Source organism: Cloeon dipterum, chromosome 3 (genome assembly GCF_949628265.1).
Source record: "Cloeon dipterum chromosome 3, ieCloDipt1.1, whole genome shotgun sequence".
In the NCBI taxonomy this organism is placed as follows: domain Eukaryota; kingdom Metazoa; phylum Arthropoda; class Insecta; order Ephemeroptera; family Baetidae; genus Cloeon; species Cloeon dipterum.
The window spans coordinates 6,491,826-6,752,964 of NC_088788.1; the positions used below are offsets into that span (position 1 = coordinate 6,491,826).

At 37.7% G+C, this 261,139-nt stretch overlaps 14 protein-coding genes and 7 long non-coding RNA genes across 25 annotated transcripts; 11 read left to right on the forward strand and 10 right to left on the reverse strand.

Moving 5' to 3' along the window:
• Window positions 1–3,482: 3,482 nt before the first annotated feature.
• On the reverse strand, window positions 3,483–9,521 carry Alg11 (ALG11 alpha-1,2-mannosyltransferase). Its single transcript, XM_065484976.1, has 9 exons — window positions 9,271–9,521; window positions 9,086–9,219; window positions 8,763–8,995; window positions 6,872–7,134; window positions 5,575–5,694; window positions 5,312–5,518; window positions 5,160–5,247; window positions 3,754–3,949; window positions 3,483–3,618 (listed from the first exon to the last, which is right to left on the reverse strand). Exons 1-9 carry the CDS (start codon window positions 9,379–9,381, stop codon window positions 3,537–3,539), a joined length of 1,434 nt encoding a protein of 477 aa, XP_065341048.1. The 5' UTR covers window positions 9,382–9,521; the 3' UTR covers window positions 3,483–3,536.
• Window positions 9,522–12,385: 2,864 nt separating this feature from the next.
• Window positions 12,386–97,877, forward strand: LOC135940719 (uncharacterized). Its single transcript, XM_065485733.1, has 4 exons — window positions 12,386–12,497; window positions 68,044–68,180; window positions 90,174–90,552; window positions 96,912–97,877. The coding sequence occupies exons 2-4, from the start codon at window positions 68,069–68,071 to the stop codon at window positions 97,150–97,152; spliced, it is 732 nt and encodes a 243-aa protein (XP_065341805.1). The 5' UTR covers window positions 12,386–12,497; window positions 68,044–68,068; the 3' UTR covers window positions 97,153–97,877.
• A 14,374-nt stretch (window positions 97,878–112,251) lies between these two features.
• On the reverse strand, window positions 112,252–127,547 carry LOC135941075 (uncharacterized). The gene is made up of 7 exons (XM_065486316.1): window positions 127,373–127,547; window positions 127,090–127,276; window positions 123,913–124,097; window positions 123,446–123,847; window positions 120,847–121,077; window positions 120,665–120,781; window positions 112,252–112,481 (listed from the first exon to the last, which is right to left on the reverse strand). Exons 1-7 carry the CDS (start codon window positions 127,545–127,547, stop codon window positions 112,252–112,254), a joined length of 1,527 nt encoding a protein of 508 aa, XP_065342388.1.
• Window positions 127,548–169,883: 42,336 nt separating this feature from the next.
• LOC135940311 (uncharacterized) lies at window positions 169,884–171,311 on the forward strand. The gene is made up of 4 exons (XR_010574836.1): window positions 169,884–170,319; window positions 170,433–170,657; window positions 170,771–170,984; window positions 171,098–171,311. It is a non-coding gene; the product is annotated as an uncharacterized LOC135940311 (long non-coding RNA).
• A 139-nt stretch (window positions 171,312–171,450) lies between these two features.
• Window positions 171,451–172,298, forward strand: LOC135941366 (uncharacterized). Its single transcript, XR_010574981.1, has 3 exons — window positions 171,451–171,648; window positions 171,762–171,975; window positions 172,089–172,298. It is a non-coding gene; the product is annotated as an uncharacterized LOC135941366 (long non-coding RNA).
• Window positions 172,299–172,441: 143 nt separating this feature from the next.
• LOC135941098 (uncharacterized) lies at window positions 172,442–173,299 on the forward strand. The gene is made up of 3 exons (XR_010574948.1): window positions 172,442–172,639; window positions 172,753–172,966; window positions 173,080–173,299. It is a non-coding gene; the product is annotated as an uncharacterized LOC135941098 (long non-coding RNA).
• Window positions 173,300–173,409: 110 nt separating this feature from the next.
• LOC135941097 (uncharacterized) lies at window positions 173,410–177,254 on the reverse strand. Of its 2 annotated transcripts, XM_065486381.1 has the most exons (10): window positions 176,188–177,254; window positions 175,658–176,127; window positions 175,140–175,593; window positions 174,953–175,084; window positions 174,690–174,892; window positions 174,526–174,634; window positions 174,333–174,470; window positions 174,138–174,280; window positions 173,822–174,074; window positions 173,410–173,767 (listed from the first exon to the last, which is right to left on the reverse strand). In XM_065486381.1, exons 3-10 carry the CDS (start codon window positions 175,383–175,385, stop codon window positions 173,708–173,710), a joined length of 1,284 nt encoding a protein of 427 aa, XP_065342453.1. In that variant the 5' UTR covers window positions 175,386–175,593; window positions 175,658–176,127; window positions 176,188–177,254; the 3' UTR covers window positions 173,410–173,707. The 2 variants fall into 2 exon arrangements, with proteins under 2 accessions (XP_065342453.1, XP_065342452.1); XM_065486380.1 differs by having other exon boundaries at window positions 173,822–174,280.
• A 1,618-nt stretch (window positions 177,255–178,872) lies between these two features.
• LOC135940320 (uncharacterized) lies at window positions 178,873–180,171 on the reverse strand. The gene is made up of 3 exons (XM_065485162.1): window positions 180,067–180,171; window positions 179,783–180,011; window positions 178,873–179,726 (listed from the first exon to the last, which is right to left on the reverse strand). Exons 1-3 carry the CDS (start codon window positions 180,142–180,144, stop codon window positions 179,533–179,535), a joined length of 501 nt encoding a protein of 166 aa, XP_065341234.1. The 5' UTR covers window positions 180,145–180,171; the 3' UTR covers window positions 178,873–179,532.
• A 6-nt stretch (window positions 180,172–180,177) lies between these two features.
• On the reverse strand, window positions 180,178–181,852 carry LOC135940318 (uncharacterized). 2 transcript variants are annotated; one of them, XM_065485160.1, is made up of 6 exons: window positions 181,740–181,852; window positions 181,101–181,219; window positions 180,976–181,038; window positions 180,745–180,906; window positions 180,529–180,687; window positions 180,178–180,465 (listed from the first exon to the last, which is right to left on the reverse strand). In XM_065485160.1, the coding sequence occupies exons 2-6, from the start codon at window positions 181,210–181,212 to the stop codon at window positions 180,203–180,205; spliced, it is 759 nt and encodes a 252-aa protein (XP_065341232.1). In that variant the 5' UTR covers window positions 181,213–181,219; window positions 181,740–181,852; the 3' UTR covers window positions 180,178–180,202. The 2 variants fall into 2 exon arrangements, with proteins under 2 accessions (XP_065341232.1, XP_065341233.1); XM_065485161.1 differs by lacking the exon at window positions 181,740–181,852 and having other exon boundaries at window positions 181,101–181,672.
• A 266-nt stretch (window positions 181,853–182,118) lies between these two features.
• Window positions 182,119–187,810, forward strand: LOC135941083 (uncharacterized). The gene is made up of 10 exons (XM_065486346.1): window positions 182,119–182,285; window positions 182,338–183,478; window positions 183,765–183,900; window positions 183,967–184,066; window positions 184,182–184,789; window positions 184,879–184,950; window positions 185,050–185,238; window positions 185,294–185,551; window positions 185,613–187,491; window positions 187,615–187,810. Exons 2-10 carry the CDS (start codon window positions 182,837–182,839, stop codon window positions 187,808–187,810), a joined length of 4,080 nt encoding a protein of 1,359 aa, XP_065342418.1. The 5' UTR covers window positions 182,119–182,285; window positions 182,338–182,836.
• Window positions 187,811–187,841: 31 nt separating this feature from the next.
• LOC135940321 (uncharacterized) lies at window positions 187,842–188,485 on the forward strand. Its single transcript, XR_010574837.1, has 3 exons — window positions 187,842–187,934; window positions 187,984–188,205; window positions 188,259–188,485. It is a non-coding gene; the product is annotated as an uncharacterized LOC135940321 (long non-coding RNA).
• A 12-nt stretch (window positions 188,486–188,497) lies between these two features.
• Window positions 188,498–191,440, reverse strand: LOC135940317 (putative helicase mov-10-B.2). Its single transcript, XM_065485159.1, has 9 exons — window positions 191,225–191,440; window positions 190,656–190,879; window positions 190,365–190,603; window positions 190,081–190,304; window positions 189,759–190,023; window positions 189,506–189,702; window positions 189,352–189,454; window positions 189,047–189,295; window positions 188,498–188,983 (listed from the first exon to the last, which is right to left on the reverse strand). The coding sequence occupies exons 3-9, from the start codon at window positions 190,596–190,598 to the stop codon at window positions 188,687–188,689; spliced, it is 1,569 nt and encodes a 522-aa protein (XP_065341231.1). The 5' UTR covers window positions 190,599–190,603; window positions 190,656–190,879; window positions 191,225–191,440; the 3' UTR covers window positions 188,498–188,686.
• Window positions 191,441–192,888: 1,448 nt separating this feature from the next.
• LOC135940086 (uncharacterized) lies at window positions 192,889–194,374 on the reverse strand. Its single transcript, XM_065484769.1, has 5 exons — window positions 193,829–194,374; window positions 193,670–193,731; window positions 193,406–193,609; window positions 193,274–193,348; window positions 192,889–193,102 (listed from the first exon to the last, which is right to left on the reverse strand). Exons 1-5 carry the CDS (start codon window positions 193,955–193,957, stop codon window positions 193,063–193,065), a joined length of 510 nt encoding a protein of 169 aa, XP_065340841.1. The 5' UTR covers window positions 193,958–194,374; the 3' UTR covers window positions 192,889–193,062.
• Window positions 194,375–202,486: 8,112 nt separating this feature from the next.
• LOC135941086 (mucin-2-like) lies at window positions 202,487–210,556 on the reverse strand. Its single transcript, XM_065486355.1, has 5 exons — window positions 210,360–210,556; window positions 207,622–207,791; window positions 207,026–207,148; window positions 205,454–206,875; window positions 202,487–203,964 (listed from the first exon to the last, which is right to left on the reverse strand). Exons 1-5 carry the CDS (start codon window positions 210,554–210,556, stop codon window positions 202,487–202,489), a joined length of 3,390 nt encoding a protein of 1,129 aa, XP_065342427.1.
• A 3,178-nt stretch (window positions 210,557–213,734) lies between these two features.
• On the forward strand, window positions 213,735–215,505 carry LOC135940558 (uncharacterized). Its single transcript, XR_010574894.1, has 4 exons — window positions 213,735–213,922; window positions 213,979–215,020; window positions 215,073–215,345; window positions 215,401–215,505. It is a non-coding gene; the product is annotated as an uncharacterized LOC135940558 (long non-coding RNA).
• Window positions 215,506–228,970: 13,465 nt separating this feature from the next.
• Window positions 228,971–229,777, reverse strand: LOC135941243 (pulmonary surfactant-associated protein D-like). Its single transcript, XM_065486592.1, has 5 exons — window positions 229,705–229,777; window positions 229,625–229,646; window positions 229,508–229,572; window positions 229,341–229,440; window positions 228,971–229,284 (listed from the first exon to the last, which is right to left on the reverse strand). Exons 1-5 carry the CDS (start codon window positions 229,762–229,764, stop codon window positions 229,046–229,048), a joined length of 486 nt encoding a protein of 161 aa, XP_065342664.1. The 5' UTR covers window positions 229,765–229,777; the 3' UTR covers window positions 228,971–229,045.
• Window positions 229,778–229,979: 202 nt separating this feature from the next.
• On the forward strand, window positions 229,980–230,787 carry LOC135941418 (perlucin-like protein). The gene is made up of 5 exons (XM_065486930.1): window positions 229,980–230,052; window positions 230,115–230,148; window positions 230,198–230,247; window positions 230,308–230,407; window positions 230,460–230,787. The coding sequence occupies exons 1-5, from the start codon at window positions 229,996–229,998 to the stop codon at window positions 230,702–230,704; spliced, it is 486 nt and encodes a 161-aa protein (XP_065343002.1). The 5' UTR covers window positions 229,980–229,995; the 3' UTR covers window positions 230,705–230,787.
• A 3,748-nt stretch (window positions 230,788–234,535) lies between these two features.
• LOC135938570 (uncharacterized) lies at window positions 234,536–235,044 on the forward strand. Its single transcript, XR_010574667.1, has 3 exons — window positions 234,536–234,579; window positions 234,632–234,731; window positions 234,790–235,044. It is a non-coding gene; the product is annotated as an uncharacterized LOC135938570 (long non-coding RNA).
• Window positions 235,045–239,594: 4,550 nt separating this feature from the next.
• LOC135940513 (uncharacterized) lies at window positions 239,595–241,756 on the forward strand. Its single transcript, XM_065485434.1, has 6 exons — window positions 239,595–239,639; window positions 240,829–240,884; window positions 240,944–241,041; window positions 241,101–241,308; window positions 241,361–241,483; window positions 241,541–241,756. The coding sequence occupies exons 1-6, from the start codon at window positions 239,606–239,608 to the stop codon at window positions 241,724–241,726; spliced, it is 705 nt and encodes a 234-aa protein (XP_065341506.1). The 5' UTR covers window positions 239,595–239,605; the 3' UTR covers window positions 241,727–241,756.
• A 3,945-nt stretch (window positions 241,757–245,701) lies between these two features.
• LOC135941076 (uncharacterized) lies at window positions 245,702–247,603 on the reverse strand. Its single transcript, XM_065486317.1, has 5 exons — window positions 247,494–247,603; window positions 246,912–247,001; window positions 246,416–246,485; window positions 246,019–246,264; window positions 245,702–245,957 (listed from the first exon to the last, which is right to left on the reverse strand). The coding sequence occupies exons 2-5, from the start codon at window positions 246,959–246,961 to the stop codon at window positions 245,895–245,897; spliced, it is 429 nt and encodes a 142-aa protein (XP_065342389.1). The 5' UTR covers window positions 246,962–247,001; window positions 247,494–247,603; the 3' UTR covers window positions 245,702–245,894.
• Window positions 247,604–247,863: 260 nt separating this feature from the next.
• Window positions 247,864–248,893, forward strand: LOC135940244 (uncharacterized). Of its 3 annotated transcripts, none has more exons than XR_010574831.1 (4): window positions 247,864–248,005; window positions 248,101–248,234; window positions 248,312–248,487; window positions 248,575–248,893. It is a non-coding gene; the product is annotated as an uncharacterized LOC135940244 (long non-coding RNA). The 3 variants fall into 3 exon arrangements; XR_010574832.1 differs by having other exon boundaries at window positions 248,312–248,445; XR_010574833.1 differs by having other exon boundaries at window positions 247,870–248,005; window positions 248,080–248,234.
• The last annotated feature ends 12,246 nt before the right edge of the window (window positions 248,894–261,139 follow it).

Genomic DNA, 261,139 nt, shown 5'->3' on the forward strand with positions numbered 1-261,139 from the left:
TGTGATGTAATTTAATAAAAGTGTCGGAAATTATCTGAAGCCAATTTTCAGACGTAATTTTTAATTCATTCTATGTAGAACAAACTGATTTAAACGTGGAATTAGCAAGAAAGCAACAAGTTAACATTGCTCAGTAGATTCGACTTTGCATTTAAAAAAAATTGCTCAGAAATAATCTTACATTTAATCGCAATAATTTGTTTCTAACGCAATAATACGCCATCAGAGATGTGAATATTTCATACCAATCAACCAACTGCTGCTGAAAATTAAAACAAAAATATATAAAACATCGTTTTGAATCGTAAAATATTCTCATTTTGAGCAAATAATAATAAGAACTCCTCCGAACCGATAAAAATAGCTTGAAAAAGGCGTTGACGGCCTTGAGACGGTTACCAGGACATTAAATGTCATAGAGGTCGAAAAGAAGTCAAAATTTAGCACTAAAAATGAAAAAATTCATGCTATTTTATTTTTATTATTTTAACCCATCTGCTAAGCACATCCCGTGGGCTATGAGCTCACCTAATCCGGATAACACGGGGTCCGAATAGCCGTTGAGGAGCTTGGGCCAAATCGTGGCCATCTTTTCGCCGCCCCGCGCCGAGATCATACATTGAAACACTAGACATTCGTCTCTAAATCCGCTGGAAAGGTGTGAAAACCAGTCCGTTGAGAGCTATTTGAGCATTTCGATTCACTTAACCGAACACCCTTTGTCTTCTCTGACATAGAGAGCTGCCAGTAATAATTCCCCGAAATGCTCAAATACCTCCTACTGGCTTGACACTGCGTGGAATGACTCGACAATTAAAACCATTACAATTTTCAATTAGAATTGTATTAAGAGACAGTTTGAATTTTTATTTACTTTAGTTTTATGGTTTTTTATGACGATAAGTATCAAATTTTGAGTGATCAATATTTAAAACACCGGCGGAAATGAACAATAATCCTCGTTTAACCGGTCCCTCTCGCTTCAGCGGATGAAAAGAGAGAAAAAAAGGCACGACAAATTAACGAGACGAGTCTTACATAACGCTAATGACTGTGTTTCAGGCACTCACCGAGGAAAGGAGGCGGCTCGGCGATCGAGAGTCCGGTCGGACGGGTCGAGTGGCGCCCTCGCGGTCAGCTGCTTTTTTCTGCTTGTGGGCCAGGGCCTTGGCGGCTTAGTTTGGTTGCAATTTGACTCCTACTGGCCTGCCAAGTCCCAAGCTCAAATGGCACGGACACCTTTTCTCACCAGCGCACAAGACGCAAAAACACGCCAATTTTTTCGCGCCGCACTGCCAAGAAGAGCAGAGCAGAGCAAAAAACGGGTTACGCGCAGAGCAGCACGCGGAACGTGGATTTTGTCCGTCCGCCGACACCATGCACACAATTGATACACAAATCTCGCTCAGATAGCGGCCGCGGCGTCGGCTTGAGAAATGAAATAAAAAATAGAAGGGATTCGTGACGCGCACTTTTGCATACACACGCGAAATGAGATTAGGGGTATATGCTAAAAATAATAGCGAGAGATGTGGATCGAATTTTTTGCTTGCTCCGCTCGGCAATCAGTGTTTTTGTAATGGCTCTCTTGCCTTATGTAACTGTAAACTGTTTGGATCCGATAAGATTTGTCTGCTTTTGTTTTTATTGCGTCTTAATTTACGGTCAGTTGTAAATATATAAACTGTATTTTAATTTTAAGAAAAGGTTTGATTCACCAGTAACCATTCATTTTGCCACCTGCCTTTCAAGACATTAATTTTAAAATTGCTATGCTGATATAGAGGCTGTAAAATTGGAATAATAGCTAAAAGAAATAATTAATAACCTACTCTCGAGACGTACAGTTGCTGTTCCGGCCCCGCAGGCCTTGGATAAGATGTACCTAAACTCCAAAACAAAATTCCTAGCTTTTAAAGCAATCGTTGAAATTTACACCTCTAATTATATCCTATAGAGTACATCGGAAATTTAATTTCTTGAAATTCAATCACAGTCAGAGAAAATTCAAAACTTCTGTAAATAATGTGTAAAATGATTTTAATTTTGATTTACCAGATAGAAAAGGGAACAAAAAGACTATAATTATGCTAACAACCTCAATTAAAGGAATTAAATAAACAATTTGTACAAATTGCAATTATTATTACTTGTAAAATATATAAAAAAAATAACCAGAAATTAAACTTGCATTTTGCAGCTCTGAATATTTACATGAGAAATACTTATTTTAATCAGAATATTTTCTTACAAATTAAATTAAGTAGTTAATTTTACAAAACAGCTGTTAAAATTTTTATTTTTTTGTAGCATTATAATTGCCTCCAATGGTTCGTGAATATTATGTTTCTTCCCTTGAATCAAATTAATGGTCACAATTAGTCACAACAATCCCAAAACAATATAAATCGCAAATCAAAATGGTTCTTTTGATATCATTATATATTTATGCAATATTATGTAAATTGATCTCCCGGATTCTTTTATAGTTAGGGAACAAATAAAAGTTATTAATTTTAATTTCATTACAATCTTGTAAATGGTTCAGCTAAGCGTTTTATAGATTTTGAAAAAATTCAGAAACTATTATTAGTGATAAAAATTGCTAATCAGTTTAATAATCAAATTTAAAAAACATATATAAACCAAAATATAAATAAATGGAATGATTCGTATGGGTAAGAAATTTTTTTACTAAATATAATTAACATTTAAAAATATTAACTTATTATATTTTGGGGCCATAATAACATATTTTTTTTTCAAAATTCAGCTCTAACTTTCGCAAGGGACTACAATAACGAAAGCAGAAGCAACCTATATACAGGGAAAAATATAATTGTGTCTGCAAATTAGTACCAAAATCTATATATGGCATGGTAGGAATTTTCTACTACTAAAAGCAGGTTGCTGTTTTTGGTTTTTGAATGGGTGAAACCTTTTGATTTGAACCAAAATGATGCCCCAGTGGACAAGCTCGTATTTAGTGACTGCATGGGAGATCAAGTGCTAATTCGGTAAATTGAATTCAAACTGTCTCTTTACTTAATTAAAATTTAGATTAAATTGACAGTAAAAAAATCGCTTGATCATCGAACGTTTGAAAGAGCACGCAGAAGTTATCTCAAAATCGAGCTCTTCCGTTGAGTTGCTGTATGAGTCAGGGAGTAGAAGCCAGCGGAATTTAATCTTCGTTTTACAAATAGACGAGTCGCAGCAGCGGGTTAATTGATAAGAGGGTCGCCCTTTTCGCTTCGTCCGCATCTCATCAGAAAATCAACGAGCCAAGCATGAATTACATACTCGTCTTTTCAGCTAATTCTGAAAAAAAAATCAGCGCTGTGCGGTGTGGGGTTTCCAGGTGGCATATGCCAATTTCTACAAGCAACGCAATGCCCTTGGAAATCCCAAACGAGTGCAGCGCACCCCTTCGAAAAACGGAAAAACCTTTTCAACGAACGAAGGAAATGAAACCATAGTCCAAATTATTCAAATTTGCTCGTGTTTATTGCTCAATAATCTCACAAAAAAACATTTTACAGACTAGAAACCAGGGAAGAAACGGCATTCATGAAACTCTTGTTGAACTCGTCCGTGGAGAAACGCCCGACTGAGGACCTTTGGAAGTAAATATTTTCTTTTTTAGGCAAGAAGTTTAACTAGACTAATTTAGATCAACTTATTTGATAGAGCTGATTTTTTTTAAAAAAATTAATGAACACGTTTAAATTTAAATTTATTTAAAGATTTTACCTGGCTGCAGTGCGAACGATGTCTTTTTGAGTGGCGGACAACATGACCAGGGTGTACAGGATTCTGGCGTACTCGACCTCCTCGGTGGCCAGCCATCCTGTCCTGCTGCCCTCAGCGGTCTCAATGATGTCCATCAAAGGCCCTCCAGAGCCATGCGCTACCGTCAGCAGGCCCGCCGCCATGCACTCGACAACACCTGGTAAACATAAAATGAAGATAAATTTAAAAAATACTTACATCCAGAATAATTTAGCTTTGCTAAACTTCACATATTATATTACAAGTTTTAGGATATTTAGAACTTTTTTGAGGCCTTGAAATAAAATAAAAGTATAAACAAGTGCATAAATATTTTTTTTAAGGAAAACATTAGTTTCGAGGAATAATCCAAATTGCAAGAAGTAAATCAGAATTCGTATTAACATAAAACTGAGTTTACATAATATTATAATTAAGAAAAAAAAACAGAAAAAATAATTAAAAAGGCGAATTTCGTTTAAGGTTTTGTGCCAGCGGTTTTGCGTTAAGGGTGGCGAAGTTTCAATATGGTCACCAGCGTTAGAAAAATTATTAAATGTTGCTCTGGGAACGATTTCAGGGTGTGGTACCCTGAAAAGTTTATCAGGGTAGGTCAGGTGAAAGAACTCGGCTATACCTTTCATTTAAGACTTTATGACTAGAAATCCGTCAACTCGTCAAATTAATAGATATTTTTTTAACATCCCGCATTATATTGTCAAGATGTAAAATGAGCTCCAATTTTTTTTTCTATGGCAACACCACGGACCTGAAACTCTGTTTCTTATCAAAAGGTATCTTTTGAGTCAATCGAGAGCAAAAAACACGAAAAATTCCGAGTGGAGGTTAAAAATCTCGAAAAAATATTGTTAAAAACATACCGTTTTCTGACTTCAAACCCTTAAATCTCAGCTGTTTTCAAAGATATTTTCAAAAATTTGGTGTCAAACGACGTGTAATGATGATTCCTATCACATCTAACCATTTGCAACCCTGAACCTGAGTTATTATTGAAAAGCCCATTTTATTAAATTTTTGGACCATTCTTCATCGCGTTAATCTAAATTAAATATTTTTTTTAAAGGACGCCAAAAGTCGCAAAATTAAATTCCGCAGAACTGAACGTACCATTTTTGTGAATTTCATCCCTGAATTTTTTTAATACTTTTTGAAGGTGCTCAGGAGGTAAAAAAGCTGAACTTTCAACCCTTATAAAAACTTCCCCTTTCGATTAAAGGAAAAACCAAGCAAAATTTTTTGTGCGATAGGGAAAGGGGGTGCAGAAATTTAGTGTTTGATTGGCATCTTCAAGTAATAAAATCTTTAAAAACCATTCAATTTGCGGCAAAAATTATCTTATTAAGTTAATACAGTTAAAAGTCACTCACCAATGCCAAAATGCTCATTCCACATAGCATGTAGGCCAACCTTGGCCTTCTTGAATTCGTCCATCAGGTCTTCGTGGCTCAAATTAATCTGAATGAACAGCAAAAAATGAAAATTCAACTCTAATAAATCTCATCAATCTCTTTAGACTCACCTTGAACTCGACATAGTCGTCGAGGGCCAGGTGCTTGGCCAGATTCATCAGATCTTGCACCCGCATGTGATCTTCTTCGTGTCTGCACGAGCCGGCAAACACCAGCTTCACCTTTTCCCACGCGTCGTTGCCGTAGAGCAGTTCCCTCAGGGCGTAGAGCGAACGCAGCTGCATCGGGTGATCCTTCTCCGGCCTGAACTGCGCAACCTGAATGGAATTGATTAGATTGGCACCGTATTTTAAAAATAAAAGAGTTTTAATACCGAGAGGATTCGGAACTCGTCTTGCTTGTTGTCCAGCTCAGGCGAGCGAGGAATGGCGAGCAGTTCGGACACCTCGCATGGAGGATACACCCTGTGCGTGTCCAGAGGACGTTTCCAAACCTGTAATCGTTAGAGAAATTCATGTAATGATTTAACAAAATTGTAAAAAAATTGGAGAAAGAGTCGCAAAAAAGCATTTTTTTTTTGCACAGCAGTGGGGTTTTCCGGAAAATTGCGTTATTTTGCGAACCCTGTTGCTAACGGGCACAGACCGACAAGATTAAGTCGGGGTCTGACCACCTCCCTTCCCCAATAAAAAATGATTTGTCCTGAACCCTGAGTAAAAACTAATTATTGAGCCAAAATTACAATGAGTCGAATTTCGAATTTCCTCCGAGTTAAATATTATCAGGTTTAACATAAAGACAGCCCTACTACGTTCTTGAAATTTTAAATTTGACAACGAACAACGAATCTTAATAAAACATTTTGATGCTAATTCATTTTGTCTATACTCTCCCAAAAATAAATAAATATCAGAGATTTTTTCCTAAATTGATTTCGAGGATTATTGAATTGACAGATAATTGAATAAACGATTTTTCTCTTTTAAAATAATAGACAAAAAGAGATAAAAAAAGGTAATTATTTTATTAGAGTTATATTTTTGCCTGTCTGAAAGTCAAGCCCATATTGCGATTGGCAGGATTAATTGGATGTTTTAAATCGAATTTGTATATTTTTCAGTGGAACAAAGCAAATCCAATTGTTTTAACTAATTAAAGACAAGGTTGCTAAAAAACCGTATTTTTAAAAAATACAATGAAGTGGTATTAAGTGTTTTTTCCCAATTTATAACTAGTTTTTTTTTCAGGCAATATTTTCACCTCAGTTTTTAATATTTTTCTAATTATTTGCTCATGACGCCTCCACTTAGAAAATTGTCAGAGAATTTTTTTTTTTTATTTGAGAAATTGAAGCAGCAAGTGGCAGTTAAAAGAAAAAATCTGCACAGTAGAGGAAATTTTTACCACTTTGACCGCAAATTTTAGAGTTTGACAGGGGAAAAGTAGAAAAATTAATTTCTTGCGCAGGAAATTGGTAAAAACTGGTTGGTAAAAACAAATGCAACCCTGATAAAAGAGGCATTTTTAAAGTAATTGGCTAACTCAAGATTTCACACCATCAACATGGCTGCTAATTATTCCCAATCAAATCTAAATCTTTGTTTCTAATTATATTTTATTTTTGACTCAATTTTAAGTATTTAGAGTTATTTTCAATCTTTTGTCCTGACCTGGTCGAGTCTGTCCTGCGTCCAGGAGGAGTTGGCCATGACGAGGTCGCAGGTGGCACCGGCCTTGGCGTAGAGATAGGCGAAGAAGCGGTAGTAGCGCAGCTTGACGATGGCCTTGAGCGAGCCACGGTGCTTGTTGGACACGTACTGCAGCATGTCCGGCGTGATGGTAGGGTAATGCACGTAGCACGCCGTCTTGCACCCGCCCAAATGATGGAACAAAGACAGTGCGAACGCGTAGCCCATCGTGTCAATGCACAAATCTAAAAATGATAATTAATAATGATTAAATAGACGGAAAAAAGGAAAACCCCTAGAATTTAAATATAATAATGGAAAAATAATAGCGTGGATGCATTTTCTTGTTAAGGAAACTCTTAATTGGCCGTTGGTTGGAGAATTGGTTTAAATGTTGCAGTTTTATCCCCATTTGAATCAAGTTATTGATTACAATTTTATAAATATTAAAGAAATAACAAAAATTAATTTTAAAAATACAGTTTTTTCAATTCAGGTTTACGAGATTTGATTTGATTTTTTTGCATGACAAAAAACACTACAATAACTGTTTACCAGCTTGGGTTTGTTTAAAAAAGTATGAGTAAAAATCATGTTTTTTTTTTTAATTTACGAGTATCCGCTTTTTTTCTTATAGTAAATCCACAACTAGTTGTTACATTGTGTGCTTATTGTGTTTTTAACAACAAAAAAGTTAACTGTGGACTCAAATTGGATTCTACGTGAATTTAAAATATTTAAAAGATAAAAGGTAATTTTGGCTCATGAGATGCGAGATGCTTAATTATGTTTAAAAATAACAGCCTTATATAACTGCCCATTCGAATAAAAGAAATTTATTTAATCACAACAGAGTAGACTTAGCATTGTTATGTTAGCTATTTAAAAATTCATGCGAGCAAAATAATTATGTTTTAGATTTGTCAAGAATGTGATAATAGATTGAAAATAAAATATTTATATTTAACTAATTTACTTTTATTTTAAAACAACTAAAATATTTTACTATTATGATTCTTTAAATTAAATTAGTCAAAGAAAAATTGAAACAATTTGAATAAATTGCAAAATTATCATAGTAAAACATGCAAAAATGTATGTTGCAGGCGTAAATTTTTAAATGAAAATACAAATTTTATTCTAAAAAAAAATAATTAAGCTAATTTTACAAAACAGCTGTTGAATATAATTTTTTTTATTTTATTTTTGGTATAAAAACAGCCACACTAATTATTCATAAATCAATTGAAGTTAACTATAAAATTTGGTTGATGAATTATTATGCTGATTTAATTTGTTTCTCCCATTGAGTCAAACTAATTTTTTAATTAATGGTCACAATTAGTCACAACAATCCCAAACCAATAGAAATCGCAATTCTAAGACGGTTTTTAAATATCGTCATTATTCAAAACTAAAATAAAGTGTATATCACTGATTATTTTTTATGTTTAGCATAGTAAACTCTGCGCTTCTAGGTTCGGTTTCAATAATCAATAATACCATACGTGACGTAGCAGAGGGCTATATAAACATAAATCTTAAATAAATTCAGAATATTCTTATCCGTTGAAATGATTGCTAAACACTCAAATAATTGAAAAAAATATCTTAATAAAATAGAAAAATTATTTTAAAAAGATGCTTTATTGTGTTTAAAAGAATATGCATTTCACGAAAATAAAATTATTTTATCATTACAGAGTTGACTTTAGCATTGTTATGTTAGTTATCTAAAATTCATGCCAGCAAATTAATTACGTTTTAGTTCTGTCAAGATTGAAATTAAAAGATTTTTATATTTATCCAAAAACACTAAAAAATATTAAAATAATGAAATAATTAATTCCATAATTTATATGGAAAATATTACCTGGAACAATAGAGTCAAGCGCTTCGATGGCGAGCCACATGGAGCCAATGCTCTGGCCGATCATCGTGAAGTGCGGCCACCTGGAGGCCTCCACCCACGGCCGCCGGTGCAGGTAGACAAAATTCACTTCGCCCTCCACTTTGATGTTGAACCTCTTGTACGCCTTCTGCAGAATCTCTTCAGGAGAGCTTTCGATGTCGCCGGTGTACACCACATATTTAATATCAGGAAATCTGCAGAAATTATTATTTTAATTTCTATAAAATTTAACTCAATAAGCTCGAATTTCAATTTAAATCCGGGATTAAATAAAAATAATTTACTTTGTCTGCATGGCCCTGATGGCGCACCAGAGGACCCGTTCTCCGCCACCGCCGGCGTTGCAGTAAGGGTGGAAAAAGGCGACGGTCGGAGTGTCGACGGCCTCCCTGTGCCTCTTCCTTGCTCGGTTGAACCTCTAAAATCGACATTCAAACCTCAAACATTCAAATAAAGGCTAAATTCTCACCTTTCTGAGCAAGACGAAGAGCAGGAAAAAAATAATGACAGATAGGCCAGAGCTGTAGAGGCTGAGCCACAGCACGATTTTCATCCCCGGCGGAATCTCCATCTTAATCATGCGGAAAACTCACGATTTTCCTTCAGAAAAGAGTCTTGTGAATGAGCTTCAGGTGTGTGTTCACATATTTTGAGGAAAAACTAAAACGCCGCGGAGAATCGAAGAGTGTCGTGGCTTTGTAATCGACGGCTGTGTTGTTTTGTTGGCCTGGCGCATCAGCTGCTACACGTCAATACAGCGACTGCAGCGCCACTACCACCACTGGCGGGCTGCGGGCTGCGGGAAATTTACTCTAGTTGGCGATGATTCCACACAAAACACGTTTAATGAGCAAAATAAGGAATTCTGAGGCAAAGGAAACTTTATTTAAAAGTTTATCAGTACTGGGAAAACCCATAAAATGTAACCAATGGGTTAAATATTTATGCTCAGAAAATCAGAAAGTTAAAATTAAGAATTTTAATAAGTGAATTTACTTGCTGATCGCGGCGAGCACCGTCCTCTAATTTTTAAATCACGATTTATTTCATCAAGAGAGAAATTTAGCTCATATTTCATATACTATTGGATATATCGCGACAATCGGAAGCGAAATCAAGCGAATAAATCATCCAAAAACCGTTTTATTGTGAGACGTGATTAAAGATCGTATCGCTGTGGCAGCTATGCTTTTCTACGTATCTGCTAACAACGAAACACATTTTCCATTCATTGCAAAAACTGATCAGTAATAATTGATGCAAAAATCGAAATTCAACCCTTTTGTCGAAGTTGACTGGGAAAATAAGGTGCTGGTACTGCAGTGGTTTTAGGATGGTTGACTCAGGATATTTAATAAAATCCTACACAATATACTCGCTTTTTATTTATTTGCAAACATAACAGCAAAGTAACAAGGAGGATCCAATTCGACTGTCATATTTATCATAAATGTCTATCATTCTTAGTTCTGATTTGATTGTTGCACACCTTTAAAAGAATTTCAATTGTTAACCAGGATAAATATAGTTCAAACAATATCAACGAAAATAAGCCCGTCTTAGATGATTAAATGTTTATAAACCATTATGTAATAAATGTAACTTTAACGTTTTTTATTTATAAAGAAAAAATTATTTATACAATTTTATTAGTAATAAATTTTTTAAAATGTTATTTGACTGTGTTTTTTTAAAAAATATTTTAAATGTTTAAAAAAATATTTAGAATAAAAGTTCAAGAAGCTTCTTAGTTGATTTTACAATCTCTACACTTCACAAATTCTTGCAATCTGGCAAATTATATTTAAATGTAATCATAGCCTAATCAATAATATAACTATTATATCTAAAATTTGCTTGAAGATGTTTGTCCCTTATCTTCGATTAAAATTTCTTCCAAACATTTGACATTAAAAATTAAATATGCAACGACACCAATCTTACCATATAAACGAAAAACCGTTTAAAAAGAAAATAAATAAAAATATTCAAGGTCCAGTAGTGAAAAATGAGGTGTGTGCATTCAATTCCAATAAAAAGTACAACAAATTTAGCCTAATCGGATAGTAACGCGAAAGGTCAGGACAGGTCTTTTCATGAAAATAATGAGGTTTCTTCCAATTACAATTTTTAAAATCAGAAAAGTTGCTTGCATGCAGTCCCAAGGCTTGTGTGAATTTTTGGGATTCAATTTATGTTTTGAGAAATTCCATTTCAAAATCTTAAACCACCTCGAATATTTCCTAAGTCTTTTTTTTAAACGTTAGAATTAATTGCAAAAATTGCTGCCCGTTAGAACACGTTTTGTCCTTCCGAAACTCAATTGTTGAGTTAAGAAGTGTAAAAGGTAATAAAAAATACAGCTCCGAAGTTATACACATTTGTATTTAGATGGTTAGTTGCCTGCCATAAATAGCAATTAAAATAGATTTGCTCCATTTTCAAGCGTGGTGGAAAGAGTGCATAGTTTGAATTTTTAATGTGCACTTTTTTATAAATACATAAAATATTTAGCCATTTTTCTGACAAGGTCCAATATGACCTGAGGGCATCAAACGAGCAGAAATCCTGAAACCAACCTCAAATTCGTAGAAAAAGACACATTTCAAGTCCAATATTTGATAACATTCTTTCCTTCAGGAATTTTCTTCCTAAGAGTAATTTTAATTATTTTCCATTTTAACGGTTTTTCGTTTGTATGGAAAGATGATTACATAACATTTTAAAAACAGTAATTTGTTGTGTATCTTGAAAATTACAACGAAGAGAAAATATAAAATGTATCCCTAGACGACTTTAAGTTTAAGATTGCAATTTTCAAATTATTAATTCCATTATGATCATGGCAATGATTTTATATACATAATTTATAATTAAGTTATAAGCGTTAAAAACGTCAAATCAATTAGAAAGCTTTTCCACTTTTAAATAGCTTTAATTTTTTGATGTAAAAACCGTAAAAACTACATTCATATTAATTAATAAATATCTGTTAAAGTTACTTAATTTTCAGCTATTATGAATTTTAGGTACAAATTAAGTATTTAATATTTTTGCGTAAATTTCGAACTGACTAAAACTGACTTATTTTACTCCATATAAGCAATACGAAAATTTATGACCGTCCAAAATACCAGAAACTCAGAACCTCAAGACTCGTCTATCTAGAGGCCTTTCAAGACTTTTAATCTTAAGTGGGCTCCTCCCTTAAAAACACATCGCTCATCCCCGGGCTGTACATTCAGCAAGGAGAGCGGCCACTTTTGGTGTCGCCAAACCACCCTCGGCTGCCGGGGATAAAACCGTGTCTTGCCCTTTTCCCAAAGAGCAGAAGCCGCAGTTAAAACACACGGCACGCATCCATTAAAGGTCCACTCAACAAAAGCAGTCCCAGAGGGCGAAAGAACGCGTGTTGGTTGGAGGTGTCGCTGAAGGGGTGCAATTGACAGGGTGTATCGCATGCTGGTTGCACTCTGCCGAGTGCAGAGTGCGCCCGAGTCGTTCGTCGGCCGCCCCCGGCACCACCAACCACCAGACTCGAGACTCGGAGCGGAGCGGGTGGGCAGTCAGTCTGCTCAGCGCCGTGGTGCGGTTTGCTTCGGTGCGCGCGCGTCTCTTCACTTCCCACACCAAACTCACTCACCGCCAGCAGCGAGAGGCATGATCAAAGCGTCGCCGCCAACTCCTGGCATTTAGGTGAGTGAGCCACTCGATGGGTGCGTTTGCACCCTGCGGCCTCTTTGCTCCACCCTGCACCTCCGCGATAGCGATATCACTCACTGACAAGGCTGCCTACTGCCTTTATCGGCGCTCCGGCTTAAAGGCACGTCATTATTGACTGCACAATTTCGCTTGATCGGCGAGGAATAAACATGTGTGGAGATAAACATTGGATTAAAACTGAAAAATCTTTATTTTTGAGTAAAACTTGTATCTATGAAATATCTCGAAGAGTATTTAAAGAGGAATGATACTGCAAAATCCTGGAAAATGCTTGTTGCCAGTGCAAAAACTCATCCCTAAGGATTCAGTTAAAGCCTAAATTGACCTAAGAAGCACTGTAATTTTTTAGAAATTTGGCTGGAAAGTTAGCGTGCTTTTCAAATGGTAATGGCTGTCTCCTTACTTGAAATCCGATTTAATTTCAAAACCAAGAGTTTGCCCAATAAGTGGCATACACAATTAGACAGATCTCGACGAGAGGAATCGGAATATGCCGAGAAAATATGTTCGAGCACTGTTAATTTTGGAGAAAATTGGCAAAATTTGAATTTTTATTGTAGGAAGGTCATTTTTTATTATTGGTAATTGTTGAACAAATTGTTTATCGATCAATTGTTTAAGCCATCCAACAATTTAAATAATTTTCAATTGTTGCCCAGTATCATTCCACTTTAAATAAAATAGCTATACAGCCTAGATGAGGTAATAATTTTACTGTTACGCCTGTTAGGTGTCTTCAGTTATTTTTACCACTCCTATTCCATTAGAACCCAGACGTTAATATCGGTTTTTTCATTTGAAACCGCACGCAAGATTGGATTTCTCATATTATATGCGTCCAGTGCAAAGGCAGTAGGAAAGTGGAAAAATACTTAAATAACGATTTTGACGTATCGAATTTTTTAAATTACACTCTAAAAACTAACCAAAATGTGGTAAATACGAACCTTACAGTTTGCAATGGAACGTTGATTTTCCTCTTAAATTGTCAATACTTTTACCCTGGATATTTTGAAGATAAATTTTTCTGGCCTGAAGAGATAAAAACTGATATCATATCCCTCGTTGAGAAGAGACGTCATTTTTATTACCTTTTCTTTATAATTTCGGCTGTGAACTGCATCCCAATTTTATGCAGAGCTCGCAAAAACCAAATTTTTCCGGGAAAACCCACAGAATTGCAAAAAAATGTTTTTTGCGAGTTTGTTTTTGTAATTTTGCGCATTTTGCCGAAACCAAAATGCATTTAGACTGAAGATCAATTCCCATGATGGATGACCAAAAATAGAAATTTCTACAAAAAAAAAAAAAATAAATAAACACTTGTCTCACCAAAAGACTGAAAATTGTAACACTTCATTGTTTTTTTTCCAAAATTTCGGACAAATTTTTCCCCTTTTTAATTTTTTTCAGTAAAAACTTGTAAGTGAAATATCCGCTTTAAAAAATTCCCATTTTGCTCGTTAATATTGGATGAGCTTTATCCGCTGCACTTTCGACACAGAACAGCAAGCTTTGCATCAGCGCTGCGCACCTTTGAGCGCGCCTCGGGCACAAAGGGTGTTGCATATTATCTTGTCGCTAATCCTGTTCGCAACTGCTCTCGTCGCCCTTGCTTGCTCGTTGTTCAGTTGCGACGAAGAGAGGCACACAGAATGAAAAGTTATGTGCAACCGGCAGACACTCAGGCACGCTTCGCATACCACGCGGCGGGCGAGTTGCGAGTTGCGCGACTCGACAAAACATATTCATATCGCGCGGCGGCGGCGACGGCGGCAGCGGGGCTTATACACATTATGGAGCACTTGTCGCACAAGTTCGCTTTGACTGGGAATTAGCCTGTGTGCCGTTGCAGCCATAATTAACAGATTAGCTCTGCTTCAATAGAGATAAATTGTAACTAATTCAATGCGTCATCAGTGTGTTGGACTAATTAATACCTTTAAAAGCGGCTTTTTATGTCTTTGAAGATATTTTTTTTCTGAATTGAGAGAAAAATTAGTTCGTTTATGTTAGTGTTACGATCAAAATCGCCCCGGTTTCAGATTAATTTTGTAAAAAAAAAATTAGATTAAACAACCGTCGAAATAATCTTCCTTAAAAAAATTAACAGTCGATTGTTCAATTGTAAAGTTTTATAAAATTAATTTAATTATATGCAAGAATTAAATTTTTTAACTAATTTGCAGTATTTTTATTCGTCCTAAAAGTGTAATTCACAATTAAAATTTAACTATTTTAATTTGATTTTGTTTTTTCTATATTTGATCGGAATTATTGTTTAAATAATCAGTTTCAGACTGGTCGTTTAGTTAAGGTTTAAATTAAATTTTTATGATGAAGTATAACGATGTTACATAATAGGTTGACGATTGAAAGGAATTTTTTCTCAAATAACTAAAACACCTTACCTTTTCTTACCTCTTGCCCTTACAATTCAAATATGGCAAAGGTTTCTCGGTTTAAAATTAGAATAACTTATTTAGGTGAAAAAAAGAACGTAATTGAAAAATAATAATTTTTTTACATTGAAAGTAAAACATAATAAGGCGTACAAATTTTCCATGAACTATATTTTTATATGTGCCTATTAACCACTTTTGCAGTGGAATATAGATCACAAATACTTAATTTTCATTTTTAAATTTGAGCTGAAGCTTATACAAAAAAAAACACCGTGGTCCGGATTTACGTCTGGTAGAGTGCGGTGGGAAAGTTACAAACGTGAAATGAAAACTGGCTCGAAAAATTTATCATGAATTTACCTTCAGCACAATAAATATTTTTGTTGTTTTTTCTGTACTAACGACTGATTAGCCCGTTTAATTGGTGAATCGACCGTGAGATGTCACATCAGGCTAAAATGTAACAAAATACGCAGGGAAGGAAATTATTAGGTTGGCATGCCTCTTTATTGACGCTTTTGATTGGCCACTGGACTGTCTCCTGATTGGCCTCCATTTATTTCGACGCCATATTGACTTCTGACCGGCGGGAACCAACAAATTTCGCAACCGGGACCCCGGTGCAAAAAATAAAATTCTTAACATGATGCAAAATTTTAAAGATTTGGTAAATTTGTTTTTGCCAATTTGAATGACTTTTGAAATGTCGTGTAGTGCTCATTTGATGCTCCCGATGCGAGAAGGAAAAAATTCAATCTTCTAAATCCACAGCCTCTTTATAGTTCAAAATAAATTAATTTATAACTGCCCGACAAATTATCCTGCTCTCGTCAAAAAAAAATCTCCAGTCTGGAAATGAAGGGTCGTCGGGTGAACAATGCTCTTCACAGATCTAAAAACATGGCGTGCGTCCCTTTCAGACGCCATTACGGTCTTTATCTGCGTAACGAGTGGTCCAAATTGCATGTGGAATGTGTCAGGCGGGCGCGCAACATCATTTCGCTCAGCAGGCTGGCAGGGCTGGCTGTCGGGTTAGTTAAACTGATCTGTAATCTCATCGCCGCACTTTGTTTGCACGCTCTCGGCTCGCATTATCTGCTTTAAAGCCTGGTTTGCCGCGCGTTATTAAATTAATCTCGGAGCCACAAGTGCGGCAGGGCAGGTCGCTCCGCTCATGATGGCTAGAAGCCTCTCCTGCTCTATTTACTTACCGCCGCAGAGAGAAAACGGAATTCCCGCAGGAGAAAACACCTCTCGACAACGCGCAAGGCGTGTTTAGTCCTTTTTCTCCGCAAGTATATAGGATAAGCAAATCGATTTTTATCAAAACTGACAGCGCTACGGCCGGGCTTGTGTGCGATTTTTTTATTTTTTGCCTAATCTCGTTATGAAGAAGGGTCTCTCAAGCCATTATACTCTCTGCTTGCTTGTTATTAGACCCGATGCTTGCGTAATGTGTTTGCCCAGACAAAGGTTTCTGTCTAAATATTTAAGATTATGGATAACATCGGCAAACTTGACAACTTGAATTTCGGGCGGGAAAATAAAGCCGCAATTTTTTTGTTCCATTACAGAGTTGTTTGTTGACAGAATGAAAGTTGAGGAGGCACCTAAATGGAATTTTTTGTTCTCTAAATAAATACAAATATTGGGGCGTAGCAACCAACCTCATATTTCAGGGAAGCAATAAAAAATAGCAAATGATAAGCAAAGAAGAAGTTTTATTTCCAGAAAAATGAGCTCAAAAGTTACCTTTTTTCAACATTAAACACTGTCAGTGCCAATTCTTGGTTTGGATGGTAATGTTTGTGTTAGGCTCTTAATTTGAATATGATTTTAAAACAGAATTAAGAAAGAGATAAATAGGCATTTAATTTTAATGAAAAGAAAAATACAGATTAGTCCAAAGCTTCATGGGTGGACATGGTAATTCATTTTTACTTCCAAAATGTAACAAGTAAATATTTTTTTAATAACTGAATAAACCAAAGCGGGAATGAGCCATTTTGAATTCAACTACATTAAATTTTAAATCATATTGTTTATTCTTTTACTAAAACAGCCGTTAAAAAATATTAATAAGTTAATTTTATAACGTTTTTACAATTTTTATATTTTGTTATGGATTTTTTTATTAAAGATTTCATGCTTTTTTATTAAAAGATAAAAATAATTTATATTTTATATATTGATTTGGAAAAAACGCATATTAACATGCTTTGAAAAATTTTTCTTTTTAAATTTTTAAAATAATATTCTTACTCAAAATACCAATAAAATAAATATATAAATTTTCCACACTACAAATTTTGAACAATCTTTCAGCCCACAAAAGCAGTTTCTTCTTGAGCGTCCTTCTAAATCTAAAATAAAATAATTATATTTCATCGAACTACATTAGATAATAAAATAAAAAAAGGGGATACAAATATTTTTACTATAAAGTGCTGTCATAAAATTTTTCCTTTCACTGGCAACTTTCAATCCCGGAACTCGAGCTGCCACAAATGGCTTTCCAGAGGTTGATTTTTCCATTACTCCACGCGAGGATTGTTCCGAGAATCAAGCTGGTAGAAATCTAAAGTTGACGAAAGGTTTTTCTGCAAGAGTTGAGCCGGCTTGTCGTTCCCTAGAAATCTACACACGCCTTGAAAGTCGTCATCTGGCTGAAACCGGCGAGTTAAGTGGAGCGGCGAGAGGCAAAAAGGGGAAAAAAGGAGCAAAAAGACGCGACGGCTCAACTTTCTGGCTCGCTAGCTCGAACACGGGTCAAAGAAACGCGAGTCGCTCAAACTTTCTATTAGTTAAATTTCTGAACTGCCTCTCGGGACGGAAATAACCAAGTTAAGAGTATTTTATTTTAATAGCATTACACATATTACGTGGCGTGGTTATGCAACGCGCTGGGCATTTCTGCCAGGCGGTGCAGTTTTTATTCGAGAGAGTTCGAAATAAATAAAACTATATATGAAATAAATTGAGCAAAAATGAGGTTAAAATTATTATTCTAGAATATTTAGTAAGCTTATGGACACTCTGAAATTTTTGATTCTGTTTAAAATAATTTGGATTAGTTTTTTACTCCTGCCACCTCAATCTTTATATTTTTTTAATATTTTAATTCAAAGGTAAAACAGGCAAATTCTTAGATTGGTTAGTTAGCAATTCTGTAGCCGAAAAACTTGAGGAATGAATTTAAAATCAAATTTTTCTAAGCTTGTGCTGTAACGCTTTTTACTAAGGCTAATAATTGTGAATTTTTGACAAAAATAGACATAATTTGACTATTTTTTGCACTTTTTAAGTTAACATATTCAAAAAATCAACTCCACTGCTTGCTGTAAATTCATTTTTGCCTGTTCCAACCAAAAGGGCCACGCAAAAAATATAGGAAAAATCCAATTACGAACTAAATTGGCCTATTGTCGGCACTGCTAAATTGAGACGTCTTTTCAGCTTTTGAAAAATAGTCATTATATAAAAAAGAAAACTTTTCCTCGAATATAAGAGCTGCACAAAAAGCTCATTTGCATTCAGTGGCGAGTGACTATCAATCTCAAAAGGCAATCAGGTCGGCGCCGGAGCATCCCCATTATCCTCTGCAGCTTCGTTTATATAACTTTGCGGGAGTGGCGAGAGAGAAAAAAGGCGTTCGCGTCAACCTGTCGGCGCTGAATATGCATGGTAGCCTATCTTATCTGGAATATTAATGAAAAATTAAGCTGCTCCGCGTATATTAGCACGTGCCGCTCTAAGTGAATAATTCCGTGCCTGTGTACATTATCATTTTTTTCCCTTTTTGTGCATGCGAGCAAACGCGGGCAACGAGAGTAATGACTTCATTTGGCCGGGCTAAATTACGCGGAAACGCCTCATTTTTATGGACCTTCCTGCACCCTCCGCCGCGCCGGATGCTGCCCGGCTTATGAATTTCAAGAGGCGAAATTGCGTTTCACGCGCGGGGGCCGGAATTTGCATGACAATGAAGGAAAGGAGTTCCACCACTTGCGTCCACTAGCGCTTGAATCGGACATCAAAGCACACAACCAAGCAAAATTTCATAATTTCTGGAGATCTCTGGAATGAAAATATTGCATTTTTTTAATAAATTTGTACTATTATATATTTCTCTCTCGTTTGGATTACTTAAAATACAGTCTTTAACGAAAAGTTTCTCGATTCTCTAGGGACGAATTAGGAAAGGTGGAATTTTTTCTGATCAAAAAGTGCAGCGCAACGTCCGTAGCACAAGTAGAATTTTTTTCCCGCCAAAACAATATGAATCTATATATGTGCGAGAACTGCGCATGCGTCAGAGCTGGTGTGGCCGAGGAGAGGCCGTCACGTCAGCCACTAGCAGCCGGCGGTTGGCGTGTGCCAGCTCTGACGCATGCGCAGTTCTAGCAAATAGGTTCATATTGTTTTGGCGGGAAAAGGTTTATGCGACTTTTTGGTCGGAAAAATATCCATTCTACCTAATTCGACCTTCAAGTATCGATTGGTGTGCTCAGAAACTTCGTCAATGACAGTCCCTTTAAATACCTCTCGTCCAAATACGTTTATTTTTCGCAAGATCCGGGCATCTACACGTGGAGCAGATTTTTTACCCTTTTTGTCTGGATCCTTTAATCTGTTGTGCGGCGTGCTGTGCCGTTTATTCTCAGGACATAAAGTTTTTGTTGCCGCTTTTTGTTTCGTCTGGCAATGAAGCGTTGGCGGACACGTCTCTCTGTGCCGACAAAAAGGCTGCTGGATTAGAGATCACGCGCATTTTTCCTGGCGGCGTGCTACAGCTAGCTAGTCGCGTCGGAAATGCCTGAAAGGACAATTTATAAGCGCTGTCGGCTCTGTTTCACTCCACATTGTTTGCAGACTGGAAATTTACGAGTAGGATCAAAACCAGTCAGCCGCGCCCCTAAATTATTATTCTCGCGCTGAATAATAGTAATCACGGCTGCAGAAATTTGCCTCCGCATATATTGATCAACCGCCGCACATGCGAATTAAGTATGGATGCGGTGGCATTAAAACAGCAGCTGTCGCGGCGGGTATGATATTAATTAATAATTATCGCTCTTATAAGCCTGAAACCTGCTGCCGATTTCCAAATTTGTGTGTCAGAGCACCTGTCGGTCTCGCCCAAGAAGTGTCATTAGCTAAGTTTTGCCGCTTTGGCGCCATCTGCTGCTGCCGCGAGAAAGGCAATTAAGGCTCTGGCACCCACCCTATTCTATTTGAGATATTTTCCCCATTAAGTGGTATTGGAAGATGCAATTACATGAAATATTACTTTTCAGCTGAATAATTATGACATCATAAAAAAATTGAATTTATTAAAATTCAAGGACTCTTTTAACCAGGGGCTAACCAAAAGGAAGGAAAATTGATAAAAAAAAATACTGTCCAGCGGGCTATACTAAGAAACTTTTGGAAGAAGTCACATTCATAATAATACTACATTCCCACCAAGAAATTGGACGGTTGAGAAGAGTTGATACGAGACGGTCAAGTGTGGATTGATTTTGGACGGTCCAAATCCAGTGCTTAAACTCGTCCTCTTTGTCTTGCCCAGTAACGGATTGGTCGAGTTCAGGACATTTGAAAAAAATAATGGTTTAAATTATATATTTTTTTTAATTTGAGGGTGGCAAAATAGTCTTTGTGAGAAGTAGTTATAATTTCAACCAGTGAAAAGGCGAATTTGCTTTTATTTAAAAGTGGTTTCTAATTGGACCAAAGGACGAATTGAGTCAAGTCAACTCCAGTTCAGGACGCTTTGATTAAGTCCACCTCTGGGGACGAATCAATTCAAAACTAATTTTGGAAATTTCATAAATTTGTCGATTAGAATTTTAATTTTGAAGTCTCATAAGTAGATCAGCCTTGCTGCTACCATCGTGCCAATATATTTTACACATAGCTATATCTGCCAACCACTTTCTATAATTACAATAAATAAAAATTTAATCAAAACTGTTTAAATTAGCTGCGCTAATATTGTTTTAAATTCAGTTGAGAGTAACTTAAATCACAACTACACCAAAAATTAAAATTCGCAATCATCTATCTTGACACTCAAATACAGGGAGTAATATAAAAGAAACAAATTTAATGTTGTACTATTGACTCTATAATTCAATTTGTTCTCTCCACACATCAGCTAAAAAGACAGTGAATTTCATCTCATACGAAAAATGTCCAAATTTTTTGAAGATTTTTGCTACTCCTAAACTGCATAGGATTATAAAAACTAATCTTCAGTAACACATTTTGAAGTGGGGCGCATATAAATTTTTCTATCAATCCGTTCAAAATTTAAGTATTTCCATTCTATATGATCATGCGAGCTTAAAAAGACTAATATCTTTTTCACAGTAGGACGATATTTTTATACAAAGCTTGGCACATTTCAACATGCTCCATCTTTTCCTGCTCAGTTAGGAAGTATACGTATTCAATATGTAGTGAACACCTGATCAATTCCTCCTTCTCCATGTGAACTTGTTTAATATGTTGTTCTAACTTCCATTTTATCTCCTTTTTACAGAAAGGACAGGTTCTCGTGTTAGAATTCTCAATCATACCTACTTCTGACTGACAATGAGCGTGATCTTCTTTTTCGTGCGAGACTCTCTCTTCTTTAGTATTGTACACAAATCTGCAGTTCCGATAGTTGCAAGAATATATGTCACGGTTCTCGTAAGCACGCATATGTTCGGGCAATTTAAAGTCCCAAACCTCTTTAGGACATTTAGGAACAGGGCACTTCACTATTTCTTCACTCTTCTGTTTTTCGGATATTAGTTTGAAAAGGGCATTGCACTGTTGAACATGCACCTTCTTGTCTTCCTCATTTGGAAAAAAGACTGGGGTTACATGATTTCCACAATAAATTTTAGTATGTGTTTGATATACATGAAAAAACAAATTTTTCCCTACATCATCACAATACGGACAACAGTAAACAGTTTCTGGAATTCCATCTTTATCGATGTTCGTTCTTCTTTTTTTCTGCAATTGATCGTGCTTAGTTTGTTCGTGTATATCTCTTTCTTCTTTGGTGTTGTAGAAAAATCCGCAGTTGTTAAAAGAGCACGTAAAGATATCCTTCCCTTCGTGGTTGTCACGAATATGTCTACAGATATTGACAGTCGAAGTCTCTTTTTTATTTTCTGGACAGAAGTGGAGAGGACAGAAGGCTTTTTTCCTTTCGAACCCTCATTATTTGGTGGTCCTGCAACAAAATATTTAGATTCAAATCAATCAAAATTGAATTTTAAAGTCAGGATAATTTTAATCGTTATTTATATCTCTGCTATTTCTTTTTTTCTGGTCACAAATTAAAATATATTTTAGAAAAACAAATCATCAAGCTTTATAACCTTAAACTATTAAAACCAAAAGCATACTTTTCAAAAAGAATGCTCAACAATGGAATCAATCTGTGTAAACTATGAAACGCTAGAAAAAAATGCTCTCAAAAATTCTAAATTTCAACCAAAATTTACATGATATTATTTATAATTTGTATATTTGTTTTATATCTTTAATAAACTATCAAATATAATGCACTAATGACGCGAGTAAAGAACAAAACAAAGATAAACTATCGCAATAAGAAGCCATTATTTCTTTGGAAAAACCCATTTGTTCTATCTATATTCTTTTACTTTGCATGATAATATGTTCATATTGATAATTTTTCCGAGTTTACCTGGTAATATATTTTTTAATTATATAGTCCAGTATTTAGAATTTCAAAATAGTTTCAATCAGATATCAAAAAATAAAAATTAGTTCAAACGGGGCCAACCAAACAATATGTAAAATAATAAATTTGAAATCTTACCACTCGCATCTTCTGTAATCTCTGAATCTTCACTTAATTCGGAAGTATCCATATTTGAAGCTGCTGGGGCCACATTCCATCCTGCAGGTACATCATTTACAGAGCTTCTGAACTCGTATCTGACCTCTTCTCTATCTGCCTCATAGGCCTCAACACCTGATAAGATTTTAAAGAAAATTAAAAAAAATTCAACCGAATTCAACATCTTCAGATTGGTCATTTTGAGTTGAAGGAAGCTAGTTTAACTGTCACGAGTTTATTTTGAGCGGAAAATGTGGAGAGCGACTCCATACTGACGTTCAAATTTAGTGGGCATTAAAATTTAACTATAAAAACTCAAAACTATTCAAAAGAGAGAACATTTAATTGTCACTAACCCTGACCGACACATTTGTTTCAAAATAGTAGTAATTACAATAAATGGCTAATTATGGGGTGGGAAATGCGTGTTTCAAAAATGAGAAAAGAATATCTCTTAGACACAAAATAACTTGTTTCAATTTATTTTTAATTTATTTACTAAATGGGACACATTTTGGCAGTTAGTAATATACATTTTTTTATTACTTCAATGTGCATCAATTTCTTGAAATATTTAAGTAAAATTTAAAACGTTTCAATTTTTGACCTACGAAGAGTGCCAATATAGAAAAATTATCAGAAGCACAAAAAATTGATATTGCTGAAATATTTTGGCTATAATCTGGTCTTAATAATCAGTAAGCAATTTCGACTCGATTTTTGGGGCTCCTTTTCGGAGGGGGAGAAAATTGCATTTTCAATTATCGCTCAATCCGAGTTCCAGGCGGATAAAAAAATCTTGTTTTTAAGTGTTGCTAAAAAATGAACAGAAAAATAAATACCAGCAAGCTGTAGAGTATTTTGTGTCTGATGGTGCTGCCGGGGCCAATCTCTGTGGCTTTCACCTGAGGGAAATTCCAAAATCTCTTCATTTTGTGCTGCAGGATAAGCTAAAAGAGATCTTTTGATTATCCTAATATTATGACTTATGATAGAATTGGGTCCTTGTCAGATAATTAAAGAGAAATCATGTTGCGCTAGATTAATTTGTATAAAATAGGTTATTTCTAGGTTGACATACCAGCAGAAGTGGAAGCAACCGGAAGAAACCATGGAGGAATAGTCTCTGGTTGATATTGTCCGTCACCTTAAGTTAAAGAAGATTAAATTGTCGCGAATTTTGTAAAACGAATAAAAGCAAACTGATAAAATTATGATAATATGTTAAAATTTAATTTTTCATATTTGTCTCTGGTTATTTAAATTTTGGGCGTGATATAATATATCGAGACTACATCGGCTAGGTCGTGGAGTTACGCCTATCTGATTTAAAGCGGTATATTGACATAAAATTTGAATTTTTTTGAAAAATATTTAGAACAATACTATTTTCAGGTGAAGACATAATTTTTTCAAATTTATAATTAATTTAGTCTTCTATATTCGCCATTAAACATTTTACATACAAAAAGAGACAAATAAATAACTTCATAAATTGAATTTCTGAATAATTAATTGAACTAACTGATGACATATAGAGCAGAAAAGGCAGCTTATTAATAGAATCGGATGCGTAAGCTTCATGAGACGTAGATTTTACGAATCTATTACTGCGAATTAATTATTAACAACTAATCTCAACTCACCAAACAACAATGGGAGGTTATGCTTTTGCAGCGCCTGGGGTGTGCCGAAATGCGGGAAGAAGGTGGCGTACTTAACTTTTGGTATTTCATCTTTGTAAATAAATGCAAAATTAATTTAAACACGCATATATGCTTACTATTTCTCACCAAAAGGATTCACCGCATGAATCGTTCCATCCATTTGATTTACAAGTGCAGGCCTGTGGGAAAAATTATTAAAAATGGAATAGCTTAGTTAAATAGTTGGTCATTACGTTAACTCAAGTGTCATCGCTTCACAAGTGCATTTATCTACGACTTTCTTACAAACGTAGCACTGGAGGCTGTGTATGTTTGCCATGATGGAGAGATGAAAAGTAAGAGCCGTTTATCTTAAGAGAGAGGATCTTTCTGGGCCAAAGCTCCGGGGAAATTCAGGAAATTTCAGGAATCCCTGATGGAACGAAGAAAAAAGATCGGCACTTTCCTATGAATTCCAGATATTTCTCGATTTCTTGCGCAACCAACGCTGGTATGCCACCTGAATCACCAGTAGGCTGTATGTATTAGAGATATTGGCCAGCCGGCAAATTTTGGGTCACATGGACAACCGCCAGCTGTCTTGTATCTTTTGTTACACCGCGCCAGCCCCCTTCCCTTCAGCCGCCTGTGGAAAAGTCGAAAATTGATAAGTGCAGGAGAGTTAAAATTTCGTCAACCCTTCGAGCCGCTATCACACTACACCGCGCTTAAATTATTGTCAGCCGCGCTAGCCGCCAGCCGCCACCGGCGGGAAAAAAAAATTGCCTAGCCGCCACCATACATTCCCACACCATTCCCTAATAAAGGTCTAACAATTTCCTAAAACAGTTATATCTATCATTTCAAACTAAATAACGTCTTGCGTGTGTTTTATGACCGTTTTTTACGCTTAAATTTAAGCAACTTTCCAACTTAAATACTTTTCTGTTATTTTGCTTCAGCAGCTGAGTGTTTCTCGTTCTCTTTGATCTCACCTACTTCTGACAGGTTTTATATTTACCAATGTCTACAATGTGAAATGGCATTCTCAATTGAATTGATTTACCAGAGCTTTCCAGCTCAAAATTGAAATTTTTCATCCATCTAGGTAAATATGAAATTGTGCCTGCCACACCAGCCACCATATTGCTGCCGTCATTCTAAATAACTTGTGCCAGCCGCCAGTGCAACGAGGCAAAAATTTAAAATTTAATATAAGAACGGGTGAAGAAATTTGTCTGCGGGACCTTTGTGCCATTAAACACTATCAAATCTTATGTTTAAAATGTTTTCAGCCGTGCCAGCCGCCGATGAAAATGGTCAGCCGCCGAATGGCAAAAATTAAGCTAAATAGGTCCCAGCCAGGTGCCGCCGCCTTAAATTTTTCGGCCGAGATCTCAAAAATATGAATAATTAAAAATACAGATTTATTATATTTTTCAATAGATTATATATTTTGTTAAAAAAAATGTGTTGTGGATTAACAAGCCATGCGAAACAGTTTTATACCCGTTTTTTGCCATTCTGCTTCAACCAAGTGTCTGGTTTAAGATGTAATTTGATTCAAATTAAAATTAATAATAAATATTTTAAACACGTGCCTCATTATGTCTTCGATCTCATTGATTTTATCTACGTCGACCGTTTTTTTTATAAATATCGAACATATAAATATGATATGCAATTCTCCATAGAATTGATTTTTTCAGATCTTTTCAAACTGATATGGTAAAATATATGATAAAAATTTTTTCTGCCTCACCAGCTTCAGCTACCGGTCAAAAATTCGAATAGATCTGGAACAATGCTAGAGAAAAACATTTCCTCCGGTCCTTCCGGCCTTTATAGACACCATCAAAAACTCATAAGTAGATTAGCCTTGCTGCTACCATCATGCTAATACATTAACCTATAGCTATATCTAACAACCACTTTATATAATTACAAAATTAATAATTGAATAAAAACTGTTTAAATTAGCTGCGCTATTATTGTTTTAAATTTAGTTGAGTGTAATTTAAATCACAACAGCACCAAAAATTAAAATTTGAACTCATTTATCTTTGCAATTAAATTCAGGGTATTCATTGAAATGAAACAAATGTTGTACTATTAATTCTATAATTTACTTTGTGCTCTCTACACATCAGATAAAAAGACACTGAATGTTATCTTAAATGCGAAAATTGTCCAAATTTTTTGAAGATTTTTGCTACTCCTAAACTGCATATGGGCGTAAAAACTAATCTTAGGTAACGCATTTTTAAGTGGGGCGCATACATTTTTCTATCAATCCGTTCAAAATTTAAGTATTTCTATTCTATATGATCATGCTAGTATAAAAAGATTAATATCTTTTGTCCCGTGGGACGATATTTTTATACAAAGCTTGGCACATTTCAACGTGCACCTTCTTTTCCTGCTCAGTGAGGAAGTATACGGGTTCGATATGTAGTAAACACCTGATCAATTCCTCCTTCTCCATGTGAACTTGTTTAATATGTTTTGATAAGTTCATTTTTAACTCCTTTTTACAGAAAGGACAGGTTCTCGTGTCAGAATTCTGAATCATTTCTGCTTCTGACTGACAATGAGCGTGATCTTCTTTTTCGTGCGAGTCTCTCTCTTCTTTAGTATTGTACACAAATCTGCACTTCCGATAGTTGCAAGAATATATGTCACGGATCTCGTGAGCACGCATATGCCTGAAAAAACGGCTCTCCGAAACCTTTTGAGAACATTCAGGAACAGGGCACTTCACTATTTCTTCACTCTTCTGTTTTTCAGACATTAGGGTGAAAAGGTAATTGCACTTTTGAACATGCACCTTCTTGTCCTCCTCATTATTTATCGAGCTTCTGAACTCGTATCTGACCTCTTCTCTATCTGCTTTATAGGCCTCAACACCTGATAAGATTTTAAAGAAAATTAAAAATTCAAACCGAATTCAACATCTTCAGATTTGTCATTTTGAGTTGAAGGAAGCTAGTTTAACTGTCACGAGTTTATTTTGAGCGGAAAATGTGGAGAGCGACTCCATACTGACGTTCAAATTTAGTGGGCATTAAAATTTAACTATAAAAACTCAAAACTATTCAAAAGAGAGACCATTTAATTGTCACTAACCCTGACCGACACATGTTTTTCAAAGTACTAGTAATTACAATCAATGGCTAATTATGGGGTGGTCAATACATTTTGCAAAAATAAGAATAGAGTATCTCTTAGATATATAATTACACGTTTGAATTTTTTTCTTATTAAATGGGACACATTTTGGCAATTACATACTTATGTAAATATTTTCGATTACTACAATATGCATGAATTTCTTGAAAAACGTTGTCAAATTTGAAACATTTCAATCTTAGACCAACGAAGAGTGCCAATATAGAAAAATTATCAGAAGCACAAAAAATTGATATTGCTGAAATATTTTGGCTATAATCTGGTCTTAATAATCAGTAAGCAATTTCGACTCGATTTTTGGGGCTCCTTTTCGGAGGGGGAGAAAATTGCTTTTTCAATTATCGCTCAATCTGAATTCCAGGCGGCAAAATTAATCTTGTTTTTAAATGTTGCTAAAAAAAAATAACAGAAAAATAAATACCAGCAAGCTGTAGAGTGTTTTGTGTCTGATGGTGCTGCCGGGGCCAATCTCTGTGGCTTTCATCTGGGGGAAATTCCAAAATCTCTTCAATTTGTGCTTCAGGATAAGCTAAATGAGATATTTTGATTATCCTAATACTATGACTTATGATAGAATTGGTTCCCTGACAGATAATTAAAGAGAAATCATGTTGCGCTTGATTAAGTTGTATAAAATAGGTTATTTCTAGGTTGACATACCAGCAGAAGTGGAAGCAACCGGAAGAAACCGTGGAGGAATAGTCTCTGGTTGATATTGTCCGTTACCTTAAGTTAAAGAAGATTAAACTGTCGCGAATTTTGTAAAACAAATAAAAGCAAACTGATAAAATTATGATAATATGTTAAAATTTAATTTTTCATATTTGTCTGGTTATTTAAATTTTGGGCGTGATATAATCTATCGAGACTACATCAACTAGGTGAGATATATCTTACGCCTATCTGATTTAAAGCGGTATATTGACATAAAATTTGAATTTTTTTGAAAAATATTTAGAACAATACTATTTTCAGGTGAAGACATAATTTTTTCAAATTTATAATTAATTTAGTCTTCTATATTCGCCATTAAACATTTTACAAACAAAAAGAGACAAATAAATAACTTCATAAATTGAATTTCTGAATAATTAATTGAACTAACTGATGTCATATAAGAGCAGAAAAGGCAGCTTATTAATAGAATCGGATGCGTAAGCTTCATGAGACGTAGATTTTACGAATCTATTACTGCGAATTAGTTATTTAAAACTAATCTCAACTCACCAAACAACAATGGGAGGTTATGCTTTTGCAGCGCCTTGGGTGTACCGAAATGCGGGAAGAAGGTGGCGTACTTAACTTTTGGTATTTCATCTTTGTAAATAAATGCAAAATTAATTTAAACACGAATATATGGATACTATTTCTCACCAAAAGGATTCACCGCATGAACTGTTCCATCCATTTGATTTACAAGTGCAGGCCTGTGGGAAAAATTATTAAAAATGGAATAGCTTAGTTAAATAGTTGGTCATTACGTTAACTCAAGTGTCATCGCTTCACAAGTGCATTTATCTACTACTTTCTTACAAACGTAGCACTGGAGGCTGTGTATGTTTGCCATGATGGAGAGATGAAAAGTAAGAGCCGTTTATCTTAAGAGAGAGGATCTTTCTGGGCCAAAGCCTTGGGGAAAATTCAGGAAATTTCAAGAATCCCTGATGAAACGAAGAAAAAAGATCGGCATTTTCCTTTGAATTCCAGATATTTCTCGATTTTTGGTGGAGCTAACGCTGGCATGTCGCTTGAATCAACAATCAGCCAAAAATATTAGAGATTTCATTGTCAGCTAGCAGGCATATTTTGGGTCACGCGGACAACCGCCAGCTGCCGTGATTCTGGCTAATCTGCGCCAGCCGCCAGTGAAACGAGGCTAAAATTAAATATTTAATAAAAGAACGGGTGAAGAAATTTGTCTGCGGGACCTTTGTGCCATTAAACACTATCGAACCTTATGTTTAAAATGTTTTCAGCCGTGCCAGCTGCCGGTGGAAATGGTTAGCCGCCGATAGGCAAAAATTAAGCTAAATAGGTCCCAGCTAGATGCCGCCGCCTTAAATTTTTCGGCTGAGATTTTAAAAATATCAACTAATTAAAAATACAGATATAATATATTTTTCAATAGATTATATATTTTGATAAAAAAATGTGTTGTGGATTAACAAGCCATGCGAAATAATTTTATACCCGTTTTTTGCCATTCTGCTTCAACCAAGTGTCTGGTTTAAGATGTAATTTGAATCAAATTAAAATTAATAATAAATATTTTAAACATGTGTCTCATTATGTCTTCGATCTCATTGATTTTATCTACGACGACAGTTTTTTTTATAAATATCGAACATATACAAACATATTATATGCCATTCTCGAAAGAATTGATTTTTCAGATCTTTTCAAACTGATATGGTAAAATATATGATACAAATTTTTCTGCCGCACCAGCTTCAGCTACCGGTCAAAATTTCGAATAGATCTGGAACAATGCTAGAGAAAAACTTTTCCTCCGGTCCTTCCGGCCTTTATAGAAACCATCAAACACTCATAAGTAGATCAGCCTTGCTGCTACCATCTTGCCAATACATTAACCTATAGCTATTTCTGCCAACCACTTCCTATAATTACAAAATATAATAATTGAATCAAAACTGTTTAAATTAGCTGCGCTATTGTTGTTTTCAATTCAGTTGAGTGTAATTTAAAACACAACTGCACCAAAAAATAAAGCTTGAACTAATTTATCTTTGCATTTAAATTTAGGGAATTCATTGAAATGAAACAAATGTTGTACTATTAATTCTATAATTTACTTTGTGCTTTCCACACATCAAATAAAAACACACTGAATATATTCTTAAATGCGAAAATTGTCCGAGTTTTTTGAAGATTTTTGCTACTCCTAAACTGCATATGGGCATAAAAAATAATCTTCAGTAACGCACGTTTAAGTGGGGCGCATAAATGTTTCTATCAATCCGTTCAAAATTTCAGTATTTTCAATCTATTAGTCATGTAAGCTCAAAGAAATTAATTTCTTTTGTGCAGTGGAACAATATTTTTATACAAAGCTTGGCACTTTTCAACATGCTTCTTCTTTTCCTGCTCAGTGAGGAAGTATACGAATTCAATATGTAGTGGACACCTGATCAATTCCTCCTTCTCCATGTGAACTTGTTTAATATGTCGTTCTAAGTTCTTTTCCATCTCCTTTTTACAGAAAGGACAGGTTCTCGTGTCCGAATTCTGAATCATTCCTGCTCCTGACTGGGCGTGATCTTTTTCGTGCGAGTCTCTCTCTTCTTTAGTATTGTACACAAATCTGCATTTCCGATAGTTGCAAGAATATATGTCACGGTTCTCGTGAAAACGCATATGTGTGGGCAATTTAAAATCCCAAACCTCTTTAGGACATTTAGGAACAGGGCACTTCACTATTTCTTCACTCTTCTGTTTTTCGGATATTAGTTTGAAAAGGGCATTGCACTGTTGAACATGCACCTTCTTGTGATCCTCATTTGGAAAAAAGACTGGGGTCACATGATTTCTACAATAAATTTTAGTGTGGTTTGTATACACATGCAAATTCAAAGTTTTCCCCACATGATGACAATACGGACAGCAGAAAAAAATTTCTGGAATTCCATCTTTATCGATGATCATTTTTCTTTTTTTCTGCCGTGGATTGTGCTTAGTATGTTCGTGATTTTCCCTATCTTCTTTGGTGTTGTAGAACAATCCGCAGTTGTTAAAAGAGCACGTAAAGATATCCTTCCCTTCGTGGTTGTCACGAAAATGTCTACCAATATTGTCTCGCGAAATCTCTTTTTTATTTCCTGGACAGAAGTGGAGAGGACAGAAGACTTTTTTTCCTTTCGAACCCTCATTATTTGGTGGTCCTGCAACAAAATATTTAGATTCAAATCAATCAAAATTGAATTTTAAAGTCAGGATAATTTTAATCGTTATTTATATCTCTGCTATTTCTTTTTTCTGGTCACAAATTAAAATATATTATTATAGAAAAACACATCATCAAGCTTTATAACCTTAAACTATTAAAACCAAAAGCAAACTTTGCAAAAAGAATGCTCAACAATGGAATCAATCTGTGTAAACCATGAAACACTAGAAAAAAATGCTCTCAAAAATTCTAAATTTCAACCAAAATTTACATGATATTATATATAATTTGTATATTTGTTTTATATCTTTAATAAACTATCAAATATAATGCACTAATGACGCGAGTAAAGAACAAAACAAAGATAAACTATCGCAATAAGAAGCCATTATTTCTTTGGAAAAACCCATTTGTTCTATCTATATTCTTTTACTTTGCATGATAATATGTTCATATTGATTTTCCGAGTCTAACTGGTTTTATATTAATTAATTTTATAGTTCAGTATTTAAAATTGTAAAATAATTTATATCAGACATCAAAAATTAAAAAAATTAGTGGAAATAGGGCCAACGAAACAATATGTATAATCATAAATTTGAAATCTTACCACTCGCATCTTCTGTTATCTCTGAATCTTCACTTAATTCGGAAGTATCCATATTTGAAGCTGCTGGGGCCACATTCCATCCTGCAGGTACATCATTTACAGAGCTTCTGAACTCGTATCTGACCTCTTCTCTATCTGCCTCATAGGCCTCAACACCTGATAAGATTTTAAAGAAAATTAAAAAAATTCATCCGAATTCAACATCTTCAGATTGGTCATTTTGAGTTGAAGGAAGCTAGTTTAACTGTTACGAGTTTATTTTGAGCGGAAAATGTGGAGAGCGACTCCATACTGACGTTCAAATTTAGTTAGCAATAAAATTTAACTATAAAAACTCAAAACTATTCAAAAGAGAGAACAATTAATTGTCACTAACCCTGACCGACACATGTTTTTCAAAATACTAGTAATTACAATCAATGGCTAATTATGGGGTGGTAAATACATTTTGCAAAAATAAGAATAGAGTATCTCTTAGATACAAAATTACATGTTTGAAATTTTTTTAATTTTATAATAAATGGGACACATTTTGGCAAATATATACCTATGTAAATTTTTTCGATTACTTCAATATGCATGAATTTCTTGAAAAACGTAGTCAAATTTTAAATTTTTCAATCTTTGACCTACGAAGATTGTCAATATAGAAAAATTATCAGAAGCATAAAAATTAATATTAATAAATTATTTTGGCTATAATCTGGTCTTAATAATCAGTAAGCAATTCTGACTCGGTTTTGGGGGCTCCTTTTCTGAAGGGGAGAAAATTGCTTTTTCAATTATCGCTCAATCCGAATTCCAGGCGGAGAAATTAATCTTGTTTTTAAGTGTTGCTAAAAAATGAACAAAAACATAAATACCAGCAAGCTGTAGAGTGTTTTGTGTCTGATGGTGCTGTCGGGGCCAATCTCTGTGGCTTTCTCCTCGGGGAAATTCCAAAATCTCTTCGTTTTGTGCTGCAGGATAAGCTAAAAGAGATATTTAAATTATCCAAATATTATGATTTATGATAGAATTGGTTCATTGTCAGATAATTAAAGAGAAATCATATTGCGCTAGATTAATTCGTATAAATTAGGTTATTTCTAGATTGACATACCAGCAGAAGTGGAAGCAACCGGAAGAAACCGTGGAGGAATAGTCTCTGGTTGATATTGTCTGTTTCCTTAAATAGAGGATAAAAATAGCGAATTTTTTAAAACAAATAAAAAGTAACTGATAAAATTAAGGAAATTATGATAAATTTTAAAAAATGTACACAAATGTTTCATACTTGTCCGGTTATTTAAATCTTGTGCGTGATGTAATCCATCGTGTCTAGATCGACTAGGTGGAGTTATGCCTATCAGATTTAAAGCGGTAGATTGGCCTAAAAGTTGGAAGCAATTTTTATTGAATATTTAGAACAATACCAATTTAACACAACGACACAATTTTTTGCATTTTTTAATTATTGTAGTCTTTTATAATTGCAATTTAACTTTTTTTTAATAAAAGGTTCCTTAAATAACTATATATATAACTATATATATATATATATATATATTGAATATCTGATAAATCAATTGAATTAACTGATGTTTATATCAGAGCAGAAAAAGCAGCTTTTTAAATTCTCAACTCACCAAACAACAATGGGATGTTATGCTTTTGCAGCGCCTGGGGTGTGCCGAAATGCGGGAAGAAGGTGGCGTACTTAACTTTTGGTATTTCATCTTTGTAAATAAATGCAAAATTAATTTAAACACGAATATATGGATACTATTTCTCACCAAAAGGATTCACCGCATGAACTGTTCCATCCATTTGATTTACAAGTGCAGGCCTGTGGGAAAAATTATTAAAAATGGAATAGCTTAGTTAAATAGTTGGACTTTACGTTAACTCAAGTGTCATCGCTTCACAAGTGCATTTATCTACTACTTTCTTACAAGCGTAGCACCGGAGGCTATGTATGTTTGCCATGATGGTGAGATGAAAAGTGTGAGCAGCTTATATTAATAGAGAGGATCTTTCTGGGCCAAAGCTCGGGGGAAATTCAGGAAATTTCAAGAATCCCTGATGAAACGAAGAAAAAAGATCGGCATTTTCCTATGAATTCCAGATATTTCTCGATTTTTGCTGGAACCAACGCTGGCATGCCACTTGAATCATCAATAGGCCAAAAATGTTAGAGATCTCAGCCAGCCGACATATTTTATGTCTTCAATCTTATTAATCTTATCTACTTAGACAGGTTTAATTTTTTTCGAAGTCAATCAAATGAAATGGTATATTCAAAAGAATTTTTTCCAAATACTTTAAAATTTAAATGGTGAATATGAAGTCATGTTTCCTGACGCACACGCACCGGTCAACATTATAAATAGATCTGGAACTACGCCAGATAAAAACTGGCCTCCACATTTTCCGGCCTTTATAGAAACATTCAAACACTCATAAGTTGATCTACCTTGCAGCTACCATTATGCCAATACATTAACCTATAGCTATATCTGCCAACTACTTCCCATAATTACAAAATATAATAATTGAATCAAAACTGTTTAAATTAGCTGCGCTATTATTGTTTTCAGTTGAGAGTAACTTGAATAAAAACTGCACCAAAAATTAAAATTTGCACTCATTTATCTTAACACTCAAATTCAGGGAGTAATATAAAAGAAACAAATGCTGTACTATTGATTCTATATTTCAATTTGTTCTCTCCACACATCAGCTAAAAAGACAGTGAATTTCATCTCATACAAAATTGTCCAAGTTTTTTGAAGATTTTTAACTCCTAAACTACATATGATCATAAAAACTAATCTTCAGTAACACATTTTTAAGTGGGGCGCATAAATGTGTCCATCAATCCGTTTAAAATTTAAGTATTTTCAATCTATTAGTCATGTAAGCTCAAAGAAATTAATTTCTTTTGTGCAGTGGAACAATATTTTTATACAAAGCTTGGCACTTTTCAACATGCTTCTTCTTTTCCTGCTCAGTGAGGAAGTATACGAATTCAATATGTAGTGGACACCTGATCAATTTCTCCCTATTCATGTGAACTCGTTGAATATGTTGTGCAAAGTTCATTTTCATCACCTTTTTACAGAAAGGACAGGTTCTCGTGTTAGAATTCTCAATCATACCTACTTCTGACTGACAATGAGCGTGATCTTCTTTTTCGTGCGAGTCTCTCTCTTCTTTAGTATTATACACAAATCTGCAGTTCCGATAGGTACAAGAATATAGGTCATGGTCCTCGTGAGCACGCATATGTGTGGGCAAATTAAAGTCCAAACACTCTTGAAAACATTCGGGAACAGGGCACTTCACTTTTTCTTCGCTCTTCTGTTTTTCGGATATTCGTTTGAAAAGGGCATTGCACTGTTGAACATGCACCTTCTTGTCTTCCTCATTTAGAAAAAAGACTGGGGTCACATGATTTCCACAACAGATGGTAGTGTGTTTTTTATATACATGAAACCTTTATAACCTTAAACTATTAAAACCAAAATCATACTTTGCAAAAAGAATGCTCAACAGTGGAATCAATCTGTGTAAACTATGAAACACTAGAAAAATATTGCTCTCAAAAATTCTAAATTTCAACTAAAATTCACATGATATTTATAATTTGCCTATTTGTTTTATATTTAATAAACTATCAAATACAATACACTAATGACGCGTGTAAAGAACAAATCAAAGTAAAGATTTCAGTAAAAGCCAATATTTTCTTGGAAAACCCCATTTGGTCTATCTATATTCTTTTTTTACTTTGAATCATGATGTGCATATTGATAAATTTTCCGAGTCTAACTGGTAATATATTATTAAATTATTCAGTTCAGTATTGATAATTTAAAAAAATTGAAGCTGACCTCAAAATTTAAAAAATTAGTTGAAACGGGACCAACCAAACAATATGTAAAACAATAAATCTGAAATCTTACCACTCGCTTCCTCTGTAATCTCAGAATCTTCACTTAATTCGGAAGTATCCATATTTGCAGCTGCTGATGCCACATTCCATCCTGCAGGTACATTATTTACAGAGCTTCTGAACTCGTATCTGACCTCTTCTCTATCTGCCTCATATGACTCAAAACCTGATAAGATTTTAAAGAAAATTAAAAAAAATTCAACCGAATTCAACATCTTCAGATTGGTCATTTTGAGTTGAAGGAAGCTAATTTAACTGTCACGAGTTTATTTCGAGCGGAAAATGTGGAGAGCGACTCCACACTGACGTTCAAATTTAGTGGGCATTAAAATTTAACTATAAAAACTCAAAACTATTCAAAAGAGAGAACATTTAATTGTCACTAACCCTGACCGACACATGTGTTTCAAAATACTAGTAATTACAATCAATGGCTAATTATGGGGTGGTAAATATATTTTGCAAAAATAAGAATAGAGTATCTCTTAGATTCAAAATTACACGTTTGAATATTTTTTTTTAATTTTATAATAAATGGGACACATTTTGGCAATTTATATACTAATGTAAATTTTTTCGATTACTTCACTATGCATGAATTTCTTGAAAAATTAAGTCAAATTTTAAACATTTCAATCTTTGACCTACGATTATTGTCAATATAGAAAAATTATCAGATGCATAAAAATTAATATTAATAAATTATTTTGGCTATAATCTGGTCTTAATAATCAGTAAGCAATTTCGACTCGGTTTTTGGGGCTTCTTTCCTGAAGGGGAGAAAATTGCTTTTTCAATTATCGCTCAATCCGAGTTCCAGGCGGAGAAATTAATCTTGTTTTTAAGTGTTGCTTTAAAATGAACAGAAAAATAAATACCAGCAAGCTGTAGAGTGTTTTGTGTCTGATGGTGCTGTCGGGGCCAATCTCTGTGGCTTTCTCCTCGGGGAAATTCCAAAATCTCTTCGTTTTGTGCTGCAGGATAAGCTAAAAGAGATATTTAAATTATCCAAATATTATGATTTATGATAGAATTGGTTCATTGTCAGATAATTAAAGAGAAATCATATTGCGCTAGATTAATTCGTATAAATTAGGTTATTTCTAGATTGACATACCAGCAGAAGTGGAAGCAACCGGAAGAAACCGTGGAGGAATAGTCTCTGGTTGATATTGTCCGTCACCTTAAGTTAAAGAAGATTAAATTGTCGCGAATTTTTTAAAACGAATAAAAGCAAACTGATAAAATTATGATAATATGTTAAAATTTAATTTTTCATATTTGTCTGGTTATTTAAATTTTGGGCGTGATATAATCTATCGAGACTACATCGGCTAGGTCGTGGAGTTACGCCTATCTGATTTAAAGCGGTATATTGACATAAAATTTGAAATTTTTTGAAAAATATTTAGAACAATACTATTTTCAGGTGAAGACATAATTTTTTCAAATTTATAATTAATTTAGTCTTCTATATTCGCCATTAAACATTTTACATACAAAAAGAGACAAATAAATAACTTCATAAATTGAATTTCTGAATAATTAAATTGAACTAACTGATGTCATATAAGAGCAGAAAAGGCAGCTTATTAATAGAATCGGATGCGTAAGCTTCATGAGACGTAGATTTTACGAATCTATTACTGCGAATTAATTATTAACAACTAATCTCAACTCACCAAACAACAATGGGAGGTTATGCTTTTGCAGCGCCTGGGGTGTGCCGAAATGCGGGAAGAAGGTGGCGTACTTAACTTTTGGTATTTCATCTTTGTAAATAAATGCAAAATTAATTTAAACACGAATATATGGATACTATTTCTCACCAAAAAGATTCACCGCATGAACTGTTCCATCCATTTGATTTACAAGTGCAGGCCTGTGTGAAAAAGTATTAAAAATGGAATAGCTTAGTTAAATAGTTGGACTTTACGTTAACTCAAGTGTCATCGCTTCACAAGTGCATTTATCTACTACTTTCTTACAAGCGTAGCACCGGAGGCTGTGTATGTGTGCCATGATGGAGAGATGAAAAGTAAGAGCCGTTTATATTAAGGGAGAGGATCTTTCTGGGCCAAAACTGGGGAGAAATTCAGTAAATTTCAAGAATACCTGTTGCAACGAAAATAATGCAGATCGGCATTTTCCGATGGATTCCAGATATTTCTCGATTTCTTGTGCAACCAACTCTGGTATGCCACTTGAATCACCAGTAAGCTCTAAATTAGATATCTCAGCCAGCAATCATATTTTGGGACACGTGGTCAATGGCCATAGCTGCCGTGATTCTGGCTAACCTGCGCCAGCCGCCAGCAAAACGAGTCAAAATTTAAAAAATGAGCAAAAATTTAAGCTAAATAGGCCCCTCAAGCCGCCGCCTTAAATCTCGTGGCTGAGATCTCTAATAAATATAAAAAAAAATGAAAAATACCTTTTAAGTAAACCAGATAATTTGATACAAAATTTGATAAAGATTCTCAAGCCAAGTGATATTGTTTTATGGCCGTTTTTTGCCTGCATGATTTTCTTCTTTCATTCTCATCGGCCAAGTGTCTGGCAAAAGACATAATTTTCTATCAGTTAAAATTAATAAATAACATTTTAAACCTGTGCCTCTTTATGTCTTTGATCTCATTAATCTTATCTGCTTAGACAGATTTTATTTTTTTCGAAGTCAATCAAATGATATGGTATATTCAAAAGAATTCTTTTCCAAATATTTTAAAATTTAAATGGTGAATATGAAGTCATGTTTCCTGACGCACACGCACCGGTCAAAATTTTAAATAGATCTGGTACAATGCCAGAGAAAAAACCATATTAACCTGCTATAGCTATTTATGCCAACCACTTCCTATAATTACGAAATTGAACACTTGAATCGAATCTGATTAAATAAGCTGCGCTATATATTATTTAAATTCAGTTTAGAGTAAAATAAATCACAACAGTACCAAAAACTAATATTCGAATTCAATAATCTTTGCATTCAAAATAAAGGAATAGTTTAAATGAAACAAATAATGTACTATTAATTATATAATTTAATTTGTGCTCCCTACATATCACGTAAAAAGACACTGAATTTTTATGAAGATTTTTGCTACTCTTGAGCTGCATATGGGCATATAATCTCATCTTCAGTATAACATTTTTAAGTGGGGCGCATAAATGTGTCCATCAATCCGTTCAAAATTTAAGTATTACCAATCTATTAGTCATGTAAGCTCAAAGAAATTAATTTCTTTTGTGCAGTGGAACAATTTTTTTATACAAAGCTTGGCACTTTTCAACATGCTCCATCTTTTCTTGCTCAGTGAGGAAGTATACGGGTTCAATATGTAGGGAACACCTGATCAATTCCTCCCTCTCCATGTGAACTTGTTTAATATGTTGTGCTAAGTTATTTTTCATCTCCTTTTTACAGAAAGGACAGGTTCTCGTGTTAGAATTCTGAATCATTCCTGCTCCTGACTGGGCGTGATCTTTTTCGTGCGAGTCTCTCTCTTCTTTAGTATTGTACACAAATCTGCAGTTCCGATAGTTGCAAGTATACATGTCATGTTTCTCGTGAGCACGCATATGTGTGGGCAAATTAAAGTCCAAACCCTCTAGAGTACATTCTGGAACAGGGCAATTCACTATTTCTTCACTCTTCTGTTTTTCAGTTATTAGGGTGAAAAGGTAATTGCAATCTTGAACATGCACCTTCTTGTCCTCCTCATTTAGAAAAAAGACTGGCGTCACATGATTTCCACAATAAATTTTAGTGTGGTTTGCATACACATGCAAATACAAATTTTTCCCTACATCATCACAATACGGACAGCAGTAAACAGTTTCTGGAATTCCATCTTTATCGATGATCATTTTTCTTTTTTTCTGCCGTGGATTGTGCTCAGTTTGTTCGTGATTTTCCCTATCTTTTTTGGTGTTGTAGAAAAATCCGCAGTTGTTAAAAGAGCACGTAAAGAAATCCTTCCCTTCGTGTGTGTCACGAAAATGTCTACCGATATTGACTCGCGTAATCTCTTTTTTATTTCCTGGACAGAAGTGGAGAGGACAGAAGACTTTTTTTCCTTTCGAACCCTCATTATTTGGTGGTCCTGCAACAAAATATTTAGATTCAAATCAATCAAAATTGAATTTTAAAGTCAGGATAATTTTAATCGTTATTTATATCTCTGCTATTTCTTTTTTCTGGTCACAAATTAAAATATATTATAGAAAAACACATCATCAAGCTTTATAACCTTAAACTATTAAAACCAAAAGCATACTTTGCAAAAAGAATGCTCATCAATGGAATCAATCTGTTTAACTATGAAACACTAGAAAAATATTGCTCTCAAAAATTCTAAATTTCAACTAAAATTTACATGATATTATTTATAATTTGTATATTTGTTTTATATCTTTAATAAACTATCAAATACAATACACTAATGACGCGTGTAAAGAACAAATCAAAGTAAAGATTTCATTTAAAGCCAATATTTGCTTGGAAAACCCCATTTGGTCTATCTATATTCTTTTTTTACTTTGAATCATGATGTGCATATTGATAAATTTTCCGAGTCTAACTGGTAATATATTATTAAATTATTCAGTTCAGTATTGATAATTTAAAAAAATTGAAGCTGACCTCAAAATTAGTTGAAACGGGACCAACCAAACAATATGTAAAACAATAAATCTGAAATCTTACCACTCGCTTCCTCTGTAATCTCTGAATCTTCACTTAATTCGGATGTATCCATATTTGCAGCTGCTGAGGCCTCATTCCATCCTGCAGGTACATTATTTACAGAGCTTCTGAACTCGTATCTGACCTCTTCTCTATCTGCCTCATAGGCCTCAACACCTGATAAGATTTTAAAGAAAATTAAAAAAATTCAAACCGAATTCAACATCTTCAGATTGGTCATTTTGAGTTGAAGGAAGCTAGTTTAACTGTCACGAGTTTATTTTGAGCGGAAAACGTGGAGAGCGACCCCATACTGACGTTCAAATTTAGTGAACATTAAAATTTAACTGTAAAAACTCAAAACTATTCAAACGAGAGACCATTTTATTGTTACTAACACAGACCGACACATGTGTTTCAAAATACTAGTAATTACAATCAATGTTTAATTATGGCGTGGGAAATACGTGTTTCAAATATGCAAATAGAATATCTCTTAGATACAAAATTACTCATTTGAACATTTTTTTTAATTTATTTATTAAATGGGACACATTTGGCAGTCACCCATATACATTTTTTAATCACTTCATAGTGCATCAATTTCTTGAAAAAATAAGTCAAATTTTAAACATTTCAATTTTTGACCTATGTCGTGACACGACTCAGCCTGATTTGCCCAAACATGTGCCTGCAGACCTAAGGCGCGGCGCGCGGCCGCCAGACGCTCCGGCCGCTACCCAAGAACCACACCGTTTTATTTATAAAATTGGTCTTTCTTTATTTTTCCTTAAACGACAAGCGAGCACTGTTTAACTTAAAGTAACTTTGGCGCCCCAAACTGTAATTTTCCCATCTCTGGCCGGCACGTAACACCCCAAGCGGTGTCACACCACCCCCCGAGCTTCGAGGCGGCTTTCGCCGGCTCGGTCCGCAGACGGTTTCCTGGCCTCTGCCGACCAGCATCTCTCCTGCGCCTCTTGCCCCTCTTTTGCCTTGCCAGTCACAGTAAGAATTTATCTTTTATTTTCAAAGTCTCGTCCGCGTAACTTCAGTAACGTAATTATGGCCAATTTCGCGATTGAAAGTCTTTTTCTCTCTGTTAGAGTCACTCTGAATAATAAACCAAACAACCTAGTTTTTAAGCCCAAATCTCCGCTGTTTGTCTTTCTCTTGACCAGCAATATAATTAAAGGAATGCTTGAACGATAAAGGAACCTGAATATTTCATCATTAATTAAAAAGGCTCACTTAAGGAGCGGCCTTTTTCCGTCTTAAAGCTCATTGAATAATATTTGAAGCTATTTAAAGTGATATTACCGCGGCATGTCCTGATTATTCTCGGCTTGCGGCCTCGCGTGGCTCTCGACGCTGAATAATTAAGATTGGCTCCGGGACTTATCAATTGTTTACAAGTAAATCTTAGTTCGACTGATCTTGTTTGGGCCCTTCTGACCGATGAAGGAATTAGAGCAAAATAGTAAGAATTAAATAATATCTTGAGAGACGATTGATCGTGAGAGGCAGCCGCCGCGACGATAAGTTAGAGGGATGGCTCGGCGAGGCCAAGAGGCCGCTCCAGTTCTGCGGGCTGTAAGCTAAGGGGTCGGAGGGCACTAATCGTGTATTTTGGTATAGCTGTGTTGCAGATATTCGCAACTACGAAAATTGTCAATATAGAAAAATTATCAGAAGCATAAAAATTAATATTGTCAAAATATATTGGTTATAATCTGGTCTTAATAATCAGTAAGCAATTCTGACAAGGCTCCTTTTCTGAAGGGGAGAAAATTGCTTTTTCAATTATCGCTCAATCCGAATTCCAGGCGGCAAAATTAATCTTGTTTTTAAATGTTGCTAAAAAAATAACAGAAAAATAAATACCAGCAAGCTGTAGAGTGTTTTGTGTCTGATGTTGCTGCCGGGGCCAATCTCTGTGGCTTTCACCTGGGGGAAATTCAAAAATCTCTTCATTTTGTGCTGCAGGATAAGCTAAAAGAGATATTTTGATTATCCTAATATTATGACTTATGGTATAATTGGTTTCTTGTCAGATAATTAAAGAGAAATCATGTTGCACTAGTTTAATTTGTATAAAATAGGTTATTTCTAGGTTGACATACCAGCAGAAGTGGAAGCAACCGGAAGAAACCGTGGAGGAATAGTCTCTGGTTGATATTGTCCGTCACCTTAAGTTAAAGAAGATTAAATTGTCGCGAATTCCAAAATCTCTTCATTTTGTGCTTCAGGATAAGCTAAAAGAGATATTTTAATTATCCTAATATTATTACTTATGGTATGATTGGTTCCTTATTTTTCATAGCTGTCTCTGGGTATTTATATTTTGGGCGTGATAAAGCCCATTGATACGACATCGACTAGGTCGTGGAGTTACGCCTAACTGATTTAAAGCGGTATATTGGCTTAGAATTAGAAATATTTTGATAAATATTTAGAACAATACTATTCAGGTGAAGACATATTTTTTTGCAATTTTAAATACCTGTAGTCTTCTATATTCGTCATTAAACATTTTACAAAAATAGAACCAATAAACAATTTCATATAATGAATATCTGGATAATCAATTGAACTAACTGATATCATTAAGAGCAGAAAAAGCAGCTTGTCAATAGAATCGGATGCATAAACTTCATGAGACGTAGAATTTACGAATCTATTACTGCGAATTAGTTAATTACAGCTATTCTCAACTCACCAAACAACAATGGGAGGTTATGCTTTTGCAGCGCCTGGGGTGTGCCGAAATGCGGGAAGAAGGTGGCATACTTAACTTTTGGGCTGTCATCTTTGTAAATAAATTATAAATTAATTTAAACACGCATATTTGGTTAATATTTCTCACCAAAAGGATTCACCGCATGAACTGTTCCATCCATTTGATTTACAAGTGCAGGCCTGTGGGAAAAATTATTAAAAATGGAGAAGCTTAATTAAATAGTTGGTCATTACGTTAACTCAAGTGTCATCGCTTCACAAGTGCATTTATCTACTACTTTCTTACAAGCGTAGCACCGGAGGCTATGTATGTGTGCCATGATGGAGTGATGAAAAGTGTGAGCAGTTTATATTAAGGGAGAGGATCTTTCTGGGCCAAAACTGGGGAGAAATTCAGTAAATTTCAAGAATACCTGTTGCAACGAAAATAATGCAGATCGGCATTTTCCGATGGATTCCAGATATTTCTCGATTTCTTGTGCAACCAACTCTGGTATGCCACTTGAATCACCAGTAAGCTCTAAATTAGATATCTCAGCCAGCAAGCATATTTTGGGTCACGTGGACAAAGGCCATAGCTGCCGTGATTCTGGCTAACCTGCGCCAGCCGCCAGCGAAACGAGTCAAAATTAAAAAAATGAGCAAAAATTTAAGCTAAACAGGCCCCTCAAGCCGCCGCCTTAAATCTCGTGGCTGAGATCTCTAATAAATATATTAGTTTATTTCGAGCGGAAAATGTGGAGAGCGACTCCACACTGACGTTCAAATTTAGTGGGCATTAAAATTTAACTATAAAAACTCAAATCTATTCAAAAGAGAGAACATTTAATTGTCACTAACCCTGACCGACACATTTGTTTCAAAATAGTAGTAATTACAATAAATGGCTAATTATGGGGTGGGAAATGCGTGTTTCAAAAATGAGAAAAGAATATCTCTTAGACACAAAATAACTTGTTTGAATTTATTTTTAATTTATTTACTAAATGGGACACATTTTGGCAGTTAGAAATATACATTTTTTTATTACTTCAATGTGCATCAATATCTTGAAATATTTAAGTAAAATTTAAAACGTTTCAATCTTTGACCTACGAAGAGTGTCAATATAGAAAAGTTATCAGAAGCACAAAAAATTGATATTGCTGAAATATTTTGGCTATAATCTGGTCTTAATAATCAGTAAGCAATTTCGACTCGATTTTTGGGGCTCCTTTTCGGAGGGGGAGAAAATTGCTTTTTCAATTATCGCTCAATCTGAATTCCAAGCGGCAAAATTAATCTTGTTTTTAAATGTTGCTAAAAAAATAACAGAAAAATAAATACCAGCAAGCTGTAGAGTGTTTTGTGTCTGATGTTGCTGCCGGGGCCAATCTCTGTGGCTTTCACCTGGGGGAAATTCAAAAATCTCTTCATTTTGTGCTGCAGGATAAGCTAAAAGAGATATTTTGATTATCCTAATATTATGACTTATGGTATAATTGGTTTCTTGTCAGATAATTAAAGAGAAATCATGTTGCACTAGTTTAATTTGTATAAAATAGGTTATTTCTAGGTTGACATACCAGCAGAAGTGGAAGCAACCGGAAGAAACCGTGGAGGAATAGTCTCTGGTTGATATTGTCCGTCACCTTAAGTTAAAGAAGATTAAATTGTCGCGAATTTTTTAAAACGAATAAAAGCAAACTGATAAAATTATGATAATATGTTAAAATTTAATTTTTCATATTTGTCTCTGGTTATTTAAATTTTGGGCGTGATATAATATATCGAGACTACATCGACTAGGTGAGATATATCTTACGCCTATCTGATTTAAAGAGGTATATTGACATAAAATTTGAATTTTTTTGAAAAATATTTAGAACAATACTATTTTCAGGTGAAGACATAATTTTTTCAAATTTATAATTAATTTAGTCTTCTATATTCGCCATTAAACATTTTACATACAAAAAGAGACAAATAAATAACCTCATAAATTGAATTTCTGAATAATTAATTGAACTAACTGATGACATATAGAGCAGAAAAGGCAGCTTATTAATAGAATCGGATGCGTAAACTTCATGAGACGTAGAATTTACGAATCTATTACTGCGAATTAGTTTTTTACAACTATTCTCAACTCACCAAACAACAATGGGAGATTATGCTTTTGCAGCGCCTGAGGTGTGCCGAAATGCGGGAAGAAGGTGGCGTACTTAACTTTTGGGCTGTCATCTTTGTAAATAAATGCAAAATTAATTCAAACACGCATATATGGTTAATATTTCTCACCAAAAGGATTCACCGCATGAACTGTTCCATCCATTTGATCTACAAGTGCAGGCCTGTGGGAAAAATGATTAAAAATGGAATAGCTTAGTTAAATAGTTGGACATTACGTTAACTCAAGTGTCATCGCTTCACAAGTGCATTTATCTACGGCTTTCTTACAAGCGTAGCACCGGAAGCTATGTATGTGTGCCATGATGGAGAGATGAAAAGTGTGAGCAGTTTATATTAAGAGACAGGATCTTTCTGGGCCAAAGCTTGGGGGAAATTCAGGAAATTTCAAGAATCGCCGATGAAACGAAGAAAACAAGGTCGGCATTTTGCTGTGAATTCCAGATATTTCTCAATTTCTGGTGCAACCATCGCTGGTATGCCACTTGAATCACCAGTAAGCTCTAAATTAGATATCTCAGCCAGCAAGCATATTTTGGGTCACGTGGACAAAGGCCATAGCTGCCGTGATTCTGGCTAACCTGCGCCAGCCGCCAGCGAAACGAGTCAAAATTAAAAAAATGAGCAAAAATTTAAGCTAAACAGGCCCCTCAAGCCGCCGCCTTAAATCTCGTGGCTGAGATCTCTAATAAATATAAAAAAAGAAAAATACCTTTAAAATAAATCAGATAATTTGATATAAAATGTATTGTAGATTCTCAAGCCAAGTAAAAATGTTTTTTGGCCGTTTTTTGCCTGCATGATTTTCTTTTCTTTCATTCTCATCGGCCAAGTCTCGGGCAAAAACAATAATTTGCTATCAGTTAAAATTAATAAATAACATTTTAAACCTGTGCCTCATTATGTCTTTGATCTCATTAATCTTATCTGCTTAGACAGATTTTATTTTTTTCGAAGTCAATCAAATGATATGGTATATTCAAAATAATTTTATTTTTCCAAATCTTTAAAAATTTAAATGGTGAATATCAAATATAGTTTCCTGACGCACCTGCCACCGGTCAAAATTTTAAATAGATCTGGTACAATGCCAGAGAAAAAACCATATTAACCTGCTATAGCTATTTATGCCAACCACTTCCTATAATTACGAAATTGAACACTTGAATCGAATCTGATTAAATAAGCCGCGCTATATATTATTTAAATTCAGTTTAGAGTAAAATAAATCACAACAGCACCAAAAACTAATATTCGAATTCAATAATCTTTGCATTCAAAATAAAGGAATAGTTTAAATGAAACAAATAATGTACTATTAATTCTCTAATTTAATTTGTGCACCCTACATATCACGTAAAAAGACACTGAATTTTTATGAAGATTTTTGCTACTCTTGAGCTGCATATGGGCATATAATCTCATCTTCAGTAAAACATTTTTAAGTGGGGCGCATAAATGTGTCCATCAATCCGTTCAAAATTTAAGTCTTACCAATCTATTAGTCATGTAAGCTCAAAGAAATTAATTTCTTTTGTGCAGTGGAACAATTTTTTTATACAAATCTTGGCACTTTTCAACATGCTCCATCTTTTCCTGCTCAGTGAGGAAGTATACGAATTCAATATGTAGTGGACACCTGATCACTTTCTCCCTGTGAACTCGTTGAATATGTTGTGCAAAGTTCCATTTCATCTCCTGTTTACAGAAAGGACAGGTTCTCGTGTCAGAATTCTGAATCATTCCTGCTCCTGACTGGGCGTGATCTTTTTCGTGCGAGTCTCTCTCTTCTTTAGTATTGTACACAAATCTGCAGTTCCGATAGTTACAAGAATATAGGTCATGGTCCTCGTGAGCACGCATATGTGTGGGCAAATTAAAGTCCAAACTCTCTTGAGCACATTCTGGAACAGGGCACTTCACTTTTTCTTCGCTCTTCTGTTTTTCGGATATTCGTTTGAAAAGGGCATTGCACTGTTGAACATGCACCTTCTTGTCTTCCTCATTTAGAAAAAAGACTGGGGTCACATGATTTCCACAACAGATGGTAGTGTGTTTTTTATATACATGAAACCTTTATAACCTTAAACTATTAAAACCAAAATCATACTTTACAAAAAGAATGCTCAACAATGGAATCAATCTGTGTAAACTATGAAACACTAGAAAAATATTGCTCTCAAAAATTCTAAATTTCAACTAAAATATACATGATATTTATAATTTGCCTATTTGTTTTATATTTAATAAACTATCAAATACAATACAATAATGACGCGTGTAAAGAACAAATCAAAGTAAAGATTTCAGTAAAAGCAAATACTGTATATTCTTGGAAAACCCCATTTGGTCTATCTATATTCTTTTTTTACTTTGAATCATGATGTGAATATTGATAAATTTTCCGTGTCTAACTGGTAATATATTATTAAATTATTCAGTTCAGTATTGATAATTTAAAAAAATTGAAGCTGACCTCAAAATTAGTTGAAACGGGACCAACCAAACAATATGTATAATAATAAATCTGAAATCTTACCACTCGCTTCCTCTGTAATCTCAGAATCTTCACTTAATTCGGATGTATCCATATTTGCAGCTGCTGGGGCCGCATTCCATCCTGCAGGTACATTATTTACAGAGCTTCTGAACTCGTGTCTGACCTCTTCTCTATCTGCCTCATAGGCCTCAACACCTGATAAGATTTTAAAGAAAATTAAAAATTCAAACCGAATTCAAGATGTTCAGATTGGTCATTTTGAGTTGAAGGAAGCTAGTTTAACTGTCACGAGTTTATTTTGAGCGGAAAATGTGGAGAGCGACTCCATACTGACGTTCAAATTTAGTGGGCATTAAAATTTAACTATAAAAACTCAAAACTATTCAAAAGAGAGAACATTTAATTGTCACTAACCCTGACCGACACATGTGTTTCAAAATACTAGTAATTACAATCAATGGCTAATTATGGGGTGGTAAATACATTTTGCATAAATAAGAATAGAGTATCTCTTAGATTCAAAATTACACGTTTGAATATTTTTTTTTAATTTTATAATAAATGGGACACATTTTGGCAATTTATATACTAATGTAAATTTTTTCGATTACTTCACTATGCATGAATTTCTTGAAAAATTAAGTCAAATTTTAAACATTTCAATCTTTGTCCTACGATTATTGTCAATATAGAAAAATTATCAGAAGCATAAAAATTAATATTAATAAATTTTTTTTGGCTATAATCTGGTCTTAATAATCAGTAAGCAATTTCGACTCGGTTTTTGGGGCTTCTTTTCTGAAGGGGAGAAAATTGCTTTTTCAATTATCGCTCAATCCGAGTTCCAGGCGGAGAAATTAATCTTGTTTTTAAGTGTTGCTTTAAAATGAACAGAAAAATAAATACCAGCAAGCTGTAGAGTATTTTGTGTCTGATGGTGCTGCCGGGGCCAATCTCTGTGGCTTTCTCCTGGGGGAAATTCCAAAATCTCTTCATTTTGTGCTTCAGGATAAGCTAAAAGACATATTTTAATTATCCTAACATTATGACTTATGATAGAATTGGGTCCTTGTCAGATAATTAAAGAGAAATCATGTTGCACTAGATTAATTTGTATAAATTAGGTTATTTCTAGGTTGACATACCAGCAGAAGTGGAAGCAACCGGAAGAAACCGTGGAGGAATAGTCTCTGGTTGATATTGTCTGTTACCTTCAGTAAAAGAAGATTTCATTATTGCGAATTTTTAAAACGAATAAAAGCAAACTGATAAAATTATGATAATATGTTAAAATTTAATTTTTCATATCTGTCAGGTTATTTAAATTTTGGGCGTGATATAATCTATAGAGACTACATCGGCTAGGTCGTGGAGTTACGCCTATCTGATTTAAAGCGGTATATTGGCCTTAAATTTGAAATTTTTTGTTAAATATTTAGAACAATACTATTTTCATGCACAAAGGCAATTTTTTGCATTAAACTTTTTACAAAAATCGACACAATCAATAACTTAAATGAATATCTGAATAATCAATTGAACTAACTGATGTCATATAAGAGTAGAAAAAGCAGCTTATTAATAGAATCGGATGCGTAAGCTTCATGAGACGTAGATTTTACGAATCTATTACTGCGAATTAATTATTAACAACTAATCTCAACTCACCAAACAACAATGGGAGGTTATGCTTTTGCAGCGCCTGGGGTGTGCCGAAATGCGGGAAGAAGGTGGCATACTTAACTTTTGGGCTGACATCTTTGTAAATAAATGCAAAATTAATTCAAACACGCATATATGGATACTATTTCTCACCAAAAGGATTCACCGCATGAACTGTTCCATCCATTTGATCTACAAGTGCAGGCCTGTGAGAAAAATGATTAAAAATGGAATAGCTTAGTTAAATGGTTGGTCATTACGTTAACTCCAGTGTCATCGCTTCACATGTGCATTTATCTACAACTTTCTTACAAGCGTAGCACCGGAGGCTGTGTATGTGTGCCATGATGGAGAGATGAAAAGAGTGAGCAGCTTATATTAAGAGAGAGGATCTTTTTGGGCCAAAGCTTGGGGGAAATTCAGGAAATTTCAAGAATCCCTGATGGAACGAAGAAAAAAAGATCGGCACTTTCCTATGAATTCCAGATATTTCTCGATTTCTTGCGCAACCAACGCTGGTATGCCACCTGAATCACCAGTAGGCTGTATGTATTAGAGATATTGGCCAGCCGGCAAATTTTGGGTTACATGGACAACCGCCAGCTGTCTTGTATCTTTTGTTACACCGCGCCAGCCCCCTTCCCTTCAGCCGCCTGTGGAAAAGTCGAAAATTGATAAGTGCAGGAGAGTTAAAATTTCGTCAACCCTTCGAGCCGCTATCACACTACACCGTGCTTAAATTATTGTCAGCTGCGCTAGCCGCCAGCCGCCACCGCCGGGAAAAAAAATTGCCTAGCCGCCACCATACATTCCCACACCATTCCCTAATAAAGGTCTAACAATTTCCTAAAACAGTTATATCAGTTATATCTATCATTTCAAACAAAATAACGTCTTGCGTGTGTTTTATGACCGTTTTTTACGCTTACATTTAAGCAACTTTCCAACTTAAATACTTTGCTGTTATTTTGCTTCAGCAGCTGAGTGTTTCTCGTTCTCTTTGATCTCACCTACTTCTGACAGGTTTTATATTTACCAATGTCTACAATGTGAAATGGCATTCTCAATTGAATTGATTTACCAGAGCTTTTCAGCTCAAAATTGAAATTTTTCATCCATCTAGGTAAATATGAAATTGTGCCTGCCACACCAGCCACCGGACAAATAAGGTCGAATATATATGGAACAATGCCGGAGGAAAAATTGGCCTCCGGAACTTTTATTACCATCGCAAAAATTTTAAAAATTGATCTGCTTTGCAAGTCACTTTTGCAAATGGTCTCTTCTGCCATCACCACGTCAAAATTAATCTTTATTAGCCGTTTCTGCCAATCGTTTCATAAAATATTAGTACTGAACAGTTGAATCAAGACTGTTTAAATAAGCTTCTATTATGATTTTAAAATCAGTAAATCACAACTGGAGCAAAAATATGAAATCGCACTCATTTTTTTCTTGAACTCAACTTCGTAGAAAATTATAAATTAAACAAATAATGCTCGATATGAACTCTCTTTTTTAATTTATCCTACAGATATCATGTAAAATGACTCTGAATGCTATATTATGCGAAAAAATTTTATGAATTTTGTGTTACTTTAAAACTGTATAGTCACATAAAATACATAAATACATCATCAATATGTATTTAAAATGGGGTACAAAATTGTGTCCAATATTCTGTTGAAATTTAAGTGGTTCAATTATATACGTCATGTGCTAGCACAAAGAGATTAATTGTTTTAGCACAGTAGGTTAATTTTGTTATACAAATCTTGGCACTTTTCAACATGCTCCATCTTTTCCTGCTCGGTGAGGAAATATATGATTATTTTGTGTCGGAAACACCTGATCAATTCATCCTTCTGCATGTGAACATTTTTAATATGCTAATGTGCTAGGTTCCTTTTCATCTCCTTTTTACAGAATGGACAAGTTTTCGTGTCAGAATTCTGATTAATGCGTGCTTCTTACTGACAATGAGCGTGATCTTCTTTTTCGTGCGTGTCTCTCTCTTCTCTAGATTTGTATACAAATCCGCAGTTCAGATAGTTGCAAGTATATACATGAAAGTACTCGTGACAACGCAAATGTGTGTGCATTTTGATGACCAACCCCTTAAAAACGCATGCGGGAATGGGAAACCACTTTTTCTTCAATCGTCTGTTCTTGAGGTATTTGTTGTATTTGGCCATCCGGCGAGACTGGAAAAAATATCGCATTAAAAATCAACAATCGTGATAAATACTAAAAAATACAGTATGTAGACATACAAAATAAGGCTCATTGTGAAAATGAACTCAGATACGAATTTGTTCTGGGCGGAAAATATATGGAACGACACCAATGACGCACAAATTATTTCATTTAATAAATAATTACTAAAAACCTACCCCCTCTGGTGGATTTTAATTCCTCAAAAAAGCTTTACATAAATGATATCGTTTGTAATTTATAGTTACTAAAACGGGACCGATAAATATATTATTTGAAAATAGTAGTATTATATGGTTTAAAACCGCAAGGCCCGTTATATTTTTTCTTAATTAATTTGGTTAAAAAAAAATACAAAATTGATTCTGTTCGTTATGATGGATTTTTTTTAAATCTTAAGTAAAAATGTTGATTGACGAAATTAAGCTTTTTCAATATTTAGCAACATTGAGCCTGTGTCAAGCAGACCATTTTCGGAAAATGCGCGAACCAGTGTCTGATTTTCTTGGTGGAACAAGCTGAAATTTCCACTGGCCCGCGCCTTTGGTAGCCCACCAGGAAGGAATAGCTATTTTGGTCCCAAAAGGACATTATGGATGATTTTAAAAAAATATTTCCTTGACAAATAATTGCAGAGATACAATGCGATAAAAATATTTTCTAGAGAGTATGAAATTTCTTGCGTTACATACCAGCAGGGGCGGTAGCAGCCGGAAACATCCTCACAGGAATAGTCACTGGTTGACTTGGTCTAATACCTTAAATAAATAAATATTATTAATGCTTAAACCTATAATATTTAAAGTTGAACTGAAAAAAATTGCATTTGTTAAATTTGGTAAAAGTGAATTACTGAAAATCAGCATACCTGTCTGGTAACTTAAATTCTGGCCCAGATATAATCTTCCGAGAATCGATCCGCTTGATCGGATAAATCTTCCGCCTACCGCATTTTGAACAGTAGGTTGCCCTAAAATTTGATAAAAAAATGTAAATAGTGATTTTAAGAATAATACTATTTTTTAATTCAGATTTGATTTTAATTATCGGCCGGGTTACTCGCCTAGATATTTTATTAGAAAAAAATTGCAATACACAACTTCACAATTCTCAAATGAATAATGAACTTTTGTTTATATCAGAGGAGAAAGTAGCTTATATGCAACGAACTAAAATGCCTTTGCCTCTTGACAAAATTTTTGAATCCATCACTGCGAATTATTAATTCCACCTTTTCTGAACTCACCAAACAATGCTGGGAGATGGTGCTGTTGCTGCGCCTGGGGTAGCTTGATTATTTGCGGGTCGATGGCGACAGACTCCATTTTTGGGCCTTTATCTTTGTAAATAAATGCAAAATTAATTTAAACACGAATATATGGTTACAATTTCTCACCAAAATGAACCGGGGCAGCCTTCTGCTTTGTAACTGTTTGTCTGTGGAAAAAATCTCTAAAAATGAAATGGAATTTTAATTAATTATTTGGTTATTACGTTAAGTCAGGAATAGTCGATGAGGAGCAAATGCATTCCTCTTTTACTTTCTGACACGCCGGACAGTGGAGGCGATTGATGTCTGCCATGATGGGTCGATTATAAAAGACTGAAGGTTGTGAGAGGAAGGAACAGCAGCTATATTTAGAGCCAAAAAGCTTCACGGAAATTCTCTGAATTTCAAGAATCCCCGCAACGAAGAAAACAAATTCATACCAGCATTTTATTATGAAATCCTGATATTTTTCTCTTCATTTTAGGGCCAACGCTGACATTCCACCTGATTCACCAACAAAGTCATAAATATTTTCCAAAATTCTATCTAAATCTAAATTTATAAACTCTAATAATAAATAATAAAATGTGACACATATAGGATTCTTATTTATTTTTTTGACCGATTTTTTAGTTTAAGTCTAACTTGTACTAATTGTGTCTTTTGGATCCAACAAACAAACTCTTGACACTCGCACGGCAATCCAAAGAAAGCTTTTTGTTTCCCACATTCCCACGCCATCTTGGACCTGCGCAGTGGACACCAATTTTATCGCACATCTGGCCCCCGCTGTCATAGATTAATTGGAATATTTTTTGTATTAAGATAAATATTAAGAAATTTGGAGTGCATTTTGTTCGTTGCGAAAATGAAAGAAAACATTCCAAGAAGTAGAGTCTTACTTTTTTTGTAGCTTTTCGCTCGGGGCGAGCGACTTTTTTAATTAAAACGTAAATTCTTTGAAAGGACACCATTGGGCATTCGAGCATGACTCCATCGCGAAAATCATGCAAGCCGGCGTAACGAGTCTCTCTGCCTTTGACGGCGAGCACGCCTTTTAATTTAGCGCGGCCGAGGAGGGGAAATAAAAGTGTTTAAGAGCAAATTCTCGTACAAATGAACACAATGTCACGTCAGCGCGCGCGTGCGCGCGGGCGCACACACACTCACTCACACACTCACAAGGAGCAAAGAGAGCGAAAAGTTTTGTCGCGCTGAATTAGCCTGCGGCTCTTGCATTTATTAATCGTGCAATCAGCCGCGTAGTTTAATCCCTCTCTGCAAAAAGAAGCCGGAGACGATGGAAGTTTTCGCATTACAACTTTTTTTGGTTAAATATATTCGTAATCCAGGCTTTAGGCGAGTGCTTCTCGATTCCTAACTCTTTTCTACGTTTTTTTTTCTTTTGGAGATGATGTTAAAGTTTCGGTTCAGGCATCTGTTACCAACTGAAATTTAAAAGATTCATTTAAATTTTCACCAGTCTTATTTTGTATTTGTGACAATAATTATTCCCAAAAGAGGGGCTTTTATATATTTAATTAAATGTTGCTAATTTTAATTTTAACCCTATAAAAATTGGGATTAAAGTTTCCTTTGTATAATCTACACTAAAGATATAACGAGTTTTGTCTAACTTTTTTAAGACTTGTTAACAGAAACAATATAAATAATTTTTTTCGTTTCATCAAAGTTTAACAATTTTTATATGCCTTCAGGGAGTTCCGGGTTATGATATGCCCAAAACCTCGTTCCTGACAACCCTGATGACTTCCAAAGGGTCACATTGTACATAATTTGAAAGCTTGCCGCTCGAACGGTGCGAAAAATCCTGTAGATAAAAACCGAAATAGAGCCCTGAGGTGACGTTAAATTAGCTGATCATGAGATTTATACAACTATCGATCGCTTAAGGGCTACCCTGACGTCAGGGTTCGATTTCTGTCCTGTTCTGACGATCATTTTCGACTTCAGGAATGACCCAAAAGCGTCTTAATGGTACAGAATTCAATGCTCAGAGTTTATTTCATTGGAACTACTGGAGATGTATTTTTAATGTTCGGTGAGGCCCATTTTATCAAATTGCACTCAATTTTCCACAAAAATGCGTTGCATATATCCGGAAAATGGTTAATTTAACACATTTCTATAGAACCTAAGATCCATAACAAAATAATCAGGAGACAAAAATAGAAAAATGACAGACCATTTATCAAATCTCGCGAATCTCGCTTAGTCAGAACGTTTAATTAGTTCCTTATTTTATAGGTTACATTGAAAAGCAACTCATATTGTAATTTAAAAATTTGTTAGCAACTTATTTACAAGATGTCTATTTCATGGTTCAAAATTTAAAAAGTATAATATTTAAGTTAGTTTTATAATATTTTTCCTCAATGTAATTTCTTTAATTGCTTCAAGAGAAAATAAAACAAACATTTTTTGCACGAAAGAAATTTGAATTAAAAATAAAAAATATTTTCAGAAGTAATTTTTAAAGAATTTGACGATTTATAAATATGAATTATAATTCAATTTGGATACAAATTTAATCAACTTCGCAAAGCAATGAAAAGAAGCGACAAGAAGTATGCAACCAGCTTGTTACATGTGCTCAGCGCGTTGCCTAAGTATCAGCTACTTTTTTACTGATAATCCATAGTGACAGGAGAAAAGCATGAATTTAAGAATAAACTTGTATTAAAGAGGATTCAGAAATAGTCAGCAATGGCAGCACAAAGCGGAGGGATATAAAAATCGGCATTTTTCCTTTGTGAGAAGCGGCGGAACGCCACGGGGCGGACGCTTTGTAGTCGCTTTGCACGCACGCGGGAGAAAACTTTGGCAAAGTCGTTGTCACGCCATTGTCTCAGCGCCTTAAGCTGCCGCCGACGCAGACTTACACGCGCCTGCTAAGCCCCGCAGCAATCTTCCCTGCTGTTGTTGTTGTTCGGCTCGAGTTTCCACTTGCAAAAGGTAACGGGATCATGCACGCCTATACATAATACACACACACACTTCTCGCTGCCCAACTTCAGACCTTTGTCTGCCGTGGGTGTTGGTCCCACGCGCTACAAATTGGATTGTTATTTTGTTTTATCTACTCTTTGAAGGAAAAACAAAAGCGCTCGGTAGTAAAAATGATGCGACTCTTCTCTTGGAAGATTTAATTAATTTTGGGTTATAATGAAGAGGATGGAATCTAAAAGCTACCTTGTTTTCAAAGAAACATCAAAAGTGATTGAAACCATTCAATTACAAAATTTAAGTGTCTTAAAACTGCGTAATTTTCGTTCTTATTTTGTGTTGGAAAAGAAAATCTATGTTAAAATATTATCTGCACATCTTTAAATACCAATTTTTGAGAAAATCGGTCCATTTGCTCGCATTGCTAAGGCATTCCTTAAAGTTTCAAGGCAAAATGTAACATATTTGACAAAAGGTGGTTAGTTGAGTAACTCGAAATGCTCAAATAGCTCAACAGACTGGGTGGCCCACCGGCGGCCACTCGCCACTTGCTGGTTTTTGCACCTTTCCAGTGGCTTTAGGGACAAATGTCTTGAGTTTCAATTAAATGCCTCGGTTTTGGGAGGCGGAAAGATGGCCACATTCGGCCCAAGCTCCTCTGCGGCCACTCGGGCTTCATGTTCTCCACTTTCATTGGGATGTGGTGAGCCTACTGGATGATCCGAGTGGAAAGTTTAAGAGCAAAAATTTTTAGTCTTTGCATTCCAGTTTTTGAGTTGCTCACAATCAGGGCACCCATTTTGCTCAAAATAAAGGGATCTTAGAAAAAAAAGCTTGGATTGCCCCTTGAAGTTAAATATTAACGTGACGATTGACCAAAATTCTTGATTTGAAAAAGTAATCTGAACTCAGGAGACTAATATGTTGAAAATCCAAAATTTAAATAATTTTTATATGAATACATGCATTATTTTAGTCGTAATGTCCACACTTTAATTTTCCGTATTATTAAATGGATTTAATATTTTCAATATGGAAAACCATTATATTTATCATACTATATTTTTAACTTTAATTTTGTAAAATTGTAACATTGTCAAAAATGTCAAAAGAATTTTAATATTTATGTCCATTATTTATAATAAAATCCACTATCGATATAATTTAAATAACTATTTATTTAAAATAAGATATAAATTAATTTAGACAACAGTGCATTTTTACTCAATTTTGGAAATGGGAAACTAATTTAAAAACATTTGTGTAAACTATTGGATTTCATCTTCTTCGCTGTTGTACTTCCCTGCTGATCTTCCAAAATTCTGCTCAACCGTTCCTGACTTCGGAGCACAAATCTTTTGGTGATCCGTAATCGCCGAATACAAGATCGATCCCTGGCACACTTCACACAAAAACCGCATTCGTTCAACGGATTGTTTACTGCTGGTGCCTTTTGCTCGAGCCTTCTTGGAATGCAGCATAGCCTTCTCGAGTTTTTTCATTCTCCGTGTGTCTTTTCCGGAACAAACTTTAACAAAACGATATTTTTTCCTTATACGCCTTAAAATTATTTTTAAACAAAACTTACAAGATGAATCCTGCGTCTCGAAATCGCTGTTCATGGTTGACCGCAGCAAAAGTATTTTTCAGTTCAGGAATAAATAGCAAACTGATATTGGAAATCAATAAATTGAAAAGGTTTCGAAAGAAAAGTACAAACCAGTTTTGTGTAACACGTAGAGTTCGTCTTTCTCAGTGAATGGCTAAGCTAGAAGTGATGAGAATCCTTCTATTCTACTTGTAACCACACTCAAGTTTTGTGTATTTGATCTTGATAAATACAACCTTTGAAGCACGATCCTATCCTCGATTTTGAGAGGAGACAAAATGTATATAACGAGCAAATAAATAAACAAATAAACAAACACTCTGGTTGATTTTTATAGGTCAATATTTTCAAACATTAACTTTTTTAAACAATTTTTGATTGTAAATTCAGTTGAAAAGAAACAAAAATAAAAAGAAATTGTAACTGGGCATTTCAGTATTTTTTTTTTTAATTCGAACAGTCTTCCATTGTGTTCAGAGGAGCCAACACAGGGGGCCAGCTGTCATATTACAATTTGAATATAAATAACGTAAAACTGTTTACAGATGGATTGCGGAACATCGTTTTTAAATTTTCCGGAAGTATTTATATATAAATATACTTTGTAAAAATTGGGAAAGTTTGCACTGTCCTAGTTTGCCTCTTTAATTGTGAGAATTGCTCTCATGCAAATTAAGCGGCGGGGCCTGCCTCTATATTTTTTACCGGAAACAAAATTTGCCTCATATATCGCTAACAGAATTGTGCAGGCCGATTTTAATTTTCAACATGCAAAATTAAAACTTTTTACGCCAAAAATGCACAATTATAGTGGGATCAAGACGATATCACAGTGCAAATAGCCGTCTTTTTAGCAAATATGATCGCAATTAATTGACAAACTTCCAAAATTATTCTGAGGCTGTTTATTTATTTTATTTTTTTGCTCTTTTTATCCCTGTCCGAGGACCGGAGGACCGGGAAGGGAGCGCACTGCACTAGCACGAATGCTGAAACCCGGGTCCCAATAACACCGCGAACGGATAACATGGGCGCACCAGGCCGCACAGGGACCCAGCCAACCGAAGGGCCACTTGCCTCCGCACCGAGGACTGCATTGAAACGCTAGACATTTGTCCCGTGAAGCCAAATCACGCATGCTGGAAAGGTGCAAACCAGCCCGTTGAGCAATTTGAGCATTTCGAGTCACTAAACTAACCACTTTTTGCCATTTCTGACATTGGGTAGCCAGTATGAGATCTCCGAACTGCTCAAATACCTCTCATTGCTTATTAACAATTAAAGAATTCTTTCATTATAATTAAATTAAAAATTTTAATTCCCGGAGCAATTTTCGAAATGTGAAACAAGGTAAAATTACAGGAAGAATTTAATTTAACTCTGATTGCCCGTTAAGCCTGAAAGAACGGAATTCGTGAATGGGTTAAACGCGCATTCCTCGAATTTCATCTCTCGTAAGCACTGGCATCTGTGAAATTCGCACCCAGGCGTTTTCACACACATTCAAAGAGAAAAGCCGCACATCCGCTACTCAGTACGAAACGTACTCGAATTCAATTATTTGCTGCTTTGAAGTGTGTGTAGCTGCAGTAGTGCTCTCACGTCGATATTTTTTTGCAAGTACGCCTGATAGCGAGATCGGAAAGGAGTGATTCATGCAGCAGCTAATTGGGACGCGCCTAATCAAATATGCCACTTGCATCTCCATCGTCAAAGCAGTCCGAGTGCAGCTAATTAATTGCTGCACGATCTTTTGAAGAGCAGCAGCCTTGCTCCTCTTTCACATGTGCTTCACTCAGTTAGCGACGTGCTCATTTGCTCCGTTGTTTGTTTGCTCTCGAAAATTTGTACTTGATTAATAATGATGCTTCGTGTGGAAATTCAACTTGAATGGTTCGTTTCATTGCTTGATTATAAGTTCCTTTGATCCGTGAAACCATTCAAGTGCAGTATGGAGTATGGTAAAAATTAATTGGTTTTCATGTTAAGCCAGGGTTTGATTTTATTGGCAGTTTGCAAATTCTGTGATTAATTATATTTAAAGTTGGGTTAAAATAAGGAAATTTGATTTTAAAATAGTTTAAATTGTTATCTAAGGGAAAGAAAAATAATCAAGCTCAAAAATTAAATAAGAATCGGATTTTATTTAAATTAAAAGTCGGTTTGAATCAATTTTTAGACGAAAATTTAGAATTGCGATGGAGATCTTTGTAGACTACTAAGCTTAAGAAAAATTAGTTGGTTTACTTCCAGCGGAGGCCAGATGTGCGATAAAATTGGTTCGCACTTCGCAGATCCAAGATGGCGTCTGAATGTGGGAAACAAAAAGCTCTCTTTGGATTGCCGTACAAGTGTCAAGAGTTTGTTTTTACGATCCAAAAGACACAATTGGTACAAGTAATGCAAATTGTACATCACAATATTGACGAAAACTTGGCTCTTTTCGCGCATTTTCCCGTGACCGTTTTTTCGCGCCATACTCCACTGGACGCCATGTCTGCGCGTCGCACGAATCTGGACCCCGCTGGCGAAAAAGCTATTTTTTATTCAAAACAGTTTCTAAAAAAATACAGGGCTACTGAAGTCGAATTGCATTTTTAAAAAATTCCTATTATCTATTTTCAACAGAGTTTTCAGTATCTATATTATTTTAAAGTGATGAAATACGTTTTTCTTTCCATATATTCCTCATTTACTTTTCATATACACACAATGAATTTAATATTCAAGGTTTAAAAGCGGATTTGAAAGCTATGAAAAGGGAAACATGCGTAACACGAACAAACAATGTAAACCAATGCCCGAGCGAGAATTCGGGTAAATTCCGCTCGCAGCTCTATTCGGCGAGCGATCAGCTTTCATTGTTGGTACGCTAATCCGATCTGGCCAACGCGGAGAATCCGGTGTCACAGGCACATGCGAATGATAATCCGGCCGCACGCCGATCGAACATTCATCCAGAGCAGCAGCAGCAGCTGCAACTGTTGGCGGCAGTTTGCCTTGTCGTTTTCCGCGAGAGAGCTAGTGAGCTTGTTTTGCGCGTCCAGCCGGTGCAATTGTTTTCCGACACGACGCGCATCCGGTCTCCTGCAAAATGTCTTTTAATAGAACAGAGCAGCCTGGCAGGCAGGCAAAAAGGGCAGGGGAAATTTGCTGCCTCCCTCTAAAAGTTTTGTCCATAAACCGATAATTGGGACGGCAGTAAAGTACGGGGAAAATTGATTATCGGCTCTCTCGCCCACTGCATGGCGTGACCGGAGAGAGCACTTCATTTCCAAATCGGCTCGTATTTGAATGCATAATTTATTTAATGGCTGGGGAATATAGGCGTTTTGTTAAGGGAGATATTCGTCACAATGTTAAACTGTTCTGCGGCTCAATAGAATATTATTACTGAATTTCTTCTGTTCTTGAAAATGGTGTAATAGATGCATTTTTGTGTTGTATTAACTCTTATTCCCTTAAACCTGTGAATTTTAAATGTTTTAAGAAATATTTTCCACATAGTGGAGCATTAAATTAAATTTTAGAATTTTAGCGAAAAGCCTAGTTAAAGATGGTTTCTTACAATTAATAGATTGGGATGACTTTTAGATAGAAAAATTTACACGCGTAAAAAGCGCTGACAATTTAATTGCTTAACAACACATACATATAAATATTTTCGCTGTGATTGTTAATAAAGATTTAATTTTTTTCGTGAATCACTTTTTCATTGATGTAGAAACAATTATTTATATGTTATTTCCAGCGGGGGCCAGATTCGTGCGACGCGCAGATATGGCGTCCGGTGGAGTATGGCGCGAAAAAACGGTCACGTGAAAATGCGCGAAAAGAAGCAAGTTTCCGTCAATATTGTGACGTATAATTTGCATTACTCTTAACTAATTGTGTCTTTTGGATCGTAAAAACAAACTCTTGACACTCGTACGCGAATCCAAAGAGAGCTTTTTGTTTCCTACATTCAGACGCCATCTTGGATCTGCGCAGTGGGAACACATCTGGACCCCGCTGATTTGTGCTCTAAATCTAAATTGTTGCTTCATAATACAGCCAGCCCTTTCGTTTTTGATTTGTCAAACTCAAAAATGAAATTTGTAAAAACATAATCAGGTCGTGATCTGTTTTCTATTTTTTAAAATTTAACCTCATTTTCCCAGACTTCCAGTAGTCAACCAGACGTCGAAATATATTCATTAAAATAAAGGCCGTAAATTGTGCTGTTGTTCCATTAAATTCAAAGCAGGTGTCAAAAAGCAGCAGCATGACGTTTTAATACAAATTTTCAGCCCCTTGCAGACAATGGCCCGCCAAGTGTTTCTGACACAAAGCACAAGTCGCGAGAGATCGATCGCTGCCTTGCACGCGCATTTCGTTCTCAAGAAGCAGTGTTTGCTAAAAAATGCCACGTACCAAATTTCCGTTTGCGTCAATCGCGCTCCGTTTCACCTCATTCGTGCATTACATTTCGTTAAAAGCACAAGCAGGCACGTGAAATGCAAGCACCACCTGAAAAGTAAATCACGCGACGACAGAGATCGGCGCCGTTTGATACAAAATTTCAATAATAATTAGCTCCTGGAAGAATATCGATTTGCACTTTGACATTTCGTGGGCGGCGCTAATTACCACCGAAAATACCGCAAGCCAGCCTCAAACAGGTTGTGTAACAATCGATCAATTGAGTAGAAATTACATTGAAAATAATGTATGTTACTTTTGTAAAAATATAACATTATTAAAATATATAATCAATTTTTTATAAAAATTTACAAAGCTATCGACTGTAAATTCTTAGCAGATTTCGATCCCTCCCGTAGAGATCCATCTAGGAGTGTATTAAACTTTTTGGGAAACTCATTGTTTCGAAATAAAATAGGATTTCAAGTAGAGAGACAACCATTTGAAAATTATGCTAAACTTTTCGGCTGCTTTTCTAAAAAATTACAGTGTTACCTAGGTAAATTTTGGCATTTACAGAATCTTTTGGAATTAGTTATGTCATTTGCAAAATTGATTTTTTGGGTTTTTGCAGTATCCTCTTTAAAGTACATTTCACCGGCAGCCGGACTCACGCGACGCGCAGATGTGGCGTCCAGTAGAGAGTGAAAGTTACAAATGTAAATGAAATTGGCTTGGAAAATTATTATTCTTGTTTATTCTTGCAATGGTCAATACAATAAATATACATTAAATATGAATTAAAAAGCAATTTATCATGAAAATACCTTCAGAACAGTTAATATTTTTGTTGTTATTTCTTGCTAATTACCCTAGTAATTGGCGAATCGACCATTAGATCTCACATCAGGCTAATGGAAATGTAACAAAACAAGCGGGAATGAAATTAATAGGTCGGCACGCCTCTTTTTTGACGCTTCTGATTGGCCGCTGGACTGTCTCCTGATTGGCCTCCATTTATTTCGACGCCATATCGACTTCTGACCGGCGGGAACCAACACAAATCGTAACCCGGCCCCCGGTTATATATATTTAATAATAGATAGCACAAAGCCATTGAAATTTAACGTTCTTCAAAGCTATGAAATTTGATTCCGCTGCGATCGATCTTCCAGAATAATTTATCGAAGGTAATATTCAGAAATACACAAGCCTGACGGAATTTTTATTCCTTTTTGCCTCCGCCTCTGAGTATTCAAGCTGGGGTGACGCTCAAGAGGCCTGAAAAATTGCTCCTCTCGAACATTTATGGAAAAACGAACGTCTCGAGTGCGTTAACGAGGCGGGCTGATCGATTTGGGCGAGAGCAAGCTCATCAGCGAGCGGCAAAAAATCTGCCGAGCCGCGTAATGAGTGCGAAAATTCGGCCGCGGGAGCAGCGAGCGAGCGAGACGAGTGGCAGGCAGGCAGGCAGGCACTTGATAGGCGCGCGCGAGCATTAATTATTCCCGCGGCGTCTCGTCTCGTGTTGGAATAAACACGCACTTGCAATGGCGCCATCGTGTAATAACTCTTGGCTGAATCGAGTTTGACGTTTTGTGATAATCGAGTCTTTGGTCTCAGCGCCGCCGAGCGCAATTAGCATTTCGCGCCGCCTGATTTTTCGTTTCTTGATTAATATTCGCACCCGCCGCTGAATTTTTGCCTCTGGAAATTAATTTCCGTGTCGATATATATATAGGCCCTCTTTTGAAAGGTGTCAAAAAGTCTCTTCAAACTTTGTTCTCTCGAGCAGAGCAGGACCAGCTAATTAAACAACTTCGCGCTTCGTTGCCTCTGCATGCCCTCTCGCAAATTAGCGCTGCTCCGTCGCGTGTTTTTTCGAATTTTCACCAACTTCCTGCTCCCTGTGACATTCTGCTAAAAGTTATGACCGATATTTTACAATGTGATATGATGGCATTTTGATGAAAGGTGAAAAGGGCAAGATCAGAAAAATCTTGAATTTTAAACGAAAAAAATATTAAGTGGCTCTTTAAGCAGATATTTGATTATTAATGGTAGTTCATAACGTGAAGATAATAATTAAATCACACTACTTCCTCTTTCCTGTAGATCAAGCTGTTTTGGTCTCTCTATGGGCCTCAGTGATGAAGCTTTTTGGCTTCAAATCAAAATTATTCACAATTAGAAAAATAAACCGCGCCAAATAAAGTTGCATGTATACAATTTTTTTTAAACTTCAAGTTGAAATTAGAGGAATTTCCTCAGATCATAGTGAACTTTTTATTTTTCTATAATTATAGTCTTTTGCACAGCGGGGACCAGATTCGTGCGACGTGCAGATTTATGGCGTCCGGTGGAGTAGGCGCGAAAAAACGGCCGCGTGAAAATGCGCGAAAAGAACCAAGTTTTGGTCAATATTGTGACATAATTTGTATTACTTGTACTAAATGTGTCTCTTGGACCGTACGAACAAACTCTTGACACTCCATAGAGAGCTTTTTGCTTCCCACATTTAGACACCATCTTAATTTTTATATTATAATCATAAAAGATTTAGAATTTTTTATAATTGATCTATTTTTGTTTCATTTAAAATTTAAACATGTTTATCATAAATTTTTATATTTTCCTACACTTGCATCACAACTATATGAAAAGCATGTGATAAATTCTAAATGGTATGGTTGATCCTGTAAAATATGAAATATAAATCAAATTAACAGACAATGTTTATGATGTCATGATGAAACAAAATTTTGTCTTATTACAGGATTTTCTTATTATGTTTCAAAAATACCCCTTTCAATTTCCTCCATCCAAAAGTTATATCAAACTTGCCAAAATCCACATTTTGCTTGAAAAACCAATTCATCGAAAAAAAAAATGTTTAATTGTAGATTTTTCCTGGCAAAATAAATATTATTGAAGTTCATAAATATTGCTTATTGTTTTAGGTCTGAAATGTTATTTAAAAATACAAATTTGGATCCAGTTTGCTTCACATAATATTGTATTTTTTAATTTTTTTTTAAATCTGTGTTACTCCTCATTAATTTGTCACCAAATTTGACCATTCCTTGATCAAGTTAGGGAAAAATCGGTCACTTTACAAAATTAGTGAACTTATAGTCTCTATAATTGATTAAATTGATGGATAAGGAGTTCAATCGGTGAGGGTATTTTCCCGAAGCCCCAAAATTCCGGGTGGTGCACCTACTTTCGCTCTCGTTGTTTGGCCAGGAAGCAGTAATAAATAATGTCGTTTGGAAGCGACTAATTTGAAAAAGTGGTGTAGCGACCTGGTCAGCGTCGGTGGAAATTGATTACCGGGTGCGAAGCAACTCCCTAGGGTGGATGGCGGGCTGCTTCCGCACCGCCGCTGGCTAATCCAATTTTGTAAAAAGCTGGCCTCACACACAAAACACACACACACGAGCAGTGCTAACAAGTAGTTGAAGCGACGGCGGCGGCGGCGGCGGCGGCGGCAGAGAGAGCCGGCCAGTTTATTTGCTTAGCCGCTCGGATAAACGGCGCGAGGTGATTCATTCGCACCCGCACCTGATGCTCACCCGCGATAAAAGTCGATCGATTTAGCGCTCGTTTTACAATGCTGAAGCCCTGGAGACCAACTTTTTTCGTGTTGTTCCTTTTTTCAGTCGCTGCTGTTTGTGTTGTGTGTGTGTGTGCGAGAGCACATGCCACTTTTTAATCGTGTTAAAAGCGCCATGCCGCAAAATGATGGAGTTTCCTTTCTTGTCACCCGCTGAAATGCGCAAAAAAGACCCTCTTTAATAAATTGCAGCGCGTTTTCAACGGGATTACGGCAGGAAATGGAAATCAAGCTGATGAGAGGCTTAAAAAGGAGTTAAGTCGTTAGCAAATTGGAATTTAATGTTTAGGATCATGCCAACGGAAATAAAAAAAAAATTGAAGGATGTGCGTCCTTAAAAATTCCTGTAATTAAATTTGTTGAGCTTTTCTTTGGTATGGAAGAGATAAAAAATTGGGGGTAAAAACGAGAGCCACACTGAAATAACTAACTGGTCTTCACGATCAGTTAGTCCGTGTTGTCCCTGTTCCGAATGACCGGAGAATCTTTCAATTTACAAATTTTGCTTGTGAGTGTGAGCCGATATTGCAATGAAAACTAGTGCTCCAAATAGTTCTGTTAATTATCTCCTAACATTTTTTATTTGTTTTTATTACAAGCATTATGGAAAATTTGCTCTTCCTTTGTGATTTTTTTTAAATGTTGCAACATCTCTTTTCAGTTTTGGTAAATGTGCCAAAATAATTAATTGTAACACCTTTTCCACTCCATTTATATGAAATTTCATGAGAGGATAAATAAATGGAAAAATTGGTAAAAACAGCCAAGTTCTATATAGAGCAGAACAAAACTGAACGTTATATATACAAAGGCAAATTAACTTTCCTCAGTTTCTTTTTGCTTGTTTACCTTGCTTACCAATTTTTTTCTAATTTGATGCAAAATTAATATTCGCATTTTCCAGCTTAAAAAAATAGTCTGCAATTTCCTAAAACCACCAAAATAAGCCAGAACGAATTGCATCAGAGGTTTTTTTGAAGTACAATCGCTCATCATGCATTTTAATCATCCATCTCCAACAATTATTATGAATTTCACCTTACTATTATATTATTATGTAAGGCAGATAAATCTAAATAATTATAATCCTGACCGTCGATATTGAAAGGGCGATAGTTCCTGTTCAAATTGAATTTTCTGTCGTCATGAAAATTTGAAAAATTTATTTGGGACAGTATTATTTATTTTAAAAATGAAAGATATTTTTCTTGCCTAAAATGTTTTCCATCCATGTTTGCCAAAAATTCCTGATTTTTCTTTTCTTTTTTACGAGACATAATGTAAATATTAACAAATATTGATAACTTTTTAATTGTAATAAATAAATTAAATTTTATTAAAATAGTAAAAGTTTTACTAATTTTACTACAAAATAAACTGAAAATGTTGCAAACTCTCAAGGGTTACGCGTAGCAAAGTTTTCGCCCTAGAGCATTTGGTTTGAATAACTCAGCACAAACGAAATGCTTTGCATAAATTTCATCTGAATGCAATAGAGGAAACGTTTCGAATGAGCACACACTTAGAAATCCGCGTTTGATGTACACACCTTGTGGCTTAGAATTTTACCCAACGTTAAATTGATTTTTAATTAATTTAAAAAATGCATATAGGAAAGAAAGTAGCATCATTTGCAATGATTTATTACCAAAGCAGTCAATGGTAAAATTTCAATTTCACTTAATTTATGACTTTTTTCGCCAGGCCAAAGTAAATTTTATTCTTTTCATCAAGTATCATGGAACGCACATCAAATTTTAGGGCATCAGTCAGGATTAAATATAGCTGACTAATGATTTTCTACAATATTAGGGTGATTTAAGAAAAATAAAAACACTAGGAAATTTGTTTATCTCTAATTTATTTCCAACCTTTTGAAATAAATCAAATTAAAGGACCAGTAAAACCGTGTTAACTCATCACTGCTTTCTGAGCGTGTTTAGTTAGAGCAGTTGTCGGAAGTGCGCTGGGCCCTCGTCCATCCATCCCTCCGTCCGTCTGTCGGCGGGCCGGCCGGCCTCTCGCGAGATGCGCCGCAGGAATGCGTGCGCGCGGCGGTCTGGTCCGACTGACGAGTGACTCTTGGCGTGGCCTAATTGGAATGTTTGTTGTTTGTTGCAGTGAGAGAGCGACAGAGAGCGACGAGATGAGGCGGCTGCAAGCAGGCGGAGTGGCTTCCCTGCTGGCGCTGGCCACGCTGCTCCTCGCTCTGCTCGACGACTCGTCTGCCGAGGCCAAAAATACCAACGTCTCCAGAGGTGAGTGGGTCAACAGCGCGACACACACATACACAACGACAACGCGTGCTTTTCTCTCAACCCCTCGACAGTCTCAGCTATACAAACACCAGATTAAAGGGGATGCGCTGCGATTTTTTTTGTGCGGAGATCCAGTCCAAAGTCGAACTCTGCTAAACCCGTTTTTTCTTCAATTTTTACCAGTTGCTTGCACTCAGTTTTCTATTTTTCTATAATTTTATATTTATTAGCTCATGACCTCGACTTGAAAAATTGCCAGAGATAATTTTTTGGAGAAATTGAGGCAAGAAATGGCAATTTAAATGAAAAAATCTGCACTGTAGAGGAAATTTTGGCCACTCCGACAACAAATCTTAGATTTTTCAAAGGGGAAAATTGAATAAATTCATTTCTTGCTTAAGACATTGGTACAAATTGAGTGTTAAAAACCAGTGATGAAAAAATGGGTGGTAAGCAAAAGTAAGATAAATAATTTATTTTGAATATTAAGTTTCATTTATTTAATTGATGAGTTGTTTATCCCTGGTGCGAATTTAATTTTGAAGAAAATTATCAGTTTGACCAGTCTTCCGCATTCTAAGAGATAATTTTCCGCTTTTCTTCAACAGAAATATAACAACATCTGAGCGTCTTTTTTTAATTTGGTCCCAAAATCATTTCTAGCTGATGAAAGGGGGAGATACAGATATCAATTTTAAAAGTTTTAAAAGGTGTCTGTAAAATAATAAATATTCTGATAAATTTACTGACGATTTTGTAATTTTATTTGATTTGTTCGGTCGACGCTGCAAAATAATTTGAAATGAAGGCAACGCGCTGTTCACATTTACAAAGCCGGTTGCATACTTACGATCCAGCGGAATGTATTGTTTTATACGCACATTCTAGACCTAAAAATTGGAAGCCTTTTATTGATTTTAAAAATTGAAGGAGGGTTTTATTCATATTAAAACTTCCATTCCTGAAGCCACAAATTACAGAGCATTTTATTTATTTAGAAATTCCTGGTTAAAAAATGAAAATTGAATGCTCAGGAACAGAATATGATTTGAAGTTTTAAGCTTTTAACAAAAAGAAACCATTCAATTTTACGACCAAACATTATTCAGAATTAATGCAGAGGAGGGTAAATAGTCTACCGTTGAAAATTAAAAGCCCTAATTATGGTTTATGATATCAATTTATCCTTTCATGAAAATTTTGCTACTAACGACTGGTCCAATAAAACTAAAAAAAAATTATGTTTCATTTTTCAACAGCATTTTCACAACCACACGAGGAAATCAGCGAAATATTTAATTTACAGCACCGTCAGTGGCCTGAAAATAATTTAAAATCCACAATTCAGGCTAAAAGCTTTCAACACCACAGCGACGAATTGGAAGCTCAAATCAGGCCTTTTGATCTGGCTTGTTCATCTGTGCGCGGCGCATTCAGTCAATCACGCTGGGCTCTTTTTTCTCGCTTACAAAAGGGGAACGCTCGATTAATCAATCAGAGAGAGCACAGGCGCCAGTCAATAAAAAGCAGAGGCGTAATTTACTTTCAATCCACGCTCGCTTATTCATGTTTCACTTGTCCACACGAACACCTTGTCTGCATACACCAAAATCGCTCTCGGAGCCTAATATTTATCTTTGCGGGCCTAATTTTACGCTGCTCGCGGATAATAAGGCAAACACCGCCCGCCACTTACTTTTCCTCCGCTTGTCATGCTTTCACGGCACAGGAAAAGGGGTTAAGTCGACGTTTCGCAGCAGCTAGCTCCTCCAGGGAAATTTTAAGCGGAAATTCAAGCGTGAAGGAAGGTGAGATTACGCGCGTCTCACCAGCTTATCTTTACTTTGGCGCCTAACTTTTCTTTAAACAGTGAATGGGATGTGAATTTTAGGCAGTTTTTTTTTTCTTAAAATAACAGTTAATTATTTTTAGATGGTTTTATTAATTTGAAATTTTCAAGGGAGCTAATTGAGAATTTCAGGGATCTATTAACCGGCTGCTGTTAAGAAAAAGTGGTAAAGTTCAATAAAAAAATAGCTCAAAATGCTCAAGTAGCTCAATTGGCTGGTAGGAGGCGCCACTTGCTGGCTTTCGCACCTTACCAGAGGCTTTGGGGAAAAATTTCTGGCGTTTCAATAAAATTAAACTTGGTGCATGAAAGAAAAAAGATTTGGAAATTCAGCACAAGCTCCTCTGAGGCCACTCGGGGCCAATGTTTAACGCTCGGTGGTGTTATATTGGGACCACGGGTTTAAAAATAAAGTCATGAAAGCTACGGAAAAAATACACATATCAATTTTAGGTTAATTTATATTTTAGTATAAGATAATGGTTGTGGAAATTTATTGAATGTCAGATTTAATTGTTAGCAGAAATCCTAGTCAATTCCAGCGGGGGCCAGATGTGCGATAAAATTGGTTCCCACTGCGCAGATCCAACATGGCGTCTGAATGTGGGAGACAAAATGCTCTCTTGGATTCCCCTACGAGTGTCAAGAGTTTGTTTTTACGATCCAAAAGACACAATTAGTACAAGTATGCACATTGTGTCAAAATATTAACGAAAACTTGGTTCTTTTCGCGCATTTCCACGTGACCGTTTTTTTCGCGCCATACTCCACCGGACGCCATTACTGCGCGTCGCACGAAGCTGGCCCTCGCTGGTCAATTCTTCATTATTTTGTTTTTTTTTCATTTTTTCGTGTTTTCTATTTGGGGCACATAAAATTATTATTTTTTCAAATAAATGAAGACAATTAGGAGCAACAGTGTTAAATCAAACAGAACTGCGTAGGAGAGAGAAATTTATACACATAATAGTGTTCCGCAAGCTAAAGTGCCCTTAATGCTTGAGCGTCGAGCCCTTTCCGCTTGCCTCAGCCGCAATTTCGCGATTACAAACCGAAATTGGAGCTTGCCGCGTGCGCATCTGCCGCTCTTGTTCTCTAATTAATGCAGTCGAGGCGGAGGATATGCACTGTTCGCGGGCGGGCGGACTGGCTGGGCCAAATGATTTCCCTTCGGCGTGCGCGAAATCTGCTTGCTGGCAGTGTTTGCCACAAAGCTGCGATCGCGCCGCCTCAGCTGCGCTGGATTATAATTCAATTTCGGCTAGGCTTTTATGCTCTCGGCGCTGCAAATGCGATAAGGTGCTGAAACATGCACACTCTCCAGGCTCGAACGACGCGCGCGTTAACTTAAATTTCAATTAAATCGAGGTGCACAATACACGCCACTCGCGGGATTAGAGCAAAACGCTTCTGCTCGTGGTTGATTACCAAATTTCGGCTTTGTTGATTTTAATTTAATACCGCTGATATATATTTTTACCTTCAATAAAGTGAATTATTTTTTGTTGTTATATCTTTACTTACAGCTTATTACCCTGGTAATTGGCGAATCGACCGTTAGATAGCACATCAAGCTAATGAAAATATAACAAAATAAGCGGGAATGAAATTATCAAGTTGGCACGCCTCTTTTTCGACGCTCCTGATTGGCCGCTGGATTGTCTCCTGATTGGCCTCCAATTTTTCGACGCCATATTGACTTCTGACCGGCGGGAAGCAACACAGATTGCAATCCGGGCCCCGGGTGGGAATTTTGACTGCGCAGAAGGTTTTAATTTGTTTCATGCATGCGCAGTAGTGAGTTTCAGCCTCTCTGTAAATTGAAGAAGCGATCTGAACATACTGCGCATGCTTAAAATGCGCACAAGTTTACTGCGCAGCTTCAAAATGAGTGAATTTTTCATGCTGACTGATTTTTTGTTTTTCTATCTTTACTAACAGCTGATTAGCCTGGTAATTGGCGTTTGCACGCCTCTTTTTTACGCTGCTGATTGGCCGTTGGACTGTCTCCTGAGTGGCCTCAATTATTTCGACGCCATTTCTGACCAGCAAGAACAAACACAGATCACCCGGTGGTCAAGTTTTTGGTAGTCAAAACGTAAAAAAAAATCCTCAAATGTTTAAACCACAAATTAAAAAACAATAGAGCACCTCTTCACCTTTCACCTTCTCAAATTACCCGAAATGAAATGGTATAGATCAGCAATATCAAAAAGCAAAAAGACGCCGCACACTTTGCTCAATTTCAATTACGCGGCTGTCACGAGATGTCAATAACAAAAGCCACTATATCTTTATCTTTTCTTTGATGCTTTCAAACTTATCTCAGATCGATACACGCGCAGCTCTTCTTTACTTTATTCGCCCTCTCCTGCATCTAATGTATATAATCACCTCAAGTGTCGTTTTCGTGACAAGAATTTTTTAAGATCCACTCACCTGCTGGGGTGAATTTATGGAACGATTTTAGCCGCGAGACACCACGAGAGCAAGTTTTACAGCGCCGTAAAACTCCCGCCGATGATGCAAAGTGCTCCGCCAAATAATGGAGGCCCATAAAGTGTGACGTAAAAGCGAAATTTCGGTTGGATTGCATCGATTATCGAAACATAAATATAAGTACCATAGAACGGGACACTAAATATAAACATTCTTTTATTTATTAATTTGTATAAAATTCATAAAGTCCAATCCACAACAGATTGCACCACTGTTCATTTATAAATTGTCCAGTGATTCCATGGCAGATTCGTTACTGCTACAGTGAATTAATTTGACGATTAGAAGACTCAAAATCGGCTCTAACAATCGCGTGAGAAATTTCAAAAATAAAAATAGTCTAGAGACTCTATTTATTTCATTTCCACCGCGATTAGCTGAACCAATTTTGGTTTCAATCACGCAAAAAATGCACACAAGTGGACTAAATTGAAACTAAACGGTGTTGCCATCTGTTAGCAGATTTGAACACTATTAATACTTTTTTAAATGGCAAATTTAATTGCAAACCAAAATCTAAAAAACCAAAAAAGTACACAGTCAATTTTAAAACTTGATTTTGTGAGTGTTAAAAATGTGATTTAAATCGTCCTACAATTTGAAAACATTTAACAATAAATCTATGCGGAAAGAAATTAATCTTATTTGAAAATTGTTAAATTTGGAGAGTAAAATAATCAAGCATATCTATTTTTATTTTATTTTTACAATTTAAACTGATTGTGATGAAAAGATATTGCACTAGAGTGTGTTGCTCCAATCCTTCTCTAAATTAATAGCCTGAAACCCTCCATAATTCCTAATCTAAGGCTAAATAAATCGACCGGCAAAGCATCTCAGACATTCTTAATTGGATTCGGAAATAATCGGAGGGCAGCCAGCCATCCTTTGCTCTTTTTCCCCATGTGCTGAACGAGACAATGATTGAGCTGCCTCGATGCGAGCTGCCTCGATGCGAGCGGCGGCCATTGTGCCCATACGTGCGAGCACAGGTGGTTTCTTATCAGGACATAAATCACCGCGCTGAGCCTTGAGCACGATAACGGCGGGTCCCGTGCGAACGTCGGCAATCCCCCTGCTCTCCGAGGCCCATCGAACGTCCCCGCCAAAATCTATATAGCTACTCACTCAGTCAGTATAACGCCGCAGAACATCACACGCACACTCCTTTCGCTCAGCGAGCTTTGGAGCAGGAAAAAAATAAAAACAGTGGATTTTCCTCGGATAATGTGTGTTGGGAGAGAGGAAACTTTGCTTGAATAAAACATAAAAGCCATTTTTCATGTATTCGTCTGTTTTATTTGCTAAAAACTTTATTTATTTTAAAGCAATTTTACTTCCTGAAAAAACAGTTTTCCCTAGGGCTGGGAATCTCCCGGGGAGTGTCCAAAACTTGCAGTGTTTTTTCGTGGTTTATTGTCTGGATATAAAAAACAACTCGAAATTGACCAGTTTTACCATTAAATTTTTTGTTATAAGTTATCTGAAAATCTGGAGTTCACAGCGTTTTGTATTTTTAACGGATTTTTTTGTTAAATTATTTAAAAAAATGTTCAAATGTCAGGTAAAATTTGGCAAGAGAGCTAATAAAAAAGCAAAAATCAATAGCTGCGCAAAATTTGGTTGCCAAAGCCCGGGAGAAACTAGCCGCAAAAAACCTAGAAAAAATCGGATATGAAAAAAAACCCAGCGGGAGCCAGATGTGCGATAAAATTGGTTCGCACTGCGCAGATCCAAGATGGCGCCTGAATGAGGGTAGCAAAAAGCTCTCTTTGGATTGCCGTACAAGTGTCAAGAGTTTGTTTTTACGATCCAAAAGGCACAATTAGTACAAGTAATGTAAATTGTACATCACAAAATTGATGAAAACTTGCTTCTTTTCGCGCAATTTCACGTGACCGTTTTTTCGCGCCATATTCCACCGGTCGCCATATCTGCGCGTCGCACGAATCTGGCCCCCGCTGAATATTCCCATGCCCAGCCCTGGTTTTTTCCGAAAATAAAAAAATCTGATAAAGAATATTTATATTTTGCTTACAAAAATAAAATTTGCTGTGTAGATATATCCGAAATAGCCACAACAACATTCTTAAAGAGCAAAGTTTACTCTCAATCGGGGGCAAGTTACGGGTCGGCTTGACCCTTTTAACCAGCGTTATGGGCATTCCTTGGCTTTGCTCTGCTTTGGCAGCTCGCAAAACTTGAGAGACGCCGCCTGTGTTTGCATTCAAAGCGCACCTACGCCGGAGTTGGGCAAACTTGGCCGCCAAATATTTGACTTGGAGGCTAATTTCTCTCCGCGCTGCTAGTATAATAGGCCGCACTTTTCTCCATTTCTCGTGGCGCCCTTCTATTTTGGAGCATGTCGCAACTTGGTATTTCGCTCCGTGGGGGGAAATTTAAGCGGAGATTCACGCGCAATGCCGGCAGATTACGCTCTCGCAAACTTTGCCCGTGAAATGAGACTTTCGAATCCCAGGCTTTCGTCTCTCGCGTCTCGCCAAATCTGCTAATCTCGGCTTTGAAGTGTTTAGTAGAGTCATTGACGGATTTAAAATAGCTCAGACTGCTGAGGTTGCAAATCCTGATTGATCGCTTCTCTCATGCACGAGGATGTTAAACTGCTTCCACTTATACGTTTCCAGTTGGAAGATTCCGATTTGAGATGATTTATTAGAATGATTTTATTTTTGCTGATGCGGTCGTCAATTGATTGGAGAGTTTAACTCTAAAATTGGAATTTTCGTTTAAAACTGCAACGGAAATCGCAAGGCTTAAGGGGTTCAATCAAACATTCGAGCACTGTCTCCCTTTTGAAAATCATGTTTTGTTTGGTCAAAAATGGAGACATGCCATAACAAGGGAAATTAGAAACATTTACAATAAACCGTTGAATCTCTTGAGAAATTAGACAAAGTCTGTTTCTTGGTCCATTTAATTAATTGTTGTACACTGCAGTGTTGCTTAAAAATTGAATATTGCGTCTTTGGCAACGCAAATTTTAGCAGTGAGAGACAGGCAGCTAGTCTACCAAAATTTAACTTTTGAGCATAGTTCAAAAAGGAAATTTAATCAAGCTTGTTCTTACTGAAAAAACTGGAGCAAGGAACTCATTAAATAAGTCCTTTTCCTTTGTAAATGTGTATTTTTAATTATATTAACATGAGCTACATCTAACAGAGAGCAGAGTTTTCTTTTAATTAGAAATAATTGAATGAAAAATAGAATAAATAACGCGCAATAATTGCTACATTTCCTTTCTAATTTCCAATGAAAGAAATTTATTAAATTAAGGCTGTCAGTTTGTAACATACTGTTTACTATACACAAAATTAATTCTTATATAGATTTAAAAACGAATAAAAATTTCATTTTGGGCTTAAAAAACTACGTGGCAGTTTTTAAATGAAATAATGAGCCACAAATATTTTGTACGATTCAGATATTTCTTTTAAATTTATTTTTGTCAAAACTCCATAAAATTGTCAGGTTTTAGCTAAATATTTTCTCCCGTGAAAATTGGAAGAAAAAATGATCAACCATTGAAAAACCGCACCAATAAAAATTCCTGTTTGAAACTTGAACAGAGTTTATAAACAGGCCAAATCATATTATTTTATTTCTTTGCAGTATTTTGAGCCAAATCCATTTTATCTTTGCTTAAAATACTCAAAAACATTGAGGAAATTCTTAAATTCTCAGTAAAATTGTAAATAAATTGCTTTAAAGTCTGCAATCTATCTATAACGAGTGGTTAGCACTGTCTCCTTATTATATAAAGAAAATTTACACTACCATTCGGGCATCGTTGGAAGAGAGGAATCGAAATCAGGCGAAAAATCCATTGAAAATTAAATAGATATTTCGAGAAATTTGGCAAAATCTGAAATTCAACTGTTCGTCGGTCCTGACTTCATTGTAGTACGTCATTAAAGATATTTATAAACTGCGACGCTTAATTTCACAATCAATAAACTCATGAACCATTTTTTGAAGCCAGCAAAATGCTAATAATTGTTGGCCTGCAAATATCGAAAGAGCAATAAAATAAAAATAAATGAAATTCTCTTGCAAGTGTGTCGGGAATCTATTCTTTTGATGATTACCTCACTCTAGTAGATGATATTTCATTTTCCGAATGGCGAGTGACAAGTGTATATATTCAACAAGTAGAGGAGCGTCAAATGCGACCGACGGTTAAAGCGACGCATCCTTCCGCTCCCATTTTTCACATTTTCCCGTCGTGGAAGCGACGCAGTTTTGCTTGACGGCGCGAGCTAGGGTGGCTCACTGAGTTATGCAACCAGCAGATGTTCTCGCAGCCGAGGGGCGGATTCCGCCGCCTCCCTCGCCCCCGGCTACGAGCACAAGAAGTGTTTCCCTGCTGCAAAAGAAATATTTATGTCTTTCGAATGCCCGCTCGCTCGCTCACTCGCTTGTTGTCTCTATAAAAAAGTTAACTCTCTTTTGTTTGTTTACATTTGTTTTTTCCTTTCCGCTCCCCGGTTTTCCACTTTTTTTTTCACAACGGGATTAGTTAGCACCCCGTTGTGCGGCCGAGTTTCAACTCACTTGTTTTTTGCTGGGAGAGCTGCTCCTCCCTTCTCGGCGCGCTGACGAAATTGCTTAAGTACATTTTATTGTGCGGCGTGACAATCGCGCGCGTTGCCCGCCGACTCTGTTATCTCGTGGAAACAGCGAAGAATTTAATTATTCGCACGACGGCGAGTTTGTTAGGCTTATATATACAGACTCTAGCTGCTGGAAAGTGTCCTGGGAATTTGCATTCAAAATTTGTTTAAATAACACACTCTTCAACTAAATTATCATTTTTATTACTTTTTGGATTTAAAGAGAGGATTGTTTAGGCCAGCGGGGGTCAGATGTGTGATAAAATTGGTTTTGCACTGCGCAGCCCCAAGATGGCGTCTGAATGTGGGAAACAAAAAGCTCTATTTGGATTGTCGTACGAGTGTCAAGAGTTTGTTTTTACGATTCAAAAGACACAATTAGTGCAAGTAATGCAAATTATGTCCAATATTGACGAAAACTTGCTTCTTTTCGCGCATTTTCACGTGACCGTTTTTTCGCGCCATACTCCACCGGACGCCATATCTGCGCCTCGCGCGAATCTGGCCCCCGCTGGTTTAGGCTTAATTTATATAAAATTTTCAAACTTCCAAAATCAGGCTTGGAAATTTTGAATATCTGTATTCAAGTTTTACTCGATTTTTAAAATAAAAATTGTCTTTATCAGACACGGTTTTTAGCAATATGTCTTTTCTGGATTATTTTCTTAGGTTTACAAGTTTTAAAAACCGTTTCCGAGGGCAAAATATGAAATGATGAGAAATTTTTTCGAAGTAAAATTATCGTGCCTTGGAGGATCTTTAAAATTGCAAAGCAAATCATGAATTTTTAAAACATTTAATTAATGAAGCTTTTTGTAAAGAGATTCAACTTGGTTTTGGTCTTCATTTTTTTTATGTAAAAGAACAATAATTAAATTAAATTTTGCTCAATTTTTATTGACTAAATAGTCGTTTTTCTATAGTTGGAAAAATTTATGAAACTTGACTGTGTTTTAGTTTCAAAGTAATCTTTATTATGGTTCTGCAGGGCTATTTTTTTGTTTTACGGCCTCATTTATAATTTAAATCTCTAGAGACAACAGGCAACCCATTGATGGTTTGATCAGCCTGATAGTGATGTAACTTCCAGGTTTACAATGTAAATGAAATTATTTTTGCTGAATTATTATTGTTGAAAGGAAAAAAATCAGCAACGTTTTGTCTTCATTCTCAAATAAATTTTGCATTAATAACGAAATGAAAAAGTTTCCTAATTTTACACGGCTATTTTTATTTGATCTTTTCCATTCATTTGATATATTATTAAGAATAAAAAAATATTTCAAATTATTTCTGATGTATATTGCTCCTACAGATATAAGGATTAATATAACCTAAATTTCATCAACGTATAGCTATCTCTTTACTCCGCAACAGGAATTAATTCGACCTAAATTAAATGAATATATACGGACAACTCAATCATTCAAATGAAGAGTCGACTTTTGAAGCGTGGAAAATCCTCGAGTGGAGCACCCACTCAGCTGCACAATCAAAGCCGAAATCCCGTGAAGCAGCGGGTGCTTTGACAGCGGCGGAAATTAATTTCCAGGCCGACCTAAGAACACAGCCGGCCGTGAGCCTAGCTCTCATTATATCTTTGCAGAACCGAAACGGGAGCGAGTGCTGTCTGGCCGTGAAATGTAATTTTTGGCACTCGGCCGCCACCGCTAATGAAAATACGAATCCCGCGCTACTATGGCTGGCACACGCGATTCTCTTTTTAATCAGCCGCGAGGAGCAACCAGGCAGCCGTTTCCCCCTTGCCCTTTGTTCTCCACTTAATTTCGGTACAATTGCGCCGGCCCGTGCGTAATTTATTCATTAAGCCCACGCTTTTTCCTTTTGTGGCCGCTGCTTCATATTTTTAGTGTTTTCTCCAAAGAGCTAGGCTTTGTGCGGGAAACTGCGCTGTGTGAACAAATAAAACAAACTGTAAATAAATCGTGTTTAGTACAGGAAACACTCCTTTTTATATAAATTTGTTATGTTTTTTTCCTGAAAATCTCTGCAAGCAGGAAGAGAATAAAGCCTTTCGATGGGAACACAAACGTGGTAATTTTTATTCGTTCCAACCAAAAATTTTAAGATAATATATTTTTCTAAACAATCTTAAACATAATCCTTTCCTTTATTAGTTATATTTCTTCAATTTATACGGAAGGTATTGCTTTCTTTATTTAAATTTTTTTTTCAATGAAATTAAATAAACTATAATCACTTGAAAGTGTAAACATTTCAAAGAACAATATATTCAAGCTGTTTTACAAATATATAAATATTAATGTTTTTACTTCTGATTGATTTTAAAATAAATTGAAATTCATTAAAATAAAAATTATAAAAAATGCTATATGTTTAAATTTTTATGATTAAATTACAAACATGTTATTAAACTTGTTTTACTCAAATAACGTTTCTACAATAATTAGCTAGTAGAAAATCTGGGTTGAAATTGTAGTTCTGACTGCAATTCATCGCAACTCATTTCTAAATAAATGCCAACGAAGGCAGAATCGCTTGAAGCTGTCAGAAGAATTAAATGCAGCTTCCTCGGTGTGTAGTGAGCTCTGCTTCTTCTTTAATTCTTTTGACGTATCTAATATTGGAAGACTAAATTGTGAAATAAAATTTGTCATTTTATTTATGCCTATACTATAACTTCGGATGTCAACTGCAGCCCTATTTCATGGAAAAATAAAAAAACAAAAATAAAACTGAATGACCCCCTGAATTGAACGATGATTATTGCCATTTTGTTTCAACAAGGGATTGAATTGTTGAAAGTTTTCAAAGTTTTTAACAATTTTTCTTCAATAAACATGTGTTTATATTTTCTGTGATGAATATTATTATTATGCATTTTTACTAGAAAACTTGTGATTTGGACGTTTTGCAGAAATAAGGAAAAATAAACAACTAATTCCCATATTCACCGGGATAGCTGCTTTTAAGACAAAGAAAGAAATACAATAACAAAAGGATTAATATATGTGAAGACGTCGAAACTGGTCGAGCAATAAAAACGACGAATTTCTTTTGACAACGAGGATGAAGCCTGGTTTTAATTTAAGTGAACATAAAAACAACCTCGAGTGGTCACCGTTTTCATATATTCAAAGGATCAATCTTTTAATCTGTATGAATATGAATTACATTCGATTGGCTCATCTCTCAATTATTTATTTTTAAAGAGGAATGATTCTGCAAAAGCCTGGAAAATGGTTGTTGCCAATGCATAAACTCGTCCCTTAGGATTCTGTTAAAGCCTAAATTTACCTAAGGAGCACTGTAGTTTTTTGAGAAAATTGGCTGGAAAGTTCCCATGCTTTTCAAATGGTAATGGCTGTCTCCTTACTTGAAATCCGATTTAATTTCAAAACCAAGAGTTTCCCCAATAAGTGGCATACACCGTTGGACAGATCTCGACGGGAGGAATCGGAAAATGCCAAGAAAATATGTTCAAGCACTGTTAATTTCGGAGAAAATTGGCAAAATTTGGATATTTTCTGTAGGTAGGTCCATTTTTATTATTGCAAATTGTTGAATACCTAACATTCTCTTAAATAAATTAAAATACAAAGGGTGACAGCCATTCATTCACAAAGGGATTTTAAATGAATTAAAATATTAAATAAAATAGTAATTTCTTTTGTACAATACGCATTTTTATTATATTATCGCCAGTTGCTTCTCTCCATGCAATACTCAATAATTTTCCTTTCGTTTCGCGCCTTTACAAAATATATCTCTCTAGATTTCTATAGAAAATTTATCTTGAGAGCGAGTTGTAAAAAAATGGTCACCACGCTTTCCTAGAAGAGATCACAAGCAGAGAAGCACTCAATTCCCGTTCGTTTTCCTTCGCTTTGAAGACGCTTTTTATCTGAGATAGAACGACTAGCGGTCGAAAGGGCACAAGCGGGTCCTTTGGCTTGGCAACCCGCACGTTTCACAGCGAAAGAGAGAGAGAGAGAGAGCGAGAGAGAGTGAGAGGAATTATTTGTTTCCTTCCGCTCGACCGCACCTTCACTCGTCCCTGCTCTGCGCGAGAGAGGAAGGCTTGAGATAATTTTTCCAGTCGAGATCATCGTTCAAGCTGCCGAACTATTTCACTGGCAGCCAAGGGAGAGAGAGAGGGAGGAGAAAACTTCTGTAGGAGTAATTGGACACAATGGCTGGCGGAGAGGAATTTAAAATTCAAATATAATCCTCTTCTCCCAAAAGAGGCTTTTGTGATTGCGGAATTTTATTCCACACGTCGTATATTTTGAATCGATTTTGGAATAAACGTCCGCAGGGTATAAGTTCTAAATTTATACTCGCCGCTAAAAAACGCTGCTCTAAAGCATTTTTATGTCCTGTCAGATTGCCGCGCCAATAAAATATCTTCTTGAGTCTCCGTATTTATTTTTAGAAGGAAAAATCAGTGAGATATATATTTTTAGAGGAATCAGACAAAACACTCACTCCTGATGAAAGATTTAAGCAGAACCAAAAGAAACTCTGAACAATCGATTCGACGGCGTGAAGGAGGGAATTTTAATTATGCAAAAGGCGAGAAGGAAGCTTTTGCCTCGGAAAACAAATACAAAAGTCAGTCTACTTTTTATATACACGCTCCAGAGCAATTTCTCTTGCAAACCTGAAAATTTAATGGAACCGATTTGGGTGGGAGAAAAAAAGGATTGCGTACCTTGAGATTTACTTAAACAAACATTCCGACGATTGGCACTTGTTATCGGAAAAGGATTATCCTCATTGGTAATATTTAATTATTTTCCAACCAATATTCGCATTAATTTCATGTTTTTTGTGTCATTTCTTTTTTCTTTGGCTGCAGATCTTTTGTAGTTTTAAAAATAGTCTAATATTAGGAAACTAAATTTTGATTTTTTGTAAACAGAAATAAAATCACGAAAATCACCTTAATTTTTATGTGTTACTATTTTTAAATTTACAACTTTTATGAGTTTATTGCAAGTTCGTCTATTTAGTACGTTGCGTCATTAAAAATGACGGAGATCTTGACAGTTGAAAATAAATGTAGGGAAAAAATTTCAATTTTACTTTAAACTAGCGGGGACCAGATTCGTGCGACGCGCAGATATGGCGTCCGGTGGATTATGGCGCGAAAAAACGGTCCCTTGGAAATGCGCGAAAATAACCAAGTTTTGGTCAATATTGTGACATAATTTGCATTACTAGTACTAATTGTGTCTTTTGGATCGTAAAAACAAACTCTTGACACTCGTACGGCAATCCAAAGAGAGCTTTTTGTTTCCCACATTCAGACGCCATCTTGGATCTGCGCAGTGCGAACCAATTTTATCGCAAACATTAAACATGAGTCAAAATGGTTTAAATATAGGCCTAGTAACGATCCAATCAGAAACAAAGTTACGAAAAAGTCGGCTATTTTATAACTAAAAAAACCGTCTCACAATCACCATAAATAAATATTACGATGTTTGAAACGATATAATTGCTGGAATACATATTTTCATCCTTCACATGCGAAGTAAAAGCATGCCAACACAGTTTCAATAATTGGAGTGGAAAATAAAGAGCAATCGAATCGACGTGCAAATGTTTGCGGCCGCTCTGCCGCGCCATGCCATTTCATCAGGGCGGACAAGTTTGCGGTCGGCACACAATCTGGGCTGTTGGTGCAGCGGCCTGAGGGGCCTAATGGTCTAATGGCGGCATCAAGCGCAAAATGATGAGAGATGAGCATACACCGGCGGGCCAATTACGCCACTCGATCACATTCGCACCTCCAGCTTTGCATTCAAGATCAGCCAGATAATTATTTACCATCTGACTAATTGTAAATGCACATATATCCGATCGATAAACTGCCAGTTAACATGCGGGTTGGAAAACGCAAATTTATTGATGGATTGAATTGGTAATCTGTGGGCTCGGTGAGGTGGAAAATTGATAAAATGGATGGCACGCATGACGGCTTCCTTATCGCAAATATTATTGATTGTTGCCAGAAATTATAAGGGAAGATTGTCAAATGATAACAAAGTTAGACAAAATTAAAGTGGAATGATACTGGGCAACAATTGAAAATTATTTAAATTGTTGGGTGCCATAAACAATTGATCGATAAACAATTTGTTCAACAATTTGCAATAATGAAAAAAGGACCTTCCTATAATAAAAATTCAAATTTTGCCAATTTTCTCCAAAATGTACAGTGCTTGAACATATTTTCTTGTCCTATTCCGATTCCTCTCATCGAGATCTGTCCAACGGGGTGTATGCCACTTATTGGGGGAACTCTTGCTTTTGAAATTAAATCGGATTTCAAGTAAGGAGACAACCCATACCATTTGAAACGCACGGTAAATCTCTAGCCAATTTTCTCAAAAAATTACAGCGCTTCTCAGGTTAATTTAGGCTTTAACTGAATCCTAAGGGATGAGTTTATGCATTAGCAACAAGCATTTTCCAGGCTTTTCCAGTATCATTCCTCTTTAAAGTTTTATTCAAGCTTAAATCCAATATTAATTGCATGGAGACGGCAATTTACATATCTGATTAAATTATTACATTTGTCTGGTTTCAAAATTATGTTCGGGAAAATAGCTTTAAAAAAAGCATTGGAAATATTTTATTTGAGGAAGAAACAGCTTTGAAATCTGACTGTCAGTTTCTTTCAATAAATTCAATATTTTCCCTCTCTAAATTTACACTTTCAATTTAAAAACTTTCTGGTCACATAAATTATTCATTGCCTTTTCTCGGGATCTGTTACTGGCTTTTAACCGCATATTTGAGATGTTGCAAAAGGTGGTAAATTTAGTGACTTGAAACGCTCGAATAGCTCACCTGAATAGAAATCGACACTTGCTGCCTTGTTGGTTTTCGCCCCTTTCTAGTGTACGAGTTTCTACGGCGTTTCAATCAAAGAACTCGGGAGGCAAAAAGAAGGCCACGATTGGTCTCAAGCTCCTATCTGCGACCGCTTGGGCCCCATGTTATCCGTGTTGTTATTAGCAGCCCACGGGATTTGTTGAGCAGATTTTCAAAAAAGGGTTCAAGAAAATGAGGAAAATCGAAATACTTAAATTTTGTGAAGCTTAAAGAGCTGGCCAGAAAAGATAGTAAAAAGTAAATATTTAAGTTGTTTAGTTTATGTTAATTATAAAAATAAAATAGTACAAATTTATTATGTGTTAAATTTTTACTTTTAATTTATTAAAAAATAATTTGAATATATTTTAAATCACTTATATTTTGAAATTTTAAATTAATTGTTTTAGTAATTTAAACTACAATATGTTCTTCTATATTTGGATTACTTTGAAGGAACGTAATTTTTAATATGATTTTTAAATGTATAAGAGACATTCAAAGAGAATTATAATTATATCATTAGACCTATAGATAACTTCCTTCGGAACGACTGTTTGTTACGATTTTTACATATTATTAGAATTGCGTTGTGAATAATATTTAGACAATGAAAGAGCAATAATCCTGATACCGATGAGCACTAAATATCGGGGCAACAGGATTTATGCGTAATAATTTCGGATATCAATTTTTATAATCCTTGGTGACGGAAATATTCATTTTTCATTTTATTTATAAGAATGACGACGAAGCAGAATTATCCAGATAATAAACCAAATTTTTGTAAATAAAGTGTCTGCTTAAGGTTTTAAAATTATTTCCAAACGATGGGCACTGCTTCCCTGAATTAAATCTCAATTTAATTTTCATAAATAAACCCCTAAACAAGCCATGCATTATGTTGAACTGATCTAGATTACAGGAATTGAAGCCTGGCTTAAAATAGATTCAAATGAATTTGCATAATTTTACTAGTCACATTTGTGAATATTTATTTTAGCTCCTGTTCTATGGAGTGCAATAATTTTAAAAACAAATAAACTCAAACTACTGATTACTGAGGCAAAACGTTTGATTTTACGCTATTTTAAAAAGGTTAACTAATAATAGCTAAAAGTCCTAACAACTTTTTCCTATAATTCTCCTCGATCATCCAATTATTTCTCTTTTTTCATAAAAAAAATGCCTGTTCTATAGCGTTTCATCCGATAAACAAAAATATAAACGAGAAAGCAGAGTATTCGAATGTGTATAAAAATTTACCAGCAGGACAAATCAATCTGACTACTGGAACAGAGAAAGAATACAATTGTGTCAGACATCATTTTGAATGTTGCGACACGCGAGTCGAGTGTGATAATCACTCTTGTTTATTCCGAGTTGGACATGAATGCGCGCCTATATGACTGTGTGTGTGTGTATACATATGTTCACAATTAACGCCAACGAAGCGGACAAAAAGCAGAGAGCGTCTCGTGTCGTGGACCGAATATTCAATTGTGTCAACAACAGAGGCCACGCTGCTTTTACAAACAGGCGCGTATTAGTGCTGCTGCCTCCGTTTGTGTGTGTGCGTGGATCAAAAGCCCTTCTCTCTCTGTGTTTGTTTTATTCAGGTTGACGAAGGTGCGCGCAATTGCCGCTGCTCGGTCCGAATTCTAAAACACCGCCGCCGCGTGCTGCACATTCATTAGTGGCGAAAGCGGCTTTCGGCGCGGTTTTTGTTCCCTTCTCGCATAAATTTGTAAATGTGTGTATCGGACACAGCAGGGCGTAATTTTCTTCTCAAAGGTGGTTTTAAATGACACACGCTTCCCCGCACCAAAGACTAATTGCAACCCTTTGATGCGGCCAAAGCGCCGAATGACGCGGAAATTCAGAAGCAGATAGCCTTGAGAAGATTAGAGGCCTCATCCAGCCGCGCAAATTTTGGGTCACGTGGGCAGCCGCCAGCCACCTAGCCGCCGGTGGAAACGGGTCAACGATTAAAAAGTGCAGGAGAAAAATGTCCTCCGTTAAGGAGTATTAATTAACCTTGACATTTTTAGAAAATTGTCAGCTGCGCCAGCCGCCGCCTTAATTTTCAAGGCTGAGACCACTTTAAGTGGAATGATACTGGGCAACAATTGAAAATTATTTAAATTGTTGGATGCCTTAAGCAATTAAAGAAAAGAAATATATTTATTTTGAAAGCTACAGAAGTCCAGCCAATTCCGGAGAATTAACGGCTGGTGCTTATTCTGCTACACAAGGCAGCATAATTTTAGTACATTAGTGTGCAAATTACATCAATAAATTATTTTTTAATGCAGTGTCGTCATTGAGAGTCCATTCTATTTTTAATAAGCCACTTTTTGATGTTTCGCTTCACAACACATTTGTCAGTTAAATTTTTAAGTTCACTTGGTAACATGTTCCAAAGTCTTGGCAAGATACATTCAGACGACGGATAAACAATTTGTTCAACAATTTGCAATAATAAAAAAATGACCTTCCTACAATAAAAATTCAAATTTCGCCAATTTTCTCCAAAATTTACAATGCTCAAACATATTTTCTTGTCCTATTCCGATTCCTCTCGTCGAGATCTGTCCAACGGTGTATGCCACTTTTTGGGGAAACTCTTGATTTTGAAATTAAATCGGATTTCAAGTAAAGAGACAGCCCTTACCATTTGAAAAGCACGGTAAATTTCCAGTCAATTTTCTCAACAAATTGCATTGCTTCTTAGGTCAATTTAGGCTTTAACTGAATCCTAAAGGATGAGTTTATGCATTGGCAACAACCATTTTCCAGGCTTTTGCAGTATCATTCCTCTTTAAAGAGATATTATTCAGTTGCGTCACTCAATTGCATTCCTACATCTTGAAAAAGGAAATATTGAATGTGGAATTGATGACGAATGACTTTTTTCTTAAATTTAAAATTTACTAATGGCTAAACTTTACCCAGAAAAAAATCCTGGAAGGTTAGCTAGAATAGGGAAATTTTGAGAGGGAAATATTTAAAATAAAATTCTTTCTGATACTGTAAAACAGTTTTTTCAGCTTTGCATTCCTCGTCAGCAGAGAATTTAATTCTTCCTTCAGTTCAAATGTGACTCGTAGAGGTACATGTTTTACAGGATAAAAACATTTTAGAGAAAAACATAATCAAGATAAAGACAGATCTCCCCATTTGGTGAGCAGATGAAAATTTGAAACTTATCGTCAGAAACAATAATTAGACATTTTATTTTTTTTTTTGTCTAATCTTTCGTGACCAGGGTTCACCAATTTTGCAGTGTGAGAAAATGCCCCATTGGCTTTTTGCGCAAAAAAAAACAGCTGGAAAAATCAACAGTTTTGGGTTTTTCCTAAATTAATTCCGAAAAGGTCCCATTTCGCTCCAAAAGAGTCAGAAATTTTGGAAAATTACGAAGGGTGTCTTTAACTTGGCCTTTTGGTGAAACCAGTGGAATTTTACTGATTTGCAAAAATCGTTATTTTTGGTCATCTCATCATGGCAATTTTTTATTTTCAATCAAAATGCAAGAAGTGCTTCAGTGAAATGTGCAAAGTTGCATAAAAAACCACAAAAACTGTGTTTTTTTGCAAAGCTGTAGGTTTTTCCTGAAAATGCGGGTTTTTGCAAATCCTCTTCGTAGCTCAAGAGATATAATTAAAAAAAATCAGTGTCAATTTTTTAATTTTCCCAAATTCTATCAAATAAAGTGAATGCAATTTTAATCCCCCTCTAAAGAGCAATAATTTTGGATGAATTTACATGACACCATTTTCCCAGACTCAATTTCCTCTCAAATCGAACGAGAGGAAGGACGAACACGGCATTTTAAACGCACCCTGGATGTCTCAGGGGGGTGACTGAAAATCGCTTGCGCGATTCGCAGTGGCAGTTTGATGAGAGGCTCTTTCTCGTCTCTCTATTTTACGCGGCGGCTCGTCGTTTTATTCGGCGGCGCGCACATGGGACCCATGGAAAAGAAAATCGCTGCTCGATCAATCAGCTCGTTGGCTCCGACGGCAAATTTAATCAGCCCTTCTCTCAGTGTCCGTGATTCGCGCAACTCTGACATTGAGCAGGAAATAATACTATATAGCCTTTATTGTGTTTCGTTGCCTGTCTCGCGTGCGTGCACAACTTCTTTGGCAACGCCGCCGTTTTCCTGCGAAATTTTGTCAGGCAGGAAACAAAGAGTGCGCGGAGCCTCAGCCTCAGCGCACTTCATCTACTCTCCAGTCCGGAAAAGGGAAATTGATGCATGAACTGTCGAGCACAAACGAGAATGAATTGCTTCAAGTTTTGGAGTACCTATCACACCAAATTTAAAACATATTTATTTTTATAATGCTTTAGAAAATAATATTTTTCATCTAGCCTGGTAATAAAGTGAGAGGAATCTCGCAATTTTGAGAGGTAAATAGATTTGATTTGCCGTAAGAAACATTATTATCTAAAGTTTGACGTGCAAAATTATTAAAAATAATTTTATGTTTGATAAAAAACTTTAACAATTATTTTTTAAATTATTTAAATTAAGCCTAGCTGTAACATTTTAGATTTTTTTATTAAATAAACAAATAATATTTTTATTTTGTGATTGAACTGTACTTTATAAATATTGTTTTAATATCATACCTTCCTAAAATAGTTATTTAAAATTATTTGTGTATAGTTAAAATCATAAATTTTATACCTGATTTCCTAAGACTGAATAATCATCTGATGAATTTCAATATGCAAAGTGGGCAGAGATTTGAAAATTATCCAAACGTCAATTGTTATCGTTAATGTCCAGTTTTGGTCTCGAAGGGATGGAGGCAACGCAACAACCAATTTTAAAGTAATTACTAATGCAAATATTTTAGTCATGTTAATAATAAAATCTCAAACTATGAAATATGTTTTGAAAAATAAATATAAAGGTTGCTAAGATTTTAATATTGATTTGTTCTCCTTGGAAACAGCAATGCTCATAATATGACACCCCTCTAGAACCTTTGAATGACAAAATATTGCTAAATTTTTTATAGAATTTCTAACCATTACGAGCAAAACAAAGTAGACCATAATGACGTCACTGATTGTCGCAAAAAATAGCTTTGACAGGCTCCGTGATAGATATTGGAATTTCTTTTGTAATAAATTCTGATTTCCCATTCTCCAGACCTCAGAACAATTTAGCTTCCTTTGTCATTCGTTAATTTTGTCTCTGCATTCCGCGAGAAAATTAAATGTTGTCATGCTGACAGAGCAATTTTACTTTTTGCGCTGCTGCTTCTCCTGCTGGAGAGAGTGAGCCGAGCAACCCGCCTTCTCGCTCTCTTTTTGCCGAGAGACGAGCAGCCTTCACTCGCAGCCGCGCCCCAAAATGATTTCATTTGCATTTCCGCACGCCGTCCGTGTCGACAAAGCGAATCTGCGCACTTTTTCACAAGACGATCGCGCGCCGCGTGCAATCTGTTTGCGGCGAAAGTCACGTTGCGGATCTTTCGCTCCATCGCACATCCTATGTCAGACGTCAGCCGGTTGCCTACAAGAATGATTCTAAGATTTTGAATAAAAGCTATACTGTGGCAAAGTTTAATTAATAATTAGAACCTAATATTGGTTCGCAAACAAAATATTTTGGGTGTTTTAATTGTTCGCAAAAAGATTTTAAAGGTTCTCTAACGGCTAATCGAAATTTTCAGATGAATTGTGTGCGAAAAAAAGTAGATTTGAAAACAAATTGCTCATCAGTAGGAAAAAACTTCTGAATATAGGCAGTTTTTGACGCTACTATGAACTCCTGAATTTTAATGAGGCCAAACACAGAAAAATCCCCTTAAAAAATGTAATTTTTAAAAGTAAAAATTAGCTTTCATGACTCAAAAGTTATATTTTTCATCGTATCTCATAAATTTTCATAATTTTTTTTCACCACGGAAGCAATTAAATACCTCTGCTAAAAAAAAGAGGGCGTTTAACCAGTAAAATTTAGAAAAAAATTGGATTTTGCGGACCTTTGGGTCACAAAACGGGTGTGAAATAACTGGTCGTTTGTGTCATAGCATTTTTTTAAAAAGAGAATTAAAATTTAAGAGTGGTTCGATCGCAAACAAAAAATCTAAGTAATTAATTTCTTGAAATTTTCTGTTTCAGACGTGGCTTGGTCGCCGCTGTTTTCGGTGCTGGGGCGGCACTTGTCGAGCGTGGAGGCGTCCGAGCCGGAGCAGCAGCCGCGGGGGCGGGGCGGACGGCCGGACAACTCGAGCGTGTGGTGGCTGCCGTCGTCGCCGACGCGCCACCGGCACCACCACGGCCGCGGCCGGCCGCATCGCTCAGGCCACAATGCCACGGCCGGCACAGGAGGCCCCGACGTGTGCTACGGCCCGAACGAGGTGCTCATCGTGATCGCCGTCACGTGCGCCGTCAACTTCGCCTTCATCTTCGGCATCATGACCGTCGTCCACCTGTGCAACATCAGGAACCACGCGCACATCCACTCGGCCGCCGCCCTCTCAAAACTCGTCTCTGCGGGGTCAGTATAATTATTAAGTTTCTTATTGAGATTTGACACGATTGGCCATTTTTTTTCGAGATTCCAACCACTGTTGGACAAAAAAATTTAATCCGTTTTGGACCATGCTTGAAATAAACCACAAAAAAAATAAATAAAAATAAAAATTAAAAGAAGGAGATAATATCAGGTGATACTGTTTTAGTCCAAAAGTTTTAAACAAAAGTCTTAAAAGGTCTAAATGTTTTTTTCACCTGTTGTTCGAAGCAATCAACAGATGGCACCACCGTAGACTTATATAATAAATTTAATTTAAGGCACTTTCGCTACGATTTCAGACTCAATTTAGCTACTGTGCATTCTTCAATTAATTTGCTTTCTTTTGACGTGCTGAAAACCAAAATTGGTTCAGCCAATCGCCGTAGAGTTGTGAAACACTCTTTTTTTTTAGATAAAAAATATTTTCCGACATTTCTACGGCGAATGGCTGGACTGATTTTGGTTTTCAGCACGTCAAAAGAAAGCATATAAAGTGAAGAATGCACAGTGGCAGGATTGAGTCTGAAATTGCAGCGGAAGTGCCTTAAATTAGATTTATTACGAAACTATACGGTGGCGCCATCTGTTGGCGGCTTCGAACACTAAGTTTTATGCAAATGGTCAATCGCGGTTTTATTAAGATATTTTGGAGCAATTTAAGACTCATATCTGGTGACTGCTCTTTAATTAATTTTTCCCCCAAGTTATGTAACACTGCAGTTTATTGTTTTCCATTCCTTTAATTAGTTTACTGAGCAGCAACAAATTCACCAGTTGCATAAACCCTAAGTGTTCAAAGCCACCAGCAAATGGCGCCACCGTAGACTTTCGCTTTTAAGGCAATTCCGCTGCGATTTCAGACTCAATCTAGCTACTGTGCATTCTTCAATTAATTTTCTAATTTTTGACGTTCTGAAAACCAAAATCGGTTCAGCCAATCGCCGTAGAATCGTGAAAAACTGTTTTTTGAAATAAAAAAATATTTTCCAACGTTTCTACGGCGAATGGCTGAACCGATTTTGGTTTTCAGCACGTCAAAAATTAGCAAATTAATTAAAAAATAGCAAAATAGCTAGATTGAGTCTGAAATCGCAGCGGAAATGCCTTAAAACCGCTTAAAACAAAATTTTCAAGTAAGTCTGTGGTTGCGCCATCTGTTGGCAGCTTCAATAACTAAGGGTTTATGCAACTGGTCAATTGGTTCAATTTTTTTACTATTTATATGCAGCCATGAAATCATCCTGGTCCCGGCAAAATTGCGTAACTTTCAACAACCAAACGCGAATTTCCTTGTTGCAAGAAAAGGTCAACAATCAATTCGACAGTGAAAATTTGGGTGTTTGTTGAACGTTGCGCAATTTTTCCGGGACCAGGACGAAATATAAAATAAAAAAATCAGATATTTCCAAATTAATATGAATTCACCTATTTAAATTTGCACCCAAAATATTTATAGGCTTCTTAATTTTTAAGCCATTATAAAATTTTGATTAGAAAAAATTATTTGTGAAAGCAGATTCCTCAACAAAGTGTTTTAAAGAGAAGACAAGTCGCTGGCAGCTTTCCCAATTATTTTGAAACTCACAAGGCAGAGTGAAAGACGAGAGACCATGAAATTTTTCAAAAAGCTTTTCATATTATATAAAGAGTGTGTGCCGGGGGAAGCGTTGGTGCGGTGGCTCGTGTGGCTGTGGCGACGGTGTCGCTCCAAAAGCCCGCCGTTCTGATGCTCTGCTCGCTCTCTCTCGTCGGCAATAATGGCCGCACGCGCTCATTAAAATCGATTATTATTATTCCTGCTGCTGCTGCTGCTGATGGTGATGCTGTGGAGGCGGTGGTTTTATTTTTTTTTTTATATCCGTGCGCTGGCCGCGCCGTTCCCTTTTATTGTCCGCTCGCCTAATGAAGATGCACGCCGGGAATTTCGCTCGCGGCGCAATTACTTGCATTGAATTTCCGTGCAGCCTCTGCGGCACGATTGCTTCATGCGTTGATTGTTGCATGCATGACGCAATAATTGCTGTTGAGCAGGCCAAATGGGTTAATGGCACTAATTGCTGCTCAGCGGTCATCAACTCCAACTGGAATAATACATAGTTGAGATCCACTCGATTTAATTGTTTGATTCTATTTTTAAGTGCATCTACGCTGTAGAAATATTAAAAAACAAACTCGCTACTCACCAAGGAAACAGCATTATTTTGTTTCCCTGAAAACAATATTCTCTGTTTATTTGATCTTTAAAGAGGGCGACAGTTGAAAATTATTTGTGAGCAAAAAAATCTCTGAAAACATCAAATTGCTGGATTTTGACGAAAGTATTTTTGCGTAAACTTTGCCCTAATTGACCGACAAAACAGTGGAGAAAAACTACGACTTTCCAATTTTTGCTGGTTTGGCGGGCGTTCAAATGTCAAAATCTGGGAATTTTTAGTAATTTTCAACTTTGCTCAAGGTGGTCCTAGAAAAAAAATTAAAACCCGTTTAACTCGTCCCAACAAAGCAAACAACTTTTATGTTGACCTCAAAGGTCAAAGGTCAAGGTTATAAAAATTGATTTTTTTTATTTCCAACTAAAACTAATTCATTGAAATTTTTGTAATTTTCAAAGCAATTTTGTAGAGCAAAAAAAATTAAGATAAAATCGTTAAAATTAAATTTTGCACAATAGACATATTTTAATGAAGACTAGTTCAATGTTCCTATCCTCCCCGAAAAAAACAGTCTCTCCATTTTACATTTTTAAAATTGATTTTTCGGTGTGTAAAACATTTTAGTGGCAAAATGCAGAAGCAGAATTCGTTATTTCCTCCTGTGAGTCTCAAAAATGCTATTTAAAATTAAACTTTTTTCCTCTCTTTGAGTCTAGAAAAACGGCTTTTAAGAAGCAAAAATAAATTACTGTCCACAGAACGAACACAAGCAGCGTGGCTTCAAAAAGAAGAACTGAATGTTTCGCAATTCGAAATAAAGAGCTGCTCTTTCTCCTTACGCGCGAGCGAACGGCAAAGGGTTGCAAAGAATACGGCGCCTAATGGTCTTGCTAAGAGTACATGTGTGCATTGCAAAATATAATATGCGGAGAGAAGAGGAGAGGTCTGCTTCTGCTTCCACTCGAATGGGAGCAAAGAATAAAAAAAAAACTCGAGCATTCCATCCGTGCGAGAAACAATCGCATATCCGAGCCGGGATGGCAGATCGATTGTTCGGAGAAGAAAGAAAGAAAGAAATAATTGAGAGTGAAGACAAAAGGCCCGATTCAAAGGAGCAATTACGCCGAGTGATTGCGGGGCCGAGAGGGCATTCCAATTACTACATAGTTGCTAGTTCGCTCGAGACTGTTTGCACCAAACTTTGCACTCGCCGCAAATAACCAGTGGATTGGGTCCAATTATCCAAAGTTTTGCGGTTCGACTTGCACCTGCCGTGAAGCAGCCGAGCAGAAGGACAACACATGCTTCTGCCGTGGCCGCAGGCTCAGCAAAGGTTCCATTTATCAATTAATGGCCCTTGCCTCGCACAGGAATTCCACCGTGGCACCACACAGAGAACACTCTGTTGATGAAGGGCTTGAGTAAAATTTATTTGGACCTAATTTTTCAATGCTCGTTTAAAGTGGAATGATATAATGCAACAATTGAAAATTATTTAAATTGTTGGATGCCATAAACAATTTGTTCAACAATTTTCAATAGTAAAAAAGGACCTTTCTACAATGAAAATTTAAATTTTGTCAACTTTCTCCAAAATTTACAGTGCTTGAACATATTTTCTTGGCATATTCCGATTCCTCTCGTCGAGATCTGTCCAACGGTGTATGCCACTTATTGGGCAAACTCTTGGTTTTGAAATTAAATCGGATTTCAAGTAAGGAGACAGCCATTACCATTTGAAAAGCACGCTAACTTTCAAGCCAATTTTCTCAAAATTTACACTGCTTCTTAGGTCAATTTAGACTTTAACTGAATCCTAAGGGACGAGTTTATGCATTGGCAACAAGCAGTTTCCAGGCTTTTGCACAATCATTCCTCTTTAAATCAAACCAAGCAATAATTGAAGTGGATTGATACAGGGCAACAGTTGACAATTATTTGAATTGTTGAATGCCTGTACACTGAAGATACTTTTTGCGATTGGACAATGAATTTTCCTATTTTCCCTCGACCAAACTCCTTTCTAGCAACAGGATCATTAATTTTGCAGAAATGTTCTCCTAAAGTTAATTACACGGAGTTAAATTTCAGTCCTTAAGCACATATTCCCCGAATTTAGCAGAGATAAAGGGAGACATTTAGGTTAGGAAAGCGGCCCGGCCTTTCATTGCGTGGGTATATAGAACACCAAAGTCGGCGTAATTTCCGTTTGATACGCGCATAATGTGGGCTTGGCGGATTCTGTGGGCGACGAGCAAAATCTGGCGAGCGTGCCAAGCCGCACGTATACACGGTATCCATTCGATGCTGGCCCATTTCATTTCGATCTCTCTCTCTATCGCAGCGAACACGCGTTTCCAGTCCAGGAATTCTACAAAGTTGAGCCCACGCGGTTTATATATAGAGCGACAGTCGAAACAGTAATAGCCAAAATGTAGGTTTAATGCCAAGAACTAAATGAATTTAAACCAGGAAAAATCGGGAAGAAAATTATTCCGATTAGAAAATCTTTTAATAAAAATTTCCTGATTTATTTTATTTTTTTAAATTTATGGATGTGTGTTTCGCGATTTTTATAAAGCTGATTTTAGTCCTCAAAATTGGGAAAATTTATGTAACAAATTTAAAATTCCTTTATGGTGTTCTCCAATAAAAAAATTGTCAGTTTTGGTTTAAGAATGCTTTTATTATGAAAGTTTTTGCACGAGTACCTTTTTTCTCCGTATTTATCGTTGGTAAATAATGCGAGAGCGGCCTGAAATTAATGATGGTTTGACACAAGGAGGGAAAACAATCTCTCGAGCCAATTAGTTGGCCGTCACGAGCAAGGGAATTGATGGCCTCGCGTGCCGGGAACGAGTACTTGTGGGAAACGCTCGTCAATAAATGCTCTTCGCTCCAACACGCTAAAAAACCGTCTGGTTTCTCCAGTAAACTTCACGTAAAATTGTAATCAAATTTATTAAAACAAAAAATTTTAGTTTTTGGAGGAATATGTTTGATACAGGATACAGCCAGGCTTTGTTTTTCTTTTTTATTTAACTTCTTTATTTGTAAGTTAAAAACCCCATAAAACAGCAATGACGATTTTTTCAAACGCTGTCTTTTTCGTGTATTTTATATTTTACGAAAAGTCCTGATGGCTTCAAACAAAAAATGTGTTGCCTTTATATTTCCTCTGTTAAAAAGACGTGAATTTTTAATCGACTCTCGAGTGTCACTGTGCCTTTGAATAAAAGAGAAAGCAAGAAAAAAGTACTACCAAGTTTATTTATCTCCTCGCGTGCCGGGGGCGGGAAAAGTGCTTTTCCCAAACAGCCCTATATTTGTTTCCTTCACTGAAACTTCTCCCAATAATATGTTTCCAGGCGATCACTCCGACCAAATTGAGATTCGCAGCGAGCGAGAGAAATTATTATCGCCACTCTCAATCGCTTTTTCTTGTTGCACACCAACAAACAAAAATATCAGGAGGAAAAAAAGATGCGGTCTACTTTCGCAAAAAGACTTAACTGACGTGGAAAAACACATGTGTGCGCCTTTATGTGTTTCTTAAAAGAAAAATTGGCTCTCACTCGCCAGATGCTCCGCGTGTTTTCTTTTCTGTATTGCTACTTTTTTGCCTCGACTCATCGATTTTTCAGTGAAGGATAAATTTCATTTCTACACACACTACACAGACGCCTACAGAATCGACTGTTACATATTTTAACAGTTTTTTTCGCAGATTATTCATTTACCTGCATTCTTCTTGTCTGAGAAATAGGCAGCTCGGAAAATTTTAAAATTCCTTATATTTGAGAAATTAAATGAAAATCGGTTCTTATAATTGTAATATACCAATATCTGTCCATGTATACAACGAAGCAAAAATTGATCCATACATTACGTTTTTTAATGCTTGGCTTAAAAATATACAAAATAAAAATATTTAATTTTTAAAGATTTGCTTCTAAAGGAAATTAAAACATGAAAACCTTAAAAAAATAAATTAAAATTAAATAAATTGTAAAAAATATTATGTATAAATAATTTGACACATTTTTTAAATAATTAATTTTGTTTATCTAGTTCAAATAGATATATTATTAAAAAATATTACCTTTAAGTTAATTTATACAAAAAATTTATTTTTTTTAAATTTAGTGAGACTCTTAAATTTAATTTTTTATATTAAATTTGTTTCAGTCACGCTGATTCGATAACCCTGGTGGCAGACGGGAGGTGTCCGGCAAAGGCGCGGCGGCGGTCGTGCGAGCCGTGCGCGTCCGCCTCTATGACGATGCTGCTGCTGCCGGATCTGGAGGTGGACGAGGAGGCGGGCGGGGGCAGCACTGCCCCCGGCTGGTACCCGAGCAAGGCCAGGAACGGACACTACCAGGCTCTCAGCCAAGCGCACTCCATGGAGGACCTACACATCCTCGAGTGAATCCCTTTCGAGCAAATGCGAGTTTTTGTTTCAGTTTGAAGCAGGGTATTTCACAGACTTGGGTTTTCTTCACCAGATTTTAGCAGTCAGGAACTCGAAAGAAGGGGTAATGTAATTTTCATTGAAAATTTGAAGAAGAAAAAAGGAATTTTGGGGAGCTCTCCTCAGCACAATAAGTCTTTATTAATTAAAAAATTCGCAATAAAATCAAAATCAAAGATTTCCCTAGACTCGATTCCGGAATTAAACAAATCAATAGTATAGATTGTGATATCAGAGCAGAATTTTATTTTAACGAGGAAGATGCCTAGTGAAGCGGAAGTGGAAACTATTACGGTTAGAATTACTATGCACTCTGCGAATGATGTAAATCGCGTATTAGCATTGTCTAGTCAGCGAAAGAGAGCACTATTTTTCTAAGGACTTGGACGCGTTGTATACTGCATTAAATGTGAAACTCTGGTCGTGTTAAGACACACATAAACTCACTTTATTTGCTCCGAAATGAATAGCGTCGTGTGCTCCTTCTTTTTATGATCGTCGCCACTCATAAATTCCCCCTTCTAGACCATAAATTTGTATGTCACTATCGATGTTTGTTACTCTATATCAACTCTCTGACTCCAATAAAACGTCAGATATATATATGCTTATTAAATATACATATGAATGTGTGTAAGTGTAACATATCGCATATAAATAAAAAATATATTTATTTTTCAAAATGCTGCGTTTGGATATTTTATTTCTTTTGAACAATCCCCAGATGTTTTTTCTTTTTAAATTTAAATAAGATTTCACTGCAAATTTATTTTGATGTGTTTGAAACAAAAATCAGTCCAGCTAATCATAACATTATTAATATTTTTTTACGTTTCTTCGGTGATTGGCTTAACAATTTTTTTTCAGTGTGTTAAAAGAACAGGATTAAGTGTGAAATAATAGTCATATGCCTTAAAATCAGAAGTAATCACTGGCGCTTTTTCTCGATGATTTCGCAACTGGTGAAGAAAACATCTTCTACGTTAATTTTTCAACTCAACAAATCACGTTAAATGGACTGATCGGAGAGTGCCGAGCCATCAGCTTTTGCTTTTTTTAATTCTCCATGTCTTTCTAGCGTCATGTTCCATTTTAATCTGATTTTTGTAGCTTTTATGCAATGAAGGATTGAGTATTTATGTAATAAAGACCCGGCCTCTTTCAATTTATTTATTTCAACCATGCAGCGAATTTATAAAAATTAAGAGGTGGATGTTCGTGTTACTGGGCTCATCGGCTTGAATAATTTTAATTATTTATAACTTTTCGCTTTTATGTTGTAATCATACTGTTTTAAATCCAGGTAAGTTTCTGGTCAATAAAATCATCTATTGGACGTGTTTTCTCTTCTCTCAACAATGCGATCCAACACGGCTTGGGTTTTGATGTCAGGGTATTTGTACATATTTTGAATCTAGACAAAATCATCAATTTGAGATGTTTTATAAGATAAAACTTGTTAGAGATATTTCAAATAACAACTTCCTCAAATCAATGCATTTCTCAAAAATGCCATAATTAAAGTGGATCGACAAAGGGCAACGGTTGACAATTATTTTAATTGTTTGATGCAAAAAGCAGTTGAGTTTGCTACAACAAAAATTCAAATTTTTCAACTTTTCTCCAAATTTTCCAGCGCTTGCCCACATTTTCTCGGCAGATTTCAAATCCTCTCCTCGAGATCTGTCCAACAGCGTGTGAAACCATTTAGGAAAACTCTTTTTTGATAAATAAAATAGGAATTCAAGTAAGGAGACAGTCCTTACCATTTGAAAAGCATCCTAACTTTGCAGCCACTTTTCTAAAAAATTTACGCTGCTACTTAGCACAATTTTTGGCAACAAGCTTTTTCCAGAAATTTACTTCAGCCTATGAATAATGATGAACATTTATTAAAATAAAAATCATTTATATTTTTAAAAAAAGGACAAATAAAATTTATTTGTGCAGCATCTGCTCCATCAACATTCTCTTTTTCTGACAAATCCGCTGGCGGCGATGTTTGTACGTGACTCTCTGACAAAAGCCACACTGGCAATCTTTAGTGAAATTTAAATCAGCAGGCTCGTAAGTACCTTTCGGATGAAGGACGGATATGCCCTCCACATCATCCAAGCGGTAGATGCTGTTCATGTTGTGCACAGAGCGCCAATGGTTTGTGATATCTCCACATCGAAACTGGCACATCAAACAGTAGCCGTTTCCCATCCCCTCGTAAAACACATTTGGATCGTTGCCGGACACTTCGCACTCGTGGGCTGCGACGCGGTTCGAGTAGAAAATTCCGCTGCAATCGGGGCATTCTTCCAGCTCCTCGTCCAGTACACCGTTGATCACCATGATCTGCCTCCCTGAGAACAGCTTGACGGCGTAAATTTTGTTTTCGCAGTGATCGACGGCGAGGTGCTGGGAAATATTCGTGCACTTGATTTCGCACAGGACGCAAAAGCCACTGTTGTCTTCGAACAGATTCATTTCCCACTGATTCCCGAGAAGCTCATCAGACTTCATTGTTTCACCTACGAATTGAGTTATAAAATTTTTGAAAATAAAATAATTGAATACTAACCAAGTGGTGCCTGCGAATTTTGATTTGCAGCAACATTTGGGGCCGTTTCAAACGAGTTCATGGCTGACGATAGAACTGCAACAACAAGGAAAATTACTCTCAATTTGACCTGTCCATTTTTACAGTGTAGCGAGCCTTGAAATAGAATTATAGCCAGCGGGGACCAGATTCGTGCGACGCGCAGATGGAAAATGGCGCGAAAAAACGGTCACGTGAAAATGCGCGAAAATAACCAAGTTTTCGTCAATATTGAGACGTAATTTGCATTACTTGTGCTAATTGTGTCTTTTGGATCGTAAAAACAAACTCTTGACACTCGTACGGCAATCCAAACGAGAGCTTTTTGTTTCCCACATTCAGACGCCATCTTGGATCTGCGCAGTGGGAACGAATTTTATCGCACATCTGGCCCCTGCTGATTATATATATTTTTTTAATTTTCTCCACGGTTGAATCTTCTTATGAGGATGTTTATTTTAAATTTATATGTTGTGGAGGGAAATTTAGAAGACGCAGCGAATTTATACAAATCAGGAGAGGTCCCGAATTTATGGGACGCGCTTTAGTAAAAATGCAGCAGCGTCAAAGAGCCGAAATTTATGAGCGTTTATAAAAGATAAATCGTGTGAGCAGCCCGCAGGTAGCGAAAGGATATAGGCCGGTGAAGCGAATTTATTGTCGAGTAAGGGAAGAATGCAAGCGTGCTATTTACCTATTGTGAAACAATGATCCCAAAGGAGAACAATGCCTCTTTGTGAGCAAGCAGCGAGCGGACAGGCAGGTATAGCGTCAGCTGACGCTAACCTGAGGGCCTTCCGCCGAATTTATATTATTAAACAATCAAAAATACCTTCGGTCTTGATGATTCAATTTGCTGAGTACTCGTTACTCATTCCCTAGTTACGTACGGACGATATTCCCGCGGCTTTAATAGAATATTTAAATAAAATATATTTCAATCTGCTATGGCTGTTTCAACTGTTGATAGTTGAGCTGCTTCTTGAAAAATAACTCTTTTTGAAGCAATTTATTTACTAATTTGAAAGAGGCAAAAAGATCAAAGGCATCCAAATTTATTCATCAACCCTAAAGTATTGTGGTTTATATAGCAATCGCTTAACTAAAAATATATAAATTCGCTTAGAATTGGGTTTTAAAATTAAGCAAAAATTATTTAAATTCCTTTCCTCGTGTTGCTTGTTGTAAGACTCGTGTAGCATTATTACTTTTATTATTTGCGAACAAATATCTCATGAGAAAAAACCCAATATTAATAAATCATATTTTTATTAAAATATAAAAATGCCTTTTAATACGCTCAGTTTCCCTTAAATCCCCTAAACTTTTACAATTTGTGCATCCAGCAATATATGGACTGGAGGTATGTAAATCAGTTAAAATTTAATGGACATTTTAGGGTAAAAAAAGGAAATAAAACTCACCAAGCGTGTGATGTATGTTATCTGGCGGCGTGAATGCAAGCGGGAAGAAAACGCAGAGTGCGGTATGTCGCCTTCCGTGTCTCCCGAGTTAATGAACAACAGGCAGAGGCCTATGCCTTTTTTACCTGGGTTGGGGTTTCATCATCCCAATCTTGCTCGTGTTTCGGAAAACTTCGTCATGAAATCTGACACGTCATGAAATTTTATTTTGATTCTCAATGCTTTTTGGTGTTGAGAAATGTTGTTAGCTCACAATCAGAATTTTTTATCTTACCAACAAGCTTGAGACAAAATTGTGATTGCAGATGTACAATATGTTTATAACAATAATTGAATTTCATCATGAAACACCGACTAAATTTATTAACCAAGGACAAATTCAATGAAAACAAAAATCAGATTTAGCAACAATAAAAATAATAAGAGATTATTTATTGATAAATAAAATAGCCCTGCAGAACCATAATAAAGATAACTTTGAAACTAAATTTTCAACCCAAAAACTGCCTTTAAAATATAATTTTTGTTATTAAAATGTTTCATTGATCAATTTAAGTAGGAAATTTATGAGTCTGTAATTAAAACTCGGGTTTCCATCCTAGCTCATGAATTAGGACTACAAATTAGAAGAGAATGAAAAACATTAACAGCTCGCTTCTCGCTACTTACAAACCAAGCTGTGTTTAATTCATGAAGAAATTATATAACATTAATAGATATTTATTATTGAAATGAGTGGAAATTAGATTGACTGGGCTCTCCTCCCTCAGACGTCTCTTCCCTTGGGTAATTTTATTAGGGGGAGGTGGTGGTGAAGACCACCTGAAAGGATTGCCCGCCGTCCATGCGTCAAGCGCACAATTGCAGCTTTAGCTCTCCTGTTGTGTTGCGCCGGCCTTGCATCCCATGTGATTTCTCCTCGTCCTCCCGCCGCTCTGTAGCGCTCGCATTGATGCATTTTCGACTTTAAATTTTTGTGTTTTTCTTCGCCTAAATAATTTTGATACATCAAATATTAAAATGATGGATTTTTTTAGTTGTTTGAGCCAAGAAGCATTCTCCTTTCGATCAAATCAAATCTCTGCACTGCAAAACCAACTACAATGGCACAAAGAGCTGCGTGCCTGTTTTGTTAAGATATATGACAGCCGCGGGGGTGCCCGAGTGTGTGTCATTGTCTCGAAAGCGAAACTTGCTCTGCATTATCAGCGTGAATAAGACGCCGAAATCTGAATTAACGGGAAGGTTAGCAACTCGTGCACTGAATATTTCAAACTCCTGTTCACATTTGTATATTTTTTTAACAAAAGTACACCAGAAAAGTATAAAAAAAACCCTAGAGACTTCAAATTAGTGAGTTAGAATCAAACTTTTGTATTTGACTGCTTCGTCCCAAATTTGCTTAAATTAACAAAAATAATCTTCTTAAATTATCAGTACTAATTATTGCATAATGATTAATTTCTTTGCTCCTGTTCTCATAAAATAATTCATTTTCAATTACATTCGCTTCATAATAGAACGCAGCGTGCGGTAAAAATCCCTGTGTCGCAAGCGTGGAGCGCTAGCTGTAATGAAATTCCGCGACGACAGCTGAGCAGATGTAGTGGAGGTGCGTTGAATAATTCCAGCAGGCGCGTGTGTTTTACATAATGCAATCTCTCGTGTCGGTGGCGGGCGGCGTCGGCGTCTGCGTCGACAACTCAAACGCACTACTCTCGGCGAGTGGCAGGCTCGGCGATAAGCTCACGCGCTCGTTATCAGCAGGCCTGCTACTCTATAATAATTCTCTCGCCATCGACTGACTATGGAGCAGCTTTCGCACGTAAATGTCAAATGCAAACGCATCAATAATTCAATCGTTCAATGCGCGCGTTGCTGTCTAATCCCTGACGTTTAAGGCTTAGCAATCTTGGCTGTCATCTCTCGTCTCTGTTTATCAATTACATATTATATTAATTGAAGCGGACGCAGCATAGGAGGCACAAATTCGGTGCCAAACAGGCAGCTAGTTCAAATATTAGACAGAAATAAAGTAAGATTTTCTTCTGATAAACTAAAAAAAAACTCTGATACCAGAAAACTTTTTATATTGAAATCCCGCGCAAAATTTAAAAAAATAAACTCTGATTATTGTTGTGGAAGGGTGTTTTGTGAAACAAATTTATTGCAGAAAAGCCATCTCTAACCGGGAAAATGTTTGTTAGGCAACGAATGATTATAATTTATTTTTAGAGTGTATTGGAAAAATGGAATTCTTTATTGCCGTAAATTCCTAAATTTCTTGCATTTTGGGAGCGATGAAATTGCTACTCAGGAGTAGGAACTAACTCAAATACGCGAGTGATTCGAGGAACGCAATGCGAAACATTTTGTGAATCTATTCGCTTTGCCTGCGAGTCGCTTGAAGCCAGGGTTATTATGTAGTTTTGAGCTTACCGGAGAGGTTCATTGTCCGCAAACAAATCACTTCTGAAGCGAGGTAATTGAAACTTTGCATTTTTTTCTCAGCTTTAGCTTAGGTATACTATGTATGTCTCTGTGGAATTTTTAATCATTAATTAACAGTTTAATTTCAACAAGGGATTATTCTGTTTTCTCTGGAAGGTTGGGTAGTCAAACTCGAGAATTCTCAAGGAATGTCGTACAGTAATTGTTATAAATTTAAGGGAAATTCTGGCGCTAATTTAGCTATTGATTTATACTATTTAGTAATACAAGACTCTGATTATACATCTATACAAAAAGAGTCCCTAAGCTGAAGCTTATATTTAAAGGAATTTTTTAATTTTTAAAATCATTATCATGTCTTTCAGTTTCCAGACACACGCAGAGATTATCATTTCACGACGATGGAGAATATCGAATTAAAAGAAGTGAAAGAAGCAGAATCGAACTGTAATTTTTAGCTATGAATATAGCACTCCTTCAAAGTGTAAAGCTATCTTTTATTTTTCAGCTAGCGATTCAAAAAATGATGTAAACAGCAATGTTCCTTTAGAGCCAAGCAAAACTACTGAAGTAGATACGCCTGACTCGGAAATTGTCGAATCAAATGAAGTTAAAGAAGAACCGAACCGTAATTTCAAATTATGAATAGCACGTACTCCTTTAAATTATGTAAAACAAACTAATTTTTTTCCAGAAAGCGATTCCGGAAATGAATCAGACAACGACCCTTCTTTGGAGCAACGCTCAACAACTGATGAGGAGACACCTGAATCGGAAAATATCGAATCAGAGGAAGTGAATGAAACTGAATCGAACAGTAATTTTTAACTATGAATAGCACCCCTTTAAAGTGTAAAGCAAATTTTTATATTTCAGCTAGCGATTCCACAAATGAGCCAAAAGGTACTCTTCCTTTAGAGCCAAGCACAACTACTGAAGATGAGACACCTGAGTCGGAAAATGTCGAATCAAAAGAAGTTATAGAAGAATCGAACAGTAATTTAAAAATATGATTAGCACGTACTCCTCTAAATTATGTAAAACAAACTTTTATTTTCCAGAAAGCGAATCCGCCAATGAATCAGACAACAATAACCCTCCTTTAGAGCAAAGCTTAACAACTGATGAGGAGACACCCGAATCGAAAAATATCGAATCAGAGGAAGTGAATGAAACTGAATCGAATAGTAATTTTTAACTATGAATAGCGCCCCTTCAAAGTGTAAAACAATTTTTTATATTTCAGCTAGCGATTCCACAAATGAGCCAAAAGGTACTCTTCCTTTAGAGCCAAGCACAACTACTGAAGATGAGACACCTGGGTCGGAAAATGTCGAATCAAAGGAAGTTAAAGAAGAATCGAACAGTAATTTTAAAATATGAATAGCCCCTCCCCCTTCTAAGTTTAAAACAAACATATTTATATTTTCCAGAAAGCGATTCCACAAATGAATCAGACCCTCCTTTGGAGCAAAACTCAAGAACTGAAGAAGTGACGCATGCATCATTGCAAACTACTGAATACGCGAACTGCTTTAGAGTAGGAGCAAAACCATATCATCAGATAGTGAATAATGCTGCGCTTATGTCGGGTGGCACTGTCACAGTTTGCGATGGCTTTAGGTGAGAATTTCCATGAGGATAAATCAATAATCATTTTTATTTATACCCACAAAATAAGCAGAGTCAACAATGGAGTAAAAAGGATCGTCATGGGCAATAATATAACCTATGAGGCAGGACCTTTCCATACAGATTCATCAAATTCGAAAAGTGGTTTGTGTTTCAATCCAGATATAGTCATTAACTTTATAATTTTAAATCACATTTTCAGATCCTGAAGAGCAACAGCAGGAAACCCTTGACGATAAACTAGAAAAAAGAGGTCAGAAGAGGAAGTATTCAGAATCTCCAGAAAGATAATCTGATTAGAAATAAGAAGGTTTTTTGAGGTGTATGAGGATATGTGTGCCAAAATTTATTCAACACTTCCAAAGTATTCATTTATGAACACAAAATAGTTGGTAGGAATTAGTGTTTAAGTAATCGTTCTGTAGCTACGAAATATTCGACTAAAAACCTTTTGATTTTTACAAATTAACAAATCTCATAAGACGAGCGATTTATATAGTAGATTGATTGACTTTGTGATGCTACATCGTCTTCATATTTTTTTTACAATTTAATTGTTTGCAAACGCCACTTTTATACATCTTTTTAGCTAATCTGGTTAAAACGAGAATAAGATAACATTCTTTTATGTACATTCTGCAAGGAAATGAAATTCCTTCAAACAAAAAATCATCGTTGCTGCCAAAGTTGCAACGTCATTAAAAAGTACTTCTGTTAATTTTAGGTTTAAAAAAATATTCTGTTAAGAGTGCTGTTAGAGTAAAGGAGGATTGTGAATCGTTTACTAACAAAATTTTTTACCCGTATAGGAAGCGGAAATTTTGTACTTAGGAAGATAAATTACTTCTTAGAAGTAATAAAAAATACATTAACAAATAGAAACGTGCACTCATAAAAAACCTTCGCTATTCATTTAAATACCCTTTTGGTTTTTTCGGAGATTAAAATGTGTGATGAATGATTGAAGCTTAGAATAACAATAGGGAAATCAGTCATTATTCTAAAATGGAAAGATAGTCAGAAGAATTTTTAAATAACTTGTATTTTTATATGATGCTATAGCTGTTTAATGCAGATTGAAAATAAAAATTTCAGTTGACGGAAAAGCAAATGAAAAAATTAAATGTTGGAATTTTCGGTGCAAAGATGTTCCATATTTTTGAATTTTGTTTTATTGGTTAAGAAATGAATTGCATGTTTCGATTTCCCACCGTTTTTTAAGTAAACGCACTTGTCGTGACAATTCTTCGGCCTGATCTGCCACAACGCGCGCCTGCACATAATCCAAGGCGCGACGAGCGGCCGCGGCCACAGACCGCTGCCCAAGAACTCCCATTTTATTAATAAATTTGGCATTTGGGTGAATCGGTGAAGGGGAATCCGTTTAACGCCGAAAATTGCGAGAATCGCATAAAGTGGAGAGGCCCGTATGTGGTGCTGAAACGACGAAGCGACGTGTCGTATGAGCTGAAGCTCGATCAGTGTGTATTTTGGGTATGTGTTGCAATTTTTCTTGTTGCATCCAGCGAATCGAAACAAAAAACCTGGCAATAATCAGTAGTTTTACAGTTAACAAATTTTTTGGTTTAAAACTACTTTCGAACTGAAATTTTTTTGAAAAACACGTACAAGAGGAAAACAATAATATTTTATTGATATTGGTGGTTTGGGGGAAAAGACAAGGGTAGAAATAATGAACATCGACAAAATTGTATTATGAATTTAGTTTATGGAATGTTTACAGTTGAAATCCAATATGATTCTAATCAAATACTATATGCTTTGAAATTGATTTACAATAATAAATGACATATTCTTTTGCTGCATTAACTTTTAGCAGGACTCACCCCCTTTGAATCGGGTTATGCACTGTAAAATGAACTCGAATTGCTTTCAGTTGTAGAGAGTGGAATAATATTTTAAAAGCGGCACAGAGAGAGCCAGGGAAATTTCGAAGTCAGACCAACGTTTATGACTGTGATAATGTACCTTATCAATGTTACTGTCTTCAGGACAAAAGGACAAAATGCTGTCGTATAGCGCTCTATGTAGTGGGTACTTGAGCTCAGAAGCAATGGGAAGACCTCTTCTTTCAAATTTTCAAACTCCATTTCCTGACATTGCATGTCTAAACACTTCTCCTTCATTAAAACTTGCCAAAGGCGATTTTCGCGAGAGGATTAAGGGTAATTGTCAATTTTACCGACTTTATTTGCCCATCCTGAATTTTACATATGTTGTTACAGGTGTTTCATAGGGTGTAGCCTGAAATTTTGAGCAAACAATTCGGGGGCTTTTGTTGGAAAATCGCAATATTGAAAATTGAAAATTTCAGATAGTAAATCCGAAATATCAAGGTATCTTTGGTCCAGATTGGAATTTTGATGTGGTTTTTTCACCACCAGACGTTTTGAATTGCCTACAATTAACAATTTTTTTGTGCGATTTGTGAAAAAGAAGTGCTTGCAGAAGATATCAATGCACATCTAATATTCCATCGAAACATTGCAACACTTGTAGTTTTTAGGAATACAACACATCAATCAGGGAAAGCGGTATTACCCGAAGGATCAAAGACCTCTGAATTCAAGCATTGCCTAACGTGCCAAGCATCATTTTACAATCACCGTTTCAAATCAGTCGACCACAAATGCCTTTGGCCAACAAACGTCTCATTTTCAAATGTAATGCATCGGAAAGGCAGTTGCTATTGTTTGATGTGCCAAGTACAGATCAAAACATTAAAAGAACTAGAAACACACTGGAATATTGAACATTATCATAATGACATTTACTTCATTAGGGAGATCAGGGGAATAAACACTTTACTCCTTAAAGGCACCAAGCTTGGTGATTTGCAGTTCTGCTGTGATTTGTGTCAGGTATTCCAATTTGTAAATCGGAAGAGTATGATATGTGGCAGAGTACATATTTGAGTGATTTCCCAGAGTAGTTCAACCATAAATCAGTGTATTTTTTTTATAATCGCGCGGAATGAGTAAAAAACAAACATAAATTTATGATTTCTTGTGAAAATATGGTATAGCGAAGATTTTTTTGATTTTACTATACTGTATGATGTATACGTCTAAAAAATGTAAAATATAATCTTGAATTTAAATATAAATAAGATCATAAATTATATTATTTTCATATCACCTTATATAATGTGGATTTTCATCTTCAAATATATATTTAAAATTGAATTAAAAAACTTTAGGATTAAAATTTAAAAAAAGGATAAAGGCTCGATTCTAAATTTAATTCTGCGTCTTACACACAAATTTTTTTCATTTATCGAAAAAGTTGTAAGAGGAGAAAGTTTTGGCGCGTGGCAAAACGTGGTGCAAAATTTAAAAAATGTTTTTTTTTTAGAAATAACTCTCAATCAGGTTCAGGGTATGGCTCAGGGTTGCAAATGGTCAGATTTAATTTGATTAATCAACACGCATTGTTTGAAAAAGAATTTTCCAAATTTACTTTGCAAACCGCCGAGATAAAAGTGTTTGAAGATTGAAAAATATGCTTTTTAACATTTTCCCATTGAGAGCAAAAATATTTCAATATTTTGATTCCCGCTCGGATTTTTTTAAAGTTTTTGCTCTTCTTTGATTCAAAATTGTACTAAATGAATCGAAAGCGAGTTCCGAATCCGTGGGTGTAGTAGAAAATATAAAAATATTTGAGTTTTGAGCGATATATATTGACGTCGCGACCATTGCCTGCGAAGGGGAAAATTATCTATGAATTTGACAAGTTGATGAATTTTAATTTTGAGACCTATTTTCATTTATAATTAGACATACTTTTTAATTTAGTACAACATATCAAAAATCAAAAAGTTTTTAAGAATATTTTATCTCAAAATTTAAAAAAAAATTAAAACCAGGGGTGAGGAAGATGGATTTTGCGGCTCATTAACTCTTTAACGGCTCAAACTTTATGTGACTTGTCAATATTTGTATTACTTAATTTGAAATAGTTGTGATCATCGAGTCATTGTAATTATATATAATTTATCATGAATGGAGAATATAATTTACTAGTGAAACACCAGTTTTGCCTGACAAAAAATATCTCGGTAATAATTTCAGAACTTGATTTTGGAAGATCGTGATATCTCAAAAATGCTCTCTAGAATTTAATATTTTATTGTAGCAATAAATTTCACGAATTTACTCTGAAAATTTAACGAATTCCTGTAAGAATGAATAAGTGAGCAGGCAAAAGAACGATTCTAGAAATTCACTCTCAGAGCAGGGTCAAGATTCTAACCGCAATTTTCTCTTCCACACTCACTTAAACCTCTGACAACGAGCTCTGCTGCTGCATTATATAGCAGAGAAGGGAAGCGGACGCAACAGTTGTTGCTCGAACGGGGTGTGAACGTTGCTAGCTCATCTCACTGAAGCGCTAATTTTGTGCGCAGGTAAAATTTTGTTCATCAATCATAGACAAAAATACAGAGTGAATATTTTTACTATTTTAATGGCATTTTAACTCGTGTTGATTATTTTTTTATAGATTTTTTTGCAAATGACACCTTTTGTCAGTCTATAAGCTAATTAAAATTGTCCTTTATTTGAATATAGATGTCACTAGTGATGAAAAAATTAACGTCACCCCATGTATTTCGACCAAAATTTTCCATTGGTGGAAAAAAACGCTTCAGGAGCTACCAATGAGAACTGCTGGACAAGGAGATTTTCAGCCCACCACAAATTTTAACTATCCAGGATATTGTGCAATCTGTGAACAAAGAGTCGCGAACGTATTCCTTCACAGCATAAGTACATTCCACAAGAATTCAACAGGAGTAGTTGCAAAAGAACTAAAGACTTTAATTCCAATCTCGTCAAAGCCAAAAGAGTTTGAGATCTGCGAGAAGTGCGGTTTTCTCGTTTATTGTTTAAGACTTACCACACACACTCCATGCAATTCAATTGATACAAGTAAGCAAGTTTTTGGCCACGGAGATAATTATTGTGCTATGTGCCAAATAAGGTTCGAAGACCACGAAGATTTAAACTGCCATTGGAATGCTATCCATTTTGAGAACAAAAAATATGTGTACGAAATAATTAGAGGAGTGTTAACTCTACTACCAGCCCAGATGTTAAACGAACTAAAATTCTGTTACCCGTTTTGCAATATTTTTGTGTTCAAAAATCGTCCAATATTGACTTGTAAAAGACAATAAAATTTATGATCTAAAGTTTTAACTAAAATAAACAGCAATGCTCTTTTGGCAAAGCAAAAAAGTCATGAAAAAAATTATTTTATTTCGGAGCTGTTAGATTTGTACTGTACTACTCTACCAAAAACATGCAAGGAAACGCCAGTGACACACGAACGATGCTGAATTCGGTTCTTACAGCGGAATCCAAAAGAGAGTTCAACCAAGAAACAGTTTCGACGTGCCTCAACAATTAGTATCAAAAGAGAGTTAATTTAGTGGGTTTATTGATTTTTCATCCGATACATGTTCTCATCTTCTGATTTAAAGTAAACTAAAAAAAACTCTCTGATACCAGAAAACTTATTATATTGAAAACCTGCGCAAAAGTTCAAAAATAAAATTCAATTATAGTTGTTGAAAGGTGTAGGATGCAACAATTTTTTTTAAAAGCAATCTCACGTGGCAAATGTTTTATCGGGTAGCGCATGCTTTATTTTTTACAGTGTCGTGGAAAAAATGGAATTCTTATTGCCTTGCATTTTACTAGATTTGTTGCCAAATTCATCATCAGTTAAGAATTTGTCGAATTTCTCGCAATACCAAACAATTTATGGTTTTTTTAAGTCTCTTTTTTTTCCTTTGTGGTCTATTGAACAGTAAGTAAATTAAGAGCGGCGGCGGAGCGCAGCAAGCTGCGCCGCCGACGCCGAATGCCAGTTTTTTTCCAATTGCACGAATCAACCTGAACCGCACCGCGGAAGTTCAGCCCCCGGCGCAATCGTTTTTTATTTTCAAAAATCTGTCAATCACTCGAACGCAGCGCCTCGGTTTTTGCCGTCTAACAATTGGACCGGTGGAGCGATTTTTGCTCGGGATCCCTCCCCGGAAGCGTCTCGCCGGGGCGCACGTTCCCAACCGCCCCGGCGACCTTTCTCAGGGTGGCCGCCCTGAGCTCGCTCCCCTAGCCGGTTTTCTTGGCGTTTCCGGCGCCACAGGCGCCGTTGCGCCCCCGCCCGGCGGTCGGGTTTGGGGGGGAATCCGAGTTAGCCCCCGACCCCGAGTTGGTCGCGACCATCAACGCAAAGGAGGGGAAATATTTAGTGATTGGAGAGAGAATTGCTCTGAATGCAGACAGACACTTTATCACATATATTCGAACGTAGTAGACGTTCTAGCATCTGAACAGCCCACCAAATTTTTGACTGCAGGTTGTAATTTTTAATTAAGCTTTATGACAGCGTTGGTTAAGTCCAAGCAGATCAGTTTTATAAGTCTAATTGCAATTATTTTTATTTCTTACAATTCACCAGTTGCATAAACCGTTAGTGTTCGAAGCCGCCAACAGATGGCGCAACCATAGGCTTTATTCAAAATTTATTTTTAAGGTACTTCCGCTGCGATTTCAGACTCAATTCTGCCACTGTACATTCTTCACTTAATATGCTTTCAGCACGTCAAAAGAAAGCGTATTAAGTGAAACATGCACAGTAGCTAGATTGAGTCTAAAATCGCAGCGGAAGTGCCTTAAAAATAAATTTTGAAGAAAGTCTATGTTTGCGCCATCTGTTGGCGGCTTCGAACACTAAGGGTTTATTCAACTGGTCAATTAAAATTTGATTTCCTGTTGTGACACGATTTTTTAATCCACGGAAATTCAGTCCTATTTTTCAATTAGCTATAAATTTAATTTCTATTAAAAGTAAGGGCCTTGTAAAAATCGATAAGTTTTTTAGTAAGAACTTTTGCATTCTAGGAATTCCAACATTTTCTTACATTTCTTCCTTTTACAGAACAATCTTCGCATTCTCCGCCATGGTATATAAATTCAAGAAGTGTGAATGTGGGTGCATTTTGCATCCGTGGGAAAAAGTATGCTGGCGTTGCACCGGCACCAACGGCGGCTTCGGCGTCACCGGCGGCACCGGCAGCAGCGGCGGCACCGGTGGCAACGGGGGCAGCGGCGGCAACGGGGGCAGCGGCGGCAACGGGGGCGACGACGGCACCGGGGGCCAGCCTGGAGATGAAAAGGGGACTAAAGATTTGTCAAAAACAACGACAGGTATAATTCAATTTTTTTTATAAACTATTTTCCACTGTTTTGATAAATTTATTTTCTTTCAGTTTAAATTATGATAATTTTTTATATTTTCAGAAGGATAAATCAAGACTCCAGGAATGGCATTGGCCCTTGTACCGTACAAAAATGCAACCACCGAAAACATGCAAGGAAACGCCAGCGACACACGAACGATTCTGAATTCGGTTCTTACAGCGGAATCCAAAAGAGAGTTCAACCAAGAAACAGTTTCGACGTGCCTCAACAATTAGTATCAAATATTTGTGTTCAGATACCAAAACTCCAAACCGATTTTATATGTAGTTCCTTGCAATCTTAACGACAATTTTACAAATAATTTTATCTTACCAATATATAGTCTCAGGAAAAAATTATTTTTTTTCGGAGCTTTCAGATTTGTACTGTACTTCTCAATGAGTGTTATATCAAGATTAAAAATGAACTAATCTTGGATAGAGTTTTATATAACAACAATAAAATCCAAGTAAAACACTGGCACCAACATATATTTATTGCTTTTTTAATTTAATTTAAATTTAAGACCACTTTATCCATTAAATAATAATTTACATGTTTTCCATTAGAAAAGTTTGGCAAAATCCTTGAGCCAAGTAGAAAAAAATGAGGAAAAATATTTAAAATATTTCAGTGTAATTTTTTTAATTGCACGCTGAATTCAGATGCTTTATTTTTGAACTTCTACTCAGGACATCCCGAGGGCTGTGAGCATGGGGCCCGAGTGGCCGCACAGGGGCTTCGGGCCCAATCGTGGGGCCATCTTTTTGCCTCCCCGCACCGCGGTCTTTTATTTGAACGCCAGATATTTCACCCTAAAGCCGTTGGATTGGTACAAAATCCAGCCTGTTGAGCTCCATGGTGTCACTCTTAATTAATTACCTGTGCCAGCCAGTATTAGATTGCAGAAATTCTCAAATATTTCCTAATTAATACCTTTGATGCTACGAATAAAATCCATCGGGATGTCATGGTTTAATTCTTCTAGCTTTCATAAAATTCCGTGATGATGAAATGAGTTCACAACCTCATTCGTCACACATGAAAAGCTCGTTTTGAAATGTATGTGCTCATTTCATTTGCCTTTTCTGCCGCGACAAATGATGCCATTTGCATGCTCTCTCGCGCGCCGGGGACGATGCGAAAAATGCTATTTTAAAATTGTAGGGCACAGCAATCGCCGCTGCTTTTGCAAAAATAATGGTGTGTTTCAGGCTGGCCGCGAGGCAAACGCGGCATGATGGAATATCGGGGCCAATATAAATGCAAATATGCAACTAGGAGTGAAATTGCGTCCCCTCGCGTTGTGCAAGTAAGCGAGCATCATGCGCTCTGCTTGTCAAATTGCAAAAATTTAACTTGCTCCAGTGGAAATAATGCAAATGCTAATTTGCTTCATCCACGTCGTCGTTCCTGCTAAGGGAATCATTGTGGATGAATATTGTGCAATACCTCCAGCAAGTAATCAAAGTTTACCAATACAGGGCAACAAGAATTTGATCTACAAATTGTGCAATAAAAGCCAAAGAGCAGGACCTTGATGTACAGTTAAAGACCGTCTTTCTATGAGCACACCAACCGATTCTTGAAGGTCGAATTAGGTAAAGTGGATATTTTTTCCGACCAAAAAGTCCAGCGCGACGTACAAACCTTTTTCCCGCCAAAACAATATGAATGCGAGAAGTGCGCATGCGTCAGAGCTGGCTGGATCTGACAAAGAATAAGTCATTCGTACAGGCGGTCTCTCTGCACGTGCTCAAACCAGCTCTGACGCATGCGCAGTTCTCGCATCATACGTTAATATTGTTTTGGCGGGAAAAAGTTCTGCTTGTGCTGCGCACGTCGCGCTGGACTTTTTGGTCGGAAAAAATATCCACTTTACCTAATTCGACCCTAAAGAATCGATTGGTATGCTCACAAACTTCATCAAAGACGGTCTTTAAAATTAAAATTTTGTCAATTTCTTTCTAAATACATTATACAGCGCTTGACCATATTTTCTTCCTCTATCTAACGATGCATGAGACCCGTTTTGAAGAAACTGTTAGTGGTGAGTAAAATTTAGCTTTCAATTTTCGTCACTTAAAAATAACAAAAAATTTGCAACCAAGTAAAAAAAAACAGGAATTTTGGCATAAAATTTAAGGGTCATTTTTTAGTAGTTTTGCAGGATCATTCCTTTTCTATCTGCACCACTTTGAAGAGAGCTCTCAAGTCAGTCGCCGCGCACCCGACGCGAAAAGCGTGTCTCAGCCGAATTTTGTCGTAACAGCGGCGAGAGGAGCGAGAATAAATGTGCCGTCGGCGCTTCGATAGCAGCGACTGCGCTTGCAACACGCACTCGCCAACCCGGCTCGCAGATTATGTTCGAATTTATATCTCGCCGCCTCGAACACGTCTTGTGCACACACAGATGGACGCATAAATATGTGTGTGGCCGCAATTCGCGCCTCTCCGAGTTCAAAGGAACCCTCTTCGGGCGAATATATGTATATATCTGCTTGAGTCGCTTTTGAGGGAGAATCCGTGCGTGAAAATTCTTGCTTTTTGAAGCGTAAATCGAAGAAATACTTCAGGGAAATATGTACACTGGATATCAATATTTTTTTATTCTTTTGTCGCAGCTGGTGTATTTTTTTACTCTGAAAAAGGGATAAAACATAAATATTCCGAACTGGCCGAACTGATATTTTTGCTATTAAATATATATTTATTCCATCAACGGATTTGAACTAAAATTGGCATGTCCTTAGCCTGCCTCAGGTAAAAGGTCAACCCAAAATTAAAAATTATTATTCACACAGTGGGAATTTCGAGCCAAAAAAATATCTTTTCGGGCTTGAATCAATTTTTCTTGTGTTTGAAAAGTAGTTTTTTTTTGTTTCGACATGGATCGAAAAATATTTGTGTTTTTATTCTAAAATTTATCCTTGTAAAAATGTCTCTTCCCTCGCGTCCGATTGGCTGCAGCTGACACGGCGATTCATCCTTTCGTTTTACTCTCTTAAAACCCCCCACTTTAGGCGCAAATAAAAAAAAAATAGATCGTGTGCTCGTGGTCCGTGCGTGCGTGGTTAACTCCAGACAATCGGCGCTGAAATTGTGCCAGAAAAGCTGCTCTGTGCGGCTGCGACGGCGGCCAACGAGGTGTAATATCTTCTCTTTTCACGCCGGCCGAGCCAGCACCGCGCACGCAGAGCCAATTTCTTTCAACCCTTGAGTGTATTTGATTGACATCGGGCCGGAAATCAATCTCAATCTGCCCCGCTTTTGTGCGCTTCCAGTGTTGACTCCGTGTGCGAGCTGCCGCCGCTTTTTGCTGAGGATGCAAAAAACGTCGAGCGCTCGAGAGAGGCAGAAAATAATTGTCTCCTGCGCAAATACTGAAGTAGGCAAATAAAAATGATGATGGGCTCAAGTCGGACTGATTTTGCTCAGTTTGCTTCGAAAAGAAAAAAAGATTTCCATCTAAAATGTTAAAAAAATATGTTTTTGAGTTGTTGCAGAAATTAATCCATAATACTGCAAGATATTATGTTGGTGAAAAAATAAAATCTGAAAAGACAAAATGCTAAAAGTAACAAAGACACGGAATTTTTATTAGCTACTGATTTATTTATAGGTTTTTTAAGCATTCAATCAAGATGCGGGAGGAAGAATATTTTTTAAAAAAAGGTCACACAGCGCGCGCGTCATGAAAGAAGCGTGCTGTCCGACATAACGCCGCGGTAAGCTTTCACGAATGATAATTAAATATCAGTAAATAATTCTGATTACTTGCCTTTGTTACTTTTAGCAATACAAATAACAAACAATAATTGTTACTAAAATGTTTTATTTGTATATTTTACCTCATAAATCTGGTTTCAGGAAGTGCCAAATTTAAATGGAAATTAAAAGAACTACTTTCGTATTTTCCCCCCAAAAATCAACTCACTGGGCTTTTAAATCCTCAAAACGTTTCAAAAAATTCCCAAAAGTAATTAGGTTATTAATTTTGAACTTAATTCAATAGTATATTTCTGAGAGTAATAAAAAAAATACTCTTTGATCCGTCTGAGTCGGGCCATTTTGTGCTCTTTTCTTTACTTTCAGAATAAATTTCCGTGCCATCTCGTATACATTCGATACACACAAACGGATCATATCTCAAGTGAAAGGGCCATTTTCCGAGACGATGAATCAACGTCACGCGCGAGGATTGATTGATGCGGGTTTTATTCAGCAAGCAATAGGCCAGAAATCATTTCCGAGCTGGCATTTTTGACCATTCCTCACGTCTCTCCGCGACGCACCGAGCACAGATAGTATAAAGAATAATTGCGTCGTTTAAATCGGAATAACAGCAGCCAGACGTGATTTGTGAGACAAGCACGGCAGAAATGGTTCTCTCTCCGTCTCCGCGCCTAATATTTCAATAAACGATGGAGATTTTTGACAATTTATCATTTTTCCTTTTTTATCTTTTCTTAATATTTATAAAAATATAGATTTTTAAGTTATAATGAATTATATGGGCTGTGAATTATATTTTTTTTATTAAAATGAACTGCTCCTTTTAAAATAATTGTACTGGCTTACCTGTTTAAAAATTGAAATTGAATTTCCTTAAATAAGCACGATAATTTCCTTTTTTTCCCTCGAAAATCACAGAGACGAACGCAGTTGCATATGCTTTAGTTTATTCAAATCAAGAAAACCCTTTCTTTCTTTATTTTCCCTCGTGCACGCATCGCATCCTCTTTTTCTCTCTTGAAGAATCACTGAGTTTCCTCTCCCGCTGTTTGCCAATAAACGTCTGTATTTTCAACTCGAGCGAGTTTCCATTCTTTTTATCTTTCCCTGCCACTTCTCTTCGGACGCGAGCAGATGGAAATAAAACTTTTACTTTGGAAACCAGCACTAAACTTCGTCCCCTTACTCGCAAAGGAGAAGAAGTTATTAATTTTCCAGAGTTTATGGAATTACTTGATGTAATTTAGTTGGCAAACTTTTATTGCCTTTACATAAATATGAGAAAAAGTTTGAAATACTGCATGGGAGATCGCGCGTCTTTATCAGTCTAGAAATTTACCTATGAGTATGTTTAAAATAACACAAAACTGTTAAATAATACAAAAATAAACTGTGTAAATTCAAATTTTTATAAAACTTATTTATGGTTTAGCGAAATTGAACCAATAATTAAAACCTAATTGACCAGTTGCATAAACCCTTAGTTATTGAAGCCGCCAACAGATGGCGCAACCACAGACTTTTTTTTTAAAAAAAATTTGTTTGAAGCGATTTTAAGGCATTTTTGCTGCGATTTCAGACTCAATCTAGCTATTTTGCTTTTTTTAATTAATTTGCTAATTTTTGACGTGCTGAAAACCAAAATCGGTTCAGCCATTCGCCGTAGAAACGTTGGAAAAGATTTTTTTATTTCAATAAATAGTTTTTCACGATTCTACGGCGATTGGCTGAACCGATTTTGGTTTTCAGCACGTCAAAAAATAGCAAATTAATTGAAGAATGCACGGTAGCTAGATTGGGTCTGAAATCGCAGCGGAAGTGCCTTAAAATCGAAAGTCTACGGTGGCGCCATCTGTTGGCGGCTTCGAACACTTAGGGTTTATGCAACTGGTGAATTTGACTAAATAATTTGGATTTATTTAAAAAAAAAGTCGGAAAATAAATTTTGGAGCAAATTAATCGATCTTCACGCCCAGAGAGACGACTAAAGAGCCAAAGGTGTATGAAGTCTTGTGAAAAGGGGAAGGAACCACAACAAGGCGAGCAAAGTTTTACGAGAGCCAATCGCTTGCTCACTCTGCTTCCCATTTCCCTTGACTGATGGAAAAGTGAAAAGTCTCTTTCCGTCTTTTCATCTGATGAGCACTCCTACTGTAGAAAGGTGAAAGCGGAAACGATGAGCCGGATGGCATTGTGCTGCTGACTGCTGAAAATGGTTATAGGAATTTCTGCTTCACGCGCAGTTTTCTTGCGAAGAGAAAAATATTAATTATCGTCCTGGAAGCACTTATCTGCACGTTAGGATCAATTTAAATCTATAATCTGGATTGTGAAATAGCGTAAATAATGAAAGGATGTTTTTATGTCTAATTGATTTATTTTCAGGTTTAAATCAAAAAAATTGTGGCCCATCTTTTGAAGGCGCCTGTATGATCTTTAATTTTTCTTGGTTGGGTTAAAATTATAAAAAGTATGAAAAGCAAAAATTAATTCATGCTGGTTGCGTCTGGCTGATGAATCGAATCATTTACAAGGAAATTTGCGTTGGTTTCCTTTCCCTTCATTTCAGACGTACTTTTGAGCTTCTAATTTTATTCAAATAATATGCCTTTGCAATACAAGCACTGGATTTTTTATCCGTTTTGGCATCAGCTGGAAGCAGTACGTTTCTTCCCTTTATTTTCAACAATCTAGTCCGCAATTCACACAAAAGCGACGGATGATTTTGATCTCTTCGAAATCTATGCGAGTGGGTGGCGGACATTCTTCTAGAACAGCGCTGGGCGAAGGAAGAGGTGGAAAACGTTGTTACTGCATGCTGCCAAGGGAAATCCCTGAAGGACCAGGATGTACATCTTGGAAATTTGGAGAATTTGTGAGCCTTTCCGAAATTGTGGGAATAATTGAAGCCAAGCACATAAGGCAGTTGCCTCCGTTATCTATAAATAATTTAATTTAAGTAAATTCTGCGTGTCGAAATAAATATCTTTTCGCTTTTACGACAAAAATTCATAAAGTAGCAGGATTCAATCAGGAATTTATTTTTTATTTATTTTATTCATAAAAAATCTTGGGAAAATCGACAAATATCATGGTACCTGAAAACTATTTTAGCACGTCTAAAACCCAACGTGCTGTTGTTAATTTTATTATTATCTGGAAATATTCCAAAAGATTAATTTCCAGCAATGCCTGGATTCGAGAAATTTGACTGTCTACTGGAAAACTGTTTAAATATTTAGGGAAATCTATTTAAAAATATGCCTTTGGAAACTTCAGGTTGCTCACAATCAGCTTTGCTCCTGTGAAAATAGTGAACCATGCGCCATCACTGAAAAATTATATTATTCTACTTATTGAATAATGAACACTTTGTTAGCTGTCTTTTGGTTGAGCGCAGAAAGGAAAATTTAAATGGTTTTGTCCAGCGATTGATAGTTTCCAGACGTTCCAAGAACACTCGAGATTTTTGTATTTTCATTTTCTATCAATTTAAAAATATATTTTTTAAACCAATGATGTTACACATGATTGAAGAGGGCTAAATTAATAAATTAAAACACAAATTTTCTATAGTAGTTATTTTATTCCTACGATTATAGTCACATCTAAAATTACAGTTGCATGGGTAGTTTTTAGCAGCTACGTATAGATTGATATTATTGATGTTTCAATTACAATGATTAAAAGCGAATTTAACGCCTCGCTATTTACAATAATTTATTTTTCATTAAAAATATCAGCAAAATTTAGATTCTTGCTGGTTAAGACATTTTATTATACAGTGCTGTTAAGTCTAAAATAATTTACACCAAGCTTGAACTGAAAGAAAAACCTTTCAGTGCATGGCCGGAATAAACAGTATTAAATAATTTAAATCTATTAATTATACAATGAAATTTTTAGCCAGGCTTTTTCCTCTTCCACACAAACATTTAGGCCGGTTTTAAAACGTGAAAACCTTACAAAATAAGCAGCAAAACTGCAAATTCCGAGTTAAATCGATGTTTCCGGGTAGGATAGGGTGTAAATCCCTTTAATGAAGTCAATGACTTAAATTTTTTCTCAAAGTGGAAACGTTTCAAATGTAATTCTAGTCCTTCACGATTTTTTAAGCAGAACCTGGCACATAAAACAATATTAATTACCACTTCCAAACTCTTTGTGTGAATCATCTGGATAACAGTTATTGTGTGAAAAATGTCGCGCAGTGAAAATTAAAAATTTGCAATTAGGACATTTCGTAAATTCACTCCCAAGTGAATTTGCAGGTACGAGTGAGTTTTTGTCATCGGATGTAATGATTTCAGTTTTGTTTTTGTGCAGCTCGGTCTCGCTGTGTGACGCTATGCACGGAAACCGTTCCTCACATATCACGCAAAAGCCACTTTTGCCGAGTTTATCAGATGAAGATGGAGTAGCGTCTTCGGCCTCAATTGGCTTTGGGATGTCGATCGGCTCTGACCTCTTGAATCCTCCAGGAGCATCTGAAAAACAATTTTCGAATTTTTCAAACCGTTCTAATCTTTTTGAGATAAAGGGAATCATATACCTGAGGAACTCGGAAACTGTGCTTCGACCGCATGCCTTACTTCACCTTCTTCTGTCAACTCCATATTTCGTTGTTGCTCTGACCGAATTTCGCACATTTCTTCACCATCCGACTCTTCTGATTCAAGTTCTAGGTTTTCTATCTCCTCAATGGAATTCGCCAGCTCTTCATCTAGTTGAAACACGGCTGGCTCCCTATAAACAGAACTGCGAACAGCAAATGATTTTGACTCTATTTGTTTTGAATTTTTTTAAATGATTTTTTACTTAGGGCAATTTGGGTTGGAGCACAAAATACTTCTTGAGCTCATAAAGCAAGAATCACATATTTCACACCGCCGTTGCATCGTGGAATTCTTTTCGTTGACTGAAAACTAAAAGGTATTTAAAGAATAATGGATTGAAGTTTAAACGCAAATAAAATAAAACACAAAAATTACCAGTTATTGAAATTTTCTCAGGAGAGTAGAGCGCTATGCACTTCTTTTGCTCTGTCTGGAGTTTATCTGGCAGCTTGGCTGTATAAATGCTTGACTTTTAAATTTTTTGGGAAATTCCTTGTATTCCAGCCAGTCGCAACTTCTTAAATATCTCTTGAATGCAGGATACAATCCGGCAAATTCATTGCTTGTGTGGAAAAAGAAATAAATAGCAAAATGCAGGAGTGTTTTTCAAGCAATCAGAATTTTTCAAATAATAGAGAACTGCAATGGAGCGTTTTCCGAGGCGCATTTTAGACGATATAAAGAAAGTTTTATCAGATTTAGGTGATTTATAATGCTAAAAATTGCAATATTCATGCTCATTCGATGTTCCTGCAACGATATTGGCAACTAAGAAAGAAAAAACTTGACCATCTAGTAATATTTTTAGTGTTGTATATTTTAAAAAATAAATTCATTTTGTATATAATTTGGGTTTTTATGGAATTATTTAAAACACGGTCGAAAACAAATTAGTTTTAAATTTTGAATCAAAGTAATCAATCGTTATCACTCCAGGCCAGACGACAAAAACACAGAAGGCATGGAAATTGAAGGATGAACCACAACAAAAAGCGCGAGTCAAGTTTTTTGAGAACCAAGATTCCTTTTATTTCCCTCGTCTGTTGGACACTTGAAAAGTCTATTTCGTTCTGTTCGCTTGAAAATTTTTCATTCAAGAAATAATGTGAAAGCGGAAAAAACGATGGACCGGATGTCATCATGCTGCTGAGAATATTCCGGAATTTCTACTTAACGCGCGCTCTTTCTATAAGAAGAAAACAATTAATACGTTTTATAAAACACACATCTATGGATGGTTAGAATTTTAGGATTTGAAAAAAAAATACCATTTATTTATGTTCTAAGTATTTTCCTACGTAGCGATTAAAATGTTTTGATCGCTAAATTTAATTATTTCTAAGTAAAGGCGATGATAATTTTACTCTACACTAGATTTTTTTTTACATTTAGATTTATTCCTGAAAACACAATTTTTATTTTTGCACCAAGCTTCACCACGCGCCAAATTTTCTCCTGTTTCAATTTTTAAGATGAATAAACAAATATATGTTTTAAAAGAAGCAGAGTTAACTATGAATCGAACATCTATCCATTTTTTTTTTTTAATTTTCCTATCCTGATGTTTTTTTAAATCTTTTGAATACTTTCCGGGCAAAAATCCAAATAAGGCGAAATGAAAATAAAACAAAAAGTTAAATGATTTAATTTAGTTCTTATTGATATTTAAATTCAAGATTATATTCTACATTTAGACATAAATATACATCATACAGTACAAAATCAATAAAATCTTGGCTGTACCATTTTTTCACAAGTATTCGTAATTTTTTGTGTTTGTTTAAAATTCAGAATCAATAACAAAATACGCTGCTATATGACTGAACTAATGTGGAAATCGATTAACTACTTTGCCACAATTCTTACTCACCCGATTTACAAATTGGAATACATGACAAAAATTGCAGCAGAACTGGAAAGCATCACTGTGGGTGGTTTTAGGGAGTAAGGTGTGGATTCCCCTGATCTCTTTAATGGAGTAAATGTTATTATGCCAATGGGAATTATTCCAGTGCAATTTTAGATTTGGTTCTTCTTTGAATTGTACTTGGCACATCAAACAATAGTAATAGCCTTTTCGAGGCATTATATTTGAAATTGTGACGTTTGTTGCCAAAAGGCGGCATTTGTGGTCGCCTGATTTGAAACGGTGGTTGTAAAATAATCCTTGGCATGTTGAGCAAAATTTGAATTCAGAGTCTTTTGATCCAGTGGGTATTACCACCTTCACTGAAGGTTTCACGTTATTCGGAAAAGATTGAATGATTGTTTTATTTTTGTGGATTGGTAATTCTTGGTGTGCAACGATATCTTCAAGCACTTGTTCGCAAATCACGCAAAAGAAATGGATTTTAGGCAAAATAGGTCGGCGTGCAACTGGCAGCTTGGACTTCATGTTAGGTGTATTAAGAGGAACTTTGCCACTCGAACTCTCAGTTGATTGGGCTTGAGGTGAATTAATTTTGATTTTTAACCCTGTTGTGGACGAAGCCAGCGGAGGTTTAATATTTTTAGGTCTCAAGAGGCGCGAATTACTTCCTTCTTGGGTATCTTGGGCCGCCACTTCGTGCGCTTTTTCCGGAGTATTTGGATCTGATCTCGTTGGACCAACTTCTCGTTTCGTGTGTGGGTTTTCATTAACGACGAATCTTTGGTTATTCATCATCAGCGATATCTCTTGTTCATAAAAGTCTTTTAAGAAGGGTACGTGCGATTCCACACAAGATGAATCCTCCTTCAACTCGAAGGAGCGCGCAGACAGCGGGATTCTCTTTCTCTGGCACGTAGGGTTCAAGAGGAGCAACTGATTTCCTACTGGGATAGCTTCAGGTTCGTTTGAATGCGACGTCTCTAGCAACCCCTGTAGAGGCAAACTCTGGGCGCCGGCCTCCGGATCCATTTCATTTTGTTTTTCCGCATCACTTCCTCGTTCACTTGCTACAAATTTGGGAAAAAATGCTAGAGGTTAACATTTCGAAAAAATAAGTTTAAATTTAACAAACCTGGGAGACTCTTTATTTCTTCTGTCGTTAATACACCCTCAAGGCTTGGAATTTGGGGACGCATCTCCACAGAGGTGTCAAATTGATCCTCTTCCTGGATATTTGGTTCACGTTCCTGAGCGACAGCAGGACGAACTAGATCCGGCTGCTCTCCAAAGTATTCCTCCAGATTTTTCTTCATGCTCCTTATAGATCGAATAAATGTCTCTGTAAATAGGAAGACATTATGTAAATACCCAGAACTTTATAGGTCCAGAATTGTGACCGGAGTTCTGTCGAATCCAGTCACAAGAATCCAGAAACCAAGCTCATGAGAAACATGGTGGCGATTGGGGACCGTATTTCTGAGGCAAGTTGTTTGTCGCGGAAAAATGGCAGGCGATTTTTTGTGGTTCTGTTTATGAGTGAAGCGGGCAGAGGAGGGGGAGAAAAGGGTACGCTCTCATCCCCCTTTCACTCGCAGTTACAGCTAGGAGGCAAACAACCTGAACCTATACTCCAGCCGGCTGGAGGGACAAATAGGCACCCGCCTCTGATTGGCTACCCTCCGAACCCCCCTTACAAAGAGGGTGTAATCTAGAATTGTTTGCAAGATAGAGAGATACAAATTCAATGCTCGCGTGCGCTTGGCTTGAATTCTTATAAAACTAACAATAATTTAACCAATACAAATTATGAAATGATCAAATAAGCTTATTCCTAGAAGGGGAATATTTCTGCCTTCATCAATGTTAATTTTAAATCCTCAATGACTAAATATTGATAAATTTTTATCATAAAAAATAATCAACGCGAGTTAAAATGCCATTAAAATAGTAAAAATATTGACTCTGTATTTTTGTCTATGATTGATGAACAAAATTGTACCTGCACACAAAATTAGCGCTTCAGTGAGATGAGCTAGCAACGTTCACACCCCGTTCGAGCAACAACTGTTGCGTCCGCTTCCCTTCTCTGCTATATAATGCAGCAGCAGAGCTCGTTGTCAGAGGTTTAAGTGAGTGTGGAAGAGAAAATTGCGATTAGAATCTTGACCCTGCTCTTAGAGTGAATTTCTAGAATTGTTCTTTTGCCTGCTCAAATATTCATTCTTACAGGAGTTCATTACATTTGTAGGGTGAATTCATGAAATTTATTGTTAGAATAAAATATAAAATTCTAGAGAGCATTTTTGAGATTTCAAGATCTCCCAAAATCAAGTTCTGATATTACCGAGATATTTTTTGTCAGGCAAAACTGGTGTTTCACTAGTAAATTATATTCTCCATTCATGATAAATTTATATAATTACAATAACTCAATGATCACAACTATTTCAAATTAAGTAATACGAATATTGAAAAGTCACATAAAGTTGGAGCCGTTAAAGAGTTGATGAGCCGCAAAATCCATCTTCCTCACCCCTGGTTTTAATTTTTTATTTAAAATTTTGAAATAAAATATTCTTATACATTTTTTGCTTTTTAATATTTTGTACTAAATTAAAAAAATATGACTAATTATAAATGAAAATAAGTCTCAAAATTAAAATTCGTCAACTTGTCGAATTAATAGATAAATCCCCCTTCGTACACAATGGTCGAGACGTCAATATATATCGCTCAAAACTCAAATATTTTTATATTTTCTATTACACCCACGGATTCGGAACTCGCTTTCGATACATTTAGTGCAATTTTGAATCAAAGAGCAAAAAACTTTAAAAAATCCGAGCGGGAATCAAAATATCGAAATATTTTTGCTATCAATGGGAGAACGGTAAAAATGATATTTTTCAATCTTCAAACACTTTTATCTCGGCGGTTTGCAAAGTAAATTTGGAAAATTCTTTTTCAAACAATGCGTGTTGATTATTCAAATTAAATCTGACCATTCGCAACCCTGAGCCATACCCTGAACCTGATTGAGTTATTTCTAAAAAAAAAACATTTTTTTTAATTTCGCACCACGTTTTGCCACGTGCCAAAACCTTCTCCTCTTACAACTTTTTCGATAAATGAAAGAATTATGTGCTATAAGACGCAGAATTAAATTTAGAATCGAGCCTTTATCCTTTTTTTAAAATTTTAATCCTAAAGTTTTTTAATTCAATTTTAAATATATAATTGAAGATGAAAATCCACATTATATAAGGTGATATGAAAATAATATAATTTATGATCTTATTTATATTTAAATTCAAGATTATATTTTACATTTTTTAGACGTATACATCATACAGTATAGTAAAATCAAAAAAATCTTCGCTATACCATATTTTCACAAGTAATCATAAATTTATGTTTGTTTTTTACTCATTCCGCGCGATTATAAAAAATACGCTGATTTATGATTGAACTACTCTGGGAAATCACTCAAATATGTACTCTGCCACATATCATACTCTTCCGATTTACAAATTGGAATACCTGACACAAATCACAGCAGAACTGCAAATCACCAAGCTTGGTGCCTTTAAGGAGTAAAGTGTTTATTCCCCTGATCTCCCTAATGAAGTAAATGTCATTATGACAATGATCAATATTCCAGTGTGTTTCTAGTTCTTTTAATGTTTTGATCTGTACTTGGCACATCAAACAATAGCAACTGCCTTTCCGATGCATTACATTTGAAAATGAGACGTTTGTTGGCCAAAGGCATTTGTGGTCGACTGATTTGAAACGGTGATTGTAAAATAATGCTTGGCACGTTAGGCAATGTCTGAATTCAGAGGTCTTTGATCCTTCGGGCAATACCGCTTTCACTGATTGATGTGTTGTATTCGTAAAAACTACAAGTGTTGCAATGTTTCGATGGAATATTAGATGTGCATTGATATCTTCTGCAAGCACTTCTTTTTCACAAATCGCACAAAAAAAATTGTTAATTATAGGCAATTCAAAACTGCCAGCAGCTGGCTCTATGATTGTTAACCTTAAGGTGCACGAATCCACACTAGATTCCTGAAATGTAGGTCTCAAGAGGAGCAAATGATTTCCCTGGATAGCTTGGGCCGCCACTTCGTCTGTTTCTCCCGGAGTATTTGGATTGGATTTCGTTGGACCAACTTGTCGTTTCGTGGGTGTGTTTTCATTAACGACGTGTCTTTGGTTATGCACCACCAGCGATATCTCTTGTTCATAAATGTATTTTAAGAAGGGTACGTGCGATTCCACACAAGGTGAATCCTCCTCTGACTCAGAGGTTGACGCAGACAGCGGAGTTCTCTTGCGCGCAGGGCTCAGGAGGAGCAACTGATTTCCTACTGGGATAGCTTCAGGTTCGTTTGAATGCGTTTCTAGCAACCCCTGTAGAGCCAAACTCTGGGCGCCGGCATCTGGATCCACATCATTTTGTTTATTCGAATCACTTTCTTGTTCAATTGCTGAAAATTTGGAAGGGGAATTCTATGATAGAGGTTAAATTTTCAAAAATGAAGTACGAAAATTTTAATTTATATTATTTTTTAAATTTTGCAAACCTGGCGGGAGTTTCTTCAATACACCTTCAAGGCTTGGAGGTTTGAGACGTATCTCATTGTCAGCGGAGGCGTCAAACTGATCCTCTTCCTGCATATTTGGTTCACGTTCCTGAGCGACAGCAGGAGGAACTAGATCCGGCTGCTCGCCAAAGTATCCCTCCACATCTTGCTTCATGCTCCTTACAGGTTGAATAAAATATTGAATCACAAAAATATCATATATATCTTACTCGTGTGTATGTGAGGAGCAAAACTCGTTACTACACTCTCGATTTTTGTACGGCGATACAAATCCATGCTTGCAAATCTCACAAAGCTCCTCCACACCTTGACCCTGTTCCTGTGTTGGTTGCTGCGGCACATCAACCTTGCTTTTCTTTTCATCTTCGCTCATCTTTCACCTTTAAAAATATTAGGAATATTTAAATTTAAAATTTAATACTTTTTTGTCATATTTTAACCATTCTGTGGGAATGGGACAATATGCTTACTGTCGTCAATTTGTTTGAATATTTTATAAAAGAACTCCCCCTCCTTGCTAATCATGCAGCGTACAAATATTTTTCGCCAGCGGGGTCCAGACGTGCGATAAAATTGCGCAGATCCAAGATGGCGTCTGAATGTGGGAAACAAAAAGCTCTCTTTGGATTGCCGTAGGAGTGTCAAGAGTTTGTTTTTATGATCCAACAGACACAATTAGTTAAGAGTAATGTAAATTATGTCACAATATTGACCAAAACTTGGTTCTTTTTGCGCATTTTCACGTGAACATTTACTCGCGGCATACTCCACCAGACGCCATAAATGCGCGTCGCACGAATCTGGTCCCCGCTGGTTTCTGCAAAAGAGAAGCTTTCACCCAAATACGGCGGCGACCGGGGATCTAAATTCTGAGGCTACTGGTTTGTCGCGGAAAAATGGCAGGGGATTCTGTTTGCAAGTGAAGAGCGGGCAGAGGAGGAGGGGTGGGGTGAAAGAACACGCTCCCGTCCCCCCTTTCACTCGCAGTAACAGCTAGGAAGCCAACAACCTATGAACCTAAACTCTGCTTTTCATGCTAAGCCAACCACCTGAGAACGGTATTTAGGCCGAACGGACAAATTGGCTGCTCCCAAAATCCACCTAAATAAAAAGAGGGGTGTAGCCTAGTGTAACGAGGAATTGTGGATTTGGAGAATGAATATTCCAGACATGAAACGACACGTCCAGTATATAGTAAACAAATTTGTTTACAGTTATATGCACTAAAAACCCTTTGAACACGGAAAAAAACTCCAAAAAAGAATATTCAATCTCCAAATCAACAACTTCTCGTTACACTAGAATATGCGGATAGGGAAACAAAAATCTAACGCTTGAATTTAAATAAAACCTACAATAATTTAATCTACAAATTATAGAAAGATCAAATAATCTTATTCCGTGAAGGGAGTTTACTGTTTCTAAAATATTAGCCTTTTTTAATTTAACTGTTCGACTAAGTGAAAACGCAGAATGTTATCAATTTTTGGTTTTATTCGTGTTCATTTTAAATCCTCAATGATTAAATATTTATTTTTGAAAAACTAATTTTTAAAATAAAAAATAAACAACCGAGTTAAAATGTGATTAAAATAGTAAAAAGTTATTACACGTGCACCCTGCATTTTTGCTTTTTCTTTCAAAAGTAAGATTGACGAATAAAAGTTTACCTTTACACAGAATTTGCGCTAGCCAGTTCATCCCGTTCGAAAAGACTGTTGCTTACGCTTCTCTTCTCTGCTATATATAGCAGCAGTGCTCATTGTCAGAGGTTTAAGTGATGGATGGGAAAATTACGATCAGAATCTTGGCCCTCCTCTTATTGTTAGTGAATTTCTAGAATTGTTCTTCTAACTGCTCACATATTCATTACAGGAATGCATTAAATATTCAAGTTAAATTCGTGAAATTAATGGTTAGCATTTGGTATTTTTCGATGAATTCCAGAGGGCATTTTTGAGATTTCACGATCTTCCGACGGAGAATGGAAAAAATGATATTTTTCAACCTTCAAATACTTTTATCTCAGCTGTTTTCAAAGTAAATTTAGAAAATTCTGTGTCACACAACGCGTATAGATGAGTCAAATTGCATCTGACCATTTGCAACCCTGAGCCATATCCTGACCCTGAATGAGAGTTATTTCTGAAAATCCCATTTTTGATTTTGCACCACGTTTTGCCAAGCGCCAAATCTTTCTCCTCCTCCAATTTTTTAAGATAAATGCAAGAATTATGTGTTAAAAGACGCAGAGTTAAATTTTGAATTGCGCCCTCGCATACTTAATTTTTTAATTTCAACCCTAAAGTTTTTCTAATACAATTTTGAATATTGTAATTCTGAAAATCCCATATATATACGGCGAAATGAAAATAAAACAAAATGTCGAATTAATTTAGTTTAAAAATCTTGCTATATAAATTCAAGATTATATTCTACATTTAGAAATTATACATATTATACAGTATAGTAAAATCAATAAAATCTTAGCCATACCATTTTAACAAGTAATCATAATTTTTTATGTGTGTATATAACTCGATATAATTTCTGTTTTTGACTAGCGATATTATAAAAAACACGCTGATTTATAGTTGAGGTGCTATATATACGATGCCCACCAAATGTTTTGAACATTTCATACTCTTCCGATTTACAAATTGGAATACCTGACATGTATCGCAACAGAATTGTAAATCATCAAGGCAAGTGTCTTTAGGGAGTAAGGTGTGGATTTCTTTGATCCCCTTAAAGGAGTAATTGACATTATGATCATGGGAATTAGTCCAGTGTGATTCTAGAGTTATTAATTGTTCAAATTGTATTTGGCACATCAAACAATAGTAGTTATTGTTATCCCGCCATTCATTTAAAATTGGGTGGTCTGGTTGAAAAAAGCATTTGTGGATGTTGGGACTCGCCCGGTCAGTGTAAAATATTCCTAGGCATGCTAGGCATTGACTGAATTCAGATATTTCTGATGCTTCGGGTATTACCACGTTCACTAGCTGATTTTGGTTAGTCGTAAAAACTTCAATCTTTGACTTAAGTCGATGGACAATTTGATGTGCAATCAAACCTTCTGCAAACAATAATCGTTCACAAATCACACAAAAAGAATCGACAAAAGGCAATATTTGTTTTCTCACAACTGGCAGCCTGATCTCACTAGGTATACGAACACCTTTAACACGAATACGTTTACTCAAACTCTCGGTTCGTTTCAATACTTCGTGGATCTTTTGTTGTTTTTTAGGTGACACATTTCGCGTGGCAAATCTTGGGCCACGCACCTGCTTAATTTTATTTATTTTTTTTGTGGACTGATCAATACGCGACACTCTGGATTGGGCTTGAGGTGTATGCTCGATGACTGTTAAGGTGCACGAATTAAAAAATTTAGGTCTCAAGAGGAGCAAATGATTTCCTTGGATAGCTTGGGCCGCCACTTCGTCTGTTTCTCCCGGAGTATTTGGATTTGATTTCGTTGGACAAACTTCTCGTTTCGTGGGTGTGTTTTCATTAACGACGTGTCTTTGGTTATTCATCATCAGCGATTTCTCTTGTTCTGGCATGTCTTTTAAGAAGGGTACGTGCGATTCCACACAAGTTGAATCCTCCTTTAACTCAGAGGTTGACGCAGACATCGGAGATCTCTCGCGCGTGGGGCTCGAGAGGAGCAACTGATTTTCTACTGGGATAGCTTCAGGTTCGTTTGAATGCGTCTCTAGCAACCCCTGAAGAGCCAGACTCTGGGCTCCGGCCTCTGTATCCATTTCATTTTGTTTATCTGCATCACTTTCTTGTTCAAATGCTAAAAATTTGGGGGGTAAATTGCTTGTTAAAATTTTGAAAAAAAAATCGAATTTATATATTATTATAAAATTTTACAAACCTGGGAGTGTATTTACTTGTGCCGTTATTAATGTTAATATATCTTCAAAGCTTGGAAGTTCAGAACGAAACTCAACGGAGGCGTCAAATTGATCCTCTTCCTGGATATTTGGTTCATTTTCCTGAGCGTCAGCAGGACGATCTAAAACCGGCATATCATGAACGTGTTCTTCCATCAGATCTTGAACCATGCTATGCACAGATCGAATAAAATATTTAATCACAAAAGGATCATATTTCTTACTCGTTTTGCTCATCTTCGCCCTGTTCCATTGGTTGCTGCGGCACATTAACCTCGCATTGTTGCTGCGGCACATTAACATCGCATTGTTGCTCATCCTCTCCACTCAAATTCAGTGTCTTTAAATTTTTTTCCAGATTTTCTCCTACTGCTTCAACGCTTGAAGGTGTCTCTTTGCGGGCGTTATTTTGATCCGCTTCCTGCACACCTTGACCACGTTCTTCAATTGGTTTCGGCGGCACAACAACCTTGCATTTCTGTATATATTCACTCTTCTTCCATCTTTAAAATTTTGGGAAAATATTTGAAATTTGTATAATCTTTTTGTTATATTTTTACCCTTTTGTGTGTTTGGGGCAATGTATATTATTACAATATATTTTAGAATCTTGTGAAATAAGATATCCCGTCTTGCAATTCCTGCAGCGTGCCCTCATCTTCAACAATATTTTTCCTCTTTTGCGAAGAAAATGTATCTGTAAACAGGAAGACAATATGTAAATTCCCAGAGCTATATAAGTCCAGAAAACAAGCGCATGAGAAACATTCACTCTAACATGGTGGTGATTTTGAGGCCAGTGGTTTGTCGCGGAAAAATGGCAGGCGATTTTTTGCAGTTCTGTGATACGGGTAGAGGAGGGGGAGAAAAGGACACGCTCTCGTCCCCCCTTCCATTCACAGTTGCAGCTAGGAGGCGAACAACCTGAACCTACTCCGCTTTTCATATTATGCTACTCCAGCCGGCTGGAGGGACAAATTGACTGCCGCCAAATCCACCTAAGAGCCACATTCCGTCAAAGCAACAAATTTCTGTCCGGGGGTCGATGGATTTTAAATGAATTTTTTTTGCGGTAATTTGGCCCTAATTGTACTACAATACAATTGAGAAAACTCCGACTTTCCAATTTTTGCGGGTTTTGCGGGCGTTAAAGGGTCAAAATCTGGGAATTTTGAATACTTCATAACTTTGCTCAGGGTGGTCCTAGAACAAAAATTAAAAAATCCGCAAACTCGTCTTAACAAGACAAACAACTTTTACATTGACCTCAAAGTGGTAGGTCAAAGGTCAAGGTCATAAAAATGGATTTTTTTATTTTGAACTCAAATTTGAAAATAAACATATCGAAATTTTTTATTTTTTTCATGACCATTTTGTAGAGCATAAAAAATTGAGTTAAAAACGTTAAAATTTGGAATGGCGTTTCTCCTCATTTTTTTAATAAAAAATGAAAACTTCGAAAAGCCTTGTTTTTCGAGGTTGGTAAAAAACGATGATTGACCAAATCTCGACTTCTAGTCATCCGAATTTAAAAAACCGCATACCGTTAGACTCCTCTCGACGTCCCTAAGTGCATTAAAGGGGTATGAGACCCACCAACCCCCAACCCCCTTTTTACCCCCTCAATAACGTGAAATTTATCATTTTTTCGTCAATTTCAACACCTTAACACGACGTTGACGAGTTATTGTCTTCTCCAAACCAATTCATTAACTTAGTTCACTCAAAGACGAGTCAAATGGAACTTATTTTTTGTAAATAGGACCACCACAACCTGAGATTCGGGTGCACAAAGATTTTTTTCCAAACGCGATGCAATAAAATTCTGGATGATCGACCAAATCTCGACTTCTAATCATCTGAGTTTGAAAAACCGCATACCGTTAGACTCGTCTTGACATCCCCAAGTGTACTAAAGGGGTATGAGACCCACCAACCCCCAACCCCCATTTCGCCCCCTTAATAATGTGAAATTTAGCATTTTTTCGGTCGTTTCAACACCTTTATCTTGACGTTGACGAGTAATTGTCTTCTTCAAACCAATTCAGCTACTTAGTTCACTCAAAGATGAGTCAAATGGAACTTATTTTTTGTAAATAGGACCACCACAACCTGAGATTCGGGTGCACAAAGATTTTTTTCCAAACGCAAAGCAATAAAATTCTGGATGATCGACCAAATCTCGACTTCTAATCATCTGATTTTGAAAAACCACATACCGTTAGACTCGTCTTGACATCCCCAAGTGTACTAAAGGGGTATGAGACCCACCAATCCCCTACCCCCATTTAACCCCCTTAATAACGGGAAATTTAGCATTCTTTCGTCCGTTTCAACACCTTAGCACGACGTTGACGAGTAATTGTCTTCTTTAAACCAATTTAGTTACTTAGTTCACTTCAATACGAGTCAAACGGTACTTAATTTTTGTAAAAAGGACCACCTTTTTGTGTTTTGTTCGAGATTTGGTGCTCACCGAGCATTTTAATGCATCCGCGTCTTAATAAAAAACTTTGTGCCACACAAATATCAGGTTGTAGTGGTCCTATTTTCAAAAAATAAGTATCGTTTGAATCGTTTTGAAGTGAACTAAGTAAATGAATTGGTTTGAAGAAGATAATTACTCGTCAACGTCATGATAAGGTGTTGAAACGACCGAAAAAATGCTAAATTTCATATTATTAAGGGGGCGAAATGGGGGTTGGGGGTTGGTGGGTCTCATACCCCTTTAGTACACTTGGGGATGTCAAGACGAGTCTAACGGTATGCGGTTTTTCAAACTCAGATGATTAGAAGTCGAGATTTGGTCGATCATCCAGAATTTTATTGCATCGCGTTTGGAAAAAAATCTTTGTGCACCCGAATCTCAGGTTGTGGTGGTCCTATTTACAAAAAATAAGTTCCATTTGACTCGTCTTTGAGTGAACTAAGTTAATGAATTGGTTTGGAGAAGACAATAACTCGTCAACGTCGTGTTAAGGTGTTGAAATTGACGAAAAAATGATAAATTTCACGTTATTGAGGGGGTAAAAAGGGGGTTGGGGGTTGGTGGGTCTCATACCCCTTTAATGCACTTAGGGACGTCGAGAGGAGTCTAACGGTATGCGGTTTTTTAAATTCGGATGACTAGAAGTCGAGATTTGGTCAATCATCGTTTTTTACCAACCTCGAAAAACAAGGCTTTTCGAAGTTTTCATTTTTTATTAAAAAAATGAGGAGAAACGCCATTCCAAATTTTAACGTTTTTAACTCAATTTTTTATGCTCTACAAAATGGTCATGAAAAAAATAAAAAATTTCGATATGTTTATTTTCAAATTTAAGTTCAAAATAAAAAAATCAATTTTTATGACCTTGACCTTTGACCTACCACTTTGAGGTCAATGTAAAAGTTGTTTGTCTTGTTAAGACGAGTTTGCGGATTTTTTAATTTTTGTTCTAGGACCACCCTGAGCAAAGTTATGAAGTACTCAAAATTCCCAGATTTTGACCCTTTAACGCCCGCAAAACCCGCAAAAATTGGAAAGTCGGAGTTTTCGCAATTGTATTGTAGTACAATTAGGGCCAAATTACCGCAAAAAAAATTCATCAAAATCCATCGACCCCCGGACAGAAATTTGTTGCTTTGACGGAATGTGGCTCCTAAACAAAGAGCCTAGAATTTGCAGATAGGGAAACAAAAATCTAATGCTCGCGTGCGCTTGGCTTGAATTCTAATAGAACCAACAATAATGTAATCTACACATTATAGAATAATCAAATAATTTAATTCCGTGAATTGAGTTTACTGTTTTAAAACTATTAGACTATTCGACTAAACGGAAACACTGCTTGTCAATTTTTGCCTTTGTTCATGTCTATTTTAAACCTTCAACAATACTATATTTTATTGATAAATTTTTATCATGAAAATTAACAACCATATAAATTGCATTAAAATAGTAAAAAGTTATCATACGTACGCCCTGTGTTTTTTCTTTTTGTTGAAAAAGTAAGATTGATTTGATAAGTTTGCCTAAGTTTCCCTTCAGTGATGAGCTAGCAAAACGTTCACACCCCGTTCGAGTAACAACTGTTGCGTATTCTTCTCTGCTATAAATATCAGCAGTGCTCGTTTTCAGAGGTTTAAGTGAGTATGTGGAAGGGATAATTTCTATCAGAATCTTGACTCTGCTCTTAGTGAATTTCTAGAATTGTTCTTCTGCCTGCTCACATATTCATCCCTACGTACAGGAATCCATTAAATGTTTAGGTTGAATTCGTGAAATTATTGGTAAGATGTTTTATGATGAATTCCAGAGGGCATTTTTGAGATTTCACGATCCTCCAAAATAATTACATCACCCTCTTTTCTGAAGTGTAAACGAGGAAAATATCTTTCCACTCAAGGTGTGAAATTTCCAATAAATTTTTGTGAGATTTAAATTGTTACACCGCATCAGCAAAATTATATGCATATATGCAAAGCTGATGTTTCTCACTATTAATTGATATTCTCAATTCAAGATTATTTACATATAATTGCAATAGCTCAATAAAAAACCAAAACAATTTGAAATTAATATAAGTATTGATAGGTCACATAGAGTTACAGTTCTTTAAAAGTTAAAGTTAATGAGCCGCAAAATTGCCTGGTTTATGTAAATTATGATTAAAATATTTCGTCTTTTTGTCCTTTACCAAAGAAAAAAATCATGAATATAAAGGGTTCAATAAATCCTTTTTATTAAAATGCTTTAGGTTTACAAGTAGGCTTAATTTAATTTCGCGCGATTTTTTTAATATAATACTTATACTTAAGAACTAATTTTATTTTTTACTTGCACTTGATTTTTCCTATTCAATATTAAAAAATTAGCTGTATAATTATCTTTAACCAAGCTTAAATTGAAAGAAAAAGCCTTTCGGAAGCATGGTTAGATATATAGCACATCTTTTACTAAGATTGAAAATTATGGTTGTGCGTTTTTTGGGTTATTTTGAGACCGCGGTGCGCTGCCACTTCCAGCGTTGTGTCTTTTTCTGCCAGCCGGACAGTTTGGTTCGTTCTTTGATGGCGTCTTTTGTTCTCTCTTCGGGACCTCCAAGACGGCTTGCGTTTGCGATGTTCCAGAAGCGCCTATAAATTTAATAATTTTAATAATTCTCAAAATCTGCGTTTCAAACTTTTTTTAAGTGAATCATACCTGCGGTTCTGCTGTGGAACTGCCCTTGAGCCTGATGCCTAATTTCTTCAAACTCCTCTCGCTCGGTTTGATTTTGTTCCATCGCGTTTTCTTCATCAACTATTAATTTTTTAATACTAAAATTAAACTAACATTAAATTAATTACCTGCGATTGTGTGAAGACCTTGAATCTGCGACGTACTCTGAGCTTGACTTTCAGCTGCTGATGAATATATTGGGTTTCTACACGCCACAATAGGAACCGTAAACGCTTCATCCATTCGAACAGGAGTCCCTACCATCATATGAGATCTGCGTGCAACATAATATAATTTTGCAATATAATTTGTTTTAAAATTTATATCACATATTTGCTTACACGGTAAACATTGAAGCAACGCAATTTTTGTTGGAGCATATCACACCACTTTGAGTGTCTATGGCATCATTTTTACAAATTTCACATCGTCCCATCGTGAATATTTGTTGATCAAAGCCTAAAAATTGGTGCGTACTAAATAAAAGTTTTTAATCTATGAGAACTCTATAAAATGAATTAAAATACAAATTACCTCCGTTAATAAAATTTCAGAACAACAGTGAGCTATTATACAAACTGTCTGGAGATATATCAGAGTTAGCTGGCAGGAAGTCTGTTTGCAAAGCTCAACTAAACAAGTCGTACGGGAAATTATTTGGAATATTTGCCTTACCTAACATCCAAACGAAACTTCTAAAAATCCAATGAATGCAGGAGCAGGGTATCCAAAAAATTTATTTTCGTGCGTGGAAGCAGATAAGAAGCAAAAAATGTTTTATTCAAGGAATTCGAATTCATGAAGTAACTTAATTTAAATTTGTTAGCAAATAATCTCTAAAATTTATTTGGTGTGCTGAGAATAATAAAATAAATGCACAAATTCTATATCCGTAATATTACATTTTTATAAGAGACACATCGATATACAGATTTTCACACTCTAGAAACTACATTAAAATTACTAAGATTTAAATATATTTAGAAACTTGAGAAAACCATTATAAACTTAAATATTCATTGGAAAATTTTTACCTTAATTGCGTAATAATTACATAATTATTTTACCCTTAATTTAAATGTCATCTTCTTAAAAATGCGATGTGTTTGTTTGTCTCTCGAGTCGTGAAAGAGTGGAATGATACGCCACCCGCTTTGAAGGACTGATCTGCGGCATAGTTTCCTTCCATCTACCAGGCGTCCGTGATAGCAAGATTTTAATGTTGTTGTTACTTTATGAATTTTATCAGGCTTGGGCATACTTCCATGGCAGGATTTAGTCATTTGTTTTTCTTTCTCACATTATTTCCATTGTTATTGACCTTGTGATACATTAATGCTTAAGCTATATTAAAAAATATTGACAGAATCAAACTAAAAAACGAAATTTGTCCAGAAATTTCCTTTTGGGTGAAAATCAAAATCAAACCATGAAATTTAGAAAGCCTTATTGCAGTAATTGTTTTATTTTCCAAATCTTCAAATTTGGAATCGTTGATTTAAAACTAAGGCTACAAATGGTATATCAAACGATACAAGTAAAATCAATTTTTGTGCATGCATTTCATTTCTTCCAAATGAATTCCATTTTTTGCATAATTATACTGCAATATTTGATTTACATTCAAAATCTTCAAATTTGGAATCATCGATTTGAAACTAAGTCTAAAAATGGTATATCAAACGGTACAGGTAAAATACATTTTTTTGCGTGCATTTCATTTCTTCCAGATGAATTTCATTTTTTGCACATGTGTGTAAATTTTGCTTATTCCCTAAAAATCATCTATATTTTTGATCAGCGCAGCAAGATGATTATCTCGCCGATTTTAAAGTTGGGCCTCAGTTGGATATTTTATAATTGTGCCACAATTCTCAACTCTAGGGCGATTCACGAACTGGAGCAACTGACAATAATCGCAGCAGAACTGAAGATCTTTACTGCCTATGGATTTAGGGAGTAAAGTGCGAATTCCCCGGATCTCATTAATGATGTAAATCCCATTACTGGAGTGCAAATCTTTAAAGTGTATCAAGAATTCGCATTCACGTTCGTATCGTATTTCACACATCAAACAATAGTAGTGAAACTCCCTTTTAAGTTTTGTTATACGCGCGTCAGGGAAACACGGCGAATGGCGGCCAGCGCAACGCGCTTTGTAAAATACCCCATCGCAAAGTTCGCATTGTTGGAATTCGGCAGGCGAAGCTCCGGTGGGCACGATAGCGGTTACTATGGAATTAGGAAGATCCAGAGTGGATGTACCTTTTTGGTGCATCATTGTTTGATGTGCGATGATATTTTCGACTTTTAACTCGCAAATCACACAGAAATATTTTTCATCTATTACGATTCCAAACTGCTTGGTAGAAACTGGCAGCAAGGTTGAATTAGGCTTTGTTTCGTCTGCTTTTTCCGGAGTATTTGGACCAACTTCAATGGGGAGTACTGGGGAAGTTGTCTTTTTAGGTCTCGGTGATTTGTCCAAGGTGAATATCAGCATTTCCTCTGGATCAGAAATGCCTTCTACGTGCGATTCCGGACTAGATGATTCCTTCTCTGAAACTTCATCCGGCAGCCCAAGAAAGCGATCCTCCAGATCTCGGTACATGCTCCTTATATATAGATCGAATAAAATATTGAATCACAAAAAGAAGATATTTCTTACTGATTGATATTTGATTCGCAAAACTCGTTACTACACACTCCTTTTGAGTTTGACCATCGATGATATTTTCCATTCCCGCAAATCTTACAGAGCTCATACTTCATCGCGTGAATATTTTTCATTTCTGTAAAATGGAAGACATGGGTATTTCAAAAAATTAAATATAGATCTAAAGTCTAGAATAAATTTAAAATTTTACAAACCTGAGAGCATTTTGAATTTAGCCTTTAATTCATTGTCTATCTCATATTCTCTGACAAGGCTTGTATGTTGGCGACGTACATCAACGGATGCGTCAAATTGACCCTCATCTTCCTGGATACTTGGTTCATGTTCCTGAGGCTCATCCATCAGCAGCCTACGAAAGCGTTCATCCACATCTTGGTCCATGCTCCTTATATATAGATCGAATAAAATATTGAATCACAAAAAGATGATATTTATTTCTTACTTATTGGTATGTGAGTGGCAATACTCGTAACTACACACTCGTTTTGAGTTTGAATCAAGATAATAAAATCCAATCTCGCAAATCTCACAGAGCTCATCCTCCATCTTGTGAATATTTTTCGTCTCTGTAAAATGGAAGACGTAGGTAGGTATTAAACGTATGCAGTGGACTCTCCAGTTGTATAAACCCTCAAGTGTTCGAAGTGACCAACAGATGGCGCCACCTTAGACTTTCGTAATAAATTTAATTTAAGGCAATTTCGCTGTGATTTAAGACTCAATCCTGCTACTGTGCATTTTTCACTTAATATATGCTTTCTTTTGACGCTCTGGAAACCAAAATCGGTTCAGTCAATAGCCAAAGAGTCGATAAAAACTATTTTTGAAATAGTAAATAATTTTCAACGTTTCTACGGTGAATAGCTGGACTGATTTTGGTTTTCAGCACCTCAAAAGAAATTATAATAAGGGAAGAAAGCACTGCGGCAGGATTAAGTCTGAAATCGAAGCGGGAAAAGTCTTAGAAATAATATATTACTATCAGTGGTGCCATCTGTTGGTGGCTTGGAACACTGCGGGTTTATGCAACTGGCGAATTCCCCAAATTATTTTATTTCCAAGGAAATACCAAGAATTAATATTGTTTGTGCCGCGAAAAATTGGCCGATTGGTCACTCCGCCAACTTTTATATTCTTCTGGTTCCTCTGCATCGCACGCACGAGTTAGCTGATCGGAGTGAAGTTAGCTCTAGAGTGGATATTACTCGGACGGGACTACCAACTGGAGCAAAATTTCATTCCGACTAGCTGGCTCAAGCGCGCGATGAAGAGGAATTTAAAAGTGAGCGTTGACAAAAGCCTAAAAGTTGGTGCGTACTAAATAAAAGTTTTTAATCTATGAGAACTCTATAAAATGAATTAAAATACAAATTACCTCCGTTAATAAAATTTCAGAACAACAGTGAGCTATTATACGAACTGTCTGGAGATGTATCAGAGTTAGCTGGCAGGGAGTCTGTTTCCAAAGCTCAACTAAACAAGTCGTCCGGGAAATTATTTGGAATATGTGCCTCATCTAACATCCGAACGAAACTTCTAAAAATCCAATGAATGCAGAATATCCAACAAATTCTTTTTCTTGCGTCGATGCATTACTTGTACTAATTGTGTCTTTTGGATTGTAACAACAAACTCTTGCCACTCGTAAGGCAATCCAAAGAGAGCTTTTTGTTTCCTCATTGGATTTGTCAAGTATCGAAGAGCACGTTGCCATTAAAAAAAGTTGCCGCAGACTCGGACGGCGACCGTGACCGCCGCCACTCAGACTTTTTTAGTAAGCCCTGGGGACAGGGCTTTTGTTAATTATTTTATGAGTTTTTTTTTTAAATTTCTCGTTCACGCAATTAAAAATTCAACGCGACTGTCTAATTAATCTGATTATGTGTTCTCTACGGATGAAATTGTGTATCGGAGTATTCATCTTCTGCTTTTATTGAATTGCTTAAATTGTTCTGCTGCATCGCTGCCACACATATTTGAATGAATTGCTTTAATTTTCAGGAAGAAATACGTTCAATTCATGGACGGCAGAATTTTTTCTGATAAATTCCAGATAATATAATATTTACCTCCATCGACTAGAATTTTCACACATATTTTACTTTCTTAATATTTGAAACGAGGAAAATAGCAGACAATCTTTTAAGGTGTACTTTTTTATTTTTCAAATGATGCTTTACATGTACATTTACCTAATTCATTAAAATCTTAAAATTTGTTCAAGCTATATTTACTCTAATCCTAACATGTGGATTTTTTACTATACACGAAGTCACAGTCACTGGTCAAAAAATTAATTGAATTTTATCAATTTGATACATCTGTCATCTCTGCCTTCAACGACCACGACTTTCAGACATGTTTACCAGACCATTTTGCTTTAGAATCTCAATGTTGAGTCTTTAAAGCATTTTTTCAAAGGAAATTTTAAAGCCAAGGATAATTAATGTGTTTGCTGAGGATAATTGAGTAAGATTTTCTTCAGTATTTTTACAAGAGATAATGGTCTGTAGATATTTAAATTTACCATAGAGCGAAATTGTTGCGAATAAAAACCTTAAAAATCTATTAAGACGTTGAAACACTTTCACCAGAGAGTTATTATTGATGTTTTAAAGTTCAGAGAAAAGTTTCATCTTAAAATTCTATCAATTAGTCATTCGTTAATGCTTGGCCGCGGTCGCAAGTTTACTTTGGGCGATCTTTGAAAGATAAATATTTACAGAAGAGGCAGCATCAAACAATAGTGCTTCCCCGTTCCAATCATCGCTTGGTAGAGCCTTTAGAAGAGCCACAGTCGTGAGATTTCATTCGGCTTAGGTAAAATACTCCTTGGCAAGAGATGCATTTTTCAAATTCAGGTTCGGTGGCTCCAGCGGGTGCGACGACTCGTGTTCCTCGAAAAACATGCTCAGTTGCGCTGTTGATATGCATCGTACTAACTGAGTGGTCATGCACGAGTGAAATCTTTTTCTCGCATATCACGCAGAAGCCGTCGTTTTCAACAGACGACGTGTCTGGCACTCGTGCAGGAATCTGCTTTTCTTGGGCTGGATTTTCAGTAGCCAGACTCAGCGCGCCAAGCTGTGCTTCAACTTCGGACAGTTGTTGTTCAGTTTGGTTTGTCTCCAGTTTGTTTTCAACATCTTTAACTGAAAAATTTAAAAGTAATTAATTAAAAATATATTTGAGCGAGAGTAAAAAAAAAATGCAAGACATGTGTACCTGATAATCCGCGAGAAAGAGACTCTTCTTCTGACTCTCCACTTTGGTCAGGTGTATTCTGTTTCGACTGGAGTTGCCCATTTTCAGACTCATGGCCAACCTTTTCAGTCTGGCCAAGATCATTTCTGCAATAAATATCACATCGAAATTAATAACCATATTGAATTTAAAATAAAAAATACCTTTTGTTACTGTTTGATAGGCAATTCTGGTTGTTGCACGAACCTTTCACAGTGACTTCACTCGCACAAAATAAGCATTGAATCGTTATGGAAGGCCTTTTGGACTCTTCCGCTGGTCCACTCCTTTGGTCAGGCTGACGAACATCTTCGCTCTTTCTGGATTCAATGCGGCTGTGATAGAAAACGTCGTGTTATTCCAGCAAAAAAAAATCTGAAAGACTCTTACCTTTTGTCATTGTTGGACAGGCAATTCTGGTTTCTGCACGAATTGCTGTTGATATCACTCGCGCAGAACACGCACTTCATCGTTGAGGGGGTTTCTCCTAAAAAAAGCAAAAATATTAAAGAAGCCTATTTCACTCCCCAGCATTTCTAATTAAAATTAAGACGACAGTTCCAAAATCCTTCAATCTCTTAAATTAAACATGTCTCACCTACAAGATCGTCTCCTGGGAAGTGCACTCTATGCTCTCTATTTCTCTTTGGGATGTCTAGTTTCTCATTAAGCTCTCAGGATAAATTAACAGGCCGAAAATATCGAGAGCTTTTCCCACGTCTGTATTGGAGAACGATCGCATAATAAAATTTATCACCGCATGCGTAGTGGGGATTGCGATGTGAAGCATCAATGGAATTTGATGAATTAAAATATTAAATTGTTCTCATTCCGTCGCCGGCCCGCGCGCGATGACCTCTGATAAATGTGTTTGTCTCTCGTGTCGTGAAAGAGTGGAATGATATTATGCCACCCGCTTTGAAGGACTGCTCTGCGGCACAGTTTCCTTCCATCTACCAGGCGTTCGTGCGATAGCAAGATTTTAATGTTGTTACTTTATGAATTTTATCAGGCTTGGGCATACTTCCATGGCAGGATTTAGTCATTTGTTTTTCTTTCTCACATTATTTCCATTGTTATTGACTTTGTGATACATTAATGTTTTAGCTATATTAAAAAATTGACACAAACAAACTAAAAAACAAAATTTGTCCAGAAATTTCCTTTTGGGTGAAAATCAAAATCAAACCATGAAATTTAGAAAGCCTTATTGCAGTAATTGTTTTATTTTCCAAATCTTCAAATTTGTAATCGATGATTTAAATAAACTAAGTCTACAAATGGTATGTAAAACGGTACAGGTAAAATCAATTTTTGTGCATGCATTTCATTTCTTCCAAATGAATTTCATTTTTTGCATAATTATACTGCAATATTTGATTTACATTCAAAATCTTCAAATTTGGAATCATCGATTTAAAACTAAGTCTAAAAAATGGTATATCAAACGGTACAGGTAAAATAAATTTTTTTGCGTGCATTTCATTTCTTCCAGGTGAATTTCATTTTTGCACATGTGTGTAAATTTTGCTTATTCTCTAAAAATCATCTATATTTTTTGATCAGCGCAGCAAGATGATTATCTCGCTGATTTAAAATTGGTCCGCACGGGGATATTTTATAATTCTGCCACAATTCTCAACTCTAGGGCGGTTCACGAACTGGAGCAACTGACAATAATCGCAGCAGAACTGAAGATCTTTACTGCCTATGGATTTAGGGAGTAAAGTGCGAATTCCCCGGATCTCATCAGTGATGTAAATTCTATTACTGCTGTGCAAATATTTTAAGTGTTTCATGAATTCGCATTCACGTACGTATCGTATTTCACACATCAAACAATAGTACTTAAACTTCCTTTTAAGTCTTGTTATACGCGCGTCAGGGAAACACGGCGAATGACGGCCTTCACAACGCGCTTTGTAAAATACTCCATCGCAAAGTTTGCATTGTTGGAATTCGTCAGCCAAAGCTCCGGTGGGCCCGATAGCGGTTACTATGGAATTAGGACGAACCAGAAAGGATATTCCTTTTTGGTGCATCGTTGCTAGATGAGTGGTGATATTTTCGATTTGTAACTCGCATATCACACAGAAACGTTTGTTAGATATGTCGCTTCCCATCTGCTCGGTAGAAACTGGCTGCAAGGTCGAATTAGGGTTCGTTTCATCTGCTTTTTCCGGAGCATTTGGACCAACTTCAACGGGGAGTACTGTGGAAGTTTTCTTGTTACGTTTCAAGGGTGATTTGTCAAACCCCATCAGCGATTCGCCTGAATCAGAAACTAATACTACTGGACATTCCAAAATAGAAAGATCCTCCTCAGAGGTGGACTCAGACTGAAGATAAGATCTCTTGCGCGTAGGGCTGAAGGGGAGCTGATTTCCTACTTGAATAGCTTCAGGTTCGTTGGAATGCGTCTCTGGCAACCCCTGTAGAGCCAAACTCTGGGCACCGGCCTCTGGATCCGTTCCATTTTGTTCCTCTGCTGAAAATTTAGGACAAAATTGCTAGGTTTTAATTTAAAAAAATTAAATATAGATCTAAAATCTAGAATATATTTAAAATTTTACAAACCTGAGAGCGTTTTGAATTTAGCCTTAAATTTATTTTCTTTCTCATATTCTGTGAAAAGGCTTGTATGTTGGCGACGTACATCAACGGAGGCGTCACATTGACCCTCATCTTCCTGGATACTTGGTTCATGTTCCCGAGGCTCAGCAGCAGAAACTTCATTCGGCAGCTTACGAAGGCGTTTATCCTGATCTTGGTTCATGCTCCTTATATATAGATCGAATAAAATATTGAATCGCAAAAAGATGATATTTATTTCTTACTTATTGGTATTTGAGTGGCAACGCTGGTAACTACACACTCGTTTTGAGTTTGAATCAAGATAATAAAATCCAGTATCGCAAGTCTCACAGAGCTCATACTCCATCACGTGAATATTTTTCGTCTCTGTAAAATGGAAGACGTAGGTAGGTATTAAACGTATGAAGTGGACTCTCCAGTTGTATAAACCCTCAAGTGTTCGAAGTCACCAACAGATGGCACCACAGTAGACTTTCGTAATTAATTTAATTTTAAGGCACATCCGCTGTTATTTCAGACTCAATCCTGCCACTGTGCATTCTTCACTCAATATAATTTCTTTTGACGCGCTGAATACCAAAATCAGTCAAGCCATTCACCGTAGGAACGTTGGAAAAGATTTTATATTTAAAAAAAAAGATTTTAACGATTCTACGGCGGATGGATTAACCGATTTAGATTTTCAGCACCCCAAAAGAAATTACAATAAGTGAAGAATGCACTATGGCAGGATTGAGTCTGAAGTCGCAGCGGAAGAGCCTTAAAACTAAATTTATTACTAAAGTATACCGTGGCGCCATCTGTTGGTGGCTTGGAACACTGAGGGTTTATGCAACTGACGAATTCCCCAAATTATTTTTTTCCAAGGAAATACCAAGAGTAAATTTCATTCATGCCGCGAAAAATTGGCCGATCGTTCGCCCCGCCAACTTTTACATTCTTCTGGTTCCTCTGCATCGCACGCATGATTTAGCTGATCGGAGTGAAGTTAGCTCTAGAGGGGATAGTACTCGGACAGGACTACCAACTGGAGCAAAAATTCATTCCAACTTGCTGGCTCGAGCGCGCTATAGAGAGGGATATAAAAGTGGGTGGGGAGAACGACAGGCCAATTTTACCGTTGGAAAAATTGGCCTGTCATTCCTTATAAATGCAACGATAATAAATAAGCTGTGTTTCCGAGGCACAAACGATGTGATTTTTTTTATATTAAAAGTTGAATATGTTATTAAATATTATATTCAAGTACTCTCTATTCTAAAATTAATTGAAGGATTGCTAAAATCATTCATAATGATTCCAATATTTTTTTTTCGACTAAACGATTAAAAACGAACAAAAAATACAACAAAGGCACACTTCATTGTAAAATAAATAAGTATTTTTAACAACAATTTTACCTGGCGTGCACAAAAATACGCTTCAACTGTGAGCCGCGTCACCCAACGTTGACTCCGTTTGAAATGCGGCGTCTATATGTGTCTCTGCCTATCTCTTCTGTTTACAGCAGAGAGGCTCAGGTGAAGGAGAAAAATATCTAACATTTTTGGGCCACTCACATTTCCTTCTCGAGTTCCTGGAATTGTTCTGCCTGCCTCAAATTCTACACATTTTCAGGGAGATAATTAAAATAAATTTTTACTTCTGCATGTATATTTAAAAAAATATCTTTAGTGCTCTTCGCTCTAAAACTCGTGAATTCTGTCATTTTGTCAGCGAATATTTTATTTGTGAGCAAAGTAATTAAATGTAGAGATTTTCATGAAATGTTTAGCAACGAAAATAAATATTTTAATCATGATAAATGTGGCTGTTCATTTTTGAACTCGAAAACTTGACACTAAATGCAGTATAACATCAAATCATTTCTGTGTTTTAGGAATAAGATTATACGAATTCCTCTTCTGTGTAACAATTATTGCGGATCAAATAATTGATAAACGTCATTTTATCTTTGAAATTTGAAATTGCCGACTCAAGTGTGGAAGGTCCGCATTCGTGTGAACTAGAGTGCTTAAAATGAATGAACCTACTCTGGGAACCATCTTTTTGCAAGGACCACATTTAACCAAGTCAAAAAATGAGGAATTCGGAGCCAGTACGAGAACGCCGAAATTGGGACTGAAATTATCGTCATGTTTTTTTTAGCAGCTCTGATTCTCCATAATTAATAATTGTAGACGTCTGGGTCTGGATAGTGATTCTAGCACACCACGCAATAGTTTTTTTAAGGTCGGTTGCAGACGAGAGGAACTGTTAATTTTAAGTGGAGGCGCAGAAGTGTTTTTTAGTCCTTTACACGAATTAATCTACAATTTCGGCTAAATTTGTCTTTGTAAACGATGCACAATCCTCTTTTACTCTCTCAGTTCTACTATCACAATATTTCTATTTGAAAACTTATTTAATCAGATTATAAAACGATCAGAAGTAATTTTAAATGATGGTTGCAATGATCGCAATGATTAGTTCTTGTTACAAAAGGAATTTATTTCTTACATAAATGCATACTAAAAGAATACATCTCTTAATTATAGTTTTTCTTACTTAGTGAACGATGCACGATAATCTTATCTCTCATACACACTGCTCTTAGGACATTTTCATTGTAAAATTAATATACACCAACTCAAAAGTGAATTAGGTGTATATTTTACATGATGATGCAACATTTATAGGTATGATGATTCTCTGCATTGGTGGTAATCGTATATCTTGCATAATCTTCATGTGTGCTTAATTTTTCTCTTTTGGGAGTGAGCAACGGTCCAGGCGTTTTAGAGCTTTGCTCCAGTCGTGAATTGCTATTTCGTTCATTTGTTGAATCAGGAGCTGAAAATAAATGACGTTGTACACTTTGAAAAGGTGCTATTCATAGTTTAAAATTACCTTTCGGTTCTGCTAGTGGGACTTCAATTAATGTGTCACTTCCCATTATCGTGAAATGATAATCTCTGCGTGTCGCTGGAAATTAAAAAATAAAAACAGATAATGATTTACAGAGTGTACAATATTCCAGATTAAAATAATTTTCAGGTATGTATGAATAATCAGTTTCTTGTTATACATACTAAATAGTATTAATTGACAGCTATACAATTAAGTCTCCTGGCTTTTAAACTGTAAATCGTAGCACTTAGAACTTCCCATTTGTTTTATTAAACTAACGACATTCCTGTGCATCCTTGACATTGACTATTCATCTTCCAGAGAAAACAATAAAATCCCTGGATTAAATTAAATATTTAACTGTGAAAATGTAATTTACGACGGAAAATTCAAAAAAGATACAATGGCTAAGTTAGCTTATTTAGCTGAGAAAAATGCATAATTTAAATTACCTTGCTTCAAAAGTGATTTGCTCGCGGACAATGAACCTCTCCACTCAGCTCAGCTTCGTAATATATTATGCCAGGCTTCCAGCGACTCGCAGGCAAAGCGAGTAGACTCACAGAGTGTTTCGCATGTCACAGATTGCGCTCCTCGCATCACTCGAGTATTTGAGATAGTACGTACCGACTCAGGAGAGGCAATTTCACCGCTCCCGAAATGCATTCTTGGCAACAATTTTAATAAAATTCAAAGCAAGAATTTCATTTTTCCAACACACTGTAAAAATAAATGAATCATAAATATTACCTAATAAAACATTTTTTTTATAAATTTTTAACAAAAATAAATTCGAAATCCTCTTATTGTTGCTTCTGTATAACAATAATCGCGGATCAATTACATAGCTGATAATGTATCTAGTGCCTCTTCAAATAATTTTAGACTTTGAAAAAAACTGCACGTCAAACACAAGAAATTGCCGACTCCAGTGTGGGAGGTCCGCATTTGTGTGAACCAATTCTTGGAACTACCTACTTGCAAGGACCTTTATCTCACCAACTAAACAAATGAGGAATTTCTTTTCGGAGCCACTATGAGAACACTAAAATTAGGACAAAAATTAATATTAATGTTTATATTTGTGCAATTTTTAGATTTCTGGATAGTGATTCTCGCACGCCACGCGCATTAGCTTTCAATTTTAAGAGCATTGGATGAAGAGAAGGAGCAGAAGTGATTTTTTAGCTACGCGTAAATCAATAAATTTAGCCAAATTTTTATTTGTTAACGATTTACAACCTTCCTTTACTCTCACAGTTCTCTTATCAGAATATTTTAAAACTTTTGTTCAATAAAAAGGGTATGAGCAGAAGCATATTTAAACGATGTTGCAAATATTGGACTGATACTAAATTTTTTATTTGTTCCAAAAAAGGAATTTATTTATTATACAGAAATGATTATTAAAAGAATGATCACTTCTCTTAATATATTATCTTACTTAGTAAAAACTATGCACACATACACCTTTGCTCTTACAGTTCTCTTATCAAAAAAATTTTCATTTCTAAAAAAATTAGGTCAAATTCAAATGTTCACAACTGCAGATGCAATTTTAAATGATGTTGCAACAATGGCGGGTATCATGCTTCATTGGTTTTAAAGTATGTAAATTTCTTACAGAATCTCCATGAGATGATAATCTATTTCTTTTCTTAGTCGGAGAATTATTCAAGGGCTGTTTTGGTGGTGCTGCTTTGGCCAAGTTCTGGAATTCGGGAGCGAGCAACTCTTTTTCAGTTGTTGAACTTTGCTCCAAAAGAGGATTGTTGTTGTTTGTAAAATCGCTTTCTGGAAAGAAAAGGTTCGCTTATAATAATTTGAAGAGGTGTTTCCATTATAAAATAGTATAAATCGAAGCAGGCCGAACTGGCACGGAACACTAACCAGCAGCTTCCAAATTTGGTGAAATTTCTCCTGAAGATCCTTCCTCATCAGGAACTATGGATAAATAATAGTTGAAATCAAAAGTTGGACCGTCTAAGATTCTTGAATTTCTGCATATTTTTAGGGATAAATTAAAAATGTTAAAATTATATTCTCAATGAAAATTCTCACCCGTCATCCCTTACAACGCAAGAGCCGCCCGACATGGTCTTAGAATTAGTCACGTGATGTTCGAATGGTGTTACCATTACCAAGTTCTGCATTACGTAAGAATGCAAAGGCTCAGGCGTCTCTTCTTCAGTTGTTGAGCTTTGCTTCAAAGGAGGGTTGTTGTCTGATTCATTTGCGGAATCGCTTTCTAGAAAAAAATATAAGTTTGTTTTTTTACTTTAAAGGGCTAAAATTACTGTTCGATTCATCTTTAACTCCTTTTGATTCGACATTTTCCGATTCAGGCGTCTTTTCTTCAATTATTGTGCTTGGTCCCAACGGAACATTGCTTTTTGGTTCATTTGTTGAATCTAGAGCTGAAAAAATAAAAGATTGCATTACACTTTGAAGGGGTGCTATTCATAGTTAAAAATTACTGTTCGATTCTGCTTTTTTCACTTCTTTTGATTCGACGATTCCCATCATTGTGAATTGATATTCTCTGGGTGTCGCTGGAAACTGAAAGACACTATAATGATTTTAGAGAATAAAAAATTCCTTAAAATTTAAGCTTCCCCAGGGAATCCTTTTGTGTATGTATAATCAGTGACTCGTATTACTAAATAGTATATGAATCGGCAGCTAAAATACGTTTCCCGGATTCTAAACAATAAACCAGTGCGCCAGAATTTCTTTCCCTTCGATTTATAACTAAAGGCATTCCTGAGCATCCTTGAGTTGGACTATTCATCTTCCAGAGAAAACAAAATGTGCTCTGGTTGAAATGAAACATTTAATTGATGATTAAAAATTCCACAAAAATAAACATAGCACTAAAGCTAAAGCTGGGAAATGCATAGTTTAAATTACCTTGCTTTAAAAGTGATTTGTTCGCAGACAATGAACCTCTCCACTCAGCTCAGAACTACGTAATGTGCCTGGCTTCTAGCGGCTCGCAGGCAAAGCGAAAAGATTCACAAAATGTTTCGCATTGCGTTCCTCGAATCACTCGCGTATTTGAGATAGTTCCTACTCATGAGTAGCAATTTCATCGCTCCGCCTGGAATACATCTATAGCAACAAATTTAGTAAATGTGAAGGCATAATTTTAACCAACACACAGTAAAAATAAATTTGAAGCATACCTGAAAAACAATTTCCTCATGAGAGATGCCTTACTGTTTCTATCATAGTTTTGTTTCAAAACACCCTCGAAATTCAAGACTCGTCAAATGATGATTATTTATTTTGCAGATACATATATTTTTTCAATTTAATAATTTTCTGGTCTTCTACATTGAAGTTAAATTTTCAATCCAAAAATGAAAACATATAATTTATATAAATGGATAAAAAGAATAAACCCACAAAATGATAGGAGTGCTGAGACATAAGTTAAGATTTAATCATTCTGATTTAGAAACTAAATTGAATCTCTAGTAAGGACCTTAATTAATAACAGGCCGTGTTTGATAATTAACACTCGCATGGATTTTAAGCTCATGTAGTTTCCTTGTTTTAAAAACATAGCTGAATTCATTTGGTATATTTTCTGCCATATTTTGTGACCTGCTTTTATAGGAAAGATTTCAATAGGAATTTATGGAAAAAAAGGTTTATAAGAGTGTAAGGGCGCTGTACTTTGATTTGCGTCTTTTCCTTAAATTGTGACGTATCAATTCACTTGAGATTACGTTCAAAATATTTTTCAGTTTAAAAATGTAAGTTTGAGGTTTGCGGCTAAATAATTAAAATCGCGCATAGTCAGTTCAAAATATTTTACTGAAACATGAATCTTCATGGAAGCTTTTTACCAACCTATTTTGTGTCTCCTGAGGATGTTTGTGTTAATCGTGGGAACCCATTCTTTTCATGTTGTAAACTACCTCCTCACAAAAACGGCATTATTCTCGCTCACCGTTGTTGGCATCTTGCTGTTGAAATTGGGATGAACGTGGAGGTGGGACTGCTCCCTTACCTACGGGTTCACGTACATTTATGTTCAATGAGGTTGCACAGGCACCATCAGCTGTTTCAGGATTTGTATTGCATGCTTCGACACACATGTTTCGATGTAGTATTCCAGTGGGTACTGGGATAATTGTCAGATCTCCGATATGATTAGATCTAGTTACTGTTGGATTTTGATTTTGTTGCGGGACTGTTATCTGACTTTGGTAATGCTGAGGTCGTGGAACCATTGCGGATGAAGAAACTTCACCAATTGGAAAATCAGGCCATCTTGGGGTAGCAGATCTAGTTGCTGTTGGAATTTGAATGTGTTGCGGGACTATTCTCTGACTTTGGTAATGCTGAGGTCGTGGAACCATTGTAAATGAAGAAACTCCACCAATTGGAAAATCAGGCCATCTTGGGGTAGCAGATCTAGTTGCTGTTGGAATTTGAGTGTGTTGCGGGACTATTCTCTGAATTTGGTAATGCTGAGGTCGTGGAAATATTGCGGATGAAGAAACTCCACCAATTGGAAAATCAGGCCATCTTGGGGTAGCAGATCTAGTTGCTGTTGGAATTTGAATGTGTTGCGGGACTATTCTCTGACTTTGGTAATGCTGAGGTCGTGGAACCATTGTAAATGAAGAAACTCCACCAATTGGAAAATCAGGCCATCTTGGGGTACCATATCTAGTCACCGTTGGATTTTGATCGTGTTGCGGGAATGTTCTCTGACTTTGGTGGTGTTGATTATGTTGCAACTCCAAAGAAAATGCAGAAGCTGAACCAGTATGAGTTATGGAGCGATCCACGCATAAGGATGGAAGTTTTTGTTGCAATCTCTGAATTTTTGTATTGACGGAGGTTACGGATGGAGATGCAGAATAAGCTGCACCAATATGAGGATCCACGTATGGAAGTCCAAGATTGTGTTGCACCTTCCAATGTTCTGTAACATCAGAAGATGCAGAAAAATGATTGCCAACTCGAGCATACAGAGGTGGTTCAGGCTGGCTCGCTCTCTGACTGTAGGATTGCTGATGTTGTAATGCCGATGAGGATGTAGGAAATCCACCAGGATTGCTGTCGTGCCTGGTGGTCGATCGGTTTGCTGGTGACGGGAGATGATTCCGGTCGATGAAGCGCAGTTCGTCGATCTGTGGTGGTGGAGGGGTTCCGGTTGCCGTGTTGGCCTTTAGGCTCGTGTTAGAGCTCTTCAGGAAGGACTCCATATATTGCCCAAAAAGATTTAAATTTATGTTGTCTGAAATAAGAATAAAAATAAATTGATTTTTCGTGTTAAATTTTTGATTGTATAGGTACTAGCAAGAGAATAGTTATTATTTAGCTCTATTTTCTAATCATTGATAATGCGCATTGATCCTTATAGCAGAGGGGAAGAGCAAACAAATTTGAACGCTTGAGAGAGCTTCACAATTATGCCAAACAGATATTTTTAATCGCCTTAACGCGTATCACAGACAAAGGTTCAGCCAATATTCGTTGAGACGTCATCATAGCATTGGGCGCACTGGTGGGAATCATAATTATGGATTTGGCCATTTTTTAAGTAATTGGGGCGCTCAATGAAATTATTTTTTTAACATGTATCTCACAAAGAATAATGGTTTAGTACCAAAAATTCGTTTGGCAAGATTTACATTTTTCTGAACGCGTGGATGGCTGTCTTTTCTAAAGATTTATTGACATGAAGTTATAAACTTACCTGTCCCTAAACTTTGCCTTGGACGAGGTAACTTAAGGTTGGGATTATCTATGGTGGAAGACCCTTGTTCCTCACTTGTATCGTAGCTGCTCCCATCACCTTCTATTCGGAAATTAAATATTTTATTTAAAGAAATTATGTTGTCATAATGTAAGTACCTGCAGTCGATATGTTTCCTGTGGTGGATGAAGATACTCCACCGATTGAAAGTTCAGATCTTGTTGGGGTAGCAGATCTAGTTGCTGTTCTGTCTGTAACGTCTGAAGATACTGGAGCATACGGGATTTCAAGAGGTGTTTCAGGCTGGCTCGCTCTCTGACTATAGGATCGCTGATGTTGTAATGCCGATGAGGATGTAGGAAATCCACCAGGATTGCTGTCGTGCCTGGTGGTCGATCGGTTTGCTGGTGACGGGAGATGATTCCGGTCGATGAAGCGCAGTTCGTCGATCTGTGGTGGTGGAGGGGTTCCGGTTGCCGTGTTGGCCTTTAGGCTCGTGTTAGAGCTCTTCAGGATGGACTGCATACGTTGCCGTAAAAGATTTATATCGATGTTGCCTGAAATAAGAATAAAAATAAATTGATTTTTCGTGTTAAATTTTTGATTGTATAGGTACTAGCAAGAGAATAGTTATTATTTAGCTCTATTTTCTAATCATCGATAATGCGCATTGATCCTTATAGCAGAGGGGAAGAGCAAACAAATTTGAACGCTTTAGAGAGCTTCACAATTATGCCAAACAGATATTTTTAATCGCCTTAACGCGTATCACAGACAAAGGTTCAGCCAATATTCGTTGAGACGTCATCATAGCATTGGGCGCACTGGTGGGAATCATAATTACGGATTTGGCCATTTTTTAAGTCATTGGGGCGCTCATTGAAATTATTTTTTTTAACATGTATCTCACAAAGAATAATGGTTTAGTACCAAAAATTCGTTTGGCAAAATTTACATTTTTCTGAACGCGTGGATGGCTGTCTTTTCTAAAGATTTATTGACATGAAGTTATAAACTTACCTGTCCCTAAACTTTGCCTTGGACGAGGTAACTTAAGGTTGGGATTATCTATGGTGGAAGACCCTTGTTCCTCACTTGTATCGTAGCTGCTCCCATCACCTTCTATTCGGAAATTAAATATTTTATTTAAAGAAATTATGTTGTCATAATGTAAGTACCTGCAGTCGATATGTTTCCTGTGGCGGATGAAGATATTCCACCGATTGAAAGTTCAGATCTTGTTGGGGTAGCAGATCTAGTTGCTGTTCTGTCTGTAACGTCTGAAGATGCGGAAATATGATTGCCAACTGGAGCATACGGGATTTCAAGAGGTGGATCAGGCTGGGTCGCTCTCTGACTATAGGATTGCTGATGTTGTAATGCCGATGAGGATGTAGGAAATTCACCAGGATTGCTGTCATGCCTGGTGGTCGATCGGTTTGCTGGTGGCGGGAGATGATTCCGGTCGACGAAGCGCAGTTCGTCGATCTGTGGTGGTGGAGGGCTGCCGGTGGCCACGTTGGCCTGCAGGCTCGTGTTGGAGCTATTCAGGATGGTCAGGTCCAAGGCACCCTCCATATGTTGCCGAAAAAGATTTAAATTGATGTTGTCTGAAATAAGAATACAAAATTAATTGATTTTTCGTGTTAAATTTTTAATTGTATAGGTACTAGCAAAAGAATAGTTATTATTTAGCTCTAATTTCTCATCATCGATAATGCGCATTGATCCTAATAGCAGAGGGCAAGAGCAAACAAATTTGAACGCTTGAGAGATTCATAAGCTGTTGAAAATATGTAACGAATTATTTAAATTTAAGCTTTCCCAGCAGAAGAATATGGGGTTTTCGCTATAACTGCTCTTGCTTATGGCAATTGTTTTTTTTTTTTGATTCCAAAAGCTTCCCGCTGGCTCTATTTGTTAAAGATTTGTCATGGCGTAAACTTACGTGTAGGTAAATTTTGCCTCGGAATGGGAATCAAAGGGTTGTGATTATCACTGGTGGAAGATTCTGGATTTCGGCCCGAGTTATGTATCTCTCTGATTATTGGGTAATCAATTACCGATGGTCTTGTAGCTTGATTATCAATACCCGCACATTTGCGTATTTTAGAGGAAGAAGCAAGCGATCTCGAAAGTGACAAATCATCAGAGGCTAAAAAATAAGCAATGCATTATTAAATTCAATCTTTCCAGCCAACACCATAGCTTTAAATAATGTAATAATTGCGTTACTCAAAATGAGATTTATACTTAATATAATTTTTAATATAATAGAGCCTAATATTATATATTTAAAATGCAATGTTTCAGACTAGAGTCCAATCCCCACTTTTTGAGACATCCTATCACTGCTCAGGAGTGAGTGGGGAGAATAGGGACCGAGGAATTTGAAAACTTTTAAGTAATTTGTCTGCCTCTTGGATTTAGTTTAAATATTTTATGTGATTCAAACAAAACTATTATATTATTGGTTTATCACTAGAACCAATTCTGCAGTCTAATTGTAGAATTGAAGATCCGCCAACTGTCCCGAGATCATCATTTGGACTAGCAGGTTGCTCCTCCTGAAGGGTTTCAAGATGGTTTTCAAAATTGGAATCGTCGATTTTTAAAATTTTGGAAGGAGTTGAAGTAGGCGAATCGTCTCTTCCTAGAAATCACGATTATAATTATTTCACACGCTTGCAGCAATGGCATAGGAATGTCTTTAAATGAATCAGTAAACATAAGTTTTAACCTTCGATTTTTCGTCTTAGTGTAGGCGTCGGTAATTCACTTTGGTCAGTGCTCAATCCAGATGAAGGGGGAGCTTTCTTAGCTTCTTGGCTAGATACGCCATGTTCGGGCGATGGTTGTTCTTTCTTTCCAGAATTATCAGACATATTTCTGAGAAAAAATAAATAATTTACTCGACAAGTTAGAAATATTCGTGAGGCTCTCTTGGTATTTACTTGCTGCGGCAGATCTTATTAGTGCAAGTATCATCTTTCATGTTTTTCTGACAGTTTGGGCAAATTCCCGACATTTCAAAAAATTTTTTACTCTTATAGTAGCTGTAACAAATAAGAAAGAATAGATATGATAGAAATGCGAAAAATTTGTAGAATATCATGCTTTAATTTAAAAAATACCAATAGTCAACACCAAGTAAACTACACCTGATTCTAAGTTTGAAGAAATATTCTAAATGCTTCTAATTTGTTTGTTACTTTAAAAAACATAGAAATCATTCACTTTCAATTTAACGATTAATTCTGTTTTTTTTTTTGCACTTTTTATCCCTGTCCGAGGACCGGAGGACCGGGAAGGGCGCGCACTGCACTAGCACGAATGCAGCTGAAACCCGGGTCCCAATAACACCGCGAACGGATGACATGGGCGCACCAGGCCGCACAGGGACCCAGCCCACTCAAGGGCCACTTGCCTCCGCACCGAGGACTGCATTGAAATTTGAAACGCTAGACATTTGTCCCGTGAAGCCAAATCACGCATGCTGGAAAGGTGCAAACCAGCAAGTAGCGAGTCGGCGCCGGTGCGCATCCCTGCCCGTTGAGCAATTTGAGCATTTCGAGTCACTTAACTAACCACTTTTTGCCATCTCTGACATTGGGTAGCCAGTATTAGATCTCCGAACTGCTCAAATACCTCTCATTGCTTTGACACTCCTGAGAGTGCCTTAACAATGCGAGCCAACGGGCTGGTTGAATTTTGTAAATGAAAAAAACGAGTCAAACATTATATTTGCTTGTATAAAAAAGCACGCACACACACTAAAAATTATCATTACCAAAAATTAAAGTTACCGTTAATAATTTCTTCTTCAAGTATGCTTAGCCGCAAAGATCAGAGAATCAGCGTCCATCTTCCAGAAGATCTAAGAATAAAATGAATTCTCTCACAAAATGCTTGGAATATTGGTTTGCAACCCTCAGCTGAATTACTCAGATCGTCAAGATTTTTATCTATTCATTGACATAAAATGACACTGCAGCGTTCAAATTCCGCTCTTGAATTTCTTCATTTGCAGCGTGAAATTTGATCAATATTGTTCGTTGTTAGATTTTTTGAGAGGGCGAATTCCATGTTAAATAAAATTTAAAAATTTAGGCGTATGAATTTATTCACGAAAAAATTCATGACTGTCTTCTTTGATACTTCAAATATTGAACTTACAAACTTTTTCGTGAAATTGAAAAATATAATCTTAAAACGATTTTAGAAATGAGCCTTTAATTTTGTACCTGCAATTAAGACTGTGCTGTTTTTTGCACACTTTCCTTGTGGAATGGTCTCCCTTCCAGTCTAAATCCGCTTTTTAACAACATATTTGGAAATATGAAATTATAATTTATTATAAATTTTCGGAATTATTTGCTTTAAGGTAACATTTATTTTCGGAAATAAGATGAAAGCAAAAAATGTCATTTTTATAAATTATTGAAAAAAAGATAATTTCATAAAAAAATAATTATAAATATCTCATCCAAAAAGTAGTTCTTCTCACCGAAAATTGCCGGATTTGCAATCCAAAAATGAGAACATATAATTTATAGATGGATAAAAAGAATAAACCCACAAAATGATAGAAGTGCTGAGACATAAGTTAAGATTTAATCATTCTGATTTAGAAACTAAATTATATCTCTAGTAAGGACCTTAATTAATAACAGGCCGTGTTTGATAATTAACACTCGCATGGATTTTAAGCTCATGTAGTTTCCTTGTTTTAAAAACCAAGCTGAATTCATTTGGTATATTTTCTGCCATCTTTTGTGACCTGCTTTTATAGGAAAGATTTCAATAGGAATTTATTGAAAAAAAGGTTTATAAGAGTGTAAGGGCGCTGTACTTTGATTTGCGTCTTTTCCTTAAATTGTGACGTATCAATTCACTTGAGATTATGTACGTTCAATCATGATTAAATAAAATATTTTTCAGTTTAAAAATGTAAGTTTGGGGTATGCGGCAAAATAATTAAAATCGCGCATAGTCAGTTCAAAATATTTTACTGAAACATGAATCTTCATGGAAGCTTTTTACCAACCTATTTTGTGTCTCCTTAGGATGTTTGTGGTAATCGTGGGAACCCATTCTTTTCATGTTGTAAACTACCTCCTCACAAAAACGGCATTATTCTCGCTCACCGTTGTTGGCATCGTCTTGCTGTTGAAATTGGGATGAACGTGGAGGTGGGACTGCTCCCTTACCTACGGGTTCACGTACATTTATGTTCAATGAGGTTGCACAGGCACCATCAGCTGTTTCAGGATTTGTATTGCATGCTTCGACACACATGTTTCGATGTAGTATTCCAGTGGGTATTGGGACAATTGTCAGATCTCCGATATGATTAGATCTAGTTACTGTTGGATTTTGATTTTGTTGCAGGACTGTTCTCTGACTTTGGTAATGCTGAGGTCGTGGAACCGTTGCGGATGAAGAAACTTCACCAATTGGAAAATCAGGCCATCTTGGGGTAGCAGATCTAGTTGCTGTTGGAATTTGAATGTGTTGCGGGACTATTCTCTGACTTTGGTAATGCTGAGGTCGTGGAAATATTGCGGATGAAGAAACTCCACCAATTGGAAAATCAGGCCATCTTGGGGTAGCAGATCTAGTTGCTGTTCTGTCTGTAACGTCTGAAGATGCGGAAAAATGATTGCCAACTCGAGCATTCGGGACTTCAAGAGGTGGTTCAGGTTGGCTCGCTCTCTGACTATAGGATTGCTGATGTTGTAATGCCGATGAGGATGTAGGAAATCCACCAGGATTGCTGTGATGCCTGGTAATCGATCGGTTGGCTGGTGGCGGGAGATGATTCCGGTCGATGAAGCGCTGTTCGTCGATCTGTGGTGGTGGAGGGCTGCCGGTGGCCACGTTGGCCTGCAGGCTCGTGTTGGAGCTATTCAGGATGGTCAGGTCCAAGGCACCCTCCATATGTTGCCGAAAAAGATTTAAATTGATGTTGTCTGAAATAAGAATAAAAATAAATTGATTTTTCGTGTCAAATTTTTTATTGTATAGGTACTGGCAAGAGAATAGTTATTATTTAGCTCTATTTTCTCATCATCGATAATGCGCATTAATCCTTATAGCAGAGGGGAAGAGTAAATAAATTTGAACGCTTGAGAGCTTCATAAGCTGTTGAAAATATGCAACGAATTATTAAATTTAAGCTTTCCCAGGAGAAGAATATGGGTTTTTCGCTATAACTGCTCTCGCTTATGGCAATTGTTTTTTCTGGATTCCAAAAGCTTCCTGGATCACTTAATTGAAGATTTGTCATGGCGTAAACTTACGTGTAGGTAAATTTTGCCTCAAAGGGTAATGATTCTCACTGGTGGAAGAATCTGGATTCTGACCCGAGGCATGCCTTATCGTCCCACTGATTTTATTGATTGTTTCTTCATCATCAATTTCTACATTTCTCCTTAAATCAGGGGTAGAGGCAGGTGAATTTGAGAGCGAGATATTTTCAGGAACTGTAAAAAATAAGCATAAAGGCACCATTGCAATTACATTCAAGCTTTCAATCCAGCACATATAGATAGCAGATAGCTGTAGAATAACATTTTTGCATCATTCACAATTATGCCAAACAGATATTTTTAATCGCCTTAACGCGTATCACAGACAAAGGTTCAGCCAATATTCGTTGAGACGTCATCATAGCATTGGGCGCACTGGTGGGAATCATAATTACGGATTTGGCCATTTTTAAAGTAATTGGGGCGCTCATTGAAATTATTTTTATTTTTCAACATGTGTCTCACAAAGAATAATGGTTTAGTACCAAAAATTCGTTTGGCAAAATTAACATTTTTCTGAACGCCTGGATGGCTGTCTTTTCTAAAGATTTGACAGGAAGTTATAACTTACCAGTCCCTAAACTTTGCCTTCGTCGAGGTAACGTAAGGTTGGGATTCTCTTTGGTGGAAGACCCTTGTTCCTCACTTGTATCGTAGCTGCTCCCATCACCTTCTATTCGGAAATTAAATATTTTATTTAAAGAAATTTTGTTGTCATAATGTATGTACCTGCAGTCGATATATTTCCTGTTGCGGATGAAGATACTCCACCGATTGAAAGTTCATATCTTCTTGGGGTACCAGATCTAGTTGCTGTTCTGTCTGTAACGTCTGAAGATGCAGAAAAATGATTGTCAACTGGAGCATACGGGATTTCAAAAGGTGGTTCAGGCTGGCTCGCTCTCTGACTGTAGGATTGCTGATGTTGTAGTGCCGATGAGGATGTAGGAAATTCACCAGGATTGCTTTGATGCCTGGTAGTCGATCGATTAGCTGGTGACGGGAGATGATTCCGGTCGATGAAGCGCAGTTCATCGATCTGTGGTGGTGAAGGGGTTCCGGTTGCTGTGTTGGCTTGCAGGCTCGTGTTAGAGCTATTCTGGAAGGACTCCATATATTGCCGAAAAAGATTTAAATTGATGTTGTCTGAAATAAGAGTACAAAATGAATTGATTTTTCGTGTTAAATTTTTGATTGTGTAGGTACTAGCAAGAGAATATAGTTATTATTCAGCTCTATTTTCTCATCATCGATAATGCGCATTAATCCTTGTAGCAGAGGGGAAGAGCACAGAAATTTGAACGCTAGAGAGCTTCATAAGCTGTTGAAAATATGCAACGAATTATTAAATTTAAGCTTTCCCAGGAGAAGAATATGGGTTTTTCGCTATAACTGCTCTCGCTTATGGCAATTGTTTTTTCTGGATTCCAAAAGCTTCCTGGCTCACTTAATTGAAGATTATTGTCATGGTGTCAACTTACGTTTAGGTAAATTTTGCCTCAAAGGGTTGCGATTCTCACTGGTGGAAGAATCTGGTTTCTGACCCGAGGCGTGCCTTATCGTCCCACTGATTTTATTGATTGTTTCTTCATCATCGATTTCTACATTTCTCCTTAAAGCAGGGGTAGAGGCAGGTGAATTCGAGAGCGAAATATTTTCAGAAGCTGGACGAGGTAACTTAAGGTTGGGATTATCTATGGTGGAAGACCCTTGTTCCTCACTTGTATCGTAGCTGCTCCCATCACCTTCTATTCGGAAATTAAATATTTTATTTAAAGAAATTGTGTTGTCATAATGTAAGTACCTGCAGTCGATATATTTCCTGTGGCGGATGAAGATACTCCACCTATTGAAAGATCAGATCTTCTTGGGGTAGCAGATCTAGTTGCTGTTCTGTCTGTAACGTCTGAAGATACTGGAGCGTACGGGATTTCAAGAGGTGTTTCAGGCATGGTCGCTCTCTGACTATAGGATTGCTGATGTTGTAATGCCGATGAGGATGTAGGAAATCCACCAGGATTGCTGTGATGCCTGGTAGTCGATCGGTTGGCTGGTGGCGGGAGATGATTCCGGTCGATGAAGCGCAGTTCGTCGATCTGTGGTGGTGAAGGGGTTCCGGTTGCTGTGTTGGCTTGCAGGCTCGTGTTAGAGCTATTCTGGAAGGACTCCATATATTGCCCAAAAAGATTTAAATTGATGTTGTCTGAAATAAGAATAAAAATAAATTGATTTTTCGTGTTAAATTTTTGATTGTATAGGTATATACTAGCAAGAGAATAGTTATTATTTAGCTCTATTATTTTCTCATCATCGATAATGCGCATTGATCCTTATACCAGAGTGGAAGAGCAAACAAATTTGAACCCTTGATAGCTTCATAAGCTGTTGAAGATTTGCAACGAATTATTAAATTTAAGCTTTCCAAGGAGAAGAATATTGGTTTTTCGCTATAACTGCTCTCGCTTATGGCAATTGTTTTTTCTGGATTCCAAAAGCTTCCTGGCTCACTTAATTGAAGATTATTGTCATGGTGTCAACTTACGTTTAGGTAAATTTTGCCTCAAAGGGTTGCGATTCTCACTGGTGGAAGAATCTGGTTTCTGACCCGAGGCGTGCCTTATCGTCCCACTGATTTTATTGATTGTTTCTTCATCATCGATTTCTACATTTCTCCTTAAAGCAGGGGTAGAGGCAGGTGAATTCGAGAGCGAAATATTTTCAGAAGCTGGACGAGGTAACTTAAGGTTGGGATTCTCTTTGGTGGAAGACCCTTGTTCCTCACTTGTATCGTAGCTGCTCCCATCACCTACTATTCGGAAATTAAATATTTTATTTAAAGAAATTGTGTTGTCATAATGTAAGTACCTGCAGTCGATATATTTCCTGTGGCGGATGAAGATACTCCACCTATTGAAAGATCAGATCTTCTTGGGGTAGCAGATCTAGTTGCTGTTCTGTCTGTAACGTCTGAAGATACTGGAGCGTACGGGATTTCAAGAGGTGTTTCAGGCATGGTCGCTCTCTGACTATAGGATTGCTGATGTTGTAATGCCGATGAGGATGTAGGAAATCCACCAGGATTGCTGTGATGCCTGGTAGTCGATCGGGTAGCTGGTGGCGGGAGATGATTCCGGTCGATGAAGCGCAGTTCGTCGATCTGTGGTGGTGAAGGGGTTCCGGTTGCTGTGTTGGCTTGCAGGCTCGTGTTAGAGCTATTCTGGAAGGACTCCATATATTGCCGAAAAAGATTTAAATTGATGTTGTCTGAAATAAGAATAAAAATAAATTGATTTTTTGTCTCAAATTTTTGATTGTATAGGTACTAGCAAGAGAATATAGTTATTATTTAGCTCTATTTTCTCATCATCGATAATGCGCATTGATCCTTGTAGCAGAGGGGAAGAGCACAGAAATTTGAACGCTTGAGAGCTTCATAAGCTGTTGAAAATATGCAACGAATTATTAAATTTAAGCTTTCCCAGCAGAAGAATATGGGTTTTTCGCTATAACTGCTCTCGCTTATGTCAATTGTTTTTTTTCTGGATTCCAAAAGTTCCTGGCTCTCTTAATTGAAGATTATTGTCATAGCATAAACTTACGTGTAGGTAAATTTTGCCTCAAAGGGTTGTGATTCTCACTGGTGGAAGAATCTGGTTTCTGACACGAGGCTTGGCTTATCGTCCCACTGATTTTATTGATTGTTTCTTCATCATCGATTTCTACATTTCTCCTTAAAGCAGGGGTAGAGGCAGGTGAATTCGAGAGCGAGATATTTTCAGAAGCTGGACGAGGTAAGTTAAGGTTGGGATTCTCTTTGGTGGAAGACCCTTGTTCCTCACTTGTATCGTAGCTGCTCCCATCACCTTCTATTCGGAAATTAAATATTTTATTTAAAGAAATTGTGTTGTCATAATGTAAGTACCTGCAGTCGATATATTTCCTGTGGCGGATGAAGATACTCCACCTATTGAAAGATCAGATCTTCTTGGGGTAGCAGATCTAGTTGCTGTTCTGTCTGTAACGTCTGAAGATGCGGAAAAATGATTGCCAACTGGAGCATACGGGATTTCAAGAGGTGTTTCAGGCTGGGTCACTCTCTGACTATAGGATTGCTGATGTTGTAATGCCGATGAGGATGTAGGAAATCCACCAGGATTGCTGTGATGCCTGGTAGTCGATCGGTTGGCTGGTGGCGGGAGATGATTCCGGTCGATGAAGCGCAGTTCGTCGATCTGTGGTGGTGAAGGGGTTCCGGTTGCTGTGTTGGCTTGCAGGCTCGTGTTAGAGCTATTCTGGAAGGACTCCATATATTGCCCAAAAAGATTTAAATTGATGTTGTCTGAAATAAGAATAAAAATAAATTGATTTTTCGTGTTAAATTTTTGATTGTATAGGTATATACTAGCAAGAGAATAGTTATTATTTAGCTCTATTATTTTCTCATCATCGATAATGCGCATTGATCCTTATACCAGAGTGGAAGAGCAAACAAATTTGAACCCTTGATAGCTTCATAAGCTGTTGAAGATTTGCAACGAATTATTAAATTTAAGCTTTCCAAGGAGAAGAATATTGGTTTTTCGCTATAACTGCTCTCGCTTATGGCAATTGTTTTTTCTGGATTCCAAAAGCTTCCTGGCTCACTTAATTGAAGATTATTGTCATGGTGTCAACTTACGTTTAGGTAAATTTTGCCTCAAAGGGTTGCGATTCTCACTGGTGGAAGAATCTGGTTTCTGACCCTCGGCGTGGCTTATCGTCCCACTGATATTATTGATAGTTTCTTCATCATCGATTTCTACATTTCTCCTTAAAGCAGGGGTAGAGGCAGGTGAATTTGAGAGCGAGATATTTTCAGAAGCTGTAAAAAATAAGCATAAATGCACCACTACAATTAAATTCAAGCTTTCAATCCAGCACATATAGCTGTAGAATAACATTTTTGGCATTTTTGCATCATTCACAATTATGCCAAACAGATATTTTTAATCGCCTTAACGCGTATCACAGACAAAGGTTCAGCTAATATTCGTTGAGACGTCATCATTGCATTGGGCGCATTGGTGGGAATCATAATTACGGATTTGGCCCTTTTTTATGTAATTGGGGCGCTTATTGAAATTATTTTTATTTTCGTACATGTATCTCACAAAAAATAATGGTTTATTACCAAAAATTCGTTTGGCAAAATCAACATTTTTCTGAACGCGTGGATGGCTGTCTTTTCTAAAGATTTGACAGGAAGTTATAACTTACCTGTCCCTAAACTATGCCTTGGACGAAATAACGTAAGGTTGGGATTTCTCTTTTGTTCCTCACTTGTATCGTAGCTGCTCCCATCACCTTCTATTCGGAAATTAAATATTTTATTTAAAGAAATTTTGTTGTCATAATGTAAGTACCTGCAGTCGATATATTTTCTGTTGCGGATGAAGATACCCCACCGATTGAAATATCAGATCTTCTTGGGGTTGCTGTTCTGTCTGTAACGTCTGAAGATGCAGAAAAATGAGTGCCAACTGGAGCATACGGGATTTCAAGAGGTGGTTCAGGCTGGCTCGCTCTCTGACTATAGGATTGCTGATGTTGTAATGCCGATGAGGATGTAGGAAATCCACCAGGATTGCTGTGATGCCTGGTAGTCGATCGGTTGGCTGGTGGCGGGAGATGATTCCGGTCGATGAAGCGCTGTTCGTCGATCTGTGGTGGTGAAGGGGTTCCGGTTGCCGTGTTGGCCTGCAGGCTCGTGTTAGAGCTATTCAGGAAGGACTTCATATATTGCCCAAAAAGATTTAAATTGATGTTGTCTGAAATAAGAATAAAAATAAATTGATTTTTCGTGTTAAATTTTTGATTGTATAGGTATTTACTAGCAAGAGAATAGTTATTATTTAGCTCTATTATTTTCTCATCATCGATAATGCGCATTGATCCTTATACCAGAGGGGAAGAGTAAACAAATTTGAACGCTTGAGAGCTTCATAAGCTGTTGAAAATATGCAACGAATTATTAAATTTAAGCTTTCCCAGCAGAAGAATATGGGTTTTTCGCTATAACTGCTCTCGCTTATGGCAATTGTTTTTTTTCTGGATTCCAAAAGCTTCCTGGCTCACTTATTTGAAGATTTGTCATGGCGTAAACTTACGTGTAGGTAAATTTTGCCTCAAAGGGTTGTGATTCTCACTGGTGGAAGAATCTGGTTTCTGACCCGAGGCGTGGCTTATCGTGCCACTGATTTTATTGATTGTGTCTTCATCATCGATTTCTACATTTCTCCTTAAAGCAGGGGTAGAGGCAGGTGAATTCGAGAGCGAGATATTTTCAGAAGCTGGACGAGGTAAGTTAAGGTTGGGATTCTCTTTGGTGGAAGACCCTTGTTCCTCACTTGTATCGTAGCTGCTCCCATCACCTTTTATTCGGAAATTAAATATTTTATTTAAAGAAATTGTGTTGTCATAATGTAAGTACCTGCAGTCGATATATTTCCTGTGGCGGATGAAGATACTCCACCGATTGAAAGATCAGATCTACTTGGGGTAGCAGATCTAGTTGCTGTTCTGTCTGTAACGTCTGAAGATACTGGAGCGTACGGGATTTCAAGAGGTGTTTCAGGCTGGCTCGCTCTCTGACTATAGGATTGCTGATGTTGTAATGCCGATGAGGATGTAGGAAATTCACCAGGATTGCTGTCGTGCCTGGTGGTCGATCGGTTGGCTGGTGGCGGGAGATGATTCCGCTCGATGAAGCGCAGTTCTTCGATCTGTGGTGGTGGAGGGGTGCCTGTGGCCGCGTTGGCCTGCAGGCTCGTGTTGGAGCTATTCAGGATGGTCAGGTCCAAGGCACCCTCCATATGTTGCCGAAAAAGATTTAAATTGATGTTGTCTGAAATAAGAATACAAAATTAATTGATTTTTCGTGTTAAATTTTTAATTGTATAGGTACTAGCAAAAGAATAGTTATTATTTAGCTCTAATTTCTCATCATCGATAATGCGCATTGATCCTAATAGCAGAGGGCAAGAGCAAACAAATTTGAACGCTTGAGAGATTCATAAGCTGTTGAAAATATGTAACGAATTATTTAAATTTAAGCTTTCCCAGCAGAAGAATATGGGGTTTTCGCTATAACTGCTCTTGCTTATGGCAATTGTTTTTTTTTTGATTCCAAAAGCTTCCCGCTGGCTCTATTTGTTAAAGATTTGTCATGGCGTAAACTTACGTGTAGGTAAATTTTGCCTCGGAATGGGAATCAAAGGGTTGTGATTATCACTGGTGGAAGATTCTGGATTTCGGCCCGAGTTATGTATCTCTCTGATTATTGGGTAATCAATTACCGATGGTCTTGTAGCTTGATTATCAATACCCGCACATTTGCGTATTTTAGAGGAAGAAGCAAGCGATCTCGAAAGTGACAAATCATCAGAGGCTAAAAAATAAGCAATGCATTATTAAATTCAATCTTTCCAGCCAACACCATAGCTTTAAATAATGTAATAATTGCGTTACTCAAAATGAGATTTATACTTAATATAATTTTTAATATAATAGAGCCTAATATTATATATTTAAAATGCAATTTTTCAGACTAGAGTCCAATCCCCACTTTTTGAGACATCCTATCACTGCTCAGGAGTGAGTGGGGAGAATAGGGACCGAGGAATTTGAAAACTTTTAAGTAATTTGTCTGCCTCTTGGATTTAGTTTAAATATTTTATGTGATTCAAACAAATCTATATTATTGTTTTATCGCTAGAACCAATTCTGCAGTCTAATTGTTCAATCGAAGATCCGCCAACTTCCCCGAGATCATCATTTGGACTAGCAGGTTGCTCCTCCTGAAGGGTTTCAAGATGGTTTTCAAAATTGGAATCGTCGATTTTTAAAATTTTGGAAGGAGTTGAAGTAGGCGAATCGTCTCTTCCTAGAAATCACGATTGTAATTATTTCACACGCTTGCAGCAATGGCATAGGAATGTCTTTAAATGAATTAGTAAACATAAAAGTTTTAACCTTCGACTTTTCGTCTTAGTGTAGGCGTCGGTAATTCACTTTGGTCAGTGCTCAATCCAGATGAAGCGGGAGCTTTTTCAGCTTCTTGGCTAGATACGCCATGTTCGGGCGATGGTTGTTCTTTCCTTCCAGAATTATCAGACATATTTCTGAGAAAAAATGAATAATTTACTCGACATGTTAGAAATATTTGTGAGGCTCTCTTGGTATTTACCTGCTGCGGCAGATATTATTAGTGCAAGTATCATCTTTCATGTTTTTCTGACAGTTTGGGCAAATTCCCGACATTTCGAAAAATAAATTTTCGACTCTTACAGTAGCTGCAAGAAAAAATAAATATGATAGAAAAGCGGAAAATTTGAAGAATGTCATGCTTTGATTTTAATAAATTCCAATAGGCAACACAAAGAAAACTACGCATGATTCTAATTATGGAGAAATATTCTAAATACTTCTATTTTGATTGCGGCTTTAAAAAACATCTAAACCATTCATACTTTCAATTTAACGATTTATTCCATGTTCATATTTATTTAAATCTAAAATCTATGAAATAGTTCCTGAATTTTGTAAATGAAAAAACGAGTCAAACATTATATTTCCTTGCATAAAAAAGCACGCACACACACTAAAAATTATCATTACCAAAAATTAAAGTTACCTTTAATAATTTCTTCCTGAAGTATGCTTAGCCACAAAGATCAGAGAATCAGCGTCCGTCTTCCAGAAGATCTCAGAATAAAATGAATTCTCTCACAAAATGCTTGGAATATTGGTTTGCAACCCTCAGCTGAATTACTCAGATCGTCAAGATTTTTATCTATTCATTGACATAAAATGACACTGCAGCGTTCAAATTCTGCTCTTGAATTTCTTCATATGCGGCGTGAAATTTGATCAATATTATTCATTGTTAGATTTTTTAAGAGGACGAATTCCATGTAAAATAAAATTTAAAAATTTAGGCGCATGAATTTATTGAACTTACAAACGTTTTCGTGAAATTGAAAAATATAATCATGAAACGTTTTTAATATTGCTATGCAAGCACTTGAAAATTTCTGGAACTTAAATTTGTTCTAGATTCCATATACTAATTTAAGATAAGAAAAATCATCTAATGGAATGGATCGTGAAAAATTCTCAGACCAGGCTCCATAAAAAATCTTCTCGGTTTGTGGCTTCTAGAGAACAGTATTGGCAACCAAAATGCTTGGAATATTGCTTTGCCCTAACCAAATTTCTTAGATTTTACAAGATCCCAGATCTGCGGAAGAAGAAGCGAAATTCCGCTTCAACAAACACACCCGCTAGCAATGCGACGTGTGTGGGAATAAAGACGAGTGCGACAAAAACGAACTTCTTATGCAACGCGCTTCGCACGTCCGTTAGGCACGTTGCCAACCTAACAAATTTTGCAGATGGATTATAGCAGTGAGATTTGAGAATTTATAGATTGAACTGAAATTTTACGGTCAGGAATTAAAACGCGAAATGGTTTCTCATGAATTATAGAATTCTTTTTTTCTTCTTAGTTTGACTCGCTACATCGCCCGGTTCTTCGTCAATTCTATTTTTCCAGAATGAAATCTTATTGAAGTCTGCAAGACTTAATTTTCATTTAATTAAATGCTATTCGGAAAATCATTTCACGTTTAATTCCATCCGCTACACATTTTTAAAAGTCGCATAAATTAAAAGCTCTTTATGTAGTTTCCTTTTTATTTAAACCGAGCTGTATTCTTATGATATTACTCTATAAACAGAATAGCGTCACTTATGGCATCCTTCTGAATATTTTTATTGTTTTGTTTACAAAAATGATAGTAATGAATTCGCTTCATACTTGCTGTGGGCGTCAATGCGGTTGGGGGGGTGTTAAAAAATATTTTTTTGGATTTTTTGGGGTTGGGGTTGGGGGTGAAAAAAATGGTCAAAGTTGACGAATTTCAGAGGTTGGCATTATCAAGGTGATGGGCGTCATCCAAGCTGGACGGTTGTAAATGGGTGGGGATGGTGCCAAAACAACCGGTTTTTCGAGTGTGGTATGGGAAGGTGGCAGCACCAGTGGTGTTGTGAGCGCTGCGCGGTAGTGATTACAGACCATCTGGCGCATGCGCCTTGACATCATTTGTGATTGTGCCATGAGTGCTTTTCTAAAAGTCGCCGCCATTGTTGTCTGAGTTTATGCCCTGAATTTATGCCGCGGGCAAAGTTTTAAGTCCCCGTAGGCGCCCAGCGTTGCATGCAGCAGGGCCAGGTGTATGCCCTGGGCGCCCTGCTTGCTGCCAAGCACCGCTAACTTGGCAGTTGGAGAGTGTTAGGGGACCGAGCTGGGTGAGGACGGAGTTGGCTGCGTGGCGGGGTGAGTGGAAACAGTTTTAAAATTGAAATATGTGTAAGGCATTGATTTTTGGCCTTCCTTATTGCGCTATATCATGTATTTTATGGACAGTGACTGATTAACTTTGTTTTCAGGCATGTGAGAGTCCAGACGGCGGCACGAGAGGTGCAGCAGTCAGTCTGAGACGCCCCGCCAGCAGCCGTGCCAAGGCTGGGAGTCCCCAGGAGCACCTCTGGGGCATGCTGCAGTGAGAGGCGGTTGCCCTGGGCGCCCTGCTAGCCGCCAAACACTTCGAAGCTGGCAGTTGGAGAGTGGTTGGCGACCGAGCTGGGTGGCGAAGGAGTTGTCTGCGTGTTGGGGTGAGTGAAAACTGTTTTACATGTGCAATATGTGTTTGGCATTCAGCTGTGGCCTTCCTTATTGCGCCATGTTGTGTTTTTTGTGCGCTGTGACTGATTCACTTTGATTTCAGGCATGTCTGAGTCCAGACGGTGGCACGAGAGGTGCAGCAGTCAGTCTGAGACGTCCCGCCAGCAGCCGTGCCAAGGCTGGAGCACCTCTGGGGCATGCTGCAGTGAGAGGCGGTTGCCCTGGGCGCCCTGCTAGCCGCCAAACACTTCGAAGCTGGCAGTTGGAGAGTGGTTGGCGACCGAGCTGGGTGGCGAAGGAGTTGTCTGCGTGTTGGGGTGAGTGAAAACTGTTTTACATGTGCAATATGTGTTTGGCATTCAGCTGTGGCCTTCCTTATTGCGCCATGTTGTGTTTTTTGTGCGCTGTGACTGATTCACTTTGATTTCAGGCATGTGAGAGTCCAGACGGTGGCACGAGAGGTGCAGCAGGCAGTCTGAGACGCCCCGCCAGCAGCCTTGCCAAGGCTGGGAGTCCCCAGGAGCACCTCTGGGGCATGCTGCAGTGAGAGGCGGTTGCCCTGGGCGCCCTGCTAGCCGCCAAACACCTCGAAGCTGGCAGTTGGAGAGTGGTTGGCGACCGAGCTGGGTGGCGAAGGAGTTGTCTGCGTGTGGGGTGAGTGAAAACTGTTTTACATGTGCAATATGTGTTTGGCATTCAGCTGTGGCCTTCCTTATTGCGCCATGTTGTGTTTTTTGTGCGCTGTGACTGATTCACTTTGATTTCAGGCATGTGAGAGTCCAGACGGTGGCACGAGAGGTGCAGCAGTCAGTCTGAGACGTCCCGCCAGCAGCCGTGCCAAGGCTGGAGCACCTCTGGGGCATGCTGCAGTGAGAGGCGGTTGCCCTGGGCGCCCTGCTAGCCGCCAAACACTTCGAAGCTGGCAGTTGGAGAGTGGTTGGCGACCGAGCTGGGTGGCGAAGGAGTTGTCTGCGTGTTGGGGTGAGTGAAAACTGTTTTACATGTGCAATATGTGTTTGGCATTCAGCTGTGGCCTTCCTTATTGCGCCATGTTGTGTTTTTTGTGCGCTGTGACTGATTCACTTTGATTTCAGGCATGTCTGAGTCCAGACGGTGGCACGAGAGGTGCAGCAGTCAGTCTGAGACGTCCCGCCAGCAGCCGTGCCAAGGCTGGAGCACCTCTGGGGCATGCTGCAGTGAGAGGCGGTTGCCCTGGGCGCCCTGCTAGCCGCCAAACACTTCGAAGCTGGCAGTTGGAGAGTGGTTGGCGACCGAGCTGGGTGGCGAAGGAGTTGTCTGCGTGTTGGGGTGAGTGAAAACTGTTTTGCATGTGCAATATGTGTTTGGCATTCAGCTGTGGCCTTCCTTATTGCGCCATGTTGTGTTTTTTGTGCGCTGTGACTGATTCACTTTGATTTCAGGCATGTGAGAGTCCAGACGGTGGCACGAGAGGTGCAGCAGGCAGTCTGAGACGCCCCGCCAGCAGCCTTGCCAAGGCTGGGAGTCCCCAGGAGCACCTCTGGGGCATGCTGCAGTGAGAGGCGGTTGCCCTGGGCGCCCTGCTAGCCGCCAAACACCTCGAAGCTGGCAGTTGGAGAGTGGTTGGCGACCGAGCTGGGTGGCGAAGGAGTTGTCTGCGTGTGGGGTGAGTGAAAACTGTTTTACATGTGCAATATGTGTTTGGCATTCAGCTGTGGCCTTCCTTATTGCGCCATGTTGTGTTTTTTGTGCGCTGTGACTGATTCACTTTGATTTCAGGCATGTGAGAGTCCAGACGGTGGCACGAGAGGTGCAGCAGTCAGTCTGAGACGTCCCGCCAGCAGCCGTGCCAAGGCTGGAGCACCTCTGGGGCATGCTGCAGTGAGAGGCGGTTGCCCTGGGCGCCCTGCTAGCCGCCAAACACTTCGAAGCTGGCAGTTGGAGAGTGGTTGGCGACCGAGCTGGGTGGCGAAGGAGTTGTCTGCGTGTTGGGGTGAGTGAAAACTGTTTTACATGTGCAATATGTGTTTGGCATTCAGCTGTGGCCTTCCTTATTGCGCCATGTTGTGTTTTTTGTGCGCTGTGACTGATTCACTTTGATTTCAGGCATGTCTGAGTCCAGACGGTGGCACGAGAGGTGCAGCAGTCAGTCTGAGACGTCCCGCCAGCAGCCGTGCCAAGGCTGGAGCACCTCTGGGGCATGCTGCAGTGAGAGGCGGTTGCCCTGGGCGCCCTGCTAGCCGCCAAACACTTCGAAGCTGGCAGTTGGAGAGTGGTTGGCGACCGAGCTGGGTGGCGAAGGAGTTGTCTGCGTGTTGGGGTGAGTGAAAACTGTTTTGCATGTGCAATATGTGTTTGGCATTCAGCTGTGGCCTTCCTTATTGCGCCATGTTGTGTTTTTTGTGCGCTGTGACTGATTCACTTTGATTTCAGGCATGTGAGAGTCCAGACGGTGGCACGAGAGGTGCAGCAGGCAGTCTGAGACGCCCCGCCAGCAGCCTTGCCAAGGCTGGGAGTCCCCAGGAGCACCTCTGGGGCATGCTGCAGTGAGAGGCGGTTGCCCTGGGCGCCCTGCTAGCCGCCAAACACCTCGAAGCTGGCAGTTGGAGAGTGGTTGGCGACCGAGCTGGGTGGCGAAGGAGTTGTCTGCGTGTGGGGTGAGTGAAAACTGTTTTACATGTGCAATATGTGTTTGGCATTCAGCTGTGGCCTTCCTTATTGCGCCATGTTGTGTTTTTTGTGCGCTGTGACTGATTCACTTTGATTTCAGGCATGTGAGAGTCCAGACGGTGGCACGAGAGGTGCAGCAGGCAGTCTGAGACGCCCCGCCAGCAGCCGTGCCAAGGCTGGAGCACCTCTGGGGCATGCTGCAGTGAGAGGCGGTTGCCCTGGGCGCCCTGCTCGCCGGCCATGCTTCGGTCTTCATGCTGGTGGCAGCCATTGGAGGGACTGTGCAGGAATGGAATGTAATGAATGGAAATAAATACACAGTTATGAAGTAAAAATTTTATTGAATATGACTCGTGTTGTTATGAAAGAGGAGAATGAGGCGTACGTTTTGTTAGATTTTGAATGCACGTCCGAGTGATTCAGCCAGAAGGGGGGGTACCGCGTTTCCAATCTGTAGAGCAATATTATTAATTATCAAAGGGCTTTAATGACTTAGATAGGCTACCTGTCGCTGAACTTGAGCTATGGTCCCTTTGAATTTGAAGTTGTCTGGAAAGGTCTGTGCTCGTGCAAACTCTCGTATTGTCAGGGTTCTATTGTAGATAGGATGGATGATTGTCCCAGTCTTAGAAGCAAGGGTTGGTCTTGTTAAAACTGTCATGAAGAGGTCGGACCATCGCAGTCTGCCATAAGCTCCTTTCCAGTCACCATTAGAGCGAGAGGACTTTACCAGTGACTTAGGTGCAAGGGGCATGCCTCTAATGGAAGTAGAGAAGAGGAAGATTAATTTTAAATAAATTTTAAGCGAAGTTAGCGCAAACGTTTTGAAGCATTCCTCGTGTTCTGACTGAGGTAGGCATCGCCAGTCTGACCCTGGCGGGATCATTGTGATCCTTTTTTGGTCATCTGGATTCAGTGACGTGGGGAGCTTATGCAATCGCAAAGTGTCACTGCCATTCCTCATCTGTGAAGAAATGTTATTAATAGTTTCGGATTGAAATGATTGTTATACTCACTTTGAATTGGAAAGTTGAGTTGATTGAGTTGTAGCTGATTTTGTTGCCGCTCTCTTGTGGCTCAACATCTGGCAAATCAGCAATGGCGTGGTGCACAGTAACTTTTTGAAAGTAAGCTTCCTGTTTGTCCGTGAATGACTGTAGGGGGAAGGAAGCTACGAATTAGGCAGTGGTGGAAAGCATGAATTGGTACCAGAGTATGACTGGCTGCTTTGACACTTGTGACTTCCAGACCAGAGTAATGGGTGCTTATTGGTGCTGCAGCCAGCCGTCTGCTGTCGAGGGTGCCAAACAGGAAGAACCTAGCAGATTGGGAAATGTTGTTAGTGGGATTAGTGAAGTTTTGGAGAGGACAACCTAGGGCGTTGTTGAGGTGCGCCGAAATCAGCAGCCTGTAAGACATTGAAGTTGAAATAATAACCCAAGTCTTTGGTTGCCTGCAGCGCTGCCAGAAAGTGTTTTCCACCATCCTCTGTGATGAAGGATTTGACATTTTCCATCAAGAAGCACTTAGGCCTGAAGTAGGCGACGATTTCCAGAAACACTGGAACTTGTGATTTCTGAAGAATGGCATGAAAGAAACAATGGAAAGTTGATTTTAGTGAATTCTAAGTAGTTACGTTTGTGACTGAGGTGTTGTTGTTTTTGAATCTATTTAATTTGGAGAATCCTTGGCACGGCGGTCCTCCAATAATCATTTCCACCTCGCCGGTTTGTGGCAGCTTCTGTCCCTTTTTTGTGAACAATGCTCCCTATTTTGGATTTAGGAGTATTAATCTTCCTTGGTGTTGTGCTCGAACAAGTTACCGTTTTTAGTTCTTTCAACCAGTCAATGGCTGAACTTTGGTACACTGTTGCTTGTCTGAAGTTGGCAGCGAAGGATTTGCACGCTGTAGGGTCTGCGTCAACTGCCCAAAGGCAGGTTGTCAGGTGGCTCATCTCCAACCCTAGGGATAATCCTCCGCAGCCGCAGAACAGATCTAGGCATCGGAGTGGATTTGATTCGAGTGACGGAGTAACACTCTTTGTTGAAGCAAGGGAGCCATCAAGCATCGAAAGCTGTTAGCATAAATGAATTCAATTACTAATTTTGGGATGGAAGCAGGCAATACAACTTGGTTGGTTTGCATGTCTAGGAGACTGTTGCAGATGTATGTGGCCGTTCCGTATTGATCGATGTCGGTTGTGTACTTCACTTCCAGTGTGTTATGGAACGAGACGTTAACGACCGCGACGAAAAGTGCACCAGAAATTTCAGTTTCTGTGAATGGTAGTGAAGATGGTTTTAAAAAAAGCGGAGGGTTTTGTTAAATGAGTATATTCACTGTATGAAGACAAGTGTAGAAGATTTGCAGGCGATTCTTGCGAACAACTGTTGGTCTCAGGAGGTCTGACAAAGCAAGTGACAGCCAACCGAATCTTTGATGCAGCGAGTACCTGGTCTGATTTTTTGTCACCGGTTTTTTTGACCTTGATTTTGTCAACGCGGACAACGCGGAGTAATTTTTGTCCAGGCACTTCTGGCAATTGCTCTGATTTGAGTGTTGTGGCTAAGCATGTCCCCTTCTCAATAGCAACGGACGAGCCGAACCGCACCTGTGACACCATAATGAAACATTTGATAGAGTTTTTGTTGGCCTTTTGAATATTAAAATGATGTGTTACAGAAGTTAGGCCATTCAATCCGTCCGTTGTGACGTGCGCCAGCATCTTTCGTTTGCTTGAATACCTGCAAGGGCACCACTTGTCTTGTTCGTTGAAAATCATTGTTGGTAGGAACGAGGATCCATCAAAACTGCACGAGTGTTTAATCGCTAATTAGGCAAAACTTGTTGTTTAAGTGTATTATAAGTACTAGAGTCTGCAGAAATATGAAGCATCTGTAGAAGCCTCCTGCATGGATGGTAGAACTCGAATAGTATCACGGAGGGCCCTGTCTTCCACGTAATGGCATCCTTTAATTTGGACCAACTCATTTGGCGGTCCGTTCTGGATGAGAGTCTTAGCAACTCGCCTATGGGAATAAATTAGAGCTGCGAGATATTGTAATGGTTCGTTCGAAAAGACTCACTCGAGCACTGTGATGTGGTAAATTGCCGGGGACCTGAATGCCTGATCTTCCTCTGCACTGACAATTTTGCAGAACTGATTGCCAAATTGGGCATATGATCCAAGTGGCCGCATTTTTGAGAAATTGCGTGGCAACAGTGTGTCACTTGAAGCAATTTATGCGCAGAATTAGTGTAAGCACGAAGGACAGCCTTGGAGAATTGCAGTAAAAGTCCAAAATTGGAAGGTTGAGCAGAGTTGCTGAAAGTGATTCATGAGATTTTGCAGATGCACTCCACGCCCACTGCAGTAACCGTTTGGGCTTGCAGATCAACTGCCACGGCAATGCAGATCCAGTTCAATTTAACTGTCGGAAAAAAAAATTTAATTCCGCACCACATCCACTTAATTTTTGTGTAATTATTCGCGGAATAATTCGGGAAGCAATTTTTATCGAAATCGTCGGCCAAAATCCGAAAATTACTGTTTCGGCCATGGCGGTTACGCTGCCACGGCAATGCAGATCCGCTGCCAGTTTAGCACTTTGATCGCCAAATAAAGCTGAGTGCGATCCTAGTCGCGTTGCATGGTGTAATTTCTAATGTCGCTCAAAAAATTCAAATTTCACTGTTTCATTAAAAATTTTTGTAAAGTTAGTTGAGGAATCACTCGGGAAGCAAGTTGATGTGGAAATTTCGCCCAAAAACCGAAAATTACTGTTTCGGCCATGGCGGTTACGCTGCCACGGCAATGCAGATCCAGTTCAATTTAACTGTCGGAAAAAAAAAATTTAATTCCGCACCACATCCACTTAATTTTTGTGTAATTATTCGCGGAATAATTCGCGAAGCAATTTTTATCGAAATCGTCGGCCAAAATCCGAAAATTACTGTTTCGGCCATGGCGGTTACGCTGCCACGGCAATGCAGATCCGCTGCCAGTTTAGCACTTTGATCGCCAAATAAAGCTGAGTGCGATCCTAGTCGCGTTGCATGGTGTAATTTCTAATGTCGCTCAAAAAATTCAAATTTCACTGTTTCATTAAAAATTTTTGTAAAGTTAGTTGAGGAATCACTCGGGAAGCAAGTTGATGTGGAAATTTCGCCCAAAAACCGAAAATTACTGTTTCGGCCATGGCGGTTACGCTGCCACGGCAATGCAGATCCAGTTCAATTTAACTGTCGGAAAAAAAAAATTTAATTCCGCACCACATCCACTTAATTTTTGTGTAATTATTCGCGGAATAATTCGCGAAGCAATTTTTATCGAAATCGTCGGCCAAAATCCGAAAATTACTGTTTCGGCCATGGCGGTTACGCTGCCACGGCAATGCAGATCCAGTTCAATTTAACTGTCGGAAAAAAAAATTTAATTCCGCACCACATCCACTTAATTTTTGTGTAATTATTCGCGGAATAATTCGCGAAGCAATTTTTATCGAAATCGTCGGCCAAAATCCGAAAATTACTGTTTCGGCCATGGCGGTTACGCTGCCACGGCAATGCAGATCCAGTTCAATTTAACTGTCGGAAAAAAAAATTTAATTCCGCACCACATCCACTTAATTTTTGTGTAATTATTCGCGGAATAATTCGCGAAGCAATTTTTATCGAAATCGTCGGCCAAAATCCGAAAATTACTGTTTCGGCCATGGCGGTTACGCTGCCACGGCAATGCAGATCCAGTTCAATTTAACTGTCGGAAAAAAAAAATTTAATTCCGCACCACATCCACTTAATTTTTGTGTAATTATTCGCGGAATAATTCGGGAAGCAATTTTTATCGAAATCGTCGGCCAAAATCCGAAAATTACTGTTTCGGCCATGGCGGTTACGCTGCCACGGCAATGCAGATCCGCTGCCAGTTTAGCACTTTGATCGCCAAATAAAGCTGAGTGCGATCCTAGTCGCGTTGCATGGTGTAATTTCTAATGTCGCTCAAAAAATTCAAATTTCACTGTTTCATTAAAAATTTTTGTAAAGTTAGTTGAGGAATCACTCGGGAAGCAAGTTGATGTGGAAATTTCGCCCAAAAACCGAAAATTACTGTTTCGGCCATGGCGGTTACGCTGCCACGGCAATGCAGATCCAGTTCAATTTAACTGTCGGAAAAAAAAAATTTAATTCCGCACCACATCCACTTAATTTTTGTGTAATTATTCGCGGAATAATTCGCGAAGCAATTTTTATCGAAATCGTCGGCCAAAATCCGAAAATTACTGTTTCGGCCATGGCGGTTACGCTGCCACGGCAATGCAGATCCAGTTCAATTTAACTGTCGGAAAAAAAAATTTAATTCCGCACCACATCCACTTAATTTTTGTGTAATTATTCGCGGAATAATTCGCGAAGCAATTTTTATCGAAATCGTCGGCCAAAATCCGAAAATTACTGTTTCGGCCATGGCGGTTACGCTGCCACGGCAATGCAGATCCGCTGCCAGTTTAGCACTTTGATCGCCAAATAAAGCTGAGTGCGATCCTAGTCGCGTTGCATGGTGTAATTTCTAATGTCGCTCAAAAAATTCAAATTTCACTGTTTCATTAAAAATTTTTGTAAAGTTAGTTGAGGAATCACTCGGGAAGCAAGTTGATGTGGAAATTTCGCCCAAAAACCGAAAATTACTGTTTCGGCCATGGCGGTTACGCTGCCACGGCAATGCAGATCCAGTTCAATTTAACTGTCGGAAAAAAAAAATTTAATTCCGCACCACATCCACTTAATTTTTGTGTAATTATTCGCGGAATAATTCGCGAAGCAATTTTTATCGAAATCGTCGGCCAAAATCCGAAAATTACTGTTTCGGCCATGGCGGTTACGCTGCCACGGCAATGCAGATCCAGTTCAATTTAACTGTCGGAAAACAATCAGCAACGGAGGGAAAGGGTTAACGTAGCGTGATTTTGTTTATAACGAAACGTGTTGCACGAACAATTGACAAAATTGTATTAGAGCAATATGGAAATTGCGACAAACTGTAGAAATTAAAATCGTGTCTGCTGCGAGCAATGCCATGGAATGTTAAAGAAAACAATGAAATTTTTGGAATGGTTAATTTATTTGTGGTAACAAGCAGTGTATCACGCATATGAAAATAATTACAATGCAAAATGTAACTGAAGGTAGCTGCCAATCAGTATCGGACATGGAAATCAATCCGAATCGTCTTCGGACTCTGAGGAGCTTGTGTCTTCTTTGGTAGGTTTGAACTTTGGGCGCCGCTCCGTCATCAGATTGATGAGCGCTTTCTTGGCAATGCGCTTGATGTCGATTTCCTTGATGGTGACCTCTTTCGACCTGATGTACCACTTGTACTTGGTGTTGGCAATGATTTTTCCGGCCAGGTCTGCAAAGGAAAGAATTATTCAATTAATTGTAAATTTTTAATCAAGAAAGACTTACCGAGAAACTCATTCTTCAGCTCTTTGGGAAGTGCCATGGTTGCCTTTTGCCGCCTTGTGCTCCTGGTGCCTCCGTAGCTGAAATACAGGAGGTTCTCGATCCTGAAGAGGTTGATTGCCACGTGCCGCATCACCGAGTACAAGGATCCGCTGCCATCCTCGTAGCACTCATCGATGTCGTCCTGCTCGATGCCGATGTTGCCCTTCTTTGAAGTGACACACGATGGAACCTGAAAAGAAATAAAGATTAAAATCATTAATTATTCAGTGTTAGGTATAACTCACCTTTTTTGGTAGGTTGGGGTCATTCAGCAGAACCTTCTGCCAACCGTGCTCGCTGAGTCGTTGGCCGACAGCGTGCATGTTGGTCCTAGAACAAGAATTGTGAAGTACAAGCATGACGAGCGTTTCAAATTTGGTCTTACCAGTAAGTGGCCTCTGTGTGCTTGCTGGTTCCAGGCTCAGCGACCGCCTGTTGGAGAGAGTGGACCGTCTCGAGGTTCTGGTGCTTGAATTCCCTCCGAGCCTTCTTGAGGTGAGCCACTCTTTGATCGTTGACAGCCGCTTCGTCACGCAACGTTTGGTTCTCCTCCATGAGACGGGCCTTCTTTGCTTCTAGGGAGGCTACCCGCTGCACGAGTTCCAACTTGGCCGCTGCCAACGCAGCGTTCCTCGTCCTCAGAGCTGAAAATTGCACAATAGTTATTAAAAGATGTTTCCTCAACAGTAATATAACCTGTAGCTCACCTGCCACTTGCGCAGCAAGTTCGTCGTCCTCTGCCGGCTCCATACGAGCGTCTGCCATCTCTGGACTGTCCGAAGCTGGAGGTGGTCGGAGAGGTCGCTTCTGACGCTCACTGTCTGTGTGGCTCGAAGTCGACGCACCGGACTGGCTGTCTTCTTCTTCTGGATAGAAGAGCATTAATGTCATGCAATCTGGGTAGTAAAAATAAGAGTGCTTACCTTGAACGTACTCACTGCCGGAGTATTCGTCAGACTGTTCTGACTCTTGTTCCTGGCCCTCCTCTTCGCTTGGCTTCTTGTCCTGGAATAGTCGTCGCTTGGTTTGGGGGGGGACAGCTGCGTCAGGCCTGGTGGGGGACTGTGCTGTGGTTTCTTCGCGGACTGCGTTCGAAAGAAATGAGCGAAATTTAAATACAAATAGGACAACATGCAATTAACTTTTTTACTCACCCGACTCTCTTCCTTGACCAAGACCAACTACGACCTCCGTAATCGAATCATGCAGGGGATCACCTGAGTGGAAATAAATGAGAGTTGAGTATTGCAGCTTATAGGGGGGGTTGATTTTAACTCACATGACGGACTGTTGTGGACGAAGTCGAGGGCCAGTGGGTCCCTTTCGGGCGCACTCATGTCAATGGTGACCGAGTCTGCCAGGCCTTCCATGGTTTCCGACTCTTGTTGCATGCTGAAACTGAGAAACCTATGTCAAAAAATAGTGCAACGTGCCCCGGCAATGCAAGTGGCGGCGTTGTCTGCCACAAATTCTACAAAAGTAGCAATCGTACAACTTGCGATACATAACGGCGGACTGACACCCTTTGCCAACGAATTCGGAATGTACTTGTTGAGCGTTATGAATGTAAAAAAATTAGTCTACATTAATTTTCACTCACATGCAGCCTTACATTTGCATACATTCGTCCAAATTTCGCTACAGACATGCATAAATACGTACACACATAAATAACACTAACGCATTCAGTGCAGTCAAAAGATGCAAAATTACGCAGGCCATGAAATTGTGCATTACATTCGATTCAGCTTTTTCCGCGGGCATGCATCACTTTAACTTACATGATTCCTATTTCTTATTGGATGTATGACATGCATAACGCACATGCATTAATTGTAAAGAATGCAATTGGGTTGAAATTGATGTTGAACTGTTGTAATTGACATTTCTACTCATTATATGACGGAAATTTACATACCTGTAGCCTCTTTCTGCACCCGAGGGACAAAGACGGACCGGAGATAGCGCGAGTGTCAAGAGTGAAAATTTTGCCGCCCTCAATGCAATGCTCCTTCACCGCATTCACTTGGGAGTGTTGGCCTGCTTTGCCGCATAGGCAGTGCTGCCGCCTAGCTAGGTGTTGATTTTGTTTTTCGCTCATGTTCCTTTGTTTCTTCCAAGTTCCAGTGCCTTTAGGCAAATTGTGATTGAAAGTTTTAGTAAATCTCATTCCTAGAACCGTCTCCCAGTTTCAATTAAAACGAATTAATTAGAAATTACACATTTTATTGTTCCACGAACGGTACGAAACCTTCGGAAGAAATCAGATTACATTGAATTTTAAATGCGGAAAATCAGTGCAGTGATTTTCGATAATTGTCTGTACTCCTGATGTGCTGCCTGAGCCTCCGCAGGCTTTCCTTGATAGTGGAAATGCTCGTGCAGTCCTCGCTGAAGTTCTCCTTCCTTGGGTCCGAGCTCGGAACACTCGATGCTACGTCACTGACGATGGCTGAAACCATGAGTGAGTCCAGAATGAGGGCACAGAAATTCAAAATTAATTTTGTTACTGACAGCAAATGGCGTGCATCGTAGGAGGATGGAGTTGTTGCAGGCCGTGTCCCTCTTCGATGCCGCAGGTGATAATGGCGGGTCCCGTGAAATGACGACACACGAGCCGCCACAACAGCTCCCGAGCTGACCGAGCGCCTCTCGAGCATAGATTGACATATTCCTTGTCGAGGAAGGCTGTCCCTTGACAACATTCTACAAATAAGACCTGAAAGCAATGCATGTTTGAGGGAGTTTGCAATTCTGACTGAGATTTTATTATTTTTGAATACCCTACGAGGCCAATAAAATTTTTCCCCTCCTAATTTTGAACAACTGACTCACTCGTAAGCAAATATTATAACATGTTTGAGCGTTGTGTTACAATATAATATTTTTTGTTGCGTCATTTAGTGAAAAATTATACTCGATGGAGGGACGGATAACCAAAATTTTACTAACCTTCGTTCCGTCCTTGCTGATGTCGCCAGGGGTTTTGAATTCCAACTGGTTTTGGAAAAAATCATGCTCTTTTCTAACTGGAAAGGGATGTTCGCACATTATATTACAATTACACCGGATTGTACGCGAAATTTGCTCACTTTCATGTCTCAGCGTGGCCATTTCCACTTCGCACTCGTACATTTGCCGCTGCGTAGCATTCTGAACTGCAACTTCCAAGTGGAGCACCTTCATCTGTGCATCGACCTCCATCCTCCTAGCGTCCTTGTAGGTCTCCCAAAGATTCTCTGGGATGGCTGGAATGACCTGAAATGGCGAGCAGTCCAACGTGTTGTGCCCCAGTACGCAGACATTGCATGGATAACAGCTCACCGTTTCCTCTTTCGCGAGGCAGTGGGTGCAGTTACACGGTTTCTTGGTCCGACGAAGCATATTGGAGGGCCAGATAGAAGCGGATGGCCGTTAGTTGCGATTTCCAAGTTGTGTGATTTGCACCTCGTGTCAAGTCAGAGTGATGCAACAATGGCCACGCTACTATCTGCAACTGGTAACAACTGGAGAACTGATTTTCGCGCCAGGCCCTTCTGGCAGTGGATGTGCAGTGGATCTGCAGTGGATGTGCAGCGGATGTGCAATGCCCTTGCGGATTTACGCGCCAAGCAACACGCGCCCCGCTCAATCGGTTCAGCCATGCAGTCCGACAAGGTGAGAATTTTCTGAAATCGAGAATTTCAACAATTTCTTGAGCCATCCTCATAAGGAAAGCAGTTACTAGCGACCTGAAAAAGCATCTCTGCTTGGGACTTGCACGTTTCATCGATTTGGACCGTCAATTTTCTAAAAATAATTGTTCTTTCGCTTGTTTGCGATCCGTGAAGTGAATGATTTTTTAAAATTGTCATCTGCTTCTAATTTCTCGAACGCAATCAATTGTCAATCTAGCTTTCGCAGTATCATTTAAGAATTTAATTAACTGTTCCGATTTGCGCAGTTCAAGTTCATGGTGCTGGTCAGTACTGAGGGTGTTGTGTCACTGAAGAAGATTGAAAAAAATGCGATCCCCCCGACCTTTAATGACGTTGTCAAGAACAAAGATGGCCATGACAGTTTGGTTGTCTTCTCTGGCGGTAAGAACATTCCGTTTTGAGAATTAATTCCAAGTAAGGTGCACGAAACAATTCATTCTTTATCAGAGTCTGGCGCCGCCTTCAGCGTTCTGAGCAAGACGAAGAACGATGCAGTGAAGATCAGCCGCTACCAAACGAAGTTGATTGCAATGCTCGCCTCCCGAGTGTAAGTTGTCCGTTTACTTGGCAATCGCTGTAAACTCATTTTGATGTGCTGAATGCCGCTGCCAACAAAATTAATGTAATGAACCGAATAAAATAAAATAATTCATTTCGCACAGTTCTCGGCAGTCTGTTGGCGCCCGGATGACTTCGGAGCCGCCTCTAGAGGTGCCTCTTCCTAAGGTTGTGCCTGCGCCACAACCTACACCTGGCCAGCAGGTGCCAGCTTTGTCAACTCCTGGCGCCAGCATGGGACAGTTTGGTCGAACAAGTGATTTCCTGCCTCGCGCACTGCTCGATTCCCCTCCAATGGACTATGAGTACGCTAGACTGATGAGTCCTGTGCCACCTGGTGGCCAGTGTGGGAGACATCTGCCTTCGAGTGAAGAACCCGCCATCGCGCACTCTACAAAATCGGCCGAGTTTGGCAGTGCTAGGCGCGCACACACCCAAGGAAGCCGATCCCTCGTGTCGCGTTCGTTTGTAGTCGAACCAGTAGCGGGATGCAGCGGGTGGAAGCCGGTCGAGAGGAAGAAGCCTCGTCCGTTGGAAGGCCCTGATGTTGCAATCCCAAGATGGGGCGCCGCTCACAAATCCATCCGAGCCGGCTTCGACGAGTCGTCAACAGACACAGCAGAGTCGGATGACTCCTCGTCGCAAGAAATGACAGATGAGGCGGCTGCCAGCCGAGTTTCGAAGCCGCAGGGAAACCAGGCGGCTATAATTGGTAATAGTCTTTCCGAGGGAATAATTGCGTCTATCTACGGTTCCTCGGCTTCCTGGACTGAAAGTACATTTAAAATTTCCACTTTTTAGCTCGGACTGATCAACAAACACCTGAGAAGAAAGTGATCAATGACGCGGTGCCTGCGACGCCAGGCAATGAGTGTAAGTAATACCTCCATCTTCCTGGTGGTTCTTGCAAATTCATTCCGCGATTAAAAGAATGAAACACCAGTTCTAACACGCGTTGTATTTGCATTTCAGTGCCCCATGACAAGTTGCACTTAATCAAGATTACTTTCTTCTCTATGGAAAGGAAGAATGACATGCCCGACTTCTTCCTCATCGCAGACAGCCAGTCCCCAGGACTGCAGTCGCTTCCTGAGCTGCATCGGCTGACCCAGGACAGAAGTGGTGATCCGAAGGTTCTCCGTAAGGCTGAAATCGTCTACAGTGAGTATTGCAACCAAGTAAACTCTCCTTGGAGTGTGAAGATGCAATTTTTCAGGCCAGCTGTACATCACAACAGAGGCCCTTTATGCACTGATGAATGAACTGCTCTCTGCGGACCAACTGCTAGCACAGTCTGTGCCACCAGGCGCCACTTTCCTGACATCTACCTTTCAATCCCTGGATATTGATCCTGCAGAGGGAGTGGTATACATCTTTGGCGTGCATGCTGGCACGGAGTGGCGAGCATTCGACCTGTTCAGCGGGGTACTGAAGAAACACACGAGAAAAGTTTACGAAACATTCACAAAAGCGGGTAGGCAATGTAAAAATAATGACTGCAGTTTTTTCTTACGGTACCAACTGTCCAATTGCAGCTGGTTCGAGAAGATTTGCCGCCATGGGCGGTTCATGCCTTACTCTGTCCCCTCACAAGAAGGTGAAGACCACGCCCGTCAAGATCTTGGCTCTTGCCGCCGGCGTGAAAAAGAACCAATATTGCTATTTCTGCGGAAAGAACTTTAGGGGGAACATCATGAGGCATCTGCGGTTGGGCCACATGCAGGAGCCAGAAATCCAAGATCTGTACGCTGCGAAGCCATCCGCGGAACGAATGAGAGCTTTCTTCAGTGAATTGCGGCTCCTTGGTAACGAGCAGCACAACGCCACAGTATTGCAGTGCAGGCAGGGCACGCTGGTACCGTCGCGGCGCAGCCAGACAGCCAGCGTTCGCACAACAAACAAGTGCCCCTACTGCCTGACACTTCACACGAGCCGCAATTTCAAGAGGCACTTGCAGATTTGCCGCACTCGGCGAGGCGTTGAGGCCCGAGAACCAGCACCACCGGTTGACCTGCTCGAGTTGAACCGCATTGAGCAACTCCGGACAAATTTGGACCAGAGCTACACGGTTGCGGTGGACAAAATCCTTAACAACATGCGTGACAAAAGGATCGCCAGCTTCATCATCACAGATGATCAGCTGGTGATCAGAGTGGTAAAAAATTTTGGCCTGCAGCAGGAAACTGGCAACAACGGAGTGCAAATCAGCCGGAGGAATATCCGCCTTCTCTACGCTTTGTACACCGCTTTCAAGGTGCATGCAGAAATCCCTGGATTAGTAACCTCGCTGAGGGACATCTGCAAGCGGTCCGTTTGGCAGGGGCTTCCCAGCAACCGACCGGCAAGCAAGACTGACCGAATCATCGAGGTCATCCACACCATCTGCGGCGGTGAGGAAAACAGGGTAGATTTCAAGCGGCCCAATGACGTCATGACGCTCAGCTCACTCATCAGACAAGTAGCGAGTGAGTTGCAGCAGGAGCGGTTCGAGGACGAAGCCGAGCGTAAATTGTGGACCGAAGAGTGCCGGTTGCTGATCGAATACCTGGAAACTAAGAGGTACCGTATTTATACGACAACAAGGGCTGCAAAGCAGAAGAAAAACAGCGAGAAGCTCCACAAGACGCACGTGTCACCCCACGACCTGCAACTCTACAACGCGCACCTTGAAGGAATGTGCAGCTACCACCACATTCACCTGCAGAAAGCGAAGAAAGAGTCAGAGTTTGAGTGTCACTACAAGGCGTTGGCAACACATTTGAACCTGGCTTTCTGTTCCTTCAACGCTCGCAGGGCGACTGAGGGAAGCTTCGTTACTCTGCAGAACTATGAGGAGAGAAACAATTACTCGGGGAAGAACAGCGATGCGCTATCAAAAGCGCAACAAGAACTGGCCGAGCGGTACGACGTGCTTACCTCCACCGGGAAAGGGTCTACCAAAGTTCTTTCCCTCTTAAAACCAGAATGGCGCGACTACTTCACAACCCTGTCTGACAAAGGAGTGCGTGCTGCGGCGGGCATTCCGGAGAGTTGCATTTACCTGTTCGGCACGAAAAACGGAAAACCGATGGACGTGAGAGGGCCGCAGAAAGCAGCTGCTGAAGCGTGCCTTGCAGAACGACCTGATGACCTCAGGGCGCGTGCCATCAGGACGACCTTCGCGACAACTTTGGGCCAGATGGAGCTTAGCGGACCTTCAAAGAAGCTCCTGTGCCTGTTGATGGGACACTCAATCACGGTCCACGACCAGTACTACGATCTTCCGACGGGCCTTGGTTTCAATCTGATGGTCGGCAGAGCACTAGAGATTTTCCAAGATGGTAACATTCAAAAGCACAAGGGAACCACCTTGGAACAGGCAGCAGAGATCAGAACAACCGCTGCCCAACCGGACAATGCTGACCCGGAAGACGAGTAAGTGTATTTCCCGTAAACAAAACTTGGACAGCCGCCTATGATTTACCGGCTGAAAAAAATCTTCTTCCACGTTTCCCCCTATTCCACGTATTAACATTACCTTTCTCCTTCTTCCATCAGCTTCAGCATCGAGGACCTCCAAGATGCCATTCTCTTTGAGGACGTGGATGAGGAAGCCGCAGAGGCAGAGCTTGCTGTGAAACCACAGCCGACTAAACCACGGCGGGGACGCAAACCCGGGAGCAAGAACAAGGTCAGAGCTCCGAATAAACCGACGCTACGCAAGAATACGAAAAAGTATAACAAGGGATCTTGATGGCTGGATGAGTAACTTATAATGATCACTTTAACAGAGCAGCGCAGTCCGAAAGTGAGGCAGAAGAAACTGAAACGAGCAGCAATGAGTCCGCCGCAGAGACCAACATCTCGGCTGATTCAGGGTAATTTAATTCAACTGACTAGATTCGCAAAGCTAACACCACCTTACAGATCCGTGCATGAAACTAGCAATGCAGAAGCGCAGGTACAGGTTCCCACGTTGACGGTGCCACAGAAACGACGCCCAGGCCGACCGCGGGGCTCCAAGAACAAAACTGTTGCCAAAGGAAAGGAAGCATCTGCCCCTGTGACGGCAGACAGTGACGCTGCTGCTGACATCTCAAACCAGGAAAAACGGTTTCCCAAGAAGCGCGCAAGTTCCAGCATTACCAGGTATTTCTTATAGAAGTGTTGAAACAAATTCAGTTAACTCAATGTTTCTCCAGGGTTTCAAGTTTGCCTGAGAAGAAAAGAGGACGCCCAAAGAAAGTTCAGTAATATTCTAACTAGAAGTTTTGTTTGTTGCCAACCAATGCCCAGTTATGTAAGGATCACGCTTTATTCTCCTTTCATTTGTTACCAATTGTTACTTCCTCCTCTGTTAAATGCTCATGTGAATGGTTGTGCCTAGGAAGTACGTGTAATAAAAACCGTCAACCAGTTATTTCAAGGATTCACTAGTTTATGTGTCTAAGGTCACCAAGTATGGTCAGTTCAAAATACATTATATATCATTACATGTAAAATAAGGTTATCAAAATTCATAAGATTAGTATCAAAAACAGTGTCGAGGTAATTATTCAAAGGGAAGCGTTTCACGCCATATGAAATCACCAATAAGTCCCGAAAAGTTGGAAATAAATAAGTAGCATGTTTAGAACTGTGCCGGGAGGGGTTCAGCCCTGGTTGGGAGGATTCCCCAAAAGCCAACACCACTCCTGATGAAGTGGGCCCTGGAGCCTACCAGGATCACGATCTCCTTGGCACGGCTGATCAGAACATTGACCCTGTTTGGCTCCCTCAAGAAGCCCACCCCATGATCACGCGCGTTGTCTTCTCCACGGTCGCTTCGTACCAGTGACACCACAATTACAGGCCGCTCCTGGCCTATCACCTCGTCCGCAGTGAAGACAGTGATGTCACGGGGGAGCTTCTCCCGGAGCACCGCCACCTGAAACATAGACGAAGAATTATCAACATTGCACCACTAGTTACAATTCGGCACACAACATACCTGCTTACGGTACGGTGCAAGCACCGTAACCTGTTGGGGGGGGATGCACCGGCACAGCGAGTCCACCACGGACACCACAGCGTCGGCTTCCACTACGTTGAAGAGGGACCTGGTGAGGGGGTCGCGTTGCATTGCACCATCAATGTCCACCCAGCGGATGGCGCTCTGGTTCGCGTCGAGTCCCAGTCTCTCCAGCCCGAAACGCAGCAGCAGCAGGCTGTTGGAGGGGAGGCTAGCTGGGCCAGGGATCTGAAATGCAAAACAAAAGTCATAACAAAACAGTCACTCGAGCATGTCATGCTTACCATCAGTCCGTTGTAAAACAGGCAGGAGACCTCCCTCACCAACTTCTCGTGGGCCCGATAGTTGAGACGCAGCATCACACCAAGCCCCTCCTTCGGCCTCAATCTGAAACATGATTAGGTAATTACCGTTCCATCCAGCCTCAATGCTACTTACCCATCATCCTCGAAGAATCCACTGTCGGCGGCCAAATCGAACAGACTGTACTTGCCATGCATGCTTTCGGCCACCTTGCTGAAACAGCGTGGCCGAAGCTGCTTCCGGTCCCCGGCAAGCACAGTCTGCACAGGCTCTCCATTCGCCGTCAGAGCCGCAAAGGCCTCTCCCAGCTTGATGTAGGCTGCCTCGTCCAGCTGAAAAAAAAATGAAATGTAATCAAAACAAAATTGTACAATTGATTAAAACTTACCAGCAACAGAAGGGGCGGTGGATTCCTCTCACCAAGGGTCAGCCCGATGCGAGCAATGGCGATGGGGGTCCCGATGACCACGCTGGTGGTGATGAGGTGTTGCATCCGGGAAGCTCGCTGCGAGATGTCTCTGAGGGGGTCGGTCCCCTTCACGTGCTCATGCTCCGAGTAGAGGCGCACCAGTTGCTCGCTCCTCATTCCCAACCGCAACAACCTTTCGGCGGTCGACCGAACCCCCAGGTTGGACGGGACCACGTAGTAGATGCTGAAAACAAAGGAAAATCAATTAGTTAACAAGTTACACAAACCAATAAGATCTCACAGAGCGTCAAGTGTCCTCTTCTCCTTGTGGTGGGTAGCCAACTGAAGCACGACCTCGTCCAAGGTTGCGGATTTTCCCGTTCCTGGGGGGCCGACCAGCAGGTATGGGACGTGGGGCCGCCTGTGCTCCAGGATCTCCACCACAGCCCTCCTCTGCTCCTGGTTGAGCATCTCGTCCATGAATCCCTCTCCTCGCTTCAGCGCTGCAAGATGGTGGTCGTCAACCTGCGGCAGAAACAATTGGGTCAGTAAAGCTATCAACACACAATCAAAGTGATTTCTCACCAGTGGGATGCCGCACTCCTTTGTTCCCAAGCCACCTCCCTGGAAGTAGTCGGCAAGGGCACTCAATCCATCGACGGAGCCGGTGACCCTAAGACGGTGCCCCACCAAGGTTGGCAGGAACTGCAGGCGGCACCGCTGGTTCCACAGGGCAACAAGGAGCTCCCGGTCCAACAGCTTGGCTCCGTCACCCTCGGTGAGCGTAACTGTCCCACGGTCATGGCTCCTCACCAGCATCTTGCCTGCAGTTGCAACAATTACACCTAAGCAGTCAATTAAAAAAATGATACGTACCACCAACGGGCCTGCCGCCAATAACCTCGAGCTGACACCACTCGCCAACAGTTGCTTCGAGGCAGACGTAGACTTCAGGTGTCGGCTCCACTTCCAGTCGTGCCTCCCATACAGCTCGTCGGTCTGGTCGGCCTTGGTCAATGCATGTCACCTTGGCAATGCCACCAGCTCTGTCCAGGAGGGTCTCCAGCTTCGCGAGGTCGAGGTACAGGCCGGTGATGACGCTGGAGAAAAACAATTATTTCAAAAGGATACCACAACAATCGTTTCCCCACATATCATACATCCCCCGCAAAATGAAAATTGCTCAGCAACCATTTCAGCTACCACCTAAATGCACAGACACACACACACACACACACACACACACACACACACACCACATTGGCACACTGGGTTAAATCATTTTCAGCAAATCGTACAGGAGTAAAACAATTTCACATTTCCACCTGCTAAACGTTAGGTCACGCAGAAAAGCATTACCACTCAGTCGGTCAACCACAAGCAAAAGGAACACCGCAGGCAAGCACACCGGGAGGGCACGCTGCTATCGAACAGCTCGTACTAACCCTGCCTTCCTCCCAACTCCTTCGCCACCCAGCTCGGTCGCCAACCACTCTCCAACTGCCAGCTTCGAGGTGTTTGGCGGCTAGCAGGGCGCCCAGGGCAACCGCCTCTCACTGCAGCATGCCCCAGAGGTGCTCCTGGGGACTCCCAGCCTTGGCAAGGCTGCTGGCGGGGCGTCTCAGACTGCCTGCTGCACCTCTCGTGCCACCGTCTGGACTCTCACATGCCTGAAATCAAAGTGAATCAGTCACAGCGCACAAAAAACACAACATGGCGCAATAAGGAAGGCCACAGCTGAATGCCAAACACATTTTGCACATGCAAAACAGTTTTCACTCACCCCACACGCAGACAACTCCGTCGCCACCCAGCTCGGTCGCCAACCACTCTCCAACTGCCAGCTTCGAGGTGTTTGGCGGCTAGCAGGGCGCCCAGGGCAACCGCCTCTCACTGCAGCATGCCCCAGAGGTGCTCCTGGGGACTCCCAGCCTTGGCAAGGCTGCTGGCGGGGCGTCTCAGACTGACTGCTGCACCTCTCGTGCCACCGTCTGGACTCTCACATGCCTGAAATCAAAGTGAATCAGTCACAGCGCACAAAAAACACAACATGGCGCAATAAGGAAGGCCACAGCTGAATGCCAAACACATATTGCACATGCAAAACAGTTTTCACTCACCCCACACGCAGACAACTCCTTCGCCACCCAGCTCGGTCGCCAACCACTCTCCAACTGCCAGCTTCGAGGTGTTTGGCGGCTAGCAGGGCGCCCAGGGCAACCGCCTCTCACTGCAGCATGCCCCAGAGGTGCTCCAGCCTTGGCACGGCTGCTGGCGGGACGTCTCAGACTGACTGCTGCACCTCTCGTGCCACCGTCTGGACTCAGACATGCCTGAAATCAAAGTGAATCAGTCACAGCGCACAAAAAACACAACATGGCGCAATAAGGAAGGCCACAGCTGAATGCCAAACACATTTTGCACATGCAAAACAGTTTTCACTCACCCCACACGCAGACAACTCCGTCGCCACCCAGCTCGGTCGCCAACCACTCTCCAACTGCCAGCTTCGAGGTGTTTGGCGGCTAGCAGGGCGCCCAGGGCAACCGCCTCTCACTGCAGCATGCCCCAGAGGTGCTCCAGCCTTGGCACGGCTGCTGGCGGGGCGTCTCAGACTGACTGCTGCACCTCTCGTGCCACCGTCTGGACTCTCACATGCCTGAAATCAAAGTGAATCAGTCACAGCGCACAAAAAACACAACATGGCGCAATAAGGAAGGCCACAGCTGAATGCCAAACACATATTGCACATGCAAAACAGTTTTCACTCACCCCAACACGCAGACAACTCCGTCGCCACCCAGCTCGGTCGCCAACCACTCTCCAACTGCCAGCTTCGAAGTGTTTGGCGGCTAGCAGGGCGCCCAGGGCAACCGCCTCTCACTGCAGCATGCCCCAGAGGTGCTCCTGGGGACTCCCAGCCTTGGCAAGGCTGCTGGCGGGGCGTCTCAGACTGCCTGCTGCACCTCTCGTGCCACCGTCTGGACTCTCACATGCCTGAAATCAAAGTGAATCAGTCACAGCGCACAAAAAACACAACATGGCGCAATAAGGAAGGCCACAGCTGAATGCCAAACACATATTGCACATGTAAAACAGTTTTCACTCACCCCACACGCAGACAACTCCTTCGCCACCCAGCTCGGTCGCCAACCACTCTCCAACTGCCAGCTTCGAGGTGTTTGGCGGCTAGCAGGGCGCCCAGGGCAACCGCCTCTCACTGCAGCATGCCCCAGAGGTGCTCCAGCCTTGGCACGGCTGCTGGCAGGACGTCTCAGACTGACTACTGCACCTCTCGTGCCACCGTCTGGACTCTGACATGCCTGAAAATAAATCCATTCGGACACACATACACACACACACACTCACACATCTGGGAAAAGAACAATTGGTTATATTATAATTAAACAAATTATGCTGCATGCCTCCAGACATCCTTCAATCACCTGCCAGGTAAAGAAACTGAAAGTACAACCCTTCGTCTACAATCCTACCTTGGCAAGAGCATTGATCGATCCCCACGGAATACCCAATTTTCGATCCCTAGCAGATTCAGGTGATCTTCGTACCTACATAACACCATTCATGTCTTTTAAAATTGAAATACGTCTCCCATGACCACTTACGAATACTCCAGTTCCGATTCGGCATCCTTTACGTACGCCGGAATCATTGCCAAATCGTGCATCCTAATGCTACGGCGCGATACAAATAGATGCCGGCCCTCGTGCGTTGTCCGGACCCTGGAATCCAGGGTATGATATTGGTTTTGTCTTTCTCGGCACCTCCGGTTCAGATCGCGGTAGCCCTGCTGGCTTTCCGGGAGCCGCCTGAAACGATTTAGCATGCTAAATAACCCACCCATCTACAAATACATTCCATCTACTTACATTCCCAAACCGGACCCCTCGATTTTCCCAATCTGCACTGCAGAAAAACAACCAGGGAGCACCTGTAAACATTCCAAAACCAATGTCACCCTTCAATTACTAACCTCCATCAGCTAATACACTACAAACAGCATGCAAATAATCAGGGACAACACTTACCGCACTGAAACCAGGCAGCCGCTCGTTCGCGCATCGCCTCTTGTCCAACTCATCCTTCTGTATCGCGTCCTTCACACGACTCAGGTCGAACCTCCAGTCCAGGGAGCACTGATCACGCCCGTTTTCCATTCCAAAAAGCACTCAAAACACACGAAATAATAAAAAATGCACCCGCACGCGGTCTAAAAACGCTGACAACGAAGCACAAAATGGTGGTGCGGATGCCGATGCTCAGTTGTTTCAGCGATGCAGCACCCACCTCCAACTCGGTGATCCCGTATAAAAAAACCGGTTACGATTATTGCGCAACGGTTCTTCCGGCCGGTGAACGCGTCGCGAACCGAAATAGTAGCTCCGCCCAGTACCGCCCCACCACAGGCCACGCCTAAGTGCTGCCAACCTAAGAAATCGTTTGTTTATGTATTTTTCGCGTGATGCCATAAGTGACTGTCACTTATAGCATCTTTTCCGTCACTTATGGCATCTTTGATAGGATGCTATAAGTGACAGAATTTTAACAACAGATGCCACAAGTGACAGAAATGATGCTATAAGTGACACTACTCAAATACTGGAATATTTTGTGATCTACTTATAGGAAAGGATTTCAATATGATTTTACAGAATGAAACGTGTTTTTTAAGGGTGTATTGGAACGATTTCTGTATTTTTATTTGCAACATTTCCTTACATTGTAAACTATCAATTCACTAGGAATACGTAAAACCTCGCTAAAATATTCAGTTGAAAGAACAAAAACTGAGTTCAAGGTTTGGCTGAATCATAAAAATCATGTGCATTAAAAAGTTCACAGGTTATTTGTACACACAAGTGGGTAGCCACTTGGCGCTGCACGCGCCCAGAAAATTTCTGTATTTTTATTTCCATCTTTTTCTTAAATTGTACAATATCTATTCACTAAGTAAGATTACGTAAAATCTTGATTCGCTAAAATGTTCAGTTGTAAAAAACAAAAACTAAGTACAAGGTTTGGCTAATTCATAAAAATCGTATGCATACAAAGTTCAAAAGTTCAAAAGTTTATGTACATATACATGGATTGTTTGTGTACCAACCTATTTCGTGTCTCTTTGGTACATACTTTTGTCTAATTTCAAGTTTCTAATTTTAATTCGCTTGTCCATTACACGATATTTTTGGACGCACTTTAAAAGTAAAGAGGCTGCGTTATTGCAGTATTCCTGCAGACCCATTGCGGTATAAATGTCTGCAGGGCAGTTACAGGGAGTTATAATGTTTTTGATTGAACGATTGTCCATATATTGGCTCTTCTCATGAGAATTCACCTGTTTTTCCTATGTTACATTATGGACGGTTGGGGCATTCGTGGGAGTCTAATCTGCTCGTGTAAACTACCTTCCCACAATAAATGCATTTTTTTACCTGATTTGGCACGTCCTCTCCTAATGGGCCCACTAAGGTATTTGAATCGTGGTCCAAATGAAGCTCAACTGCACAATTGTGCAAATTTGATTGTAGATGAGCGATGAGGGAATCACTGGAAATCTCACAGATCACACAAAAGCCTTTTATGTCGGGTGATTTCTCAAGTTTTCTGGCATCATATATCAGTTGATATGGGTGATCAAGTTGAGGTGGGACTGCTCTCTGACCTACGGGTTCCTGTACATTTTCGTCCATTGAGGCTGCACAGGCACCAGCTGTTTCAGGATTTAAATTGCCTGCTTCGACTTGCATGTGTGGATGTTGATATCCAGTGGGTATTGGGATAATTGTCAGTCCTCCGTAATTCTGAGGTCGTGGAACCGTTGGTGATGAAGGAACTCCACCAGTTAGAAGATCAGACTTTCTTGGGGTAGCAGGTCTAGATGCTATTGGATCTCCAACGGTTGGCTGGACTGTTCCCTGCCTTTTGGATTGCTGATCATTTTGAAATTCCAATGAAGTTGCACCAATAGAAAAATTAGACCTCCACAGGGTAGCAGGTCTAGACACTTTTGGATCTTCAACGGTTGGCTGGACTGTTCCCTCCTTTTGGTAATGCTGACGTCGTGGACCCATTGGGGATGAAGGAACTCCACCAATAGGAGAATCAGACTTCCTTGCGGTAGCAGGTCCAGATGCTTTTGGATCTTCAACGGTTGGCTTGACTGTTCCCTCCTTTTCGTAATGCTGAGGTCGTGGACCCAATGGGGATGAAGGAACTCCACCAATAGGAGAATCAGACTTCCTTGCGGTAGCAGGTCTAGAGGCTTTTGGATCTCCAACGGTTCGCAGGACTGTTTCCCGCTCTTGGTAATGCTGAGGTCGTGGACCCATTGGGGATGAAGGAACTCCACCAATAGGAGAATCAGACTTCCTTGCGGTAGCAGGTCCAGATGCTTTTGGATCTTCAACGGTCGGCTGGACTGTTTCCTCCTTTTGGTGAGGCTGACGTCGTCGACCCCTTAGGGATGAACGAACTCCACCAGTTAAAAGATCAGACCTACTTAGGGTAGCAGGTCTAGATACTATTGGATCTCCAACGGTTGGCTGGACTGTTCCCTGCCTTTTGGATTGCTGATCATTTTGAAATTCCAATGAAGTTGCACCAATAGAAAAATTAGACCTCCACTGGGTAGCAGGTCTAGACTCTTTTGGTTTGACCAGGGTTGCTCGCTGATGTTGTAATGCTGATGAGGATGCAGAAGCTCCACTAGTAGAAGGGAGACTAGGATGTCTTGGGGAGGCAAACCTAGTTGCGAATTTAGTAGGTGGCGGGATAATGTTGGTCTGGCTATCAGGGGGTCGCATTAGACGATTTACATTGGTGTCGCCTGAAACAGGAGAACAAAATGAATTGTATTATTCCTGCGGTTAAATTTAATATAGTACATATTGGAACTAACAAGAGAATTTTATTATTTAGCTGTATTTTTTCTAAATATCGATTCGCATTATAATTGAGCTTTTAATTGCAAGGGAAAAAGCTAGAAAATTTGAACGCTCGCCAGCATCAGAAAACTATAAAAAAATGTGAAGCATTATTAAATTCAATATTTCCAAGCATTATATGCTGGTTAAATCGCAATATCTTTAATGGTAAATAGTTTTTCTGGATTCAAAAAGTTACTTGGCTCACTGCTTTATTAAAGATTTTTTATGGCGTGAACTTACCACTCTGAGTGCTCTGCGATGAACGTTTGCGATTTTCACTGGTGAAAGATTCTGGTTTCCGACCCGAGGAAAGTGTACTCGGTAGCGACAAATCTTCAGAACCTAAAAAAGTTAATTAATGCATTAAAATTCCAGCTTTCCAGCCGACAAAATGGCCACAAAAACACGAAAATAAAGTATATGCTTCACTCAAAAATAAAATTTTTAATATAACAACTAGGCCATAGTATTTCATTTAAAATAGATTGCCACGTTGCGATTTTTCGAATCAGCCAATCCATTACAGACTTATTTGCAACCCCCATTATTTATTGCGACGCCATCACTGCTCAGGGGTTAGAAAAGAGCATAGTGATCAAGGGATTTGAAAATTTTACAGTAAATTTGGCCAGGATTTAGTTCAAATATTTTTTGACATCTGACTAACAAGTAATATTGGTTTATCGCTAAAAGAACCAAACACTACTGGCCGTCCTTATTGAAGATTATTAATGACGTAAACTTACTTCCCTGAGTGCTTTGCGTTAAAAGTTTGCGATTTTCACTGGTGGAAGATTCCGATTTCCGACCCGCGGCAAGTGTTTTATCAGATCTTCTTGTTTGATTACTCATATCTGGACGAGGGGAAGAAGCAAGCAAACTCGGTAGCGACAAATCATCAGAACCTAAAAAAAAATAATTCTGCATTCAAATTCCTGCTTTCCAGCCGACAAAATAGCTACGAAAACACCAAAATAATGTATATGCGTCACTCAAAATTAACATTTTTAATATAACAACTAGGGCATAGTATCTTATTTAAAACATACTGCCACGTTGCGATTTTTCGAATCAGCCAACCCATTACAGACTTAAATACAGCCCCCATTATTTATTGCGACGTCATCACTGCTCAGGGGTTAGAAAAGAGCATAGTGATCAAGGGATTTGAAAATTTTACAGTCAATTTGACCAGGATTTATTCCAAATATTTTTTGACATCTGACTAAAAAGTAGTATTGGTTTATCGCTAAAAGAACCAAACACTACTGGCCGTCCTTATTGAATATTTTTAATGACGTATACTCACCTCTCTGAGAGCTTTGACAAGGAATGGATGATGAGATGGTGCGATTCTCACTCTCTGAAGACTCTGGTCCCAAGTAGTGGTCTATTAATTGTGCCATATTCATTGACATTTCATCAGCTGCTGACTCTGTTCTGTCAGTCTCGAAATCCAAACTGTCAGCTATAGATAGGGAAGCGATCGACATAACATCGGAACCTGTAAAAAAATTTTAATGAACTGTTGGAATTTCATTCTAGCTTTCCATCCAGCTATAAAATAACATTTGAGACATTCACAACTTTATTACTTAAAACAAATTTCCAATAGCTTTTTTTAATCAGCTAACACGAATTATACAGACCTGCCTCACTGAGTGAATCAACAGATTTCATTGATCTTGTGTCCACATTATCGTTTTCCACATTGCTCCCAAAGTCAGGAGAAGGAGCAGGCGCATATGGAAGCGAGTTATTATTATCAGGAGCTGTAAAAAACCACATTATGCACTGTTACCACATTACATTCAAGCATTATCCTTCCAGTTTTAAAATAGATTTTGCGTCATTTCACAAATATACAGATTGCCATTGCTTTTTATAATCGGCTTGCACGAATTTTACAGACCCATATTTATATTGTGACATCGTCACTGCTTTGGGCACTGGCGGGAGGGGGGTAGGAGCCATAGTTAAGGATTTGATCATTTTTAAGTTATTGGGATTGGGATGCCTCTTGAAACTTTCTTTTTATATTCAGACATCTGACAAATAAACAGTTATGATTAAAATTAAATTTTGGTCTCACTAGAGAATTCTAATTTTCGCTATCAAATTTATTTTCTGGTTTCCAAATTAACAGGCTGTCTGTTCTGAAGATTTTCATGATTTAAACTTACCGCCATGTACACGATCCCTCGGTAAAGACATTGAACGGTAGGGATTCTCACTGGTGGACGATTCTGGTCTCTTGCCACAGGAATTTCTTCTTACCCCTTTGGTTTTATCAATTGGCGGTGATTTTGGTTTTTCAGCATCGTTTTTCGCTTTGCTCTCATCACTAGATTGGCCATGTTCGGGGAATGCGTGCTCTTTCTTTCCAGATTTATCAGCCATTTTTCTGAGAAATAGAAACGATTTACACAACATTATTAGTAGATTTATTCCTGAGCCTCTCATATTGGTATTTACCAGCAAAACCTGTTATTGCAAGAATTCATAATTCTCCAACAGGTAATGCAATTTGAAAAATTAGTTTATTTGACCCTTACTAGCAATAAGAAAGAATAAATATTTTAGAAATGTGGTCAATTTAAGGAATGTCAAGCTCCAATTTTAATAAATTCCAATGGGAAACACCATAAAAATTACACCTGATTCTGAGTTAAAAGAAATACTATAAAATCTTCCCTCTTGATTGCAACTTAAAAAAAGAATTGAAATAAATGCTTCCAATTCAACGATATAAACCATGTTTGTACATATTAAATTCTAAAATCTATAAAATTTTGTAAAAAAAAAACGAGTCAAACATTATATATTTGGTTGTATACAAAAGCACGCACAAACACTCACTACAAATTATCATTACCAAAAAATAAGTTACCTTAAAGTCCTTAAACCGCCTTAAACAATTTGTCCCTCAAGTATGTTCAGCCGCAAAGGTCAGAGAAGCAGCGACTGGCTTCCAGGAGATCTCAGGATAAAGTGAATTCACTCACAAAATGCTTGGAACATTGGCTCGCAATCCCCAGCCGCATTACTCGGATATCTTCACAGATCGTCTAGATTTTTATCTATACCATCTATGCATTGACATAAAGTGACACTACAGCGTTCAAATTCTGCACTTGATTTTCTCCATTTGCGGCGTGGAATTTGATAAATATTATTCATTGTTAGAATTTTTAAAAGAGCAAATTCCATGTAATATAAAAATGCAGGCAAGTGAATTATTCACGAAAAAATTCAAGGACTCTCTTCTTCAATTCTTCAAATATCTATTTTTTCCCACAATTTTTTGTTAAAAAGGAAAATAAATGCATGAGAAGTTGGTAGAAAAAAGCCTTTAATTTTGTTCCTGTATTTCATACCGTGCTGTATTTTTACACTCTCTATACTTACTTGGTGGTTCAGTCTTGCAATCTAAATGTTCCTTTTTAATTAATAGCATTTCAGCTTTGAACAACAGAGATTGGGAAATTATGCTATCTTAATGTCAATCTTAGGAATTATTTGCTTTTAGGTAATAATAAAATTATCTTCGGATCTACGACGAAAGTAAAAATATGCAATAATGAAATAATCCTTATTTCTGGCTTCGTTAAAAATAAAGATGTTTCCGAACACAATATTTATTAATAATTCGTCCAAAAAGAAGTTCGCGCCGATCAGGATTTATTGATTTTACTCTTGATCCAGGAAAAATGCGACGAATTCTCTACTTCGCCAAATTTGTTTTTCCAAAGTTTTGGCAAGAAATGCCAGCAGATCCGTCCCCTCAGCAGCATAAATTAATGGACTCTATTTTTTATCTCAAAATCAGTAAAACTCCTTGATGATTACAGTCTTCATTTCAAGTCAGTTGAGCAAAAATACTATACTTGAAAATTTGTGGAACGCAAATTTATTCAAGAATCCGTATTACTAGTTTAAGATAAGAAAAATCATCGCATGAAAGCGGAGGCAAGTGGCCCTTGAGTAGGCTGGGTCCCTGTGCGGCCTCGTGCGCCAATTCAATCCGTTCACGGTGTTATTGGCACCCGGGTTTCAGCATTCGTTTTAGTGCAGTGCGCGCCCTTCCCGCTCCGAGAGGACAGGGATAAAAAGAGCAAAAATAAAAATTATCGTGAAATTATCTCAGACAAAACTCCATAAAAAATCTTCTCGGTTTGCGGCTTCTAGAACTGCATTGGCAACCAAAATGCTTGGAATATCTCTTTGCGCTACCCAAATTTTTAGGATTTTCAAAGATCCCAGATCTCGTCGGCGTGAAATTCCTCTTCTTTTAACAAACCCTGCTTGCTATGCGTTATGTGCGTGGGAATAAAGATGAGTGCGACAAAAATGAACATGCAAGTCTGTCAGGCCACCCAACAAATTTTGCAGGTGGAATAAAGCAGCGGGATTTGAGAATTTATAGATTAAAATGAAATTTTACGGTCTGCAATTAAAACGCGAAATCTTTTAGTAATGGTTTCTCATGGATTATTAGGATTCTTTTTTCTTAGTTTGACTCGCTACGTTGCCCGGTTTATCGTCAATTTTAATTTTCCAGAATTAAATCTTAATAAAGTCTGCAAGACTGAATTTTCATTAAATGCTATTCGGAAAATCATTTCAAATTTAATTCCATCCAATATACTAGAAACATGTTTGGAAAATATGATTTTTAAAATTCGCCTTAATTAAAAGCTCTTTATGTAGGTACCTTTTTTATGTAAACCGAGCTGTATTCATATGATATTTCTTGGAATATTTTGTGATCTACTTATAGGAAAAGATTTCAATAGGATTTTACAGAATGAAAAATGTTTTTTAATGGTGTATATGAATGATTTCTGTATTTTATTTCCATATTTTTCTTAAACTGTACAATATCTATTCACTAAGATTACGTAAAATCTTGATTCGCTAAAAATATTCAGTTGTAAAGAACAAAAACTAAGTACAAGGTTTGGCTGAATCATTAAAATCGTGTGCATTAAAATGTTCAAAGTTTTTGTACTCATACATGGGTTTTGACGGATGAGTATTTGTTTGTGTTCCAAGCTATTTTGTGTCTTTTTAGTAGATATGTTTTCTACTTTCAAGTTCCCAATTTTAATTCACTTTTCCACGACACAATATTTTTGGACGCATTTTGAAAGTGACAAGGTCACAATTGTTGCAACATTCCTGCAGATCCGTTTCAGCAATATTTTTAGGGCACAGAGTAAAAACTCCTTTGATACGAAGAAAGTTCATATATGAGCAACTCAAATGAAATTGTTCATAATGGTTAAATATTCCATCTTCGCCTTCGAAAGACGTGAAATACATTTGACACATCAAACAATAAAAATTGCCTGTTCCCTTGTTAAATGACGGATGCTGGAGGCATTCGTGGGATTCTTTTCTGCCCTTGTAAACAAACTTCTCACAAACACCGCAGTTATATAGCTCCGAATCTATATTTGTTCCTTTTAGGGCCACTATGACATTTTTTTTATCAGTGGCTAAATTAATGTCAACCATATAGTTGTGCAAATTTGATGTGTAATGCTCCAAGATGGCATCACTATAAATCTCACACATCACACAATAGCCTATTATGTCGCGTTTTATCTCACCGTTGTTGGCATCATCTATATGTTGAGATTGGGGTGCAAGTGGAGCAAGTGGGACTGCGCTCTGACCTACGGAATACTGTACATTTTCATTCATTGAGGCTGCACAGGCACCAGCTGTTTCAGGATTCGAAATGCCTGTTTCGACTTATATGTTTGGATGTGGATCTCCAGTGGGGGGTGTGGTAATGTTCCGATCTACGAAATTCTGAGGTCGTGGAACCGTTGCAGATGAAGATACTCCACCAACTGGAGAATCAGACTTCCTTGCGGTAGCAGGTCTAGATGCTATTGGATCTCCAACGGTTGGCTGAACTGTTCCCTGCTTTTGGTAATGCTGAGGTTGTGGAACCATCGGGGATGAACGAACTCCACCATTAAGAGAATCAGACTTCCTTGCTGTAGCAGGTCGAGATGCTATTGGATCTCCAACGGTTGGCTGGACTGTTCCCTCCTTCTGGTAATGCTGAGGTTGTGGACCCAACGAGGATGAACGAACTCCACCAATAGGAGAATCAGACTTCCTTGCGGTAGCAGGTTTAGATACTATTGGATCTCCAACGGTTGGCTGGACTGTTCCCTCCTTCTGGTATTGCTGAGGTACTGGACCCATTGGGGATGAAGGAACTCCACCAATAGGAGAATCAGACTTCCTTTCGGTAGCAGGTCCAGATGCTTTTGGATCTTCAACGGTTGGCTTGACTGTTTCCTCCTTTTCGTAATGCTGAGGTCGTGGACTCAATGGGGATGAAGGAACTCCACCAATAGGAGAATCAGACTTCCTTGCGGTAGCAGGTCTAGAGACTTTTGGATCTCCAACGGTTCGCAGGACTGTTTCCCGCTTTTGGTAATGCTGAGGTCGTGGACCCATCGGGGATGAACGAACTCCACCATTAGGAGAATCAGACTTCCTTGCGGTAGCAGGTCCAGATGCTTTTGGATCTTCAACGGTTGGCTGGACTGTTTCCTCCTTCTCGTATTGCTGAGGTACTGGACCCATTGGGGATGAACGAACTCCACCATTAGGAGAATCAGACTTCCTTTCGGTAGCAGGTCCAGATGCTTTTGGATCTTCAACGGTTGGCTTGACTGTTTCCTCCTTTTCGTAATGCTGAGGTCGTGGACCCAATGGGGATGAAGGAACTCCACCAATAGGAGAATCAGATTTCCTTGCGGTAGCAGGTCTAGAGGCTTTTGGATCTCCAACGGTTCGCAGGACTGTTTCCCGCTTTTGGTAATGCTGAGGTCGTGGACCCATCGGGGATGAACGAACTCCACCATTAGGAGAATCAGACTTCCTTGCGGTAGAGGTTCTAGATGCTTTTGGATCTCCAACGGTTGGCTTGACTGTTCCCTGCCTTTTGGATTGCTGATAATTTTGTAATTCCAATGAAGTTGCACCAATGGAGAAATCAGACCTCAACAGGGTATCAGGTCTAGACTCTTTTGGTTTGAGCGGGGTTGCTCGTTGATGTTGTAATGCTGATGAGGATGCAGAAGCTCCACTAGTAGAAGGGAGACTAGGTTGTCTTGGGGAGGCAAACCTAGTTGCGAATTTAGTAGGTGGCGGGATAATGTTGGTCTGGCTATCAGGGGGTCGCAGAAGACGATATACATTGGTGTCGCCTGAAACAGGAGAACAAAATGAATTGTATTATTCCTGCGGTTAAATTTAATATAGTACATATTGGAACTAACAAGAGAATTTTATTATTTAGCTGTATTTTTTCTAAATATCGATCCGCCTATTAATTGAGCTTTTAATTTCAATGGAAAAAGCTAAAAATTGTGAACACTCGCCAGCATAAGAAAACAATAAAAAAATATGCAAAGCATATTATTAAATTCAATATTTCCAAGCATGATTATGCTGGTTAAATCGCAATATCTTTAATGGTAAATAGTTTTTCTGGATTCAAAAAGATACTTGGCTCACTGCTTTTTATTAAAGATTTTTTATGGCGTGAACTTACCACTCTGAGTTTTCTGCGATGAACTTTTGCGATTTTCACTGGTTAAAGATTCTGGTTTCCGACCCGAGGAAAGTGTTTTACCTAGTACATCAGATCTTCTTGTTTGATTACTCATTTCTGGACGAGGGGAAGAAGCAAGCAAACTCTCTAGCGACAAATCAACAGAATCTAAAAAAAATAATTCTGCATTCAAATTCCTGCTTTCCAGCCGACAAAATAACCACAAAAACACCAAAATAAAGTATATGCGTCACTCAAAAATAACATTTTTAATATAACAACTAGGGCATAGTATCTTATTTAAAACATATTGCCACGTTGCGATTTTTCGAATCAGCCAACCCATTACAAACTTAAATGCAACCCCCATTATTTATTGCGACGTCATCACTGCTCAGGGGTTAGAAAAGAGCATAGTGATCAAGGGATTTGAAAATTTTACAGTCAATTTGGCCAGGATTTAGTTTAAATATTTTTTGACATCTGACTAAAAAGTATTATTGGTTTATCGCTAATAGAACCAAACACTACTGGCCGTCCTTATTGAAGATTATTAATGACGTAAACTTACTACCCTGAGTGCTTTGCGTAAAAAGTTTGCGATTTTCACTGGTGGAAGATTCCGGTTTCCGACCCGCGGCAAGTGTTTTATCTAGTACATCAGATCTTCTTGTTTGATTACTCATATCTGGACGAGGGGAAGAAGCAAGCAAACTCGGTAGCGACAAATCATCAGAAGCTAAAAAAAATAATTCTGCATTCAAATTCCTGCTTTCCAGCCGACAAAATAGCTACGAAAACACCAAAATAATGTATATGCGTCTCTCAAAAATAACATTTTTAATATAACAACTAGGGCATAGTATCTTATTTAAAACATATTGCCACGTTGCGATTTTTCGAATCAGCCAACCCATTACAGACTTAAATGCAACTCCCATTATTTATTGCGACGTCATCACTGCTCAGGGGTTAGAAAAGAGCATAGTGATCAAGGGATTTGAAAATTTTACAGTAAATTTGGCTAGGATTTATTCCAAATATTTTTTGACATCTGACTAACAAGTAATATTGGTTTATCGCTAAAAGAACCAAAAACTACTGGCCGTCCTTATTGAATATTTTTAATGACTTAAACCTACCTCTCTGAGAGCTTTGACTCGAAATGTATGATGAGAGGGTGCGATTCTCACTCTCTGGAGACTCTGGTCCCAAGGGGTGTACTATTATTTCTGTCAAACTCACTGACACTTCATCAGAATTCGCTGACTCTGTTCCATCAGAATTGGCTGACTCTGTTCCATCAGAATTCGCTGACTCTGTTCCGTCAGAATTCGCTGACTCTGTTCCATCAGAATTCGCTGACTCTATTCCATCAGAATTCGCTGACTCTGTTCCGTCAGAATTCGCTGACTCTGTTTCATCAGAATTCGCTGACTCTGTTCCGTCAGAATTCGCTGACTCTGTTCCGTCAGAATTCGCTGACTCTGTTCCATCAGAATTCGCTGACTCTGTTCCGTCAGAATTCGCTGACTCTGTTCCGTCAGAATTCGCTGACTCTGTTCCGTCAGAATTCGCTGACTCTGTTTCATCAGAATTCGCTGACTCTGTTCCGTCAGAATTCGCTGACTCTGTTCCGTCAGAATTCGCTGACTCTGTTCCGTCAGAATTCGCTGACTCTGTTTCATCAGAATTCGCTGACTCTGTTCCATCAGAATTCGCTGACTCTGTTCCGTCAGAATTCGCTGACTCTGTTCCGTCAGAATTCGCTGACTCTGTTCCATCAGAATTCGCTGACTCTGTTCCGTCAGAATTCGCTGACTCTGTTTCATCAGAATTCGCTGACTCTGTTCCGTCAGAATTCGCTGACTCTGTTCCGTCAGAATTCGCTGACTCTGTTCCATCAGAATTCGCTGACTCTGTTCCATCAGAATTCGCTGACTCTGTTCCGTCAGAATTCGCTGACTCTGTTCCATCAGAATTCGCTGACTCTGTTCCGTCAGAATTCGCTGACTCTGTTTCATCAGAATTCGCTGACTCTGTTCCGTCAGAATTCGCTGACTCTGTTCCGTCAGAATTCGCTGACTCTGTTCCATCAGAATTCGCTGACTCTGTTCCGTCAGAATTCGCTGACTCTGTTTCATCAGAATTCGCTGACTCTGTTCCGTCAGAATTCGCTGACTCTGTTCCGTCAGAATTCGCTGACTCTGTTCCGTCAGAATTCGCTGACTCTGTTCCATCAGAATTCGCTGACTCTGTTCCGTCAGAATTCGCTGACTCTGTTTCATCAGAATTCGCTGACTCTGTTCCGTCAGAATTCGCTGACTCTGTTCCGTCAGAATTCGCTGACTCTGTTCCGTCAGAATTCGCTGACTCTGTTCCGTCAGAATTCGCTGACTCTATTCCATCAGAATTCGCTGACTCTGTTCCGTCAGAATTCGCTGACTCTGTTCCGTCAGAATTCGCTGACTCTGTTTCATCAGAATTCGCTGACTCTGTTCTGTCAGAATCGAAATCTATACTGTCATCTATATTTAGGGAAGCGACCGACATAACATTGGAACCTGTAAAAAAATATTAAAGGTACTATTGAAATTAAAATTCTAGCTTTCCATCCAGCTATAAAATAACATTTGAGACATTCACAAATATATTACGTAAAATAGATTGCCAATTGCTTATTTTTTTAATCAGCTAACACGCATTATACAGACCTGCCTCACTGAGTGAATCATCAGATTTCATTGATCTTGTGTCCACATTATCGTTTTCCACATTGCTCCCAAAGTCAGGAGAAGGAGCAGGCGCATATGGAAGCGAGTTATTATTATCAGGAGCTGTAAAAAAGCATAATATGCACTGTTACCACATTACATTCAAGCATTCTCCTTCCAGTTTTAAAATAGATTTTGCGTCATTTCACAAATATACAGATTGCCATTGCTTTTTATAATCGGCTTGCACGCATTTTTCAGGCCCATATTTATATTGTGACATCGTCACTGCTTTGGGCATGGGTGGGGGGGGGGGGGTAGGAGCCATATCATTCATATACACGGATTTGATCATTTTTAAGTTATTGGGATTGGGATGCCTCTCGAAACTTTATTTTTTTATTCAGACATCTGACAAATAAACAGTTATGATTAAAAATAATTTTGGTTTCACTAGAGAATTCTAATTTTTGTTATCAAATTTATTTTCTGGTTTCCAAATTAACTGGCTGTCTGTTCTGAAGATTTTCATGCTTTAAACTTACCGCCATGTACACGATCCCTCGGTAAAGACAATGAACGGTAGGGATTCTCACTGGTGGACGATTCTGGTCTCTTGCCACAGGAATTTCTTCTTACCCCTTTGGTTTTATCAATTGGCGGCGATTTTGGTTTTTCAGCATCGTTTTTCGCTTTGCTCTCATCACTACATTGGCCATGTTCGGGGAATGCGTGCTCTTTCTTTCCAGATTTATCAGCCATTTTTCTGAGAAACAAAAACGATTTACACAACATTATTAGTAGATTTAATCCTGAGCCTCTCATATTGGCATTTACCAGCAAAACCTGTTATTGCAAGAATTTCATAATTCTCCAACAGGAAATGCAATTGGAAAAATTAGTTTATTTGACCCTTACGAGCAATAATAAAGAATAAATATATTAGAAATGTGGACAATTTAAGGAATGTCAAGCTTCAATTTTATTTAATTCTAATAGGAAACACACCTGATTCTGAGTTAAAAGAAATACTATAGAAACTTCCCTCTTGATTGCAACTTTAAAAAAGAGAATTAAAATAAATACTTCCAATGTAACGGTATAAACCATGTTTGTAATTATAAAATCTAAAAAATTTTATAAAAAAAAACGAGTCAAACATTAATTATTTGGTTGTATAAAAAAAGGAAGCACAAATAACACACACTACAAATTATCATTACCAAAAAATAAAGTTACCTTTAAGTCCTTAAACCGCCTTAAACAATTTGTCCCTCAAGTATGTTCAGCCGCAAAGGTCAGAGAAGCAGCGACGGGCTTCCAGGAGATCTCAGGATAAAGTGAATTCACTCACAAAATGCTTCGAACATTGGCTCGCAATCCCCAGCCGCATTACTCGGATATCTTCACAGATCGTCTAGATTTGTATCTATACCATCTATGCATTGAGATAAAGTGACACTACAGCGTTCAAATTCTGCACTTGATTTTCTCCATTTGCGGCGTGGAATCTGATAAATATTATTCATTGTTAGAATTTTTAAAAGGGCAAATTCCATGTAATATAAAAATGCAGGCAACTGAATTTACTCACGAAAAAATTCAAGGACAATTTTTCGTTAAACAGGAAAATAAATGCATGAGAAGATAGTAGAAAAAAGCCTTTGATTTTCTACCTGTATTTCATACTGTGCTGAATTTTTACTCTCTCTATACTACTCTTTAGTAATGGTTTCTCATGGATTATTAGGATTCTTTTTTTCTTAGTTTGACTCGCTACTTCGCCCGGTTCTTCGTCAATTCTAATTTTCCAGAATTAAATCTTAATGAAGTCTGCAAGACTTAATTTTCATTAATTAAATGCTTAAAATCATTTCACGTTTAATTCCATCCGCTACACTAAAACCATGTTTGGGAAATATGATTTTTAAAATTCGCATAAATTAAAAGCTCTTTGTGTAGTTTCCTTTTTATTTAAACCGAGCTGTATTCATATGATATTACTGGAATATTTTGTGATCTACTTATAGGAAGGATTTCAATAGGATTTTACAGAATGAAACGTGTTTTTTAAGGGTGTATTTGAATGATTTCTGTATTTTATTTCCATCTTTTTCTTAAACTGTACAATATCTATTCACTAAGATTACGTAAAATCTTGATTCGCTAAAATATTCAGTTGTAAAGAACAAAAACTAAGTACAAGGTTTGGCTGAATCTTAAAAATCATGTGCATTAAAAAGTTCAAAGGTTATTAGTACACACAAGTGGGTAGCCACTTGGCGCTCCGCGCGCCGAGACAATTTCTGTATTTTTATTTCCATATTTGTCTTAAATTCTACAATATCTATTCACTAGGATTACGTAAGATCTTGATTCGCTAAAATATTCAGTTGTAAAAAACAAAAACTAAGTACAAGGTTTGGCTGAATCATTAAAATCGTGTGCATTAAAATGTTCAAAGTTTTTGTACACATACATGGGTTTTGACGGATGAGTATTTGTTTGTGTTCCAAGCTGTTTTGTGTCTTTTTAGTAGATATGTTTTCTACTTTCATGTTCCCAATTTTAATTCACTTGTCCACGACACGATATTTTTGGACGCATTTTGAAAGTGAAAAGGTCACAATTGTTGCAGCATTCCTGCAGATCCGTTTTAGCAATGTTTATAGGGCACAGAGTAAAAACTCCTTTGAGACGAAGAAAGGTCATATATGAGCACCTCAAATGAAATTGTTCATAATGGTTAAATATTCCATCTTCGCTTTCGAAAGACGTGAAATACATTTGACACATCAAACAATAAAAATTGCCTGTTCCCTTGTTAAATGACGGATGCTGGAGGCATTCGTGGGATTCTTTTCTGCCCTTGTAAACAAACTTCTCACAAACACCGCAGTTATATAGCTCCGAATCTAAATTTGTTCCTTTTAGGGCCACTATGACATTTTTTTTATCACTGGCTAAATTAATGTCAACTTTATAGCTGTGCAAATTTGATGTGTAATGCTCCAAGATGGCATCACTAAAAATCTCACACATCACACAATAGCCTATTATGTCGCGTTTTATCTCACCGTTGTTGGCATCATCTATATGTTGAGATTGGGGTGCAAGTGGAGCAAGTGGGACTCTCTGACCTACGGGTTCCTGTACATTTCCGTTCATTGAGGCTGCACAGGCACCAGTTGTTTCAGGATTTAAATTGCCTACTGCGACTTGCATGTTTGGATGTGGATATCCAGTGGGTGTTGAGATAATTGTCCGATCTCCGCAATTCTGAGGTCGTGGAACCGTCGGGGATGAAGGAACTCCACCAATAGGAGAATCAGACTTCCTTGGGGTAGCAGGCCTAGATGCTATTGGATCTCCAACGGTTGGCTGGACTGTTCCCTCCTTTTGGTAATGCTGAGGTCGTCGACCCATTGGCGGTGATTTTGGTTTTTCAACATCGTTTTCCGCTTTGCTCTCATCACTACATTGGCCATGTTCGGGGGACGGTTGTTCTTTCTCTCCAGTATTATCAGGCATTTTTCTGAGAAACAAACACGATTTACACAACATTATTAGTAGATTTAATCCTGAGCCTCTCATATTGGTATTTACCAGCAAAACCTGTTATTGCAAGAATTTCATAATTCTCCAACAGGAAATGCAATTGGAAAAATTAGTTTATTTGTCCCTTACGAGCAATAAGAATGAATAAATATGTAAGATATGTGGACAATTTAAGGAATGTCAAGCTTCAATTTTAATAAATTCCAATGGGAAACACCATGAAAATTACACCTGATTCTGAGTTGAAAGAAATATTATAAAAACTTCCCTCTTGATTGCAACTTAAAAAAAAAGAATTAAAATAAACGCTTCCAATTCAACGGTATGAACCATGTTTGTACATATTAAATTCTAAAATCTATAAAATTTTATTAAAAAAACGAGTCAAACATTATATATTTGGTTGTATAAAAAAGCACGCACACACACACACTAAAAATAAGCATTACCAAAAAATAAAGTTACCTTAAAGTCCTTAAACGGCCTTAAACAATTTGCCCCTCAAGTATGTTAAGCTGCAAAGGTCAGAGAAGCAGCGACCGGCTTCCAGGAGATCTCAGGATAAAGTGAATTCACTCACAAAATGCTTCGAACATTGGCTCGCAATCCCCAGCCGCATTACTCGGATATCTTCACAGATCGTCTAGATTTTTATCTATACCATCTATGCATTGAGATAAATAGACACTACAGCGTTCAAATTCTACACTTGAATTTCTCCATTTGCGGCGTGGAATTTGATAATTAAGATTTTTCAGTTTCGAGCACGTTGCCATTAAAACAGAGTTGACGCAGACTCGAACGGCTGAAGGCAAATAACCGCACACCGTCAAGATCGCCGCCACTTGGACTTTTTTAATAAGACCCGGGGATGGAGCTTTTGTTAATTATTTTATCCAATTTTTAAGAAATCTTGCGCTCCAGTGTGGCAAAAAAATTGCCTCGTTCACTCAAATAAGAATGCCCTTTTATGTGTTCTCTGCTGGCAGCATTGCATTGTATGGGCGTTGTGTTCAACTCCTGCTCTTATTGAATTACTTAAATTGTTCTGCTCCATCGCTGCCACACTCATTTATATGAAATGCTTAAAAATTTCAGGAAGAAATACGTTAAATTCATTGACCACAGGAATTTTTCTGAATAATTCCAGAAATATGATTTGGGTTCACCTTCATCGACAAGAATTTTAACACATATTTTATTTTTTTAGGGTTTGAAACGAGGTAAATAGTAGACAATCTTTTTGGTGTACATATTTTTATTTTTTAAATGACGCTTTGCATGTGTATTTTACAAATTCATTAAAATCTTAAAGATTGTTTCAAGCTTTTGACTCTAATCCTACCATGTGGATTTTTTATTATGCACGAAGCCATAGCCGTTGGTCCAAAAATTGATTGAATTTTATCAATTTGATACATCTGTCATCTGTGCCTCCAACGACCACGACTTTCAAACATGTTTTCCAGACAAGTGGAATCTCAATATGTGTTGAGACTTTAAAGCATTTTTCAAAGGAAAGTTTTATCATCTAATTTTTTAAAGCCAAGGATAAATTATGTGTTTGCTGAGGAAAATTGAGTAAGATTTTCTTCAGTATTTTTACAAGAGATAATGGTCTGTAGATATTTCAATTTACCATCTTAGAGCGAAATTGTTGCGAATAAAAACCTTAAAAATCTATTAAGACGTTGAAGCACTTTCATACCAGAGAGATATTATTGCTGATTAAAAGTTTAGAGAAAAGTTTCATCTTAAAATTCTATCAATTAAGCTAAAGATTAGAATAATGTGTTATTCGCGCATGAATACACAATTTTTGTTTTGTTGTACCACATTTGCCGCGCGCCAAATCTGTCTCCTCATACAAATTCTGAGATAAATGAATAAATTTATGTATCTGTTAAAAGACGCAAAATTACATTTTGCATAAACCTTCTATACTTTCTTTAATTTTTATCCTGAAGTTTTTAATTCAATTTTGAATATATTCAGAGTTAAAATCTATATGTAAGGCGAAATTAAAATAAAAAAAATAACAAAATTCGTATTATTTAAATTTAATATAATGAAAATTTGTAAGTCAATGACTATTATTAATTATTCCTCCCTCTAAAAATTAAAACAATTTCAGTTCGTTGTGCAGAACCCGGGCAGGTCCACGGCTGTCATTTATTATAAAAGAATTAGTCATTAATGATTGTAAAACAATTTCAAATCTTGTAATTGATTCGAATCCGATCGGATTACATTTGTAAACATTCAATCAACAAAATTCTTTTTTTTGCTCTTTTTATCCCTGTCCGAGAACCGGAGGACCGGGAAGGGCGCGCACTGCACTAGCACGAATGCTGAAACCCGGGTGCCAATAACACCGCGAACGGATAACATGGGCGCACAGGGCCGCACAGGGACCCAGCCCACTCAAGGGCCACTTGCCTCCGCACCGAGGACTGCATTGAAACGCTAGACATTCGTCCTGTGAAGCCAACTCACGCATGCTGGAAAGGGTCAAAGCAGCAAGTAGCGAGTTATTTGACTTCTTAATAGAAGTTTTATTATTTCTACCTTTCTTTTCTCTCAAACCAGAAATATCGAATTAATATTTGCTATAAAATATGTAAAATATTATTGTTTTTGCATCATATATTTTCCTCTTGTACGTGTTTTACAAAAATTATTCATTCAATTCGAGTGTAATTTCAAACCAAAAATATGTTTTGTACAAATTTTAATAATATATTTTGTGGGGGTTATCAAAATATTCACGGAAGTAATACGTAATCATGTGGCACGGGAAAAACGTATAAAAAGAAATTGATTTACACATTTCTTGGCATTTGAACACACCAATTCTGTGGAATTTCCGCACAATTTTGAATTTTGAACTCGCTCTGTTATTGTTTGACATTTGAACATTTCTCTACGATGGCTGAGGTGGACAAGTTGCACCTGACGAAGAAGCGGCTACAAAATCTGCGAAGGAGAAGCCTCGGTTTGCAGCAACTCGCAGTTCGAGTGATTTCGAAGCAACTGACATTTTATACAACACAACATGACGAGCTGGAGAAACTGAAGAGTTTGCGTGAGTTATCATTTTCATTCGAATATTACGAAAACGGAACGATGTCGATGTAATTTACAGCTGGCGTTTTGCGTGACAAAATTTTGCAAGTTTTAATGAAAAAGAAGTGTTTGGACATGCAGGGTCGGGAAATGGAGTTTGAAAATTTGAAAGTGGTCTTCCCGTTGCTTCTGAGCCCAAGAACCCGCTACATAGAGTTGAACAGCATTTTGTCCTTTTGTCCTGACTGGTTTAATGACAGTAACATTGATAAGGTAACCGTATTATCACAGTCATAAACGACAAGTGAAAATAAAAACATTAAATTTAGGTGACACCATGGTGCGTTGAACTTTTAAAACACATAGAGACACGTGCTCCGCAAGTGGAGACTCTCATCATAAAACGAAACAATTCATCTCTTTACGAAGTGGGAGGTCCGTGGTATTCAGAATTTGTCGAGTTCTCTCAGGACATGGTGAAATCACTGATGAAAATGGGAAAATTAAACAGGCTTACAGTCGGCTCTTATTACTTTGACTCCGCCGATTTGCTTAAAATATGCAAAAATCTTCCGAAACTACAGTACATCAATATCGAGTTGGTATATAACAGAGGCAATGTCAGGCCAGCCACTGAAGACGTAACAAGCAGCCTTTGCAACCTGAAAGAATTGATTTTCCTATGCCCTTCTCGTTTCACCAACGATTATTTGAGTTATTTGTACACCAGAAATCTACCTAACATTGAAGTAGTTGGATGTGATCCGAACCAAACAGTGGATTTATTCGGCATCAGAAGAGATGCCAATAGATATTTGGATTTCCGTGGACCCTCAAATCTGCGAAATATTTTTCTCTTCACGGAAAGTGCAGAAGAAGCTGAATCGATGCCCAAATTATTTCCAAATGTGACCAGTCTCATGGTAAGCATTTGCTCATTTTGGAATTATCTGATTGATTTTCGATTTTTAATCCTAATTTAAACATGCATGCCTATAGCATATTATGCTTCACCGATTTAAGCATTATTTTTTATTTAATTTTAAAGGTTAACAATATTTCGAATTGTGGAAGAGGATTAATAACTTTGGAAGAGCATGTGATGCCGAAATTCGACAATATTAGACAATTTCATTTGTTGAATCCTTGCAGCGGAGTTTTTGAGAAGTATTTGAGCATCTACGGACAAAAGTTGCAATCACTTTATTTGGGACATCATTATGGTAGAGATGAAACAATAGATTTTAATTTGATTTTCAAGTACTGTCCGACTCTTGAAAAATTGTCAATGAGGAACATGTGTTTTAAAACACCATTATCAAAGTTAGATTTTTTTGCGCAGCTGAAGGAACTCGAATGGACAGATCTCAAGTAAGTATCAGACTTGCTCTGTAGGTACTAAACTGATTTTATAAATATATAGCTATCATTGCAATCCTCATGGAATACCTGGTCCAGAAAGCAAGGATTTCCTGTCCAATATTTTATCAGCTCCAAAACTTGAAAAAGTCAAGTTGGAATCGAGTGTTTGTATGCAATATGATCTTCGGAAACTCAACTCTTTGATTGAAGAAAATCAAATTTTAAATAACCTTAACACTTTACATGTATATTACTTTGAATATCACATCGATGACGCTTTGGCTAATGTTTTGAGGAGTGCGTGTGCATATCTTCCGAAATTAACTGATTTCAAGTAAGTGGTAAATTGATTTGATCGTACTTTGACGAAAACATTTTTCTCTTTGCAGATTCGGAAAAAGACATAAATTTGAAGACCCGCTCCTGCCAATCCAATCGACTCCACTCAGTGATATCGATGAAAGTGTTTGTGAGATGATTGGTGTTTTTGAACACGAAAATTAACCAAATAAACCTGGACTTCTCCTTACTTAACTTTTGTTTGAAAATACTTTAGTGGAGATGAATAAATATTTTAACTTTATAATAATCTCATTGAACTTTGTTCGTGCCATTTTAAAGCTTTTGAGCAGTCCATAGAGCTAAATAATTTTATGCATTTTATTGTTAGTGTTTTTTTTTACCTAGTGGCATACGAAAGGAGTTGAGCCTTGCCGCCTTTTTTGCAATTTTTTTAGCCATCCGCCGGCAACTGTTTTTGCTGGATAAATTATTTAGAGCTCTTAAGTATTAATTCATCATTTAGAAAGGTGTCATAATTAGCGTCCTCCTCCGTCATCATTGAGGCGGTTTCACGTTAAACAGCCGACAGAGAAATCAACCAACGAGGAACCCTTTTTAAGCTTTTTTAAAAAATTTTAGTGTCTATTTTTTTCGTTAATGACCGATTGTAATTGGAACGTTAGGAACTTTCAAAAATAATATAAAAATATCTTTAATCAGAGTGTAAAAAATAACAATTTCAATATTTTATTTTCCAACGTCTGCTATTAATTAGTTTCTAAATTTCATACGACTGTAAACATTACAGTGAAGTCCATAACCATAGCAGTCGAGTATAGATTCTGTTGCGCCATAACCCGCGATATTTAACTGCCAGCAGATCCATCTACATATATTAATGGACAGTAATTTTTATCTCATTGTCAGTAAAACCCCTTGATGATTAGTCTTCATTTTAAGCCAGTTAAGCAAAATAAGTACTAGAAAATTTATGGAACGTAATTTTTTCAAGAATCCGTATATTAATAGTTTAAGATAAGAAAAATCATCTTATGAAATGGACTGTGAAATTATCTCAGACAAGACACTATAAAAAATCTTCTCGGTTTGCGGCTTCTACATAGAACAGCACTGGCAACCAAAATGCTTGGAATTATCGCTTTGCGCTACCCAAATTTTTAGGATTTTCAAAGATCCCGCCGGCGTGAAATTTTACTTTTATTAACAAGCCCGCTTGCTATGCGATTTGTGCGTGGGAATAAATATGTGTGCGACAAAAATGAACATGCAGCGTTATTCTCATGTCTGTCAGACCTACCCAACAATTTTTGCAGGTGGATTCTAGCAGTGGCTTGCAATCTTCAGCTGAATTACTCAGATATCTCCACAGATCGTCAAGATTTTTATCTGTGCATTGAAATAAAATAACACTACAGGGTTCAAATTCTGCTCTTGAATTTTTTTCACTAGAGGCGTGAAATTTGATAAATATTCGTTGCTAGAATTTTTAAACGGCGAATCCCATATAATATTAACGTTAAAAACGCAGGCGAGTGAATTTATCGAAGAAAAAAATTCTAGGACTCTCTTCTTTGATGCTTCAAATACCTAACTTTTCCCATTTTTTCGCGATACATAAATTTGAATGATTTGCATTTAGGTAATACTTATTTTCGGAATTGAGATGAAAGCAAAAATATGCTAAAGTTAAATAAGCCATATTTTTAGACTCGTTAAAAAATATTTATAAATATTAATAAATATTTACTTACAACTCGTCAAAAAAGCAGTTCTTTGTGCTGATCAGGCTTTATTGAATTGATTCTTGATCCTGGAAACGTGACGAATATTGCCTTTCTCTACTTTGCCGAATTTTCTGAGTTTTGGCGAGAATCTTGAAATCTCTAATTTGTGTTTTAAAGATTTTGATACTAATACTATTATTTTTGTTTTTTATGGTGCGCACAATTCACAAAAACACATTTCATATAATTAATTATTGATTGAATTCGAGAATGAGAATTTAGTTGCAAGGAAATCCGTAGTGATGTTATAAATTTTTGTTCGTCCGTTGTTTCATTTTGCTACAGCCATGCTGTCACTTTATCCCGATTTAATCAATCGATTTTAAAGCTTATTTAAATAATTTCTGCTTTTAATTTTATTTCGTTAGTGACCGATTGTAATTGGGGCGCTAGGAAGTGTTAAAATTAATAAAAAAATCTTTAATCAGAGTGTAATAGACAGTTTTATTTTCCAATTCCTGCCATTATTTATTAGTACCTAAATTGCATACGACTTTTAACATTACTGTAAAGTAATACCAGTCGATAACTTACTCTGCACAGCAGCCTGTTGCGCCATAACCCGCGCCTCAACTGCCAGCAGATGCAGCACCACAGCAGCATAATTAATTTTTATCTCAGTAAAACGTCCTGATTATTTTTCTGTATGTTCTGTATTAAAAGAAAAAATAGCCCGATTTTCAGTTGCGAAAATTCTATGCAAGTACTTGAGATTTTTTAGTTAAGAAAAGGATAGTGAAATTATCTCAGACAAGGCTCCATAAAAAATCTTCTCGGTTATTTGTGGCTCTTAGCACAGCTTTGGCAACCAAAATGCTTGGAATTTGCCCTAACCAAATTTCTAGGATTTTACAAGATCCCAGATCTGCAGAAGATATACCTTGTCGGCGTGATATTCCGGTTCTACAAACAAATCCGCCAGCAATGCGACATGTGTGAGGTAGGGAATAAAGATATGAATGCGACAAAAACGAACTTCTTATGCAACGCGCTTCGCACGTCTGTCCGGCACGTTGCCTACCTAACAAATTTTGCAGGCGGGTTCTAGCAGTGCCATTTGAGAATTTATAGATTTTAGAATGAAAATTATTATTATTATGAAAAATAAATTATTATTCGTCTGTGGGACTATCCTTATTTGTTCGGAACTCAACAATAAAATTATCTTGAATTGGGCTGATCCCAAGAAAGATGTTGATTGTTAAATTTTAAAACAAAATAAGAGAGAGGAAATTCTTCGATGAACTGGCGCACAAGAGCTGCCCACCTCTTTCAATAAACACCAGTTATATGGAAGGTCTACCCTTTTAATCCTGACCTCCATATATAATTTTGGTGACCACCGACTTGAAGACACGAACACGACCTGCTGAAAAATTCTTCGCTGTAATTCAAGATGTAGAAAATTTGAACCAAAACGCTTTTGGAGATGCAGGTGCATTTGTCAACTGCCATCTTTTTGGAAATAAAAAAACCCTGATTAACTGGTTCCGGAATGCTGTGAGCAATTTCCATATAAGACAGTTCTGTCCCGCAGCCAGCCGTCTCTTTTTACCACAAGAAGTCCCAAGGAAGATCATTTTCATTCCTATATTTCGTCGTGGTAGGGGAGAAATTTCGCATAGCTCAATAGCCAAACGCGATTTTCTATATTTTGCAAGAAAAGGGCAAAAATCCATCAATTTAAACTTGTTTGTTTGTTGAGCGAGCCGAAATTTTTCCGCTGCCACCATCGATAGACCCTAGATGAAGCCAAAATTAAGAATTTTTCAAACAAGATGCTGCAGTAAGTCAAGAACAAAATACACCAGTGAAGCGGATCTCAACAAACAACAAGAAAATTGATCTAGAAAACACGCAGAATTCTTTGATCGATTCCTGGACAAAGTAAAAGATGCAAAATTCTCCACTTGCATTAAATTATACTATATCTTATTATCTATTATTATTATACTATTATCTTAAGTAAAAAAATCTTATTATTTATTTTCGACACATCCTACATTGAGAAAAAAAGTTCTCAATATCTAGCAGAAAATGTATTTCATGTTTCTTGTTTTGTCAGCTCGTAAAATTTTTCACACATCAAAAAATGCCTGATGCACGTGTTTACTCATTGTCTTTAAGTTTAGAGACGGATCAACTTTTCTGGACGCTTGTGCTGGATCTGTTGTACGGGGAATATCTCTCTGGAAGGTATTTATTTTCTACGTGATTCACCCGGCGGGCCTCTTTCAGACTTCTGTTTTCTCGCTGAAGGTAGAGCTGAAGCCTCGCTTTTAGCTACATAACAAAAATATTAATAGAGTTTAGTTTAAAATCGTCTAAGGAGTGAATTATAATTCATACTAATTGATATTCGATGAAAATGTCCAACAAAAAATATTAATAGCGTCATAGCCGGGTTTAAGAAGAATGATTTGATTGCTATCACGATCGTCTTAACGTCATGAACAAATAGAAACAACTAATTTATTTAAAAATTGTATATTTCTGCCAAACTTTTCTATTAGTTGGAAGAAATAACTGTTGACCGATAAATAATATATTTTTAAAAGTAACTAGCAGTGAAGCATTCACATTTAAGGCGGAAAAATGATCGCGGGAAGAAACTAAAATACAGTGTAAAAAATAATTAAATTACTTAATATACCTGTTAGACGAGGAATAGACAGGTCTATCGAAGAATTGGGAGAAGGAAAATGGCTGTCAAGCGAGTGACTACGAATCTGCCGACCTACGGGGTATTGAGGTCTACGGGGAGGAGTAGAGGAACCTTCTTCATCTGAGTTGCGAAAATTTTGTTGACCTTGTGGAGCTACAGGCGGTTCTTCTGCTGCGTCCTTTCCAGAAGAGCAGCTTTCCTCTGCTAAAATATTGATATTTTGAAATAAAAACTATATCTTTGGTTTTTTGTCATCTGGTCAAAATAAACCACGCCAAACGGATAACATAGAGTGCCCGCAGAAGAGCATGGACCCACTCATGGCCATATTTTCGCCGAGTTCTTTGATCGAAATTTGTCCCTAAAGCCAAGTAAAGCTACGAAAATCAGTAAAGGGTGACTCATCACCCAGCGCGCCTTCCAGCCCGTTAAATTACTTAAAAGCCATTTATATAATGTTATTTAACTATCCACCATCGTTGCCATTGGGCAGCCAGTGATCAATCCCTGAAATGCTGAATTATTTCAATTTCCTTGGCACTGGTGGGAATGCCTTTTAAAATTATGCAATCCAACCGACTAACTTAAAAAGTGATAAGAATCATACTGTATCAGACATACTTTTCATTTGTTCTTCATCTGCATTGGGAAATGACGAATCTTCTTGCTCCATCTCATTATTTTGATCGGATTGTTCAGGTACTTCAGGTTCCTGGTCTTGCATGTTCCACAATTCAATTCGCGATTCTGCAAGAGAATATTCAAATCCATTAAAAGCTGATTTTATAATAAATAAATAAATTAAATTACGCCAAGTATCTGCGTTTTCAACATCGCTCTCAATCCTGATGCCAATCGAGACAGCCTGTCCTTGAATGGGTCGCCCTCTTTTACGAGGAATAGACAGGTCTAACGAAGAAAGGGGCGAAGGAATAGGGCTGTCGAGGGTGTTCCTGTGAATCGGCTGACCAACGAGGTATCGAGGTGTAAGGGGAGGACTAAATAAGTAACTTTCTAAAGAGTTGCGACGGCGAGTTTGCTGAGCGAGTGGAACTACTGGTTCTTCTGCTGCGTCATTTTCAGGACAGCAGCTGCCACCTGCTGAAATTTCGATTGTATTAATTAAAAACTATGTCTTTGGTTTTTTCTCATCTGGTCAAAATAAACCACGCCAAACAGATAACATGAAGGGGCCGCAGAGGAGCTTTGGCCCAGCGGGGGCCAGATTTGCGGTAAAATTGGTTCCCACTGCGCAGATCCGAGATCCAAGATGGCGTCTGAATGTGGGAAACAAAAATCTCTCTTTGAATTCCCGTACGTGTGTCAGGAGATTGTTTTAACGATCCAAAAGACACAATTAGTACAAGTAATGCATAATATTGACCAAAACTTGCTTCTTTTCGCGCACTTTCAAGTAGTGACCGTTTTTTTCGCGCCATACTCCAACGGACACCATATCTGGGCGTCGCACTAATCTGGACCCCGCTGCTTGGGCCATATTTTCGCCTCCCCGCACCGAGTTCTCAGACTGAAATACCACATAAATTCATCCCTAAAGCCACTATAAACGCCCGGAGCGCGTTAAATTACTTAAAAGCCATTTATTTCAAATTATCTAACTAACCACCATCGTTGCTATTGGGCAGCTAGTAATAGATCCCTGAAACGCTGAATTGTCTTCAATTGCCTTGACACTGCTTATCACACTTTTAACATTATTCAATCCAACCAACAAGCCGAAATAAAAAAAAAATTAAATCATGTATACTCTACCTGACATTCTTTTCTTTTGTTCTTCTTCGCTGGGAAATACCGAACCATCCTCTTCCATCTTATAATCTTGATCGGATTGTTCAGATACTTCAGATTCCTGGCCTAACGAAGAAAGGGGCGAAGGTAAAGGGCTGTCGAGGGTGTTTCGGCGAATCGGCTGACCTACGAGGTATCGTGGTGTACGGGGAGGGGTAAATGATCTCTCACTAGAGACGCGACGCGGTCGCTGGCCAGGTGGAGCCCCTTTTCCTGGCTGAGATGGTTCCATGGCTGCGTCATTTTCAGATGAGCCCAAAGAGGATATTTTGGCAGACTGGCCGTGACAACCACTGGAATTTTGAGAAGATTTTGCAGACTCCTGGTCTTCCATGGCTTGATTTTCTGTTCAGGATGTTTTCAAAAATTAAAACCGCAAGGAAAAATCCTAAAAATAATACCCTGTTCAGAATCAGCATCTCTGCTCTGGCTTCTCGAGCTAATAGCATCATCTGTATCTATTGTAGGCACCGAGCTGAAACGGTTAAATAAATTCAGAGAATATAACGAATGTGAAAATTCAAATATATCAATATTTTTACGATTTTTATTCGCATTGTTTTACCTGGACGAACTCTCATAAGAAATGCATTTTGGATTGTTGCAAGGCTCATTTTTGTCAAGGTCACGTCCACATTTTGAGCACTTTTCCATTGTAAGATAGTATTGCGGTCAGTATCTGAAATGAAGGAAAAAATGCAATAAAGTATTAGGCAAAAGTCGACAATCCAGGGAGCGGCAATAACCTGGCATTTCACAAATGTCTCAGAGGCCGACTATTAGTTCATTTTTTGATAAGCTTCAATCGATGGAATTAATGGAATTACAAATAAATATTGTTCAATATAATTAATTAATAGTTACGCCTTACATTACCTTTGCTTGGAATTTATTTGTTAAAACGACTCGACCGAATATGTTATTCTTTAAGAAGATAAATTGCTAAAGAAAAAAATCGCTGACAATACAAGTACAAGAGACTAAAAAATCATTTGAATAAATATAAAGAAAACATTATTTAGAAAAAATATAATAATGCTTTACCTAAAACGAGATCAGGATAAAGGTGACTGGTAGCCAGCAGCGCTTGAATAAATGTGTAGAATGTATCCTCTTGTCTGAATAGCTCACATTTTTCACGCGGTAATTCCTTACGTGTCAAACTTATTCTATTTTTTTCCAGAATGTGAATCTATAACGATAAATTTTTGTTGTGAATGCTGCTTCTGAATATAGCAACTTGTTCTCTCCAAAAACTTTGAAAAATTATTTTAGCCAAAATGTTTATTTAATCATGGAATAATTAACAACATTACATACAATTGATTTGTTTCTATACGTGACAAATATAAAACACATCTTAATTTTTACAATAATTAAAAAAAAAACTAAATGGTAGGGTTTCAAAAGGCTTAAATTGTGTGACATTATGTAAAATATAATAAGTAAATGAATTGTCCTATAAAATTAAGAAATCTGGTCACTTATACTCAAAAGATTTATTTCCCAATCAAGATTTTGAGCTGCTCTTTGATGGCGGCTCATTTATAGGCATTATTTTTTAAACATTTTCATGTTACCATTTTTCAGCGGTACAAGTATCGGCTGTCCACTCCAGATCATGCTGCTTATTTTTACTTTTTTAGATCCTCTCTCTAGTTTGAAAACTACTTAATCAATTTCCTCTTATTTCTATATAAAAATTTGCGGTTATCAGGGAAATACTTTGATTTTTAATAGAAGCAAAGCGCAAAAAAGTCAATTTAAATTCCTAGAACAAAACTGCATTTTACATACTTATTTTCCTGAATTAAGTTTGAATTGCTCTCATGTGTTGTATGTACTACTTCATTTGAAAATGTTGAAGTGAGTATAAAAGACTTCTGGATTGTTGCACGTACTAAAACTTTATTTTCATAAAAGCAAATCTCATCTTGTGTATACAGAAGCATTTAGCTCATTTGGATGAGTTGAAAATCTTGCTTCCAGATGAATTTGTCTGTACATCAGGGTTTAGATATGGTTTTTATGCAACGATGAGAGGAAATTTCTCGAGAAATAACCAAATCTTTTCCTCTTGGAAGACCCCTGCTTCCGTTCAGTTGCAAAATTGGCCCGGTTCTTGTTTTTGCACTTCAGAGCTGATTTTTGGATTTTATTGCACATCAGCTTGGGGCGATTCTTGAACGAGAACACCTGGCAGGAATGGCAGCAGTATTCAAGATCTTCAAATTCGTCGGCGAATATCGGCAGAAGGGTCTTCACCTTGCAAATCGTTTTGATCGTGTAGCACTCGGTGTTGTTCTTGTGCGCGCTTCTAAAGTGCGATTCGATATCGAGAAAGCGAGACTGGCACATGACGCAGCGTTCATCCCCCTTCGGTTTTGCCGGTCTATCCGGGTCCTTGGCAGGAAGGATGCATCCGTGGCTCACGCTGCCTTTGTAAAATACATTTTTGCAAGAATTGCAACGCTTCAGTTCTTCAAGGCTTGCTCCATCAGGCTTGATTATGCGCACCCCGTCCAACGAGTCCGGCACGTAAAATTTATCCTTGTGCACTTTTTCCTTCAAGTGCACCGTGACGTCATCACACTTCGTTTCACACATCACGCAAAAACCGGATAGATTTTTCTTTACGAATGGATAGACATTTGGCTTGGGCTGTCGAGTACCATTGCCTTTACCTGTGAAGATTGAAATTGTATTTTAATGAATTTCTGTAATTTAAACGGCTATACCTTTGATTTTTTTAGTCTTTGATAGTGACAGAGAAGCGTCTGGCATCTTGGGCGGCGAGATGTTGATGCTGGAATGCTTCTCTGGCAATAAGATCTCTGGAGAAGCCGTTGACGATCTTTTGGTTTTATTTTCTTCAATTTTTACTTCTGGCTCGGAGTCACTATTGGCTGAAATAATAAAAAAATCGTTCTTAATTACTTGTTTTATTAAAAGTAAAATGTATTTTGCGACATTTTACATTCTGCATTTTTTATTTCGGGAAAACACCAAAAATCTCTACTAAAATTTCCTGCACTTCTGAATTAAGATTGATTTAATAAAAATTCAAAATTATTACTAATTAAATGTTGTATCCTTGCAAACTTACCAGATGATTCCTGAGATTCAGCATTTTGAGATGGATTTTCACCATCTGAATCTTCTTGCGGTTGAACTTGAATAACAAGCTTCGCCTCGTCATTGTGTTGGTCCGACCTCACCTCATTCTCTGCAGCGTTTTGTTGCCTTTAAAAAATTAAAGAAAATTATGAAATTTCTAAATGCATAAAAAAATTTAAAATTTACCTTTTGTCACGATGAGGGGAGGCATCCAGAGGGACAAGGTCCTGCGGCATATTTCCTTCTTTCTTTCCGGCAGCGTTGTAAATACGCAGGGAATTTCACGCTTCACTGTACTCCAATGTAATGTAGTGAATATCCGGAATTTCTAAAATTTCAGCGTGAGCAAAGAGAAGAAAAATATCATGAATTTCGTTTTAGTTGTCGTGATTTTACTATTAAAATAATCCTGAATAAATTTTATCTAGAAAATTTAAAGAGACGCAGTTTCTCAAATTTGGAGAAAAACAACAATTTAAAAAAAAAATAAAAACGAGCAGGTCTAATTTAATGTAGAATATGCAAATTTTTAATAATGCAGGAAGGAAAAATTGAAATTTTATTCTAATTTACCTGCTGATGGATGCCACCCGGCACTGGTTCTGTCAACCCTCTTCGGAATAAGCCTGATTACTGCCTGCAGTGCTCAAAAGGAATCCACTCTGCTGGCCGAGAAAGAAGAGGAAATCGCTCTCTACACCCTCCACATACATAATGCATTCGACAGATTTTCCTCACAAATTCCATTCTCAAAATTTCCGAGGTATTACACGGTTGCAAACCTGTTGCTTCGGCCTGCAGAGAGAAATGCGCGTGATTGCCTTGAATAAGCGAAATCGTTCGTGCAGTTGAAATGCTATTGGCACAAACATGAATCTCGCAACATGTTTCACATAATTTTGTGCTATTTATTTATTATAATGTGAATTAATGAAAATAAGTATACCATAATTACCATAAATTTGCGTTTCAAACTGAATGGGGAAGTGAGAAATTCATCATTTTCTACAATCGCCATTCACTTTATGATTTCTAGAGATTTTAAAGTCACTTTTTGGCAAGTAAAATATAAAAAATCCTCTAATTTTTTCATACCATTTTTATCTGAAAATTAAAACTAAAATTATCGCAACATTGAGTATATAATAATAAAATGTTCACTACGTATTTTTTATATTCGATTTTAATTTTAAACCCTAATGAACCATGTTAGAAAGATATTTTATAATACAAAAATTAAAAATTTTAAACAATACAAAGAAAGGCAAGCATCAGTTTCTGGTTTTCAAATATGTAATATTTTTATTTAACAAATGGTGACTTTTGCTAGCGCAGACTTGAAAACGTTTAAAAGAGTGACTTTTGGCTGAAAATTCACGCGAGGCATCTGCTCAATCCATTAAACGACGGAGAACTTTGCAGGTCAAAAACCAGATTTTTGCAAGTGGTAAGAAGTGCAGCGTGCAGCACTGGCTTGACAGATTTTGATGCGCGCTTGATACAGGAAGAAGACGGGAGCCTCATGCTCTCGTCCCCGAGCTTATATCTTTAGGAAAGTCGAGCAGAGGAATAATTTACCTCAGTCCCATCAAGACTGCACCCATTTATGTTTTCCGTCGGCGCTAAAATAAACCAATTTAAACGTTTTGTGTGTTAGTTTAGGCCACGTATATACGAACATCTTCTGGCTTGCCGACGTTTAACCGTCTTGATCGTTGTACATTTTAACTTTTTCCATTTTCTTGAGTGTAATTAGTTAAGAGTTAGCTGCGCTGTGCCAGCCGGCAAATTTTGGGTCACGTGGGCAGTCAATCTGGCTAAGCTGCGCCTGCCACGCCAGCCGTCAGTGAAAATGGGTAAAAAATTAAAAAGTGCAGGAGAAAAAATGTCTTGCGGCCCTTTTGGGCCATTTAAGATTTAAGCACTATCAAACTTCACGTTTAAAATAGTGTCAACCGCGTCAGCCGCCGGTAAAAATTGCCAACCACTGCCGGCAAAAAAACGGCTAAGCCAGTCCCGACACTCACCACCTTAATTCTCGAGGCTGAGACCCATATAATTAGTATTTAATTAAAATAAATGAATTTATAAATATTTGGGATTAGAACGAAAATTTGAATTAAAATTGTTCCCTCTCTAAAGTCAGTTATATACTACTATCCAAATCGTTAAGTCTTGGCCCATTTCGGTTTTGTCCTCCTGGACAGCGACTTAGCTAACTGAAGTGTCACCCGTTTTCACATGTTTTTGATTTAAACATTGACTGTGACACATTAATGTATTTATGACTGATTGTGAGGATAAACAAAGAGACGTATTTGAACTGGCTGAAATGTTAATTGGCAAGTGTTACTATAGATTGAGAACAACACGTTTTAACTTTCAAGAAAAACCGCTTTTAATTTGGAACTTTTGAGCTACGTTGATCTACAAAAAAGAAAACTATTATTACGCTGCGTGGAAATGCAAATTGCGCAGCTAAAATGTTTATTTATCTGTTTGCAAAAATATTGACTTTGATTGACAATATCAGCAATATTCCAAATTAAGCCGGACAAAAGATAAAAGTTTTTTTTCACTCAAGATTGTCGATTGCATCTTGATAATTTTTGACCTGCAGTGTTGCAGTGGTCAATCATTATTGAAATGTTTGAAGTTAATAAGAAATTAGAGAAATTATTATAAGCTTCGCAAATATCGAAACAATGAAAAAAATGTGGCGACTCACTACAATTTGATGTGCTATATAAAAATTGAAAATTTCAACCATTCAACACATGAATTGAACAAGAGAAATAAAATCAAAGAGAGTTAATGAAATATTTCTAATTTTTTCGATGTAGCAGAGAGAATTTTTGCTACCAAAAAGTAAACGTGATGCGCATCACGGTGACATTGTTATCACAATCTGCACTGATTAACACCTGTTTTGATATGTAGAGTTAAAGATAAAGGAATCTTAATCTGTTGTTGATATAAGAGAAGTAGCATTGCTAGCTCATATCGCTGACAACGTCGAATATTAAAACCAGGAATGGCTTGACTCGAGATTGCGTGATTGGAATCGTTTAACTTTTAAAATCTCTGCGGTGATGTTACGGGCAGTATTTTCAGGATTTCTATCAGTGCAAATATCAACAGACCTCACATCCCGTTCTACAAATGAGACAATGTTCGCTTTCAAATAAAAATACTGCTGTGGGTTTGCATATGGACACAGCACTTACCTGATTTATGAAAATTCGGTAATTTAATTAATCCGAAAATGCAGAACTCAAAATACGCAGGTTGGAAGGGCGCGTGCCAAGAATTATTGAAGATCAATTGGAATTTGACTTGTGAGCATCGAACGTGTCAGGGAACATCATGCCGGGCAATCATTGAAAACATTTGATCCAAATGGAATGATGTGAAGTGTTCCGAAGAAGAAAAAAGCCAATAAAAAACGCTACAACATGATGACTAACGTAGTTGGTCGATATGGTGAATGGGTACCAGTTCTTGCAAACACCATGTTGAAACTTTACTCGGCATGACAAAGCTGAAATGGACCCAATCATAACCACTTTTATTAAGCTAATAAACACGAACGCCTTACAAGTTGAGGGAAACTGTGCCGGAGAGCAGTCTTTTAGCGCGGGTTGCATATTTCCAAGTTTTCACCAAATCAAAGACACCATTAGGCCGAGTTCATTGCGGACAAGATAACTAATGCCATAGTTTTATGATAATAAGAATCTGTCAAGTGCGTTGGTAAGTCCATAATTTGAGAATTCAAAATCATCCCTACAAGAGCTCAAATTAATTTTATACAACTTTTAAATTCTTCCTTGTGAATAAACTAATTAATAATTATCGACCAAAAGTTACATCCAAAATTGACCAACATGACTTACAATTAGTCCCATTTCAGCAACTTGTGAGCATTGAGCGATCAATGCAAAAAAATCTGTTATTGATTGATAATGATATCTTTGATAGTTAATAACAGGAACAGCAATTCAATTAGTGCGACATTGTTAACTGCATGCGGTGATAACGGCATTTTTTGGCACTTGACATTATATTGCTGTTGATTTTTCTGTAATTAAAATTCTACTTAGAAAGATGAATGAATTAAAAATCAGACAACAAAATGGAATAGCACAATTCGATAAAAGATATTTTTGGTGATCAAATTTTTATTTCTAGCTAAATTAATTTCTTTAAAAAAATTCCAAAGCATTAAAAAATAATATAGAAATGCTGCGTAAAAATAGGTTCTAAATAAGAAAGCCGGACTTCAGTATATTTTACGACACGGTCAAATCTTTATTTATCATTGCGAACCTCACTCACATCTATGATTCAAACACTTTACACACAAGGATGCCACTCACAAATGAACAACAATTCGTAAGAATGAGGAGCGGCATCCCATTGGTGGTCATATTCATGCCAAATTCTAACGTAGTCGTGAGAGTCGTCAGGCTGACCAGGTGCCCAGTTGGTGTACGAATCCACACTCAATCCAGTGGAGTCCCAATAGAAATAATTGACATCTTCTGAGTACAGTCTGGTTCCAGCCGACCAAAAAGACTCAGTTGAGAACGAGCCTTTATAAGTAGAAGAAGAAATTGTAAAAAAATAATGCAACAATGAGATAAATTACTTATTGCAGACAAGATGGCGATGTTTTCGGCAGAGGATTCAATGCTCACTAAATCCTTTCCTAAGCTCCTGCACAGATTTCTTGCTTTGAACCAAGGAAGCTGGAAATGTTGATTTTGTGTTTTGTTAAGATTAAAAAAACTAAATTGTTGTTCCTGTATGTTACACCCTGACAGAAGAAATCTCGTATTCGCCATCACCGTGGGTGAATCTCGTGGAAAAAAGCGAGGAAGCTATACATTTTATGAGTAAAATTTATTAATTTAATAAAAATCATACACTTACAGTTATTATTCTCAGCTGCAGCCTACAATTAAAATAAAATAGTTATATTTTAAATTAACATTTGAATTTTTAACACTGACCGTAAGCTGGATCGGGCCCAAAAGGTAGAATCCCAAAATCGCGATCACGATACGCAGCATCTTGCCAAAGGATTTCGTTTCACTGTTCAAGCCTCGCACATCTCTGGATTTTATATAGCAATCCACCAGCTCCTCAAACTGATAATAAAGGAGTTCGACGTAAGAGAAAAAAATGGTTTGTAGAAAACCAATGAGATTGGCGTGATTATTATTATCTTCGAGGCTCATGTATATAAATTTGCTCCTCGTGGCTATAAAATTTAAATTAATTTCCAAGCCTCTACTCTCAAGATGAATTTTCCCAGGGCATTCTTCTTCTTCTTCGCTTGTTGCTGTGTCGCTTTGATGGTAATTTTATTTCGTCTTCACATTTTGTTTGTTTTTGGCATTGATGATATTTTAATTTGAAGGGCGCAACTACTGGTGCTGATTTACGTGGAGCAAGTAAGGGTGCTAGAATTTTAATCTTTTTTATATATAAATTCCTGTTTAGGCTTAAGGTTTACCTATGGCAACAGTACCTACGAGATTAACGAAAACCTGGTAAATTTTTATGATCTTAATTATTTAATATTTTTGTTGTTATCTCTCTCTCAAACGCAGGCGGGATGGGTGCAGGCCAAGAATGATTGCAGATCAAGAGGTATGGGACTTGTGAGCATTGAAAGCGCCGAGGAACACTATGCGATCCTAGAATACATCAGTATGTGGCCCAAATATTTATAATTATTTCTGCTAATAAAATCTCGACACAGCTGACTATACTGGTGGGCGATTTTGGACGTCCGGCTCTGACATTGAGCAGGAAGGTGATTTCTATTGGGAAGCAACCGGCGCCTTGCTAAGTTACACCAACTGGGCAGCTGGCCAGCCAAACAACTACTTAGAAGGTCACTGCGTCGAGATAACTGACCAATATGCATACCAGTGGAATGACGTGACTTGCACCGATCCAATAATGTACATTTGTGAGAGCCAATCTTGTGTAGCTTTGCACTGAATTTCATTTCTGTGAAGTCACATTTTGTATGAAACATCCTATTTTAAAATTAATGTCAGTCTTGGAACCAATAAAATATATTACAAACAAATTATAAACTTCTCTTTCTCATTTAGCACATACTCTGGTCGAAAATATAATTTTAGGAATGAATTAATTTTACCGTCACGAAATGTTCATCTCCTTTATAATAGTTTTTTTATTGAATATTTTGCAGTGTAGTGTGATTGATTGCAATTTAAGAACAAGAATAAACTAAAATACATTAATTTTGCTGCAGTTTTGTTAAAATTAAACACTTTGAAAGCAAAATTTCGGTATGTATTAAACATTAAATATTTCAAATGTTAAATGAAAAATAATTCCAAAATTGTTAAGAAAATTTTAACTTTTTTGCTAAAATAAATAAATTACTAATATAAGTTATGCTAGTAGTTTTGTTGAATAATTTTTGCAGATTTGAAATAACTAGTCTCATATATTTACGTTTCAATTTAAGGAATGAGAGACCCTGAAAGGCTTCATTAAAGTAACACACAAAATCATTTAACCATGTTAAAAACACATATTATTGCCCTTCCTCAAACCGTTCCCATGTAATCTCCATAACGCAAATTTTACTCGCATCGTTTGGAACAAAAAAGTGTAGTTTGGAGGATTTCATAACTCCTTTGGTCGTTATATTGTTCCAGATGTGTTTGATAGCTTTAATGAACAAAGAACAATCGAAGCTGTTAAAAAATTTGCTTTTGAAAAGTGTTTGGTTATATTTTTACACCAGTTGATCTAACTGTTTTAGATTTCAGCACGTCAAATGGAACATTTCACACCAATAACTTACTGCAGCAGGGCTCTATCTGAAAGCGCAGTGTAAGTGTGAAAAAAGTGCGGCTTCTCGTGCACTTGGAATAAGGACTTTCGATTCAGCAAATTAATTTTTAAAAAAAAATACGAAAATCATAAAATGTACTATGAAAATTGTTACATAATTTGTCTGCTGAGGGCTGGTATAACTGTCCCTCTTCTATATACAAATCTTTAATTGCTTCTTTATTGGTTCTTCTTTGCTGCTTAATTTAATTCTCCTACGATACAAATTAAAATTTTGTAGGGTAATTCAAATCGGCTAAAATTGTGTAATTCTTGCAAGTGTTTATTCTCATTAAAAAGGAGTTGACAAGTACATATAATTGATTGTTCTCTACATCATCTATTCAAGGAATAAAGCTGTTTTCAATTTAGTCCACTTGCTTAATTGTTTCCAAGAACAATATCAATCTTTGTGAGTACCGCAGGGTACATTTTTTTCTGATTCTCGCAATTCAAGTAACAAAGATTCAAATTTAATATCGGTCAAGTAGTTAGTACAAAAAAGAGTAATTATTGTTCTGATCATGCTCTGATCAGGTAGCATTATTAATCTCTTGCTGATACAGAGATAGCGATACAATTATTATAACATTCAATCTGCTAATTACATCGCTTTAAGTGCATTGACAATACTGTTGTGGCAAGAATCAATTACGATTAAAAAAAGATAGTTCCAGGAACAGTTTAACTCTAAGTCTGACTGATGAGGGTCGATGATTGAAAAAAATCGCTTTTTAAAATGAAATCATAAGTACAGCTGCTTTCATTCTAAGTTTTTCTTTTTTATACTTAAGATTAAGGAATAAAGAGTGATTTCACTTCGGAGAATTAACCCTGGTCAACAAGATTGAAAATTTGTAATCTTCAAGCTCAAAGGACAAACGTAAGCTTGATCACCACCTGTTTTTCACAAAAAAAAAAAAACATCAAATAAGCGGACCGAGGATATTTTGTGAAATTTAATTTTGAAAATAGAGGTTTGTTGTGCGACACTCAATAAATATCAAAATTACTTCCTAAAATAGACACGGATTTTACCAGTTACTAAATTTATTGCAAGAATAGAAAAATAAAGTAATAAATTCATCCATTAATGAGAGGGAAGCGAGTGACAAGATCATGTCAATTCGTTTCCTCTTTTCAGCTGGTATAATACGAGAGCATAAGACATTTTAAGATCTTTCCTGTCCAAATTTCGCAAGCTATCAATTCTGATTAAATCCGCAAATAGCTCTGGTCCCTTTTATTTCAATTCATGCAATATGAATTAATCATCAGCTATTAAATCTATATTGCTGCGCTTGTAGCTTACAACGAGGAAGAAACTTTTAATTTTAAAAACAGGTTCATCGCCACTGATTCATTAAAGCCAGAAAATTGCAACGCCATAGAAGTTAATTGATAATTTATGTTTTTAATGACCAAAAATTATCATTTTCAAAGAATTTCGCTCGTGCTTATTTGATGCGTAAACTATCTCAGAAATAAAAACAGTAGATCTTCTTAAAAATCCAACCCAAACAATATTTTAAAAAGGCGGACGGAGAAAAATTCAGCAAAAATTTTGGAAATCATGATCAAATAATCAGCTTTCAAAATGTTTGAACAGACAGAGCCCAGAATCAAAACTCAAATGAAAAATTAATTTTTAAATAGCAATAATGACATTTGAATTTTAATAAAAACACAAAATAGCGAAATTAATTTCAATGAAATAAATATTGCAAAACAATGTTCAAGAGGATTATATTCTATTTTCTTATTTAGCAGCTTAATTAGAAATAATACAAGTGCGTGTAACTAGTCATGATATATATTTTATTCATGCTAACACAAATCAACACAATTGTGGCTTAAACGCACGGGTGCCACTCGCAAATGAAGAGGAGTTCAAATTGGCATGTTAAGTCATCTCTTTGGAAGTTGTGTTCATGCCAAGCTTGAATGCAGTGTCCGTTGCCATCAGGTTGGTCAGGTGCCCAGTTTTGGTAATCGCTAAAGTTCGCCCCGGTAGAGTCCCAGTAGTATGTGCCATCTTGGTAAATATCGGATCCGGATGTCCAAAATGACTCGGTGGTCAATTCACCTAAAATTCCAATATGTAAACATTGAACACTTCAATTATCTTTACACTACTAATGGCGCTCAAGACAGCAATGTTTTCTTCAGAGGACTCAATACTAATCAAACCCTTTCCCTGGCTCCTGCACAGATTTCTTGCCTGGACCCAGTTAAGCTGAAAAGAAGATTTTGCCTTGCGAACATTTCATAAGGAAATGGGAATTATTACCCGCACTGCAGATAAATCATAAACGCCATCCCCAATGGTAAATCTCGAAGAAAAAAGCGCGGGAGCTGCGATAAAATGTGTTTCGTGATTATTTTTTCCGGATGCAAAAATATTACTTACTTTTTGTTTCACCAGAAGCCTGCGTAAGACGAAAAATAATTATTATTCGAATTACCAATTGATATTTGAGTATTGTACTGACCGTTGGGTGGGCTGTGCTGAAAAGGAAAAGTCCCAAAATTGTGATCGCAATGCGCATCATGCTCTTGCTGGATTTCTTACAGTATGTGCAGCATGATACTCACCTACGAATTTTATAGGAATCCATCTCCTGATTGCAACTGATAAAGAGATTGAGAGATATCAGCCTGCAGACCAATCAAATTGCACTTGTCGCTTTTATCTGGCTAACAAGCCTATAAAATGCAACCTCTGGGCGGCATATTTTGCACAAAACACCACGATGAACTCCAAGATGAACTCGTGCAGAGCTTTGATCTTTTTCGCTTACTGCTGCGTAGCTGTGCTGGTAATACCAAACCTAATTAATATTCCTCAAGCTTAGATTATATTCCTATATTTTTATTCTAGAGCGTTCCTGCCACCAAGAGAGTCAGTACGTGCTTATATTTTATTTTAATTTCAATTGTTGTTAATTTAACCCTTTTCAGAGTTCTCTTACGTGAACAACACCTACGAGATTTCGGACATTAGGGTAATTGTTTTATTAATTTAAGACGATTTAATAAATATCTAGTCAAACACAGGCTAGATGGGTAGAGGCCAAGAATGACTGTAGCTCAAGAGGATTGCGTCTGGTGAGCATTGAAAGCGCCGAGGAATACTACGCAATTCTGGATAACATCAGTATATATTATTTCAATTATTCCAACTTCTACATAAATAACGATTTTTTTCCGTCCAGTTCCGGCGAGACCTAATGAACACATCTGGACCTCAGGCACTGATCTTGGTCAAGAGGGTGAATTTTACTGGGAAGGTACAGGCGCCTTGTTTGGAACCTTCACGAAATGGGCCGAGGGTGAGCCAAGCAATGATGCAGGTGATGAAGAGCACTGCGTTCAGCTGTGGCACACATATAACTATGAATATAACGATGAAAATTGTAAAAGTGCATTCTACTACATTTGCGAGGGACACCCTTGCGCAGCTGAGAAATAAAAGCATTTGACTTTGGAAAAATTATTCACTGGAGTTTATTTTAAATTCTACAAATTGATACATAGAAAACTTCGTTGCATGTACGTATATTTATGCTATGCTATTTTGGAAAAAAGAAAAATTATATAGTAAACAGCGATTTATTTTGAGCACACCACTTGACATAAAAATATCTGAATGGCTCAGACCATGAGTCATTAATTTAGGCGAGTTTTTCAGATATTATGTTCTGTTATTATATGTGATATCGTTAAAGAACAGACTGAAATGTTTATCTAAAGCACGACAGATTAAATTGATTGCGACCTAATCTTATGGGTTTTAACATGTATGATCTTATCGCAAGAACGCGGACTCAAGATAAGCTAATTGCATTGAAAAATATCATCAAGCTATTACGGCATTATCTCAGTGCATATGCCTTAAGAATTAAAATAATAATATTGCTGTTTAAGCGGATATGTATACTGACACTGACAAATCCTGAAAAATTAATCTTTTAATTTAGCATAAATTACTGAATAAAATTGGAACAAGTTAGAAATTTCCCTTGTTGCAATTTTAATCTCTGAGAAAATTGGAACAAAAGTTTGCACGCTAAAAAAAACAAATGGCAAATGTCTCCCCATTTAAAATCTTGATTTCTTTAACAAATTTGTAAAATTTGGCTCATATGGGTTATAGGATAAAGCGAGACAAGGGGAATCGAAAACACAAAGTGAAAAAAAGGCCGTTAATATATTTATAAATTCAACGAATTCTGAATTTTAACAATTGTTAATTCTAATTTGTTTATTTAACATTCTATGGACTATAATCGGACTAGAAAAATTGTCTGGAGCTTAATTAATTTGCACATGAAATAATTATTATTAAAAATAACAAGGAATTGATTAATAGGGCACAATGGCCCAACGGTATACAAAGCTAAAAATTTAAGAGAGACACGTGGCTCTATTCTAAATTGGCCAATGGTTCTTGCCACAAAAAGCTTGATTTGCATCAAAAGTAAAGTAGCAGGTTAGTGAATAGGCTTGAAATATTTTGCATGTTGGAAATTAATCAGACAGTTGCGATAAGGAATAATGAGTTCAATGACTTGTGCCAAAACACATATAAGAACTTTTTCTTGACACTTAAATTGTGTGATAAGAACTTCATTTAACTGGAACACTGCATAAGATTTAATTCAAAGAAATGATTGATCAGATGAATAAAAAAGATGAGAACTGAAATATCTAGAAAAACTTTTCAGTTCACTTTGGAATCCATTGTTAAAGAGATGTAACGCAAGAGACAGCTTTAAGATTGCAATTAATGTAAGGCTGATAGCAAAGTTTTTGCATAAAAAAAATTGAGAAAAATTACTTGCACGTGCAGTTAAAAGAAGTCAAGACATTTATGCTCTTGAACAAAATTTAACGTTACTAATTTTACAATGGCTACTGTCCCAAGCAAAAAATCAGGCATGGGAGGCAAACAAGTCGAAAATTTGTAAAATAAAATGACATAATTCGCTGTCGTAGCATACAACGGATGTTTCGGCCCCGCAGGCCTATCAGCAGCTTGTGGGAGTAGCCATTGCAAAATCAGTGGAATTAATGCTGATGAGAGTGATGAGGTCCGCAGGATCAAAAAAGCCGCTGTATCTTACGAGAGCGACTGATATTAATTTTATTTTACACCATTTTTGGCTTGTTTGCTTTCCCTGATTTTATGCTTGTGGAATTAAGGTAGTCATTAAAAATAATTAAAATTAAAATCGCAAGATTTATTTCTCATTAATTTAAAATTATAACCCTGGATTTAAAATATAAATTGTGCGTCTCCGAGTCCTTCTAATCACTCCAGTTCTAAATCAACAAAATATATGGTTTGATTTAAAAGTGAACTACCAAAATAAGCATAAAACCTAGTTTGCAACGCGATCGAGGAATCAAGCCAAAAACCTAATGAATGCATGGCATTTTAAAATAAATGTTTCCCATTAAATCTAGCTTAGAGCTTTAAATTTTAATCCGAATTATTCGTGCATGACTATAGAACTGCTGCTATCAAAACGAGAATAACCCTTCCAAGAACACTCTCCACGCTCGAGATGTAGAACTAATGCAGGACAAAAAGCGGTTCAAGTCATTGTTTCAGCGTGCGCAGGAAGTTGAAACGCAACAAGGGCGTGGGTATTTATACAATTGAGCTCTCGGGGTCAGAGAATAAATTATGTCAGCCACTTGAGCGCCGACTCCTGCGCCGAGCTGGCGAGAAGGGGTGTATATGTGAGGAATTATTCTATATTTCGAATCGTTTCGTTGCCATGTCGCTTCGGTTCGAAAGAAAACTGCAAATCCGATGCCCCGACAGAACTATTTTCTTCAGTTTTATGTGATTTCCATTAATCTACGTTTGAATTGACAGCGGAAAGATTATAAAGACAAAACCCGTAAAAATTATGCTTTGAGAGAAAATCCGTTTTAGTCAGGTATGTGCGGTCTCGTGCTTTTTTTGCATAGCTCGTCGTTTGGAGAAGAAGGCTGCTTCTCTCCGAATTTACCTTGTCAGCGTGCGCCGCAAAGCCCTTTTCTGATCCGCTCCCTACTCCCTAGGCTCGACGCACATAACAGAATTTGTTGCTTATCGTGGCACGACAGCTCCACCCTCAGGCCACACCAGGGGTGGATTTTCTTGCTCCAACAAGACTTTCCTCAACCACCTGTTTAAAGTGAAAGAGCTCTTTTCTTCAGAGAAATAAAACTCGATCTGCATATTAAATGCGCTTTAATTTCCTCTTGAATATTATTTAAAAATTTATGTAAAGATTTAATGTGACTTTGTGATAAATGTTTTTCAGCATTTTCAATTTAATTTAATTTTTAACTTTTATAAATAATGATACATTTTATTATTGATTTGAAATTTCAAAATTTGAATGGATAAAACATAACAATGGCTTTAATATATAGAATAGGCGATGGCGAGGGGGTGCGGGGTTAAGGGGCGGGGGAGGGCCGAGGATATTTCAAGCCCCCGAGGTTTTGCCCGGGGGCCCGCAGGGCCTACTCTTTTGTAAAACGCTTCCCTGTGCTTATGGGTAAAAAAATCACGACAATGGGGTGGTTTCGGCTGAAACCCGGGTGGGCGATGCAGACCGGTGCCACAAGGTGTGCAGACGTGTGCAAGAGCCAATCCGGCCCATAGGAGAATTAAAAAAAAATGAAGTTAAAGTGGGCCTTGTTGCGGCGTTTTTAAGGGGGCGGGGGTTACGGGTGTGCTGGGGAGATGAAAGGAAGCCAATAACCCGCAGAAATTTATGGCAAGTACGACGAACACCGGTTTTGGGCTGTAGCTGCAATACCAGCCGAGATATAAGAGTTTATAAGTCGAAAAACATGTATTTGGACATTAATTATTTTTTCCGGTGGGGCCGCACGCGGGCCTGGAAGGCTTGCCGGCCCGCCGCTTACTCTCATTCAAAAGAAAATGTAATATGCTACATTTTCATCTTTGGTTTCGTTCAGTGGCTCCAATAGCGCCCGAGATATAAAAAAATTCGTGAAAATTTGTGCTCGATTGCTCACCGCGGCGCGCAGTGAAATTTATTCTCTCCAAGAAAAAAAGCCTGTCTATAGTATATATTTGATGTGTGCGATGTGCGACACGACTCGTTGTAGTTTTGATAAGGCGTGCGTTTCGCGGTTAAACTCTCACACTCACTCGCGGCGGCAGCCTAAATTATTTGTCGATCAAAAACACCGCAGAAGCAGCAGCAATAGAGAAAAAATTGTTGAATATCACCTAATCATCTTCAATTATAATTATTTAATTCGTTATCAGCGCCTGAGATTATGAATCTATATTTCCCTACTCCTGAAAAACCAGCAATAATAAATTAAATTGTTGCGGAAATGAGCAAAAGCGAGTATCTGTCGCCATTGCACTCGCTGACGCCGTTTTATCCACATCAAAAGCCTTCACGATCAGGATTATCCATCTTAATTTCAAGCAGTTCCCATAAACAAACTGGTAAATTTAATGAAGTGAGGAAGAAGGACTAAAATTCATAATCTTTTGTGGAATAAACTTGATCTGCCACCACAGCGAGCGTAAAATTGTTCATATTCAAATTTAATGTTTATTTATCATTATTTGAACAAAAAACGAGTTTATCATGCATGTGGCGCGAGAATTGCGTTGGAGTTTTCCGCTTCTTAGAAAGTAATTGACGTCGAAGAACAATTTGTGCTGCTATCTGACGCGAGTAAATTGCTTTTCGAAAATTTTCATAGAACTTTTCTTGGTGGCAGCGATAAAATAGTTGTTATCGTGAATGTGCCTCGACCTCCCCCACGATAAACTTCCTTTTCTTCTTATTTTCGCGGAAAAAGAGAATAATGACAGTATAATTGCCTGGTAAATTGGTGTCAACTGCAGGTGAAATATATTTAAAAAAAAATAACGAGTCCTCAGAGAAACGATAAAAAAATATATATATCAGTTGCTTCCTCTGCTACTTAAGCAAGTGAAAATTCGCTACGGGCAGTGTCAGTTTCAAGACGCCTACGATGATTGTCCTTCTCGCCCTCGTCCTCTCTTTCAGTAAGTTTTTCCTTTTTTTTATCTGTTCCTTTGCTGTTGAATGTTTAGAACACACATAACTAGACGAGGGGTAAGCTGAATTTTTGCCTGGCAATATTTTAAACTTGAATTCTGATAGTGCTTAACATGTTGGGCCGCTATAAATATTCTCTTCTCCTGCACTCTTTAATTTTAGGCCCCCTTTCACCGGCGGCCGGCGCTGCATAACCAGATTCACGGCGGCTTGCGGCTGCCCACGTGACCTCAAAATTTGCTGGCTGGCGAGGTGAAGCGTGGCTGGCAGTGACCTCTACAAACCTAATCTTTTCTAAAATATTTTTCTATCTATCACCGGGGTCCGAATTGCGCTCTGTGTTTGTTCTTGCCGGTCAAGTCAATATAGCGTCGAAAAAATGAAGGCCAATCAGGAGCTAGTCCAGCGGCCAATCGGAAGCGTAAAAAAAGTGGCGTGCTGACCTAATAATTTCATTTTTGCGAATTTTGTTACATTTGCATCAGCCTGATGTGCCATCTAACTAACGGACGATTCGCCAATTATGCCGGGCTAATAACCTGTTAATAAAGAAATAACATTGGATTTTACAATGGGCCCATTTTGAAGCTGTGCAGTAAACTATTGTGCATCTTAAGCATGCGCAGTATGCTCAGATCGCTTCTTAAATCTCACAGGGAGGCTGAAATTCATCACTGCGCATGCGTGACCCACATTAAATTCTTCTGCGCAGTATCGTGATTCCCACCTGGGGGCCGGGTGGCGACCTGTGTTGATTCCCGCCAGTCAAAAGTCGATATGGCGTCGAAATAATGGCGGCCAATCAGGAGACAGTCCAGCGGCCTATCGGAAGCGTAAAAAAGAGGCGTGCTGACCTAATAATTTCATTTTCGCGAATTTTGTTACATTTCCATCGGCCTGATGTTCCAAATAACGGTCGATTCGCCAATTTCCGGGCTAATGAGCTGTTAGTAATGAATTAACAACAATGACGGTATTTTCATGGTAAATTTCTTTTTACCTTTGTAACTTTCCCGCCGTACTCGATACCAGACGCCATATCTGCGCGCTGCGTGAATCCAGACCCCGGTGCTATCTATCATATTGAGATTAATTAATTTGTTTTGTACATTTCAACGCGCAAGGAATAATCATTCAAAGGCTCAAGCAATAAAAACCTGTGCATATTAATTTCAGTCGCTGGAGGTGAAGTTGCTGTAACACCAGTGGATCCATCCGCTTATCCTTATGTCGTGAGTGTCTCCTTCATAATTTTAATCTCTGTTCGTTTTCTAACCTTCAAAACTGGCAGGTGAAAGTGGATTTTCTTGGTATTCCTGAATATATAACCGAACCTGCACTGATGGTTAGCGCTCGCTATATTCTGGCTTCAAAAACCGCAGACACCGAGTATAGACATAATCCCTTTTCCCTTTAAAAGGCTTTAGTCGAATGTTTATTATTTACAGACCAGCAGCTTTGAAAATCACCGACCAGGCGGGCAAGGTTCGGTCTGTGTTCAAAGTTACGCCGATTTTGGACGGGGTCTTCACCTACACATATCTGAAGGTTTGCGACAAATTCAACGGGAGGACGTATCCCATGACGGCATCCAGTTACAACGATTTGTCCTCAGACGTTCCAAACTCTGAAATGCTTTTCTACTACAATAACTCGGTATGAATGAGAATTTCCCTTGATTTTCGGAATTCATTCGAATTCGTTGCAGCACGTGCTTCAAAAAGTTCCCGCCACGGTGATGAGCACTGCCAACTGCACCATCTCATCTGGGGGGTCCATCAACGAAACAGGAATTTGCGTCTACCAGGACACCACTCCGGGTTTTTGCTCAGTGAGTTTAGCCATATCAAACAGGATTCATATTTAAATGTTATGATACAACTTGCAGTTCTTATCAAACTCATCCGACATTATGCGTTGGCCGTTGCTCTCAATCAATGGCCAACCTCAAGGATTTTTAGAATACTACGGTTGCGATGCTACCATGACCGTCACGGATGATTTTGATTTCAACAACATCGGCTACTACCGTTCGGATATCATCGATGTCATCCCCTTGGTGACCATCAAATAGACTCCAATGGAAAATTCCCGCAATAAAGAATTAATTGTGAAACAGAATATCTCTTTTGCTTTGATGCACACAATGAAATTCAACCATTTTTTTGCATGAAAAAAAAGTTATATTTCGTCCTGGTCCCGATAAAATTGCGCAACGTTCAACAAAAAAACACCCAAATTTTCATTGTCGAATTGATTATTGACCTTTTTTCTGTGTTGCAAAAATCGAAAATCAACCTTTTTGTTGGGGATACTGGGAAAAGGCGCTGCCACAGCGATATAATATATCTATTTGAGTAAATCTTCTTATGGTTCGTCTTTCCGAATCCAAAGTCATCTAAAAATTTGTATCTAATATTTGATTTCATTGATTATATACCCTGACAACATGCGGCTATCCTGACCAAACCTATTTTTCCTTGTAACATTTAATGTGTAAAATGTTTGCAATGTAACGGCAGTTCTCCCGTTTGAAAAATAATATTTGGTAGACAGCGAACTTGTAGAAAAAAAAACACAAAATTTACAATCCTTCCTTAATTTTTGAATGAAAAAATAGCGTTAAAACTTAAACAGGGCTAATATTTTCATATTTCAGCAATTCATTTCCTCTTGAAATTGTCATCATCTTCTGTGCCTTAAATTTATTTTCTCTGGCTAATTTCTCAAAGCAATCTTGCCTTTCTTGTTGAAACGTTCGTATTATTTCAGCTTGATTATTCCATTGTGAATTTGCTTGTGGAAAACAAACAGCAGCAAGCCGCACGAGCAGCCTCGGCGTTGATTGGTTTTAATTAGCTGAGCTGGATGTGCAGCAAGCAGCTTTTAATGATATCGCGCGCTGTGCAAGTTTTAATGGCTCTGTTTCCACTGCTGCTGCCGCCCGCCGTCGAGAGAGTGAGAGAGTGCTTTCATTAATAAAGCCAAAAGTGACGCTCTCGTCGGCGTGATTAGCATGCCAGCAGCAGCAGCAGCCGCCCGCCCGCTCTCTAATTGATGAATAATCATTATATTTCGAAAAAGCTGCTGCTGCCGGCGACGCACACACACACACAAGACCTGACATGCGGGTCTGCCTACACACGCGCTCCGCAGGCGCTGGCTGGCTGGCGAAACATTGCTGTTCTCCTTTTGTTTGCCTTTTCAGTTTGCGTTTGTTGCGTCAAATCTCTGAGTTCTGTTTTGCCGCTGGCGGATCATTCCATGCGGATGGAAAATTGTTCGAATGAGGTTAATCTTTTTATAGAAATATCGTCCGAGGGAAAAATGAAATTCTTTTTTTATAACAACAACAATATACATTTTTTACGCTCTATATAATTAACAAGGTGATTTTATTCAACACAAATATACTTTTACATGATAAAGGTAGAAAATGTGACCAATTTAAGCTTAAATGGGAGTAGATTATTCCAAAACTTTGTATTGGGGAACTATTTGACTAATTTATCATGATTGAAAACAATATTCACATTCAAGGGAGTGTAAAATTGTAAAATGAATTTAGGGTGATTTGAACTTGTTACGTTCTCATTGTCAGTAAAAAAATTAACAACAAATTGGCGCTCTTTATGAAAATAATAGTTTGAAAAAATTAAAAAATATTTTAAAAATAAATCAAATAAACTAAAGTTCTGCTTTCTGGGCTTATTTAAAACATATTTAGAATTTTGTTTTGAATATCTTAAAAAAAAAACACTTTAACCAATAATTGCAATATCATAAAATTTGAACATAATCCCAAGCGAACAAAAACTGGACTTATAAAATTTTTGTATTTAATCTTTCTGGAGACGTCAAAGAAAATAACGGATTGAAAGGATTTCATTCAGATGAAACTTAATGTAGTAAAATCTCGCATAAACTTTACCTTACAAAAATTAACAAGCCTAAAATTCCATCCCAAATTTTAATTAAATAATGATAAACAACAGCAAAACTACTGTCTAAAATAAAGCACCAAATTCCCATAAATAAGAAATTTCAATGTGCTCCCCAGTTTTAATTAATTAATATTTTTAACAATCTACTCACCAATATAAAATCATTGACTCTGGCTTGAAAATAACCTGCTAATAATAAAATTTATCTCTTTCCCTTTTAGGGTGCTTTTATGGCAACTGAATGTCGGACGTGCTGAAGTGTTGGTGCTGTCAGGTTTCTTTCTGCTTTTCGCCTGGTGGAGAGCTACTTTATTGGAACATGTCCGAGGGTCTGATCGAAAGTACTGATATTTCCTCGGCCGCGACCTCCACGTCCTCACTCAGCAGCTCGAGTGGCTGCTTCAGCATCTCGACACAAATGAACACGGACAGCGGACGCAGAAGCAGCGCTTTCGGTCGATGCAGCTCAGAAAAAGCTTTTGCTGCACCTTTTAAATCAAATTCCTGGCAGACAAAATTGTATTTATTTAATTATTTGTGGTTTCCTTATGAGGCGGCGCCTTGATGTCTCGATTAAAATATAACTTTTCTCAAAAACGGAATATTTTTCAGGACCCCCCATTTGAAACAAAATCCTTTTGCATCCTTTTCCTATGTTGAGATGTACGATAACTTTCCCCTTTTCTGTTATCAATAAGCTTATAATTATTAAGTCAAAGTCCATTTTTTAATTTAAAAACTAGAAAATTCAAAATAAATTATTACCTTTCATATTACCTGCATTGTTTTGGAAGAAAATAACTTGCTAGGATTTTTACTACCATTTTTTATTCAATATATAATTATTTTGGTGGAACCTTTAGGTTGAGCCTCGTTGATTGGAAATATTTAAACACTTAAACTCCACCTGTCTTATTTATTATTCGAGTTAGATTTTTATCTATTCTGTTTTTCTCTCTCACAAATGATGACAATAAAGAAAAACAGGCTGACATCCCATTGAAAAGAATTGCACTCAATAAATAGTTATCTGTTTGAGACAAGAAGAATGAATTCTGGCCATTCCACCATAAAATTCAAGTAAACCCTGGAAAAATATTACTTTCTTTCAGTTTCAAAGAGGACCGAGTAAATTTTCTCCTAAAATCCAGCGTAAAATTGCTGTATTAGAGCAGAGCAGCCTAAGCAGATGAATTTCCATTCAGTGCACGCGGGGCAAAGGCTTTTTAATAATCCACACGATGAGAAACGAGCCGAAAAATCGCGCGTCAAGAACTAGCTACTCGCATTTCTGACACGCGCGCGTTCAATTTATGAGAGTGGAAACACCTGCCGAAGAAGGAGAATGATGAGAAGAAAAGTCTTGGCCGACCTGCTTTCCAGATCAAAAAACTGGCTGCAGCATAGCGCTTTGAAAACGCGGCCATTCATAGCTGAAAGAGAGCGAGAGAGCGAGCAAAGTTAAGGGGTTTGGATTTCCTTGATGCAGCCTATAATAGCCTGGCCGGCTTATTCGGACGAAATGGAAAGAAAAGCAGCTAGTAGTGCATGCGGATCGATTCGGCGGAGCGCGGTGCGAGATTGAAATCTGCGGCTATTTGAAGCTCGCACAATGCCACAGTTTATTACCCCCTTCAAATGATCCTTTTGTTAAAAAGGAAAGAGCCAAAGCCTTTATTGCTCGCCTACTTTTATTTTACGTCGGCACATTATTATTTTTTCTTCGGCCGCAATTTTCTAGCACTTTCGCAACACTCCTTAATCGAAATATTTCGCGTAAAATGATTTTTTCTGTATTTCTAATTAAAAATTTACATCAAACGTAATTTACTCATTCTCTCTGGGCAGTTTTTGAGCTGTCAAGCTTTAGTGTGGCAGAATATTATTTCGAAATTAGACCTGCGCTCTGCTGGCGCGGTTTCGGGGCGTGGTGCCGGGAATGCCAGGATTTGAATTAATTAATATTTCAGCCGACGGATTAGGCGCGCGATTGCTCCTCTCGTTTGCATTTAAATGCGAGACCCAGCATTTCCCCCCTTTTAATCAACTTGCAAAGGTAAAAATGCGCACTAGGTTGGTTACAAGAGAGAATAATTACAATTGCGTCACAGTGGAATGTAGTTTATTTGCTTCAGTTTGAGCTACGCTTACAAATAAAAATCAGCCTTTTTTAGTTTTGGAGTCAAACCTCGCCAACGAGGATTAAGCGTATCACACATTAGACATTTCGTCACTGAGCACAATTAAAACAGGCATAATTTTGCCAACACGGCTAATACAATTAATTTGCAATTTTCTTCATTTCATAACATTCTGCGACTCCATTTGGTCTTCAAGTCTCAAGCACTCGAGGTCAACGTCCTATGCACGGAACCACAAAATAATATCATGAAAACAGTAATTTTTATTATTTCTGATTTACCTCGAGTTTCCTTTTCAGGTCCCTAATTCTAACTGAGAGAGTGCTGTCGATATTTCTGGCCCTCGACAGCGCCTCGGCCAGGTCAGTGTAGTCCAGTTTGTCGTCAGGGTAGGTGACAGCCTCGTTGTACCTGACGCGGAAACGGTTGAAGTAGTAGTAGCGGTGGGTGAGCCGCTGCTTGCTTGCCTCCTCCAACATCCTCACCAACTCTGTCCGCTCCATCTGCGCGGTGAGCAATTTCCCAAACTGCGGAAAAGGTGAGATTAGTGCTTGAAACACCTGCCACTGGATGCAGTTACTGATTGTTTGAATATTTAGGGAGTTTGCTTAATACCACGCTCCGTTAAAATGCAATAAAAGGCTCGAAAACTTATAAAACTAAATACAAAATTCGTACCATTTCCTCTTCATGGTTGTCAAGGTCTTGTTGAAATGATATATCACCATTATTCGCCATCGTGCAACTTCTGAAATAATAATTTCCAGTTTCAAAAAGAGATTTTTTTAGAAAAAAAATTATCTACGTCTAGAATATACTTGTTTGCAACATATTTATGTGACATATTGGCAATACAAATTATTTAACTAGTGAGAGCAACACATTTTAGGGTGTGTTTTGTAAACATAAAATAATTTAACTTAAAAAGGAATAGCTTTGTAAAAATAATCACTTTTTTAAGATGTTTTTAAGTGGCAAAAAATAATAATCAGAAATTGTTTCTAGACTTTACAATAATTGGTATTGAAAGAAAACAATAATTTCATTCTTAAAGAGCTGAAAATAAGGTTTAAAACCAAATTGTTATAAATCGACCACTGGATTTTGAATTTATTGCAATATTCCAGGCCTCGATCAGCAACATTGGCAGTAAAATTCGCAATATTATACTCACATAGATCTAGTTGTCCACTCACCACGTGGGTGCCTTTGCCTGAGCGTCATCAAGTAAATGATTTCTTAAGGGATGGGGCGCGGTTCGCACCTAGGGATGTGCATAACACTGATTATCGACATTTTCTGGGAATTCTCAGACTGTCAAATGAGTCAGAAGTGTTGAAGCATTTTGATTTGGAACACTATCTCAAAACCATTTATAATATAATAAATTTTTTTAATATCTCATGGTAAAAAAGAAAATATCCGGATTTCCCGCAGGCTTTGGCACCTGCAACGCCCACCTTTCAAGATATTCTTTTACAAATTAAAATCACATGTACCCATTATACAGAAAAAATCAGATATTTTGATATTTGAATTCATATGCATTGTTCCCCAGTATCAGAAATGTGGAAATATTTGAGGGCCAATAATAAAAAAAATGGTTCCAATGTCAACACAACAACAAAATTCATAACAAAACATTTGACACAGGATTTCAATTAAAAATTGGATTTGGCGATGATTTTTGAGCCCCAAAATCATTTGATTTGGCCACTAGGCATCAGTTATTGCAGAAAGTAATTGGATTACTTACGTATTTGGATGGAAATTCGAAGAATTTTGCAAAAAATTCTTGCAAACAGCACGCACGAAGAGGAAAATCTTGCCGCGCTTGGCGTAATCCCCGCTCCCCGCCAACACAGGCTGCAGGCTGTGTTGAAAATCTTGAGACAGTGACACCAACCTCACCAAATAAATACCCGGCACGAAAAATGTAAAAAATTTACGGAAGGACCGCAATCTTGTTTTAAATAAGTATAAAATTGTTTTAAATATGCCAAGAAAGAGAATTCAACCGAGAAATTTGTTTCTCTCCCTAAATAAAAATATCATTGGGACTGTTGTTTTTCCATGGTTTTGGTGGTAGCTCTTAGACAGAACTCAACACATGAAAAGGATGGGATCGATGGGATAGAATTCAAAACAAACATTATCATGTATTTTTTTCGGGATTTCTGCGTATTTAAAATGCAGTTTTAAAAAGTGACAAGTGATCAAAACAATAATGAAGGACTCCTGGTGGAATTTTTCGGTGCAGACTGTGGAGTACGTATTATTTACTCGCTAAATTCCGCGTTTATTATACATTCAGAAACGATATCAATTAAGGCTAACAGCAGGCTATGTAATGTTATTTCCAGGGCTCACAATCAGAATGATGGCAGCAATTTTCGATGGAGTTAAAACCTTGGAATGCTGAGGGAATTGGTGAGCTTCCGGCAGTTTTTGGAACCATAAAAAAATGGACGAGCAGCTGATGTCTAAATCACAAAAGGTAAAGTCAAACTGCGAATCTTGTGATGTCGATAGATAAATATCTAAAAAATTATTAATAAAGCCTGTTCATTTTAGGCCGTCCCGTGCACTTTTGGATTTAATTCTGCGTGGCCAAGGACCGATAGAGCAGTGTTTGAAAATTTCACCTCGACTTGGAACCACAGGATGAGCTGAAAATGGATTCCCCTCTGTATACCAGCTGCAATTGGGTACTAATTTTCCCAATCATTAACCTAGGATGGCGCCCAAAGGTGCTTTAAACGTAAATTTATCTGAGGAAGCTGAAATATTTGCTAACAAGGAGAGAACAATAAATATAATATCTGTTTTTATTACAGAATTGTTGCCGAATGAAGACGATAGTCCGAAACTGGAACTGATCAAGGCATAAGGCTTGGTAAAGTTGGAGAAGCAAAAGGACATATGAGCTAGCTTGATAGCTTCATCTCTCAGCTGAAGCCTAAATGATGCAGGATTTTGGTAATGTTTACTGTGCCCTTGTTGGCTTCATATAGTGAGACTGAAAACCAGGGCCAAGTTAAAAGTAATTTTTTGGGGAATGATTTGAGGCACTTAAGCATTTAAAGAATAGCTGATTATATTTTTGAATTAATATAAGAAGAAAATAATCATAATAAATCTATTTTCCTTCGTGAAGCCCCGGAAAATTTTATTGTTAAGCAGTTCCAACTAAAACACGTTAAAAACATAATATCATAGGCGAAAAATTAATCTGTCGTGTTGTTGATGGTGTGCAAGTGCCCATATTTCACTTGAAAACTCATAACATTCTAAACCTTGCAATCAAGTTGTTAGTTTTAAAGTTTTAAACATCCATTCTTGAAACTGTTCATCTTTTGAGAATTTAAATTTGCACTTCTTCATTGACAAACCATCACATTGATAAATAATAATCCTATTAACTACAAAACATAACGCGTCTATAAATCATATGAATATTTTTAATAATAATTATGATATATTGATGGCCGAAGCGGCAAGCCACAAATTTGAAGATCGATAGCAGATTGTTTGTGACAGCAATTTTAAGCAGATTCTTTTCCTCATTTTCCATGGCAACCAAGATAACATGAAGGGCATAGATCTTAGTGTTCGCCAAGTGGTATTTACCAGCATGGTATTTAACGGTAAATACCACCAAGTTTTTACCAGGTATTTACCAGGAAAGTGGTATTTTTAGCATATAATAAATTAATAATTAATTAAATAGTTGAAAGTGTGCCCCGGAGCAAAAAAATGGCACTTGAAACTGGTAAATACCGCTGGTATTTACCACTGGTATGGTAAAAATTTAAAACTGGTATATTCCGAACCCTGATAGATCTCCTCTCTGACAGGAAAGAGCTCAAATTGAATCTCCATTATGCACATCTATAAATTTAAGAAGAACTGAATGGCTCTACTACTGAAGGTACACCTGAGCGCACTCACTCCCAGCAACCAACCATCAGACGTTCCTTCTCAGCAAAACTCTCATCTCACACGTTGGATCTTTCTTTAGGATGAAGTGATGCTCAAAATTGTTTTCTGTCAAGGATTGATTAGATTAGAACATTTATTAGACACCTACGGCGTACAGTAAGAAATTTGCTATATTAAAAAATTTATAAAGTATGGAAACACTGACTTAATATTTAGCAGCATTGAACAATTTAGAATTATACTTCTATTTTTATAATTGAGCATTTTAATGTCATACATTATTCATTTTACAAAATTGGCATTTACAACTGACAGAAATATCTAGATGGAAACGTTTCTCTTTACACATAAGGAAATGATAACCATAGGAGGAGTGTCTCGTAAAAACATTCCGATCTTTACAATAAGAAAGCCACAAGTTCTTAATTATTATTGCTGGCAGGGTTGCTTCACCACTGGTTTTTACCACCTAATTTTTTACCAATTTCTTGCGCAAGAAATAAAATAAATAAATTTATTCCATTATTCACTTGTGAAAAAGATTTTTTTTTTAAATTGGCATCAATTTATAAAAAAAATCTGACAATTTTTAAAGTCGGGGTCGATAGCTAATAATTAGAAAATTATTGAGCACTGACTTGCAAACATTGCCTGCAGGAAACTGGTAAAATTGGGAGAAGCCGCTTTTTACCACTCCTTTGCATAATTTAAAAAAAAATCGGGTGTTCGCAACAGCAGTGATAGCTGGTGTGCTGTGCTATCAAGGATTGAAGTCATTTTTTTTAATTTTACACCTTTTCAATGTTTATCAATTAAGCATTTTAGTGTACTGTCGTTTTGCGGTATCAAGCAAGAGGATGCATCATTTACTTAGATAGAACTAAATTGTTTTCCGCTCCCCCGCAGCAAGGAGAGCAGAGATGAAAATTAAATAATGCGCCGCTTCCCCGAAATGCAATTGCTATGTTCGGCAAGAGTTTTTCCGACCGATCATTGGGTTTTAATCTCCTTACTCTGCACTTATAGCGTTCAGTGGCCGAGCTCAAAAAGCACTCAGAAAATGCTCCCATCTTTTACTATTTAGCGCTGAATCCGTGTCAAAAAAAGATAAATAATGCCTCATCCGGCTTGATTTGTTTTCTACCAAGTGAAGCTCAAATTTTAAGATTTGGTGGAAAAATATCAATTTAAATTATGAACTGCCATTCAAATTCCAAGAAATAAAGCAGAAATATTTGATGTTAAATAGCTAAGAGAAGAAATATTCCTCCAGCAATATCTTTTAAGTGCGGCATTAGATTTGAGCCAGCCAGATGATCAGCATCAGGATGACGGGGCTTCCCCCTCCGCTGCAGCTGCATCTTGAGCTAAAGAGGGTGGATTCCAACTTTTTACCTGCTCGCCTCTTCACCGCAGCAAGGCCACCGAGCGATCAGTAAACGCTCAGCAGCCAAGCGCAAAGCTACACAGCAATTGTGCGGCTATCATCGTGTGAGTGTATTTTCCCTTAATTTTTTCGAATATTATTATAAATATATTGTTGATTTCAAATCTGATAAAAGTCAGACTAATACATATTCTTTGAAATTATACTTCATTTTTTCTCTTAAGCATCAGAATTCATGCCTCACTCTTGTTGCTAAGCCCGCGCGGAGCTGCTTTTAAAATATCTCGAGAGAAGCGTCACCCCCACCGCAGGCGGCAGGCAACAGAAAAGAGAAGCCGCTCCTTTTATGGGCCGAAAAGCATCAGATTCACCGCGTCGCACGTTATTTCCAAACACATGAAAAATAATATTTCCTCGGAATTTACTGAGTATGATAGAAATGATCATGAAAATTACAGACATAAAATATTTACTCCCCTTCATATGATAAGCTAAATAGCATCCCTTAAAATATATTTTAAATACTAATTGCTCGCATTGTTAAGGCACTCTCAGGAGTGTCAAAGCAATGAGAGGTATTTGAGCAGTTCGGAGATCTAATACTGGCTACCCAATGTCAGAGATGGCAAAAAGTGGTTAGTTTAGTGACTCGAATTGCTCAAATTGCTCAACGGGCTGGGAGGCGCACCGGCGCCGACTCGCTACTTGCTGCTTTGCACCTTTCCAGCATGCGTGATTTGGCTTCACGGGACGAATGTCTAGCGTTTCAATGCAGTCCTCGGTGCGGAGGCAAGTGGCCCTTGAGTGGGCTGGGTCCCTGTGCGGCCTGGTGCGCCCATCTTATCCGTTCGCGGTGTTATTGGGACCCGGGTTTCAGCATTCGTGCTAGTGCAGTGCGCGCCCTTCCCGGTCCTCCGGTCCTCGGACAGGGATAAAAAGAGCAAAAAAATATGAATTTATTTGATTAAATAAAAAAGTCATGTACAACTGTATTTGCCTTATTAAGAGTATAAAAACTAATCGCAATGAATGAACTGCGGAGTTGTTGCTCCTATTAAATGTGCTCCTGTCAATATTACTTAAAATTCAAGCGTTGATGTCTCCTCGCAGAGAGAAAAACGCTAGAGAAAACAAACATAATTGCCATAATTGCACTCACAAAGAAATAAGAAAAAAATCAATCGTTCAGATATCTAGAGGAAAAAATTAGCGCGAAAACACGGCAATTTTTGCTTACGCCATTTATTCTCAAATATCACACATATTCTTTCACTCCGCTAGCTTTGCACTGCAAGTCAGGGATGAGAAAATCTCACCCCGCCAAATGTCACTATATATGTCTGGGGTATCAAAGGTCAGTTTTTCGCACCACACTGCAGTGATATGCGGCGGGGTGAGATTTTCTCATCCCTGACTTGCAAGTGTGCCAGTGATCTTTTGCAAACAAGACACTTCTCCCATTATTGCCGAACTAGGCGAACGAAGAACGTATTCACAAACACTCTACCTTCAATAAAATAGAACTAAAAGACGAGTCAAGTATAGGAACAACCCACATATATTAAAATCCCTTGCTCCTGCTTGATAATTCACAACGAAATTGTTTCAATCAAATTTCCGTGGACATCACCAAAAGAATTAACAAAAATAACCAGCCCGTTGGCTCGCATTGCTAATGCATTCTCTGGAGTGTCAAAGCAATGGGAGGTATTTGAGCAGTTCGGAGATCTAATACTGGCTACCCCATGTAAGAGATGGCAAAAAGTGGTTAGTTTAGTGACTCGAAATGCTCAAATTGCTCAACGGGCTGGGAGGCGCACCGGCGCCGACTCGCTACTTGCTGGTTTGCACCTTTCCAGCATGCGTGATTTGGCTTCACGGGACGAATGTCTAGCGTTTAAAGAAAAGTCCTCGGTGCGGAGGCAAGTGGCCCTTGAGTGGGCTGGGTCCCTGTGCGGCCTGGTGCGCCCATCTTATCCGTTCGCGGTGTTATTGGGACCCTGGTTTCAGCATTCGTGCTAGTGCAGTGCACGCCCTTCCCGGTCCAAGAGGACAGGGATAAAAAGAGCAAAAATAAAACAATATTTCCGCTAATTCTGTGACGTTTGAGGCTCCCATCTCAAATTCAAACAAAGTCTCGCCTGAAGCCCAGTCTAAGCCAGTGCGTATGAGAGATTACAAAGTGTCTGAAACGTGGAAAAGCGTGTAAAACTGTTTTATAACGTCTTCTGTTTGGAGCACTACGCGCGCGTTTTCCTCGCAGCTGTTTTCTTGTTTTTTAGGAACGCGTCAACGAGCGGACTGGAAAAGTTTCGCAATTCTATGACGGAGCAGTTCGTGGGATTTAGAGCGCGTATTCTTGGCGGCGCCTCCGGTTGGAGCTCAATTTCTTCAGGGCTTTTGACTACAGGAATGAAGCCGAAACGTCAGAGCTTCATGAAACAAAAAATGGTTTCCAAATGAAACCAATTGGATTTCGTCGCATGTCTGAGGTGGAAAAATAAACCGAACAATAAAAACGAATTGAAATTGAAACTTGCCTAATTATTCCATGCATCTCACCCGGAGGAGTCCAGAATACAGTCAGAATTGATTTACTTCCAAGTACGCCTTTTTGAAAAGCCAACAGTGCTGTAAATCGTTCTGATAGCAATGTGCCGTGAAATTAATCGGCCTGAACATGAGCCTGCGGACCTAATAAGTCGCGGCCGCCGGCTGCTTCCCAAGAACCACACCATTTATTAATAAAATCGGCCTTTTTTTCCTTAAACTACACAACGCCAATTTTATACACAAACGGTGTGGTTCTCGGTTAGGCGGTCGCGCCTGTCCTGTCCTGTTCCTGTTCCAAATTTGGATTTCCGGTCCTGTCCTGTTTCTTTTTTTATTTTAAATTTAATTCCATTTAACAAATTGATCTTTTATTAATTTTTATATCTGTTTTTTGTTTGCTTTCAATTATTTGAAATTTCCCCATTTTAACAGATTTTCAAAGTTATTGAATTGTGTCTGTTGATATATAATTGCCTAATTCCTCTTTATGAACTAAACGGTAAAAATACTATGCACCCCGCACAAAATTTAATATCCGACAAAGTATTTCCAAAAAATGCTTAAAATGAAAAAATTGCAGAAAACCCCGAATAAATGTTATTTTTATACAGTAAATTGATTCGGTAAAATTTTAGTTTGATCGAACACCACTGACTATAATTAAACAGTTGTGCTTTTTAAAAAATATTTTATAGCCAAATTGTAAACGCCGTGAATAATTTTTAGGCTAAACAACCAAACGCGAATTTCCTTGTTGCAAGAAATGGTCAATATTCAATTCGACAATGAAAATTTGGGGGTTTGTTGCACGTTGCGCCATTTTACCGGGGCCAGGACGATATAAAAGATCAAGAATGGAATTGTTTTGAAGCAAAATTCCTGTCTTGTCCTGTTCCTGAAAAATATTTTCCTGTCCTGCCGGAATTCCAGGAAAAAGCAGGAATTATTGTTTCCTGTTTCCATTTCCTGTCTTGAAATACGCTCTACGTTGGAGTCTCTTTCGTACTCTTCACATTCGTATTGCTGCACTTTGCACACACTGTGTTACACTTGTACGCTTTGCGCGATTTAAAGTGGAATGGTACAGGACAACAATTGAAAATTATTTGAGTATGTAGTTGGATGCCACAAACAATTGATCGATAAACAATTTGTTCAACAATTTGCGATAGTAAAATAGTACCTTCCTACAGTAGAAATTCAAATTTTGCCAATTTTCTCCCAAATTTACAGTTCTTGGCATATTCCGATTCCTCTCGTCGAGATCTGTTCAACGGTGTCTGCCACTTATTGGGGAAACTCTTGGTTTTGAAATTAAATCGGATTTCAAGTAAGGAGACAGCCATTACCATTTGAAAAGCACGCTAACTTTCAAGCCAATTTTCTCAAAAAATTACAGTGCTTCTTAGGTTAATTTAGGCTTTAACTGAATACTAAGGGATGATTTTAAGCATTGGCAACAAGCATTTTCCAGACTTTTGCAGAATCATTCCCCTTTAATAAAAAAAAGAAATAAGGACAAGGGATAAATGGGAATCACGATTATTAATCAATTTACCACATATATATACTGTTATATAATTTTAAAAAGATATGTGTTTTCTGGTTGTGATGCATTTGTGGGGATTAGTCATTTTAGAAGGTCTCACGGTTACTATAATGATGGTATGAGGGGGTTAGTGAATGATCATGATGATTTAAGGTTCAGTGGTAAGGTTAGGCGAGGGATAGATTGCAGGAAAGGTGTAGGAGCGTCCAGAAAAACATACGCTTTCGGGAGAATAGAACTCTTAACTCGCTGGGTTGGTAGCAGGTACACAACCAACGAGCTAAGCTTTTTCTCCTCAGGGGATGATATTTTTACCTTGTACTTATAGCTGAAAGACGCTTCACCCCGCCCCCCTTGCAACCGGCTTCATTGTCACAGTATCAGAGAAGTCAGGAGTCGCTCAAGACACCTTACTGAGATTAATTTATTGTTCCCGCTGCATCTGTCTATCACAATGACGTTAAGTTAATTTATCTTATTAAATTCTAATAAAAATAATCAAATTTGGATCGGTTGAAAGAGGTAAATGCCTGAATTTAATAGTTAGCAGGGAAACATACGGCGATGTTTTTGTCAGTATGTTGGATTTGGGATTTGGGATGATGTGCTTATTTAAAATTGTCAAAATTGTGGAATTGGACTTGAGGGCACTTTCCGCCACTATACAAGCTGAAGTATCAAATTTAATGTTCCGTACGTAAATGCGAAGCGCGCCTTTGCTACAGCTTCACCCCCACCGCTAAAAAAGACTTGCATCTAAATTTCATCTCTCAGAATCTGGATCGAGAATTTGGGCGACATAAATTCTAACTGGATTTTATATAAAATGACTAAACCCAAAACGGGGTAAGAAATAATAATTGTTGTTTATTTGTCCATTGGTTAATGTGAAAGTATAGTTTTCTATTGTAATTTTGTCCGTTAATTATATACGATGATTGTCACGCCAAGTCCAAAAATAAAATAAGATGAACATTATGCACTAAAAACTGTCCATGTATAATTATTTCTCCTCGATACCCACAATATGAATATGATAATTTGAGGTAGATTTTAAAAATCTCGAAATTCTGAGCAGTTTCAAAACTCACTATATAACGAAAAATGATGGGCCAAAAGCACATAAAATTATCAAGGATTTGTACCTTGCTAGGTCAGCAGTTTGCCAATTAAACATAAACACCCTTTTAAATGTAAAAAGTATTTTTTTCAATAGAACATAGAGCAACATATCTTCTTTTCTCGCTTTTTATTGCTTTTCCATTTCAAATTTATAAGTGTACTGGTTAAAGTGATTTTAACGCACGCAATTCCAGAATACCATTTAAACATGCCGTGAACCACCACACTCCAAACCCTCATCTCACAACAGGGAGATGTATTTTGTCAGAAAATACGCAGAGCTCCTTTTCAGTGTGTAGCGAGATGTGTTTTTGTTTTCCCGTGTGTGGGGCGCGACCTCAAGCAGAATAAAATATGCGATTTCCTTAATATTAAGAAGGTTGTTTATTAAAGTGAATTATTTAGGAAATTAGGCAGAAATAGTTTACAACAATTATAACATCATGCAAATAGTGTGTCAATAATATAACAAGAATTATCACAGTAAATTTAGTCTTACCCCGGTAAAGTCTTCGGGTCTAATAATTACAAAAATCAAGTATTAGCTTCTCGCTTGATTGTTGAGTGGCTCCTGGTCTGTGAGCGTGATTGTGACCGGTAGTGATCGAAGGTGAGCGGTCAGTAAGGAGAAGTACACAGTGTAAATGAGAAGATCTTAATCATACAATAATAGCGACATCTATACACATGGACCGAAGAGGAAAAACACAAGCATAGATTATGTAAGAGCTGATACAATTTCCAGTTTTCTCACATACTATGTTAAATATTTTACAGAATACCCACACCTATATTCTGGATAAATCAGCGTAAAGTTTGAAACACCTTTCCGGTATTTCACCCAATTTTAAATTAATTATTTTTTGCTTCTCCATGTTCAATCCCGCGACCAGTATAAAGTCAATACAGAGGCGAACGAAAGGAACGGGAGAAATATTATAAATCTTTCTTATAGATCTTTCCCTGAATCGCTCCGTTCTCGCTGTTTTTATCGTGCCCGAAATATCCGAGATAATTATGCATTGCCTTGGTATGTTTCAGACCCCGCAAATTTCAGATTTGTTATAATTCTTGTTTATTCTGCCTTGTCATAAATACATGAAATACTTGGATATAAAATAACAAATTTTGTATGAATAGTTTTGAAAAAAAATAGAATAACATGAAATATAATTTAGTATTTTCCCTGAGTTTTTATTTTAGTTGAAATACTTTTTAATTACAAGCTTTGCAAAAGGTGTCACACTTATAATGCTGTGAAATCGCCTAAATTTCTTTGTTCTGACCATGCCTCACAATGAGAATACAGTCCAACTCGTCGCTTGTTGTTGCCTGTATACCTGCTTTTATTTAAAATCTCGAGGGAGGCCTCGTCGCTGCGGGAGGTGGCCAGGTGGGTGACCGAAAAATTTTCAATAGAAAATAGCAGCTTTATTTTTCTCCTTCATAAAGGACTTGAATAAAGCATTCATGTTGTCGTCCCACACGCTGATTCCAGAAAAAAGAAAGGTAATATTTCACCTTTGTTTGGAACAATGGAAAAAATACCGACTTATTCCTCTCCTTGATTAACACTAAATATTCTCTTTAATGATACTCACGTTAACGGGGACAGAATATCAAAAGTTTTGGTATTTTTACTCTTGCATTTTTGTTTGCGAACCTGTTCTCCAATTCACTCCAATTCAAGCATGGGATTTATCCAACTAGCAACAAATCTTTAAAATTTTAAAATAATGAAAACATGCTATTACATAAATTAAATTCAAATTAATGTATTTTTATTATGTTTATATTGATAATGATATTTTATATTAAATTTAAAGATAATCTAAAAATACAAGTCATTCTGCAGAGTACATGTCTTAATTTAAAGGCTTACAAGTTAATTGATCAAGAGAGAAGAGAAAGCAACGTGACACTAAATTGCTTATAAAAAGGATGATGTTAAAATATCCTTGCAATTAGAGCTAGTTATCATATAATTGTTGGATATTTTTATAATGAGACCATGGAGGTTCACTTCAGAGAAAAGCTTAATTTTATGGACTCCAGAGGCTGAATAATTAATAGTAGAAAAGATTTTTACAATTAGATCCATTTTAAATTTCATAAAACGGTTGCAAAAAAAACGTTTTGACAAAGGGACATTCAGGTTGAGACTGAAAATAATAATTTAGTTTCTTAGTTTTGTCTGTGGCTGTTCTAAATTTTATAATCTGTTTATTCAAATTGTGATTTTTTTCGTCATTATATAACATGCAAGTATATGTGTTGTTTTATTTGATCCCTGAATATTTTAAGTTATGTCCCTTAATGTAGAAAAAAGAAATAAAATATCTTCAAAGATTCAAAGCTGCATTAAATTTTATTATCAGAAAAAATATTCTGCAACTTCCCTCCTAAACAACATCGTGCGTTTATGACTGAAATATGCTGCTGATTTTTCGAAAAGAAAAATTAGTTGAGGTGTTTAAACATGAAAAACATTCAGAGCAGGGAAGGGGAGTTTGTCCGAACAATACAAACATCACTTTATGATTGATAACAAAATAATAAATCCAACCCTCTCGACGGAGATTTCTGGAAATCGCCGCTGCTATACAGTTAGGTAGTTAGGTAGTTAGGTGAGGCCTCAAACGATTTAGCCTGTAGACTAATTACGGGGGAAGTCTACACACTCTAATCTTAAGTGGTGACGGACAGAATGGAAAATACACATCGATTTGCAAATCTCTGTTCTCGGTAAAAATTCAAATTTTGCCAATTTTCTCCCAAATTTACAGTTCTTGGCCTATTCCGATTCCTCTCGTCGAGATCTGACCAACGGCGGGTGTATGCCACTTATTGGGGAAACTCTTGGTTTTGAAATTAAATCGGATTTCAAGTAAGGAGACAGCCATTACCATTTGAAAAGCACGCTAACTTTCCAGCCAATTTTCTCAAAAAATTACACTGTTTCTTAGGTCATTTAAGGCTCCAACTGAATCCTAAGGGACGAGTTTATGCATTGGCAACAAGCATTTTCCAGGCTTTTGCAGCATTATTCCCCTTTAGTAAAAAAAAGAAATTAGGACGGGATAAATGGGAACCACAATTATTATTCAATTTACCACATAATATATATACTGTTATATAATTTTAAAAAGATATGTATTTTCTGGTTGTTATGGATTTGGGGTGATTATTCATTTTAGAAGGAATAATGGTTACTATGATGATGGTATGGGGGTTGGTGAATGATCATGATGATTTAAGGTTCAGTGGTAAGGTTAAGCGAGGGATAGATTGCAGGAAAGGTGTAGGAGCGTCCAGAAAAACATACGCTTTCGGGAGAATAGAACTCTTAACTCGCTGGTCTAGTAGCAGGTACACAACCAACGAGCTAAGCTTTTTCTCCTCAGGGGATGATATTTTTACCTTGTACTTATAGCTGAAAGACGCTTCACCCCCCCATGCAACCGGCTTCATTGTCACAGTATCAGAGAAGTCAGGAGTCGCTCAAGACACCTGACTGAGATTAATTTATTGTTCCCGCTGCATCTGTCTATCACAATGACGTTAAGTTAATTTATCTTATTAAATTCTAATAATAATAATCAAATTTGGGTTGGTTGAAAGAGGCAAAATGCCTGAATTTAATAGTTAGCTGGGAAACATACGGCGATGTTTTTGTCAGTATGTTGGATTTGGGATTTGGGATGATGTGCTTTATTTAAAATTGCCAAAATTGTGGAACTGGACTTGTGGGCACTTTCCGCCACTACAAGCTGAAGTATCAAAATTAATGTTCCGTACGTAAATGCGAAGCGCGCCTTTGCTACAGCTTCACCCCCCACCGCTCAAAAAGACTTGCATCTAAATTTTATCTCTCAGAATCTGGATCGAGAATTTGGGCGACATATATTCTAACTGGAATTTTATATTAAATGACTAAACCCAAAAGGGGTAAGAAGTAATAATTGTTGTTTATTTGTCCATTGGTTAATGTGAAAGTATAATTTACTCTTGTGATTTTCAATTGCAATTTTGTCTGTTAATTATATACGATGATTGCCACGCCAAGTCCAAAAATAAAATAAGATGAACATTATGCACTAAAAAATGCCCGTTTATAATTATTGCTCCTCGATACCCACAAACGGAATATGATAATTTTGAGGTATGGATTTAAAAAATCTCAAAATTCTGAGCAGTTTCAAAACTCACTATATAACGAAAAATGATGGGCCAAAAGCACATAAAATTATCAAGGATTTGTACCTTGCCAGGTCAGCAGTATGCCAATTAAACATATAAACACCCTTTTAAATGTAAAAAGTAGTTTTTTCAATAGAATATAGAGCAACATAACTTCTTCCCTCGCTTATTTATTGCTTTTCCATTTCAAATTTACAAGTGTACTGGTTAAAGTGATTTTAACGCACGCAATTACAGAATACCATTTAAACATGCTGTGAACCACCACACTCCACAACTTCATCTCACAACAGGGAGGTTGTATTTTGTCAGAAAATATGCAGAGCTCCTTCAGTGTGTAGCGAGATGTTTTTGTTTTCCCGTGTGTGGGCGCGACCTCAAGCAGAATCAAATATGCGATTTCCTTAATATTTAGAAGGTTGTTTATTGTAGTTCATTATTTAGGAAATCAGACAGAAATAATTTCAAACAATTATTTTATCATGCAAATAGTGTGTCAATAATATAAGAACAATTATCACAGTAAATTTAGTCTTACCCCGGTAAAGTCTTCAGGTCTATAATAATTACAAATCAAGTATTAGCTTCTCGCTTGAGTGTTGAGTGGCTCCTGGTCTGCGTGAGCGTGATTGTGACCGGTAGCGATCGA

Bases quoted from the DNA above. Each gene is read 5' to 3' on its own strand.
- Alg11 (XM_065484976.1), bottom strand. From the start codon at position 9,381: ATGATTAAGATGGAGATTCCGCCGGGGATGAAAATCGTGCTGTGGCTC. The intron at 8,996-9,085 runs GTAAATTATTTT...TAATTTCTGCAG, and splicing joins ATCAGGGCCATGCAGACAAA to ATTTCCTGATATTAAATATG. The intron at 5,695-6,871 runs GTCAGGACAAAA...TAACGATTACAG, and splicing joins CGCAGGACAGACTCGACCAG to GTTTGGAAACGTCCTCTGGA.
- LOC135940719 (XM_065485733.1), top strand. From the start codon at position 68,069: ATGAGGCGGCTGCAAGCAGGCGGAGTGGCTTCCCTGCTGGCGCTGGCC. The intron at 68,181-90,173 runs GTGAGTGGGTCA...TTTCTGTTTCAG, and splicing joins AAATACCAACGTCTCCAGAG to ACGTGGCTTGGTCGCCGCTG. The intron at 90,553-96,911 runs GTCAGTATAATT...AATTTGTTTCAG, and splicing joins TCAAAACTCGTCTCTGCGGG to TCACGCTGATTCGATAACCC.
- LOC135941075 (XM_065486316.1), bottom strand. From the start codon at position 127,547: ATGAAGCAAGATGTGGAGGGATACTTTGGCGAGCAGCCGGATCTAGTT. The intron at 123,848-123,912 runs GTTTGTTAAATT...CCAAATTTGTAG, and splicing joins AGAAATAAAGAGTCTCCCAG to CAAGTGAACGAGGAAGTGAT. The intron at 112,482-120,664 runs GTGAGGAACGGT...TTTCATCTCCAG, and splicing joins AAGTGGCTTTTGCGTGATAT to GCTGGCCCCCGGTGCCGTCG.
- LOC135941097 (XM_065486380.1), bottom strand. From the start codon at position 175,385: ATGCTTGATGGCTCCCTTGCTTCAACAAAGAGTGTTACTCCGTCACTC. The intron at 174,893-174,952 runs GTAACTACTTAG...GCCATTCTTCAG, and splicing joins ACAACACCTCAGTCACAAAC to AAATCACAAGTTCCAGTGTT. The intron at 173,768-173,821 runs GTAGCCTATCTA...ATTGCTCTACAG, and splicing joins TAGCTCAAGTTCAGCGACAG to ATTGGAAACGCGGTACCCCC.
- LOC135940320 (XM_065485162.1), bottom strand. From the start codon at position 180,144: ATGCACGCTGTCGGCCAACGACTCAGCGAGCACGGTTGGCAGAAGGTT. The intron at 180,012-180,066 runs GTGAGTTATACC...ATTTCTTTTCAG, and splicing joins ACCCCAACCTACCAAAAAAG to GTTCCATCGTGTGTCACTTC. The intron at 179,727-179,782 runs GTAAGTCTTTCT...TTTCCTTTGCAG, and splicing joins GCTGAAGAATGAGTTTCTCG to ACCTGGCCGGAAAAATCATT.
- LOC135940318 (XM_065485160.1), bottom strand. From the start codon at position 181,212: ATGCAACAAGAGTCGGAAACCATGGAAGGCCTGGCAGACTCGGTCACC. The intron at 180,907-180,975 runs GTGAGTAAAAAA...TTTCGAACGCAG, and splicing joins TGGTCAAGGAAGAGAGTCGG to TCCGCGAAGAAACCACAGCA. The intron at 180,688-180,744 runs GTAAGCACTCTT...TCTTCTATCCAG, and splicing joins CGGCAGTGAGTACGTTCAAG to AAGAAGAAGACAGCCAGTCC.
- LOC135941083 (XM_065486346.1), top strand. From the start codon at position 182,837: ATGCTCTTTTCTAACTGGAAAGGGATGTTCGCACATTATATTACAATT. The intron at 183,479-183,764 runs GTGAGAATTTTC...CGATTTGCGCAG, and splicing joins CAGCCATGCAGTCCGACAAG to TTCAAGTTCATGGTGCTGGT. The intron at 185,239-185,293 runs GTGAGTATTGCA...GCAATTTTTCAG, and splicing joins TAAGGCTGAAATCGTCTACA to GCCAGCTGTACATCACAACA.
- LOC135940317 (XM_065485159.1), bottom strand. From the start codon at position 190,598: ATGCTGGTGAGGAGCCATGACCGTGGGACAGTTACGCTCACCGAGGGT. The intron at 190,305-190,364 runs GTGAGAAATCAC...TTTCTGCCGCAG, and splicing joins AGGAGTGCGGCATCCCACTG to GTTGACGACCACCATCTTGC. The intron at 189,296-189,351 runs GTAAGCATGACA...TTTGCATTTCAG, and splicing joins TGTTTTACAACGGACTGATG to ATCCCTGGCCCAGCTAGCCT.
- LOC135940086 (XM_065484769.1), bottom strand. From the start codon at position 193,957: ATGGAAAACGGGCGTGATCAGTGCTCCCTGGACTGGAGGTTCGACCTG. The intron at 193,732-193,828 runs GTAAGTGTTGTC...GAATGTTTACAG, and splicing joins GGCTGCCTGGTTTCAGTGCG to GTGCTCCCTGGTTGTTTTTC. The intron at 193,610-193,669 runs GTAAGTAGATGG...AAATCGTTTCAG, and splicing joins GAGGGGTCCGGTTTGGGAAT to GCGGCTCCCGGAAAGCCAGC.
- LOC135941086 (XM_065486355.1), bottom strand. From the start codon at position 210,556: ATGCCTGATAATACTGGAGAGAAAGAACAACCGTCCCCCGAACATGGC. The intron at 207,792-210,359 runs GTCTGATTCTCC...TTTGTTTCTCAG, and splicing joins AGGCCTGCTACCCCAAGGAA to AAAAATGGCTGATAAATCTG. The intron at 203,965-205,453 runs GTAGGTTTAAGT...CTCCTGTTTCAG, and splicing joins GAGTCAAAGCTCTCAGAGAG to GCGACACCAATGTATATCGT.
- LOC135941243 (XM_065486592.1), bottom strand. From the start codon at position 229,764: ATGCTGCGTATCGTGATCGCGATTTTGGGATTCTACCTTTTGGGCCCG. The intron at 229,647-229,704 runs GTCAGTGTTAAA...TTTTAATTGTAG, and splicing joins TGGGCCCGATCCAGCTTACG to GCTGCAGCTGAGAATAATAA. The intron at 229,573-229,624 runs GTAAGTGTATGA...TAAAATGTATAG, and splicing joins TGCAGCTGAGAATAATAACT to CTTCCTCGCTTTTTTCCACG.
- LOC135941418 (XM_065486930.1), top strand. From the start codon at position 229,996: ATGAATTTTCCCAGGGCATTCTTCTTCTTCTTCGCTTGTTGCTGTGTC. The intron at 230,149-230,197 runs GTAAGGGTGCTA...ATTCCTGTTTAG, and splicing joins TGCTGATTTACGTGGAGCAA to GCTTAAGGTTTACCTATGGC. The intron at 230,408-230,459 runs GTATGTGGCCCA...ATCTCGACACAG, and splicing joins TGCGATCCTAGAATACATCA to CTGACTATACTGGTGGGCGA.
- LOC135940513 (XM_065485434.1), top strand. From the start codon at position 239,606: ATGATTGTCCTTCTCGCCCTCGTCCTCTCTTTCA. The intron at 239,640-240,828 runs GTAAGTTTTTCC...TATTAATTTCAG, and splicing joins CGCCCTCGTCCTCTCTTTCA to TCGCTGGAGGTGAAGTTGCT. The intron at 241,484-241,540 runs GTGAGTTTAGCC...TACAACTTGCAG, and splicing joins CCACTCCGGGTTTTTGCTCA to TTCTTATCAAACTCATCCGA.
- LOC135941076 (XM_065486317.1), bottom strand. From the start codon at position 246,961: ATGACGCTCAGGCAAAGGCACCCACGTGGTGAGTGGACAACTAGATCT. The intron at 246,486-246,911 runs GTGAGTATAATA...TTATTATTTCAG, and splicing joins GAGTGGACAACTAGATCTAT to AAGTTGCACGATGGCGAATA. The intron at 246,265-246,415 runs GTACGAATTTTG...CCTTTTCCGCAG, and splicing joins ACAACCATGAAGAGGAAATG to TTTGGGAAATTGCTCACCGC.